At 44.0% G+C, this 288,358-nt stretch overlaps 4 protein-coding genes and 1 pseudogene across 5 annotated transcripts; 3 read left to right on the forward strand and 2 right to left on the reverse strand.

Annotated features, from left to right (window-relative positions):
* The first annotated feature begins 487 nt into the window (after positions 1 to 487).
* On the forward strand, positions 488 to 37,066 carry LOC309808903 (3-hydroxyisobutyrate dehydrogenase, mitochondrial-like; annotated as a pseudogene). Its single transcript has 3 exons — positions 488 to 769; positions 1,143 to 1,235; positions 34,993 to 37,066. The product of its transcript is annotated as a 3-hydroxyisobutyrate dehydrogenase, mitochondrial-like (transcript).
* LOC309808905 (uncharacterized protein) lies at positions 3,936 to 167,103 on the forward strand (the record flags this gene model as incomplete). The annotated part of the gene is made up of 7 exons (XM_082629475.1): positions 3,936 to 4,427; positions 44,427 to 44,491; positions 73,091 to 73,762; positions 74,793 to 74,857; positions 160,835 to 160,958; positions 164,621 to 164,751; positions 167,005 to 167,103. The coding sequence occupies exons 3-7, from the start codon at positions 73,309 to 73,311 to the stop codon at positions 167,101 to 167,103; spliced, it is 873 nt and encodes a 290-aa protein (XP_082485601.1). The 5' UTR covers positions 3,936 to 4,427; positions 44,427 to 44,491; positions 73,091 to 73,308.
* Positions 53,925 to 60,474, reverse strand: LOC309808904 (speedy protein E4-like; the record flags this gene model as incomplete). The annotated part of the gene is made up of 6 exons (XM_082629474.1): positions 53,925 to 56,256; positions 56,417 to 56,585; positions 58,102 to 58,187; positions 58,672 to 58,730; positions 59,626 to 59,847; positions 60,366 to 60,474. The coding sequence occupies 6 exons, from the start codon at positions 60,472 to 60,474 to the stop codon at positions 55,996 to 55,998; spliced, it is 906 nt and encodes a 301-aa protein (XP_082485600.1). The 3' UTR covers positions 53,925 to 55,995.
* Positions 129,761 to 136,917, reverse strand: LOC309808086 (NUT family member 2G-like). Its single transcript, XM_082628089.1, has 6 exons — positions 134,944 to 136,917; positions 133,859 to 133,987; positions 132,695 to 132,818; positions 131,901 to 132,365; positions 131,384 to 131,500; positions 129,761 to 130,863 (listed from the first exon to the last, which is right to left on the reverse strand). The coding sequence occupies exons 1-6, from the start codon at positions 135,627 to 135,629 to the stop codon at positions 130,072 to 130,074; spliced, it is 2,313 nt and encodes a 770-aa protein (XP_082484215.1). The 5' UTR covers positions 135,630 to 136,917; the 3' UTR covers positions 129,761 to 130,071.
* A 34,651-nt stretch (positions 167,104 to 201,754) lies between the features above and the next one.
* On the forward strand, positions 201,755 to 278,971 carry LOC309808906 (forkhead-associated domain-containing protein 1-like; the record flags this gene model as incomplete). The annotated part of the gene is made up of 15 exons (XM_082629476.1): positions 201,755 to 201,847; positions 219,481 to 219,687; positions 235,612 to 235,882; positions 244,980 to 245,089; positions 248,186 to 248,422; positions 260,554 to 260,662; positions 264,324 to 264,454; positions 266,706 to 266,795; positions 267,822 to 267,926; positions 271,669 to 271,770; positions 273,652 to 273,775; positions 274,462 to 274,586; positions 277,499 to 277,594; positions 278,018 to 278,238; positions 278,776 to 278,971. 15 exons carry the CDS (start codon positions 201,755 to 201,757, stop codon positions 278,969 to 278,971), a joined length of 2,217 nt encoding a protein of 738 aa, XP_082485602.1.
* Between the last annotated feature and the right edge of the window lie 9,387 nt (positions 278,972 to 288,358).

Genomic DNA, 288,358 nt, shown 5'->3' on the forward strand with positions numbered 1-288,358 from the left:
GTCTGTCCCCAGTGGCTAAGGTTGTTTCAGTAGGTTGTGTAGGCTTCCTGGTGGGGGGGACTAATGCCTGTGTTCTGGTGGTTGAGGCTCGATCTTGTCTTTCTGGTGGACAGGTCCACGTCTGGTGGTGTGTTTTGGGGTGCCTATGGCCTTATTATGTTTTTAGGTAGCCTCTCTGCTAATGGGTGGGGTTGTGTTCCTGCCTTGCTAGTTGCTTGGCATAGGGTGACCAGCACTGTAGCTTGCTGGTCGTTGCCTGAAGCTGGGTGCTGGTGTTGAGATGGAGATCTCTGGGAGATTTTCGCTGCTTGATATTATGTGGAGCTGGGAGGTCTCTTGTGGACCCGGGTCCTGAAGTTGGCTCTCCCACTTCAGAGGCACAGCCCTGACTCCTGGCTGCAGCACCAAGAGCCTTTGTCGTTCTTCTTAAAGTCTAGGACTTCAGAAGATCATCTGAAAGGCTGCCCGGCACGAGCTTCAGAGGACCATGCACAGTGAAGTAAGTGCAGCTCAAATTAAGAAGAAAGGCCAAGATTCAGCTCTTCGGTCCATTCACTCCCCTCGTGATGAGGATAGGTTTCAAAACACCCCACTTAGCCTTTGGGCACACCAGAAGCCAGTTAAACCTGATGAGCTAAATTGGATACACTTGATGGTGAAGGGCACGGTGGGCCTGAGTCGTGGCTGGTGGCTGCGTGGAGGTGGGCGACGGAAGCGGCGTCACCAAACGTTGGCTGCCCTTGCTCCGGCCTGCCGTCACTGCCCCAGAGTCGGAGCTCTACAGTGACCATGGGAGAGAGCTCTCACTTGGACTGGGAGTCCAGGGGGCACTGGCCTCGCTGGGTTCGGGCTGAGCGATCTCAATATCTTGTAATAACCTGATTGGAAAACTTCTTGTCCTCAATTCATTGGCTATACTGGATTTTTTTTCTTGGGTCAGACCTTCAGACTTCTACCAGAAATCGTTCCTTTGGGGAAACCAGGCCTTCCCAGAAATTCAGGAAACTTGAACAAAGTAGCTTCAGGTGCTTCCACTTTTGAAGCTGAAAGACACCATAAGCAAGGCCAGTGGTGGTCGTCAGGGATGGTCCTCTTCCATGTGCTGGGCCCACTTCTCCTCCTCTTGAGCTTCCTTTCTCCAGGGTGCAGACACCATCTGGTTTCTCTCCGTAGACCCGGAATTCAGCACCTCACAGGCCGAGAACCAGAGAATGAGAACCCAGGGCGCTACGCAGGTTAAGTGAACTCGCAACCTCTAACTTTATTTTTTATTCATTTATTTTTTTGGTTGTGCCGTGCAGCATGTGGGATTTTATTTCCCTGACCAGGGATCGAACCCGCGCCCCCTGCAGTGGAAACTCGGAGTCTTAATCGCTGGACCTCCAGGGAAGTCCCCAGGGCTTGCTTTGACATCCATCGAATGGTGGCGGGTGGACACGGGGAGCAGCTGTCTGTGAGCCATCCTGTGTAGAAATGCAGGGTGGAGGGCAGGACAGCTGGAGCGGGAGGGGAAGAGGCGGAGGAGGGAGGGAGGGAGGGTGGGCGAGAGACAGAGAGTTTCCGGAGACAATAGCTCTGGCCATGTCCTAGGGCATGAAAGCTGAAAATAGCTCCTAGTGCCAGGAGCCTTGGAGCCACAGCCTGTGAGCCAGGGTGACTGGCTCTCCTCCCTGGTGTGTGTGTGTGGGGGTAGCTCTGGGCTTCTCAGGCTGGGAATGGGATGCACGGAGCAGGGACGGAGTAGGGACCCTTCTCTCTGGGACCTCGCGGGCCATCCTTAGCTCACAAAGCTGAGCCACCCCTGGCCCTACGAGTGGGGGGCTTATCCTCCCTGTCCCCTGGATCACACCCCCTCACACACAACTTCCCCATGTGTGCTCCCAGCAGCCAAGAGAATCTGTTTTTAAAAGATTTGGGGGAGGGGGGTAAGCATACAAACAAGAGCAGAATGGATACTTTTTCAGAATGGGAATGGCTCTGTGTAACCCCACCCCCAGGGAAACCACAGTCCTGACCTCTAACACCCTTGACGAGTCAGCCTTGGTCTGGGCTTGCGGACCCATGGAAGCTTCCTCATCCCCTCCTTCAGACCCCGTCTCTCCCTCGGCGTCTTTGTGTGAAGCACCTGGGGAAGTGGCACTGCTCGGCTGTACTGCTGCTAGAACTCCACCTGGGCTCCACCAGGCTCCAGCCCCCCGCCCTGTGCACCTCTCTGACCCTGAGGCACCTCAGCTGGTAGGAGCAGCATCACCTTCCCTCCCGGGACTTGTGACACTTAAGGGAGACACCAAAAAGACAAGCGTTTGGCTCCCTGGCTGGCAAAGAGCAGGTGCTCAATTGTCATAAGTGTCTGTATCAGTGAGGCTTCTCCAGACAAACAGAATCCATAGGGTGTGTGTGTGTATATACACACACATACATATGTACACGCATACAAAAATATACAGCTGTGTATATATGCAGTATGCATACAGACATATACACATATAGTATATGCAATACACACATACATATATACACACATATATAAAATGCATCGTTTGTATATATACAGTATGTATACACACATACAATACACATATACACTATACATACACACATATAAAATGCATAGTTTGTATATATACAGTATGTACACATGCATATAACATATGCAATAGACACCTAGGTACATATATATCATACATATATACACACATACAAAGATATTTAGATGTGTATATAAACAGTATACATACATATATAATATATGCAATACACATACATACATATAGACACATATATACACCTACATATAAAAGCATGTAGCATAAAAATATATATGTACTGTACATATAAATTCATCATATATATACATATATATCATATATATAAGATATATACACATACATATACACAATGTATACACAAACATACACACCTATATGTAAATATGCACATGTACATACACATATAAATATATATGCAAGTGTGTCTATATATAGTATATACATATATACATATAATACCTATGCAACATATACACATACAGGTATACAACATATATACACACCTATATATAAATATACACTGTATACATACATACGTACAGCGTACATCTACTGTATATATACACACACCCATATATCAATATATGGGTGTGTGTATATATACAGCATGTTCACATTTATAATATGTATACTATATATATACACATACATACATGTATACAATATATACACACAAATATATAGGCTTGTATGTATACTGTATATAGTACTTACACATATAATACAAACGCACGCACATATAAACATGTGTATACATATATATAATATGTATACACACATATACAAATTAATAGGCTTGTATATATTCAGTATTTTTACATATATAGTTTTGTTTTAAGGAGTTGACTCATGTGACTGTGAGGCAGGCAAGTCCGGGCAGGACTCTGGGCTGGAGACACAGGGAAGAGCTGATGTCCCAAGGCCACTGGAGGAACAGTTCCCTCTTTCTAGGGAACCTCATTTTTCTCTCCAGTCCTTCAACTGATGGACGAGGCCCACCCACGCCGCGGCATTGACAGTCTCCTTTACGCAAAGTGGACCAATTTCAGTGTTAATCTCTTCTGAAAAGTACCTTCCTGGCCACATCTGGAATAATGTTTGTGGTTGCCGGGGCCCCACGCAGTGTGCACATGAGATTAACCATCCCCGTGGCGATGATGACACTTTATTTTCTCCCTTGAACATTGTCCCTACTATTCCAATTAAAATGGCAGTGCCATGAGGGCAGGGCATTTCCTTTTTTGCCAGTACTGAGCGTCCGCGGTCTGGTGCCTAGCATAGGCTAAATACACGGCATTTTTGTGAACAGAAGCCGGGATTCCAGCTGTCATATTTAATGAGGAATTATAGTCTTCTTATTGGGGGGGAGGGGGGGTGTCACGGTACGTCAAGGGCGGGAGTCGAACCCGCCACCCCAGGCCCCGAGGGGTCTCCTCGGGTCCCCACTTCGGGCCGGTGGGTGTGGCTGGGGGCAGCCGAAGACGTGCGTGCGTGCGTGCGTGAGAGCGGGCGTGTCCACAGGGTGGGCCGCGCGCGCCGCGAGTGGTTCGGCCCGGTCCCCGGCTCATTGTGCTCGCCTCACGCAGGCCCGAGTTCGCAGCAGCGCTGGAGGCCCGGGGCCTGTGACCACAAAGAGGGAGGCGGGGGCCGGACGGGAGCGCGGCGGCGGTGGCTGAGGCCCAGGCCAGGCCCCTTCCCCTCACTGCCCGCCTGCCTGTTTGCCCCGCCCCCGCCGGCGGCGCCGCGCCCCTCCCCCAACCGCCAGACTAGCACGGTGCGGGGGCGGCGCGCGAAGACATGGGGGAGAAGCTGGGGCTGAGGCTGGAATCGCTCGTGGGGGCCGAGCCCGCCGTCTTCCCGTGGCCGCTGCCGGTCTACGTAAGTGCCACCGGTCCCCTCCTTCCGGACCCCCGCCCCTCTTCCCCCACGGCGCGCGCTGAGCCCACCGAGAAACGGAGCGACTCGAGTCGCCAGACCTTCTTTGGAGCCCCCCTTCCCGCCCCGCCGTGGTTCTCCGCGGCCTTTTCCAGCCCCCGCGCGCAGGGTGGGCAGAGGGGAGCCGGCGCCGGCCGGGGGCGCAGACTCGGCCGCGGGGACCCCGGGCTTCTGAGGGGCGCCCGAGCCGGTCTGCGGTTGGCTCTGCAGGGCTGGGGACCCCGGTCTCCCCGGGCCTGGACTGCCGGCGGGCTTGCCCTTCTGTACTTTAGGATTTGACATGTAGGGTTTCTTTTGCCTGGTAGTTTATTCTTAGCGCTTTCAACGTGCTTAGGTTTTGTTTTTGTTTTTGTTTTTTTTTTTTGAGGGCACCCTTTCCTCCCTCTCTCCAGTTTTTTGTGTTTCTGTTTTGTTTTGTTTTAGTTAGGCATTTTGTCCCTCTGATCTTAAGTGGGTGGGCTGGCAGGACACTTGGAGAGGAGGCGTGCTGTCCCCTGATCTTGAATGGCCTTTGGAAAATGACACGCCAAAGGGAAATTTACACACAAGTCCGGTGATTCCAGAAATGCAGGGTGTCCGGCCAGGTGGGCGCCCGGCCCCTCGTCCCCTGTGGCTGCGTGGTGCGCGTGTACCTTGTCTCCGGGTTTACGCTTGGGCCCCGCAGCCCACCTTCCGGAGGGAAAGCGCAGCGGGCGGCTTGGGCCGGCGCCTTTGGGGCGCCCTTTCGTGCGCTCAGCTTGCGGGGGACCGGCCTCCAGGCGACCCGGCGGGGAAGCCCGCGCGACCCGCGCGTGTGTGTCAGTTTTGTGGAAAGTGTGTCGCGGCCGGGGTCGGGACGCTGGGACCGCCTGGAGCCGATGTTGACTCCGAGCCCCGGTTCTCCGCAGTTATCCGAGGTCCGAGGGTTTCCAGCCCTCCACTGCGCACTGGCGCTTTCTATTTTTGCCCTTCCTGTGCCTGGAGGCGCGGCTGAGCCTGGTCTCTGGCTTTTCTGGTTGGGTAACTCCAGGCGGCCCGGGTGGGCGGCCTGAGCAGCAGTGGGCCGGGCGGGGAGACATGCCAGGGGAGGGAAACTGAAAGTGGGGAGAACCTTCAGAACTCCAGCTGATCCACTTGCCTCGCCTCCCCGCCCCTCTTACTGCACTTGTCATGCCGGGGATGGCTGGCCGGCGCATTTTTCAAAATGTAATAACTTGTGTGTCCTTAGTAGCCGTGAAGCGTAGTTCACTTGTAGTGCACAGTTGTAGGAGTTTTGATCGCCATCAGGCGGCAGAGCAATCCTGTCATCCCATTTGCTGCCCTTTGGCGCCAGGGTGCCTCTAGCCTCTTGGCCACTAATGTCCCGAAGGTTTTGGCTTTTCCAGAAAGTCAGATAAACGGAACAACAGCATGTAGCTTTTTGATTCTGGCTGCTTTGGCTCAGCAAAACCTATGCGAGATTCCTCCCGGGTTTGTTTTTTTTGCTGTTGTTTTAAATATTTATTTAGGTAGTTATTTACTTGGTTGTGCTGGGTCTTGTTGCGGCACATGGGATCTTCATTGCCGCGTGCAGTATGTTTTAGTTGCGGCGTGGGGGATCTAGTTCCCTGAGCAGGGATGGACCCCGGGCCCCTTGCATTGGGAGTGTGGAGTCTTAGCCACTGGACCACCAGGGAAGTCCGTCATCCCTGTTGTTGCGGGTATGAGAAGCCACTCCTTTTTCTGGCTGTGTTGTATTCCATTTTCCGTTTGTCCATTCGCGTGCGGGTGGCAGGACTTGTGGGATGTTTCCAGTTTTGAGGGGATCAGGAATAAAGCTGCTGTAAACATCCCAGGGCAGGTTTCCATGTGAACTTGGGTTTTTACCTCACTTGAGAAAATACTCAGGAGTGGGACTGGGGTCTGTGCTAAGTGTATGTTTAACACCCCTTCTGCATCTTAGAAATTGGTATTTTTGAATATTGGAAGAGTTTAGAAATCCACTGTGACCCAGCACCCAGGCACTTGAAACGAAGTTGAAAGTTCATCTGGAGATGGTCACGTTGTCGCCGTCACTGTCTTTTCTTCGAGGCAGAGCAAGGCCACAGATGTGTAACCCTTGTAAGGAAGGCCTCGTGTGTCCAGGCCGTGGCAGGACCTGGCTTTCTAGTGATGGGCGGTTCTGCAGTGGAGAGCGTCTTTCCCTTGCTGGCCAGACCTCGCTTGGCAGGGTGCGGGGTGTGCTGCCTGCCTGGCCGGGCGCTCTTTCTGCCGGTCAGCAGCCGTTCCTGGTGTGTCTGTCCTACTACCAGGCAGGCGGTCAGGGGCCCTAGTGACGTGCTCAGCGAGCCGCAGCCTTCCTAAAGCTTTGCGGGTAATGTCTGCTACCCTCCCATTTCCCTGCTGAGGAATTTTGCTTTCTCATGGGAAGTGAGGGGCCAGTACTTTATAAGAGTTCATATTTTGTGATGACTCGATGCTGAATACATTAAGAAAATGGGCTCCTTCCAGAAGCTTAACTTTTCAGAAGGTCAGATTTCGCATGTGACTGCACGTTTGAAATGAGTGAGCTTGTTTGTTCATGGATTCATTCATTCTGCAAGCACCTCCTGGATATTTACAGTGAGTGTTCCAGGGGGCGCAGAGGACAGTAGACAGTATTCTTTTTTTTTTTTTGATTTTTGAATTTTATTTTATTTTTTTATACAGCATGTTCTTATTAGTCATCAATTTTATACACATCAGTGTATACACGTCAATCCGAGTCGCCCAGTTCAGCACACCACCATCCCCACCCCCCACGGCTTTCCTCCCTTGGTGTCCATATGTTTGTTCTCTACATCCGTGTCTCAACTTCTGCCCTGCAAACTGGTTCATCTGTTTGAGACAGCTTTGTACTTCCCGCTTCCAGGGGCTCTTGTGTGGGCGCTGCGAAGCGGGGTTTTAGATGGTGCAAGGTGGAGGGTGGGCACTAGAACCGGTGCCCAGTGTCCGGGTGTGCGTGCGCTAGATGGGGCGTGCGGCCTAGGACTCCTGCCGGCTCGGTGACCCCGGCCGAGTGCTCTAAGGCTTCTAGGTCTCAGTGTTCTCATCTGTAGCATGGGCTGAACAGGACTCACTCTCTCTGGAGGTTACAAGGTCGAACTGTGTTAATGCTTGTAGACCCTACAATGTAGAACACTTAGGACAGTTTGGAGCATCGTTAATTGTTCCACAGATATTACCTGGTCTGTTGAACGACTTTGCCTGGTACACGCCAAAGCGATTAGGAAATTGGTATATCCCAGCTTTATTTCCTTTCCATTAAAACAGGGCTCAGGAAAAAAAAATCTGTTTTTCAGTAGTCGTATCATATAGTGGAAAGAGCACTGGTGTGAAGGCAGCTTAGGGTTTGAATTCCAGGGCTTATGCTGTCTGTGGCCTGGGCAGGTTACTTTTGAACTGCAATCCCCACACTTGTAAAATGACATTAATAACCACTCTTTCTGTGGGTTCTTAGAATTAATTAAGCAGGTTATGTGTGTAAAGTATCCTGGCACTTGAATGAGTTGTCAGAACCAAGGGCTGCTGGAGACGATGCTTCTGCCCTAGGTAATCTTCCCTTCTACTGGGCGGCAGGTAAACACAAGCACAGTAGTCAGTGCTCTGGAAGAAGTGAGTTCTGGTGCTATAGAGCACAGAATCTCTTTTTTCTTTAATTTAATTTTTATTTTCTGTTGGAGGATAGTTGATGTACAATATTGTGTTAGTTTCAGGTGTACAGTAAAGTGATTCCGTTATACATGTATCCATTCCTTTTCAGATTCTTTTCCCGCACAGTTTGTTCCAGGCTATGGAGTAGAGTTCCCTGTGCTGTGCAGTAGGTCCTTGTTGATGATCTATTTGATATAGAGTCGTGTGTCTATGTTAACGCCAAAGTCCTAATGTATCCCTCCCCCCCACCTTTCCCCTTTGCAGAGCACAGAATCTTGGAAGGGAAAGTTCAGGGTAGGCTTCTTGGAGGAGGTGCCATCCTTTCTAAGGATATGTAGAAGCTCCTGGGGTGGCAGGAGGGAGCAGTGTGTGTCAAAGTTTGAGAAATATAAGAAAATATGGCAAAACTAAGGTATAGGACTGGAACTCAGGGTTTGGGAAAGAAATGAGAGTTGATACTGGAAACTTAGTGGGGCCCAAGAGAAGGGGGCCTTGTTTGTCCTGTCAGAAGTTTAGATGTTTATCCTGAAGGCTGTGGGAAACCCTGAAGAACAGTGAGATGGACTTCTGGTTTAGAGACTTACTCGGACCTCCATGTGCAAGGCACTTGATTGGGTGCAGGGTGAATTGTAATCTAAGGTTCCCACTTAAGTTATAAAAGGTTGGACTGGATTTTGCAGATCTGAGAGAGAATGGGTGGGGCCTGGTGACCAGTTAGAAAAGGGAGGGCAGCAAGCGTGGGTGACAGTTTACAGCTGCATCTTTTTGAGAGATACAGAGCACAGTAGGAAGGTATTGGGGGTGGGAAGAGGATCTTACTTCATCTTCAGTGCTTTTAGAGGGGCCTGGTAGACAGGTCTGGGCCCAAGGTTCAGATCTGTGCTTTTGCGGAGGAGAGGTGTTTGAAGGCATGGGAGAGACTTAGGTTACCCACAAGAAGATCCAAAGAATCATAGGTCTGAGGGCTTTTTAAGTGGGTATACTGAGGAAGTTTATAAGCTGAAAGAAAGCAGCCAGCAGAGAAAGGGTGTGAGGATCTAGGAGAGGAAATGATTGTTCATTTGTTTTCAAAAAGCTGAATACTTATCGTGTGCCTGGCCCTTTTCTAGGATCTGGGGTTCTCACCATGTGTTACCTCTTCTGCAAGGACAGTTCAACTCATCCCCTGGTGAAGAGAAGTCAGATTATTCTTTGCATCCCATTCAGGTGTAGGAACTGTTCTGTACCTCTGAAGGGACTTTACTTAACCAGAGTAATAAGTTAGAAATCATAAGAAATTAGAGCTGGAAGGGACCTTAAAAGCCACTGTACTTAATTTTGCCTAATATTTTACATTGAATGTAAGAAAAATTTATTGTAGAGCCCATTCTCTTCAGAATTCCTTCCCTGAACTTTCTTTATGACTTTCATCCAGTGGGTCTAGCTTGTAAATTTTGGCCTCCTCCTAAATTTGCTTCTTCATCCACATTACATTTTGCCCCGACTATGGCAGAAACTCCTGGGTGGTTTCGCGGCCCCTGGTCTCAGTTCCTCTAAGTTCATCTGCCTCCTCGGGTTGAGTGATCTTCTAACATGACAAGATATGCCTAAAATAATGCTGCTAATGGCTTGCCCACACAGAGTTAGTGCATACTAGCCGCCCAGCGTGTGCTCTGCACAGAGGCCTGTAGTCTGAACTGTGCTTTGCCAAGCCTCCTGGGGCTCTTTGGCCCTGAGGAAGGGGAGCTTTTTGTGATCACTCTCTTTATCTAATTGGTCCTTCAGCTGCGGGGCGCCTTTTTCTAATCAGCGGAGGCACCCTTACTCAGCCAGTGGTAGCCCCAGGCCTCACCACCTGTGGGATACAAGCCATGCTCTCTCCCAGGCTTGCTTGGGCCAACGTCTCTATTTTTATTTCTGTCTCTTCTCACACTTGGGCCCCTGGTCTTTAGTCATCCCCACCTGCAGTATTTACAGTGCCCAGCAGGTGTCAGGCTTGAGTGTCTTCGCACAGGTGCTCCCTGTGCAGCTAATGCACCTCCTACTCCACCTCTGCATAGCCTCCTCTTTCCAGACTGTACTTCAGGGTTATCATGAAGCCGTCACTTAGATACAACTTTTGGCCTCCATAGGCACTTCTGTGCTTTATCTCATGTGATTGAAATTTTGAGTTTATAGATCTTCCTCCTTAATGAGGCTTTAAGGACAGGAGTCATTTCTAATCCTTAGCACAGAGCAGATGCTTTTTAACGGTGATAAAATGTATGGTTTAAATGACTCATTTTACAATAATTTTGCTTTAGCTTCTGATAGAAATAAAGTTTCCGGATGTTGTGTTCCTGCAATAAGAAATAAAGATGTGACCTTCCAGTTGTGTAAAGCCCATCAATGCTGTGTAAGTGCATCGGGTGAGCTAAGGAACGTGGAGCCAAGTGGGCTAGTTGTGAGAGAGAGAGACTTAACTATGTTAACAAAGGTAAGCCTTCATTGTGTCCTGCCAACATTTGATAGTTGCTTTTGGGCAAACTAAAGCAATAAAATTTTAAACTGTTCCTCCCCATTAAAGGGATTGAATATTTGGCCACTTTGGTGCACCTGTGTCTTGTGAATTGTCCAATTGGAGATGGAGGTTTAGAAAGTGAGTTTCAGTCTTGTTTAAGTCTCTTCCCATCAGACTGGTCTCGTGATTTCCTACACACCATGTTACTTCCTGTCTACCTTTCCTTGGTGGTGTTCATGCCTGGATTGTCTCCTGTACCTGCTCAAACCTTGGTCCATTCTCATTTGTACCATGGAAGTTTGTCATGCCGGATACTGTCAGAACTAATTTTACTTAAGTTTGTGTTAAGGTGCAAAGCACACGTTTTGTATATTATCTGTTTTTTGTGTTTGTTTATATTTTTATGGTTTCTCTTCAAGAAATATTATGAGTAGGGAAATAACAAGATGTAAAGAGCAAAAAAGTCATCATTCTCTTTTAAATTGTTAGAACATCTACCTGCAATCATAATGCACTGTGGTATGTGTTAAAATAGGAAATATGTGTCATGTCCCGTAGGAGCAGGAAAGTCAGTGGTGTTAGTGAGGGTGTGTCATGGAAGTAATCACTAAGCAGGTGACTGCTGGTTGGGGTCCTGAAACATTAGTGTGTGTTCCCTGTGTCCAGTAGTGGTCTGGAGAGGTCAGGAAGCGTGCCTTTCAATTTGAGGGAACAGAGGGTTTGAGGTCCTCTCTGTTCTATTGCTCTAGTATAGTATACTGCATAGCAGTTCATAAAATACTGTGTTTATAGTTGATATTTAAATCGCTGATTGATCATCAAGATTGGGATGTATCATTGGAAATGAAAATAGGAAGAGTCTTATGCTTTTTAGGTTTTTCCTTTTTTTCCGATGTCTCAGAAGGCTCTTTGATGGGGGACTTTTTATTCTCCCATACAATTCCATGAATACTTATACCCTGGCACTTATTTTAATGGCATTTTCAATTTATAAATGTCTCTGAAACACATACTGTAAACTATTTGAGGGTAATGACCATGGCCGTTGATGGCACATCTTAAATGTGCATCGTGTTAATGTTTGAGTGTCAGGTGGTCTACCATCAGTGTTTCCTTCTTTCACCCAGTTTTCTTCCTCATTTCCTTCTCCAAATTTGTCTCATTTTTCTACTCTCCCTTTTGCTTCTCTATTCTTGCTTTCTCTTTCCCATTGCATGTGTCATTCTTCTTCTTCTTCTTCTCCTTCTGACTTCATTATTATGGCCAACCAAAACCTTTTCCAGGATTGTCTCTATCTTCCTTTCCTCTTCATTGCCATCCACAAACTCTTAGAGAATATTCTTGCTTGACTCCCTTACTTCCTAGCATACCCATGTACTTCCTGATCACTTTAGAACATTGAAAAGGGTTGGAATTTTTAAAAATAGGTAATTATAATCAGTCTTCTTTCACCTCTGGCATAAGACTCTTCTTCCTCAATCTGACCATTCTTAAATCTAGAAGTACTCCAGCTCATTGGTCTCCCTTACCCCCATGTTTAGGCCAAAGAACTTGTGAAACCTTAGCCCTGTTTAATACTTGAATTTATCAAAACATAAGAGGGCTAATTCTGCCTAAGGGCACCAAAGAAGAATAAAGATGCCACAAATAAATGTTTAGTCCAGATTTATAATGGACTCTTAAGTGCCTAGTTGAGTGCTAACCGTTAACTCACTTGAACACCAGGGAGGTCATGACACACAACTAACATGTTAATTGTAAAGACACTTCACTTCACCATTCCTCAATGTAGCTGATAAACTGCATCCAGTTAGCTTAAGTAACATGAATGATGAATTTCCCTGTGTATATAAATTGGGAGTTTCTAAAGTTTTCTTTTTCCCTTTGTACAACTACTGACTGGCACCTCGCTTGGTCAGTGCAATAGGAAATGATGACTAAGAAACACATTGTCGGGGCTTCCCTGGTGGCGCAGTGGTTGGGAGTCTGCCTGCTAATGCAGGGGACACGGGTTCGAGCCCTGGTCTGGGGGGATCCCACATGCCGCGGAGCAGCTGGGCCTAGTGAGCCATGGCCGCTGAGCCTGTGCATCCGGAGCCTGTGCTCCACAACGAGAGAGGCCGCGGCAGTGAGAGGCCCGCGCGCTGCGATGAAGAGTGGCCCCCGCTTGCCGCAGCTAGAGAAAGCCCTCGCACAGAAATGAAGACCCAACACAGCCAAAAATAAATAAATTAATTAATAAAAGAAACACATTGTCTCAATATCAGTGGACATAATGTCCTAGTAGTCTATAAAAATCTCAAAATTCTTAATCTAAAAGGTAGGTCTGCCAATCTTATATCCTTTTCCTTTGTTAATATAAGTATCCAATCTATGAAGGTCTCAGTTTCCTTACTTAGAATAGGAGGTGGATAGATTTGCTAATATCTAGGGACGTTTCCAATTTTAATATTCCCTAGTTATAAGGGCTGAGCCAAATACAATGGCTCCCTTAATCATTAACCTCGCTCATGATGAAAGTTATCAGCAAGTTCTACTTGTAAGAGATCAAACATTCATATCCATGTATATTGTAGCACATTGACTTTTACAGAACTCCAAGTAACACAACGTAGTTACATTCATAGACTTAAGGTCACTGTGGTATACTTTACAATTTTTCTTTTCCCTAGGAAGGAAATGTAGATCCCTAGGAAGGGATTTCTTTCTCTGCCTTTCAGTAATGTAAGCCTTTTATTATCTCTTGGATCCTAAAAATGGGTAGGGTTTTGGCAGGTGGAGCTTAGGACAGACATTCCAGGTGACAGGGACAACAGGAGAAAGGGCAGAAGGAAGAATGGATTTTCAGAAAGACTTGATATCTTACACGATGAGAGCAGCGTTTCACAATCTCTGTCCTGCAGAACACTGGTTTTAGATGATGTTAATGTAGTTACAAGACAGAAGCATTTGGGAAGAACTGTACTCTACATCCCGACATGAAATTCAAGTTTCACTTTGTTTCATTACATACTCTGAAAAGTTTTGGAGGAAGGAATTGATTTATTTTTGTTTAATTCAGTCTTACTCACAGTTACTTGACAAACCTATATTCAGCTGATGGGACTGTATTTTGTGAAAGGCCAATCGGAGAAATGGTGAGATGGAGCTTAGGATATTTCTTTGTTGGGACAGGCATGTGATTATTCTTCTTATAATTCTTTACTGTTTGTCGTAACAATTGTTACTTTGCAGGAGTCAGTTTTTTTTTTTTACATCTTTATTGGAGTATAATTGCTTTACAGTGTTGTGTTAGTTTCTGCTGTGTAACAAAGTGAATCAGCTATATGCATACATATATCCCCAGGATTCAGTTTTAAGCCCTCTGTTTTTATCTGAGTTATTGGGACTCAGAAAGCTCAACAATCCTGGAGTCTTCATCTCTGATGTAGTTTCCAGAAGCTCCTGGCACTTACCACTATTTCCTCTTGATTCTTTTCCTCCGACTTCAGACTTCTTACGATTATGAGCTGATGGTTTTCTCAGCCTCTAGTGTCAAAACCAGCTACCTCACTCATCTTCATTGTCTCAGTTACAAGGTGCAATATTTCCCATGTTTATATGTGTCAAAATAGAAGTCAGGGATTGATACATAGCATATGCGTAATAAAAATTGTATTTCTTTTTTTTCTTTGTTCGAAGGTATCCAAACACTGGCCAAGTTCTTAAATTGAAAGTAGAGTGATCTAACTTATTCAGCTCATCCAACCATCAATATTGAATATTTGTCTTTTTTCTTACACATATTTCTTGTATTCCAATTGTGACATTCTAGAGCACAGTGAGTACATTTATAACTTATTACTGCATTACTACCTTGGCTATTCCTTGACCAAAATTTACTTCACACAACTGACAGCCTAATTAACCTACTAGAGTTTTTTTTAATGTACGCATATATTAAAAAAACTCTAGTAGGTTAACTGCATTGCTAATAACTGAGTTTTTACATCTCTATGCACCCATGTATCCAACACCAGATCAAGATATTATAAAATATTTCTAACACCCTACACGGTTCTCTGTTACTTCTTTCTGTTCCATACTCTCCCAGGGCAACACCTAAGCTGACCTCTATCACCATATATGACATACGTGGAAACACACAGTGTGTATTCTTTGGTATCTGGCCTCTGGTTACATATCATTATATCAGTAGTTTATTCTTTTATTGTGTTTTCCTGATTTTTTTAAACCTAGACATTCATACAGTGTCAAAGTACCACTGAGTTCTTCATATTATTATGCTGACCTCCATCTTCAGGGGCTTTCTACAGTCTTCCGTGTGTCTTTGCACCTACTTTCTCTTCCATCTAATTATGTTTCATTTAACCAACCTCAGCCAGCCTTCCCCCATATTCCCCAACACGTAGCAGTCCTGTGTTCAGCCAGTTTTGTCCCCTATTCCAGAAGCCCTTTGTGCCATTCCTGACACTGTGCCTGTTCCCTGCCCGGAAGGCCTGTTCCCTACCCTCTATATACTTGTTCAAGACTCAGTTTAAATGGTACCTGTTCTGAGAAGTCTTCTCAGAAGAAGCCAGTACTTTTTGGAATCCTTCTTTAATGAAATCCCATAGCAAGTGTAATCTGTCCTCCCTGATCTGGTAATTAATTATCCATTGTTCCTATCATATAGTGTTTGTTTTCCTTGTGTGCTGTTATTATTTCTTGAAGCAGATTACAGTGACTTGAACCAGGAACTGGGTCATTTTCCTCTTCATTTTAGTGCAAGTTTCTGTGATATGAAGTTAAACTCTTTTTCCCTCACTTCCCATTCACCCTCAGCAGTTGTTAAACATGAAGTACTAGTGAAACTTATTGGTTAACAGGTTTTTGTGGTCCTTGGTTCCGGTCCCTAGGTCTAAGCTGCACTTCTGTAGTGCTGATTTGACTGATTTCTTATTGTCACATAACTCAGGCATTAACTAAATCCTTACAAATTTAGATACATATAAGATAGTATTAAAAAAACCCAGTGGATATCAAAAGTTTTGGCCTGGAGGAGAGTGTTGTATGAGTCCTAGTTTGGTGGGGCTCACACTTAGTGATCGAGCCTTCCAATATTCCACTGTAAGTAAGAAAGAGTTATGCAAATATATGGTTAATATTTAACAGTGTTGATAAAAAAGAGAAGAGAGAAAGGGACGACAGATACTTTGAGGGCCTTCTGGAATTCATGAACAATTATGATTGGATGGGGAAAAAGAAGAACCGAGGGCTAACCTCCCACAAGTGAAGTCAGGAAAGAGAGAAGGGCTCATCTGGTATGCAGGTAGAGAGGTTTGACCTACAGAATCTTAGAAAACCTCAACAATCTGAGCAGCGTTGGCAAGAGGCAAACTAAAGGGCTAACAGAAGTCTGCAAAAGTCTCACACAAAGAACTCTGGCATGGTGTTCATCATCTAGCTAATCCTAACATGCAGACATTCATGAGAGTAAAGTCAGGTCTTTACCAGAGTGGGTTTCTTATCTGGGCAACTGGGTCAAATGAAGAAAGGCAGGTGTAGGCTGCCAGAGTAATAAATAAGGAGAGGAAAAACAAAAAGAACGAGACATATCATTCATCAGTGATTTCCCCCCAGTATTCTTAGTCTCCACCTTATCTCCATCTTACTGCTAACACAGGAACTAGACCGAACAGTGAGGTAAAAGGTCTCTACAGAAACTGAGGTAATATAGAAAATAAAAAAATAAAACATAAAATTGTCAATTTTCTTCCTAGGGGTAATTGAGATGATAGTTCAATAATAACGTAAGATCAGGTGAAGTCTAAAGAAATTTTAGAAAAGCTGGATAAAGTAAGAAAACATCTGTTCGCTGCCATCTGAATGTTAGAGAGACACCAAGACGTGGGCCAAGTTGTGGAGAGAAGGGAAACACATACACAAGCTTGACATTTGGTGCAGCTTTTCTCCTTTGGGCATTTGCTGATTCAAATCTTACAGCCTACGAACTGAAAAGCCAAGGAGTTCAAAAGACTAACCACAGAAGCCAATGGGCAACAGCTCAGGCTAAAGGCAACAACTAGTGGAATGACAAGCTAAGTGTATCTTTAGTCTCACAGGGCTGCGGGAACCATTACATTTAAAGCCTAACAAATACAAGGGTAGTTGGGAATAGGGAGAATCCAAACTTTCACATGGTAATCCCAAAGGGCAACACCCGTAGAGGAAGGACAAGACAGGAATAGACCAACCTTCACACAGACTGAAAAACGGCTTTGAATGAGCTCAAACTGAGAATGGACTAAGGTTACCAGTCCCTATAGTAACTGTCTGTCATGGGCCAAAGTAAATCTTTTCAAGAGAAAGATAACAACATCCAGAATGTGGAGGTATCTTTATAGTTTCCTAAAATAAGTTAAGCCCAGTTTTAGTATAAAAAATAATTGGACATAACCAGGAAAAAGACTAAATGATCAAAAGTTCAAAAAAAGAAAGAAAGAAAAAAGACAACATAAATAGACACAGGAGGACAAGAGTTAGCAGGCCTTGGTTAAAAAAACAACAACAACAAAACTACTATGGTTAAACAAAGAAAATAGACACATGGCAAATAAGCATATGAAAAGATGCTACACATTCCATGTCATCAGTGAATTTTGAATTAGAACGATAATGAGATACCACTACACACCTATTTAAATGGCTAAAATCCCCAAACTGAAATACCGAAGTTGGTGATGATGCAGAACAATTGGAATTCTCATTTGTGGCTAGCGGGATACTTGGCAGTTTCTTACAAAATAAACGTACTTTTACCATACAGTGATCTAGTAATCCTGCTCTTTGGTATTTACCCATAGGAACGGAAAAGTTCTGAAAAGTTATGAAAGTAAGAGCCTTTACAGTGAGAAAATTCTATGATTCTATGGTTTTTCAACTCATTAATTTGTGTAGTTCATCCATTTTACTCATTGTATACACTTAAGTATATTGTTCCTTGAAATGGCCATTCAAAGTTGTTTCCTGCGCCACACACTATGAATGTTAGGGTTGGTCCTGTGTAAATCTTACCCCCATTGATTTAGTATTATCCCTAAACAAGCAACTTTCTTCCATAAGGAAACAAACAAGAGGTTCAGAAATGTCCAAACTAAGTTTTTATAAAACTGTGTTATCAAATCTTATTTATCAAAAAACTTCAAACATAGCAGTATGCGTTCCCATATACCCTTTACTCAGCTTCCCCAAATGTTAACATTTTCTATTACTAGAGTATAATTATTGAAAGCAGAAAGTTTACATTGTCACAATGCTACTAATGATTTATAGACTCGTATTCAAATATTGCCTATTGTCTTGTGGTCCAGATTCAAATCTAGGATCCCTTATTGCATTTGCTTGTCATATCTCCCCATTCTTCTCTAATCTAGGATAGTTCCTCAGTCTTTTTTTGTCTGTTATGACCTTGAACTAAAGGAAAATCTTAGCCAGTCATTTTGTAGAATTTTTCTCAAATAGGGTTTGTTTGATATTTTCTCATGGTTAGACTGAGGATATGTATTTCTTGACAAGAACACTTCAGGAGAGATATTATGCCATTTTCAGTACATATTAGAGGTACAAACAAATCTGTATGTCTCACTACTGGGGATGCTAACTTTGATGACTTAGTTCTAATGATAGCTGCAAAATCACTATTTTTCCCTTTGTAATTTTTTGAGATTGTTCAAATATTCTGCTTCTTGTTTAATTTTCCCATACTAATTTTAGCATCCATCAATAATTTTTGACTCCACCCATTACTGTGGTGTTTGATGATTGTTCATTTTCTATTCCCATCATTCCCTCTACATTTATTAACTATAATTTGAGAATAAGAAAGAGCTGTTCTTCTCCTTCATTTATGTATTTATCTGGTTATTTGTTCATATATATACATACATCAGTATGAACTTGTGGATAATTATTTTATTCTACGGGTTAAAATTTATTACTATCATTAATAGTTTTGTTTCTCAAAGTGTTCCATATTTGGTCACTGGTACTCCTTCCAGCTGTCTCCTATATTTTTCCTACATGGCCATACAATTTTTGGAGTAATATCTTACTTTCTGACACCACAAAATGCCCCAGACCCATCTTTTACTTTCCTCTGTCTCAGCCTTGAATCAGTCATTTCTCCATGGAGTTCTTGTTCCTTGCATTAATAATGGTATTCAGAAACCAGAATCTTGGTATGAGGTGGATTTATCACTATCCAAGCTACCTCATTGTGTTTTCATCAGAGAGAGCTAAAAATATATATACGAATACATAAAAATATACAAGTATCTCTATTTTCATATTATCTATCTGGGTGTGTATGTATATACACACACGTGTGCACGCACACACATTATCATCTGTCTATCTACATATATATATAACTTCAAATTGATATATGAATTCACATTGATACCTTGATTCCAATCCAACAGCACAGGGTTTGTTCTAGCCTCCCTTACCCTTTCCTTATTTGTCACTCTTTAACAATTAGAAACCTGATTCTCATTATTTGCAGTCTATTCATTTGCTCAATTCTGGAATACACATAAAATATTTAAAAATCATTAACCTGTACACATGTGAAAAATAAATTTACTAACAAGTTCAGTATTTGTGTACATTTCTTTTTGTCTTTAGCTTTTCAGTATATATTGTGCATGGTTAATTACAGTATATTAAAATACTGTTTTCCAAAGTTACTTAGGTTAGCTCTTTCCCACCTCCTTCAGTGTGTTTTTTTTTCTTCTGCAGTGTGAGAAAATCTAGTACTTTGTGTTCAACTCAGACTACCAAACCAGAAGTTCTAGCAGAAAAGGTGATAATCCATATGTGCAGTAAGATCCCCAGGTGATTCTTTTCATTGGAGAAATATGAGGAACACTGCTTGACGTCTCTACAACTAAGATATCTAAAATGAAACTTCAATTATTCCTTCTTCCAAACTTTTCCATCCTGCAAATCTTTTCTTCCTCAGTGAATGGTGCCATGATTCACACAAAAAGTAACTCCATGCAAAAACCTGGGAATGATCCTCAGTTCCTTCCTTTTCTTCACTTTCTGCATAGACTGCATCATTAGGTCCTCTGGAATCTCATCTCTTTCTCTCTCATCACTTATATAATGTTTCTCTTCATCTTCATTGCCACCATCTTAGCCACTACCATTTCTCCTTTGCTCTACTTGAACAGCCTAGTATCTACACAACTATCTTTTCATTTAATTGCTTTCTCTTGCATCTAAGATAAAGTCAAAATCCTTAGCCTTATAGATTCTGGCCTTGCCTTTTCTTGTAAGTTGTATTTTCATACTTACAAGTACAGGCACACTCACACACACACACACGTATAGTTGGTATTGTTAGTTTAGGTTTTGTTTGCCCTCCCATCCTAGCATGAGAAAATTAAGAAACAAAGTCAAACCAAAGAAAAACTTTAAAAATAAATTTGAATAATATCCTTTCCCTCCAGAACATTTCTCTAAAGCAGTATTATCATTAATGGCAGTACAGACCAGAATTTTTTCCCTTAGACATAAAGGCATGGTGAAGAAGTCTCATTAAAAACTGGAATCTAAGCTTTCAATGTCAAATTGTGTCTCTAATCTTCTGCAGTAAGCCATAATGATTAAAGTATAGGAATCTGAATCAGAGGTCTGGTTTAGTATAATCTTTTTTGTAATAAGCTTTGTACCTTAGACAAGTCATTTATCTCTCCATTCCTTAATTTCTTCATTTATAAACGGAGATGTTAAGAGTATTGATATTCAAGGCTAATGAAAAAAGAATGCATCTAAGTACTGTATCAAACACTTTAAAAAGTGACCAGTTCAGGTTCTCTGCCCATTTTTAAATTGGAATATCTGGGGTTTTTTGATATTAAATTGTATGATTTCTTTAGATAATTTGGATATTAACTCCTTATCAGATATATCATTTGAAAAAATCTTTCATTCAGTAAGTTACCTTTTCATTTTGTGATGGTTTTCTCCTCTCTGCAAAAGCTTTTCAGTTTGATATAATGACACTTGTTTAATTTTACTTCTGTTGGCCATGCCTGAGGAGATAGACCCGCAAAAAATATTGCTAAGATCGATGTCAATGTATTTTTCCTAGGGGTTTTATGGTTTCAGGTCTTCAATGTGAGTCTTTAATCCATTTTAAGTTTCTTTTTATATATGGTATAAGGAAATAATTCAGTTTCACTCTTTTGCAAGTAGTTGTCCAATTTTCCTAACACCATTTATTGTCTTTATTTCATTGTATGTTCTTGCCTCCTTTGTTGTAGATTAATTGATCACATAACTGTGGGTTCATTTCTGGGCTCTCTATTCTATTCCACTGACCTATGTGTCTGTTGTTATGCTAATACCATACTGTTTTGATTACTATAGCTTTGTAGTATAGTCTGAGATCATTGCATGTCATACCACCAGCTTTGTTTTTCTTTCTCAATATAGCTTTGGTTATTGGAGGTTTTTTGTTTGTTTGGATGATTCTATACAAATTTTAGGCTTATTTGTTCTAATTCCGTGAAAAATACCATTGGTATTTTGATAGGGGTTACATTGCTTTGGGAATACATACAAATGACCAAAAGACACATGAAAAGATGCTCAGTATCACTCATCATCTGGGAAATGCAAATCAAAACCACAGTGAGATATCACCTTACACCTGTCAGAATGGCCATCATCCAAAAGGGAACCCTTGTGCACTGTTAGTGGGAATGTAAATTGGTGCAGCCCCTATGGAAAACAGTACAGAGGTTCCCCCAAATGTTAAAAATAGAATTACCATATGATCCAACAATTCAACTTCTGAGTATCTATCCAAAGAAAACAAAGACACTAATAAGAAAGGATGTATGCACCCCTCTGTTCATTGGAGCATTACTTATACTAGCCAAGATATGGAAGAAACTAGTGTCCATAAATAGATGAGTGGATAAAGAAGATGTGGTGTATATATACACACGTATATAATGAAACAGTACTTAGTCCTAAAACAGAATGAAATCACTTGCAGCAACATGGCTTGACCTAGAGTACTAGGTGTGCTAAGTGAAATGAGTCAGACGGAGAAGAACAAATACTGTACGATTTCACTTACATGTGAAATCTAAAAAAGAAAACCAAAGAGAAACAAACTTGTAGATACAGAGAACAAACTGGTGATTACTAGAGGGGAAGGGGGATGGGGACTGAGAGAAATAGGTGAAGGGGATTAAGTGGTACAAATTTCCAGTTATAAAATAAATGTCTTGGGGATGCAATCTACTGCGTAAGGAATATAGTCAATAATACTGTAATAATTTTGTATGGTGATATATGGTTACTAGACTTATCATGGTGACCAATTCAAATGTATTTAGATGTTGGATCACTATGTTGAACACTTGAAACTAACATAATATTGTATGTCAACTCTACTTCAATAAAAAAGTGACCAGTTAACATTAATTGGTATTATAATTACATTTTCTCTTCATAAAGGCACATTTTATTGATTTTTTCATTATAAAGTATAAAAGTACCTTTTATTTTCAAGATGAGTTCTAAGATTACTTGTTAATGTTAATATGGTAATTTAAAATACGTCTAGATATAATTTAATTTTAATTGCCTAACACAAATATGTCTGATATTCACCATTATGAGTTCAAACCTTTTAGTAAAGATGTCAGAGGAGTCACCAAAACATTTTTGTTTATTGCCTCTCATTGAACCCTAAATGCTAACAAGACTTTTTGTTGGAATGAGGGATCAACATTTTATACTCTTTAAGAACTAATGCCATAGCTGTTTTATTTTTATAAATAAAGCTCTTTCCGTTTACTTTATAGTGTACAATTTTTGAATGGCCCGGAAAGAGAAAAATTATTCTTTGGGCTGACAAAAATGATAAAGAGGCTCATTGCTGATGAAGGGAAGAAGACAAAGAAGAATAGAGAAAGAAAGATTAGTTCCTCTTTCAAAAGGGGGGCAAGATACTAGAGGTTTCTGCAGGGAAACTGAAGCACACCTTTCTTTCTGAGATTTGAAGGGAAGAGATGCCCTACATTTAAATATCTAGAGTATATCTTCCATTTAAAAATGAACCTAGCTAATCATCCAGTGAGGAAGAAAAGAGTAAAATAGCCTTTGATCAAGTCCTTTCTGTGGTGTTAAATGCAACGAATTATAATGAATATCACATATCTAATGAGTTCAAGAATTCCCCTTGGAAGAATTGGTCTGTCCTTTACAAAAAAGAGAGTTCAAGTGAGTTATTTGCATTTGGTAGGGAAGCTCTACTGTCTAAATCATACTCATTTAAAGGTGAAGTTCAGGGCTTCCCTGGTGGCGCAGTGGTTGAGAGTCCGCCTGCCGATGCAGAGGACACGGGTTCGTTCCCCGGTTTGGGAAGATCCCACATGCCGCCGAGCGGCTAGACCCGTGAGCCATGGCCGCTGAGCCTGCGTGTCCGGAGCCTGTGCTCTGCAACGGGAGAGGCCACAACAGTGAGAGGCCCGCGTATCGAAAAAAAAAAAGGTCCAGTTCAAAGTCTGCCATAATTTGTTATTATATATGTAATTTTTGAATGTAATATACAGTTATATATGTATATAACATCAACAAGAAAGTGACCCACTTTAGAGTCAAGAAAATATATAGGTGAAGTGTAAAAGGGTTGGAATAGATATACCACAACAGTAACAACAAAACAAAACAAGACAACAACAAAAAAACTGGAGTGGCTAAGAAAATATCAGAAAAAAATATATTTTAAGATGAAAATTTTTACTAGAGACAAAGGTATTTTAAAATGATAAAAGGATTATACCATCTAGAATGTATAATAATTATAAACTTATATGCACCTAACAACAGAACTTCCAAATACAATGAAGCAAAATCGACACAACGGAAAAGAGAAACAGACAGTTCTACAATAATAGTTGGATACTTTAATACCTTTCTTTCAATAGCAGAACAGACAGAAAATCAACAAGAAAATACAAAAACTTGCACAACATTATCAATCAACTAGACCTAACAGCCATCTATAAAACGTTGCACCCAACAGCATCAGAATATACATTCTTTTCAAATGCACGTGGATATACTATATGCTAGGCCATAAAACAAATTTCAGTACATTTTAAAGGATATAAACAATACAAAGAGTGCTCTCAGATGACAACAGAATGCAATAAGAAATCGTTAACAGAAAGAAATTTGTTGAAAATCACAAATGGAAATTATACAGTATATTCCTAAATAATTCATGGGTCAAGTAAGAACTCATAAGGGGAATTAGAAATACTTTGAGATGAATTAAAATGAAAGTATAACATATTACTACTTGATTGGTCGCACATAGTCTTTTGAAAAGCAGAGGGGTTAGACAAAGAGATCTAAATTAATTAAAAAATCATTTATTATTCTGGGAATAAAAAGAACTGGGCTTAGTCTCAGTTTTGCCTTTCTTTATCTTTGTGTCTGTTGATCATCTTGGAATAGTCATTACATAGTCAGAATACAGTTGCCATCTCAGGAATCAAATACTGTTATCTCTAGGGCTACCATAACAAGATACCACAAACTTGTTAGCTTAAAAGAACAGAAATTTATTTTATCACAGCTCTAGAGTCCAGAAGATCAAACTCAGAGTGTTGAGAGGGCCATGTTCTTTCTGACACCTCAAGGGGAGGATGCTTCTTTGTCTTAACCAGATTCTGGTGGTGGCCATCAATCACTGGTGTTGGCATTTTTTGATTTGCAGCTGCATCACTCTGGTCTCTTCCACTGTTGTCACATGGAATTGTCTCTGTGTGTTTCTGTCTCTGGAAACAATTGAAATAGAAATTTCTATTTTAAAAAAACAAACTGTTGATTACTATGCTCTATTTAGATAGTTCCTCTAACCCACCCGCCTCCATTTCCCCATATGTATTTGAGAAGGAAAGAGGAGCTCCTGTGAGCTATCATTTTGGAAAAAATCAATGATACAGTGTTTTACTAGAGATGCCTCTTATCTAAAATATTTGAATTAAATATAAAATCTGGGGAAATTATCACCCAGTTTCCCTCTTCTAGAGGCATGATCTAAATGATAGGCAGCAGAATATTTTATAGCCATGAGGTTTGCTGACATTATTGATTTGATCCAGAATCTGTATTTTCTCTCTAAAGAAAACAGTATTCTCTCTTTGCTTTCTTTAATTTATAATGTTGATGTCTTAAGATTATTGTCAGAGAGGATGCTTGTAGTTCAAATGATTTGGCTGTATTTCACCAGTATTATTACAAGCTAGTCAAACAATGGCTGGGCTCCAGTATAGACCTCGGTCCCTTTGTTCCACTGGGATACGGATGTGAAAGCCACTGTTTCCTTATATTCCAAAGACCAAATAAATAAAACAAATAAATAAACACAAAAAAACAAGTAAATGAAACTATCTTAAAACCAACTCTCTTTTCTTCCTCATCCATGTTAATTCTCTTCTACCTAAAATTACTTCCTGGAAGTGATTTTTATGTTTCTTAGAGCCTCTTTATGTATATATCCACACTAATGCATATAAAACTGTTCCTTGTAGATCTTTTACTTTTTCCATTTGAAGAATTATTTTCACATGTCATATAGAGTTTATCCATTGTCCTAGATATGCATTTTTCCTGTGTATTTGAGCATCATAGGAAGATAAATTCTACTCTTGAAAATGTTAACTGGTGACTGAGACACAGAAAGCTATTCTTCTTACCATTTTTCAATAGTGAGTAGTAGATTCTGTAGGGGTGGAATTTTAAGATGTAAGTATACTGTTTTTCTACACTCCAATTACGTTCCCCTTATCATAGAATATTGACCAGTGAAGTGTGCTGCTGACTTTTCAGAATCCATGTACATACAATCCATTAAGTTATTAGATATAACGTTGGTCAGAAAAGCATACTGTGAAATGTTGCTTTTATTTAAACTCCCACTATTTTCACTCCATAGTTTCAAGATTTGACTTCTTTATTGCCCTCTGGTAGTGGGCTCTGTGAACTGCATATTTACGGGTCTGGAGCACATATCTTCCCGGAGGTATTCAACTTCTCAGGTACAAGCTAAAGAGTAGATGATAAGAAGCATTCATATTTATTAAAACTAATTAAGAATATCAGTAGCCTGACTGTTGTTTCTAAAAATATAAAATATTTATCCTTCTGTTGTCAAACAAGCATATTTCATGAAAAGAAGTATAAATCCTTTTTTGCTTGCAATGAAAGAACAATAATTGAAGGTATTCTTCATTTTGACCAAATACCTTCTCTGAAAATATAAGTTAAAATAGGAGTTGAACTTTGCAAAATATTCTTTAGTAAATAAAACTCCACATATAATTTCAAATTATCATTGAATTTTACCTTAAATTGAAATATCTATATTGACTTAAATGGTGTCCTCTGTAATTTCGGATGATTCCCTCCTTTATATCTTCTTCCTCTCTTCAACAAATAAAATACATATGAATGCCTAACATGAGGTAGGGTATTCTCTGTGAAATAATGATGTTGGTATACTTGATTTTGACTTAGCAGAGGGATTGAGCCTCTGTGTTGGTGAATTCTCCCCAGATGGTGCGTGGGGAGAGGGTCAGGCATGTCTCTGTGCTCCTGAAGTTTTCTCTGTGAAACTGTCAACCTCCAATATCAGAAATAACTTCCTTCGTCAGAAGGGATTTTCAGACATTAAAAGTTTTCTCTTAAAGTGCAAGTATTTTTAAAATCTATAAAATATAGGGCATTATACATTTTCTTTAGTTACTACAAGCTGAATTTTAACTGAGAAGACTGGGGACTCCATGTATGTGTACACGCATGCATGCGTGCATGTTTGTGTGTTACATGTGTGTGTGTGTGTAGGTCTACTGAGGATACAGAACGTATTCTGCACATGACAGAGCAGTGGTATATCAGAAGGGAAAAGAGTATAAAGGACCAGCTTCACCTGCTTAATTTGTCCCCTGACCTGGTGTCTTCTTATTTTCCACAATCCTTTGCTGATCTGTATACTAAATACCCAGGGTTCCTGGGTACCCCCAGGTACCTCTGTAAGTTTTACAAGCCTATCAATATCCCATGTACAGTGGATGGAACCTGGACTTTTTGCCCATATAGTTTTCCTTTCCCTCAGAGTTTTCGTCTGAGCTATGTCATGGGGTAGGTAGTGTTGTGAAAATTTGTGCTCACTTGTTAAATAGAAACTACTCATTTAACTGTTTAAACAAATAAACAGTATCTTGAGTCAATTGCACGGCACCTCCAGTCTCCACAAAGCAGAGTTACTTTGGGACAGGAAGTTCTTTTAGTTTCCCCTTAAATCAAAATACAAAGTTATTGAGCAATTCTAGGACCAACACTATAGTTGCAAACTTGGGAAGAGATCACAGGATTCTGTAATTGTTTGCTTACCCCCTTACTGGGACAGCAAATAGCTCAATAGTTCTTTTTTTTTTTTTTTTTTTTTTTTTTTGCAGTATGCGGGCCCCTCCCGTTGCGGAGCACAGGCTCCAGACATGCAGGCCCAGCAGCAACGGCTCACTGGCCCAGCCACTCCGTGGCATGCGGGATCCTCCCGGACCAGGGCACGAACCCGCGTTCCCTGCATAGGCAGGCGGACTCTCAACCACTGCGCCACCAGGGAAGCCCAGCTCAGTAGTTCTTATACTGAAGTCAAAAGGAAGAATAATACCGGAACAAAGTCTGCAGTTAAAGTCTGCGTCTTATTTTTATTTTCTCTTGGCACATAGTAGGTAACCGTTAAATGTTCTCTTGATAAATATTAAAAACACACAAGATACTTCCTATACTAGGGGTCATAAAATTTCAACTTTTCTTTTGGTGTAGGGGTTGAGGATGAAAAGTTTGGAAACTTCTGGTCCATGTTAATGTTCCTGCTTTGAGAACTGCAGGGCGCAGCTTTTAGATGGAAAAGGTTGCCAAGAGGACCAGAAGTAGAATAAAGGCATTTATGTAATTCTTCCTTATAATTTCATTTATTGGTTTTCAGCATCTAACTTTGAAAAGTTGCCTGAGGCTGCCTAGGGTCTGCAATGAGGATCACAGCTGTGCTGTCCTACCCCCTCCCCACACGTGGGAACAGAGCCTCCCCAGCAGTGCTCATAGAGCCCCATGGCTTTCCGCCCACCTCGGTACTGCTCAAGGCAGTGGCTTTTTTCTACCAGCCTCGCCCTTCTCCATTTGAATCTTTTTCTTCTTTCCAGTTTTATTGAGATGTAATTGACATGTAACACTGTATAAGTTTAAGGTGTACAACATCATAATTTGATACATGTATATATTGCAAAATGATTACCACAATAAGGTTAGTTAACACATCCATGACCTTACACAATTAATTACCTTTGTGTGTGTGTGTGTGTGTGTGTGTGTGTGTGTGTGTGATGAGAACATGTAAGATCTACTATCTCAGAAACTTTTGAGTATGCAATAGAGTGAGGTTAACTATAGTCACCATGCTGTACATCAGACTCCCAGGATTTATTCATCTTACAACTGGAAGGTTATACCCTTTGACCAACAACTCCCCATTTCCTCCACTCCCCAGCCCTTGACGGCCACCATTCTACTCGGTTTCTGTGAGAGCAGCGTTTTTAGATTACACGTAAAAGTGAGATTATGCAGTGTTTGTCTTTCTCTCTCTGACGTATTTCACTTAGCATGATTCCCTCAAGGTTCATCCAAGTTGTTGCAAGTGGCAAGATTCCCTTATTTTTTAAGGCTGAATAACATTCCATTCTACATATGTGCCATATTTTCTTTATTCATTTGTCTGTCAATGGACACTATAGAAACAGAAACTCACTCAGTTCCTACAAGTGTCCAAGGTAACAATAGACAAAATATGGATGTTGGTGGGTGTAAATCCAGGCAGTAGGTTAGACTACATCCCACAGGCAGGAAGGCCACTATTTTAGGAGGAGCTGCTTTGAATATGAATCAAATAATAATTGATTTATATATCACCAGTTCAGAACTAACTCATCTGTTTTAGACACCTCACCATAGATACGAAATGAGAATGAGTGGAAAAGGAGGCTTCTGAAGGCAAACAGTCATAAAACCCATTATTATTCTGTAAAAAGGAGACTATACAGTCTTAGCTTTAGAACCTCAAATCAAACAAAGACATGTAGCAGCCTCAGTAGGATATAATCACAACAGAAAAAATACAAGCAGAAGGCAGAGGAAAAAGAAGTGCCATTTGGTATGGGAATAACTAGCTCTGTATGTCTCAAAAGCCTCCTATAAACATGTCTGGGTGTCAATATAGTGTAATAATTAATATCCATAAACCCTGAGTCTTAAGAAAAAAGAACTGTATCTTTTGCTTTCTTTTAGAAAGGGACAGAAAGGTAACTATATTTGCTTTAATAAATACAGAGACTTAGTGCACTTAAATATTTGATCAAATAATTAAAAAAATGTTTCTTACAGCATACATCATTTTCTTTTTTTTTTTTTTGGCGGTACGCGGGCCTCTCACTGTTGTGGCCTCTCCCGTTGCGGAGCACAGGCTCCGGACGCGCAGGCTCAGCGGCCATGGCTTACGGGCCCAGCCACTCCGCGGCATGTGGGATCTTCCCGGACCGGGGCACGAACCCGCGTCCTCTGCATCGGCAGGCGGACTCTCAACCACTGCGCCACCAGGGAAGCCCCATCATTTTCTGATGAAACGGGTAAAATAAGGTTCTAGGGTGTGAGGCAGGCATGAGGTATTATACACATTTTCTTTTCTGTCCTTTTGTAGCTGAATATCCTTTTCCAGGCCTAAAGAAGTAGTAAAATTATGCACCTAAGATTGAATAAAAGGTTTCATAGACATATTTTACATATATGCCATTAGATTTCCACAGAGTTATTTCAGGCTGCTGACAGGCTGCTTGCTTGAGCTGAGACCCCTCTAAACAAAGCCCAGGAAGAAACTAACAACTGTGAAAGCCAACTTATTTATTCTGTGAGTAACTTGGCTGCAGAGCAGACTAATTACCCCTTTAACCACACTGTTTGAACTCATTGTACTTATCTGGGAATCACTATTCTGAAAGTAGAGAAGGGGACTAGGGAAGTTAAAAGAGACAAAAGGTGTAAATATGGTCTCTTTGCAGAATCTCAAAGGTCAGGTAACAGGCTTATTTCTGATGGTTTTAAAAAGAGAAGCTGAGCTGTGGTTTAAAGGTCCACTTTGGAATTCAAATTCTACCTCAGGTGCAGCCTGAATGCTAGTCTCCACCTGGAGTGAATCACTGAAGGATCATTTCTCAGCACATAGTCAGTGTTTGTTAAATTTTCATATTATTTTATCCCAGTGAATAATACTGATGAGGGATTTTGAAACTATTAAATTCCGCCAAAGGACTTGATTTTGTAATGATACCAAACCTTGGAAAATAAAGGAAGTAGAGATTGGTGAATCCTTGACAAATTATTAGAGGTATAACTGATTGTTTCATAAGGAAAGATAGGGAATGGATCATTTAGGAACCTGAATGAATACTTTGAATCTCATCTATTTCTGTTAAAACTACAGGTCAGTTGAGCTCAAAAATTGTAGGTATAAAAATTGTGTTTTTTGGTAATAAAATTTGTTTTAACCCTTCTCTCAATTATGATTTAAACGTTGACCAATTCACAAGTAACTGTTTACAGTCAATGGATTGGCAAGTGGCTTTGGGGTCATTCATTTTACAGTCTGGGATTTCCAGTGTTATCTTTATCTTCCCGTGTATACTCTATTTCATACATTTTATTAGTAGTAGTAGAAATAGTAGTAGTAATATCATTATTATTTAGTTAGAGTAGAATTGTTTCTGTAACTTCTCACGGTCAGACGTATACTAAGCAACACACATTTTGAAAGCACTGGTGTTGGAGTAAATTCGATGTTGATGAGACTAGTCACTGCCCTTAAAGGAGCTTGTCTTCTAGTTGGAAAGATGTGACATATACAATAATCTGAGGCAGTAAGTAAATACATGGGTCTGAGGGCAGAAGATCCTGAAGGAAGCAAGCTGCAAAGAACTCATTTTGAATCCTGGCATTAATATTGGCAGATCTCCTCACACCTTTTTAGGACAGTTATAGACAAAGCAAGTAGGACTGGAGAATACACTACAATGGCCAAAATAAGATTTAATGTCACTTCAGCCTAGGGGATTCTTTCTAGGCTTTGAGCATATGATAATTTAAATGCCACCTAAATAGTAAATTTACTTTAATGCTGACAATGTAAAAAAGATATTTTGCTGCAAAAGTATACACAGTAGTAACAAGTGGATTTTGGAAGGAACTAATATTTTGCCTTATACTGATACTACACTATTGCCCTAGACCTAGCAGCAGCCTTTACTCTTTGTTGTTTTCTTCTAAGACTAAAGAGTTTCTTTATTTTCTTCCACCAACAGATCTCAGAGCAATCTGAGTGCACTGGCCAGTTGGGACACAATTATCATTAGAATTCTTGGCTAGAGAAGAAAGCTCCTAATTTAAGAATGGCTTTTTGCCTTCTGAGAGCTCAGAAGAGCAAATTGCAAGCCATCTACATTTATAAAACATGTTTTAGTATGGAAAATTTCAAACATCTACAGAAGTAAAAAGAAAGAAGTAGAAACTTTCATCAATTGTTCTCATCAAATGTCAATTTCAGGCCAATACATTTTCTCTACACCCTCTCTGAATACTACCGCCATAATCCCCAGCAATTTTAAAGCAAATCCCAGATTTCTTTTTCTCAGTGAAAACGTCAGTATACATATTTCTAAAATGCAGGAACTGCCCTTTTTAAGCTCAACTATGTCATTATCACACATCCGCAAATAATAATAATTCCTTAATATCAACAAATAGCCAGTCAGTTCATGTTTCCTTGATTGTCCTATAAATGTATTTTTATTTTAATAACCATTACTTATTTGATTGCTGATCCAAACACAATTTCTTTTAAAGTATAGGTTTAAAAGAACTCAATTTGTTCATTTTTCTTGCAAGTATTTGTCATTGAATTCAAAGCATTCATCCAGTAGGGTTCCCAACTGTCTGGATTATGCTGATTGCATCCCCTTTATGCTTATATATTTATCATGCTCCTTTGGCCCATGTATTTACTGTCAGTTGGTAGATAGATCTAGAGCACTGACATAATTCAGGTGTGATTTTTTGTTAAGTTTACTTCATAGATAATATTGATGAATTCCAAAAGGAACTATAAAGTGTCTGTCTTACTGTGATGTTGCAGCCATTAATGATCAATGTCTAGATCCATTAATTTCTTAAGGGTACCAAATGGTGATATTCTACTAATTAGATTATTATTCATTTACTAGCTAGAAGATTATTTCATCAACTACTTGGTTGCCCTGAGTTACAATTTAATTAGGAAAGGAAGAATAAATGTTTCTTTTATTTTATTTACCAGTTTTACAAAAAAAAGAAAAAACAGGAGAGAGAAAGGTTGACTGCAAAGTAGCTTCCAAAGATGACTAATGAGGTATTTTCTTTCTTTGTTGTTGTTTTCAGTGAGGTTGTTATAAATATCGATGCAGAGATTGTCCCCTCTTAGGCTCACGGATCCTGTTCAAGTTGGCTCCTGAGTCCTTTGCACACAACCACAGTAGTCTTTGAAGTCTTCCCAGCTCTCTTGTACGACAAGGTGTAACAGGAACATCTAATTCGTTTCTTATGCTGGATTTGAAATCAGCTATTTCTCCAAGGAGGCATTATCCACTGTGTTTATTCAAACTTGTGTTCCTTCTAGTTTAACCTTCTCTCGAGACATGTTTTTTTTTAAACAAATTACTTACTGAATTTTTTCACCTTTTCAAATCTTGCTATTCTCCAATCACTTCATTTCTGATTTTTTCTAATTTCTTTTATGTTTTTCTTAAAACCAGTTTCTATTCCTTTTAAAATTTCTTTTACTTTTTCTGCAATATCAGGCAATAAATTTCATTTGTTCTGTGGACGTGTCTTTCTGTCACGTTTTCAGGATTTGCTGGAACTTTCTTTTCACCCTCTTTTTTCTTTTTTTCTCACTGATTTTCTACAGGATGTGAGTGGAATACTCTTCTGTCACTCATTTTTAAATGAAATAAGTTTCCACTTTAGGAGGGAATCATAGATCAGAATATAATTTCTAGCTTCAGAACTCCAGGGCTCACTATCTTCTGTTATTTTCACAACATAATTTTTAAAAATGACCTTAAAATTTCTCAAATCTTCCTCCTCGGCCCTCCTCTGCCCATTTACCCAGGGCTCCTCTTTCTTGTCCTTGTTGAGTATGGGGGTTTGTTCTGGAATGGTGCTTTGGTTTGATAGGTGTCAAGGTTTCACAGACCCCAGAACACTTGGCATCCTCAGAACATTTCAAAGTTCTTGCACTCAGCTGCAAAGTGGAGCCTGCAACCCGGTTTCTGTCGCTGTTCTCAGTGAGTTTTTCAATCTCAGTGAGTTCTTGAACCATAGTAACCTTTGGCTCTCCTGAAAGAGAGAGAGAGTCCTTCCCTTGTCTTCCTCCCACACACCTTGGGATACACATATGTAGGTCTTTTTCCTGTTGTTGATTTGTTCCTACCTGGCTATATGTTGCAGTTAATGTGGACACCTTGTTGTAGATGTTGTCTGTGGGTTTTTGATCTTGCTATTCTAGATGCTTTTCTTTCTTCTTTGTGGGGGTGGGGGCTTGTGTATTTAGGGGAGGGGTGGCATATTCAGGGATAAAAATCTTCTCTGTAGCCACCATCATTTCCCCAGAATCCTCTGCCATTAATATTTAAAAGAAAATCATAGGAATCATTATCCGGATCCTTAGGATAATCATTACATTGTATCTGTCTTTTTTCCAGGCTTCAAGCTGCCTGTGGCTTCCCACGTTAGTATACTGACATGACTGGGCAATGCCTAATTTGACAGGTTCTTTCTGTACTACCTTCCTCCTAATCATGACAGCCTTGTACGCTATATGTAGTCTTCTTTACTGATAGGGAATTTAGAAAATACAGGAAGCCATGGGTTTAATAGCTGAAAGTGGAATTAATGTATTATTTTTCTCAGGTAAAATATCATAAGACTCCTTAGGCCCAAGTTGTAAAATGAAATCGCAAATTTCCTGGAATCATTTTGCAAACGTGAATGCCCACATAAAGTACACTAGGACTTGAATCCAAGGAATAACACATTTTTAGAGCCTCCAGATTTATAAACTTAGTACAATTCTGCATTACTTCTTAAGGCAACTGAAGAAAATAATTTTGTGATCAAATAAATATTGATTTTATTAACATAGTTATTTTAAAAGTTTATAAAGCTTTTAAAAAATGTTAAGGCTCTGTCAGCGTCATCAGTTGTTATTTCTTTTCTAGAATCTTGGATAAAGGAACAGTCGTTTGAGGGGAAACATGGTATAAAATGGGAAGATAATCTAACAGTGAAGATAGTTATATCTCTTCCTGTGTGATGAACTACTCCTAAGCTTGGTGGTTTAAAACAGCAGGCACTTTATCTCCTCACAATTTGTGAATCAGCAGAATGGGCTGGGATCCCCTGGGTGGATCTATCTTGCTTTCACCTGAGGTGACTACTGAGGCTGCCATCATCTGGTTGCTGGACTGGGGCTGGTTGCTTTCACATGTCTGGCCATTGATGCTGGCTGTGGCCTGGGCCTATTCTCCACTAGGTTAGCCAGGCTTCCTAACATGTCAGGTTTCCATGAGGACAAGCCCTAAAGCACGAGTACTCTCCAAGCTTCAGCTCTTGATATGCCATTGGGCCAAAGCAAGTCATGTGACCAAACCCAGGTCAAGGTGGAACAAAACTACACAGGGTGAGAAAACGGGGGGGAGGGGCATTTTCACTGGGGGTCAGTAGTCTAACAAACTGCTGCAATGACTATATAAAGAAAAGCCCCCCAGAGGACAACTGGCAAAAAATAAATGTGTGCGGGGTGGGGTGGGGGTTTGGCATGTGGGGGCAAAGGCAGTAAACAGGGACTACCAAAATCTGAAGATTCTGGAATTTTTGGAAAATCCACTGGGATTAAAGGAGTTACACAACCATGTTCTGACACCAGAAGAAAGGTCCCAGTTGAGCATCAGGGAAGTCTAGCGCTCTTCCTCCATCGCATCAATTTCCACATTTCTTTGACTCAGCATATTTGTAGAATGAATCATGACTTTCTATACATTTTTAGTTCAGTTTTTCAAAGAAATAGTGACCTCGCTTCTATCTGCTGTGCCACAAAAATGCCGTCGAAAAAAATTCCTTCTGTTAAATCGCTCACTAGGTGAAATTGTATGTGTAACCTAGTACCAAAGAGGTATTAAGAATCGCCACAGCCGAGCCGGCCCTCCGCACCACGCACCCTATAGCAGCCAGTGGGTGAGCCGGGAGTCGAGGAGGTCACCGTGGGAAGGAGGGGCGCGGGCAACGTGTCAGCCTCCTTCCGTCTCCGTGGAGCCACCTCCTGCCTCTGGTACAGGGAGTCGTCCACAGCAGCCGTCGGTGGCCAGCCTTGCAGCGCTGTGTTCTAGGTCAGTAGCTTCCAAGACTCCAGTTGGATTCATTGGAGTAGGCAACGTGGGGAATCCAATGGCAAAAGAGCTCTTGAAACATGGCTAGCCACTCACTATTGCTGATGTGTTCCCTGATGCATGCAAAGAGCTGCTAGTTGCAAGTGAACCCGGTAGTGTCTTCTGCAGCGGATGTAGCCGAAAAAGGTGACAGAATTATTACAGTGCATCAATGTGCTAGAAGCTTATATTGAAGCAAATGGAATTCAAAAAAAAGTGAAGAAAGACTATTAATAGATTCCAGTACTGTTGACCCTATGGTTTTGAGAGAATTGGCCAAAGAAGTTGAGAAAATGGGAGCAGTTTTCTCGGATGCCCCTGTTTCTGGTGGTGTGGGAACAGCTCGGTCTGGCAACCTCACATTTAGGATGGGAGGGGTTGAGCTGCTGTGGTGCAGGGGCTCCCATGTGGTGCATTGTAGAGCTGTTGGGACTGGCCAGGCTTCGTAGATCTGCAGACACTTGCTGTTAGGTATTAGTAGGATTGGAACTGCTGAAGCTATGAATCTGGGACTCAGGTTAGGGCTTGACCCAAAACTCTTGGCTAAAATCCTAAATACGAGCTTAGGACGATGTTGCTCAAGTGACACTTAAAATCCTGTACCTGGGGTGATGGATGGAGTTCACCTGGCTAATTACTATCAGGGTGGATTTGGAGCAACACTCATGGCTAAGGATCTGGGATTAGCATGAGGCTCTGCTACCAGCACGAAGAGCCCAATCCTTCTGGGCAGTCAAGCCCATCAGATCTGCAGGGATGTTGTGCGTGAAGGGCTACTCTAAAAAAGACTTCTCATTCGTGGTCCAGTTTTTGCAAGAGGAGGAGACATTCTGAGTTTGCCCTCTGGCTGTGAACACTGAAACATTGAAACCAAACTGTGTCTTGGAGCCCCTTATGGCTCACTCCACAGGAAAATGGGCTTAATCAAAGGTCAGCTGTCTGCTTTTGAGTGTCTAGGTCAGGGGTCCCCAACCCCTTGGCCTCGGACGGGTACCAGTCCACAGCCTCTTAGGAACTGGTCTGCACAGCAGGAGGTGAGTCGCAAGCAAGCCAGCTATAAGCTTCATCTGCCGCTCCCTATGGCTCACATTACCGCCTGAACCCCACACACCCCGCCTCCCCTCCCTGGAAAAATTTGCTTCCAGGAAACCGGTCCCTGGTTCCAAAAAGGTTAGGGACCTCTGGTCTAGGTCACAATAGATCCTGGGATTTTTCACCCATTTTAAACTGCTTATTCTTTTTATCTATTTAACAAACATATCATCTGTAATTTTTTTTTCTGCAAGCCACTGATGGTAACTGCTAGCTAGCTAGCTGATTGGCCTTTTTCAAAAGTTTGATTCCTGAGCATCTTCAGCTAAAACGCTGCCTACTTCACTCAGGATATTATTTACTCCACTTTACAAATAAAACTAAAATTGTTTTCAACAGGATAAAATCTATCCTCGAGGAAAGAAAAGAAATTGGTGTGAGAAAAGGTATTAGAGAAAGGGGAAGTATAGTGAATTACTACCTGTGTGCCTCAGAAAATTTGTCCTGTTATCCCAGTGGTGATATTCTTGCATTGAGATTACTGGTTTATTTTCTAGGAGTTGTTAAAGCAAGAGAACTCCTTGCTGCACGTTATGTAATTTGGACTCTTACAATTATCTTGGTGTGCCCCTCTTGTAACAACTTCCCATACTCAGCAAACTGTTTTTTTCATATTTTTGCTTCCTTGTACATTTTTACTGCATATTTTTTACTTCAAAAGAATGACATCTTTAGAACTGTTTCAGAGCCAGCGATGATATGTGCTTTAGATAATTATTACACTATGCTAAATATAACCATATTCTTTTGAATTGAAATAAATTTCTATGCTGATAAAAAAAGAGAGGCACATTTCATTAATGTTTAAATAGTATCCTTCCTCCTCTAAAACTTAAAATAGGATTCAGTCTGATTCCTAAAGGGTTATTTTCTTCAACAACAAGAGCTGACTTAGGCCATTTCTTGGCAGTGGAATCTGAGCGTAGAGGTCTCTGTCTCACTGCCCTTTGATTCTCACTCACGGTATCCTGGGTGAATGTAATGGATGGGTGTGCCCTTATGACTTAGCCCACTGCTACTGCTCCTGATGAGGGTTAGTGGTGTGGGCCACTTTAAATCTTGCCCAGCAAAGTGCTGACATCTGGGGTTTCCTATCAAGTTTACCAGATATTCCACAGTAATTTCATAATTTACACAACATAAAAACACTGATCTTGAGCTTAGGAAAGCATTTCATTTAAACAGATACAGAACACTACTCTACAAAATGGTTTAAAATTTGTGAGCAATTACATTAAATAAACTCTAATATAAATTAATCTAATACAAGTAAACTAATAGTTGCAAAGCTACTGGTCGCTTCAGAAGCGGTGGCTACGGATAACTTCAAAGTTGTTTCCTCAGTGCATTAAGAGGCGAAACTATTTGCTGTTAACTTCTTCTTGGGGAAGCTTTTTTCCTTAGTTTGATGCTGATTCGCGTTATGAATGTATAGGAACCATTACTGGTTCTTCCTTTCCATATTCAGTGCACCATTATACTTCTATCCTCTTAAGATCTGGATATCTGTTACTGCTACTGTTGGCTGGAGCCTGGCAGGAGGAAAGCTATCAAGAAAAAAGGTCAACAAGTGTTCAAGAGTTTTAGCATACTACTGAGACTTTTTATCTACCATAATCATAAGAAATAATAATTAAAATTACAGCCTAGTCAGTGAGACCTTGAATAAATTGTGGAAGCATCCATGTTTCCTACAGTTTCAGGGGATGGATATTTCCTGTTATTAACTCTATATCCTCTTCAACTGGAACAGAGAGACCTTTCTCTGTTGAAGCAGTTTTGTGTTTTTCCTGGGCATTTTCAGTTTTCTCTTATGATAGACTTGTAAAGCTTACCTACACAAACTTACACATACACGTATAAAGCAAAGAAGGGATAGAGTAGTCTTGAGAGGACACTGTTTTGTAGCAGGCACACAAGACAGAGGTAATACTCCCTGATTGCATTTGCCTCCCTAGCCCCATCTCCTTTGTGGAAAGCATCAGCATTCTGAGTGGTCTCTGCACCCCACTAACTGGACGGAACACTGCATTGGCATTCTTAGGGAGCACTGATGGTCCCTACGGAAACTGGTTAGAGCTTGTGCAGCCACAGTGCACAGGAAAGAATAAATATACTTCATATAACATGCTTACTCTGTTTTGCTTAATTAGCACTTACTCCCTGTAAAAGGCTGATTCCTGCTTTGACAGGGAGTAATCGAACTCTGTATTCACCCAAACCATAAAATTAAAGTTAACATACCTCAGCTTTTCATCCTACTGGAAGAAATGTATGAAATCTAGAGTTATTTTTTAATTGCTGCTGTTTAGAATGCCTGAGGCCCATTTGCTGAACTTGTTAAAGAGCAGTGTTAATGAGGGTAGTTTTCGTTTCTTTCTTTTCCGACCACAGCATGAATTCTCAGCCCAAAGTGTGCCCTGTTTCCCACAATAGAGACGGGGAAAAGTGAGAGTCTCTCACCACAAAGCATGAGACAACTACAAATACTTTGCTCCCAGAGTTAACATTGATGACAGTCTTTGTGGAAAAGGACTTCCTCTTTTTGCGGGAATACAGTAGAAATGCAAGTCATATTCTCCATAATTTCACTACTGGAAAAATAATTTCATAGTCCATATATATATATGTGTATATATATATATATATATATATACACACACACATATATATATATATATATATTTTTTTTTTTTTTTGCGGTACGCGTGCCTGTCACTGCTGTGGCACTTCCTGTTGCAGAGCACAGGCTCCGCACGCGCAGGCTCAGTGGCCCTGGCTCACAGGCCCAGCCGCTCCGTGGCATGTGGGATATTCCTGGACTGGGGCACGAACCCGTGTCCCCTGCATCGGCAGGCAGACTCTCAACCACTGCGCCACCAGGGCAGCCCCATAGTCCATATTTTTTATTGGTCTTCTTAAAAACATATACAGTGTTTACAATAAGGAGTAAAAGAGAAGATTTTCAATGCGATATTTCAAGGAGCATTTTGTAAAGGCGGGATCCAGTCCCAACTTTGGAAAATTAACACACACCTATGAGATCAAAGAGTCACCTGCAAAAAATTTTATTATGTTTTTCTTTCATACTAGTTTCCTAAAGGTGCATTGTTACTTCTTGGTAATGTAATAGTCAGAAATGACTATATGGTGGCCATTTGAGGAAGAAGTAGCTCTTACATAAGTGTCTAGTGACCTTATCTCTTTTGATACAATACCTCTTGGTTTCAGAGGCTTGCACAGATTTCCTCTAAATGAATAAACTTAGTAAGATGTTTCTAACTATCAATCTAAAAGTAGATTTAGAAATCTACTTCTGAAGCAGTTTTGTTAAGTAATTATTGGTCAGTTCTCTTTCTGATTGGTACTTCTTTCTGCAAAAGAAATCCCTGTACTTAGAACAATGAATACCACCATCCCTGGCTCCTTGATTATTACACAGTGATGTTTCTTGAGAAAAAAGCTTACCCTTTTTGGGGGGAAACTTCAGTCCATGAAGTAAAACTTCATTACAACTAGATCTGCTTCTAATGCCAGTGTGATGCAGATCAGTATCCCCTTTCTTTTGACTTTCCAGGCTGTGTGAAGAGAATGGTATGGTTTGGTTTAGGAAGGGTTGTAGCTTAAGAGGATTGCATTATGTTTCTGTGTCACTTTGGGGGGTTTTATTTCAATATTATATCCTGTTCTGTAAAAACACCATAGTCATTCTCTTACTTATTATTAAATAATTAAACGCTGCCCTTTGTTTACTTTCCCCTTCTGATCAGAAGACTCCTCTCCACTCTAGGCCTTGATCTGAGTTCCAATTCATCAGCTTGTAGTAGCTACGCTTCTGGTTTCTTTTTTTTTTTTTTTGCTGTATGCGGGCCTCTCACTGTTGTGGCCTCTCCCGTTGCGGAGCGCAGGCTCCGGATGCGCAGGCTCAGCGGCCATGGCTCACATGCCTTGCCGCTCCACGGCATGTGGGATCTTCCCGGACCGGGGCACGAACCCGTGTCCCCTGCATCGGCAGGCGGACTCTCAACCACTGCGCCACCAGGGAAGCCCTACACTTCTGGTTTCTGAAGTCAGTCAGATATGGGTCCCATTTCTGTCTTCATCAGTTATAATTTATTCTCTGATATATGCATACCAGAGCTGGCAGTGACAAACATTTTGCTTCTCCTTATAGGGTTCTGTGCATTTTAATAGAGGATCACAATATTTTAAGCAGAGCTGGGATGGGGTGGAAAGAAAGAGCAGGAAAACATGCTTTTAGGAAGGTCTGAAATACAAATCACATGGAGGTAACTGCTTGAGAGAAAACCACCCCTACCTGAGTATTGTCAATAAAGTAGCACAGGGAGGCAAACGAATCAATTGTTCACTAAAAATGTTTTTCTTTAGAAGAATAAAATTCACAAGAAAGCCTCATTGCAAATAAAATATATTTGTTTTCCTAAAGGAAGATATTTGAAAAGTCGTAGTAAATACCTGCTTTGACCTTCTGTGTTCCTAGTGTTCTATCTCCACTAAGTTTTATGAACACTACATAGAGGAGGAGCCTGAGTCTCAAAGACCATAAGTAAGAGATGGATTCCAGAGCCTTTGCAAGGTCCATTATGCCCCATGACTTCCCATTGCTTGTGCTGTTCATCCAGATAGGTGCTTAGGATACCAGAATGAATACATCTCTTTCGAGAGGTTTTTAACAGACATTAGATACTAAACAAGTACAACACCTAACAAATAGAACAGAATGCTTTATTTAAAGCAGAAACAGAATAAATGCTCACCTAGTATCGTTTAAATCCCCTTTAAATTATTTTTTGAATGAACATGTTTATATTTGAGGGTATTTTCTTATTTTTTCCTAGTTCCCTTTACTTGCACCTCCTTTCTTTTTCTCTTTTCCCAACTGAAACGTTTATGGTTTCAAAAGTAATTACTTCTTGAAGAAAGTTTTCGTGTATACTAAGTGCTACCTAATGGAAGCCATAAGCATAGAGTCTGCTAGCATTTAGAGTGGTATAATACATAGCCAGGTTGAATCAAGTGGGAGAGAAGGTTAATCATTCTTTTAAACTGGCAGTGTTGCCGGAGGTGGATTGATATGCTTTTTGAATCTCTTATGTCCTGTAAGTCCCCTTGATCACAATCACTATGTTAATGGTTGAGGTTTTGAATTAGAGGTGTCTCCTGGGCTCAGCTGGGCCAAGTCCCTTCATCTCTCTGGCCATATTAGGTGATAGTTTTCTCATTTCAATACACGATCTATGTTAGAGGGAGTGTTGACTATACCAGACTTTCAACGTGAGCACCCAGAAAGTGGAAGAATCTCTCTATTGGTGATTAATCATAACTCTTTTCATTGTGAATATAGTCCTTCCCTTAGGTAAGGCAGGAACACCATGAAAAATAGAAAGTTCTCGGGTGTCTGTGGAAGCTGGAGTGCTCTCGACCTGTCAGCTCACTGGCAGAGCAGGCTTCGTCCGGACACTAGAGAACAAAATGTGAAATTGGCACCAGCCAGCCTCTCCATTGCACAGGATATCCCTATTTAAATTTGACAACCAGGATATTTTACAATTTGAAATTCTTGTCATCTGGTTTTCTTTAGTTTTTTCTTTGGGTTGAAAAGACTGAGAAGCTTGTTAAAAAATCTGGAATTCTGATGGTGAGGCTTAACCAGATGTATTGAGTCATCAATCAGCAAACATTGACCAACGCTTACCATTCCCCCAGTTACTATACTAAGGACCCAGACACGTCTCAGGTAGTGGCCTTGCTCATTCACTGTATTTACAGTACTTTTTTCTAAATGTAACCAGAGCTCAGGTAAAGACAAGACATTGATTTGAGTCTGAAGTAAACAAAGCTGACTGGTCTGATCCCTTCAGTTTCCAGAATTATTTTGTTTCAGGTAGTAATTTTCCCAGACCAATAGAACAAAGTTCTATCGTCTATTTATTTAATATTTTATCACAATAGTCCTTGCCCCTTTGACCTCTAGTGAGGAAACTTGCATAAGAAACTGAAATATGCTTAGGTTCTATGGGTAAGTGCAGGTAATGATATGAATGAAATTGAAAATGAAAGCCAAAGGTGGAAAAGGCAGTTCTGAATAGTTGAAGTAAGACAGAGGTATTTGAAAAATCAAGTAGAAAAGATACCATAAGGAATGGAGAGCTTCTGGAAGTTTTCTAATAGGTGAGGGGTTGGTACATCTTTTTTTTTTTTTTTTTCCTTAATAACATGTCTGGCAGTTGTATGCCAGAGAAAGTTATAAGGGGGTTGACTATATGCATGAAGTCCAGTGAGAACACTGTTTCTGTAGGCCACTGACGATGTTCTGAGTGTACATTCTATAGTACTAGAAATTAAGTTAGGAAACAAAGGGTAATCTGATGTCATTTTAAATGAAATTTCACAAATGATTAGAGCTAAAAGGTGTCTTTTTTCTCTCAGCCAACACGTTGAGCACGTACTATGGGGCAAACACTGTGCTTATGGGTAAGAGATAAAAGAAAAAGGCCAGAGGAACTCAAAAGAGAGTGTGAGAGATGCATGAACAATGCATTACAATCGAGTAGGGATAGGCTATTAAATAAATAGATCATAAAAATATAAATTTGTAAAACAGAACTTGGAGTCAGTAACCCTTCTAGGGGATATTAAAGAGAATGCCAACAATGAGGGGTCTTGGAATTAGGTTTTGAACGTCAGTAGGAATGTTCCACGTGGAGAGAAGGTCGGGGCATACCAGGCAGAAGGAACATCCTGGACTTGAGAACCAACACAATATATGTAAGTGACTGTAAATGAGATTCTTTTTGACTAGAGCATAGGGTATAAGTTGCCAAATGGTAGAAAATAGAGTATAAAAGTTAGGCTGGAATGAAAGTATAAAGTGTCATAATTCTTATGATGAAAGATAGGTGTTTTCTACAAAATGGGTTACTTATAAATATTTTAAAAATAGAGACCCCGGAGAGAGGAGCACGCCCGAGGAGCAGCCCCCGGACCGGAGCCTCGGGAGCCCGGGGCTGGTGAGTGAGTCCCGACGGGGTAGGTGTTGCGTCTGCAGGCCTGCAGGCGGTTGTGGAGCCTGCGGCCCTTGGAGAGCAGGGCTTGCGAGACCGCGGCTTGGAGAGCGGGGCTTGGCTTTGCCCGCCCCAGGGCCCGCAGTAGAGCCACCGGGAGGGTTTGACTGCTTCCTGGAGGTGGAGGGGCTGGGCTGGAGGACAGGGCTGGCTGCTCCGGATGGGGCTCCCCTGGGACTTGTGAGCTCCGGGTGTCCTGGTGGAGCAGGGTCCACAGGCTCGGCCGGGACGTGCCGCGTCCTCCCCTCCGTCCAACCCCGATCCTCCTCCTCCTCCCGCTCCTGTCGCCGTCTGGGCATCTCGCACGTGTGTCTCAAGGCGCGTCAGCACCTTGGTTGTCTAATATAAGCGTCCGCCGCCCCCCTGGGTTGTGCCCTGTGGAGTCGCCCAGTGTAATCAGTGCAGGATGAGTCTGCAGGGCTTCTGTCCTGCTGCCTCGGGTGAGGAAGGAAGCGATGGGGCCTGAGGAGGGAGATGACTTGTCCTAGACCCTCACCGGGTGTGCACGTGGGGTCGCTCACAGGACTCCAAACTCCTAGGGCAGGTGTTCTGTCCACTTAAAGTCAGTTTTAATAAAAGATGTTTTTGAGCGTCGCACTTAAGTTTGTAAAGTTTGTACAAATCATTGCAAGACAAGCGCACCTGAGTGTGTCCCTTTATTCTGGGTATCCTGTGGATGTTCTGATCTAAGTTGTTAACAGACTGAGAAGAGGTAAACTATAAGCGTTTTTAAATTTCATATTTAATGACGGAGGTTTATTTTAATAGGATTCAGTGTACACTCACTATGGAAAAATAAAGTATCCCCTCAGGTACCAGAGTCACATGGGAGCTACAGACCTGAGGGTGGTTGCTCCCTCCTTATTCTCACAGGCCCTTCTGAAGGTGAAAGGACGGGTCTCCCACAGGTGTCTCTTGTGGAGCGCGGGGCGGGTGCTCGTGCACCCCGAGCCGCTTCAGTCGTAGCTTCACTGCCTGCGTTTTCCTTCTCCAGGTCCGCCTCCACTGTCACAGTCCTGCACGTTGTTCCAAGAGCAGCGGAAAATGAATCAGCCTCTGGTGAGTTTTGCTGTTTATGTGTTTACCTGCTGCCGTTCTTTTGTGATAACACCTTGGGAGGCGAATAGTTCAAAAGTTAAAATGGGAAAGTAGGAGTAGGTAAAAGATGTGGTTAGACAAAGTGTAGAGGAGCAGGTCAGTACCAAGTGTTTCTGGCAAGTTCTACGTGTAGATCCCAGGATCCTCTCAGAGCCACAGTACAAGCCTCGTGTTCTTGACATTTGTGGCAAAACACCATCCCTTGCTTGACTTACATTGTCCTGCCGAAGCACTTTTGTTCTCGAGCGTTAAAAGGTTTCCTTGAGGATCCCGCTGTAGGCCGCGAGCCTTCCTGAGCAACAGCCCCTAACGTGTTGACGTTGGTGCCTTCCTTGTACTTCCTGTAAGCTGAGAGCGTGCTGTCCAGGGAGCACTCAGTGCATATAAGTTGTCTGTTCGGTAGAACACCGTTGTCACATAGGTACATTGTTTCCAGTGCTCAGTCGAGGGATGCAATGAGGATCATCTGGAAGAACAGCCTTGTCACCCTTCCAGTAAATTTCCCTCTTTGTCTCTTACAATCTCAGAGGGTCGCGTTACACACCATGCAGTGAGGTCTCTGGCAAAGATTCTTGTTTCCCAGCTGAATTGTATCGTGCAGCCTGCGGTCTTGGTTCTGCCCCTCCATGGAACCTGATCCGGTTGAGGTGACCTGGCATCCAGCATACAAAGCAGTGGAGATTTGCCAGTCGTCACCTCAGACCACTGTTGCCTTGCCATCTGCAGAGTCTGCTCTGTTGGTTTCTGTGACAGATCTCTCCTTGCTGTCTTCCTGACTGATTCTTTCTTCCGCCCTCTTTGTGTGTTGTCTTTTCCCCCTTGGTTCATGACTCTTCAACCCGTCTGATCTCACCCTCTGGTGCTTTTCACCTCCAACTCTGTCAGTTCTCCCACCTGGACCAGATAGATGCCTCTGTCCAGCCACTTGCCAGCATCTCTATGGAGTTTGTCCAAAGGGCACCTCGAATTACTAGATCCAGTAGATCCAGAAATGATTATTTACAGCTCCCCTGCCCCTTGCCTTGTCCTGTTGTCTCTGGTGGCTCATCGTTGCATCATCCAGCCTGTCACCTGCCCAGAAAAATGAGTTCATTGTAAAGTCCTTCTCCATCCTCTGTTACCACGTTGTAGTGTGAGGCTTGTTAATGTCATATTCTAAATGTTTTTTATTTGTTCTCCTTCATCCCATACTTGCTACCATTAAAACAGCTTATCTTTTCATTCCTGTAGTTACAGAAACTTTTCTTCTGTGCCGCTCCCTCTTTCGTCCAGCAGCTCAAGTGTATTCTCCACGCTGAGTATTTCTCCTAAACTATTAATCACAGCATTTTGTCTGCATGTGGGAAGCACTTTAGAGGTTCCCTGGGTGACTGGACAAACGAGGTTGCCGTTCCGCGGAGCCATGAACCATCGAGCCCAGCACTGGGGGGAGGTCGTACCTCGCAGATGATGCGTTTGGATGGATCTGTGGGGTAAAATCCTGATCGGAGAGGCTTAGGAGAGAGGAGTGGGAGAACTGGGTTTGTTCTGGTCCCAACTTTTTCAAGACATTTTGCTGTGACGGGGAAAATAGAAACTGGACAGTAGCTGGGGTAGGAGCTGAGGTCCGGGGAGGATGTTGTGTTGTGTTGTGTTGTGTTGTGATGAGAGAAATAACAGTGGGAATGATCCAGTAGATGCGTGTGGGGGAGGGGAGAGCTGCTGCCCGTGGTCCTGGAGTGGGGAGGGGATGGCTGAGCAGGGTTGCAGGTGGGGAAGCCCTCCGATGGCTTCTGTGTTCTCAGGGAAGCAGCTCCTCAGCTGAGGGTGAGGGTGAGGTTGGGGGTTTGAGGGGAGAGCAGAGCTCGGGGGCCCAGCTCCGTCGTGACCATCAGCACACAGTGCATCCAGCTGGGAAGACTGCACTTGCCTCCCCTGCCTGAAAAGCCGTCTCCTTTCTTAAATGTGGGAGTAATTACTCTTTGGGGAGCCTGTGTGATTACATGGGTGCTTCTCAGCTCCAAGCGAATTGAGTGCCAGTTCTGGCCACGGACATTTTCTTCTCTGCTGATGGAAGGGTCCCCAGAGGAAGTGTCCTGCTTGCCTGGCTCTTGGCCTCGAGGACCCTTCACACCATCTAGTGTTGTGTCTTTTATCTTTGACATAAGCATCAAATGTCTTCAGTTTCTGCATGTGATCTTAAGACGCAATTCCCTGCTTCCAGGAGCTTCTGTTCTCCTCGGGAAAGGCACTTCACAGACGTAATTACAGGAGAGGACGGGAATCCTGCCCGTCGATACGTAGGGAACTCCAGAGTGCTGACAAAGCAGAGCCTGCTTTTATTTATTTATTTATTCATTTAAATTTTTTATTTGTTTACTATTTAACTTATTCAGTTTCAGCTGCGTTGGGTCTCTGTTGCTGCGCGCGGGCTTTGTTCTCTAGTTGCGGCGAGCGGGCGCTACTCTTCGTGGCGGTGCGCGGGCTTCTCATTGCGGTGGCTTCTCTTATTGTGGAGCATGGCTTCTAGGCATGTGGGCTTCAGTAGTTGCGTGTCCCGGGCTCAGTAGTTGTGGTGCGCAGGCTCTAGAGTGCAGGCTCAGTAGTTGTGGCGCATGAGCTTAGTTGCTCCGCAGCACGTGGGATCTTCCCGGACCAGGGTTCCAACCCGTGTGCCCACTATTGGCAGGTGGATTCTTTTTTTTTTTTTTTTTTTTTAACTTATTTTATTTTTTTGCTTTATAACAAATTTAATCAGTTATACATATACATATGTTTGCATATCCCCTCCCTTTTGCGTCTCCCTCCCACCCTCCCTATCCCACCCCTCCAGGCGGTCACAAAGTACCGAGCTGATCTCCCTGTGCTATGCGGCTGCTTCCCACTAGCTATCTACCTCACGTTTGGTAGTGTATATATGTCCATGCCGCTCTTTCACTTTGTCACAGCTTACCCTTCCCCCTCCCCATATCCTCAAGTCCATTCTCTAGTAGGTCTGTGTCTTTATTCCTGTCTTACCCCTATGTTCTTCATGACATTTTTTTTTCTTAAATTCCATATATATGTGTTAGCATACAGTATTTGTCTTTCTCTTTCTGACTTACTTCACTCTGTATGACAGACTCTAGGTCTATCCACCTCATTACAAATAGCTCAATTTCGTTTCTTTTTATGGCTGAGTAATATTCCATTGTATATATGTGCCACATCTTCTTTACCCATTCATCCGATGATGGACACTTAGGTTGTTTCCATCTCCGGGCTATTGTAAATAGGGCTGCTATGAACATTTTGGTACATGTCTCTTTTTGAATTATGGTTTCCTCAGGGTATATGCCCAGTAGTGGGATTGCTGGGTCATATGGTAGTTCTATTTGTAGTTTTTTAAGGAACCTCCATACCGTTCTCCATAGCGGCTGTACCAATTCACATTCCCACCAGCAGTGCAAGAGTGTTCCCTTTTTTCCACACCCTCTCCAGCATTTATTGTTTCTAGATTTTTTGATGATGGCCATTCTGACTGGTGTGAGATGATATCTCATTGTAGTTTTGATTTGTATTTCTCTAATGAGTAAAGATGTTGAGCATCCTTTCATGTGTTTGTTGGCAGTCTGTATATCTTCTGTGGAGAAATGTCTATTTAGGTCTTCTGCCCATTTTTGGATTGGGTTGTTTGTTTTTTTGTTATTGAGCTGCATGAGCTGCTTATAAATTTTGGAGATTAATCCTTTGTCAGTTGCTTCATTTGCAAATATTTTCTCCCATTCTGAGGGTTGTCTTTTGGTCTTGTTTATGGTTTCCTTTGCTGTGCAAAAGCTTTGAAGTTTCATTAGGTCCCACGTGTTTATTTTTGTCTTTATTTCCATTTCTCTAGGAGGTGGGTCCAAAAGGATCTTGCTGTGATTTATGTCATAGAGTGTTCTGCCTGTGTTTTCCTCTGTGAGTTAGACAGTGTCTGGCCTTACCTTTAGGTCTTCAATCCATTTTGAGTTTATTTTTGTGTTATGGTGTTAGGTAGTGTTCTCATTTCATTCTTTTACAGGTAGCTGTCCAGTTTTCCCAGCGCCACTTATTGAAGAGGCTGTCTTTTCTCCATTGTATATTCTTGCCTCCTTCATCAAAGCTAAGGTGAGCATATGTGCGTGGGCTTATCTCTGGGCTTTCTATCCTGTTCCATTGATCTATATTTCTCTTCCCCAGAGTATATTTCAATAAAGGTATGTACATTGTTTGTTTAGACACAAGGCTGTCGCACACTTAACAGACTACAGTATAGTGTAAACAGAAGCTTTTCATGCACGGGTACACCAGAAATTTCATGTGACTCGCTTTATGGCGGTATTGGCTTCATTGCAGTGTTCTGGAACTGAAGCTGCAGTGTCTCTGAGCTGGGCCTGTGTACCCAGAAGTGGGATTGCTGGATCATATGGAATTTTTATTTAAAAGATTTTGAGAAAACTCCATACTGTTTTCCACAGTGCCTGCACAATGTTACATTCCTGCGTACAATATGCAAGGGTTACGATTTCTCTACCACCTTGACAACTCTCATCTTTAAAAAAAAATAAAAAATTGTAGGCATTCTAACAGATGTGAGGTAGTATCTCATGATGATTTTGATTTGCATTTCCCAGATGATTAGTGACGTTGAGCACCTTTTCATGTACCTGGTGCTGTGTTACGTCTTTCTAACGCACATACACACACACAGAGGGATAGAAGGAACCTTTTGGAAGTGATGAGTATATTACCGTGATGGTGGTGATGGTATCACAGGTGTGTGCATATGTCCAAACTCATCAAGTTATATACATTAAACATGGGCTAGATTTTGTATATCAGTTCTACGTAAATAAAGCTGTAAAAGCCCAGCAACAAGTGGTGTATTTCATGAGCCAGTGAAGCCCAGGTACATCTTGTCTCCTCTCCCAGGGGTGAACCCAAGCAGCCTTTGAACTTGGCTCACTTTCTGTTTCTTTAGTTTCCCCTTCTATTACTTTTGTGTTTCTCCTTTGTTTTCAGATTCCAGCGAAGTGGTTCCCCATTTGTGGCAGCAGTGATTCTGAGTTTGGCTCTGTCGTTTGAAGACTTGATGGTCTCTAAAGGGATGAAGTTTCTACAGAACTAATCTCAGTTAGGTGAGAGGTAACAGAGGATCTAGTTTGTTAGTCTTTTCTTAGTCTTTTCTGTTTGTCTATTTGTCTACTTTGACAAGCTCAAATCAATGAAGAATCTCTTGCCCAATGGGATGAGAACGGCTCTTTAATATCTAGACTGGTGAGTGTTTATTCCTGACCCAAGTCTAAGACTTAAAACTGCAGGTAAAAGTTCCATTTCTCTGTATGTCTGTGTGTCTGTAATTCAAAAAGGTCTTTACCTCTGACAGTGCGAGTATGTAATGTTTTCCTACTTCTGGATCTATTAAAGTAGATTGTAGAGTCTGTTAAATTAAAGGGTTTCTGTCCTGATTGGCTTACAAAGATACAAATGTGCTTATAAAAATTATATATCCCTAAAATTCTCAGAGAGAAAGGAATTAGAACTTCTAATACTTTAAATGTGCTAGAAAAATATTCTTATTGAAATCAAGTCAGGGAATTCCCCAGCGGTCCAGTGGTTAGGACTCGGTGCTTTCACTGCCAGGGTCCAGGTTCAGTCCCTGGTCAGGAACCTAAGATCCAGCAAGCCCCTCGGTGCAGCCAAAAAAAAAAAAAAAATCAACTCAGAAATTTAAAGACTTCAAGTTTACATAATTTAGGTAAATCTTTGACACATGAAGCTAGTTTAATATTTTTGGTTTAATAAAAAGTTATTCGTATCTTATTTATCAGTATTAGGCATACATTTAAAACAATTCTACTTGGGTGTGTTCTTCCTAAATTTATATAGGTGTGCCCATCAACTAAGCTCATATTACTTCTACTTAATGTTTAAGGTTATGAAAACTGTAAGTTTGTGTTTAACCACATTTAGTTTTTATTCTGACAGACTTTCTTTCAACAGTAACTATGTTTTCTACTGTGTTAGCTTGTCGATAAATTCCCAGATCTTCAGTTTACGTAAACCCTTGAACTGATACTAAATTGTGTTACTTACTGGATAATCATTGGATACCGAGGTCATTTGTAAGCAAGACAGAAACCTGAGGCATTGATTACTAAGCATAATCTCAAGTTATATGCTCTTGCTGCATATGTTTACTTGTTACCTAGAGGCTCTGTCTGTGGGTGTGTTAATGAATGTGTTTGTCTCTGCCACTTGAATAAGTTGTGTAAGGGATGTTTGTGGCTGTGTAAAGTTGTGTTATGTGTGTTCATGAGCTGTGCTAGCCTGAAATGCTGATGTGTGATGGGCAGTTGTCAATCATTCACTCCTAGTTTTCTTTGTGAAATGGAAGTAACTTTGGTTCAAAGTTAGTATTAATATACTATGAATGAGGCTTGACCCATAGTGATGTTATCGGCTGGAACAGAACTCAGGTTCAGCTGCTCATCGCTCAGAAGTCAGTGTTCCAGAGACAAGGGTTGGTGGAAGAAGAAAGATGCTTTATTCAGGAAGCTGGCAACCTGGGAAGATGGTGGGCTAGTGTCCCCAATACCATCTCCCAGTTGCCAATGAGAGGGAAAAGGGGTTGATAGGGAAAAGACGGGAAGTCTCTGGGCTGTGCCGGTGGGGGCTCCGTGCAGAGTAGCACAGTCAGCTCTGACCATCCTCTTGAAATTGGTCATGCAGCGGTGTGGTCAGTGTCATGTTGATTGTTTCAGGCACAGTTAATCTTCAATTCCAGTGTTGGTTTGTTCCCATTTCCTTGAGGCCAGTTCCTGGAATTGTGTAAGCCATTGGTTCAGGTCTGCTCAAGATGGAGCAGCTTGTGTCATAGCTCCAGTCTGGTCATCATACAGTTAGCTTTCTCCTCTTGTAGTGGTTTTAGTATCTGCAAAACAAGTTAGGAGTGTGTGTCTGACACTGTTACTTATGTCCTTCGGGAGGAACTAAAGATTCTGTGACTGCTGTTGTCCTAATCAGTAACTGCTTGAACCTGTTCTTTGGTGACTCAGGGGAGGCCTGGGAGACTGCAGCTATTTTACAGACAAGAGGCAGGGGACATGGAAGGGCCCTGCATGGTCCTGCTTGGTTCCAGCAACCGAGAGGTACAACTTTGTATGCAAGATAATGCGATGTAGTTTTGTTTATTAACAGGAACAAAAATCGTTTGGTCCTAAAGTAAAATGACTGATTGTTCCAGCACCAGAAAGAGGATAGTGAAGGACACAACCTGAATGGGTATAGAAAGTTGTAGGAGACGGGTAGAAAGGGAATTTTATTTGTCTGAGCCGAAGGCAGCTCAGTTTTGATGTTTATTCCAGAGATTTTCAAAAAAGAGCTTATGGTTCTCTTAGTAGCAAATATTATATTGATGCAAAGCTGGAGTTTGGTTTTCTCTCTGTACAAATGATAAATTTTTTTCATGGAGTATTGGTCTCTTTAATAAGTGGTTGGAAAAGTTGTTCTCTAAATCTGCCTAAACAGCAGAGATTCTGTATCTCACTGGAAGAGGTTTCTGCACCTAGTTCTGAATTCATCCGGCCTTATTATTTTTTTGAAAATAAATGCACAGGGACTTCCCTGGTGGCTCCTTGGTGAAGAATCCGCCCGCCAGTGCAGGGCACACTGGTTCAAGCCCTGGTCCGGGAAGATCCCACGTGCTTTTAGAAACTAGAGCACGGAAAGACTAAGGTCACGTGAAATTTGAAACGCTAAATATTGTCATAGTGTTAAGCAGTTTGAAGATTGTTGGAAGAAATTATTTGTCATTCATTCAAGCAATAAACATCTGATGAATACTTGCAAAACATAAAAAACCTCTAGAGCCCGTGAGCCACAACTACTGGAATCGACGTGCCTAGATCCCATGCTCCGGAACAAGAGAAGCCACCGCATGGAGACGCCGACGCACCGCAATGAAGAGTCGCCCCCTCTCCACTGCAACTAGAGAAAGCCCACGTGCAACAAGGAAGACCCAACGCAGACAAAAATAAATAAATATATAAATAAATGTATTGGGGGAAAAAAAGAAAGAAAATAAATGCACAACAAAATTTCTGCATTTCTGAGAAAGTTAAGCTTCCTTAAAACTGTGTTCCTTTTGGTCTGTTTTTTTTTTTTTTTTTTTAAAGTCTACCGTCAGGAACTCCCTGGCACTTCAGCGGTTAGGATTCTGCGCTTCCACTGCTAGAGGCCTGTTTTCGATCCCTGATCAGGGAACTAAGATCCTGCAAGTTGCGTGGCGAGGCCGAAAAAACAGCCAAGACAAAATAATCGTCTCTTGGCTGTTAAACAAAGTCAAGGACCTTTAGTTCCTCCTCAAGGGCTATTGGGTAATATTCTGAGCCACATCCTTGGAGCTGTTTGGCAGAGACTGAAACCCCCAGCAGGTGGAAGAAGTTAACTGCATGTTGCCCACAAGCACGTAGACCCCAGACCAGTTGGAACCAGAAGGCTGATGATGTTGAGTCCCCGTTACCTCACCACTGACCAATCAGAAGAATGACCGTGAGCTGATCACGCACCCTGTAACCCTCTCTTCAACATGTAGCCCCTTTCTCTTTTCCCTGTATAGTCCTCAAGCAAAACTTCAGGAGGGGAGAGTTGGTTCTTCGGGACACGAGTCCACCTCTCTTCTGGACTGCCGGCTTCCTCAGTAAAGCTATCTTTCCTTTTACCCAAGAGTTGTCTCTCAGTATTGGAGTCCTGAATGATGCAAGACCTGCCTCATCTTCTGTAGTTTTCTCTACATGAAAAATAATTGAGGACTATTTTTCAGAGTTAAGAAATGTGGTTGGATAATCACAACGCCATTAAGCAACACCTCGTTGGACAGCAAAGAGGCGAAGCCGACTGGTAATGACCACACACATCCTGACTGTGAGAAGACTTTCGTCTTTATTGTAGTTCCCCAAAAGCTGCATCGCACGGTACTCTTGAACAATCTAAAATAACATACAAACATGCTGAGGCAAGTTAAAAAATTAGGACTGAATTCCCACAATTCAATAATGAGAACTAAAAAAATACAAAATTTATGCTTACAAGAATTGGGAGGAAATACCCACTATGCTATAAGTAGAATGGAAATATGATGTAATAGATAAAATCAACAATCTCTCTTGAAAATGTGAGTAAAACTGTATATATGTGTAAATATACAACAGCTACAGTTCTCATCACAAAAGTTTGTAGTAATAAGATGTTTCAAAATGAAGACTATTTCAAAACTATTTAAAATAAATATATAAATATAAAATATAAAAATACAATAATTTTATAGGTGACATTTTCAAAATAAGCCAGTGAAACTTAAGTCATGAGTCATGACCCTGTGGCTGTAATTATATATATATATATTTTTTTTTTTTCCTAATTATATATTTTAATGTTATTCCCTCCTATTCTGAGCTGCTACACTCCACCTTCAAATGCTTCTAGACTGGGGCAAACAAGTGTATAAAAAATGGGACCTCCAATGTTCGTCTCAGGGGAGATGGAAATGAAATGATCTGAAAATTGAGGTGGTGCCTTCCAAAAGGGTGGAATCTGAATAAACCCTGTTTTCTTATTGTCCTGCCACAGACTCCTAGAAGCACACCCCGCTCCTAGGAGTATAACACGAAAACTGGCCTCCGCTCATTCTAGAAGATGCTGGCTTCTTCTCGATGATCTGCACAAGAGGCTTCTCCCTTCCTTCTTCACGGCTGTCGTCAGTGTCTGGATTGACCTCTTGTTGAACATCCTCATCTCTCCTGGGCTCTGTGATCTGGAAGTAAGAGAAGGAGCAAGGATGTCAGATTTCAAAGTGGCAACTGTCCAGATATAAAGGTTTTCACATTCTTAGTCAATTCTAACCAGAATTGAGACTCATTTATGATTGGAGTTTTATCTCAAATTCTCCATTCTGAACCCCAGTCCTGAACCATTCATTGTTTTCAAGTGCGATTCTTGGACTTTGGTGACCCTGACTCCAAAAACTACTGAATGCACCCAAGGTCAGGCCCAGTAATCTGCTTTATAGCCCAGACTCCAGGTGATTCTGCTCAGGGAGCTGGCATTTGGAGAAGGCTGCTTTAGTCTTAACTCACCTTGGTCCTTTGGCACCACTTAAATTCTGAACTTGGAAGCACACTACAGACATCACTGACAAGTCAACATCGTGGACCAGGAGACCTGAGGCCGGATCCCTAACCCTAACCCTGCATCCTAATGTCTATGTTATTATTAAGTTTTCATTTATTTACTTATTTTCTTTCTTTTATTTTTGGCTGCATTGGGTCTCTGTTGCTGTGTGTGGGCTTTCTCTCTGTTGCTGTGTGTGGTGAGCGAGGACTACTCTCCGTTGCTTCTCCTGACGGCTTCTCTTGTTGCGGAGCACGGGCTCTAGGCGCACAGGCTGAGTAGTTGCGGCTTGCGGGCTCTAGAACGCAGGCTCAGTAGTTGTGGCTCGCGGGCTCTAGAGCGCAGGCGCAGTAGTTGTGGCGCACGGGCTTAGTTGCTCCGCGGCATGTGGGGTCTTCCCGGACCAGCGCTCAAACCTGTGTGCCCTGCATTGGCAGGCGGTTTCTTAACCACTGTGCCAACAGGGAAGTCCCTGGGTCCTAATGTTTAAATAATACTCAGCCCTAAACTTGGTTAGTGTTATGTGCTGAATGTTTGTGTCCCCCAAAATTCTTATGTTGAAATCTTAAAATCTTAACCCCTAAGGTGCTGGTATTAGGAGGTGGGGTCTTTGGGAGGTTATTAGGTCATGGGGTAGAGCCCTCATGAATGAGATTATTGCCCTTGTAAAAGAGACCGTGCTGTGTTGTTTCTAAGCAACGCGGTCTGTAGTAGGGCAGGTTGAATGGACGAAGGCAGCTAGTTTGCAAGATTTAAACCAAATGTTTGCTCAATCCTCTGCCCACATCTAGAACTCTAATGTGTCAATTGTAATAAGCCATGCTGAAGATGGCATTCCTTAACCTTCAGTCGTTGTGATAAACCCCCTTGACCATAAACGTGAGGGGGAAAAGGTGAATTGTACTAGAGGAATCATTGGTCCAGAAGTGGTGAGTCAGGGGGAATAAAGAGTCACAGGTGATCTGGCCATAGGCAATTTGAAAGTAAATTTGGAGGAATATAAAGCTAGTCATAATTCATCTTTTCTTATTGAACGTGTGGGCTGTTCTATCTAATATCCTGTTTGTAGACATTTACTTTGTTGTAGATAAATGCTAGAACCCATAACCCTGAGGGATGTAAGGCCAAAAATGAATGAAAAAGAGAAACTGGAAACGCAGTATATGGAAAAGAATCACCACCTCGTCAAAGCTGTTATTTGGACCCAATTGCTTTGGGTGAAATAACTTCAGTGAGACCCATGCGTCTGGGACAAACTGGTTTCCCCGAGGTCTGGTGCCCACGGGCCTCGCGGTGCTGGTGTCTGTGTGTGGCTGTCAGTCCGTGGCTGGCGCAGAGTCGGCACGTGGCTGTGTGCCTGGCTGGCCCCCTTCACAGTGTGAGAGGTGATGTGGGTCCAGCAGTGGGATTCCTCCGATTTCCTCAGTAGACAACACGTCATTCCACCCGCACCTTTGCGCACGCAGACCTACCTTTGCGCAGGCCGATGACCTCAGGCCTGCGTGGTCCTGGGGCCTCTGGGGCAAGAGGGCGCGATCTCTTCCCCACACCCAGAGCTCTGGATCAAAAGCCTGGATCTGGAAAGACAAACAGCCCCTGGCAATGAGGATGCCGCTGCCTCCCGTTGCCCCGCCTCCGGTTCTTTCTCGTCTGTCCCCAAGTCCCAAACCGAGTCCCCCATGATCCCCACCTCCTCTCCGTCCCTCCCCCTCCCCGAGACCGCCACAGCCCACCCACCTGCTCGCACTCTTCCCGAGTGACCCATGTCTTCCAGCCCATGGAACGGATGAACTGGGAACGCAGTTTGTGGAACAAGGCATGCTGCGAGCTGTTCTTTCCATAGAGGAACGAAACGATGGCCTGCTTGGGGGCCTGGTTGTTCTCTTCCATGTCGCTGGCCACATAGCTGGGGAAAGACATCAGGTCGCTGTCATCAGGACAGGAAGGGCCTCCACTTGAGATCAGCTTCCCAGAAAAGAGGCAGGCTGAGCATCCTCACACGACCCACCCAGCCCTGCCCAGCGTCACCGGGAGCCGCCCAGTCATCAAGGAGCCACTGCCAGGCAGGACCTTCGGAAGGGTGCCTCTCACACCTTGATGATGAGGACACGATCCAAACCCCCGTTCCCTTCAACTTGTTTTATGTGCACACACCTCTCTTCCTATGTTGTAGGTACATGTACAGTTCCTGAGGGCAGGAGCTGATCTGATCTGTTTCTGCATTCATCCCTCTCCTAGCAAATGACACATTTAGGGCTTGGTTCATATTGATGCATGAATTCAACAGCCTTTTGTGAATCTCTGTTCCCACCACCTCATATTCCCCAGCATGTAGGGTGTACTTTATAAGGTTTGTTAGATGAATGAATGAATGAATGAATGAACATTTTATCTCATGGCCAAATGCAATACTGATTACCTAGAAGTCTCACAGTAACAAACATTTGCCCAATGAAAAGAATTGTGCTGAGTGTTTTGGGAATGCATTGACATTTTGACGAGACCTGCCTTCCACATGGTGTCTAGTCTAGTGGGACCGGGGAAGGGGAAGGGGGGAGATAAGAAATGACTATAATGCAAAGCATCACATTATAATACAATTTGAACTAAAGTGCCTCTGGGATGCAGAAGTTAGGGAGATCGGGCATCGTGAAGGTTTTGGTGTTTGAACCCACTTTAAGGATAAGGTCGTTTTCTTCAGATAAATGTATGGCAAAGATACCTGGATAGAAAGCTCAATAGAAACTTAGAGGGCAGGGTATTTGGAAGGAGCAGTGAAACACAGGAATAAAGTATCAGGACGGTGTGCTGGAGATTGCAGAGAGAGTTAAATCCCAACGCAGAACTCTGGCCTTGATTTGGCATGTCATTAGCCAATGAAATTGTGTGAAGCGGTCAGACCTGTGTTTTGGAAGGATGTTCAGGCAAATAGAGCCAACTGGCTTGGGAGACTTGGAAGAAACATCAGTGGGGAGCATTTGACACCAAATCCGTGCTATGTGATACGGGCCCCGATTGTGGCATTTGTCGTGGGAATGCAGAAACGGAAGATAATCACACTTGGTGCTGATGTCGGAAGACCCGAGACCGGAGAATTCGAACCGGAAACGTCTCAAGTCTGTTACTCGGGGGCAGGATGGTGTCAGTTCTTTCTTCCTCTCCTCTTAGGAAAGTTTTGCGTTTTGCTTTGTTTCTTTCAGTGTTTTAATTGACATTAGGGTAGTTTGTTTTGACAATGAATGCTATAAAAAACAGAACATGGTTTGAAAAAGAAACCACGGTACCGTAATCCTGTCATTTTCACACCTAGAGTCAGTACAAAGGGGTTTAAAAAAATAGATGAAAGGTCAGAGCCCCACGTCTCTCCCTCTGCCCTCCCAGGGTGTTGAATATTGATGGCGGGGATGGAGCAAGGTACTCACAGAGCTATGAAGAAATGGATTCTCTGGAATTGCCAGGAGAGGAGCCCGGCCCGGCTGACATACGCTATCACCATCGACAGGAGATACTGATGGAAAGAGGGGAAAAAACGTAGGAGAGAGGTCACATCCTGGAAGAGGAGAAAGAGTGGGAGGGAGAAGGGAGCAGGGGACGAGGAATGGGTGGTGCCACTTGGAGGAGAGACCCCCGTGTGGGGTGAGCCTGATTGTTTGGGGAAGGGGAGAGGACAGAAGGTCAGAGTTGGCGGCGCTCCAAGGATGGGAGGCTTTGGGATTGAGGGCGTGGACTTAGGGCCGCGGGCACAGGACGGTGTTCGATGAACCGGAGCCAAGGCGAGTCCCCAGGAGCTGAGAGGAGAGGGGACTTAGGCAGCAACCACCAAAGGGGCACTCCTGGGGCTCAGATCCCAGAAGGGACCTCGAGGCCCCTGGAGGGAAGTGTTGACAAGGCATGAGGTTAGGAGGGGAGTGGAAACGTGGGTGTAGAAAGCACCCAGCGCGCCCACCTAGAACAGGCGCTGGAGCAGGAATCCATCTCAGTGGGTGACTTACCTTGTCAGATACTTCCAGGTTTTTGTCCCAGGCGAGGAATTTCTTAACGACGGGATCCTCTGTGAAAAAAGGGCAGATGTTGCCAGTGGGAACAGGGCTGTCGTGGGAGCATTCCAGAGCCAAGAGGGTGAACCGCGCCCCCCTGGGGAAATGCCAAGATGTGGCCCAGGGTGAAGCTGATGGAAAGAGGGGAGGGAAGACCATTCACTGTGGGAGGAAAGGGGGTGACTCCCCTTCTGGGGGGGCCGAGTGACAGGGAGTGATGCCCCTTCATCATGCATTCACGTACCTGCAGAGGGCATCAAGATACTCTCAGCCAATGTCTCAATTGACAGTCATGTCAGGGGGTGAAGATGGCTTGTCAGCCCCTCCTCCCCCCACCCCGAACATGCCAGTAAGATTCAAAAGGCCAGTAAGAGCTAGAGTCTCGGGTACAGTTGAAACCAAGCGAACCTAATCCTGTATCATTTCTAAATCTAACCTAGTCTTGTATCATTTCTAAGTCTAACCTCATCCTGTATCTTTTATGTGTCCCCCGTATCCTTTATCCGTAGACAGTCCGCCAGGGACGGAGAGCGCACCAAGTAGCAGGGAATTCTTTTCCACTGGGAAAGTGTAGTCATGGGAAGTTCTGGTTTGTTTGTTTTTCAAGTATAGGATTGGAGGTTGCTGGGCAGGGCGGTGGGTCCTTACCAAGCATCCACTTGAAGACCTTGTGGTGCTCAGGCAGCACTGAAGACACCCGCTGTCGCTTCAGCTTCATCTTGAGCCCACTGAACGACTCCACGACCCAGGTGTCGGCCTCGTGGTGCTCAGGCAGCACTGAAGACACCCGCTGTCGCTTCAGCTTCATCTTGAACCCACTCAGCGACTCCACGACCCAGGTGTCGGCCTCGTGGTGCTCAGGCAGCACTGAAGACACCCGCTGTCGCTTCAGCTTCATCTTGAACCCACTCAGCGACTCCACGACCCAGGTGTCGGCCTCGTGGTGCTCAGGCAGCACTGAAGACACCCGCTGTCGCTTCAGCTTCATCTTGAGCCCACTCAGCAACTCCACGACCCAGGTGTCCTGGGCCTCAGCGGCCGTGTTGCCCTCCACCTCCGCTCTGAACGCCACTGACCTCTTCCTCTTACAGCCGGGGCGCTGAGGCGGGGGGCTGCAACCAGCCCAGGGAGCTGACGAAGGAGAAGAGACTACAGTATGACGCTCTCGTCTTGGGAATTCAGCCACTGGTGACCACCCAACCCCACCCCGACTCCGCCTCCCCCCCGAAGCACCCCCGTGCTTTCCAGTCTCACAGACCGCTGACCTTGCCCCAAGTCATCTTTCCATCTTTCTCTGTCCACATCTACCTATCCCTCCCCTGACTCTTTTTGTCATTTGTCCAGCTTCCCGTCCTCGAAACTCTTTCTCATGGTAGATAATTTCTCCCACCAGGAATAAAAAAAAAGAACCCTCCCCTTGTTTCCTCTCTCCCCTTCTCTCATCCTTGGATCTCATCTCCTAACCCTGTTTCTTGCTCCCCAGGTGTTCCGTGTCCCCAGCTCCTGTGCTCTCCTCCCTCAATCCCTGGCTTTCTGAATGTCTCCTTTCTTTCATAGGCACCTTATGCAGGTGCTCCTTCCCGACCTCTGTACCCTTTCCTCCTTACTGGTCAAATCTCTGAAATTCCTTCTCATGCCAGCTCCCTCACCTGACGGTCCTGGGCTTTCTTCATAGACAGTCAACTCCAGGGGGTACCCTGAAGAGCTGGACTGGGAATTCAGCTCCTCAGCCTGGGAAGTCGGTTGACGATTGTCCATGATGTCTCCCAGACTCTTCCCTTCCTCGAAGCCTAGACTCTGCTTTGTCCCAACTCTTCTTCTGGACTTGGGCTAAACACAAGTGGTCGTCCCTTCTCCAAGCTGCGGGGCAACTGTCAGTGGAGAGAAGCTCTGGCGAGATTCTGTTGTCTACTACTGCTGCCAAGCACCAAGGAGTCTGGTCCATCCAATCGGGAAGGTCGGAAGCCTCTGATGTCATCATCGGAGTTTGAAGGAAACCAGTTTGAAGGAAAGCACAAGTAACTGTCAGACCTATGCGTGCACTTGTCCCAGAGATCAGGGGTAAATGGTATCTCCTGCCACTGACCCAACCTCTGCCCATCCTCCAAAACCCCCCTCAAGGTATCCGGACCCCTCTTTTTTTTTGTCATAAATGGCAAAATTTTATTCTTTTTTTTTTTCTTCATCTTTATTTTTAATTTTTTTTTTGCTTTATAACAAATTTAATCAGTTATACATATACATATGTTTGCATATCCCCTCCCTTTTGCGTCTCCCTCCCACCCTCCCTATCCCACCCCTCCAGGCAGTCACAAAGCACCGAGCTGATCTCCCTGTGCTATGCGGCTGCTTCCCACTAGCTATCTACCTTACGTTTGGTAGTGTATATATGTCCATGCCGCTCTTTCACTTTGTCACAGCTTACCCTTCCCCCTCCCCATATCCTCAAGTCCATTCTCTAGTAGGTCTGTGTCTTTATTCCTGTCTTACCCCTATGTTCTTCATGACATTTTTTTTTCTTAAATTCCATATATATGTGTCAGCATACAGTATTTGTCTTTCTCTTTCTGACTTACTTCACTCTGTATGACAGGCTCTAGGTCCATCCACCTCATTACAAATAGCTCAATTTCGTTTCTTTTTATGGCTGAGTAATATTCCATTGTATATATGTGCCACATCTTCTTTACCCATTCATCCGATGATGGACACTTAGGTTGTTTCCATCTCCGGGCTATTGTAAATAGGGCTGCTATGAACATTTTGGTACATGTCTCTTTCTGAATTATGGTTTTCTCAGGGTATATGCCCAGTAGTGGGATTGCTGGGTCATATGGTAGTTCTATTTGTAGTTTTTTAAGGAACCTCCATACCGTTCTCCATAGTGGCTGTACCAATTCACATTCCCACCAGCAGTGCAAGAGTGTTCCCTTTTTTCCACACCCTCTCCAGCATTTATTGTTTCTAGATTTTTTGATGATGGCCATTCTGACTGGTGTGAGATGATATCTCATTGTAGTTTTGATTTGTATTTCTCTAATGAGTAAAGATGTTGAGCATCCTTTCATGTGTTTGTTGGCAGTCTGTATATCTTCTGTGGAGAAATGTCTATTTAGGTCTTCTGCCCATTTTTGGATTGGGTTGTTTGTTTTTTTGTTATTGAGCTGCATGAGCTGCTTATAAATTTTGGAGATTAATCCTTTGTCAGTTGCTTCATTTGCAAATATTTTCTCCCATTCTGAGGGTTGTCTTTTGGTCTTGTTTATGGTTTCCTTTGCTGTGCAAAAGCTTTGAAGTTTCATTAGGTCGCATTTGTTTATTTTCATTTTGATTTCCTTTTCTCTAGGAGGTGGGTCCAAAAGGATCTTGCTGTGATTTATGTCATAGAGTGTTCTGCCTATGTTTTCCTCTAAGAGTTTGATAGTTTCTGGACTTACATTTAAGTCTTTAATCCATTTTGAGCTTATTTTTGTGTATGGTGTTAGGGAGTGATCGAATCTCATACTTTTACATGTCCCTATCCAGTTTTCCCAGTACCACTTATTGAAGAGACTGTCCTTTCTCCACTGTACATTCCTGCTTCCTTTATCAAAGATAAGGTGAGCATATGTGCGTGGGCTTATCTCTGGGCTTTCTATCCTGTTCCATTGATCTTTCTGTTTTTGTGCCAGTACCATACTGTCTTGATTACTGTAGCTTTGTAGTATAGTCTGAAGTCAGGGAGCCTGATTCCTCCAGCTCCATTTTTCGTTCTCAAGATTGCTTTGGCTATTCGGGGTCTTTTGTGTTTCCATACAAATTGTGAAATTTTTTGTTCTAGTTCTGTGAAAAATGCCAGTGGTAGTTTGATAGGGATTGCATTGAATCTGTAGATTGCTTTGGGTAGTAGAGTCATTTTCACAATGTTGATTCTTCCAATCCAAGAACATGGTACATCTCTCCATCTATTTGTATCATCTTTAATTTCTTTCATCAGTGTCTTATAATTTTCTGCATACAGGTCTTTTGTCTCCTTAGGTAGGTTTATTCCTAGATATTTTATTCTTTTTGTTGCAATGGTAAATGGGAGTGTTTCCTTGATTTCACTTTCAGATTTTTCATCATTAGTATATAGGAATGCCAGAGATTTATGTGCATTAATTTTGTATCCTGCACCTCTACCAAATTCATTGATTAGCTCTAGTAGTTTTCTGGTAGCATCTTTAGGATTCTCTACGTATAGCATCATGTCATCTGCAAACAGTGACAGCTTTACTTCGTTTCCGATTTGGATTCCTTTTATTTCCTTTTGTTCTCTGATTGCTGTGGCTAAAACTTCCAAAACTATGTTTAATAAGAGTGGTGAGAGTGGGCAACCTTGTCTTTTTCCTGATGTTAGTGGAAATGGTTTCAGCTTTTCACCATTGAGGACGATGCTGGCTGTGGGTTTGTCATATATGGCCTTTATTATGTTGAGGAAAGTTCCCTCTATGCCTACTTTCTGCAGGGTTTTTATCATAAATGGGTGTTGAATTTTGTCAAAAGCTTTCTCTGCATCTATTGAGATGATCATATGGTTTTTCTCCTTCCATTTGTTAATATGGTGTATCACGTTGATTGATTTGCGTATATTGAAGAATCCTTGCATTCCTGGAATAAACCCCACTTGATCATGGTGTAAGATCCTTTTAATGTGCTGTTAGATTCTGTTTGCTAGTATTTTGTTGAGGATTTTTGCATCTATGTTCATCAGTGATATTGGCCTGTAGTTTTCTTTCTTTGTGACATCCTTGTCTGGTTTTGGTATCAAGGTGATGGTGGCCTCGTAGAATGAGTTTGGGAGTGTTCCTCCCTCTGCTATATTTTGGAAGAGTTTGAGAAGGATAGGTGTTAGCTCTTCTCTAAATGCTTGATAGAATTCGCCTGTGAAGCCATCTGGTCCTGGGCTTTTGTTTGTTGGAAGATTTTTTATCACAGTTTCAATTTCAGTGCTTGTGATTGGTCTGTTCATATTTTCTATTTCTTCCTGATTCAGTCTTGGCAGGTTGTGCATTTCTAAGAATTTGTCCATTTCTTCCAGGTTGTCCATTTTATTGGCATAGAGTTGCTTGTAGTAATCTCTCATGATCTTTTGTATTTCTGCAGTGTCAGTTGTTACTTCTCCTTTTTCATTTCTAATTCTATTGATTTGAGTCTTCTCCCTTTTTTTCTTGATGAGTCTGGCTAATGGTTTATCAATTTTGTTTATCTTCTCAAAGAACCAGCTTTTAGTTTGGTTGATCTTTGCTATCGTTTCCTTCATTTCTTTTTCATTTATTTCTGATCTGATCTTTATGATTTCTTTCCTTCTGCTAACTTTGGGATGTTTTTGTTCTTCTTTCTCTAATTGCTTTAGGTGCAAGATTAGGTTGTTTATTCGAGATGTTTCCTGTTTCTTAAGGTGGGATTGTATGGCTATAAACTTCCCTCTTAGAACTGCTTTTGCTGCCTCTCCTAGGTTTTGGGTCGTCATGTCTCCATTGTCATTTGTTTCTAGGTATTTTTTAATTTCCTCTTTGATTTCTTCAGTGATCACTTCGTTATTAAGTAGTGTATTGTTTAGCCTCCATGTGTTTGTATTTTTTTACAGCTCTTTTCCTGTAATTGATGTCTAGTCTCATAGCATTGTGGTCGGAAAAGATACTTGATACAATTTCAATTCAAAAAAAAATTTTTTTAGCTAAGTAGTATTCCATTGTATGTATATATATCACATCTTCCTTACCCATTCATCTCTTAATAAACACTTAGCTTGCTTCCATATGTTGTCAATTGTAAATAATGCTGCCATGAACATTAGGGTGCATATATCTTTTCAAATTAATGTTTTTTGGTTTTATTTTTTTCGATATATATCCAGGAGTGAAAATGCTGTGTCATATGGTAGTTCTAATTTTTTTTACAAGTTTATTGGAGTACAATTGATTCACAATGGTGTATTAGTTTCTGCTTTATAACAAAGCGAATCAGTTATACATATACACCTGTTCCCATATCCCCTCCCTCTTGTGTCTCCCTCCCTCCCACCCTGCACCCCTCTTTACCGCTTCCCAGCAGGTGCACTGTCCTCTCCCTGCTGGACTCTCCCCCTCCCTCCCATTCCTCTTCCACGGCCTGGTGGGAGAGTGGGGAGAGGGACAAGGAAACTTAGGGGAAGCAGCAACGTTTCAGCCTTATAAGAGTGAGATAATGGCTTCCGTGGTGGTGCAGTGGTTGAGAGTCCACCTGCCGATGCAGGGGACACGGGTTGGTACCCCGGTTCAGGAAGATCCCACATGCCGCGGAGTGGCTGGGCCCATGAGCCATGGCCGCTGAGTCTGCGCGTCCGGAGCCTGTGCTCCGCAACGGGAGAGGCCACAACCGTGAGAGGCCCGCGTACCCCCCCCAAAAAAAAATAAATAAAGAATGAGATAAGTATGTAAAAAAAGATCCCAGGTACATCGACTCACTGGATTAAAAAGTTACGTTAAAACACGCCATTTGGCAAAGCTCTTTGGCTGAATGTTTACTGACACTGCGTTCAGAATTCTGTACTGGGGGAGTACACGTCCGCTCCCCTCAGGCACCTTTGAGTCCAAGAGCCATTTGGAGAAGCTAAAATCATAGAAAACTACAGGTGCTCACGCACCCTTCAAAGGGTGTCTACAAACACACACACACACACACACACACACACAAAGGGCACCTTTGGATGTCACAAAGTCCATGGATTGTCCAAAGCCTGCCCCTTGATTCCAGTTAAGAAGTTCTAGTCTACTTATCAAAATCTTGAGAATGTGGTATCACTGTTGACCCAGAGATTTCACTACCTGAATAAAAATGTCACATGTACAAAATACTAAATGGAAAAAACTCCAGTTCAACACAGATTATTTTTCTGAATAAAAATGTCACATGCACAAAAAGACTAAATGGAAAAATTTCCAATTCCAGACAGGTTATTTTTCTATGAGGGTAGGAAGTATATGGTAGCCGAGATGCAGAGAAGAAAATAGCCAACTCAGGGTCATGCAGTGTCACTGGAAGCTTCTTCTGAACCTCCCAACTCGTACTTCCACTCCTCCCCTTTGGGTCTGAGTCTTGCTTTTTTTCTTGGGTTTCCCTGGTGGCACAGTGGTCAAGAATCCGCCTGCCGATGCAGGGGACACAGGTTCGAGCCCTGGTCCGGGAAGATCCCACATACCGCGGAGCACCTAACGCCCATGCGCCACAACTACTGAGCTTGCAAGCCATAACTCCTCAGCCTGCGAGCCACAACTACTGAGCCCATGCGCCTAGGGCCCATGCTCTGCCGCAAAGAGAAGCCACCTCAATGAGAAGCCTGCACACTGCACCGAAGAGTAGCCCCCGCTCGCCGCGACTAGAGAAAGCCTGCGCACAGCAACGAAGACCCAACGCAGCCGAAAATAAGTAAAACAAAAATCTTAAGGAAAAATAAAAGAATTCTCATTGTTGTGCAACCATCCCGACCATCCATCTCCAGAATGTTTTCATCCTGTCCAAGTGAAACTCTGTCCCCATTAAACACTGACTCCCCATCCCCCTCCCAGCCCCTGACACCCACCACTCCACTTTCTGTCTCTCTGAATTTGACCCGTCTGGGGACCTCACAGAAGTGGAATCATGTAACATTTGTCCATTTGTATCTGACTTATCCACTTAGCTTAATGTCTTCGCATGTCATCTGTGTGGTAGCCTGTGTCAAAATTTCCTTCCTAGACCCCAAAGCCAGTGTGGACAGTACACAGTACACAGTGAGTGAGAAGGAAATAAAACCGTGGGTCTGAAGAAGTTCAGATGTTTGCCAAGTGCAGTGGGAAAGCAGTGAATGAGAGGTGTCCTGATCCAGTTTGCACTGAAAGGGGAACAATTGATTTTGGCTGCTGCATAAATGGATGGGGTGGGGATTCAGTAAGAGTGGAAGTTGGGAGACCCAGATAAGGTTAGGAATTTGGCGTGGTAGTCCAGGAAGACGATGTCTGAGAAGATGGAGAGAAGTAAACAGGTTCTCTGTATTTGAAGGGAGAATCAGCAAGGCTCATTGGGGGATCAGATTGCGGGGAGGTAGTGGGGCGCTGTTCTGTTTACTCTGTGTGCACGTGTGTGCTTATGCCTCTACTGCTGAGACTTAATTGTTTCTACAAAGAAACACTAACCTTTCCTCTTAAAAGTGGAATTGTTAAATTTTCACTGTTCATACAAAGAAATGTCAATCTTTGAAAAATACATAAATGGTCTTTGTATCAATTAGAAACTTTCCTTCCTGTTTGTGGGTGAATAATATCTGTTGTGTGAATATACACACTACATTTTCTTGATCCATTCATCTGTCAGTGAACACTTGGTTTGTTTCCACATTTTGGCTCTGAATCTTGCTTTTGAATTATTGTTTGGACTTTGATGAGAAGTATCTGTGTTGTTCAGGATGTGCCCAGAGGTTTATTCTGTCTTCTGATCACTTCCATATTTCTAATTAGCCCTAGCAATGCATACATAGAGTCAAATCAGTTCATCCAAGGTGCAGGGACTGAGTGTCTCTTTGGTTTGCACTCGTGGACTTTCTGAGATGTTCTAGGTCTCAGAGGCCGTGCAAAGAGTGTCTGAGGTCCTCCAGAGCTGCCACAGCCTGGCTCTCCTCAGGGTCTGCACTGCTGGGAAAAGCACTGCTGCTTGAGGACCTGTGTCCCTCTGCTGTAGACGTTGCATTGTTAGGAGGCAAATGAATTCAGATTTGCGTTCCTCATGCTTTCAACCATCACAGCTGATTGGGTCCTTGTATAACAAAACAGAAGTTCACTCTCCCTCTTGGCTAACAGGCTTTCAAATATTAGAAGGTTGGTATTCTGTCCCCATGAAAATTTCTCTTGTGTACTGTGAAATACCCTGATTGCTTTATCTAGTCTTCAGATCTGGATTTGCATAATCCCACCCCACCGCACCTTGTCCAAATGCGCTACAGTCGGGTGGGACCCATCTTAAGATGTGTTGGTATGTTGTCCAAAAATGGCGTAAACAGCCCAGATTGAATGTGATGTTGTAAGTGAGCAGGACCTTGTGGGGCCTTCCTGGGACGGATTCTCCCCATGTCTTCTGCCTGCTTCTTGTCTTTAGAAAATTTTAGCCTCCTAGCCTTCCGTGAGTTGGAAACAAACAATTTAATCAGAGAAGGGAGAAAGTGCCAAAAGCAAGGAAAAGAGTCCCAAAAGACCAAATAATACTAGTGTAGCCGTTAAACAAAGTCAAGGACCTTTAGTTCCTCCTCAAGGGCTGTAGATACTGTTCTGAGCCACGTCCTTGGAGCTGTTTTGCAGAGACTGAAGCCCCCAGCAGGGGGGAGGAAGGTAACTGCATGCTGCCCACAAGCACGTAGACCCCAGACCAGCTGGAACCAGCCGGTTGATGATGTTGACCTCAGATTACCTCACCACCAACCAATCGGAAGAATGTCCACAAGCTGACCACACACGCCTCAACCTCCTCTCCCTCACCCCACTCGTTTGTAATTCACTTTAAACATTTTTTAAATTTTATATTGGGAGTATAGTTGATTTACAGTGTTGTGTTAGTTTCCGGTGTACAGCAAAGTGATTCAGTTATATGGACACAGATATCTATTCTTTTTCAGATTGTTTTCCCATTTAGGTTATTACCGAATTTTGCTTTTTTTTCATGGTGCTGTGTGGCTTGTAGGATCTCAGTTCCCCGACCAGGGATTGAACCCGGGCCACGGCCGTGAAAGACCAGAATCCTAACCTCTGGGCCACCAGGGAACTCCCTAGGTTAATACAGAATATTGAGTAGAGATCCCTGTGCTCTACAGGAGGTCCTTGTTGATTTCCTGTTTTATATATAGTTGTGTGCATATGTTAGCCCCAACCTCCTGATCTATCCCTCTCCCCCACCTTTTCCCTTTGGTAAACCTAAGTTTTTTTTCTATGTCTGTGAGTCTGTTTCTGTTTTGTTAAGAAGTTCATTCATATCACTGTTTTAGATTCCACATAGGAGTGATAGCATATGGTATTTGTCTTTGTCTGACATCCTTCACTTAGTATGATAATCTCTAGGTCCATCCATGTTGCTGCACATGGCATAATCTCATTCTTTTTTATGGCTGAGTAGTATTCCATCACACATATGTACCACATCTTCCCTATCCATCCCTCTGTCGATGGACATTTAAGTTGCTTCCATGTCTTGGCTATTGTAAATCGTACTGCTGTACATATTGGGGTGCATGTGTCTTCTTGAATTATGGTTTTCTCTGGGTATATGCCCAGGAGTGGGATTGCTGGGTCCTACGGTAGCTCTAGCTTTAGTGTTTTGAGGAACCTCCACACTGTTCTGCACAGCGGCAGCACCAGTGTACATTCCCACCAACAGCCTCACCCCATCTGTAAACACCTTTCCCTGAAAGCTACTGGGGAGTGGGGGCCTTTTGAGCCCTAGATACCTGGACCCCTTGCTTGTTGCCCTGCCATAAACGTGGCACTTTCCTTCACCGTGACCCGTGTCAGTAGATTGGCTTTAGTGCGTGCGGGCGAGTGGAGCCAAGTTTGGTTCAGTAACAGCGTGTTTGGAGATAAGCAAAACTATCACCTCTCCTCCTCTCTTTTCCTCCTGTGGATGCAGTTTAATATAACAACGGCTGTAGCTCTCGTGCAGAAGTATCAGTAGGGTGAAGCAGAAGTGCTTCGTCAATACAATCCTTTGGGCATGAGAGTCAGGTGGAGAAAATATTCCAACACAGATGCCTGGACCCAGCCTCACAGATTCTAATTCCACAGCACTGAGCCAGGGCCTAATTTTAACCTTCTCAATTGACATGCTTCTGATTTGGAAATGACTGGGTGGGATGTGCCACCCAGGCTGGTGCAGTAGGGGGTCTTCAAGGCGTCGTTGAATGCAATAAGCAGGAGGGAGGTGAACCGTGACCTGGATTTCAACCAGGCAGCCTCTGTCAGGGCTGTGGCCAGGCCATGGGTCCACAGCTGAGCGGACGTCTGTGTCAGCCTGCAGTCCTCCTGCCAACGGGTCCGTGACAAGCCCTCCGGCGGCCTGGTGCTGCTGCGGATGAGCAGCCCTGGGATCGGAGTTCAGCCCAGGCACCTACCTGGTACATACATAGTGCATGTGCTTGTGAGGAAACCGCCCTCTCCACCAGGAAGCCTGGAGCACATCCTCCCGTACAGCCCTCAGAGGGGACCAACCCTGCTGACACCTTGATCTCAGACTTGCAGCCTGCGTAAATGTCGGACAGTGCATTTGTGTTGCTTAAGCCCGCCAGTGTGTCGTATTTTGTGACGCAGCCCAAGTAAACTGCTACGACCTGTATTTTGAATAAGAAGGAATTCACATGAGACGGTCACTTTCCTGCTTCCCCTGCCTTTATTTTTTTAATTTTTATTTGTAAAAAATTATTTATCTCTCTTAGGCTGCATCGTGTCTAATTGCAGCACGCGGGCTTAATTGCCCCGTGGCGTGTGGGATCTTAGCTCCCGGACCAGTGTTCCCAGGCTTTGAACCCACGTACCCTGTATTAGAAGGCGGATTCTTTACCACTGGAACACCAGGGAAGTCCCTCCCCTGCCTTTAAATTAAGACGTGTCGCTGAGCTTCAAAGAAGAGCCTGTCCTTTTCTGTTAGATTACAAACTTGAGTTTTCTTCTTAAACATTGCGTTTCCTGGTTGTGGTAGATGTGTTAGTGTTGAAAAAAATGGTTGAGAGACTTTAAGAGGAAAATGATTTTACAAATCCTGAAGATGGGTGCCAGTTATCTTGATAAAATTGGTATGTTAAGAGACCCAAAATAAACAGGAGAAAACACAGGCAACTACTTAGGAAATGCAGGATGGGAAAGGCTTCTTCAAGTACAGTGTCCAAGCTGATGAAAAGTATGAAGTGAAAGTGAAAGATTTGAACACAAAATATCTTTTTAAGTGTCTGTATAACAGAATGTGAGAGTAAAAAATTAAGTTAAAAAGATAACAGGGATTGACAGATACACACTTTTATATGTAAAATAGATAAACAGTAAGGACCTACTGTATAGCCCAGGGAACTATGTTCAATATCTTGTAATAACCCATAATGGAAAAAAGAACCTGAAAAAGAATACATATATTCTTACATAAATACATGTAACTGAGTCACTTTGCTGTACACCTGAAATATTGTAAACGAAGTATACTTCAATAAAAATAGATAAGTGACCAAGTAGGGAAAATATCTGTATTTAATAGAAATGCAGATACAAAAAGAGAAAGCTTTATATTGTAAATCTCCATATATATGAAGAGATCTTAATGAAAGCAAACTAAAAGGTGGCCATTGCTGCTTCTGGTCAAGGTGAAATCGCAGGGTCCAGGTTTACCCTCCTAGCTTCAACAACTTTAAAAAGGGGGAAATGTATGAAATGACAGTTTTTCACCTTTTGGAGAGAGGGGTGAGTCGTGAGAGACATCAGCTCACTGCTGGACATCCTGTTCATTGGGATGACTCTGTACTTATTATTCCCTTTTTTAGAGCATTTCCTCAAGACAACTTGTAATAGAAAGACTTGCAGAGAGTGTCCAGGGCAGGGGGCTGGGGAGCCCAGCATGTCTCTGGGCTGGAGGGATAGAGTGAGGTGTTGAGGTGGGCACAGCAGCTGGGGTTCACAGGCCACCCCAGTCTTCTGCTGAGACACGGTCAGTGCACGTGGGTGAGGTGAGAACTGGAGGCCTGGTGGCGTGCTCATGGGCGCACTGCCCTTCCAAGGCGCTTCCCAGCAAGGTACTCCGTGTAGCTGATGTCCTTACGTGGTGAACTTGGAAAATGCGAGAAATGCGCCCTGGAGGTTTGCCAGGCTCAGGCTCAGAGGAGGTGTGGTCGCTGTCATTCCCACACAAGCAGCATTTCATCAGTGAGAATTCAGGCAGAGGCCACAGTCAGCAGCAGCAAGAACTGGAAAAGACCATTCTTGGCTCTAAGCAGCCACTTCCAAGAGCAGTTTTGGAGAAGCACACATTTTGTGCAGGATTCATTTAATGTGGCAGTTCAGCTGGGGAAATCAGGAATGGGTTAGGTGCTTATTCATTTGCATGAATCATCACTTCTTATTTCCGTTTTTAGAGGATTTCCTCAAGACGCTTGTAATAGAAATACTTCCTCTGTCCTTTTCGTAAGTATCTAAATCTTTTTAAAAGCTAAATCAGTCTCTTGCCAGCATTACAACCCAGGAATGTTTATGTTAAGGACCTGAGAGCTATCTTCTTTATCTCTCTGTCACCAGGGGAGTTTAGGCTAGGTGTTAGGCACTTTCCTCTGAGCTATAAGTACGTGCTTGTCCTAGAGATAGGAGAAGTTGTCTTTCTCCTTTGGATAAAGGGTATTAACTAGCATGGACAACCACCGAGATGACCAGGTGAATTTAGGATGTACTCTGAAAGAATGTATGCCATTTTTATGGTGGTGTCAAGTCTATTCCCATGAGGCAAGTTCCCGTTTATCTTGAGAACCTGTATGCAACAGATTTTATCTGCTGAGCTATAAAAAAAAAGGTGAGGTTGATTTCATTTGCACAAACATTAGTGGTTCACCTGTGGGTGCACAGCACAGTCTGGTTTAATGGTTATTCAACAGTAAAACCGTTTTCTTTATCTCTACATTTGTGGAGAGGATTTTCTCGGTTGGCGAGAGATTTTATTTTTATTTTTATTTTGTGTGTTCGTTAATTAATTAATTAATGAGACTGTGCTGCGCAGCATGCGGGATCTTAGTTCCCCAACCAGGAATCAAACACGTGCCCCCTGCAGTGGAAACTAGGAGTCTTCACCACTGGACCACCAGGGAAGTCCCTGGAGATTTTATTTTTAACTTTTCCCCTAGCAGCTTTTAAGGAACAGTTGGCCAAGAACACAGTTATATTATTTCACCCCCAGTGATAAATAGTGATAAATCATTACCCTTCTGATTCCATTTTTGAAAAATGATATTTTTACCTAACATAAACAGTATCCTCTTTAAGAGGTAAGATCCCAGGTATCTGTTTTCTGTTTTCGGTTTGTGTGTACGTTCTGATTTTCGTAGTTTTTAATGTGTTGGTTGTGTAATCTAAACAGCTACAGTTTCTATTTTCCTTTCCTTCCGTGGGCAATATTAGTTTGTGTCATGGCTGGGCATTTATTGTATTCTAGGATTTGAATGAAAGTTGTAGCGTTTCAGTTAAGCGAACATGATACCCTCCTTCCCTTCTCCTGGTGGTGGGGGAATCTCAGATGTAACCCGAAATGTCCCAGGGCCGGGAAGGGACCAGGGACCCTGGAGACCATCACACAGCCCCCACTTGAGGCCACACCTTTCCTTGATCCCTAACAGGAGTGAAGACAAATGGGCAATGGAGTCCCTGGTCCAGGCGGCACACCCTCGCAGCACAGCAGCACTTGAGCGCCAGATGAGATGGAGACATTTCATACGCTCACTATCTTGACGGCACGGAGACTTCTGGGAGGCTTCTGGAGTCCGGGTACTTGTCCCGCGCTCCTGGCGGGCTTTGGCAGGCGGACTTCGGGCGTCCGCCTGCGCAGGTGCGCCTCATGATGTGTGCGTGTTGGCGCACGCGCACCGTCGCCGCCCCGCCCCCGCTTCCTGTGCGTGCCCAGGTCGTCGCTGGCCGTGGTTCCCCCGTCTTGGCCTCTTGCGGGCGAGCATTTCGGGGCCTGCGGGACGGTGCGCTGTCCGGGCCGGCCGGCAGCCCGCGGGAGCGGGCTGTGCGGGCGAGGGTTTGCGTGGGCCGGGCGGAGGCTGGAACTGTGACCTCCGAGCTCGAGCCGTGGAGCCCGCGTTTGGGCCGGAGTGGCCGGGCGGCCGGCGGCGGTGCAGTGCCCGACCATGTGCAGCGCGGGGCCAAGCGAGGTCCCGGGAGGGACGTGGGCCCAGAGCCGGCTCCTCTGGCCCAGTGGTCTCGGGAGGCGGAGCGGAGGGACCCCGAGAGAGGAGCGCGCCCGAGGAGCAGCCCCCGGACCGGAGCCTCGGGAGCCCGCGGGGCCGGTGAGCGAGTCCCGACGGGGTAGGTGTTGCGTTTGCAGGCCTGTAGTTGGTTGTGGAGCCTGCGGCCCTTGAAGAGCAGGGCTTGGGGTAGCCCGCCCTGGGCCCCGCGGTAGAGCCACCTGGAGGGTTTGACCGCTTCCCGGAGGTGGAGGGGCCGGGCTGGAGGACAGGGCCTGCTGCTCCGGATGGGGTTCCCCTGGGACTTGTGAGCTCTGGGTGTCCTGGGGGAGCAGGGTCCACAGGCTCGGCCGGGACGTGCCGCGTCTTCCCCTCCGTCCAACCCCGATCCTCCACCTCCTCCTCGTCCTCCCCCTCCTGTCGCCCTCTCGGCATCTCGCACGTGTGTCTCGAGGCGCGTCAGCACCTTGGTTGTCTACTGTAAGCGTCTGCCGCCCCCCTGGGTTGTGCCCTGTGGAGTCGCCCAGTGTAATCGGTGCAGGACGAGTCTGCAGGGCTTCTGTCCTGCTGCCTCGGGTGAGGAAGGAAGCGATGGGGCCTGAGGAGGGAGATGACTTGTCCTAGACCCTCACCGGGTGTGCACGTGGGGTCGCTCACAGGACTCCAAACTCCTAGGGCAGGTGTTCTGTCCACTTAAAGTCAGTTTTAATAAAAGATGTTTTTGAGCGTTGCACTTAAGTTTGTAAAGTTTGTACAAATCATTGCAAGACTGAAACGCACCTGAGTGTGTTCCTTTATTCTGGGTATCCTGTGGATTTTCTGATCTAAGTTGTTAACAGACTGAGAAGAGATAAACTATAAGCGTTTTTTAATTTCATATTTAATGACGGAGGTTTATTTTAATAGGATTCAATGTACACTCGCTACGGAAAAATAAAGTATCCCCTCAGGTACCACAGCCACGTGGGAGCTACAGACCTGAGGGTGGTTGCTCCCTCCTTATTCTCACAGGCCCTTCTGAAGGTGAAAGGACGGGTCTCCCACAGGTGTCTCTTGTGGAGCGCGAGGCGGGTGCTCGTGCATCCCGAGCCGCTTCAGTCGTAGCTTCACTGCCTGCGTTTTCCTTCTCCAGGTCCGCCTCCACTGTCACAGTCCTGCACGTTGTTCCAAGAGCAGCGGAAAATGAATCAGCCTCTGGTGAGTTTGCTGTTTATGTGTTTACCTGCTGCTGTTCTTTTGTGATAACACCTTGGGAGGCGAATAGTTCAAAAGTTAAAATGGGAAAGTAGGAGTAGGTAAAAGATGTGGTTAGACAAAGCGTAGAGGAGCAGGTCAGCACCAAGTGTTTCTGGCACGTTCTACGTGTAGATCCCAGGATCCTCTTAGAGCCACAGTACAAGCCTCGTGTTCTTGACATTTGTGGCAAAACACCATCCCTTGCTTGACTTACACGGTCCTGCCGAAGCTCTTTTGTTCTCGAGCATTAAAAGGTTTCCTTGAGGATCCCGCTGTAGGCCGCGAGCCTTCCTGAGCAACAGCCCCTAACGTGTTGACGTTGGTGCCTTCCTTGTGCTTCCTGTAAGCCGAGAGCGTGCTGTCCAGGGAGCACTCAGTGCATATAACTTGTCTGTTCAGTAGAACACCGTTGTCACATAGGTACATTGTTTTCAGTGCTCAGTCGAGGGATGCAATGAGGATCATCTGGAAGAACAGCCTTGTCACCCTTCCAGTAAATTGAGCTCTTTGTCTCTTACAATCTCAGAGGGTCGCGTTACACACCATGCAGTGAGGTCTCTGGCAAAGATTCTTGTTTCCCAGCTGAATTGTATCGTGCAGCCTGCGGTCTTGGTTCTGCCCCTCCACGGAACCTGATCCGGTTGAGGTGACCTGGCATCCAGCATACAAAGCAGTGGAGATTTGCCAGTCGTCACCTCAGACCACTGTCGCCTTGCCATCTGCAGAGTCTGCTCTGTTGGTTTCTGTGACAGATCTCTCCTTGCTGTCTTCCTGACTGATTCTTTCTTCCGCCCTCTTTGTGTGTTGTCTTTTCACCCTTGGTTCATGACTCTTCAACCCGTCTGATCTCACCCTCTGGTGCTTTTCACCTCCAACTCTGTCGGTTCTCCCACCTGGACCAGATAGATGCCTCTGTCCAGCCACTTGCCAGCATCTCTATGGAGTTGGTCCAAAGGGCACCTCGGATTACTAGATCCAGTAGATCCAGAAATGGTTATTTACAGCTCCCCTGCCCCTTGCCTTGTCCTGTTGTCCCTGGCGACTCATCGTTGCATCATCCAGCCTGTCACCTGCCCAGAAAAATGAGTTCATTCTAAAGGCCTTCTCCATCCTCTGTTACCACGTTGTAGTGTGAGGCTTGTTAATGTCGTCTTCTAAATGGTTTTTATTCGTTCTCCTTCATCCCATACTTGCTACCATTAAAACAGCTTATCTTTTCATTCCTGTAGTTACAGAAACTTTTCTTCTGTGCCGCTACCTCTTTCGTCCAGCAGCTCAAGTGTATTCTCCACGCTGAGTATTTCTCCTAAACTATTAATCACAGCATTTTGTCTGCATGTGGGAAGCACTTTAGAGGTTCCCTGGGTGACTGGACAAACGAGGTTGCCGTTCTGTGGAGCCATTAACCATCGAGCCCAGCACTGGGGGGAGATCGTACCTCGCTGATGATGCGTTTGGATGGATCTGTGGGGTAAAATCCTGATCGGAGAGGCTTAGGAGAGAGGAGTGGGAGAACTGGGTTTGTTCTGGTTCCAACTTTTTCAAGACATTTTGCTGAGACGGGGAAAATAGAAACTGGACAGTAGCTGGGGTAGGAGCTGAGGTCCGGGGAGGATGTTGTGTTGTGTTGTGTTGTGTTGTGATGGGAGAAATAACAGTGGGAATGATCCAGTAGATGCGTGTGGGGGAGGGGAGAGCTGCTGCCCGTGGTCCTGGAGTGGGGAGGGGATGGCTGAGCAGGGTTGCAGGTGGGGAAGCCCTCCGATGGCTTCTCTGTTCTCAGGGGAGCAGCTCCTCAGCTGAGGGTGAGGGTGAGGTTGGGGGTTTGAGGGGAGAGCAGAGCTCTGGGGCCCAGCTCCGTCGTGACCATCAGCACACAGTGCGTCCAGCTGGGAAGACTGCACTTGCCTCCCTGCCTGAAAAGCCGTCTCCTTTCTTAAATGTGGGAGTAATTACTCTCTGGGGAGCCTGTGTAATTACATGGGTGCTTCTCAGCTCAAAGCGAATTGAGTGCCAGTTCTGGCCACGGACATTTTCTTCTCTGCTGATGGAAGGGTCCCCAGAGGAAGTGTCCTGCTTGCCTGGCTCTTGGCCTCGAGGACCCTTCACACCATCTAGTGTTGTGTCTTTTATCTTTGACATAAGCATCAAATGTCTTCAGGTTGTGCATGTGATCTTAAGAAGCAATTCCCTGCTTCCAGGAGCTTCTGTTCTCCTCGGGAAAGGCACTTCACAGACGTAATTACAGGAGAGGACGGGAATCCTGCCCGTCGATACGTAGGGAACTCCAGAGTGCTGACAAAGCAGAGCCTGCTTTTATTTATTTATTTATTCATTCATTTTAATTTTTTATTTGTTTACTATTTAACTTATTCAGTTTCAGCTGGGTTGGGTCTCTGTTGCTGCGCGCGGGCTTTGTTCTCTAGTTGCGGCGAGCGGGCGCTACTCTTCGTGGCGGTGCGTGGGCTTCTCATTGCGGTGGCTTCTCTTATTGTGGAGCACAGCTTCTAGGCATGCGGGCCTCAGTAGTTGCGGGTCGTGGGCTCAGTAGTTGTGGCACGCAGGCTCTAGAGCGCAGGCTCAGTAGTTGTGGTGCACGGGCTTAGTTGCTCTGCAGCATGTGGCATCTTCCCGGACCAGTGTTCGAACCCGTGTGCCCACCATTGGCAGACGGATTCTTAACCAGTGTGCGACCAGGGAAGTCCGAGAGCCTGGTTTGAAATGCATTGTCAGAGCACGTGGCTCAGTGACTCGGGGAAGGGGGACGGCCCTCAAGTGCCCAGGACTTGGGTAGCTGCAGAGGTTGGCGAGGCTCTCAGAGCAGCGTGAGGTGGACTGGATGAGGCTCCTGAGGTGCTGGTAAGGACCTCCCTCCTTAGGATGTGGGCCTCCCGTCAGGAAAAGCGGGACGTGAAGGCAGGCAGACCCTGAGTTTGACTGAAGAGCCTCCCCTCTATGCTGGTTTTGGTTTCTTCCTGTGGAGAAACTGAAACGTTGTAATTGGGACAGTGAGTCATCTGCTCAAAAGATGTCATGTGTAGAGACTGTGGACGGCATGAAACGCGGGGTGGGGTGCGGTGGGTCAAGTCAGGGGGACTCTGGGCTCCAGCGCGATGCCCGACAGGAAGGGGCGAGGCCGCGGCGTGTTCCCGCTCATCCTAGGCCCCGGTAAGCAGTATGGACGTTCCCTTGGGGTTTTTCTGAATCGTGAATGAGGTTGAGAGTATTTTCACGTGCTTAGAAGCCGTTTCTTCTTTTTAATTGGTAGACAGTCTTTAGAGCAGTTTTAGGGTTATAGGAGAACCAGAATCGAGCAGACCGCACTTTCCTATACCCGTCCCTCTGGGTTCCCTCCTTTGGTAACATCTCTGGCCTGTGTGGCGCGTCATCTCAGTGATGGCTCGGCATTGACACCTAATTCTCCCCTGGAGTCTGTAGTTTATATCAAGGCTCACTCTCTGTGTCCTACTGTTCAGGTTTGGACAGGTGTGATGACCTGCAGCCACCACTGCAGTGTCACCCAGAACCATTTCACTGCCCGAAACATCCCTGGGGGCCACCTGTTCACCCGCCCAGTGCCCCCAAGCCCCCAACAGCTGCTGGTCTTGTTACTGTCTGTGTATTTTTGCCCTTTCGAGAATGTCACGTAGTTGGAGTCCTTCATTCTGTGGTCTTTTCAGACTGGTGTCTTTCTGTTTTTGTATGAAGGGCCTGTTCATGTCCACTGCCCGTCTTACTGCCCCAATGCTTTCCTGTGGTTTTTTTTTTTTTTTTTTTTTTTCCTGTGCGCGCGCCTCTCACTGTTGTCTCCTCTCCTGCTTCGGAGCTCAGGCTCCGGACGTGCAGGCTCAGCAGCCATGGCTCAAGGGCCCAGCCGATCCGCGGCATGTGGGATCCTCCCGGTCCGGGGCACGAACCCGTGTCCTCTGCATCGTTTGGCAATGGAAGGCTTCCAGAAGCCTCCCCCTTCCATTGCAGCTGAGGAAGCAGCTCCTCAGCTGAAGGTGTGGGTGAGGTTGGGGGTTTGAGAATAGGCAGTTGGAAGAACTCCTCAGTCTGGAAGACACGATGTGGGAGGGAATCTGAGTAGCTCATGTAACGTGTGTATATTTTATTCACTAAATCTTGAGTTAGCTCTTAAGATTGAGAAGAAGCAGCATTAGGGAATAATAAGCGAGCTGTCCTCCACATCCTAAGACACGGTACCAACTGAGACTATAAATCTGCAGGTCCAGATTCATTCACAGATGGTAGGCTGATGGGAAGCTGTTAGCCAGAGTTAGGGGGTTAGGGAGCAAATCCCCAACTTAGATTCTGTAGAGGGTAACGACCTGCCTCTCTCATGCAGGGGGAGATGGAATTCTCAGCTCGATGCCTCAGGACTCCGGTCCGTTATCATAGCTGTTCTAATCTGTTTCTGAAGTGGTCTTTTCTACAACATTGAAAAAAGTGACTGCATTATCCTGAACATTTTTATCAAGTAACAAATCAGCTGATATAAATGCATAAAGTTGGCTGAAAGCAGGCCAGGATTTCAAAGCCCCTTCGGCATGTCTAGGTTGGGCACACGTCATGGAGCCTAAGAGTTTATTTAGATGGGGAATCTTAAAAAGCTGCGACTAAAAGTGACCATGAAATCATCCAACTTTTAAGTTTGAAAAAGGCTCATTCTTTTTCATATGTAAAAAAGCATTAACTGAGTCATTAAATGAGCTTTTAAAAAAGCCTCCTGTCAAGAGAGTGACAGATACAGAACTTTAAACCCATGCCTCTGGGGCCAGTGCTCTTTCTGTCATAAAATGTTTCTCCCTAACATTTGATGAATCAAAACATACACACACACACACACACACACACACACAATGTTAAGACCCAGTGTTCACTCTTCAACTTGCTTTCAACCATATGGAAACTTTATGGATTGAGTCTTTCAGATATTATTTCAGAGCAGATAAGCCAAACACTATTTCTCTCACCTGGCTCCAAGCACTGTTTAGTCTTCTCCAACTGGGTGTAATTATTCACTAGGGATCTCACCTATTGTTCAACACTCAAACTTGTGATGGCCATGCTGTGGACTCCATTGTCTTGAGAGGAAGGTTTACACACCAAAACATTTGGGTGGGTGAAAGGAACACAGGAGAGGAGACTAGAGGAAAGGTATCGGTAAATATGTAGTGAGTTGTTGCTCTTCTACCTTGATTATGCCTGAATGGCTATTTTTATTAACATGAGCTTGTGCTACATGCTTGATGCATGACACACGCAGACTCCCTTAACTTAGAACATAATTGTGGCACATGTATCTCCAGCTACAAATATAGATACCAAAGAGCCTAAGGAGCTCTGAGAGTCACATACCTTCATTTATTTTTTTGACTTTTTCTTTTTTTGTGAGAATTGAATAGAAATAAAAGCTAAAAAATATCCCTTATTCACCTAGCAATTTCTTCTTATCTTCCTTTTCTCAGGTAACATCTCTAGGAATCCTCCCATACCCAGGAAAAGATAGTTTCTCCTGCTCTTTACAATCAAAACCCCCTGGGCAACCCTTTCTCATACCTTTTATAGTAGAGTGTTGAATTGTGGATTTACTTGTCTGAATCTTCTTTAACCTGTGAGAAAATTGAGTGCAGGGGCTGAATCTTCCAACAGTGTATCTTCCAGTGCCAAGCACAAAAGAGTCAACTGACATGTAGCTTTAAAAAAAAAAGTATCTTGTACATATTGTAAGTGTTCAATACATTTGTACATCAAGTACATGAAATAATCAAGGCTGAGAAATATGATAGGAAAAAATTAATATTAAGGAGGATTTATAAATGAGTAGAAAGGGGATTTTAGGGAAGAAATCATGGTTTAAGATTATTGGTTTTTTTTAACCTGGTATATGTTGCGGATTGCTATACAAGAAAAGGCAGTTCAATACTTTGAAAATGTGTGAAGTCTGTATTCATTAGTTCATCAGCTAAAATAAGGTGGTATGCCCATAGCTGCTCATCTTTCAAAAATTTTCATAAATGTCAACTTGTTGAAAATATTTTTGAAACTAATTTTTCTTTACCTTTTAAATTCTCTTGGAATTAAACATGGTGATTTACCACTAAGACCTTCAAGATGTATTAATTTATTTAGGCCACCATAATAAATTTGAGAGAGTCTTTGTACAGAGATGCATTTTAAAAAACACAGTTAATCACCCAAAAGTAATTTATAAAGGAATTCAAATTTTAACCATTACTCATAAAAAAAAGGTGAAAAAAGGAATTAAATTCATAAAAAGTTGAACATTCCTAAATCTTCATCCCCCTACTCAATTTTCTTGTAGTTCACAGTGCTGCAGAATTCCTAATGCAGAAATCCTCAATTATATCCAGCACTTTTTGGCTTTTCCGTTTTCTTTACAAACCCTCCATTATTTTCTTTTTCTTTTTTTTAAATATCTTTTTTGGAGTATAATTGCTTTACAATGGTGTGTTAGTTTCTGCTGTATAACAGAGTGAATCAGCTATATGTATACATATATCCCCATATCCCCTCCCTCTTGCGTCTCCCTCCCACCCTCCCTATCCCACCCCTCCAGGTGGTCCCAAAACACCGAGCTGATCTCCCTGTGCTATGCGGCCGCTTCCCACTAGCTCTCTAGTATTCTGTACTTGGTAGTGTATATATGTCCATGCTACTCTCTCACATCGTCCCAGCCTCACCTTCACCCTTCCTTGTGTCCTCAAGTCCATTCTCTATGTCTGTGTGTTTATTCCTTTCCTGCTCCTAGGTTGATCAGAACCATTTTTTTTTTAGATTCCATGTATATGTGTTAGCATACAGTATTCGTTTTTCTTTTTCTGACTTACTTCACTCTGTATGACAGACTCTAGGTCCATCCACCTCACTACAAATAACTCAATTTCGTTTCTTTCTATGGCTGAGTAATATTCCGTTGTATATATGTGCCACAGCTTCTTTATCCATTCATCTGTTGATGGACATTTAGGTTGCTTCCATGTCCTGGCTATTGTGAATACAGCTGCAATGAACATTGTGGTCCATGACTCTTTTTGAATTACGGCTTTCTCAGTGTATATGCCCAGTAGTGAGATTGCTGGGTCGTATGGTAGTTCGCTTTTTTAGTTTTTTAAGGAACCTCCGTACTGTTCTCCATAGTGGCTATACTAATTTACATTCCCACCAACAGTGTAGGAGGGTTCCCTTTGCTCCACACCCTCTCCAGCATTTATTGTCTGTAGATTTTTTGATGATGGCCATTCTGACCGGTGTGAGGTGATACCTCATTGTAGCTTTTGATTTGCATTTCTCTAATGATTAGTGATGCTGAGCATCGTTTGATGTGTTTGTTGGCAATCTGTATGTCTTCTTTGGAGAAATGTCTGTTTAGGCCTTACGCCCATTTTTGGATTTGTTTGTTTGTTTTTTTGATATTGAGCTGTGTGAGCTGCTTGCAAATTTTAGAGATTAATCCTTTGTCAGTTGCTTCATTTGCACATATTTTCTCCCATTCTGAGGGTTGTCTTTTCGTCTTGTTTATGGTTTCCATTGCTGTGCAAAAGCCCCATAGCAGTATTGTGAGTGTCACTGAAGCAGACTTGGGTCCACTTATCCACGTGCAATAAACCCAATCTACTGACACTGGGTTGTGGTGAAATAAACTGCCGTGATTTATTGTAAGGCACCATACAAAGAGTCCGGGACAGCTAGTACTCAAAAAGCCTCATTTTCCTGATGGGTTTCAGCAAAGTGTTTTTAAAGGCAAGGTGAGGGAGGGGAGTCCCAAGGTATGTGATCAGCTTGTGCACAGTTCTCTGTTTGGTTGATGGTGAGGTTTCAGGACAGTGTCACAGGGGTTAACGTCATCAATTCTTTGGCTCCAGTAGGCCTGGGGGCTATGTGCTCATGGTCATTAAGTAGTTAACCTTCCATTTGGTGGGAGTTTTAGCATCTGTAAAGCAGGAAATGTGCATCAAATACTGTTATCTATGTACTTCAGAGAGGAGCTAAAGTAGAGGATATGGGGGAGGGTTCTATCCTAGGAAGGCCCCATAGGGTCCTCCTCTGTTACATGAGCCCTGATGTTCTTTCCAAAATCCTCTTAAAGTTGAAGACAGACAGATTGGGTTTCCATTTTTTTGCTACCAAAAGCATCCTAACTTATACACTTGGCATAAAAATACTCTACTAATTTGGTACCTGCTCAGAGGTCTTGCTCAGGGCTGTACACAACTCCAGCTTGTGTCATTCACATTGACATTATTATGAATGGTACCCACTGGAGTTGTGCAGTCCCCAACTTTCATAGTTGTAAAAGGCTGTGCTGCTTTGTATCTGCTCATCTTTCCAGCTCCCCTTCAGTTGTCTTACATATGTGAGCTACAGTTGAGTCAGTTCCAACTACTTTTGCTCTCCAGAGGAACCATGGTATTACTTGGGCTTTTTGTGATCACTTTGTTCCCAATGCCAAATACAGATTCTTCACAGTTTGTTCATCTGACAGAGTCGTGTTTATTCTTTGATGGTCTTCTCAGATATCACCTTTACTCTAAAACTTTTCTGGTCACATCATTTTCCTGCCATAGACCCTAGGCACTCATAGTAAATGACTTTATCAAATGTAAACATAGCACTTTGTGTACATTTCTATCAATGCATCTCATGATGGTTTTATGTTAGTCTTCTGTACTGACCTATGTGCTTTTTGAGCAAACAGATTTTTCTAATTGTGGCCTAGTAGAGGAAACCCTAGCACACAGCAGATGCTTAAAGGACTCTCTCTTTGTGGACTGTTTAATGTATTCATTAACACTCATAATTAACTGAATGAACCAAATCATTTAATATTTACAGTTTTCCACAGCAAGATCTTTTTCGACCCACCGCCTAGAGTAATGAAAATAAAAACAAAAATAAATAAATGGGACCTAATGAAACTTAGAAGCTTTTGCACAGCAAAGGAAACCGTAAACAAAATGAAAAGACAACCCTCAGAATGGGAGGAAATATTTGCAAACAAAGCAACTGACAAGGGATTAATCTCCAAAATATACAAACAGCTCATTCAGCTCAATATCAAAAAGACAAACAACCCAATCAAAAAATGGGTGGAAGACCTAAATAGACATTTCTCCAAAGAAGACATACAGGTGGCCAACAAACACATGAAAAGATGCTCAACATCACTAATCATTAGAGAAATGCAAATCAAAATGACAGTGAAGTATTACCTCATACCAGTCAGAATGGCCATCATCAAAAAATCTACAGACAATAAATGCTGGAGAGGGTGTGGAGAAAAGGGTACCCTCCAACACTGTTGGTGGAACTGTAAATTGGTACAGCCGCTATGGAGAACAGTATGGAGGTTCCTTAAAAAACTAAGGATAGAGCTACCATATGACCCAGCATTCCCACTCCTAGGCACATATCCAGAGAAAACCATAATTGGAAAGGATGAATGCACCCCAGTGTTCACTGCAGCACTATTTATAATAGCCAGCACGTGGAAGGAACCTAAATGTCCATCAACAGAAGAATGGATAAAGAAGGTGTGGTACATATATACAATGGAATATTACTCAGCCATAAAAAGGAATGAAATAGTGCCATTTGCAGAGATGTGGTTGGAGCTAGAGATTGTCATACAGAGTGAAGTAAGTCAGGCAGAGAAAAGCAAATATTGTATAGTACCATTTATGTGTGGAATCTAGAAAAATGGTAGAGATGAACTTATTTGCAAAGCAGAAATAGAGTCACAGATGTAGAGAACAACCTTACGGTTACCAAGGGGGGAAGGGGTGGATGGGATGAATTGGGAGATTGGGACTGACATATATAACTACTATGTATAAAATAGGTAACTAATGAGAACCTACTGTATATCACAGGGAACTCTACTCAGTGCTCTGTGGTGACCTAAATGGGAAGGAAATCTAAAAAAGAGCGGATATATGTATATGTATGACTGATTCACTTTGCTGTACAGCAAGAAACTAACACAACATTGTAAAAGAACTATACTCCAATAAAAATCAAATAAAAATTTTAGAGTTTTCAATCCCCCATTATCACATATATCCAGATGCAGCAATATTTACTTCTTCTATCAGTTGCCAATGTCAACTAAAAAAACCCAAACAATAGCAGCATAGTAAGGAGAAACTTTACTCAAAAGGGTAAGTGCAAGGAGGGGCCTATTGCAATTGGGGGAGGAGAACTATTGCATTAGGGAGAATGCTGTGACCCTAAGATCTGCAAGCCTCTCAGTGGTTAATCAAAAGGGGTTTTTCTTCTCTTGAGAGGAAGTAACAAGGGTATTAAGGGTAGGGTGTGGGCAAATGGGATAAAAGAGTAGCTTGAGTGGGTGGTAGATCAGAGAATATTTTACCCTGAGGTCAGCCTGTTCTTAGGAGAGATTATCTGTTGACTCAGTCTGACAGTGAGTCCGAGTTCTGGAGCCTGGAGGAAGGAGTGAAACTTTACAGTTTGATTAATAAGCAGTTTGTTCCAATTGATTAGTAGGAATAAACACTTCAGATGATAATTTATGAGACAAAAAAAATGGCAATTTGGAATATCTTTGTCTGGCATTGCCATAGGTAAACAAGAGGAGGCATCTGTGGTGGTTCTTAGGAATAAGCTGTTTTCCACAACACAAAGGGCAGAGGGATATCTTAACTTTTGCTGTTTTCCAGGATTCGAGGGCTCAGGTAAAATTCCACATTGTCACTAATAATAGTTTTCAGTATCGAAGGACACAATTAGACTATATAAAACTTTATTTTCTTTTGCAGTGGTCATCACACAGCCAAGCAAATGTATCCACTTGTTAAATTTAATTACCTTTTATCTTAGAGAGTTCCCCCATATTAAATAGGTCGGAAATTTTTATAAAGAATCAAATATTGCTTTCCTGTCTGAAAAGTGTGGACTGAGTATCAGAGACTTATCAGATTCCTTGCAAGCTAAAGTCACCTTCATTCACTTGATAAGACTGTAGAGGGCACAGTTGGACTGAAACAAAGCTTGAGTGAAAGAGTGTGAGAACTTTATTACACCTAGCTAATACCCAAATGTGTGCTGTCAGTGATTCATATCTGCCTTTCAGAGCAAAGGTCTTTTAAAAAATCTTTTTGAAAGAGGGTTTTCTTATTTGTCACTTTACTTTCTTTTTAATTAATCCTAACAACATTTCATGTGAGAAAGTGTGTTTGAAGAGATAGAATTATAAATGAGTCCAGCATTATTGTTATAGTCCCTGTATTAAAATGTTACTGTAAGCTAAGGCAAGGAAGTCAAAGATAGTAGATTAAGAGAAAACTGCTGGGGCAATGAGCAAGCATTATTAAAAACAAGTGACAGGTTTGTATTACTCTATTGGAAGTAGCATATAGTAGTGGAAAGACTAAGGAATTAGTTGGGCTATCCGTAAGCTATCTGAAGCACAGCTTTTCCAAAGCTAAGTAAAGTTTTCTCTAATCATCAGCTAATTTGTGGTTTCAAAATCCTGTAGTGTTCTTGATGCAGTTACCACCAAAATGAAGCATGCCCTTCTTCCTAATGGTCTACTCCTCCCCTTCCTTGTACTATATGTGCAAAACAAATGACATATACGAACTCTTTATGTTCTCTTTTCACCCTGCTTTCATTCCACATTGCACCAAGATTTCATTTTCCACATCAGTAATGGCTTTATAATTTCCAAATTCAAAGGTTTTTCTTCTGTCTCATTTACCTTAAAATCTCAATTGCTTTTGATGTTTTGCTCCTCACAGATGACTCTTATCTTTTTGCTGTAATTGTGTTGACTATGTACTACCTGTTACTCTTTTCACATATTTAGCAAATCAGTTTGTTACTTTGAGTGCTTCTTTTTGATTTTTCCCATTCCACTATTTTGGGAATTCACCATACTTCTGTATTTTGTGTGCTGGTTCTCCTCTATCAGACTATTGATTGAATTTTATGTTTCCAGCTAAAACCTGCCATTGGATTGGCTATTACCTCAGTGGGAAATGGCTATGGTATCCATGTAATGTACTCTCACTAAAGCCCCAACTTTGTATTGCTAATTGCCTTCTAAATATTCATAAATGGATGTCTTGCTATTCCTTGAAAGATAGCTATTCAAAATCATTTTTCTCTCCAAACCTAGTCCCGCTTTTTGATTTTCTCATTCTTCTATCTCTGCCATAGCCTTTAGATGGAAAAAAATTTGACTGTTTTTTCAACTAACACTCTGTAGGCTCCTTGCTAGCCTCCTAGGCCAGGTCTTTGGGCCAAGGTAACTAGTGTCTGGATCCATTAGAAAGTCCAAGGGGGCAGAATTTTCTTTATGCTTTGTTCATTAATGTAGCCTAATCACAAAGGATGATAACTAGCTCAATTAATATTCATTAATAAATGAATGAGCCCAAGTACCCAAAGTTAGGTTCTCCTATTATTTATTTTACATTAATTACCAGATGAATATTTTTAATACCACTTTTGTATTGCTGCTTTTCTGATCAGAAACTTCATTGAGTCTATTTTGTCTCTTTTTTTCTGACTTTTAAGATTGTCCATTTTTCTATTCTAAGGAGGTCCTAAGAAAGTGAATTAATGTTGTGGGTAAGAGTGAACGTACTGGAGTTAAACAGCCTGAGTTTGATTATTGTTCTTTCATTTACTAACTGGGACAGGTATTTAATTTTTCTGTGCCTTGATTTCTACGTCTTTAAAATTGAGATAATGATCACTGGATTGATGTTAGGATGAAATAAGTTAGTGCGTCTTAAGCACTCAAACAGTGCCTGGTATTTAATGAATGCTCAATATGCATTATTATTATTATTATTATTAACCTCTACATTTGAAAAGCGTCTGTACAGTCAGTGACATCCAGATGTTTAATAGAACATATCCCATCTTTCAAACAAAATTTTACATGTAATCCCAATAACTTTATGAAATACAAAATAAGTGTGGCTTTGATTATTTGTACCCTCCGCTCTTTCATAAACTCATAAATGTCCTTGACAAAATCCCCAAACTCCAAGAACTACAATTTAAAAACCCCTGGTCTCAGTAACTTTTTTTCTTTTTTTTTAATATTTATTTTTTTGGCTGCACTGGGTCTTAGTTGTGGCATGCGGAATCTTAGTTGCAGAATGTGGACTCCTAGTTGAAGCATGCATGCGGGATCTAGTTCCCTGACCAGGGTTCAAACCCGGGCCCCCTGCATTGGGAGCACAGGGTCTTACCCACTGGACCACCAGAGAAGTCCCTGGTCTCAGTAACTTTTGATGTAAGTATTTACTGATTGACTAAGTCATGTTGAAAACCATTAGATTGTAGAAAGAGCAGGCGTTTTAATAATACATCTATTATATTGCCTGTCTCAAGTGAGGGTATTGTAAGACAAGGAAGTTACATTTGAAAATATTATGTAACACAGACAATTTATATCTATTTTAGTAAATTTAGATCAAAGGAATAAACTTTTTTTATAATAAATGAGGGGTAAGTTTGAATTACAAATCATACTTAAGGAATCAAAGTGTTGTGTTATTATAATTGTCATATATAGAATAAATTATTTGCCCTTTGAGCATTTGGAGATGACTTAAAACATTATTTGTTTCTGAACTAAACCTAAAAGATGTAAAAAGCATTTTCTAAATGATAATATTGATATTAACAATACTTATCCTTTTACTTTCAACTCTGTAAGCTTAGTAAAACTTCAGTCTTTATTGATATCCCCATATCTAAAAGATATTTATCTCTACTGCTTAACTGGAAATTTTTGAGAAAAAATTAATTGATGTTATTAAAAGAAAGGTGTCATCTAAAATTATACTGTCTTATTCTTAGAAAGAATTTGCTGAGTGATCCAGTGAACATCTGACTAAGAGTCATGTACTCTTAAAGGGGTTGAGAACAGGTTCATGAGATATTTGAGTCCCTTCATTTTACAAATGAGAAAAATATGAGCCTGCTTAGCTAAGGAATTTACCAAAGATAGATGATTGCATATTAAATATTAAGAAGTATTAAAATCTCTGTTCTCAATCCAGTACTCTTTCCACCATTTGGAAAATTAATCATACAGTCTCAAACATCAAAATATTTTTTCCTGTATCCAAAAGAGAACAGAATGTCATGTTTTAGAATCCAGATGTCATATCAACTTAAAAAGCAACATAAAAAACAATTGTAAAGTAAAACTTTGGATTAAGCAGATGATGACTGCTTGATTGGTAGTGGCTTATACTGGAATATAAAGTAAATCAATAAGCAGAAATACTGCAGTCATCTGTTTTTCTGAATGTCAATCAACAGAGCTGTTCTAAGAAGGATTGAGAAATAGCAAAAGGCTGGTCTTTCTCCAATCTGTGGTTGTCTTTATTGAACTCATTTTCTTTTTTCCTTGCCCTTTTTGGTGCCTCTTATCTCTGTTCTCTCCTTCTCCTACCAAAACTTCTTCTAGGAAACTTGTATCAAACTTGTACTGAAATGTAAATGGCTTACAAGCCTTAAGGTGCTGCCTCTCCCAGGGAAGTGTGAGGAGTGAGATTTAAGAGGGGCAAAGAAAGGTGAAGTTATAGAATGTATATCTAAATATGAAATTTTAAGCATCAATGAGGAAGAGAGTAGCAGTTTTAAATTGTAGGAGGACACACTTCCCAGTGATTTTAAAACCATTGTTAATCTCCCCAAAGAAATAAAAACCAAACAAACAAATATGCAACAAATATAACAGCCAAACACAAAAACAAAAATAAAAAACCCCAAATTAATGGGACTTGACTATGTTGAAACTGAGATTAATATGTGGAGTATTGATTTCTCTAATAAGTTGAGTCCCTCAGTCCATGAACATGGTATATCCCTTTATCTAGGTATTCTTTAATTTTTCTCAGTACTGCTTCATAATTTTGCATATAGAAGTCTTCGTACCTCTCATTAGATTTATTTTTATGTGTTTCACTTTTTAGATATTACCATCAAGAGCATCGTTTTCTGAATATCCTATTTGCTGTTGGTCTGTACAAATACAATTGATTTTTAAAAATATTGACCTTGGATTCAGCAACCTTGTTAAATTATCTTATTCAAATGGCTTACCTGTAGAATTTGTTTCAAATACCATAAGGATTAAAAGATCAATTCTCTAAAACAATGTAATAAATCTAAGATTTCATACAAAAAGTAATGTTTTTAAAAATTCATACAGCAAAACTTGACAGGAAAAGAAGAATAAATATGTAAATCCACAATCATCGTGGGAGATTTTAACACAACTCCCTCAGTAGTAGGTAGAACAACCAGCCAAAAGTCCATGGAAGATTTTTAACACAAATATGAAACTTGATCAATTTGAAATATATAAAACGCTCTATGCAACAATGATGATGGAAATCACACTTTTAACAAGTATATATAGACTATATTACAAAATTGATTATATGGTTGTACATAAAGCAAGTCTCAACATATTTCAAAGACTGAAATACAATAAAAGATGCTTTCTGACCATTGAGATGTTGAGTTAGAAATCAGTAACAAAAATTATTTTAAAATAGATCCAAATGTTCAGGAATTAAGCATTTTACTTTAATAATCCACAAAGAAGAAATCACAATTAGCATAAGAAAAGCAAAATTTTAGCTATACTCCCATGGTTTATTACATATGTGTGTACTCTAACACCATCACAGTTTCCCCCACAAGCATATGCACTAACAGAGTTTGTATCCTATCTATCTAGTTTCCTTTAGGGTCTGATAAGGCCAGTTGAAGATGCTTACTAAATGCTAATTGGGTGTATCGGCAGAACTCTTGGTTTTAAGCAACATGATATGACTTAGATAACTTTAAGAAAATGAATTTATTACAATGATACAGAGTAGCTCACAGAATGGTTTGGAGAGTCAGAGAACCGTGGGTCTAAACTATCAGCCAGGAGAAATGTCTAAACTTATTTCATGGTCTGATGTGGTGAAGACGAGATTGCCACTACTGCTGGATTACTTGATTACTCTGCAGATCGTAATGCTGAGCTCACAAACACAGAATTTAGATGCTGCTGGAAAGAGGGTATTGCTTCCACTAGGGTTCTTTTGTGTGACCAGTATAGACTCTACAATTACTGTTTTCCACTCACTCACTGGCAGCTTTTAATTGCAAATCTGGGGCATATGCATCCAACTGATAGAATTCCGTTTTTGTGCTAATGCCCTAGTTTCAAAGGAGGCTGAGAAAACAAGTACTTGAGATGTTTAGCTTCTATGGTGAAAGGTGGATTTGCCTCATAAAGTGGGAGATTCCTAAAACATAGGGAATGGACAAGGTTCATGCAATGTATCTATGACTTTCAGGCAGACATGGGTCTTGCCAAGACACTTTGGGTAGTCTATTTACTGATCTGTAGGTTCTCTGAGCATGATGTCATTAAAATAGAGGATAAGTGTGATGTCAGAAGGTCAAGGTCTCTATGAACTAAGCTGTGATGTAGAATGAATAAGTTGAGACAATACAGTGAAATTAATACTGCTGCCTTGTGATTTGCAAGCAAATTGTTCTGATGTTCTCAGCTTTTTAGAGTAAAGGAATAAAAGCATGTGCCTAATCAATAACTATTGATTACTTAGAAAACAAAGCAGGTTCCTTAGAACCTTACTGATTTGTTCTAGTGAAGAGACCACATATAGAATAACGGCCTCAATTTGCTGTCTCTAGCTGATCAAATTTATAACAATCTTCTGTTTTACTCCTGAATACTCTGACTTCTACACTAGACAAATTGAAATTTTAAAAGGGAATATGATAGAAATCACCAACCCTGAATTTGTAAAATCTTCAGTAGTGAAACTAATCACTGTGATTCTCTTAGGGATTTAATCATGCTTTTGATATATTATTATAATAAATAGAGGAAGCTCTTGGGGCTTTTAGTGGGCTCTTCCTAATAAAAATATTATTCCCTGAGACATGCAGCCAAGATGGTGATTCTGCTTGTGGCTGAGTGTACTACTTTAATGATATACTAAGAAACTAATGAAATATTTATGGAATTTTGGGGCATCCTACTAGTCCTACTGGGAGGCAGACTTAAGTCAAACTGCCATTTATCATTTCATCTTCATGTCACCACCCTGACTAGTGGAGAATAGTGGTATCGAAGGTACCAAGAATCAATACAGGGAAGGGTAAAGAGGTTGGGATGGGAAAAATTGACTTCCATTTTCTAGGTAACTCGTCTTGGCTAAGTCATTACATGTCTCCAATCATGGCGAAAGAAATGTTACTATATATCGTAAAATTGACTTCTCTTTAGAAAGATGGCAAGTGAGGGTTGGAGAGTCCTTTCTTTATTGGAATCTACCATTATATCCTCATCCCACTACAAAGAAGTCCAGTTCTTTTTCAGTCAATGCCCCATTCCAAGATGCCAATTAAACTCTCATAATAAAGCAGTCATCAGAATTAAATGTTTAGTGTTATTCTATCTCAACCTGTGGATGCAAGAAGTAAGACTTTTATCACATTCACAGAAAGTTAATGATATTTTGGCATTATCTTGAGCTGGGAATTTAAGACTGGAATATTACATTCTTATTACATTGGTTTATCCTGTTGTCTTTATTTTTAATTTATTTTATTAATTTATGAAAAGAAATTTTATTGTGGTAAGAAAACAATATGTGATCTACTCTCACATTTTTAAGTGTATAATACAGCCCCTGGCAACTATCATTCTATTCTTTGTTTCTACAAGTTTGACTATTTTAGATATCTCATATAAGTGGAATCATGCAGTATTTGTTCTTCTGTGACTGGCATATTTCACTTAGCATAACATCTTCAGATATATCTATGTTACTGCACATGGCAGATTTTCCTTCTTTTTTAAGGCTGGACAATATTCTATTGTATGTATATATCACATTTTAAAAATGTATTCATACGTTTTGTCCATATCTTGGCTATCATGAATAATGCTACAGTGAGCATGGTAGTGGAGAAATATCTTTTAGATCTTGATTTCAAATCTTTAGACTATCTACACAGAAGTGGCATTGCTGGGTCACGTGATAATTCTATTTTTAAGGTTTTCAAGACCCTCCATACTATTTCATAGCAACTGTACCATTTTACATTCTTACCAACAGTACACTGTAGTTCCAATTTCTCCACATCCTTACCAATACTTTATTTATTTTTATAATAGCCATCCTAACAGGTTCAGGATGATATCTCATTGTGCGTTTTCTTTTGTTGTTTTTTGGGGGTTGTTTTGGTCTGTGCTGTGTGGCATGTGGGATCTTAGTTCCCTGACCAGGGATTGAACCTGCACCCTCAGCAGTGAAAGCACAGAGTCTTAACCACTGGACCACCAGGGAATTCCCTCATTGTGGTTTTGATTTACATTTTCCTGATGGTTAGTGATGTCGAGCACCTTTTCATATATCTGTTGACCATTTATATATCTTCTTTGGAAAAATGTCTGTTCAAGCCCATTGCCCATTTTTAAATTGGGTTATTTGGGGTTTTTTTTTTTTTGCTATTAAGTCATAGGAGTTTATAAATTTTGAATATTAAGCCCTTATCTGATACAGGGTTTGCAAGTATTTTCTTCTCTTCCATAGGCTGCCTTTTCATTTTGTTGATTGTTTCCTTTGCTGTTCAGAGGGTTTTTAGTTTGATGTAGTTCTACTTGCCCATTTTTGCTTTGTTGCCTGTGCTTTTGGTGTCATATAGATAGGACATCATTGCCAAAATTAGTGTCAAGGATCTTTTCCCCTATGTTTTCTTCTAGGAGTTTTACAGTTTCAGATCTTATGTTTAAGTCTTTAATCCATTTAGAGTTGATTTTTGTGTATGATACAAGAGTCCAGTTTCATTCTTTTGCATGTGGATATCCAATTTCACCAACACCATTTGTCAGTTTTGAGAAAGAACAAAGTTGGAGGCATAAGAGTTTCTGATTTCAAAAAATATATTACAAACCTACAGTACTCAAAACAGCATGGTACTGGCAAAAAGACGAATGGAACAGAATAGAGAGACTAGAAATAAACATATGCATATACAGCCAACTGATCTTTGACAAAGGAGCTAAGAATACAATTGGGAAAGGATGCTCTCCCAGTGCCCTTAGAAGTAACCATGACACCCTACAGATTTGGAATATTCAGGGCCTCCATACTTTTTTAAAAGATAAATTTATTTATTTATTTTTGGCTCCATGGGGTCTTCGTTGCTGTGCACGGGCTTTCTCTAGTTGTGGCGAGTGAGGGCTACTCTTGATTGCAGTGTGCGGGCTTCTCATTGCCGTGGCTTCTCTTGTTGCAGAGCACAGGCTCTAGGCTCATAGGCTTTAGTAGTTGTGGCACACAGGCTCAGTAGTTGTGGCTCGTGGGCTTAGTTGCTTCCCGGACCAGGGCTCGAACCCGTGTCCCTTGCACTGTCAGGTGGATTCCTAACCACTGCACCACCAGAGAAGTCCCAGGACCTTCATCCTTTTACATGTGAGTTACTACTTGATTTTCCCTAGTCAGGTCACTAGTAGGCTTTAAGTTCCAGGAGACTCTAAGGTTAATTTTTCTCAATTTGTTTCTTATTGCCAACTAGAGATTTACTGTCTCCAGTGCCAACCAGGCTAGATAAGTGATGGCAATTTCCCCTATATCCTCAATGATCTGTTGTCTCTGATCTCTCCTGGTATCAATTTTTATGTTAGAGCAATAGATGACTTACTCTGGGTTAATTAAGTAGAAAATAAACGATTAAAAATATATTGGACAGTTTATGGAATCTCTAAATAAAAGATTCAAGAACCAGGATTGGTGTTTGGAAGTTTAAACTTATGCCTAGGAATCATGCTGTAGAATTGGTCCAGGGAACAACCTAGTGCAAGAGTCACTGGGCAGAGACACTTCAGCTAGAACTACAAATATCAATGATAGGGGATGCTAAATACAGTAATATGAATCACTGATACATTTGTTCTGGATACTGAAAACAGTGTGTGCTTTCCACTTCCAGAATATATTCTAAGCAGTCTTTTCTTCTTGTCAGTAGCTTCTAGTCCAGTCTCCAGAATGGATATAACTGATTGTCAGAGCTAAGGTCATATGCTAGCCTATGGCTTTAAAGGTTACTCAGAGATTAAGTAGCTGGCATTTTCAATCTCAATAACGAGAGACAGATTCTTCCTCATAAGATGGGGATTTCCATAACTTATATATGGGTTCATACACTGGACAAAAACGAAGAGTAGAACTCTCCATTAGAGTTTATTCATGAATAAATACCACATAAGTCATAATTTTCTTTACAATATTTTGGAAACAAGAATAAGGAAGTTTTATATATATATATATATATACACACACACACACACATATATATATACACACACACACACGCATATATGTATATATGGGTGTGTGTGTTTATAAATTCTGACTTTATATAAAGTAGGCCTTTGTTTTTTACTGTGACTGTTCTGAATGCAGAATGGGGATTCTTTTAGTTACAAAGAGGAAAATGAAAACTTTTTTCTGAACTAAACTACATGAAATGTGAACATGAAGATTAACATCGTCTCTGAGGCAGGAACCTCAAAATTATACTCCTTCTCAATCAATGTTATTGTCAGTTCTTAGTTTTATTAATTATTAAAGGAAAATATATATCCAAGACATTACTGCAAATAAATATTTTAGAATATGTCTGGCTTTTCCTGTACAGTGAAAACATTTGTATAATATGAAATGTAAGAACAGATATTTTTCCAACGTAAGTTCTCGTTGCACATTCTCACATATTATAACCATATGTAATTACTGTTAAGTGAAAAGCCTGAATTAGATGAGTAAATTGTTAGAGCCAGTGGTAAGAAAATTATTATATATATTTTTAGCACAGTATTTAAATTTTATATTTAAGAAACTTTTGAGGGACTTTTCATCTAGCTAGTAAGTGAGTTAATTAAAAACAGAGGAACGTTGTGAAGAGTGACACCATGGTGTTTTTAGAATCAGAGGGGTATGAATTCAAATTATTCAATGATAATTTTTGAGATCCTACCACAGCCAGGTACATGGCTTTTACATTTTCTCTAGGAATTTCATTTTCATCATCTAAACAATAGATATAAAACATTTAACTAATGAAGTTTTTGAGAGCAGAACAAATCTTCAAGGCAAGACACAAAAAGGTGAAAACCTTTCCAAGTAACTTGACTATGTTCCAGAGCAAAACTCAATAATATTTATAGAAATACAAAAATATTCATCACTACTACAAGGCAAAATTAATAAGTTATGGCATCCAACCAAAGATTACCAGGCATACAAAGGGTCAGGGAAAGATGAACTATAATAAGAATAATCACTTGAGAGTGACCCAAAACTGGCACAGATGTTAGAATGAGAAGATAAGGAAGTCAAAATAGCTTTTATAATTGTACCACACATGTTAAAAAAAGTTATGTCGAAATATAGAAGATATAAAAAAGAACCAAATTTAACTTCTAGAGATGAAAGCTACAGTTATTGAGATCAAAACAAAGCAAACAAATCATTTGATAGGTGTTGTGTGTTTGAAAGTTTGTTGTTTGAAAATTTGTTTCATTTGTTCTACCAATCAGACCTGGTAGAAGAAACAGTGTTTCTGGGTAAGAGATGATGAAATACCAGTCCTCCAGTTAGTTCACTGTCACTCTCAGAGAGCTTAAAAGAGAACTCAGTGTGGTCGAACAGTAGCCCAGAGAATAAGTTGGAGGGGGTTATTGCTGGAAGTGACAAAAGTTAAGACATGGCTTCCACTTTGGGGTGTCTTCTGTTGTAAAAGAGGCAAGAATGAGGATGAACCTTAAACTCTTCCCATGCTGAAGCCACAGAGTGAACCCATCCCATGTTATTAGAGGCCACTGATATCAGAGGCCGAAGACCAGGATCATAACTGCTAATGGGCAGCTAATTGTGCTTGTAGTCAGAGGAGGGTCTCCCTCTTTTCCCCTTTTTCTTTTTAATTCTAAACTCAGGGTTATAATTAAACAAAACAGGAATTTAGAGAAGAGCATGTGGGAAGCTTTTTGGCTATTTGGAGTTGTTGCTTTGAACAAATATCCCCCCAATAAAAATAATAACATAATAATAGTAGTACATGAAATGTCCATATATTTACTTAAATGAATTCTTTAAAATTAGATGTAATTTTTGGTCTAGACTGCAAAAGCATTAAATTTCCCTTGTAGCAGTTACTGAAAAAAAATTAAACATTTAAATTTCTTTACTTCATCAAGATTGAATTTCTCAATCAAACCACATATGATTAACCTGGTTTTCCAATGTATCTTTTATAACAGACACATAATCTGATAATAAACATGGCATTGTTTTCTGAATTATTTTTAATGACATACATGATAGAACATGAGAGGATCTTGGCCCATTTAGCAACCCCCATACTTTTATTTTAATGGAACATATAGTTTAGGTAGAAAATATAGCCTAGTGGATTTAAAAAAAAATTATCTTTGGAAATGAAAAATAATGGAACTGAAAGATTATGTATAAATTAGAGACTATAAGGATTTGATTTATTTGAAGTACAGAGTCCTTAAATTGTGCTTCTGGTTAATAAACTGGCTTTAGACATTGGACAAAGGTCTGTCATTTCTTCTACTACAGTCTGGTATTTCAAGAGCTACCAAGAAAACACTGCTGAATGGCTTTAGGTCTCAGAAGTTAAGACACAAGAGAAGTCAGATATCACCACTATGGTGGTAAATTCCCTCTATGCAAAACAATTTTTAAAAATGCCACTTCTCTCATTAGAATACCACAGTGCAGAACTTCCGTGGTGGCGCAGTGGTTAAGAATCCGCCTGCCAAGGCAGGGGACATGGGTGCGAGCCCTGGTCCAGGAAGATCCCACATGCCCAGAGCAACTAAGCCCGTGTGCCATAACTACTGAGCCTGCATGGCACAACTACTGAATCCCACGTGTCTAGAGCCCGTGCTCCACAACAAGCGAAGACACCGCAATGAAGAGTAACCCCCACTCGCCGTCACTAGAGAAACCCCACGCGCAGCAATGAAGACCCAACGCAGCCAAAAATAAATAAAAATTAATTAATTAAAGAAGAAAAAAAGAATACCAGAGTGCAATGTCATCATCTCCTCAAGAAAAAGTGCCATATAATTCTGTTCTCTGTCTTCAGTGTTATGCAGTAAGACAAGATTTGTTTTCTCCAAGTCCCCCCTCCCTTTTTTTGGTCATTTCCCCCTCCTAGAAGAGAGCCTTAGCTTAGATGAGAAAATAAAGTTTCTATTATCATAACACCAAATAAAGGCTATCAACATTTGCAAGGGAAATTTTGATTGTAGATGTTTAACTGAAAGATTAAAACGTATTTCCGTAGGACCTTCAAGGTACCTGACCTCTCCCACAGCGTATCTTGCTGAGAAGATGAAAGGAGCCTATTGACTGCTAATCAAGCCTTGCAGAGTAAGAAGAAAGCTGAAAAAACCAAGGTCATGGTGAAGAGGAGAAAAGTTAGGGAGAACCTACAGAGATGCAGCTTTAAGCTGAAACCTGTATAGACTTTAAATGGAAAAGAGGAAAACACTATCCGTGCTCTCCACTGTTCTCTATGTGTTTTGTATTGTAACGTCGGCTTTTCTTCTAGTAACAGACCCACTTTCATGCTCTTCCAGATATTCAAGTCTACATAAATAAGGATTTATATACTTGTGGTCTTGTCTGAGATTACTGTACTGTGACATAACATATGGCTGTGCCTCCATCTAAGACTCCCATAGAAATTAGCCAAGAAATACTCCACCGTTTATCTAAACTACCAGATTGTTGCTGAGGAAGGGGAGTGCTCACAGCTTTTGTAAATTGATGTAATGAATACTCTTTCAGCAGGGGAGTAACTTGAGAAAAGTAGTAATCTTGGCCTGGAAGCACTGGCCGAGAGAATGCATGGTTTAACATGAATGCCTAGGTTAATGCTTTCTTGTGAGTTTATTAGTTTCCCATAGGAAAATTTCACAAGCTGTTATCAGGCTATGAAGAGAGGGAAGAAGCCTGGGGAAGGTCATATGTGTGCCTGCATCATCCAAAATGGATGATAGAAGGGAAATTAGATTGTTTATGAAGACGGAGGAAAAGTCCCTGAATGATATGGCAATATTGATGGGGGCAATGCAGTTGATACAGTATTTGGCTCCAGCTACATTTGAAACAGGGCTTGAAACTAGTGAAATGACAGCCAGTAGGTACGTGAGAAGAAGAATGCATTATTTAGGAATTCATGATTCTCTACCATTCTCAAATAATTCATTGAATAATTAATTGAGAGGATGGGTAAGGGAAATTGATTAAGCTTTAGAGAAACTGATATAAATTATTTAGTGGACAGTGTATGTTATGATTGATTTAAGAGATTTTCAAGGGTAATTTTGACTTTACTCCCTTAAACACTATTTTCCACTGATTTTAGCACCTAATCAAATATCAGAGTAATATTTGACTCCAATTTATGGACAGATTTGAATATACAAAATCTTAAGTAACCTAAGAATGGAAGGCAAGTTTAAAGAGAAGTTATAAGGTATGAATACAAATTTTTCCTCTCAATAAGCAGTGCAAAAGGAGAACTACAGCTGTAGAACCCTAGAGTTTGTAGAGCTTTTCAGTGTGATTGAGCCATCAGAGATCAATGTTTTATGGTACCATAGTAGGAAATCCTATATTATGATATCACAGTATCGAAGTTAGTAATCTTATTCAATTGTGATGGTATTTTAAAAGACTAAGAAAATTAGGATGTGTGTGTGTTTGTACTAAAGGAAGTTGAAGAAGAAACTATTAATCATTAATTTACTGTATCCCAAATTCAGAATTCAGAAGTTGGCATGGTATAGATTCAGGAATTTTTTTGTCTGTGTTAGATTTAAGGAAGGAGTGAATATTATTTGATACCCATAGGAAGACTAAACCTAAAGAGAATATAAATACTTTTTTCTAGGGAGATTTTTTTTCCTTTGAAAAAATGCTTCAGGGTAACACTTGAGTCTAAACTCTTTGGGGACAGTGGCTATTGGTGAGAGTATTTGGAAGTGTAGGTATAGTTAAATAATAAACTTGATTCTTGGAGTTAAGGACTCTGAAAAGGCAAGAAAAGTTACTTCTCTAAGGGCAAGATCACCTTAAGGAAGTTAATTTGAAAATGTCATTTAACAGGTGTGAGTTTTGACACACTTCAGTGAATATGTGCACCATGTTGTTTATTGACAAGGGGAAAAAGTATTACTATGTCATTAACAAGACCACTTCTTACCAATCTGAAAGAACTAAAGATATTTGGAGAGTTCAGATGGTATTATAATTGATTCATCCAAGATTACTCCTAGAGTGAAATAAGTGGATTGGCACTCAGCATCTATTTGATCTATAGTCATTTCCCTTTATTCGAGGTTTCATTTTCTACTGTTTCAGTTACCCACGGTCAACTGAAGTCCAAAAATATTAAATAGAAACTTCCAGAAATAAACAATTCATAAATTTCTGAGTAGTGTGATGAAATCTTGTATCATCCATCCACCCACCGGGGTATGGACCATCCCTTTGTCTGGCGTATCTCACCCCTTAGTCACTTAGTAGCCATCTTGGTTATAGAACTGACTCTCAGTATCACAGTGCTTGTGTCCAAGTCACCCTTATTTTACTTAATAATGGCCCCAAAGCAAAAGAGGAGTGATGCTGGCAATTTGGATATGCCAAAGAGAAGCTGTAAAGTAGTTTCTTTAGGTGAAAAGGTGAAAGTTCTTGGTTTAATAAGGAAAGAAAAAATCATTTGCTGAGGTTGCTAAGATCTATGGTAAGAATGAACCTTCTGTATGTGAAATTGTGAAGAAGGAAAAATAAATTCATGCTAGTTTTGCGGTCACACCTCAAATTGCAAAAGTTATGGCCACAGTGCATGATAAGTGCTTAGTTAAGATGGAAAAGGCATGAAATTTGTACAATAAGATATTTTGAGAGAGGAAGGGACCACATTCACATAACTTTTATTATAGTATATTGCTATAATTTTTACATTTTATTATTCGTTATTGTTAACCTCTTACTGTGCCTATCTTATAAATTTTATCATAGGTATGTAAGTATAGGAAAAAAACACAGTATATATAGGATTCGGTGCTATCTGCTGTTTCATGCAACCACTGGGGTCTTGGAATGTATACCCTGAGGATAAGGGGGCTACTGCATTTTCTAGTATACCTTCCTAAGGCAGAGGTTAGAAGTTAAGAAAAAAAAATCCCAAACCCTCTTTCAGCTTGGGATCTTTATATAAAAGAAATTCCACAAACTCAGTGCATTTATGTGAGACTTGGAATTTGAAAATAAGGAAAGGCAGTTATCCTGCTGCTTTAGCTTTTGTGGCCAGCAAGCATCGCTGTGGAGACATAAGTATTCATCTGTAGCATCATTCCTGTGTACTTAACTCCCTAGGTAGTAAGCACAATAGCTGTTTCTCTTTGTGAGTTTGGATGGAAAATCTATAGACTCTATGTACATTTAATGAAAATTATGAAGCAGTAACAATTGTTACAATCACACGGGTCAAGAAATGGAACATTGGCAACAACCAAGAATCCCCTCCATGCCTTGCATCATCACAAAACCCTCCCATAGCACAAACAATAACCACTTACCTAACTTTTATGTTAACCCATTCATTGTTTTTCTTTGTAGATTTATTACTTATGTGCACATTCCTGTAATACTGTTGATAGATATTTGTGTTGTTTTCTATTTATGGCTGTCATGAACAATGCTGAACAAGATACATGTTTATATATGTATCCTAGTACACAGGAGAACACGTTTCTCTAGGGAGTGAACTACTGGGTTACAGGGAAGTTTCAGGAATGAGATGCTGAGTCACAGAGAAAATATGTCCTTAAACCACAAGATAATGACAAGTGGTCAAATCAACTTACACTTCCAACAGTGGTGGTGACTCATATTTAAATTCCTTGACATTAGTTGTTATCATTTATTTTAATATTTCCTATCTCATCTGTGTGTAGTGGTACCTCATTATGGTGTGAATTTTAGTTTTCATGATTACTAGTGAAAATATAAATATTTTACAATTTTAAATATAGTTATTGGCTTTTGGGATTTGCTGTTTTTTGAAGGGTCTATTGAATTTTTGGCCTACTTTTCTATTGGGTTATTTGCCTTTTTATTCTTGCTTTTAAGAGTTTATTTCATTTTTTAATTGAAGTATAGTTGATTTACAATATTATATTACTTTCAGATGTAGAACATAGTGATTCAATATTTTTACAGATTATACTCCATTTAAAGTTATTATAAAATATTGGCCATATTTCCTGAACTGTAAATATATCTTTGTAGCTGATTTATTTTACACATTTTATACCTCTTTATCCCCTACCCCTATCTTGCCCCTTCCTCCTTCTCTTTCCCCACTGGTAACCACTAGTCTGTTCTCTATAACTGTGAGTCTATTTCAGTTTTGTTATATTCATTCATTTTATTTTTTAGATTCCACATATAAATGATAACATACAGTATTTGTCTTTCTCTGTCTGACTTATTTCACTAATCATAATACCCTCCATGTCCATCCATGTTGTTGCAAATGACAGGATTTCTTTCTTTTTCATGGCTGAGTAATATTTCTCTGTGTGTGTGTGTGTGTGCGTGTGTGTGTATCATACCACATGTTATTTATTCATTTGGCTGTTAGCAGGCACTTAGGTTTCTTCCATATCTTGGCTATTGTAAATAATGTACATAATGCTGCTGTGAACATTGGGTGCGTTCATCTTTTTGGATTAGTATTTTCGTTTTCTTTGGATATATACCCAGGAGTGGAATTGCTGGATCTTATGGTAGTTCTAATTTTAGTTTTTGAGAAACCTTCATACTGTTTTCCATAGTGGCTGCACCAATTCATATTCCTACCAACAGTGTACTAGGGTTCCCTTTTCTCCACATCCTTGCCAACATTTGTTATTTGTAGTCTTTTTGATGATAGCCATTCTGACAGGTATGAAGTGATATCTCATTGTGGTTTTGATTTGTATTTCTTTGTTGATTAGTGATGTGCATCTTTTCATGTGCCTATTGGCCACCTGTATGTATTCTTTGGAAACATGTCTATTCAGGTCTTCTGCCCATTTTTAATTGTTTTTTTAATATTGAGTTTTATGAGATGTTCATATATTTTAGATATTAATCCCTTATAGGTCAAATCATTTGCAAATATTTTCTGCCATTTAGTAGGTTGTCTTTTCATGTTGTCAGTGGTTTCCTTTTCAGTGCAAAAGCTTTTAAGTTTATTTAGGTCCCATTTGTTTATTTTTGCTTTGGTTTCCTTTGTCTTAGAAGACAGATCCAAAATAATATTGCTATTATTTATGTCAGAGTGTTTTGCCTATGTTTTCTTCAAGGAGTTTTATGGTTTCTGATCTTGTATTTAGGTCTTTAATCCATTTTGAATTTATTTTTGTATATGATGTGAGAAAGTGTTCTAATTTAATTGTTTCACAAGTAGCTGTCCAGTTTTCCCAGCACCACTTATTGAAGAGACCTTTTTCCTATTGAACATTCTTGCCTCCTTTGTCTTAGATTAATTGACCATAAGTGTATATAGGTTTATTTCTGGTCTCTCTATTCTGTTCCATATGTCTGTTTTGGTGTCAGTACCATACTGTTTTGTTTACTGTAGGTCTGTACTAGAGTCTGAAGTCAGGGCGTGAGATACCTCCAGCTTTATTCTTTTTAAGTTCTTTTCATATTTTGAATAGTAGTCTCTCTATTGGTTTTATATGTTGCAATGATCTTTTCAAGCTCTGTGGCATGACCTCTCTTTTAACTACCTTTGTGTTTTCTTTTGTTGGAAAATATTTCTTAATTTAATGTGGGTAAATACATCAATCTTTTCCTTTAAAGCTTATACTTTTTTCCATCTTTCTACTTTGTGGCTTAAAGATAGCCTCCTATATTGTCTTTTAAAATATGTTTGGTACCATTTCACATATAGATCATTAATCCATCTGGAAATAATTTTGTTTACAATATGATACAATTTTAATTATTTTTTCTTTATGGATACCCTAGTGCTCAGCATTTTTTAATTGAAAAGTTTGTTATGTCTTTGTTGAGGTGCTGTGATACCTCTGTTATACAGAGGTGCCATATGTATGTGTGTGTGTGTGTACATATATATACATATGATTTTGTTTTAATAATATATGTTTTGGTTTGTTTTTCTGTGTCTCTATTAAGCCTTCTTTTGGTTCATTTGTTTGTCTCTATATCAAAACTGCACCCTCTTTGTTACTATAGCTTTATAAGAACACTAAATATTCAGTAGAACAAGTTTTCCCACATTTATATTATTCTTCAAGTGTGTGGTGGGCTTTTGTAATCTGTATAAATTTTTAAAGAAGTTTTTCAGGTCCAAAACAAAATCTTTGGCATTTTCACTTAGATTTTGCTTACCCTATAACTTAATTTTTAGAGACTTAACATCTTTTCACTATTAAGATATCCAACTTATAAACACAAAATATATCTCTATTCATTTCTGATTTCTTCAAGGTCTTTGAAAAACTATTATAATGTTGTCTGTAAAGGCTTTGTATATCTTATTGGATTTATTGCTACTTCAGCTTTTTGGTGCTATCTAAAAGGATTTCTTTCTTTTTACTATCACTTTCTGTTTGATGCTATTATATAAAAACACAATTTATTTTTATTGATTTTTATCTAGCAATCTTAAGCTCTCTTACAAATCCTAGCAATTTCCTGTACATTATTTTGTATTTTCTCTGTACACAACAATATCATATATAAATAGAACAAGTTGTGTGTTTTCTTTTCTAATCCTTAGACATTTTAGTTCTTTTTCTTGACTTTCTCCACTGGCTAAACTCTCAAGTACAGTACTGAATAGAGTGGTGACAGAGGGCATCCTTGTCTTCTTCCTGATCTTTAAATCTTTAATCATCTCACCTGTATCTATAATGTTACTCTATGGTAGATAGCTAATTTTCATTTAAGAAAGTTTGTTTCTACTCTGATAAGATTAGCTGCAGGTTTTTGTAAAATCATACATGACTGCTGAAATTATAAGAAACTTTTGATTTAATTTTTTTGTATGTTTAATTTTATTAATTTTGTTGTGTAAAATAATTTTGGTTGTCTGTCATGAAATTAGCTTATGTTGGACTCAGTTTGCTTATATTATATTTATCATCTGTTTTCCTGGGTAAGGTCACCTCTAATTATGCTTTCTTATACTGCCCTTTCCTGTCTTGAAATGAAGAAAATATTAAAAAGTAGTTGAATAGTGTTCCCTCTTTCTATTCTCAAAGAGTTTGTGTACTACTGGAATTCTTCCTTTCTTTAGAACACACTAGTGAAAAATCTTGGATTTCAGCTTTCTTCATGGTGAGAGTAGTGAGTGCTGATTCAGTGTCTGTAATGTATAAATGTATGTATAAATTTCTATTTCTGTTTGAATCTATTTTGATATTATATTTTTCTAGGGGACTGTAATTTTTATAAAATTTAAAATTTATTTGAAAACACTTTGTTCATTTTTTCCTTTGTAAAGTCTGTAACATGTATGTGATATATGACCCTTTTACCTTTCTGATACTGGCTTCTTATCCTTTCTATCTTTTTTTTTTCTTTTTTGGTCTTGAGAAGACTCTCAAGTAGATAGCCATTTTTATTAGTATTTTCAAAGAGCCAAATGTTAGGTTTTGAATTTGTATTGTTTATTTTCTATGTCATTAATTTCTGCTCTTGCATTTATTATTTACTTCTTCCACTTCCTTTGGGTATGTCTCTTGAAGATAGCACATAGTTACATGTAATTTTATACAATCTGACACTTATTTTCTTTTCATTTGGAGCAGCCAATCCATTTGCATTAAATGTAGTTACTAATTTGGTTTAAATCTTCCTTTTTTTCCTACTTGTCTAAATTCTTTCATATTTTTCTTTTTCTTCTGGAATCGTGAAATATTTATAGCAGTCTACTTTGACTCTATTAAGTTTGAAACTGTAAGCTCTATTTTATTATTTAATGACAATTTCTGTCAGAATTTACTAAATATTTATAAAAATATTTTTATTTTTATAAATATTTTTATAACAAACCTTGCTGGGAACCTGTAAATCAATACTTGTAATCTGTGTCACACACACACACACACACACACACACACACACATATTTGAAAGGAAACTTACTAGAAATTAATTAAGTTTGCAACATAAGAATTAAATAGATTGTGCCATAGAAGAAGAGATAATTAATAAAACAAGTAGGACAAACAGAAAACAAACTATAGAGGGTATCAATAATCTCCAATTTGTAGGAGGACTCACACTTCACACTATTTAAAACAATAGTGGTAGGACAGTAAAATGGCGTCACTCAATTGAAAACCATCTAAGCAGTTCCTCCAACAATTGAACATGAAATTACCATATGACCCAGCAATTCTACTCCTAGATGTATACCCAAGAGAAATGAAAACATATGTTCACACCAATTGAACAAGAATGTTTATAGCAACATTTTTCATAGTAGCAAACAAGTGGAAACAGCCAAAATGTCCATCAACTGATAAATGGATGAACAGAATTGGTATGTCCATACAATGAAATATTACTTCGCTATAAAAAGGAATGAAATACTGATGCATGCTATCATCTAGATGAACCTTCAAAATATTATGCTAAGTAAAAAAGTCAGTCACAAAAGACGTTATATTGTATGATTCTCTTTCTATGAAATGTCCAGAATAGTGAAATCTACAGAGACAGAAGATAGATTAGTGGTTGCTTAGAGCTTGTGGGAAGTAGGGTGGGAATATAGGGAGGTGATGCCTAAAGAATATTAGATTTGTTTTTTGAAGTGATAAAAATGTTCAAAATTGACTGTAATGATGGTTGCACTTATATGAGAATATACTCAAAATCACTGAAATATATAAATAGGTGAATTCTATGGTATGTGAATTATATGTCAGTAAAAAATGGGACCTAAATAGACAATAGAGAGGATCAGTAAACTTCAATTTTGTTTCTTTGAAAATATAAAGAATGGTATTTTTATATGTTCATAGAAGAGGAAGGCACAAACAAAACTATGAAAGAAAAGGGGTTTTATTTACATATATTTGGAGTTTTACTAATTATAGGAATAAAGTAAAGAGTATTATGCCATTAATATGAAAATTTATAAAAAAATTGAATTAAAAAATAAAATTAGCAAAATTGTCTTAAGAGGAAATAGAGAAACATAGTATACTAACAACTTTTACATTTTAGTCTGGTCAAATGTCTACAAATCAGCAAACAAAAACACCAGGACCAGACATTTTTAAAGTGACTTTGCAGATCCTTCAGGGATCAAATTAACCTTTATCTTATATACAATTTTTCAGAGAGTGAAACAAGAGGGTATACTCACTTTTTCAATATACAATAGCCAAACCAAAACAAATAAATAAATAAAATATATAACACATCCATTTATAGAAATCAATAAAACTATTCCAAATAAAATATTAACACAAGATTAATTTATATGTACAGAAGCAAAAGCCAGTGGAAAATATATTTGAAAACAAAAAAGAGGTGGAAAATGTCTGCATACAAAATACAAGAAAATCTGTAATCTCTGAACTTGCTGGATACAAGACTGACGTACAAAAACCAATAAGAATTTAAAATATTAGCAACAACCAGTAAGAAAATGTACTACTATTAGTAAATACTATTCCATTAATACTTTTACTATTAAGTAAAAATATCATTCACAATAAAATAATAAATATCAGGTATTTGAGAATAACTATAATAACGTGAGTCAAATATTCATGGAGAAAATGATGCTTTCTTAAAGGATGTAAAAAATTAAATGGAACACTTTATAATATTCTTTGTAAAAATGAATCAATATCTTATACTTGACCATGCCACTAACTTGTGTATGCATTGCTATCGCAATGAAAATTGCAATAGATATTTTCATAAGCCATGACAAGCTAAATCTAAAGTTTATATGGGAGAGAAGTGTATTAGGCAGAGTTCTCCAGAGAAACAGAAGCAGAGCCAATAGGAGATGTGTATGTGCAAAAAATCTGCAGGGCAGGGCAACAGGCTGGAGACCCAGGGAAGAGCTGATATTTCAGTGTGAGTCCAAAGGCAGTCTGCTGGCAGAATTCCCTCTTTTTGAGGGGACGTCAGTCTTTTCTCTATTAAGACTTTCAACTGATTGGGTGAAATGTTAATCTCATCTAAAAAAATTCTTCACACAAATATCATGAATAATGTTTGACCAAATGTCTGGTTACCATGTCTTAGCCAAGGTGACCATTACGTATAAGTAGGGAGTTGAAAGTAGCCAAAAAATTTTGAAGAAGATATGAAAACATTAAGAAACATGAAGAAAGGGCAACCTGTGCTACCTGATATAAACATTTAAAGTCATATTAATTAAAACAGTGTGGTACTGGCACAGCAAAGGTATAGACAAACAAAATTGAACAGAATATAGGGCCCAGGAACATAGATAGATTAAAAAAAAGACTAATGTGGTAACACTACAGATTTGTGGAGAAAGGATGAACCTTTTAATAAGTGGTGTTGAGATTATTGGAAATTCATATGGACAAAGGATTAGACCCCTATCTTAAAGAAATGAGAAAATAAATTCCAGTTGAAATCAAAAATTAAATATGAAAGAAAAAACATGAATACTTTAAGAGCAAAATATGGATATAGCTTTATGAAATCAGGTTAGGGAAAGGTTTCTTAAACACAACATTTAAAGAATCACAAAGGATGAAGAAAAGCTGAACAGATTATATGACATTCATATTGAAACATTTCCACAGCAGTATAGACAAATGGACAAATAAAAACACAAAAGAATAAATCTGGGTGGCCACGAAACTTATAAAAGAAAGGTCAGCCTCTCTATCATTAAGGAAATTCTTATTTATCTACATTAGAAGCTATGTGCATTGGAATCTTAATGTAGTGCTGTTTATAATAAGGTGGATGTTACCTAAATTCCCTTCTTAAAGGTAATAAATAAATTATGGTTTGTTCTCAAAAGTAATATTATACAATAGGTAAATTGAATGAAATGTTTTTGTGTGTATTAACATGGGTGGATCATAATAACATAATGTGAATTTAAAAAATAAATTGCAGTTACAAAAAGAGTATGTAGGTTTACAAATATATGAACTGAAGGGATGGGTTTGTGTGTGTATGTGAGAGAGCGAGCGACAGTGTTTACATGAGTTTTTGTGTGTGTTAAATAAGAATATATATGTAGTCAGATATGGCAACATGAACATAGAATATTCACATACCTTTTGGATAGAGATCTCTCTAATGATTGGGGATGATCTGAAGCGAAATGCAGGAATCAGATCTTTGGAAATACCCGTCAGGCTCCACGTGAAGTTTTGAAAAATTTACCACTTTAAGTAAACATTTTCTTCTCTGAGTCTGTTAAGATTTATTGCAAGTTCGATCTAATGAGCTGTATAGTAGAATGAACTTTTCAAAGTATGCTTGGTGAGGGATAGATTTCAGATCATTGATTGTTCCCCTAAAGACTAAGGCTATTTGGTGAGGAGGCTCCAAAACAAGGATTTTGTCCATATATAAATCTGTTTTCTTGAAGAGCTAATTATTTGTAGTTATGGCAGTATAATTTATTGAAGCTTTAATTTGTGTTTGTTTTCCCCAATAACTCTATTACCACCACTTCAAGATGGTAGTTAACATTTGCTGTTAATTACTTCAGGGGAGATTTGTGTTAGGGTGAAAAGCTGGTGTTTCCTGGAATTGACCGATTTTCCTTTGTTCTTTGAAAAGCACAAATACTTTGAAAGAATAATGTTAGGTGAGAGAGAGAGAGAGGAAACAGAGGAGAGCCATTGAGACTCCAAAGGAAGAGGGATAGATGTCCCCGAGGCTGGAGAGAGGGACATATCTTCATGTAGCAGAAAACTTAAACATTCACTATGGCAGTGTGAAAATAGGGCATGTCTCCAGAGATACAGAAAGATTTCAGAAACAGTGGTTATGCACTTCATGCAAGTAATGTGGGTTCAGGCACCAACTTTCCTGTTATTCCAGTTTATCAGTGAAGCAGTAGAGTCAGCAGATTTAAAGCCACCATGAAAGTTCAACAAGATGTATCTTTTGTTTAAGGCCCAAATACAGAGCCTCTACCACACTTTCTAGGGTTATTTTAAGCCTCTAGAATGTTCATGTGACCTAACGAAAGAAATGGATTCTTGAATGATGACAAATGGTAGAGTTTCTTCTTTGCCTGATGGGATGAGGGCTTACATTATTATTAAATTTGAAATAAAAGAAGTAAATGAGCCTCTTCTTTTTTTTTTTTTTTTTAAGATGTTGGGGGTAGGAGTTTAGTAATTTATTTATTTATTTTTGCTGTGTCAGGTCTTCGTTTCTGTGCAAGGGCTTTCTCTAGTTGTGGCAAGCGGGGGCCACTCTTCATCGTGGTGCGCGGGCCTCTCACTATCGCGCCCTCTCATTGCGGAGCACAGGCTCCAGATGCGCAGGCTCAGTAGTTGTGGCTCACGGGCCTAGTTGCTCCGCGGCATGTGGGATCCTCCCAGACCAGGGCTCTAACCCGTGTCCCCTGCATTAGTAGGCAGATTCTCAACCACTGCACCACCAGGGAAGCCCGAGCCTCTTCTTGACCAAACACTTGAAATTCACTTTAATGAGAATACCAATATGGTGTTGTAGAATAACAAAATCTCATGCAAGAAGGGAGCCTAGTGATCACTCCATCCAGCCTACCATTTTGTAAATAAGGAACCTGAAATTGATCAAATGTGGACAACTTGCCCGAACTTAATATTCTGTTAATTAATCAAGCTGCGATTCAAACTCAGGTCTTTTGATTCCAGGTCTAGTTTATTTTTCCCATTATATTAGGCTTTGTTTAAATAGATACAATTTTAAAAGTACATGATACCTTTACTCACTGTGGGACAGTATTCCAACATGAAGGTTTTATTTCTATTTGCCTTTCCTTGAACCTAGGACAGTTGAGGAACACACACACACACACACACACACACACACTCAGTAAATCTTCATTGCTTGGACTATCAATCCATTGGTATTTTAGCGTTTCCTTCAGAGATATGATGCATCCTAAGAAGCTATATTTTCAAATAGCATATTTCAGATAAATTATCTAAATGTGTGGGGGTTAGTTCCTGAAAATCTGTTTCTCAGTTAATTGCTAGTTAATGTTTTTCTATTTTTACCACCTTAATCTGCTGTCCGTTACCTGGACTCTTAAAAAGGGCCTTCTAAAGTTTCTTCTTGAATCCTTGTTTACTTGTCTATAGGAAACTCCCCATAGATAATCTTTTTTTTTTTTTTTTTTTTTTTTTTGCCGTACGCGGGCCTCTCACTGCTGTGGCCTCTCCTGTTGCGGAGCACAGGCTCCGGATGCGCAGGCTCAGTGGCCATGGCTCGTGGGCCCAGCCGCTCCGCGGCATGTGGGATCTTCCCAGACCGGTGGATGAACCCGTGTCCCCTGCATCGGCAGGCGGACTCTCAACCACTGCGCCACCAGGAAAGACCCCCCCCAATAGATAATCTTAAAAAAATAAATTAGATCATTTTTCTCCCATGTTTAAGCCTCCAAACCCAACTCTGCATTGCACTATCCTATTGTAATTGAATAAAATCAATATTTCTCACCATTGACTAAAAAGCTTACATGATATGGCATCTCCCAAATACTCCTTTGTTTGGTCTGCTATGACAAAAATACCATAGACTGTCTTTTTCTGTCTTATATCACTTATATATGGAATCTAAAAAAGCCAAAGTCATAAAAGCAAAGAGTAGAATGGTGGTCCAGGGGCTGGGAGTGGGGAAATTGGAAAAATGTTGGTCAAATGATATAAACTTGCAACTGGTATTGATAGATAAATAAGCCCTGGAGATTTAATGCACAACATAGTGATTACAGTCAACAATACTGTACTATAAACTTCAAAGTTGCTAAGAGACTAGATCATAATTATTCTCACCACAAAAAAGAAATGATAATTGCGTGACATGATAGAGGTGTTAGCTAATGCTACTGGTGGTAATCATACTGCAATATACAAATGTATCAAACCAACAAGTGTACACCTTGCACTTACATAATGTTATATTTCAACTATATCTCAATAAAAAATACTATAGGCTGGGTGGCTTAAACACAAATATTTGTTTCTTATAATTCTGAAGTAGTATTTCCCCCAAATACTACTTCACTATGGAGTTGTAAGATCATCTTACATATCCTGGATGCCAGTCCATGTTATGTATATATCTATATCTATATCTATATCTCATGAATATTTTCTCCAATCTGTGGCTTGCCCTTTCATTTTCTAATGGTGTCTTTAAAAGTGCAGAAATTTAAAATTTTAATGTAGTTATAATTTTTTTTATAATTATCCAAATGCTATTTTTAAAATTCTGAGGTAACATGGTTTTAATTATAAATTGAAAAGCAGATAGTATAGGTATGTGATTTTGTATCTCATGCAGAATTTGGCAGTCTGGTAGCTTGTGAATATTTTCTATTTGTACTATTATTGCATGTATGAATTTATTTACGATAAATATACTTATGTGATATATAGAGAATATTTAAATTGTCAGGATTTGCTATTTCCCCATAACCTTTCTCCTCTCAATACTCTGAAGACTTGAAATGTTTACTTTCTTAATTGGTACAAGGCCTTTGTTGAGGTGGGGGGTGGACGGGAGAGAGATATAAAGAATGTAAAGAATACAAATAATAGCCCAGGTTGTTCTCTATGAGGAAGAATGAAAGAGGGCAGAGGGGTAAGAAGGATAGGGAACAATAAAGGAAGGGTGAGGACAGGAGAGAAGAGGTAAAAGGAAAGAGCAGTCACTATCAGGAATGGGATTTAGGAAAGGGAGTGTGTAACAGATCTTTCGGAATCCTAGCTGTGTGCTGCCTGCATCTTTAAAACAAATCAACATGATTTTCAGTGCTTTCTGGAGGTTGGTTTCTGTTTGTGTGCATTATCATACTTAGGCTGTGATATATTTGACATCCTAAATTTTCATGGAGTTTATTTCCCACTCTGACACCTGTGTATCTTACTGACACAACTTGAGTACCTCCTACTTTTTCTCATGTCCAATCACCATAAACTCATCAATACAATGGACTATCATAATGCTTTGGTGATATCCAGATGACTAATCTCCCTATGGACTATAATATTATAGACATCGGGAGACTTGGCATAGCACTCAAGTAAGACAAAGTTTGAGTGTACTTCTGTCTCTGTCAGATAGAAGTGAACTGCTCCATTACCTTTGCTGTTTGATGTGGAGACAACTATTCGCCAGATCAATAGCTGTGTATCAGGAGTTAGAGATGTTTTGATTTGTTCCGGGAAAAAAGGCCCATAAAATCCAGCAGCTTTGATTAGAATTAGTACCTCATTACCTTATGATAATCAACAATCATTGTCCATGACTTACTTGCCTTTTTTACAGGCCAAACAGATTATTTAAATGGGGCAGGTGATGGAGATTCCCATCCGCATGGTTATTTTAGTCTCTGCCAATTCCCCAGATAATGTGCTATTGCTATTTTTTGGTATCGTTTTCATGTAGGGACAGTTCCAGGAGCTTCCACTTGGCCCTTCCTATGTATTTTTTTCCAGTTGTGGCAAAATATGCATGACATAAAAGTGACCATCTTAACCATGTTTAGGTGTACCATTTAGTGGCATTAAGTCCATTCACGTTGTTGTGCAACCATCATTACCATTCATCTCCAGGGCTTTTTTCATCTTCCCAAACTGAAACTCTGTACCCATGAAACAACACCTCTCCATTCATCACTGCACCCAGACCCTGGCAGTCACCATTCTATTATCTGTCTATATAAATTTGACTACTCTAGTACCTCATATGACTGGAATCACAGTATTTGTGTTTTCGGTTCTGGCTTATTTCATTTAGCATAATGTCTTCAAAGTTCATCCATATCGTAGTGTGTGTCAGAATTTTTTACCTTTGAAGGGTCATTAATATTCCATTGTATGTATATACTACATTTTGTTTATCCATTCCTCTGTTGATGGACATTTAGGTTGTTTCCATCTTTTGGCTATTGTGAATAATGCTGCTAAGAACGTGAAATTACAAACATCTGTTCAAGTCCCTGCTTTTAATTCCTTTGGATATATACTCTGAAGTAGAATAGCTAGATCGTATGGTAGTTCTGTTTAATTTTTTGAGGAACTGCAATGTAGAAGGGTTCAGATTTCTACACATCCATGCGAATACTTGTTACTTATTATTGTTTTAATAATAGCTATCCTAATGGATGTCAGGCAGTAGCCGTTCTTAATAGCACTGACCTTGGTTGAGAGTTCTGTCATTTTCCAAGTATGTGTACTCCAAAAATACATTCAGATATGGGGAAATATAGTGTAGGTCACTGCACAAGACTTCTAGTGAGGTGAGCTTGTGTCAAAATTCCAATTATCACATGGCTTCCATAAGCCCTATTATGACCTGAAGACCACAGTGATGTTTTGGAACCTCAGGTGTGTAAGTTTATCTTAATAATCTCTGAAAAATTCTGAGTTTTCCACTTTTCCTTCTAAACATTCCCCCTGGACATTGTAAACCCCTTCGAGGTGGACCTGGAGGAAAAACATGATCACACTCTGTCCTTCTGACAATGTTGCAGCAAAGTTCCTGGAGCTGTTGTACCACCTGGTCTCTGGGTTAGGTCTGGGCGAGGCTGTAATTTTCATTCCTGGAAAATCAATGCAGGTTTCTGCTCATTGTGCTTGAATTTTATTTTCATTTATACAGGTCAAGCCTGCTCATCAATGTAATTCGCAGTGTAAATGTGATCAATCTGTTACTGCTGGAAGTCACTTTGGGTCAAAATACTGCCACTCTGCCCTGCTGACCTTTATGATAATTGGACTCACCTTGTTTCTCATATTAAATGCTACCACTTAACCTCTGCTACTTTGTAACCCAATGTTCCTGTTAAAAGGCACGGGGGGGCTTCCCTGGTGGCGCAGTGGTTGAGAGTCCGCCTGCCGATGCAGGGGACACGGGTTCGTGCCCCGGTCCGGTAAGATCCCACATGCCGCGGAGTGGCTGGGCCCGTGAGTCATGGCCGCTGAGCCTGCGTGTCCGGAGCCTGTGCTCCGCAACGGGAGAGGCCACAACAGTGAGAGGCCCACGTACCGCAAAAAAACAAACAAAAAAACCCAAAAAAAACATATGCCACACACACATTCTACAGGTTTCTGCTGATACACGTTAGCAGGATATAGCATTTCTTTTGATGTATATGCTAACTCCTACCAGGGTGGACATTATACTTGCCTACTGGGGCCTGGTAGAATCTGGCTGTAGTTATTAGGATGCAATAAGTGCTGATGTGGGTGGGTCTTGAGAAAAGTAGAAATTTCCTTGAAAACTAACCTATTTAGATAAGGTCTTTAGAGAGATGTTAAGTAAGGGAAGGTTAGTTTCCTCAAATGGGGAGGAAGAAGGGTGGCTTCCTTTGGCGAGGAAACCACAGGAAGATTTGGGTTAAAAATTTTCATATGAATCTGAGTCTGCCTACCTGCACTTATCCTAAATACTCAATATATCCTTATCTTAATACCCAACTCTTCCTGATCAACGTCCTGATATTAATCTGTGAGGCTTAGCACAAATGTACGTTGAACTTGCATTTTAATTCTGCAACCCACACTTTTAGATTTGAAACTTGATCCTCAGCCATGTCTGCTGTGTGGCTCTAAGACATGAGAAAATTTTAAGGCCCTCAGTGTGGCTCTCTGTGTCTTCCCATGCCTCGATCTGAGAGTTTAAACACCTAACACCTTTTAACATTAAGTGTAAACATTTGTAAGCTCTCTGGTGCTATAAGAAGCAGCTAATGGTCCCCGTGGTGCTTGTAGTTATTACTGCTGTAATAGACAAAATCAGCTGCCGCTTGAGATGTAAAAGTATTGTCTTCAACTGGCAATATGTTCAAAGCAAATATTGTCGGTAATTTATTTATTGCTTCCACTACTCGGAAGAAGCACTTGTCTTTGCATTGGCAATGGAGTCACTACTACATTCAAGCTCAAAACTTTATTCCAGAGTCCCATCTTGAGCATCTTTTTCCTGGGATTACTCATGCAGGACAGGAAATCTGCTTCAGGAAGTTTAGAAAGTAGATTTTAATAAAAGGAGCTTGTTTCAAAAGTTATAAAAGCTGGAGTCCAATGAAATAGGAAGGCAACCTAGAGTTTGGAAAGACTGAATCCCCTAAGCAGAACTGGAATGAATGTAGAGACTGCTGGTGGGTGCTGGGAACATGGAGGGAGAAGCCCTTGAGCAGGAATTGGACGCATGAGGGAGACGAAGCCTCAGTTGTATGTACAACTCAAAGAAAGAGGGCATTCTGGGTTCTCCCCTATCCCCTTCCTCCAAACTCTCACCAGTCCTTCCTTTACTCAAAATTAATTGGAAGCTAGTTGTCAGTGAATCCTGGGAAACCGAGTTTTCAGGAGTCAGTCCTCTAAAATAAAAATCAGAGCTGGAAAAAGAAATAGTCTTTCAAAATTATTCACACAAATATGCCATCCCTTTACAATAACTTCTCACATTCCAGTTCACTTGTTCAAATACCCCACCACTATGATAGTACTTTGACGCAAGTCTGTTTACTCCCTTGCTTTCTCCTGATACTGCCTTTGTATCTCCCCTTACTCTCTTACATTCCAATGTCCATTATCTAATAGTGTGTTTGTCCCTAGCCCTGTTCCAGTGTCTTTTAATTATGCTGGATCAACCCAAACCATTGCTTTCTCTTTTCTTGATCTCCAGCTTTCAAAGTCTTCCCAAGTAAAGTGTATAATAGTTTAGATTGTTTGCTTTATAAATTCATGATCACTAACCTAAAAGGTCCTTTAATATTGCCCTTTAATTCTGCTACATTAATCTGGACCCATCATTTCCCACTCTTTACACTTTGTTCTCTCTTTCTGCACTATTCTTTTTTTTTTTTTAATCTTTATTGGAGTATAATTGCGTTACAATGTTGTGTTAGTTTCTGCTGTATAACGAAGTGATTCAGCTATTGCACTATTCTTAAATGGCATGTCCCCACCATTTGCTATAATATCAGGAGATAATCTCTTTTAATTCACAGAAAAGAAAAGAAAAAACATGAGGAGAACTTTCCTGTTAATTAACATAATAGAGTTACTACATCTGCTGCCATCTTTATCTCCTTTGGTAATTTAACAGAACAGAAGCTCTATTCCTACTAAACCCAATTCCCTTACTCCTGATTTGGATTGCATCACCTTGCACTCTCTAAGGATCCTTATTTTGTTCAATACCTTCTCTAATCTGGATCTTTTCCACTATCTTTTTTAAACATTCTAAAATCTTCCAAATTGGGAAAAATAATAAAGAAGAGTAAAGCAAAAAAGAAAAGCAAAACCAAACTCACCTTTCTCCACCTGACTTCTGTTACTAATTACCACACTATCTCTTCTTCAAAGGCACAGTTTTTAAAATAATTCTTGAAAATGTTTTTCTATATCTTGGCAATTGTGAATAATGCTTCAATGAACATGAGAGTGCAATCTTTTTGAGATCCTGATTTCAGTTCTCTTATACATATATATATACACACACACACACATATATATACATATATATATACATATATCCATTCAGAAGTGGGATTGCTAAATCATATGATAGTTCTATTTTTAATTTTTCGAGAAGCCTCCATACTGTTTTCCATAGTGACTCTATACCATTTTGTATTCCCACCAACAGTGTACAAGAGATCCAATTTCTCCATATTCTCCCCAGTACTTGTTACCTTTATATTTTTGAAACTAAGCATCCTAACAGGTGTGAGGTGATATCTCTTTGTGATTTTGATTTGCATTGCCCTGATGATGAGCAATGCTGAGTACCTTTTCATATACATTTTGGCCGTTCATATGTGTTCTTTGGAAAATGTATATTCAAGTTCTTTGCCCATTTCTTGATGGAGTTATTTGGTTTATTTGCTACTTAGTTGTGGGAATTCCTTATAAATTTTGGATATTTACCCCTTACCAGATATATGATTTGCAAATATTTTCTCCCATTCCATTGGTTACCTTTCCATTCTGTTGGTTGTTTCCTTTGCTGTGCAGGAGCTTTTTATTTTGATGTAGTTCTACTTGTCTATTTTTGCTTCTGTGGTCTGTGCTTTTGGTGTCATAGCCAATAAATCATTGCCAAGATCAGTGTCAAGAAGCTTTTCCCAGAATGTTCATCAACAGATGAATGGTTCAAAGCATGTAGTATATATTTACAATGGAATATTTTCAACTTTAAAAGAAGAAGGGGGTTCTACCATTGTGGCAACAGGGATGAACCTGGAGGACAATACGCTAAGTAAATAAGCCAGTCACAGAAGGACAAATACTGCATAATTCCATTTATATGAGGTATCTAAAATAATCAGACTCATGGAAGCAGAGAATAGAATGTTGGTTGCCAGGGGCTGGGGAAAGGGAGAAATGGGGAGCTGTTGTTCAACAGGTATGAATTTTCAGTTATACAAGATGAATAAATTCGAGAAATCTGCTGTACAAATAGTGTCTGTAGTTAACAATAATGTTAAGCACTTAAAATTAGTTAAGAGGGTCAATTTCATGTTAAGTGTTCTTACCACACACAGAAAAAATGGGACACAAGGAAGCTTTTGGAGGGGACAGATATGTCTATTACCTTGATTGTGTTAATTGTCTCATGGATTTATGCATATGTCCAAACTCATCAAATAATATACATTAAGCATGTGCCATTTTTTGTGCATCAGTTATACCTCCATAAAGCTGTTTAAAAATGTTTCTCTATATTTGATATCTTCACTTTATGACTTCCTTCTCATGCTTCAACCCACTCCCAATAGAATCCATCTTTTATTACTCCAATAAAAAGGTACTTCATAAGCTATTTCCAAATCCATGGATGCGACGTGAAAATTTTATTTCCTAGTTACTTGACCTGTAAGTAGGATTTGCTTCTGTCTTTGAGACTTGATTTTCCTTGACCCAAAAACTCCTCTGGTTTTCTTCTAATCTCTGCGGCAGTTCATTCTCTATCTTCTTTGCAGGTACGTATGCTTCTCCTCAGACATTAAATGTTGAAATTCTTCAAAATTCAGTTTTAGGCCATTATGTCCTCTCACTCTGGAACTCATAATATGATTTCACAGAAACACACAGCTTCAGTTACCAACTCCATAAACTTTGGACATTTGTGTACCTGAGACCTCTAATCTGAATTCTGTAAATCCAGTTGCCTATTTAACATCTAAATCTGTTCATTTAAAATATACATAAAGCTAAATACTCACGGTCTCCCTAAACTGCCTAATCTCTCCTCCTTCATTTTCATTTGTCTTAGTGTATAGTGACACCATTCACCCAGTTGTATAAACCAGGCACCTAACAATAATCCTTGAGTTCAACCTCTCGCATCAGCCACTATATCCTATCCATTATCAATCTTATCCATTTTACCTCCTAGATACTTCCTTAATCTATCTAATATCCTCTATCTACTCATCGTTGTAAGTGGTAAATTAATGCATGAATATATATTTCCCTGATTGCTTTGCTTGGTACCTATAGTTTTTATGGCAGAAAAATTTATATTAAAAAAAATCCGTTCATCTTCCGTATATCTTCGCTTCTGTTCCTCCATCCTCCTGTCCCCATTTCAAGCAAGTATACAGGACTCCCTAGAAACCTCTTCCTCAGGAAATATGCCATTTCTAAGCCTCAAGGTGTGAAGGAGGAGATTACAAGGCAGTTGGAGGATTAAAAGCCAGTGAGTACAACAAGCACTGCCTGACACTACCTTGTTACTGGATAGAGCCTTGGAGCTGCACCAACTCATTAGAGGGATGTAGTTGAGAGAGATATAGGGAAGGCATGTAATAAGCATGAGGTATCTATCTCATCAAATATTTCAGCATCCCAAACATTATAGAGGAACATTTATAAATGGGACATAAAGGTACAGGTGTCCCGGTCTCAGAAGACCAGAAGGACCTCCACAACACTTTCATGTTACAGGGTTTTTATACCACTTTGGTTGTATAAGGTACCTCTAATAATGGCTGAGTCTAAATTCTCTACTTGCTCAGTTATTTAAAGAATTAAATTCATTTAAATCAAGTAAAGAAACAGTAGGTTTATAGCAGCTCATAACTGCTTACTTTTTTAAAAAAATGTATTTATTTATTATTTTTGGCTCTGTGTTGGGTCTTCGTTGCTGCACGCGAGCTTTCTCTAGTTGCGGAGAGTGGGGGCTACTCTTTGTTGCAGTGTGCGGGCTTCTCATCACGGTGGCTTCTCGTTGCGGAGCATGGGCTCTAGGTGCGCGGGCTTCAGTAGTTGTGGCGCATGGGCTCTAGAGCTCAGGCTCAGTAGTTGCAGCACATGGGCTTAGTTGCTCCGCGGCATGTGGGATCTTCGGGAACCAGGGCTGGAACCCGTGTCCCCTGCATTGGCAGGTGGATTCTTAACCACTGCGCCACCAGGGAAGCCCCTTAACTGCTTACTTTATGTAGAAAGGCTGTCACCAATATATGGCAAGAACTTTGCTTGTATAATTTACACTAACTGGTATAATACACCTTCTACAAGAAAACTGAACAAGAATGAACTAGGGAGCAAAACATTTTTATCCTTTGAGCCATTCTGTTTTTAAGGGTTCTTGTAAGCTCTGATGTTTTATCTCTGAGAGAAAGAAAAAAAATTTTTTTAATTGGAAATTTAGAGATTTTTTTTTTTAAACTTAAAATGAAAGATCTTGGTAGTAATTGAGTGTATAGTATTGTGTCATATGTTTTATTATTCATTTTATAGAACTAATTGCCCATGTGTTCCTATAATAGGGGAGGAAAAAATAACGGTTTTAGTCCCAGTATAGATATTGCATGATAAAAGGAGAATGATGACCATCTCCATTTCCAAAGGGAGAACAGGAATTCAAAACATGCTATGCCATAAATCGTTTAATTCAGCATTTTAAAATATTTTGAGCATTTTGAACTCAATGTTTTGTAACTTCTAAAAAAGTATAATGTATGTACATAAGTTCCACACATTTAAAATGAGTTGTTAAATTGTTAAGACCTGACTTCTTTCTCAAAATTAAGGTATGCTAGTCGGACCTGAGAATAGCCTCCAGAGGGCGACCAAGTTTCATCCCTGCAAACAATTGCATCAAAATTTAACATTGCTTCCAACAAAAGCAAGGACTTTCTAAAGTTAAAATTTGAAAAGCCAGTGATAATAGTTAATCCTTGAAAAAATACCATGACCCAAAGTCTGAATAGCTCTGCAAATATTGGTTGTTTCAGAAGGAGACCACCTCTAATTTGATGGTTTAGTAGAGCAAGGGCCTTTGAATCTAGACAAATCTCACAAAGCTACTAGATCAGCAGAACTTGTCATCAGTTCACGCATGCTCTGATTTTCCTGCTCACTGAAGTCTACCTCTTCTAAGCACCTTGTATTAGCAGGGTTTGGCTCTTGCATTTCCACAGACTTAAGGCCTTAAATTCAAGGGTCAGCTCTACAAATGGTTGATATATTACTTTGTAAATAGAGTTTCATCTATGGAATGGGATAAATATCTTCCTTATGTCTCATTGTTTTGTGAGTATTAAATTAGATAAATATATGAAAACACTTGACACAATGACTGGTAGGTAAACTTACTTTCTGCCCATTTCTTTTGCCCTCCCTTTTTTTCTCCTTAAATTGAGAAAGATAGGATCTTATTATGTCATTCACTTCAATGTTTTAGTGCTATATCACTCTTCCATTACTTTTCCCCAAAGTATATTTTTAAAAATCTCACAGAAATAAAGTAGTGATTAAGTTTAAATAATTGATATTTCTCAATCCCTAGACACAAGTATATCTAATACAAGTAGGTTTGTTAATCCTTGACTGATAATGACTAGAAAATAAAGAAGTATTTCTAATTGGGCAGTCCATCCAATTGGCTCTCACCGTGTACCAATGGATTATTTTTTTTCTACTTATTTCATCTTTATTAAAGCTACAACACAGAGAACATTAGTTGAGTTTACTTTGTAACTGCCCTTTCTCATTATTCCTGACCTGTATCTAACTAGCAGACAGTTACTTTTGATTCTTCTGAGAAAGTTCCTAAAGCATTGCTTTTCTTTATAAAATAACCTTCCTGAAGGTAATGCTATTTTTAACTACTGATCAAGATGGCCTTAATGTGTCCCTCCGTTTGGCTAAACTTCAGACAGGATTTTTCTTTACCATAGGCCCCTAACCTCCCTTTTCTGAAAACATTTACTTTAAGAAACTTGAAATTATAAATTCTTTCTCTGCCCCTTTGAGATGTAAATTTTCTCCTAGTCACTTGATAATTTTCCAACCCAGAAATGTCTTTCTCAAGGACCTGGGAGTCAGCTCTTTGAAATATAACCTTCAAGAAAGGTATTGCCCTTACTTCCCAGTCTCTGTGGGGAGTATAGGAGCCTAACTTTGATAAGAGCCAAAGCAAACAGAGATGGTCTAATTATATTGACCAACCTCTTCCCCAGCATCCTCTACTATTTTTCCTACAGCTCATCCTGGCATCTAAAAACTTCCATGCCTTTTGTTTCAGCAGAACGGAGTTCAGTCTCTCTCCCCTATTACAGAATCATCTTGAGTAAAGTACTCCTTGCCTGTTTAACCATCTGGTGCAATTTTTCTTTGACATCACTCCATCACATACTCCAAACTGCCTACCACTTTCAGATTAATCTTATAAAACTTTGTATATGTGCTGCTGAAGTGAGCACAATCTTTATAGAACTTTGAATCACTCCCTATTTCCTGTGGCATGAAGCCCACCATTCAAACTTTTCCACAGTCTTATACCTTCCAAACTCATTAGTGTTATCTTCCAATTCCTGAATTCTCTCCTCCAATAATATTAGTACATTTTCTTCCTAAACGTGGCTCTAACATTTCCCCATTTTGAGATTTCATGTGTCTTCTAATTTTTTTAATATTTGGAAATTTTATTATACTGTATTTGCCCATAACAAATAAAATAGAAATTGTTTCAAGTCTTTGCAAATAAATTTAATACAGGGTATTAAGAACACCAGTGATGAAACTTCTGAGAAGTAAAGAAGGGCCACCTAGATAATGGAGTGATTAGTAGGAATAGGAATTTACTTGTACCCCTATGCTGGAAAGGCAAAGTTAAGGAGAGGGTTGTAAAGGTGTCCAGGGCCAGGTTAAATGATCATCAATGTCAGACCATACCAGTTCTGTCTCATTGGAGTTGGAGCCGTGGAAGTTACACAGTTGCTGCTGGAGAATCTTCACAAAGTAGAGGAAGAAAGGGAGAAATCTCATAGCTTATCCCTAAACTTCCATATACCATCAGTTGCTTCTTTTTGGCTGCGCCTGATCAGAAGTAAGCTGCCTGTATGAGTCTGCTATCATGTGATACAAAACAGATTCAAGAAGGAACAATGACTAAATTCAAGAAAAAGCAGTTCCAAACTAGTATTTTTGCTTGAATGTTGTGCAACAGTTTGTTTTCTGTATTTTTTCTAACTTTATTGAGATGTAATTGACATATGGCATTGTGTAAGTTTAAGGTGTACAACCTCTTGGTATGTTACATGTTGTGAAATGATTACCACAGCAGAGCTAGTTAACACACCTCCGTTACCTCGCATAAATACCATTTTTTTTGGTGAGAACATTTAAGATCTCTCTTAGCAACTTTAAAGTATATAATACAGTTCTGTTAACTGCAATCACCATGCTGTAGATTAGATTCCCAGAAATTCATGTGCTAACTGGATATTTTACCCTTTGGTCAACATCTCCCCATTTCCCCCAACCCCAACCCCTAGCAACAACCATTCTATTCTCTGTTTCTCTGGGTTTGGCTGTTTTAGAGTCTACAATTTAGTTACATCATACAGTATTTATTTTTCTCTCTCTGACTTATTTCACTCATCATAATGCCCCAAGGATCCATAAATGTTGTTGGAAGTGGCAGGATTTTCTTCTTTTTCGTGGCTGAATAATATTCCATCTATGTACCTACCATATCTTCTATATCCATTTATCCATGTATGGACACTTTGGTTGTTTCCATTTCTCGGCAATTGTGAATAATGCTGCAATGAACGTGCGAGTGCAGATATCTCTTTGAAATAGTGATTTCATTTCCTTTAGATATATATATACCCAAAGCAGGATTGCTAATGTATGGTAGTTTTCTTTTTAATTTTTTGAGGAGACTCCATATTGTTTACCATAGCGGCTGTACCAATTTACATTCCCACCAACAGTGCACAAGGGTTTCCTTTTCTGCATGCTTGTCAACATTTGTTACGTCTTAGTCTCTTTGAGGTGATATCTCGTTGTAGTTTTGATTTGCATTTCCCTGGTGATTAGTGATGTAGAGCATCTTTTCATGAACCTGTTGGTGATCTGGATGTCTTCATTGGAAAATTTTTTATTCAGTTCTTCTGCCCAAGTTTTAATTGAATTGTTTGAAAATCTATATCTATCTATATCTATATATCTACATATAGATATAGATATAGATATAGCCACTGTATGAGTTCCTTATATATTTTGGATATTAACACCTTATCACGTACATGATTTGAAAATATTTTCTCCCATTCTGTAGCTTGCCCTTTCATTTTGTTGATTGTTTATTTTTCTGTGTAGAAGCTTTTTAGGTTGATGTAGTTATATAACAAGTTGTATAACCAGTTGTATATAACAAGTTATATAACAAGTTGTATTTCTCTTGGTGATTTTAAGATTCCCTTGTTATCTTTAACGTTGACATTTTAATTTTAATATTTCTTGGTATGGATCTCTTTAGGTTGATCTGCTTTGGAGCTCTCTGGGCTTCCTGTATCTGGATGTCTGTTTCTTTCCCCAGGTTAGGAAAAGTTTTCAGATATTATTTCTACAAATGTTTCCTGCCCCCTTTTCTCTTCTCCTTCTGCAGTTCCTATAAGGTGAATGTTATTCCATTTGATGTGCCATAAATCCCTTAAGCTTTATTCATTATTTTCATTCTTTTTTCTTCCTTATTCTCTGATTGGATGAGTTCCTCTGACCTGTCTTTGAGTTCACCTATTCTTTCTTGTGCTTCATCTACTGTATTTCTAAGTTCAGTTATTGCATTCTCCAGTTCTGTGACTTCTATTTGGAACTTTCTTATATCTTCTGTTTCTTCGTTGAAGTTCTCACTGTTTTCATCCATTTTCCTTCTGAGTTCAGTGAGCATTTTTATGACCATAACTTTGAACTCTTTATCAAGTAAATTACTTATGTTCATTTCATTAAGATTTTTTCCTGAGGTTTTATTTTGTTCTTTTTTTGGAGTATAGTCCTCCCTTTCTTCATTTTGCTTGACTCTCTGTGTTGGTTTCTATGCATTAAGTGAAATAGCCACATCTCCCAGTCTTGAAGAGCTGTGTGACAGATGAACCTTGTCATTTAACCCTGTCTACTCTTGGTTGCCTCTCAAACCTTTGTGATTGTCTAAGCAGTTTATTTTTAATAGACCTGGCACACCATCCCAGCAGTTGAGGGTGTGCCAAGACAAATGAGCAACCCAAAGTGGAGGATCTCGGGCAGCACCTAGATTTAGGTTGATAGGAAGCCAGAAAACTTGGTAACAGCTTTTAAAGAATGCAAATATATTTAGTCTTGTGAGATTGCAAGTGGAAGCCCTGCTGCGCCCCAGAAGCAAGCAATCTGAAGGTGTTCCCTGGGGAGCAGTCACAAGAAAACAGTGCTTCAGATAAGTGTACAAGCTCCATTCTGGGAGATACCAGTGAACTGTAGTAAGGCAGAGTGAGGGTGGAGAGATGGCACCCCAGCCTACCTTCCCCGAGAGCACATCCGTAGCCTCTAGATGTGTGCTGAACCTGAAGCCTGCTCTTAAGTCTTGTCCCTACTAGCAAATAGGCCTTTTTCATGTAAAGGCTGGGGCTGTGTCTCAGTCTGATGGGTAGTGGTACATCCTGGGGGTGGTATCCTGCCAAGAACTGTCTCTCCAATTGTTACAGTCCCATGGGACCCAGAAAAGAAATCCCTCCTGGCCTCCAGAGCCAGGTGATCAAGGAGCATCCCCTGAGTGGAGGCCACAAAAATGGGATCTCCTGTCTTGGAGATTCTGGCTCTCTGGAGCACATCAGAAGGAAAGTGTGAAGATGATGCTTACTGGCTGAGTGAGGCGGTGGGAAGAGTGCAAAGATGACACCATTTGAATAAAGGGAAAGAGGGAAAAGAAGAAAAGAAGAAAAAAAATATATATATATAGCAAGACAGAGGAAGAGCAGGGAAGAAGGAGCCAGCTGGCTGGAGCACAAAGCTGTCACCTGCAGGAAAGGAAAAAGGGGAAAAAAGATGGCACCTTTCAGTTTTATCAAGGCAGAGAGAGAGCAGGAAGATGGCACCCGCCAGCCTCTGTCCCTGGGGAGTATTCCAGCAGGCCCCTGTTCCTCAGATTAATGCTTTAAAATTGGGAAGTGAGTCTCTTTCACCAAAAGTCAGAGTGCTTTTCAAAGGGCTGCTTCTACACTTGGCCCTGGGACAGGTGAGTCTGTGCACAGGCCCTTTAAGAGCTGTTCCTCAGTTCACCACAGCCCTGTGGGTCTCATGGGATGTGCCTTGTTGGTCTTCAAAGTCAGATGTTTTGAGGGTCTATCTCTCAGGTGCCAGCCTTAAAATTTGGAGTGCCCAATGTGGGGTCCATACCCTTCACCTCTCAGGAAGAAGCTCCAGGTTTTGAGTTCCTTCCTAATTGTGTGTCTCCACACCAAGGATGGGGTTTATGGCAAAATTGTGTCTCAGCCTTTCCTACTTGTTTTGATGTGGTTTCCCTCTGGTTTTCCTGATGTGAAGGGGTTGCTCCACCATCTTTTAGTTTTCTTCAGAGGAAATTTTTCCATATGTAGCTGTAGCTTTGGTGTGTTTGTGGGAGGAGGTGGGTTCAGGATCTTCCTATGTTGCCATCTTGAACTGGAACCTATTTACTGTGTTTTAAATTTTGGTTTTCAATCGTTCAGTTTGTTACTAGTATATGGAAATATGATCAATGTTGTGTATTAATGTTTATGTATTGATTTTATATTCTGAGATCCTGCTAAAGCAAGTTATTATAATTTATTATGAGTCTACTTATACATTCCTTGGAATTTTCTATGTAGACAATTATGTCATCTGTAAAGAATGACAGTTATATTTCTTCTTTTCTAATATGTATGCCTCTTTTTTCCTTTTCTTGCTGTACTACACTAACTAGAATCTAAAGTACTAAGTTGAAAACTAAGATTAGAGTGGACATTCTAACCTTGTTTTTGAACTCAGGGAAAAGCATTCATTCTTTCACCATTTGATGTGATGTTAGAAGTAGGTTTTTTGTAGATGTTCTTTATTAGGTTGAGGTAGTGACCTTCTATTCCTAGTTTTCTGAGCATTTTTAATATGAATGGGTGTTGAATCTCGTTAAATGCCTGTTCTGTATTAATTGGTGTGACAGTATGTGTTTCTTCTTTAGACTCAATATGGTAGATTACATTGATGATTTTTTACCATTGAACAAGGCTTGCATCCCTGGAATAAATTCCACTTGGTCATAGTCTATTATTCATGTGGATTCTGATGGTAGGTATTTTTGTGGATTTCTTCTAGTAGGGTAAATTATGGTTCCCCAAAAACGTCCGTGTTTAACCCCTCGTATGACAATATGTGAACGTTACCTTGTGTGGAAAAATGGACTTTGCCGCTGTGACTAAGTAAAAAATCTTGAGATGAAGAGATTATCCTAAATTTTCTGGGTGGGCTATATATAAACACAAAGAGCTGTATAGGAGGGACACAGGGAGAGTCAGAGCTGGAGAGACCATGTGATGAGGGAAGCAGAGATTAAAGTGATGCACTTTGAAGATGGAAGAAGGGACTAATTCCAAGGAATGCAGGCAGCCTCTAGAAGACAGAAAGGGAAAGGAAACAGATTCTCCTGTAGGGCTTCAAAAGGAACAAGCCCTGAGACACCTTGACTAATATCAGACTACTAAGCTGCAAAAACTTTCTTTCACAAAGGGTCAAGGAGGGCTGGGAGCACATATGTGCTGCCCACCTGGACAGAGGGGGACCTGTGAGGCTGACCTACAGATTCTGTGGAGGTGGAGAGACATGAGCCCCTTTCTTCTCCAAGCTCTTTGCAGGGTCCAGCAGAGAGTCAGGCCACCTGTGGAAGCCTGCGGCCCCAGTTTTGCATGCTGGTGGTGTAGGGGTCATGTTCAGGGAATCTCTGTTGTCCTAACACCTGCCTGGGTCCTGGGGAAGGAATCAGAACTCAGAAGCAGGAGAAGAGCCTTTGGCCAGCAGGGAAGGGGGGGTGAGGCCCAGGGCAGGTCCATAAAAGATCAGAGCACCTCAGTGCTTTAGGAGGAAGGGGCTTCAGAGGTGGGCCAGCACAGGCTGTGACAGAGGCTAAGCAGACTGGGAGGGGAGGCACTTCCGGGAGACAGCAGGGGTCTACTCCCTGCCCCTCATTGTTTGCTCGTCTCACTCTAATGAGGGGGTCATTTCCCCTGCTCTGATGATTCGAAGCCTCTGCTGGCACCCACAGGACGGTGACTGAGGCCTTCACACTCCTCGGCATGGATCCCAGCTCCCACTCAGATCTGGGGCCACAGACACCTCTCCCACCCCCTGCCGCCCCTGTGAGCCAGCTGTTCTTGTGAAACGTGGTCATAGTTTGTTAGGAGGATCTGTTTTCTATGGGGATACAAACCAGTGTTGATACCAGTACACACACATGTCCAGCCATGGGTGCAAAGGGAAGGGACAGTAGTTCTGGGGTGTCTTTGCAGACCCGTAGGCCCCTAACGCCAGTCCCCACAGCCACAGCCAGATGGGTCCTCCTCCCTCAGTTGAACGAGATGCTGCTGCACAGAAATCCCACAAGTTCCACAAAGGGGCCCAACTGTCCTTTCCCTTATACAGACCTTTAACGGGTGCCCCATGAATTTCCCCACACCCATTCCCCTTGTTGCATCCTCATTGGGATGAAGAGGTAGCTGCCTCCACCACTCTCCACATTGCAATAATCCCAGTGGAACTAGAGGATGCTCCCGCTACGATGAGGCAGACAGTCCTGTCCCCATGGCCAAGACTTTTCGTCTCTGGTCAGGCCACCCACACAGGAAACCCTAGATGAGCGGAGGGTCATCCCAGCGCCGTTGTCTGGCTGCTTCAGGAAAGCAGAGAGAAGCTCCATAATGACAAGGGCCGTCTCCAGGCTCCATGCTAGAAACTGGTGAGTGTCCAGAGGGCTGAAAGGCACAAGAGCAGCTCTGCCTCCCCAGAAGGTCCAGGGATGCAGAAGACGGTACAGATGCCCCAGAAGGGCCCTAGCCAAGCAGGCGTTAGAGAAGGGGCTGATGAGGGGGTCCCTGGGGAAAGTGAGAGCTGTGCGTTCCCAGGGGCAGCCTGAGGAGTCCTTGTCTATGTGGAGGAAAGGTGTGGCCACCTGTAGACCCAGAGCTCCTGTGACCTCCCTCATCCTTCCTTCCTCTCAGGATCGCTCTCTGTGGAGCAGCTCAACACCAACAAGATGACAGTGGCCTGAGAGCATTTCCCACGAAAACGATCTTTGTTCACAATTTACATACATCACTCCAAAGGTCCTGCTCCCACCCACACCTGGCCACACCCACCTCCCCCACCTCCCTAACCCCCCACAATCCCGCTCCCCCTCCCCACCCTGGTGGTCCTGCCCCCCTCCCTTCCCCCCACATCATCCAGGATCAGCACTGGGAGGAGGAGGAGCCCCTAGGCTCCCCAGGGGGCTGCCCTGGGGCCTCGCCCTGGAGGGCTGGCCCAGCTGTTCCCTACTGGCTGCAGTGCTTCTTCCTCCTCTTCCCACGCTTCTTTGTGTCAAACGGGTCACGCTTTCTCTTTCTCAGCTGTGAGGGGCGAGCCAGCCCCAGAGCCAAGGCTGGCCTCCCAGAGACGCCGAGGCCAGCCCCGGGGATGGGCAGCTTCTCAGCAGCGGCTGGGCGTCCACACACAGCCCGCTTCCTCGACTTGGGAGCGGCTGGTGGAGCTGGGCTGAGGCCTCTTCTCTGAGAGGAGGGGGACTGGGGAGCACTCTGGGCCCCCCAACCTCCAGAGGAAGCCAGGGCTGAGACATGGGCAGGACTGAGGGACATCCCGAAAGGCACCAGTATATTCTGAGAGTCTACGATGAAGACGCTTTGGAGCACCTCCTCGTTCTCACTGGACCCGTCCCCGGGCACTCGGGCCTCCCGAAGAGGAGAGGCCTTTCTGAGAACAGACGCATCCCTGGATCTCAGTAGAGGGCCGGTGCGCCTTTGACCCTGGGGAGGGGAGAGCCGTACGGGCCGGAATATAGAGAACTCCTGACGTCCTCCAGAGGGAACAAAGACTTTGGGCCTGCACAGGGCAGTGTCTGTTTGGATGAGCCTATGAAGAGCCTCAGAATCAATCTCTGGTGGGCAGGCTTCATCACTGACCCCTAGATGGGGGTCTTGGTCGTGCCTCTGGGCACCTTGGCTGGCGTCGGACTCAGAAGGACTTGAGGCCATTCCGGGTGCACTGTGACTCGGGGCTGCCCGCACACCGTCGTCCTCTTTCAAGGCCAGGAGTCGTTTCTGCACCAGCTGGTAGGAGGGAGGAGGACAGTGACGGCTCCACACACACGTGTGAGAGGAGGAGCACTGGGCAGTGGGACAATGGCCCTGGGGGGGAGGAGGGGACGGGCGACCCCAGGACTTGAATCCAAATACAGACACTGTGGCAGTCCTGCCATCCTCCTGCAACTGATTCCCAGCTTTGTGACCTTCCCTCCCCTCCCGGCTCCCTATCCTCTCCTTCCTTTCACCCTGCACTGCACCCACCCCAGAACGGGCCCTTCCCCATGCCAGGCGTCCCAGGCAGGGGAGGGATGGACAGCGCTATGTGGCCCTCCTGTTCTGGGGCCCTATCTCTCCCCTATTCACTGGGGTCCCTCCGTGCCCTGGTCTTCCTGGGTGTCCCTTGTGTCCCCTGTTCTACCGGGGATCCCTCCCTCCTCTGGCTCCCCTGGGTCATCTGGGTTCCCCTGTCCCCTGGATCACCTGGGGTCCCCCTCCCGTGGGGTCCCCTGGCTCCCTGAGTGTCCCTCTCCCTCCCCTGTCTCACTTCTTCGGGGGTGAGCCCTTCCTCCTGCTCCAGCTCCTTCTCTAGGGCCAAGAGATCCAGCTGTGGGTCTGGGGAAAGCAAATCTGCCAGGAATCCAGGGTGAATGACTGCCTCCACCTAGAACAGAAAGAAGAGGCTGTGAGCATCCTTGGCCAGGAGTGGCCTGTGAGACAAGAAGGCCAGGAGGGAAAGTGAAAAGCAGAGACCCACCCCACTCTCCTCCACAAGGCGGGGATGGTCAGCGCGCACACACACACACACACACACGCAAACATGCACATACACAGTCACACACAAAAGAGCACATATACAGAGGCACAAACACAGACACAAAGGCATACACACAGATAGACACAAACATATACACACAAACATCTGCGTAAACCTCCCCTAACACCAGGCTCAGGAACAAGGAGCTGAGCTTAAGTCCCAACGGCCTGAGCAGAACCCAGATCTTGGGTGCTGAGAGTTCCATGCCCTGGCATCTTGCAGACCCCAGTCTCCAGGCCTAGCCTACTTTGGTGACAAAGTCCTCCTGGGAACACAGCTTGTCGATGTAGCTTAAGAGATCCGGGTCCGAGTAGGTGCCGTCCTCTTCCTGCTGCAGCTCATTTCCGTCCTCTCCCCATTCTGCATCTGAGTCGCCTGTGGCTGAGTGGACGGGCCCCACCAGCACCTCCATGATGTCCATATACTCCCTCACAGCCTCAGGTGGAATCTCCTCGGGTGCCTTGGGCTCCGGGGGTCGCTGGGACCTGTGTGGCTTCGGGCGGGAGGGCTGGGCGCTGGGGCCGGACATGCTGGGAGCACAGGCTGAGGCAGAGCAGGAGGAAGGGGAGGAAGGTGAGGGGCTCCCGGTCCACCTCCTGACCACCGAGCGCACGCTGGTGAGGGCATTGTTGGGGGACATTGATGTGGGTGTGGGGGGGTCAGGACCACCTGAAGCTTCATGCACAGTTGGAGGGGGGCGGTAAGGGGGCATCTAAGAGAGTCACATGTAAGGAAGTGGGGAACCTCCAATTTTCCAGGGGTGTCCCCATCAAGCCCACTTCTTAGGCAGACTTTGTGTGCAGTCCTTTGACAGGGAGGCGTGAGAGAAGTTACAAAATTGACCAAGTCAATACCCCGTAGTGACAAAGGGCATCTGAGACCCCACCCCCCACCCCCCGCCTCGGTGGTTGTTTTGCTTGAAAGACCAATGCCCCTGTCTTGAAGGAAAATGATCCACATGGGAACAGTGGCCAACCCTGGGCCCCTGTTACCTGTGCGTTCAACTCCAGTGGGAACCTGGGTGGCTGGCTGAAGGCCCACTTTCGGGGCTGGGGGCCCCCGAGGATCCAGCTTCGGTGGGGCTGGAGGAGGCAGGCCCTGCGCGCACTGCATCCACTGCAACTGCTGAACCTGCATCTCCTCCTCGGCCTCAAATTCCATGAACCTGGGGAGTGACGGAGGCACAGGCCACCCTGAGAAAATGGCCTGGGTTCTGGAGCCCAACAAAGGCAGCCAAGAATGAGGGATTGGGAGAGGATGTGCCTTGGGGCTGTCAAGGCCCTGTGAGGTGCTGTCCACAGCAGAGAGCTGCTCCTGGAACTGATACAAGATCTGGGACCCTTCCTGCCTCACCAGCACTGGAGAGCATTCAACAGCATAGAGCCAGGTCGCTGCACTGAACCAGGTCAACGGGACACGTGGCTGACCCAGGGGGCACCCTCCTCATGCCCCCCATCCAGAGCCACATGAAGGGCTGACAGCCAGAGGCTGGAACAGACATGTGTTCCCCACAGGGGTCCTTGCCCAAATCCAGGACCCTGGGTTGGGACTGAGAGTTCTGGAACGTAGACCTGGAGACAGGGCTCAGGAGAGGCTGGACGATGTGGATGCTGAGCTTAGAGGACAGGCCTTCCTTTCCTCTGAGAGGTGCTTGTTTGTTTGGTTTTGTTTCTTAAACCAAGGGGATTACCGTGGAGCAAACACTGGAAGGGCCAGAGACCCTTGGGCTGATGACAGCTGGCTTCCCCAGCCTCTTGAGGGATGCCAGGGTACCCACTCAGGCCACTTTTCGTGAGGAGAGGGGGTCCCAAATGTATGTCAGTGGCCGCCAGCCAGCCACCACTAAGGAAGCAGCAGGCTGGCAGGTGGAGCTCTTTCCCCAGCCCAGCCCATATGGCCGGAGATGGACCCCTACTGGACTCACAGCTTCACCCTGCCCCGTCCTGAGACCTTCATGTCAGGGCACGGGTAGGTCAAACTCAGGGGAGGGCAGAGCTCGTGGTGGAGGAAGGACAGAAGACCCAAACTCTCAAGGTGAGGGAGGGGTTTCTGGAGGACTGTAGGGCCTCTGGGCTGCGGGCCCCCCGTTTCGAGCGACAGCCCTTCTCCTTTGTCCTCTCTGATGAGCACCCCCACGGCCAGACCCTGCCCTCACCCACTCGCCTCACCCCCCACGCAGCCCCTGGGCCCAGGACGCTGACTCACTTTTGCGCCATCTCGTAGTAGATCATCCGGTCAGAGTTGCTAATGTGCTGCCATTCCTGCACGGCCCTGCACAGTCCCTCCTCCAGTGTCATGGTGGGCTTCAGGCGGGCCAGGGATCGAAGCGCTGGGCTGTAAGCACTCGGGGTCAGTCTCTGTGCCCAGCCCAGCCCCCACCTGCCTGACCCCACCCACCAATGTGGACCACACATCACTCATCACAGCATGACTGAGCAACAGGAGAGTGAGAGGCAGGTGTCCGGGAGAGCAGAGACAAGCCTTCCCGGCTACGGCTGTCACCACCTCACACTCACTCGAGGATGACCATCCACTCCCAGGCTACAGCTGGGACACTGTGCCTTGGGGAGCTCTTTTCCTCTTCAAGGCTGCCTTTTCATAATAAAAATCACCATCATCAATGAGGCGTGGCATGTGCCAGGCAATCTGCTCACACTTCGTAGATTAGCCCAAGGAGTCTTCTGCACGGTCCTCTGAATGAAGTGTGGTTGTCCCCTTTTTACGAGGGACCGCAGGTTTAGGATGGAAATGCCTGCCAGGCTCACAACTCTAGTGGGAGAGAGCCCATGCCCTTAGGAGAGCTCTACTATCACGCTGTTCCTAGTGGAATTCTCCACATCAACGAAGTCGAGGCGTGCATGAAGCGCTCTCCTGGGCCCCGTGCTCCTCCCCCTTCTCCGAAGTGACCTCCCCGGCCATGTACACTCAGGTGCTGTATGAAAGGAGACGTCAGCACAGGAGAGTGTGGCATCCACTCCTTGGCTCCTCAACTTACACCACGACCCTCTCTGACTGCAAGTCTTCAGGCCGTATTACCAGGAGAATCATGGAAGAGCAAGCTGGCTAGACTCACAGGGGGGTGGGGTCAGTTGAGATAAGGCACATTTCAGTCATGATGTCATGGACTGGCAGGCTCGCCCATATGACCGACAGTGTGCCTTCTCATGGCGTGGACATCGCCCTCACACCTTGCTTCCAGTATCCCTAGAAACCTAACCTGCGAGTCCATCCCCAGTTCCTCTTTATCTAAGAGCTCCGATAAGCTCATGACCCCCTGAGCGTTCACTCACATGAGAAAGCAGGAAAGAGCTTCCGCATCAGGCCTCTGGGGAAGGTGTCTCCGGGCCAGTGGCTTGAGGCGCTGCCACCGTCGGAAGTTACTGTACACGCTCTGGTGGTTAGAGCAGTCCTCCTGCGAGGCATAGGGCTGGTTGGTGTCCAGGCTGCCCTCCCTGGAAGTGCCATGTGGCCATGGCCCAGAGTTCACTGGGCGAATGTTAGGGGCCATCTGGGCAGCTGGTGGTGGAGCTTGAGGAGGAAAGCCTAGGGTCCAGCCTCCCTTGCCAGCCTGAGTAACTCCAACAGCTGGAGCAGTCACAATGGTCTCCATCGCAGGGGTTGCTAAGAATATGGGTGCAGGACATGCAGCACTCCCGCTGAGGGCCCCTGGAGCGCTCCAGTTGAGGGGGCCCTGAGGAACGATAAAGGTCTGAGTCTGGGGGGCCTGCACTGGCCTCCCTTGTGACCTGACTTGTACAGTGAAGTTGCAAGCTCCAGGGGCACCAGGGCCACAGCCACCATTAGCCACCAAAGGCATCCTGGGGAAAGCTGGCAGCCACAGGCTGCTGCCGGGAGGGAATGCGGGGGCGATGAGAGGTGGCAGGTGCTGCTCCCAGGGTGGCCAGTGCTGGGCGCCAGGAACGGGTGGAGGAAAGGACACTGCCGTGAAAGTAGACAAGGAGGCACCGGGGTTCATGGTGACATCCGTTCCCAGCAGTGCAGATGCTGTTGAGGCAAAGGAGAGGAGTGAATGGAGGAGGAGAATGGGCAAGTGGGACTGAGGCTTTCTGCGGCATCAGAGTGTAAATCTCCACAGATGAGAGACTCTTGGACAAGGGAAACTGCAGCGTGCAACTGTCTTCAAGTGATTTTCATGCCCTGACCTCCAGTTGAGAATTATTCCACTCGTGACCCCACGCCCATCCACCAAGCTCCCTGACCCCTGCCTGCCGAGAAGAAACTGCCTCAGCAAGCACTCACTTGGAGAGCCTCCCTAAGGCACACCCTGGCACCTAAGCCTCACAGGCTGTCTCCCAAGACCTGGAGCTGTGTGGACATCCGCTCTGTGAGAAATGCCCCTCAGCCGGCGTACTAGCAGGTAGGGGCCTTCTGCAAGGTAAGTTCTAGGCCCCCAAAGGCCCTTTGTGGACAGGCACTGTGTAAAATATTAGGGCCCCACCTCCTCCTCAGTCCTCCTTTTCCTGATGCTCAGTATAAATCCCCTCTTTCTTTCCTAGCCTCACAAAACAAAACAAAATGCTGGAAAATATCTCTAATGGAATCCTGATACAAACCCATGACACTGGCCCAGAAAGCACCTGCATCTCCGAACAACCCACAGCAGATACGTAACATGGGCCAGGTCCTGCCACCCCTTCCCCAGTGCCCAGAGTCACTGTCATCAGTCAGGAGTTCTGTTCCTAGGGGCTTGGCGTGGTCTGAGAAGTAGGCGCGTGTCCCTTAGATTCTGTCATTTCACAGCCAGTGATGGCTGCAGAGGATTAAACAAGGGCCAGGGAATTGTCATGTTACATTGGTCGTGGGAGTATAGACTGCCTGTGGTCCTTCCCCTTCCAGCTCCCAATAACGGAGAGACAATCTGAGATGCAGGCATAAGCCAGATGCCATGGCGATCAAGTTGTCTGAAACACATCCCTGTTCAGGAGAACAAGGTACACACCACGGTGCACCTAACTAACCGGAACAGATGTCATAGGACGTTTAATAGTAACACAGAAGATCATCTTCCTGATCCTGGGCTACACTCCTTCCCCCTTTAAAAGAGGAAGCAGCCTTCATAGACATTCCACCCGAACCAACCCCACTCCACATCTGTTCCCTGTCCATGAAGGAGTGACATGAAATAGGAACAAACTCTTCCTCTCAAGGCAGCCTGAGGGTCCACCATGAGATACGGGACAAGATGAAGTAGGTCTGAAGTACTGCCATTCCACAAAAGGAAGAACAATTCAGAGCAACTCAGGAACCTGAGCCCTCTCTTGGCTGAAGTTACATGTAACGGTTGCCCATCCCCTGTTGAATCCAAGGCAACAGTTACATGAACTGACAAGTGAGCTCTGGGCTGGGAGGAGTGGACGAGGTGTGGGCTGCGGCAGTTAGAGTAACCCCCTGCCTAGCTCTCGGAGAGGACACTTCACTGCAGGTGTGGCCACACACAGCCCCATTGAATAGTTTTCTCACCAAGACCATCTCTCCCCACGGCCCCCTGAGATACACTATGCTCCTGTTCAAATCCCTTTGAAAGATATGGTGAGGCAAGCTTCAGGTGCCTCAGGAACACAATACAGCTCTAGGCTTTCCTCATGACCCTCCCTGTGTCACCACCAGGACATCACACACATCCTTACACACACGTTTCAAAGTGGCTTGTCTCCCTTCTAGAAAGAATCAGACTGCTGCCATCCTTTCTCCATTGCCAGGGCAATTCCTCTTGATCCACCTCCAACGACCCCTCCTCCCCAGGGCAGTCTCAGGTTTCTTCAGGCTCCCCAGTCTCCCCAGGTGAAATGTCCTTGTGCGTCCAGTGCTCTCTTCTCCCTCTACTTCAGTCCAGCTGTGTGCCCACAGTTAAGTGTAACGTGTGAACCTGAAGGATGTGAGGATGGCAGGGTCTCTGAGAACACACCCCCAGCCTATAGGCTTACCTCCTATTGAAGCCATCCTGCAGGCTTGGGCACGGACTACTGCTGCCTGGTAGCCTCAATGAGAAAAGTCAAGACCAGGAGCCAGAGAGCGACCTGCTTCAGCAAACGCTCGGGATCCAAGTCAACGAGGGACACGTTTGAAAGTAAACCGGAAAATGCGGGCTGAACCGTTCTGCGGTGGGGGAGGGGCAGAGGGCACGTGGGTCGGGGTGGCGTGCGCTGGGGGGACATTCCACGAGGGCTCTGGCAGGTAGGCAAGAACCGAAAGTTCCTTCCACCTCCCACAGTGGCAACACAATTGGCGTGTGCCTCTTTAGGCAGTTTACAGACTGTTGTTTTGATTCACGGCACCGAGGTTGAACATGACAGTCCCTTCCTTTCACGTCTTTATCCATCAACCTAGGGTTTTTTTTTTTTTTTTTTTTTTTGCGGTACGCGGGCCTGTCACTGTTGTGGTCTCTCCCGTTGCGGAGCACATGCTCCGGGCGCGCAGGCTCAGCGGCCATGGCTCACGGTCCCAGCTGATCCGCGGCATGTGGGATCTTCCCAGACCGGGGCACGAACCCGTGTCCCCTGCATCGGCAGGCGGACTCTCAACCACTGCGCCACCAGGGAAGCCCTGGAGCTTTAATAATGAAGGAAAACTTAAATGATTTGCAACCAATAACTTCATACTAGAGGAATGGTGAGGCAAAATATTGTACCCAGGCACTCGAGAAAGGCAGGCTGCCTTGTTGCTTCCTCCCTTTGTTCAGTCATTCAACCAATTATTTACAAGATTCTCACTCATAATTCTGATACAGTATTTGAAGGACTCTTCTCAAGGCCACTGATACAAAAATTGCACTGTGCAAAAATTAGCCAGTCCCAATTCTGCAATCACTTTTGTAATACTTCAAAATCCTACACCCCACAGACAGAGATAATCAAATTAGCCCAAATGTAACTTGGGAAGACCAGTCACAGAAGGGAGTATCTAAAAGTCCTTTGGATCATGATCTCTGACTATTCCTGCACAGAAGGTGGGGGCGGGCATTGACTACTGAGAAAAAACATCTCTGGACATGCATCACAAGCCTCAGAAGACAGTTCCATCTTCCACTCAATCACGAAACATTAAAGAAACGAAGAGATACCATGTTTGTGTCTTGTGGAGTTTTCAAGTCTGCACTTGGAGGCGCTTAGTGCTGTTACATGGGAGGGGTCTTCAGAGGCATCCTGTTGAGTGAGAAATGCTCTAATCTTGCGTTTGACCAGAAAGCGGATCTGATGACTGACGTCTCTTCGGGAAGTTTACAAAGTCAGGTCAGTGAGTCGATCCCGCTACTGTTTTTGTTGTTGTTTTATTGTCAACTGAAATTCTGCAAGATATTATAAAAAAGGAGGGAGGGAAAATAAAATTGTTCCCATACTACCTGTTGAAATTGGCCCAGATGGTCAACTCTTTCTCAAAATTATTTTTTAAAAAACCCCAAAACCGTACAAAGGAAACACCTGTGAACACTGAGAAAAAATATTCTAGTAGAGTAAATGCGTTGGAAAAACTCTAGGAACGGAGTCAGGAGACAGTATCTTAAGAGTGTTTCCCAGGTCTGAAATTCTTTGCTAGCATTGTTCTTTAACGGAAACTTCAGGTGTGCTAGGAAAAAGGACCTACTGTTTTTTGAAAGACATTAACAAGAACCAAGGAACGGCAGTCCAAAGGACATGAAAGTACTTGGCCCAATTTGAGGCCACTGTGCTTACAGCGGAGCTCTCCAGAACTCTTTGTAGCTAAGTGCATGGGTTTCACGAGTGCAATATAAAACTCACGAGTGCACATTTCCCAAGAGCTGGTTTTAAGAAGAGACCGTCACGAAGGTTCCCAGCGAGGAGCGTCGCCAGAGAAGTTCCGCAGCTTGCCCGACCCTCCATTTCTGTCCTCTCCTGCAGAGACCTCCTAGGCCCGCGCACCCCGCGCCTGCACGCCCGCGCACGCCTGTGCACGCCCACTGGGGCGGGGCTCTCGGGCACGCGGATCGCCGTCCTTCAACAGCTCCCGGCGGCTGCTGGGGCAGTTTGCTCCGGAAGACAGGAGCGCATGCGCGAGCGCCGAGGGTGGGGCCCCAATGGCTGTCCGGCGGGGAGGGGCCTGTCATGGCGGCCTGTAGAGTCAATTCTAGGAATCCTGAGGTAAGGGGTACGGGGACTTTTCACCCCTCAGGTGTCACCGCTCTGCCCTGTTGTTCACCCTGTGGGTTATTTGTGCCCTTGTCCATGTAAGGAGACTCCCCACAATGTGGATTCACGCCCCCATAGAGCTCGATTCCCTTGAGATGTTTACCCCAGGATTATCGGCACCACTGGGGAGCCGGCTGCATGAAGGGTTCAGTGATTGCGGGGCCTACAGTGGGGGCTAAATAGTGTGTGCGAGCTATTAAACAGGTGCCGTTCTAGTCTGCGCGTTGTGAAGAGTACAAAAGCTAGAGGGAAGTTCTTGCGAGTTGAAAACCCTCATCTGGTTCCGAAGGTGTAGCTCAGGTGATTGGAAAATGAGTGAAGATGGAAGGAACACACTCATCGTTTCACTAGTGTCTTCCTTCTTATCATAAAAACATCAGTCAACACTTGTGTTCAAACTGCATTCTTTTGTCAGTGATGCGAGCAACTTTGCTGAATGTGGTAATAAACATGTATTTGTAGTCTGGTGTCAAATCATGATTGATTTGCAAGCATAGATGGGGTCTGTACATACTTAATTGGTTGGTGGGAATCTGATAGGTAGTCAAATGTGTGGGTTGGTTTTGTCCGTGGATATTTGTGTTTGAAGGGAGGTCATGCCTGTGTTTTTGTGAGAGTGTGTAAGAGTGAGTGTTGTATTTGGAGGGTGTTGAGATGTGACGCAGGCCTACTCAAGGAGTTGGTGGTTAGGTGTTTATAATTTGGTGTTTGGGGAATATGTTTACATGTGTTTTTTTCACCCATGAATTTGGGGATTTGTGTGTGTGTAATGGTGGATTTGGAAGGATTATCTGCATATGCGTAAGGGCAATGTCAGGAAAAGTAGTGGTGTATATTACTTTGGGTGTCCAGTCTGTTAACTTTGTATATTTGGGGAATGTAGGCTGATCATTTGTGTATTCAGGGCATGTTGTATGGTTATGGGGTGTTTGTGGGTGTGCATTTTCAGGAGCTGTGTATGTATATTTGGATGTGTAGAGGGCAGGTCTGTGACTATTTTATGGGGCTGGTGGATGTTGAATGTGTAGGTATGTTGTGTTTGTATGATCCTGTATTCTGCAAGATGGCAGAGTTCATTCTGCGTGAGAGGTTGGGAATATGGGGTTATGTATACGCCAGTAGTGTGGTACTGTATGTGTATTTGGAACAAAGGGCGTATAGGGTGACATTATTGCCTATTTGTAGTGTACTGGGTAATTGTGGTTCTATTTGGGACTTGTGGAGAGTTGTGTGTTCAATGAGTTTGTGTGTGTATTCAAGGGGCATGGCCACTTGGAGGAATATTTGCTGAGGCTGTGCATTTGTAATTTTCAGTAGGAGCCTCTTAGGCTTATGTATTTTGGGAAGTGAGTATATGTGTATCTGATAGAGAGGTGGGGTTCTATGTTTCTACAGGGAAGATGGACAATTGCATTTGTATGTATTAGAAATATGTGATACGGGTATTTGTTAGTACTTGCATATGTGTGAGCTGGCTCCCGATAGCTAGGGATAATTTGATATATGGAAGTTGTTTCATAAATGGTTTGCTGGACATATTTCCATGTATCTTACTTGTGTATTCTAATCCGTGTGCGTGTCCATCATCAGGTGCATGCATTATCAGAGTTTGTTCATAAGGTATGGAGTTGTTAGGAGTATTCAAAGTGTATTTCTTTGGAGAACGCTAGGGTGTCTATACATGTGTTTGGTAGGAGTAAGAGGTGGTCTGTCTATATATTCAGGGTGAGGGTAGAAATATATATATACACACACACACACATATACAGTTTGTATGTTGGAGTAGTGGTGGGGAGCTTGTATTCTGGAGAGGTAGCATAATGTATAGTGTTTGGGAGGGGATCCATATGTTCAGGGGTTAGGAATATTTGCATGTGTGTGTCCATAGGTCTGTGAGAATTGTGTATGTATATTAGTAAGCCTGCAGAGGTTGTCGGTGTTTTTCTGTTTTGAGTGTGTCTGAGCATTTGGGGTGTATACTCATGAGTAGTTTGTGGATGTGTGTATTTGTGATTTGTGAGTGTAGCAGGAGGCTTCGAGTCCTCTATGTGTCTATTTCAAAATGTAATGCCTGAAGAATTTAGTGGTGTTGCTTGTATGTGTGTTCTCAGTATTAGTGAGGTGGACTTACATGTACAGTTGACCCTTGAACAACACGGGTTTGAACCACACGGGTCCACTTATAGTGGATTTCTTTTTCAGTAACTACTACAGGACTACTACAGGATCCATGGATGCAGAGCCACTGCATGGAGGGTTGGCGTCCTAACCCCCAAGTTGTTCAAGGGTCAGCTGTATTTGATAAGTATAGATTATTTGTGTCTGTGTGTGTTTTTGAGTTCGTGGGGCTTCTGGGGTATGTATTCTGTGGGATGTGAGAGTTTAGTTTGTGTGTTTGGAAACCAGTGGGCTGTGTAGGTTATGTGTGTGTGCAGGAATCCTGCAGTATATGTATTTTAGGGCTGTGGGATTGCATATGGGTCTTTTTTTGGGTTGCACATGAGACAGTTGTGTACTTGGTGACCCTGTGTGCTTAGGTACTCAGTGTGTACATCTGGATGGCATATTGGTTGCACATGTTTGTTTTCAGGCCCATGTTGTGTGTGTATATATAGTTGTGAGAGTGGAATGTGAATATTCAGGGTGAGTAAGGTTTCATCTGTAAAAATTTAGGTAGTAAGAGGTGGCCTGTTTGTGTATTTATTCAGGGTGAGGGTGTGTGTTCAGGATATATATATATATATATATATATATATATATATATATATATATATATGTACAAACACAAATGTATCTGTGGTATCCTTTTGGTTATATATCTGTGGTGGGAGTTGAGAGTTCTACTTGGGGTGTAAGTGGATTCTGTGCACATATTCACAGGAAAAGTTATGGGATGTGTCTTGGGAGAGTCAATGGTGCATCTCTCTTCCCAGCTGTGTGTTTAGTGATGTCAGGTGGGTAGCTTGAAATTGGTCATGCTGGGAATATTTATACCATGTAGATACCATAAGTGAAGTCTTTCCCGCCTTTCTCGGAGAGCTTTTTATCAAGCACTTAGCAGCGTACCACTGATGTGCGTGTTTGGATTGTGTATGTATGAAGCAAGAATATTTGGGCATCGGTGGGTATGTATGAGACACTCATGTGAATTGTGAGTGGGGCTTCTGGGGCTATGGGCCCTTGTATATGTGCATTGACCCTGGTAATTGTGAATCATTGCATTGCTCCTATCAGGTTGGTCTGTTCTTTAGGGCCAGAGAATCCCCATAAATGTTGTTGATTCCCAGTAGAAATCATGCAGATGGATACAGGGGTGTCTGTACCTTAGGCAGGTGGACACTCCTTCAGCATTTGTGTGGTCCTAGAGTCTGGGTCCCTAGAAGGGGGCGCCTGGCGGACAGATGGCCATGCAGAGCAGAACCTTCACAGGTGTGTTGTTGGCATGACAGGCAGCAATCAGAAAGTCATGGGGCTTCCTGGATAGGAGGTCAGATGACCAAGGGCTCTCCCAGGAAAACCCCCTGAGAATCAGTTGGACAGCTACAGGCATTCCTGGCTCTTCTGTGGCACAGCGGACGTGCAAGGACACCCTCCACATGGGGTCCAGAGCCATGTGTCCCTGAGCCCAACTGCCCCAGGGTGGTGGGAACTGTTGCATATCAGGCTGGTCAACTGTATCACTAGGTCTCAACCAACCTGTCTCATGGAAACCTAAGTCCTCACGGATAGGCAGGACCTCTAGGGATCACTGAGCTGACAAGGACAGAGGTAGGGAGGCTTTGTCACTGAGGGAGAGTTGGAGACTGAGACCTGGAGAGCCTGGGGAGTCCCACTCTGAGGAGATACGGCTCTGATGTTCCCAAACCCTTTAGACATGTTCTCTGTTCTTTTCTGAAGGCTCAAGATGCTTCTAGCAGTGGGAAGCTTATCTCAGTTTCATGTTTCTCTGATAGGATGAACTGACCCTTTTATTCACTCTTCCACATCGAGCTGCAAACCCATCAGAGGGAACCATGTGATCGTTGTAGCCACCAGCTGACCCCACAGCCACCTTGTGCCTCCCTTGGACCCACCCAAGCATTTCTGAGCCTTCTTTATGGTGAGTCTTGTGGCCTTTTCTCCCTCATTGTGACTCCTCCTGCCAATAAAACATGCTGTGAATGTTAACAAAAGGAAACCTGCACTAGAATTGGAGTCTGGAAGGCCCGTAGAGGGAGCTCTCATGCCGTGCCACTCATCATCAATTACTCCAACAGGAAGAGGTCATTTACTGACCCCAAAGAGGAAGTGCAACCACTTTACTACCCCAGCTGGAGGAGGGAAGACTTCCTTCCTGGCCAGCAACAAAAAGTAGAAAATAGAAATAGCTAATAGAAAATTCCGCAGTTTAGCCAATGAGACGCCGTTGTCACCTGAAGTTTTACTTTCCTCCAGTGAACTTCCATTTTTTCCCTTGATGATGACTTTCTTTCCTTGTCCCACCCTCCTTACTATACAAGTCTTCTGGGACTTCCCTGGTGGTCCAGCAGCCAAGACTTCGCGCTTCCAATGCACGGGGCATGGGTTCGATCCCTGGTCGGGGAACTAAGATTTCCACATGCCATGTGGCCTGGCCAAAAAAAAAGAAAGCCTTCCATGTTGTGTAACCCGTTGGAGTATCTCCCTTTCTATCAGATGAGATGCTGCCTGATTCATGAATCGTTTAATAAGGCCAATTTATTCAAAATTCAAAGTAAATCTTCCAATTTACTCCGTTAAATTTTGTTTTTTAATACATTGGGGGCATGCAGAGGTGGCCACTAACAGTTTAATATGTATCCCTCCAGAAATGTTCTGTATAAAAATATGTATGTGCACTTTTCTAAAATCCACTCTTATGATTGCTACTGCTAACAAGATGATTTTATGATTAAATGCTTATCTTTTTAAAAAGAAAAAGGTAAATATATTGGTGGCAGTGATGGGATCTGAAGCAAATTTCTGATAACATTTGGGACAAGGAGAAACAGGTGTGGTGCCCACAACTCCTTTGAGTTCACTGTCTTTCTTGCCATTCCTGAAGGTTGTTGGTAAGCTCCTCTTGGTTTGAGCTCCATTCTCTTTGCGTTTGTGCTCCCAATCTAACTGGCTTTCCTTTACAGGGCAGGTCAGTTTGGCTGGTAGAGGATTCTCCTTGAGGCCAAACCCCTAGCCTTTCAGATGGAAATTCCCAGGACACAGTAACATCTCTTGGTTATTGCCAGTATATTTTGGAGTGGTAAACCATAGCCCCTAATTTTGTTCCCTGGATTCCACACTGGGCACTGCTGACAGTGTAGTCTGCACTTGCCCATCTGTTTGGAATCAGCCCCCAGTTTCCATGCTTGGAGCTGTTGGTGGTGGCTATAGTTCTCCATTTTGTTTGGAATCAGTTTGCAGTCCCCCTTCCTTGGGATTTGCCGTTTGGATCTTTTTCCTCAGTCCAAGGATCCCTGGGAATCGGTGGTGGTGCATACCAGGCCTTCTTTTGTCCAGGACATAGTAACATCTCTTTGTTACTGCAGATACATTAAGGCGCAGGTTTTTTGTGTGTTCTTTTGGGTTGACAAAGGCTAGCTAAGGAAATGAGATCCTTTATCGCCAAAGAGTTGAGAATGCCAGCTTCTGGCACACCTGCTTATTTTATATTTAAGAACTATGGTCCTGGAGGTTGTAGATATTTAGAAAGATGGAAAAATTATACTAATATTGATCTAGAATTACAGTGGTCATTGTGGGGCATGTTCCAGTTAGACAAGATTGTACATTTAAGGAAAACACTAGAGAGCAAGGGTTCACAGATTGCACAGGGAGAATGAGATGCCTGCTTTACTTGGTATGTAAAAGTTTACAGACGGTTTCAAGATTCCAAAATAGCTTCGTTGAGAGACTTAGAACAAAAAGCTAATGAAAAATTAAAGAGACAAAAGGTACCTGAAACAAAAGACCATAGGACGGATGTGACTGCAGATTTAACTCCTACTGTCCCCCCCTTTCCTTTTTCACCTGAGTACTCTTGTTTTACTCATTTTCTGTCTGAAATACTTTTCTATTCCAAAAAGAATATTTAACAATTGCCATTTAAAGTAAAACTACCTGAGATTGCAGGTGAGCCCCCTCAGGTGTCCTTTACCCCTTGGTCAAAGACTGAACTGAGAGCTGTAGTCAAAGAATTCTCTAAACCTTGGAGGAACCCCCAACATTTTTTAAAGACTTTAGAGTCACTGTCAGGGCGTATGTCCCCAAACTGCTAGATCTTTATCCACTTGTACACATGTTGGTAGGACTGGGGGAAGCCCCAGAATGGATGTGGGAAGCAAAATGACATAATCCCTAGGATGATATTCAAGATCCTCAACCTAAAAAGGCTTGCAGAATAACAACTAACCTTTTATAAGCTATTCCTAAAATCTTCCCTGCTCACACTTCGTCTATTATTAATTGGCCTAATAATGATTGCTCTATTATTCACTCATACAAACAAAAGAGGGGTGAATCTGTGGAAGACTTTAGAGCCAGTTTGGAAGCTCTCTTTTTACAGCAGTTGGTGTTCCAAGGAATAAAAAGGCCACTCAGCCTGCTTTAACTGCCCTCTTTGTAAGTGGATTATCTTCTGAGATTAGTGGATTGATAAAAGGGCAGAAAAGAGGGTGGGAGGCTATAGGCCTGACTGAACTCGTGACTATAGCTGAGCATTTTGAAAGGACCTTGGAGCAAGATCACAAACAGAAATCCACCAAGCTCATAGCCTTACAGTTACAACAGCTCTAAGGCAAGGGACACAAAATGACACCTGGGCCTCCCCCATTACAACTTCCTAGGGGTCCATGATCAATTTGATGACCCAAAGTTGATGTTTCATTTGTAATCAGTGAGGACACTGGAAAAAGAGGTGTCCTCAAAAGTCCTATGAAAACTCTTCACAAATGCTCTCATATCTGTCTCAAAGGGAGGGCCCCCCCGACCCTCTCCCCTAGTTGGCAGAACTCCAGAGGTTCTCTGGTAAACTATTACCAGCAATGACCTTAAACAGCCCAGAGGAAAATATAATGAAAAACTGCCAAATTTTAGTTGATACTGGAGCTATGCTTTCTACTTTAAACCCCACTCTCATATTTTACTTTGAAATCTACATTAAACTCTAATCCTAACTGTAAACATAATTACCTAACCCTTTAACACCCTACCCCTAGCCCTAACCAGAGCTGTGCTTTCTACTCTAAATCCCACCCTCAAAGAACAACAGGTCCCTCTGAGTAAAGAGGATGTTTCCATAGTGGGAGTACCTAATACAGTTCAGAGAGAATTTTTATCTCAACCAAGATTCCTTTCTGCTATGCAGTATAGCCCCAGTTAATCTATTCAGTAGAGATCTCTTTTCTAACTTCAAAGGGCCAGTACATTTTGCCTCCAGTGGAGATCTCACCTTAAAATTTCCTGATCAACGTGAACCTGATCAGTTATGTTCCTTACAATCTGTCCTGGACCTAAAAGCGGAAGTTCAACAAAAGTTCCCTAATTGGATGGAGATGCCTGCAAATTTGGGGGCTACTTCTGACAGTGTTAACATGAGAAGAATAAAAAAATGCAAACCTATAAAGATTCAGATAGATGTAGCTAAGCCTCTCCCTAGGTTTCCTCAACAGCTATTAAAGCCTGCGGTCATACAAGGTCCCATAGCTATTGTAGAAGACCTAATTGCCCAGGAGGTAATCATTCCTGTACTCGTCCCTGCAGCATGCCAATCTTGCCTGGTTGGAAACCTGGCAGGATGGCGATTTGTCCAGGACTTGGGAGCTGTTAATAAAAACAGTTTTCCCCTGTTTTCCTGTTGTTCCAAACCTAGCCACCCTTCTGTCACAAGCTTCAACTGACTTGAAATGGTTTACAGTTGGAGACCTTTCTTCAGCATCCCGGAGACCCAACAGCCAATATCTACATGGCTTTACTTGGAACAATCAACAATATACCTGCACTTCTATGCCTCAAGGGTTCACTGGGACTCCTTCTTTTTTCCTCCCAAGTACTTCACCAAGATTTAAGTACCCTCTAGTTCCCTGAGAAATCAGCCTTTTCACCATATGGAGATAACCTCCTGCTGTACTCAGCTACTGTAAAGGTTCCATAAGGCATTCATAAAAGATTCCATTTATTTGCTGCAACAGTTAGCTGAGAAAGAACACAAAGGAAAAATTACAATTATCCGTAGACACTGTTCATTACCTAGGACGTAATCTAAGCACTGAAGGAATGCAGCTATCTCCAGAGAGAATTAGGCTGATACAGGAACTTCCTAGACTCACAACTAAGTGCTAGCATTGTGGATTTCTAGGTTTAGCTGGTTATTGCAAGCTCTAGGTTCCAAATTTTTCTGTTACCTCTTCCACTCTGTGAACTTATTAAAGATTTGGTTCCTGAAGCCTTTGCTTGGGAAGATAAACACAAGCAGGTTTTTATAAGGCTAAAACAAGCAGTGCAGGAGCTGCCTGCCTTAGGGTTGCCCAAATGATCAGGTTCAGGTTGATCCGGAAACTTTTTTTTTTTTTTTTTTTTTTGCGGTACGCGGGCCTCTCACTGTTGTGGCCTCTCCCGTTGCGGAGCACAGGCTCCGGACACGCAGGCTCAGCGGCCATGGCTCACAGGCCCAGCCGCTCTGCGGCATGTGGGATCTTCCCGGACCGGGGCACGAACCCGTGTCCCCTGCATCGGCAGGTGAACTGTCAACCACTGCGCCACCTGGGAAGCCCGATCCGGATACTTTAAGGTGAGATCTCCACTGGAGGCAAAGTATATTAGCCCTTTTAAGTTCGAAAAGAGATCTCTACTTAATAGATTAACCTTAGGTTATTCAAAACCTTTTACTTTATTTGTGCATGAAAGGCATAATCAGGCCGCGCAGAACTGTGTGAGCATGGTGGTAAACATAGGCCTATTGCCTGTTATAGCATACAACTTGATTCAGTTGCTTTTGCCCGTCTCAGGTGTCTTAAGGTTATAGCCGCAACTGCAAATTTAGTGGAAGCCTTGGCAGATTTGACTCTAGAAAATGAAGTTTATTTGCAAACTCCACACCTTGTCCACAGTCTTCTTAACGCTGAATTGACATTTCTCTGCAAGTATCACTAGATTAACTTCCTGTGAAATCCTGCTTTCACCACCTCATCTTTAAACGTTACAACATTCTCAATCCTGCTACACTACTACCTCTGTCTCACAAAGGTGAGGGCCGTGACTGCCAGGTAACAGTGTCCCATGGGAATTCCCTGGTAGTCCATTGGTTAGGACTCCGAGCTACCACTGCAGGGAGCGCGGGTTGGATCTCTGGTCGAGGAACTAAGATCCCACGAGCCACATGGCGCGGCCCAAAACAAAAACAAAACAAACAAACAGAAAACAGTGTCCCATTTTGTGACACCGTGTCCTGAGTAAAGATGTTACCAAGTCCAAGGTTGCTCTGCTTGCCGCACGACAGGCCATAAATCGGAGATGAGGTGTTGAGGCAAGGAATATGAGTTTATTCAGAAAGCCTGCAGACCGAGAAGATGGCAGAGTAAAGTCTCAAAATAACCATCTTATCGGGGTTTGGGTGCCAGTTTCTTTTATAATACAGAGATGGGGAGGAGATGAGGAGGTAAAGTAAGAAGGCCATAAGTTTTGCGAATAGCCCCTGGAATGGCCAGCCTCGGGGAGGAGATGTGTTAATTTCTTCTTAATTGTAGCCATCCACAGGTGGAAGGAGTCCATATGTTTCCCTGAACAAAGGCACTTTGGTTTAACATTCAGACAGAGGGACAGGGTTCCCCGAGGCAGGCCATTATGTACAGGTACAGACAGTATCCTTTTAGTGAACAAAAGCAGCAGAAGGCAAAGGTTACAGTAAAAGGAACAGATCCCATGTGGAGTCCGATATGGCTCTTCCCTGTTACAATTCCCTACTGTCAATGTCCATTCCACAGTCTTGTGGATAAAAGGGGGTGACGGCCCTTCTAATTGCTTCATCAGATGGATCTTTCCGGGAGTGTCCACCATTGGTGCCAGTGTTCCAAACGTTGGGTTTTTGTTTTTTTTGTTCCTCTCTGGAAAGTGTGTCCTTTACACCTGTAGCCTTAAAAAAATATTCTCAGCCTAAAAGTTGAGAGTTACGATCTCTTTGATGGGAATTTTGAGGGCTTCAAGCCTGGGAGGCAGCATCTCAAGTTAAGGAATTCAGCGCTTTTCCATGTACAGGAAGATGCAAGAGTCTGGGCTCACTGAACTCATTCATTTGATATGTACCTCAGCTGTCCGGGGCCTGTATCCTATATCCTCACATCCTGAGTTTCGTCAGGGCTCACCGGCTCACGTTGGGGGGCTGCAGTCGCTAATGACTGATGTGTCAGGAAATATTCCATTTCTCAGATCCTCTCCTCTTGGTCAGGATTTTGACCAATATTTGGGAGACATTTCAGGATCAAATTTTGTCCCACGGCGCTGGGAGGCTCATCCCTGGTCAGGGGAGAATTCTTGATATGCCACTCCAGGTGCTAGTTTTTGGATTAGGCCCTATTGCTAATTAAAGATCTTCTGGATCCTCTATCTAATTATGATCCAGGAGACATTTTCCCTTGTTGCTTCCTCCTGTACCTAGAATCACACTATTACAATGATTTCATGTTATAAATGTGGTCTATTTCCTCAAGATGTTTAGCCATTGAAGTATTGTTGGAGGCCTGGTTCCATACTGGGTACTGTAAGAGACACCAATCTTATAGAGTAGACAGGATATAAGTAATGCAGCTAGTAACGTTAACAAAGACACAGTACAGCAGGGAGACACAAAGAGCAAACAATCTGGAAACAAAGAACAATGATCAGTATAACTACTTGTAATCCAATTGCAATAGCGAGCGACCAGAGGTACCCTAACTGATTTAGTGAGCCATCCGCTGTTTCAGTGTACCAGCGGTGCGGACTTAGACGTGCATGGCTTAATCTTTGAGGCAAGCATATGCTACTGGCAGGATCACCCAGGTAGAGGGAAAAAGATAAATGTTTCAGTTCTGCTTACAAGGGTATAATTTAACAAATGACTGTAAATCATAATGAGTTTAAGGGGAGCGTTTTGCTTACACCTGGAAAACACAGATTGAAAACAGTCATTTTTCAGATAGAAACCATAAAAATTATAACCATAATTATAACCAAAATTATAACCAAAATTATAACCCTTTTACCCAGGCATGTGCAACTAATCGTTTTTGTTAACAGCTTTATGAAGCCATCAGGTTTCCCATTAGAATTCTTCAAGTTCTTACCCAGTTCACCTTTATGGTTTGAAAATCAGAAACTTGTATTTATCCAAAGGTCCTTTCTATAAACCTTCTTGAAGAGGAAGCATTTTTGCAAAGGCATCAGAGTGAAACCATGACTGTGTATAATGGTGAAAGACTTAAGAAGGCATGTGTAAATCTGATTACAGTGCAATTGAGAAAGTAACGTGGTTACTGCGGTGACATGCAACACTTTCAGCTAATAAAGAGAATTCTGACTGGTAACATTTTACCAGGACATAACAAATTTTAGGAACTCCATATAATCTGTAGAATACCTGTGTCATTTGGCATACAATAGAACCTAAGAAGATTTATTGCTTATTTGACAACCCTTCCCGTGTCATTCAACCTAATTAGTTAATATCTCTCTTTGGGGTGTTTCAGGGGCCCTTTGAAGCACCCCAAAGTTAGCTAGAGGTCAAAGGAACTTCATTATAATTTGAGTTGGGAAGTTTTGTCAAAAAAATAAGAAAAGGGTTTAAAACAGTCAGATAGGATCCCATGTCACTGTGAAACAATAGTTATTCACTTAGCCAAAGTAACAATAAAAGATTTCAAAGGCAAGTACAGAACAGATCTCTTAAAAGGTAGAAAAACTTAAAATCTGGTATCAAAGGCAGTCCAAAATCTTAAGAAACCTTGTCTTCTTAACAGAGAGAAAAGCGAAATTCAAGTTGTGCACCAGCTTACTTTTAAAATGTATTTACCCAATTAAACTTATTTTAAACTTAGTCCTGACCACGTACAGAACTCTTTTTTTCAGGGTCCACTTTCCATAAACCTTCTGTCACTTACTTTAGCACAATTCTGACTTTCAAGTGGTCAAATATCTGGAGAGATTAATTTTAGATAGACCTTCCTATAAGTATTTTAAAAAGTTCACCTAAAGCTCTTACCTCATTTGCATTTTCTTTCCTTAAAAGTTTCTTCACATCAAGTTATTTCCTTGCTGACAAATTTGCAACAGATATAACAAGATTTTATTTAGCTTATATTAAACCTAGGCACAATAAAAGTATTATACTTAATGTTGATGACTCTAACAGCATGTCTATATTAATTAGATCAACAAATGAACGTTAATACCAGGTCTTAATTAATACTGAATATTTCCCAGTTCACATGAACCTGAAGCTCATGTAGCTCAGTTTCTCTTGTATTTAGAATAGTTTGGTGTGTAAGTGCTTACTTTTCTTTAAGCCAATTAAATAGAGCTCATCCACAAATCAACCTCAGCAATGTTATCCAAAGACAAAGACACATACAAGGACACAAACATACAGAGACGTCATGGTTGTCATTTCAGAATTTCAGCACTGAGTCAGGTACAGCCATGTGAAGCCCATCAGTTTACAAAAAGAGGTTGGATTCAAATTAGGTTTCTGGCAGATGGAACAAATCCAACTCACTTGTCTAGATGGCTGAATTTTTACAGAAAAGACACTTAGGTTTTTTATTTATCCTTGATAAGTCAGTTTCTAAATTACTTTACCCTCTTTCAAAAGGGTGCATTTTAGAAAGATGGCAGAGATGAGAGTTCCTGAGAAGACCAGAAAGGACATTTGCATCTCAAAGATACAGGCAAGTTTTTCCTAGGATGACTTTGTTTCCCCTTTGTTTAATATTTACAAGCCTCTTAAGATAAACGGAGGGTTTGGGGAGTGGTATCTATTGGAGAGTCAATCAACTCGTTCCCCACTGTCAAAGTTCCCCGGGGCTCCTGTGGGGAAATTAGAATCGGACGCCTCAAGGCCAAGGGAGTCCCCTGGCCTCTTATAGGATGTCCGCACAAGGGAACTTGCCCTGCTGTGGATGTGGCTCCCAGTCCAAATTGGGTGGCTTGTGGAGTCTTAGATGGTGATACTAAATCAGGCTCCTGTCCCCTGGGGGTTAACACAGAAACTTCTATTTGATCCCCGTGGGTAGGGGAAACAGGAGGTGGTGAATATGATGGCGGCATGGGGGGAGGGTGGGCAGGTGGAACAACTGCGGGTGCAGCTTGCTGTTTTGCAAAACACTTCTAACTGCGAGATCCTATAAAAATTGAGTGAGCCATTTAGGGGCTACCGCCCTTGTGATCCTATATTTTGGGTCCACACCCTATTACAATAGTATACATGTCTTTCTTAGTCATAGGCTCAGGGCTATGTTACACCCATTTATCTACTATAGGCCCCACCCAAAGGGCTCTCCTTCAGGGTTGATGGAGTATTTCCCATTTTGTACACCCAAACGCAAAAGACGCAAACAAATTCTGGCATCAGTGCACACAAAACCAAGACCAAAACCAAGGAACCAGTTCCCAAATCGGTTCTGAGGGGGTGTAGTGGTGTAGAGAGCAGCCGTCTGGTGCAGAAGCCCACAGGCAGCTAGGAGGAGCTGTGTTAGTCCAAAGGGTCCGGGACACATAGTCCATTCTCAGCCCAGAAGGAGCAGCCAGGGGGAACCAGTGAGAGGGCTTGACTAATTGAGCTTTGTGCCTGCTATAAAGCTTATTGTTTAGCTCTTGGCCAGTAAACTATGGAGGGTTTGTACGTGGCTGCATAAATGGGTCTAAGAATGATGGACAAGTGTGGTATTCGTTGCCTCCAAAGTGTGGAGAGACCTAAGTAAGATGTGTTGGGCTTGCTATAGTGTGTTGGGGGGCTGAATAGTTAACAGCTGAGGTTTAGCTGCAAAAGGAATTTCCTGGCTTTTAGAGGATCAGTTAATGCCCAGAAATTTTTTTTTTTTTTTTTTTTTTTTTTTTTTTTTTTGCTGTACGCGGGCCTCTCACTGTTGTGGCCTCTCCCCCTGCGGAGCACAGGCTCCGGACGCACAGGCTCAGCGGCCATGGCTCACGGGCCCAGCCGCTCCGCGGCATATGGGATCCTCCCAGACCGGGGCACGAACCTGTATCCCCTGCATCGGCAGGCGGACTCTCAACCACTGCGCCACCAGGGAGGCCCTCAGAAATTTAATAGTTGTAGACAGCCCTTGAATTTTATGTGGGGCAATAAATAGCATACCTGTATGTTATAGATGGGTCACCAACCATATTAGGGCCTTGTGCACCAGTCTCCTGAGGGGCTCTGGATTAGAACCTCAGTATAGTGCCAGACGGTGCAAGGGGACCCCAGGTCTTCTCAGCAAAGACTGTGGGCAATAGCTGGGCTGTTAAGCTAGCCAGTAGGCAGACAGGTTAAAACATACTGGGTGCCTTCTGAAGTAAAAGTAGACTGCAGCTGGGACTCCTTAATAACTGGTACTGAATAGAACATAATAGCTAGATTGTCACAGCAAAGTAATTCCCTGGAGCCCTTTGGATATCCTTAATGAACTGGACAGTGTTGGAAATGGGAGCCTTAATAGTGGGGATCAGCACTTATATTTCAGTAGTTGATTATAAGTCACCACTCATTAATAGCAGGCTTTAATAGCAGCCAAATGGGGAAATTGAAAAGGAGAAATGGTGTGTTTAATGACTTCTTCTTTTCCTAAAATCTGAATTATGGGCTGCAATCCCACAGCCCCCTGTCATACATGTTATTGGGAGATATTTACTGTCTTAGGTGGCAGTCTTATGGGCTCCCAGTTTCAGCTTCCACCAGGAAGGCCAGGAATTTGGGTTTGTTCCAAATGGCATTGCAGTACATCAAGGCATCCATAGCTGTAATGGGAAAGGGTAGGGCCAAAGGGGCTACCACCACTAAAAGATTTTTAATAAAGATTGTTTCAATAGTGACATTCAATGGAAGTTGAATGCTTTCTACTCCCCTGACTACTATGCCTTGTAATCTAAAGTGTGGCCCTTGCTTATAATTGGAGGGGTTCCCAGGAGGCACTGTAATTTGAGCTCCCGTGGTCAATGAGAGCCATAAGAAAATTTGTTTATGTGTGTCCCAAGGAAAATTAGAGAAGTATATGGGCAAGTGTCCCAGAGGAGGGCCACGCTCCAGGGATCTGCCAGGTCCCTAAGGCAGAGGCGTTGGCAGAGGTCAGGGTAGAGGATTCGGAGAGGTGACAGCTACCCATCACTCCAGTCTCCTGAAGAGTCTGCAGCGCCTGAGCAAAAATTTCTAACTTGTGCTTGGGCGGTCTCAAGTTGACATCATTAGGGACCCCCGATCTCCAGAGCTGCCAATACAGGGAGGTCTGTTAGTCATCTCATGAAGGATGGAGCTGTGTGATGGCACCACCCCTTGGTGGAGATCAGTAAGGGTCCCAGAAGTCCCTATATCCCCTAAGGGTCCTCTGCTGGGTTCCTGGCCAATGGGGCAGCGGGGCCCATGTGCCTTTACTGGGAAGCGAGATTTGGGGCTTCCGAAAAATTATCTTTTTCATATCCAGATACAACATGGATGCAGCCCCACGCCTGTTGGACTGTATCTGCCGTTTCTTTGAATCGTAACCGCGTGGCTTTAGAATTAGGGAGAGCACCCTTCTCGCCCTTCCCTTGGACAAATGTTTTCTAGAAAAATTTGCCTTTCAACCATGGTATAGTTACATGTCTCTGTTTCTTGTTCATGCTGGTCATCTGATGTTTTGGTGCAATGGATGGTGACAGGGAGCACCTGGAATGGAGTTTCCTCTTCCTGACTCCTATGCTGCCACTTCCTGTTTAGGGTGTCCCAGTCAGCCTGGGTGGGGTCAAGGGATGATTTGCAACAGCAGCAAGAAATGCAGCAACATAGGAGGCACTTACCTCAGCGGCATTTGCCCGTTCAGGGTACCGTGATGCCCCTGGTACAGCTGCCTCTATCATCGGTTAGGGCTGTGTGGGGAACTCTTGGATGTATGTTTAGGGCATAGGGTGGTTTGGGGTAATAGTAAAGCTGTGTAGAGACTGTGTATGTGTGATCTGGGGAGAGATGAGGGGCGTGAGTGCCTTTTGTGAGTGTACGGTTGGTGTAGCATGGTGTGGCTGGGTGGTGGGCTGCTTCTGGGTGTTTTGAGGCTATGTGTGCAGGCATTTGAGAAGAGGTAGGGGTGTGCATTTTAATGCTTTGTGTGTTGGATCTGTGTGTATGCAGAGTGCAGGGGTTATACACATGCTCATCCTGTAGGGTAAGAGTCCAGGGAGTGTACTTTTGATGTGGAGGAATTTGCAGAGATTGGGGTTGTCAGTGTAAATTGGGGCTGCTAGCTGTGTGTGTATAATCAGGGGATGTGACAGAGGCTGTTTATAGTATCTCAAGAGGGAGATGGGTGTATGTTTGTATTGGGGGTGTGAGGTCATGATGTGTTCTGGGGGGAGTATATAGGAGAAGGTTGGAAACATTGTGTCTCTCTAATGGTATTTTGTGTTTGTCTCAGCTTCTGAGGCATTGTACATACGTGGATGTTGACAGCTGTGTGCGGACTGTATGTGTTCTATTTGGATTTGGGGGGTTGTGTCTTCTATTAAGAAGTATGTGAGTTTGGTTTGAATATATTTGGCTCTTGTTGAAGGGTTTGTGTGTTTGCATTGAGGGGTTATATGGGGTTGGGTGGATTTTTGTGGGGTATGAGGATTTAGGTGTTTGATTACCAGGGGCCGTTGGGGGTGTGTTTTTGTATTCAAGACTGGCTGTGGTTTTATTGGAGTTTGTAGTGCATGTATATTGGAGCAGGAGGGTTCTGGGCACACAGTCAGGCATTTGCTTATAAGTAGGGAGTTTGTGTGTTTGAGGATGTTTGGAGCTCTGTGGGGCTCTGTGATGGTGGCACAGGTGACTGTGGGCAGGTGGAGTGTGTGTTGGGCTGGAAGGGAAACTCGAGGGCCTGTTGGGGACTGTGAGGCACCCATGTGAACTCCCACGTGGACTGACCTTTGTTCCTTCTGATCTTCTATAGCTTGTCCGCATCCTGATCTTCTGTGGCATCTACTCCCCTGGAGTGGTCAGCGATACTCTGCTCATTCTTAGCCAGATGAGTCAGGAAATGTCACTTCCTCTGGCAGCTGGATGTGCCTCTTGCAAGTGAGTGGTCCTGGAGTCCAGGGTGCAGGACTGGTGGACAGATGCAGAGTGAAGCTGATTCCCCCATGAGCCCTCTCCTCAGTGAGGTGGCCAGGAGGTCAGGGCTGTATCTCCGGAAGGTCAGACCTGGCCAGTCCTCTCTAGAATGTGCTGGAGAGGCCAACTCGTTGAACGCACCCTGCCAGGAGATAAACAGACCCTGAGGACAATTCCTAAGGGAGAAGTCTATACCTACCCATCTTCCACTTTCTCCTTTGGATGGCCTCTACCACAAGGTAAAAGCTAAGCCCCCTCACACGGCCTTTCTTGGCCTGGTCTTACTGAGCGGCCAGTCTCTCCCCACATCCTGGCTCACTATGGGCCCTCTGGTGATACCAGCAAGAGGGCTCCCTGCATGTCAGTTCTCACCTCCTTCCCTTGGCCCACGCTGCCCTTGCTGTTTTTCCTGCTCTTACTCTCCCAAGGCTGTTATGTTAAGTCACCCTGTCCAGGTGGGAAGGATCCACTGAAAATGCACATTTGAGTAATTACTGCATCACCTGAGTCTCTAGCATGTCCCAGGCACTATGACGCTTGCCAAATCCCTAAAAACCCCACAAAGCGGATATGCTATTAGTTGCACTTTGCAGGTGATGAAGCTGAGGTTCAGAGGTGAGCAACCATGACCAAGTACCCTGTATGTACCAGAATATCAATCAGACTGGTCAACGTATCCAATAAAGCCAAACATTAGTCTGATCAGTACGCCTAGATGCAAGGCTGTAAAGGCGCAAACTATGTCCCAGCACGAGAAAGAGCAGTGCCAAGTACCCCAGCAAAGAAGCAGTGTTCATATCTTGCTTTCTTAATCGAAATAACTGCACATCAACCCACAATTTCCTACTCTGTTAATAGGAGAAAAATACCAATGTGCGTTGTCCTGTAAAACTACCTTAAAAGAATATGTATGATCCCGAGTGCTTTAGTAATGACCCCAAATCACCATCATGAAGTTGGGATACTTCTTAAAACACTGCAAGTCTTACACACTGGCATATAGAATCTGTAAAGTCAGTTCTTTGGGTAATGATGGTAGATAGAAGTGGCCCAGAAGGACGGAAGACAGAAAATAGAGCAGAAACTATTTGTCCAGAGGTGACAATGGGTCATAGCCAAGGTTCAAGCATTACGAGGGAGGTGGTGAAAATAGTAATGGGCATAGAGTGTAATAAGTCAAGGATATCTAATGTAGTTGTGGCTCGCAGGCTCAAGAACGCAGGCTCAGTAGTTGTGGGGCACGGGCTTAGTTGCTCCGCGGCATGTGGGATCTTCCTGGACCAGGGCTCGAGCCTGTGTCCCCTGCATTGGCAGGCGGATTCTTAACCACTGCACCACCAGGGAAGCCCCTCATTTACTCTTAATGCTTCCCCCTGTTGAGGACAAACAGGAGGAAAAAAGAAAGGGCAGGGCTTCCTTGGTGGCGGTGGTTGAGAGTCTGCCTGCCAGTGCAGGGGACACGGGTTCGTGCTCCGGTCCGGGAGGATCCCACATGCCACCGAGCGGCTGGGCCCGTGAGCCATGGCTGCTGAGCCTGTGCGTCCAGAGCCTGTGCTCCGCAGCAGTAGAGGCCGCAACAGTGAGAGACCCACGTACCGAAAAGAAAAGAAGAAAAAAAGGCAATAGCAAGGTTCCAAATGAGCTGAGAATTGACCTTCTAAAAGGGCTCTCAATCTGGCCTCTGGTAGATGTCTGTCGGGGTTTCTGCCCAGCCTAGACCTTCCTCAGGAGAGAAGACGTTTAGGGCTTACAGTGGGCTGACTGGTGGCCCCAAAGATCTCAGGCTCTAATCCCTGGGACCTGAGAATGTTACCTTACAAGGTAAAGTTTTGCGGATATAAGGATTTTGAGTTGAGACTATCCTCGCCCTAAGTGCCATCTGTAAGTGTACTTATAAGTGAGAGACAGGAGGAGATTATATACAAAGAAGAGGCGGAGGCAGTGACCACAGAGGCAGGACTAGAGTGCTGCACGTACAAGTCAAGGGATGCCAGCAGCTTCTGTGGTTAGAGTCTTTTGAACTCCTTGGCTTTTCAGCTCCTAGGCTGTAAGATTTGAATCCGCAAATGCCCCAAGGAGAAAAGCTGCACCAAATGTCAAGCTTGCGTCTGTGTTTCCCTTCTCTCCAGAACTTGGCCCACATGTCTTGGTGTCTCTCTAACATTCAGATGCCAGAGAACAGATGTTTTCTTACTTTATCCAGGTTTCTAAAATTTCTTTAGACTTCACCTGATCTTATGTTATTATTGAACTACCATCTCAATTACCCCTAGGAAGAAAATTTACAATGTTTAGAGAAAATGGAACCCTGGTACAGTGTTGGTAGGAATGTAAACTGGCACAGCCACTGTGGAAAACAGTATGGAGGGTTCTCAGAAAACTAAAAATAGAACTACCATATGACCTCGAAACTCAACTCCTGGGTATAAATCCGAAAAAAACAAAAACACGTGTTTTCAAAAACATGTATTTGAAAAGATACATGCACCCCAATGTTCAGAGCATCATTATTTGCAATTACCAAGATATGGAAGCAACCTAAGTGTCATCAAGAGATGAATGGATAGGGGCTTCCCTGGTGGCGCAGTGGTTGAGAGTCCGCCTGCCGATGCAGGGGACACGGGTTCGGGCCCCGGTCCGGGAAGATCCCACATGCCGCGGAGCGGCTCTGCCCGTGAGCCATGGCCACTGAGCATGCCCGTCCGAAGCCTGTGCTCCGCAATGGGAGAGGCCACAACTGTGAGAGGCCCGCGTACCGCAAAAAAACCACACAAAAACCCCAAAACAAAACTAAAAAACACCCCGTGGGTAGTCAGAGGAGAGGACCGTCATAGCTCATCCCCCTGTGCCGTGTGCCAGGCATGATCTGAGCACCTGTACACATGTTAACTTATTAAAATACTGCTAACAATCCTATCAGGTTGGGACTACCATCACCCCGCGTACAGACTGAACAAAAGGAAACAGAATATGGTGTCCTCCTTGTGTTCACAAAGCCCGTTAACTGGCAGAGGCAGGACTTGAAGGCCACAGTCCGGCTCCCGAGTCCATGCCATGCTTTACAGCCTCCAACTTCTCACGCTCATTCCTAGAGCCACCTGGGAAGGAGGAACCAGGCAACTAAAGACTGGGTTTGAATCAGACTCCACGTCTGACCAGCCGCGTGATCCCGAGCAGGGGGCCTCGCCTCTCTGAGTCTCAACCTGGCTCCCTTGCAAAATGGGCACATTAATGGGAACGTCAGCCTTCAGCAACGCTGTGACGAGTATCAGTGTAGCATGTGTGAACGGGCTTTGTAAACTCTGGAGTGTTCTGTGAGGTATAAACTACCCTCTATTCTCATTAGAGGGAATTCATTTCATAACCTGCTCCCGGCTCTTGAACTTTGCTGTGCATCCAGTCAGTGCTGGATGATCTGGAACCAACAGCTGGTCTATTTATGGCTGAAAACCCACAGGTCATAGGAAGACAGCAGCACCCGAGCCCCTGGGTGGCCACAAAGATAAGGTCTGTGTCTCGAGGACCGATGACATGGTGGTCACTGAAGGAACAGGCCCCCTCCTGCCCCTTCCACTAGTGACAACTGAAAACCTTGGTTTCCCCAACACCCCGATCCAAGATCAACCCGACTCTGCCCAATGTTGGAGAAGTACCGGCGTGTCCTGCAGGCCTGACTGGCCCCCTCTGACTGTGTGTTGCCTCCTTCCACAGATCAGTGCCCTACAGCAAGGCTACAACCAGGTGCTGTGCCAGACCCTGTCTGAGAGAAACTTAGAAATCACCTCCCTGAAGCACGAGGCCGAGAACTTAAGGAGGGAGGCCGCCATCACGTCAGGTGAGGCCCTTCTGCATTCAGGCCCCAGAGCTTCTGCCCTCCCCCTGCAGACATCACCAGTCAACCAGCGCACCTGTGCCCGTGACCTGGGTGCAGCCTCAGGGATCACCCGTGTCGGTGCATTAGAGTTCTCCCTCAGTGGAGGTTTCTTGCCACCCAGTTCCGAGGGCAGGGCCTGGTAAATATTTGAGAGAATGGTATCTCTTGGCTACAAGGTCTCCTGAGCACTGGCCCCACCAGGGAGAACACAGGTCGCCTTGTGGCTTGGGTGGTTCCACAAAGCAGCCTGAGTGCAAACTAGAGCGTGGACAAACTGGGGTCACTCCTTTAAGGCACCCATGGTCTCACCCATTTCAGCCGAGTGCACTTGGGCCCAAGGGAAACCATTTTCTAATTTGATCAGAGGTGGTTCCCTGATAAAGGGCTTGGGTTGGGAGAGGGGCAGCCAACGCACAGCTGTGGCTGAGCTTTGATTCCCTGGATTCCTTCATTGCTTCCACATGTTTCTTGAGCTCCTACTAGGTGTCAGGCCCCGTTCCAGGCTCCGGGGAGGGAGAGCCAAGCAAGACAGTCAGATTCCTGTACTCACAGATTTGGGAGGGGTTGACAGACAATAAAAGTAAACGGATGAATAAACAAGCCCACTTCAGAGAGCAGTGCTGCTGTGGAGAAAATAAACTGTGTGTCGTGGTGGCCAGCGCTTCAAGGGGGGAGGCCAAGGGAGACCAGCTTAGTGGGTGTGCAACCATGGAACTCAGGTGGGACTTGAACCCGTGGGCTGGGACTCGAACCCACTCAGAACCCACTATCTTTTAATCGAGATCACGCATCTGGTCTCGGGACTTAATAAAGCTCAGGTTCTTTATGTCTCATGCAGAAAGAATTCAGTGAGAGACAGTAAGAAGTGGATTTCTTTAGAGAGAAACACACTCCACAGACAGAGTGTGGGCCATCTCAGAAGGCTAGAGACCCCCAAATATGGGGCAGTTAGTTTTTATGGGCTGGGTAATTTTATAGGCTAATGAGTGGGAGGATTGGGACAACTCTAATATTTTGGGGAAGGGGCGGGGATTTCCAGGAATTGGGCCACCACCCACTTTTTTTTTTTTTTTTCCTGTATGCGGGCCTCTCACAGTTGTGGCCTCTCCCATTGCGGAGCACAGGCTCCGGACGTGCAGGCTCAGCGGCCATGGCTCACTGGCCCAGCCGCTCCACGGCATGTGGGATCTTCCCGGACCGGGGCACAAACCCGTGTCCCCTGCATCGGCAGGCGGACTCTCAGCAACCGCACCACCAGGGAAGCCCCACCACCCTCTTTTTGACCTTTATGGTCAGCCTCCGAACTGTCCTGGTGCTGGTGCGTGTGTCATTTCGCTCATGTATTACAATGAGCCTGTAATGAGGCTCAAGTTCCCCTGGAAGCCGAATCTTACGCCCCCTTGGACCTAGCTGATTCTAACCACTTTATGTTGTATCCTCCAAGGCTATGTCCTTCTTTTAGAGAGGACGTGTTTCAGGTGGGCAAGGACAAGCCAAGGGCAAGCGAGCCTGCGTGGAGTGAACAGGGGATTGTGGGGCTGGGCAGGGTCGGGGGGGTCTGGGTTTTTATTCCAAGGGTGTTGGGAATCCAGTGGAGGTTTTTAAGCAGAAACTGACATGTCTAGAGACCTGAAGAGGATGGGGCCACTCACAGACAAGGGGAGAGAGAGAAGCAGGTGACAGGGAGGAGGCAGTGAGCCTCGGAGGGGCACATCACTCTGAAAGCAGCCAGTGCGTAGCAGGAAACATGCCCACAGCTGTAGAAGGCAGGCATAGCATTGAGTCGCACGTGAATCCCCATCTCTGTATGAATCTGTGCTTTTCTTCTGCCTCACTCTGCAACTTAATCACACCCACACCCACCCCCTGCTGCCCCCAGGTCTCTGCTTATGCTCCTCCCTCACTTGGGGTGTCCTCAGATATTTTCTGAGCACCTCCCCCAGGCTAGGTGCTGTTCTGGGCACCAGGAATGGAAGGATGAACTCGCTGGTCCTCACCTTCCTCCCGTATGTCGGCCAGTGAAACCTCATCCAAGCATCAAGCCTGTTTCAGATCCCACCTTCTCCGATCAGGGAGTCGTACAGGCCTGGGTTGGGATAACGCTTGAGATGGGCTGGACCCACTCAAAGTGTGGCAAGCCCCAGAGGGATTTCCAAGTAACTGAACTGTGTCCTGGAGGCAAAGCTCATTTTTAAAATGAAATTCTGGAGCATTTTGTGCTTTATTTCATAGACATTCTTGATTGATACCTACCACTAAAACTGGGCCTGATGTTCTTTCAAGAAAAGAACCGTAGGAGATAACCCAATACCACTGCATTTATGCACCCTTCTTCCCACTTTTATTCAAAATGATACTACAATGCAAGAGGGAAGAGATATGGGGAGATATGTATATGCATAACTGATTCACTTGGTTATAAAGCAGAAACTAAAACACCATTGTAAAGCAATTATACTCCAATAAAGATGTTAAAAAAATGATACTACAGTAATGGAGTAGTTATCTATTGCTGCATAACAAGTTACCCCAAAATGTAATGGATAAAACCCCAACCAATATTTATTATCTCCTCCAGTTTCTGTAGTTCAGGAATTTGAGGGGGGGGTGACTTAGTTCTCATGAGTTGCAGGCAAGATGTCGGCTGGGGCATCAGTCATGTCATCTAAAGCCTCGGGGGGAGCCGGAGGATCCCCCTTCAGAATGGCTGCTCATGTGGCTATTGGCTGGAGGCCTTAGTCCCTCAGCACACATGCTTCTCTCTAGGGCTGCTTGAGTGTCGTCACGACACAGCAGTTGGCTTCCCCCAGAGTGAGTGATTGGAGAGAGAGCAAAGAGGAGGCCACAGTGTCTTTTATGACCCAGCCTGAGAGGAAACAGTCCGTCATTTCCACAGTATCATATTGGTGACCCATGGCAGCCCTATTCACGGTGGGAGGGGCTACACAGGGCATGAATTCTAGGTGGTAGGGATCATTGGGGCCATTTTGGAAGCTGGCTGCTGAGAAAAATAATAGGCGCCATGTAACAAACATAATTTAGCCACTTTGTGTTCTTGGGGCATACCGTCTCATTTGACCCTTACAATAACTCTGTGTGGGACAGACAGTGGGAGGTGAAATAGCTTGTCCAAGACCACCAAGCTAATAAGTGGTAGAGAGGGGTCCAAACTCAGAGGACTGAGAAACCAACCACCCACCCCATCAATAGTGTCCAGCAGTGCCCTCTGCCAAACGCCCGTCTCCTGGCCTCTGGAGAAGAATTCCTGGACCTTCCCTGTGCTGGGCCTTTGTTCCCCAGGCCCATGGTGTGGCCTCTCCTCCCGGCTTTGCCTGGCCTGTGCCCACAAGAGGCCCCCAAAGGCTTCTCCTCTCGCTGATGCTGACCGCCCCTCATTCTCACTGAAGCCTCAAACCCTGTTCCGTGAACTTTGCTCTCATTCCCATTCCTGCTCTGGGACCCTTGCAAAAAGCCTCCCCATTTCTAGGCGGGCACCGGTGGTGGCCCAGGCTTGGAAGGTCTTGTCCGAACGTTGGCTGACAGCCATGGTGTTGCCAATAATCCTTCCTGCCTCTTCGACCTCCATGAGTCTTTTGTTTTGGTTTGGTTTGGTTCTTTTACAGAGATGGTGTCATCTTTGCAAAGAGACGTGTTAGTAAAGGATGGTCAAGTTCAACAACTACAACAGGAGGTGAATCAACTGAAAAGTGAGAACAAAGAAAAGGATCACCAGCTCGAAGCCCTCAGCTCCAGAGTGAGTGTCGGGTCATCAGCAAATTGTAGCTGCGAAAAGCAGACACAGTGGAGTCACATGACACACGGTGGTGAGATGAGGCCAGTGCCCAAGGACACAGGGAGGGTAGCTGCTGGGCAGGTGGCCAACTTCTCTGAAGCCTTTCAAAGGACAGTGTGTATGTGGCTCAGAATAAGCGTAATAGATTTTCAAATCCAGCAAACATTTTCTAACCCCTATTATAAATGAGTTTGTTTAATCCCAGCAACAAACACACCTATGAGCATATACTGCCATTGCAAAGTTTAACATTAAACAGAATACGATCTCCCTGTGAGCAAGGATGACCACACGGCTGCATCGTGGCCCCAGCACCGCTGGTTCTCATAACTGTCTTCAAAGCAGAACGTCTGAAGATCCAGATGCAAACACGCAGACGCTCATTTCTTCCTTAGACTTTAGTGTGTGGAATGTCTCTATGGAAGATGAACGTGGTAGGCAAGCAAAGAGCTTTTTACATGTAACTTTGACTATTTGCAAATCTTGCCTTCAATGCTAACTTTAGAATCCTGCCCCTATAGGATAAGATTTCTCAGTATTTGCATGATGTGCCTGTTTCTGTGAGTCAAGGTAAAACCTCAAAGCTTTCATCTCAGGTGGCAACTCAGAGATTCCCAGAGGCTACCCGATAGCTAGGTCTGCATGGGGGTGGGGTGAGAACAGATCTTGAGGTTCCAAGGAAAAGGCACAGTAAGTAATACCTGGTACGTAGTACCATACCCAGTTTGGAGCTGGTGAAAGGCACTGCATGAGCTTTGGGATCAGACAGACCAGGGTCCCATCCCAGAGCTTTCTTTTATTGTAACTTATTTGGCCTCCATTTCCCCATCTGTGAAATGGGGATGACAAAATCGTTTTCCAAGAAGTGGGAGGCTGGTTTTCGTTGTGCTCTTCTGCCTCTGCCCGAGGTCGGCTGCCTGGCCAAGCCCTCTGCATTCGTTTCCCCCAAGCAGAGTGTCTTCCCAGGCATGTGCTATAGCTGTTTAATGTGGTGTGTGTGTGTGTGTGTGTGTGTGTGTGTGTGTGTGTGTTGGTGATGGGAAGGGGATGCAGAGCTGGTGCTAAGTAGAAGGAGTCTGCAAAGACAGCACCTGCTTGGCTCTTCTACCTCCTGAAATGCATTTGGATGATTTATGTCCCCGTTTCCCCTTCCTCGTTGACCTTGGAATGAGGTCCCTTCTCCTCTAGACTGTGCTGGCCAATAGCACAAGGGTTCGTCACCACCAAGGGTACTGCTCTTGTGAACATTTGAGATGCCTTTTTTTTAATGACATACATCATGTGTGTTAATTTTAGAAAAATAAGTAGATGACATTGAGAAGAAAAATTAAAAAGAGAGGAGAGGAAATGCTACCTTGAGAAATCAGTGTTAATATGTTCATGTCTGTTTTTCCAGTCTTGTTTCTATATATTGCCTAGAAATCAATCAATCAATCATTTTATAGTTAATTTATACTATGCACATTTTTAAAATTTTTAAATACTTATTATTTTTCCATTCTAATAAATCAACGCTCTTATCATTCGTCTTAAAAGCTACATACTTTCTCCTGGATGTACCCAGTGTTATAAGTGGTCTGCTGTTCTAAACAACACTTGGGTTGTTTCCTCTTTTTTTTTTTTCTTCCACTGTTACTGACAATTCTGTGAAGAGCATCCTTGAAACTACAGATTTACTTATTTCTCCAGTCATTGTCCTTAAGGTACATTCCTAAAGTGGGAATTGCTGGGTCAAAATAAGGCACATCCATCCTTATGCCGTTAATGCCTGTTGCCAAGCCGCCCTCGGGCAAGACAGCTCCTTTTACCCCTCCACACCAGTCGGGGCAGTTGTGTCTTTGAGATGCAACCTGCACAAAAGCCCTAAGATGGACCCCAGCTCACTGGCTCGGCCCCCTCCACCCTCACCAGTCACAGTGTGAAAACATCCCAATTCCTGCACCCTAAGTACCCAGAGTCTACAAAGCTGGTTTTCCCCTGCAGTGAAGTTTGCTGGCTTTTGAAGAGGAATTTAGACGCTCTATTCCTCAGAACTCATGAGAGGCATGAACTGGGAACGACTGCAGGATCCCGTGCTCCCATCACACAAATGGTCTCGCCTCTCAGAATTCAGAGGTGTGATTGGGTTATACAGCAGGAAACACTCCTGGGCGTGAACACAGGTACTTGGGACCCCCAGCCAAGCCCCCGTGGCCTTGTCCTTTTTCTCCACAGTGCTCAGTGCTGAAAGAAGAGTTACAGAAGGAAGATGCCCAGAAGGAGAAGTGGGAAGCCCAAGAGAAAGAGTTAAAACTCTGCAAAACCGTGCGTTGAACCTCCTGACCCCTCGGTGTCCACTGAAAGCCTAGATTGTGGCCTTGAGGATTTTGGAGTGGTTCCTTGGCCCATTAGCTAGCAGAAGCTCTGGGGCTTTCTGGGTGTTTGTCTGTTAATGTAGTCTCCTAATTCTTTGATTTGCTGGCCTCAAAGAGATGGGTGAAAAGACCATGGAAAACACACTCTCCCCAGATTTTCTGGGCAGTTGGCTCAAGGCCCCTCATCAGGTTTCCCCTGGGGAAAGGGACGGGAGGTGGCCACCATATGCTGCTGGAAATTCACCGTGGTCCCTACCCCTGGACTTGTGATGCCCAGACTTTCATGATCCACTGTCACAAGTTTTATCACAGCCCTGAGCACTGCTATTAACACAACTCTTCTTGAAGTATTTTTACTTAAATACATTCAATTTTACAACAATTCATAAAAACGAAATAAAAAGCAAATGTATCACTGGCCTTCTATGGAAGGTGAACATAAAAATCAATACAATGAAAAAATGACCACTCAATGTAAATGTTCACCCCCTGTACCGGCCCGAACCCTCATGCACATCACCAGGCATACGTTTTCCATCCGTTGGGAAGGACGGTGCCTGGGACGGGGGCAGGAGACATGTGTTCTTCTCTCTGTCAGGAGCACACTTCTCTGCCTCAAATGAGAAAAAAGAAAAATGTCATTGTTCTTTTCTTCCAAACTGTGCCCATTGTGTCTTCCAAACAGCCCTTATTTAGATTGAACTCAAAAATATACCCGAAGGAAAGAGATTCTAATGAGTGGATAGGTATCTTGTACTGTTTAATCCAGGATCCATGCTGATCTTCAAAAGAAACTCAAATTTTCCCTCACCCAGCCCTTTCATTGCATCCGTTGAAAGAAAGTCTACTTTGCCTCAAAGATGTGGAATTGTCCCCCAAGGGAAGGAATGAAGCGAATCCCAGACTAGGTTTCTGCCTTAATGAACCGGATGAAATGAGTTGTGAAGTTGACTTCCCTGTTGTTGGAACTCTTTCAGCAAATCCATGACATGGAAAAAGAAATGAGGAAGCTCAGGGTGGAGCTGAAAAGGAGCAGTACCGAGCAGAGCCTGATCTCTATGACGCTGAGGGAAAAGAGCAAGGTATGGCAGGGACAGGTCGGCCTGGGAACCACTCTGGGGCAAGCACTCCACCTGCATCATCTCTTCATCCTCACAATGACCCCATGCGGTCTATACTGGTATTAACCCCACTTTACAGTTGGGAAAACTGAGGCTCACAGAGGTGGAGGAAGTTATCCAAGTTCACTTGCATAAAGTAGTTGTGGCAGAACTTGAATCCAGGTCTGCCTGACTCCAAAGCTCCTGTGTGTAACCACAACCCTAGACTGCCTTCATATCTTAATTGTGAAATTATCTAAGAAAGAATTGATCCATTAAACCAAGTTTGCCAATGATGTTGTTCCAACTTAAATTCTCATATTGATTTTTTTTTCTTTTTGTTCCATCATTGAGAATGTTTTTAAAAATCTCAACATGTTTGTCATTTGTGTGTTTCTTCTTTTAATATGAACGATGTTTGCTTTATATATTTTGAGGCTGTGTTACTAGGTGCATATAAATTTAGAATCCTAATACTTCCTGTAGAGCAAAACTTTAGATCATCATGAAATGTCCCTTTTCATCTCTACTAGTGTTTCTCCCTTAACGTCTCCTTTGTCATTTAGCTTCACCACTGGCTTTCTGTTTGTTAGAGTTTTCATGCCATATCTTTTTCATATGTTCTCTGTCAATTTTTGTCTTAAGGTTTAGACATATGCCTTCAGATAGCGTATCATTTTTACAAAATCCAGTTTGACAATCTTTGACTTTTAGTCCATTTATATTATGTAATTACTCGTGTCCTGGGGTTTAAATCTACCTTCTTGCTCAATACCAGATATACCATCTGTGGTATGTTCCTTTTTCTCTCCTTTCTTGCCTCCTTCTGAGTGGATGGTTTTCTCTTATTCCACTTTCCCCCTCTATTAGCTTGGAAATATTTCACTTTTTTACTATTCTTTTAGTAATAGTAAGACAATAGCATTCATCCTTGACTCACCAAAATCACACATTAATTAAGTTTTTCACTCTTCTACTATTCTCTTAGTAGTCATCCTGAAGACTATAATGTGCATTCTTTTTTTTTTTTTTTTTTTTTTTTTTTTTTTTTTTTGCGGTACACGGGCCTTTCACTGTTATGGCCTCTTCGGTTGCGGAGCACAGGCTCCGGACGCACAGGCTCAGCGGTCCTGGCTCACAGGCCCAGCCGCTCTGCAGCATGTGGGATCCTCCTGGACCGGGACACGAACCCATGTCCCCTGCATCGGCAGGCGGACTCTCCACCACTGCACCACCAGGGAAGCCCTGCATTCTTAACTTACCAAGAGGCAATAGTAGTTGATAATTATGCCCTTCTCCTTGACAGTGCAGTGAGTTTCAAACACCTTAATTTCACTTACCCCCTCCAGATTTATAAGCCATTACTGTCATTTTCTAAACTCCTCTTGATAGTTAATACCCCACAAGACATTATTAGTGTTTTGCTATAGTCAGTATCATATCCACACATTACCCTTACTGTTGCTTGTCTTTTCTGCATCTCTGATCACCCACCTGGGTTCATTTTTCTTGTGTCTGAAGAATACCCTTTAATGTTTTCCCTCATTGTGGCTCTGCTGATGACAAATTCTCACATGTGCCTGTGTGTCTGTCTGGAGATGTATATTTAACCTTCATTCTTAAAACACATTTGACTGCGTATTGAATTCTACAATGGCAATTCTTTTCTTTCAGCACATTAGATACAGCATTAGATATGTCACTATTGTCTTGTGGCTCCTATTATTTCTATTTAGAAGTCATCTGTAAGCCTAACTATTGTACCTTTGCATAATCTGTCTTTTTCTCCGGTTGCTTTTAAGATTGTCTTTTCCCTTGATTTCCAGCAGTTTTATTATGGTTTATCTAGGTGTGGATTCAGTTTTATTTACCTCGTTCAGAGTTCGTAGGGGCTTCTTGAATCCCTGGCTTGGTGTTTTGCCTTAGTTCAGGTGCTTGGGCTCTGTACCACACAGGCAGTGGGAAGCTACTAAGGCTTCTGAACAAGTGACTGATGCAGTGACATTCGTGGACAGTAATCAGGGTGAAAATGGTAGTTATAATTTCTCACGTACTAGGAGTTACCTTGAACATTTCATCTCTTCATCTTCACAACAGCGCTGTGATCTAGAAATCATCCTCTCCATTTTACAGATGAGAAAGTCAAGGCTACTAGTTACTAGTAAAGTAACTAGCCCAATGGCACAGTCGGTTTTGTCTGACTCCAGGTTCGTCTGACTTCAGTGACGCTGGCGTAGCAAACAGCCACATGCTACTGTTTACACTGAAATTAATGAAAATTAACTAAAATTTTTAGTTCAGTTCCTCCGTCACACCATCCCCATTTCGAGTGCTCGATCCCCAGATGTGCCTGGTGGCTGCCGTATTAGACAACACAGCCTCGCTCAGAGTACCTGTATCATTGCAGAAAGTTCTGTTGGACAGAGCTGCCTTACAGCTGGCTAACTCTCACAGTACCGTTAAGATTGCACTGGAAGAAACTAAACTCGAGGCGAGGAGGCCACTTGTCACAGTCCAGCTTGCATGTGAGAGGGGTTGGTGGACAGGCGTGAGACCCCCGAGTGTGAGAGAGGGAGCAGGGCGGACGCTGAGGGTGACTCTGAGGCTTCGGGACGGGAACGGGGGCTGTTCATGCAGAACACAGACAGGGGCAGAGTCCAAGGCTGGACTTGGCTTTTGCAGCACATGAAAAAGGCTGCTGACATAGAAGTCAGAGCATGTTTAGACCTGGGAGAAAACTAAGGCCCAGAGAGCTTAGATGACTTTTCCAAGGTAACGGAGCTGGGTAGAGGCTCTTCCACTGGACCACACTACTCAGAAGAAAGCTCTTAAGGGCTTTTCTGTGTCTTTTATTACATCCCTGTGATCCCCCTCTTCAGATCCCTAAAAAAAGCAGCCTGTGAATTTCTTTCAGCACAAAAACTTTCCATTTATTTACGAGAGTTTGCCTCATTTCCTGTTAGTGCCAGGGCCCAGGGTTCAGCAGGTGCATCCAAGAATTGAGCAGCTGCGAGGCCTACACTGGCGAGCCAAGGGTAGCGTGGAGCACTCCCAAGCTTACTGTGCGTTGACTGTTACCTAAGCAAGGGGGGAGAAGTAGGCAAGCTTCTCCACTTTAAATGCCTTCCTTTGCAGGCTGCAGTTCTTAATAGACATTGCTTTAGCAAGCCTCCAGAGAGGTTACCACCAGTGAGTGTGCTCAAAGTGGTGACGACAAACAGTTATGATAATAAACCCAATCATAACATGTCCAAGTACCCATCACGAGTTATTAGAACGAGACTGTACGGCGGACATTCCCGTCCACCTTTCATAGGTTACAACAGTACTTAACACTCTCACAGAGCCCTTAAGCACTATTCCAAACATCGAATCCCCACAATGACTCTATGCAGTGATACTAGTATCATCATCCCCATTTGACAGATGAGGACACTGAGTCACGGAGCAGTGAAGTAACTTTCCGAGTGTCGTACGGCTTGTTAGGGACCGAGCTGGGATGGGAGTGTGCGGTAGAACATAGTTGAGCCCCGGGTGCAGAGCTCGGCCCTTTCCCATAGGGGGCAACTCCCTGTGAGTTTGCCTCCACCCTGTGCATGCCTGTGACCCCTGCTGCTGGGCTGCAGCTGTCCCTACCCCTCAGGGACTCCGCCACTGCCATTAGCCCACCCAGAAGAGTTTCCCCAGAGGGCATGATGATCACATTAGCAGCAAGCCCTCGGTTTCATCATCCTTTCAGGTGGAAGAGAAGCTTCGGGAGGATTCCAGAAGGAAATTGCTTCAGCTGCAAGAAATGAGGAACAGAGCAAACCTCATTAAAGCCAATTTGGAAAGGGCAGTAGGTCAGGTAGGCGTGCTGCAGAGCCCCTTCACGGGCCCGTGCTCTCCACGGAATCCCGCACCCAAGCGGCCGGCAGGGATGAAAGAGGAGGAAGACGGCCTGCCTTAGTTCACCCGCTTATTTTCTATACGAAGAAGTGTCTAGAAAGAACTAGAGCTGAGATTCTATCTAGATCTAGAGTCTGAGCTCTTAACCACGATGCTCTACTACTTCGCTATTAGTTACTAAGCTAAGCATCATTTTTCTGTGTTTTGAAGAAAGTTTCGTGAACCTTTGTCCCGCCCCCAAAGGTAGTGGAAATGACTCCTGCATTAGTCCTGTCCCCCATCAGCTGCAGTTCCCCTTCCCCTCATTTCAGATGAAGATCAACAGTTCTCGGGAAACTCAGCAGTATTTGCTGCAAGAAGAGTTACGGCAGCATCTGGCAGAGAAGGGGAAGCTGACCGAGGAAAGGCTACAGCAAGAGGAGAAGCTGAAAGCCAGAGTCAAGCGGCTAATGGCAGAGAAATCGGTAAGGTGGTCCCCGTCCTTCTCTTTACTACTGGAAACTGATGAAATGGGCTTTCCTATGAGAAACAGAGGGCATGTACTTAGATGGAGGGATCTCAGCAACTCCTTGTTGGGAGGTGAATTAATTAAAGAGGGTGAATGATGTAGGAGGAATTAACATGAAGCTTGAATCCTAAAACTCAGAGATCAACTTGAAGATCAACTTGAAGAGGCAAGGTTATTGAAATGTCTAGAAATGGTACTTTGTTTATATACCGCAGCTGATTTTATTGATACAAATCCCAGTCGTTACTGCGGGTCCTGGTTTGTGTCTCAGTGAGTGCAAGACCAACCAATAGTATTTCAGTCTTTTGCTTTCTCTTCATGCATATCAGGGGAAACACATGGCCAAAACGGCTACTTACTTTTCCCGAAACCAGCCAATTAGAGGATAGTTTACAGTGGCGCATCTCAACTCAAAGCTGTCCACAGATCATATGGGGATGTTGAAATGCAGATTGTGACTCAGCAGGTCTCGGGTTGGGGGAGCCTGGGATTCTGCGTTTCTGAACAGCTCCCAGCTGGTACCGATAGCACAGCTCTGCAGACTACATTTTCAGCCACAAAGTCTTAGAAGAAGGTTTTCCCCAAGTTGGCCGATAAGAACCACCTGGGGCTTCCCTGGTGGCGCAGTGGTTGACAGTCTGCCTGCCGATGCAGGGGACACGGGTTCATGCCCTGGTCTGGGAAGATCCCACATGCCACGGAGCGGCTGGGCCCGTGAGCCATGGCCGCTGAGCCTGCGCGTCCGGAGCCTGTGCTCTGCAACGGGAGTGGCCACAACACTGAGAGGCCCGTGTACCGCAAAAAAAAAAAGGGAGGGGGAGGGGGCTTTTTTAAGGATATAGGGTTGAGTGCCTCATAAAAACTGGGAGCTGAAAGAGAGCCTGGCCTCGAAATAGAACTGGTAAGCCATCAGATCTCAGGCATCATCTCTTTTACACACACACAAGCATGCGCACACGCACACACAGGCCGTATCTCCTCTCTGTGTCTCTGTGTGGCTCCCCTGATCTCTGCTCTCTCCAGTCATGTGACAGGAAGGAATGACCTCATGGTCCCCCAGTTCAAAGGACCAGCCCAGGAAGCAAGTAGCATCTTAGAGCCCATAACCCCAAATCCTGGGAGTGACCATCTTAAAAGCCCAGCCCGTGCCAAGTGCCCGATCAGCTATGACCAGGGACAGAGTCACACACATGGCTGCCTGGATCCAGGAGTAGTGCTCAGAAAAGGGTTAGACAGACCCCCTAGAGTATGCTGCATTTTACCCTCCTAAGACATCAGAGACATAAGGCATTCAGTTCAGTAACAGCTTTTCGAGAGAAAGTCCATCCCAATGAAATTGCCTATCATCAGAAACTCCTGGTTCAAAAAAAGATGCAAATGTCAGAAGAAAACGTTATCTGTGTATCTGGAAGAGTGTACACCAAAATGTGAATAAGGTTACCTGTGGGTAGTGTGATAATGGTGGATCATTTTTCCTTCGTTTTGCTCACGTCTATGTGTGTATATAAATATTTTTTACAACAAAGATTTTATTTTGAGTAAAAAAAAATGCCATTTGAGAAATATTTGGGGGTCTCCCTATAATTATAGAGTTTGGGCGTTTGTTGCTCTTGCTTGTTGTAGGTTGGAGCCAGAAAAGGCACCCCAAAGATGGACCAAGGAAGGGAGATGCTGAAGAGAGAAATGTCCAGCAAATCCAGCCAGAGCCTTCTGTTTTCTAAACCTGGTGGAAGGAACTAGAAACGTCGTCCCGCTGGGCCTCGCGTGATCCTCCGTGAGTCAGTGTAACTCTTCTGCGTCCAACTACTAAGATGCTTTGTTAGGACATTAAAGGTTGCTACCCTAGTGTGTTGCTTCCTAGACTGGTATTTTGCACAATACTGTATTTTGGAGTGTGTGAGGAGAGGGGTCCTTTTCACAGATATTATGAATGTAAACATACGCAGGCGTATGAAGAATAAGTTTGAAATTCAGACTCCTAGGCCTGGTAGATGCAATTATGTGTTTGGGTAGTGACAAACCCAAATGTCACACCTCCAAGGAGCTCTGAGAAGCCCGCAGTTGAGAAAACCCAGGGCGTGTACTGGGGCCACAGGACAGAATGGTAACCTCAGGGCTGTTGGGGCCATGGTATAGTGCATTTATATCTGAATTTATTATAATAAGTGTGAACAGCAACCAGTTTTATCGCTTCCATAACAGTGAGTCATGTTTATAGGGCGCTCTGCGGTGTTCAAAACACTTCTCGTCTAATCCTCTCTCAAGCCCTGGGAGGTAAATAGCATTATGTTCCCCATTTTACAAATGAGGAAGCTGAGGCCAGAGAGGTTAAATGGCCCGTCTAAAGTCACACAGCTAGTAAATTCAAGAATTGGGTCTGGAACCCAGGTTTCTAACTCCATCTCACGCTGCCCATTCTGCCGCACCAAGACAGCCCAGTAGGTCAAGTCCCAGGCCATCAGGACAGACCAAGTACCCAGTCATCAAAGAACACACACTGCCCAGGTGGACACACCCCTTTCCCGTGGTGTTTGAAGAGACCCTCATTTTTGCCTTCTCTCCAGCCATCTGTTCTCTCCCTGCCTTTCTTGTACGGCCAGAGACCACCAAACAAAACAGGAGGAAGAGCCAGAAGCCATGAATATCATTTATTTTTTATTTTTTAAAAGGCACAATAAAAGTATTTTGATATTTTAAAACCAAATGCATTCTTTATACTGATTAAAACTAGAAGGAAATGGGAAAAATGATTTGCATGATCTTCCACTAAAGGTACTTCTTACACAGTGAGAAGGGTGAGCATCACCTGACCTTAAAAATAATCTTGAAAATCCCAGTAGTTTTCCATAAAGAACATATTACTTATACTGTACCATATCCCCAAAATCCAAAACAGCAATCTCCAGCACCAGAAAAGATCACTTGGTCAGGCAGTAGTTAAGTAGCTGGCTCATGTTTGGAAGCCAAATTGTGTGGGAAAAAAAATACTTTGGTTGAATACAAATATTTGAATTTGCATAAGTTAAATGTAATGCCTATGTGACTCCACTGTATTTGAGGTCTTTCAAAGGACGTGTTAATCTTTACCGTATCAACATTGCAACCCACAATGGCAATGTCCTTTCTTCACTCCTTGAACTAGATGGTTCTTTAGGTGTCTCCTCAGCCACACACCCCTTTCTCTGAGAATGCACATTCCCCAACCAGGTTTACCCTACCTACTACTGCTCTCTTGGCCACACCTGACTGGCTGATCAGTAGATAGTCTACCCAAGCCAGACCAATCAGGTTTCTCTTCTAACCCAAGCTGGGCCAATCAGCACCTGTGCCCTTGATATTTGGAAGTGGGACACGGAGTTACCACACAGGTCATTAATGGCCCGGAGCTGAAAGTCTTGATGAAGTTCCCAGCTGGGGTGGCCATTTCTCCCACTGTGTTTGGAGAAACAAAGCCAGTCTTAGAAAGAGATGGCCAGGATAGATAAGCAACAGGTAGAGACAAGAAACCAAGCCCCAGGGAATTCCCTGGCCGTCCACCCTGCACTTTCACTGCCAAGGGCCCGGACTCAATCCCTGATCAGGGAGCTAGGATCCCATAAGCCACACTGTGTGGCAAAAAAAAAAAAAAAGAAGAAGACACCAAGATGACCCCCAGAGAGACAGTGCAGCAGACACTACAAGCCCCTTAGTCATTGCCTCCCTCTACTGTATAAGCAGCACGCGAAATGCCCTCATTTCCCAGCCTCCCTTGCAGCTAGACCTGGCTGTGTTGTTCAGTTCTGGCCAGTGACATGCAGGTGAAGGCCCTGGGCAGGGCTTCCCTTCTGGAACTAAAGGCAAGGCTTTGCTAGGAGAAAGTTTTTCTCTTTGTCCCTTTGCCTTGTCTCCTTTTCCTCTCCTGGAGCTCGGACTAGGAGCTGGAGAAGCCATGTTGGGGATCACCAGGTAACAAGCAAGAGACCAAAGCCCACCTCAAAGGACAATGCAGTGGAAAGACATGAAAAGCCTGGGTGGGAGCCTAGTGGCATCACTGTGCTCTGCAGTGTACCTGAACTGCTTACCTCTGTACATCCTGTTGTATAACTAAATCAATCCTATCAGTTTAAGCCACTGTGGTCAGATGTACCTGTTTGTGCTGTGGAGCAAATCACTCAAAAGTTAGTGACTTAAAATGGCAACTATTAGTTCTCATGATTCCAGACGTCAAGCTGGCCACTTGTACTGGTCTGGTTGGTTTGGCTGGGGCTAGTTTAGGGTGGCTTCGTGTACATGCCTGCCTGGTCATTGCCAGGCAAGCTGGGTTAGGACAGTGGTTCTCAACTGGGGGCATTTTGCCACCCAGGGGGTATTGGGCAATGTCTGGACACACTTTGGTTGTTAAACTGGGGTGGGGGTGATACTATCATCTCGGGGTAGAGGCCAGGGATGCTGCTAAACATCCTGCAGTGCACAGAACAGCTGCCCACAACCAAGACTTATTTGATCCAATATGTCAATAGTACCGAGAATGAGAAACCCTGGTCTAGAAAGGCCTCATCTGGGACGTCGGATTCTGCCTGGTGTGGTCCCTCATCACCCAACAGGCCAGACCAGGCCACGTGTGGTGGGTACAGGTTTCTAAGAGCAAGAGGAGAGAGAAAGCCCCAAAGCACACTTTTCAAGTCTCCACCTGCCATGTGTTTGCCAACATCTCATCAGACAAAGCAAGCCACATGGCTAGAGTTCATTTGGGAGGGGCTCCAAATTTTTACCATCTACCCACATCCAGGTTTCTGTTATTTAAAGCTGAAGGCAGCGCGCGCCCAGAGCGTTAACGGGCGGGGGCGGGGGTGTGGAGTTGGGAGGTCAACTGGGCCTCCTGGTAGCCTCCCTGAGTTCAACCAATCCAGTGAGGAGAAGCCGTGGGCGGGGCGAGCTCCGCTGCCAGAGCGGCGTGAAAAATTTCCCAAGGCAGAGCGAAAACCTTTCCTGAGCGACTGAGCATGCCCACTGGTGAAAGGTCCAGCCCAGCTTTCACCACATCCCAGACTCCAGAGGGACTTTTCTGAAACCCAGAGAATTGACCATGTCCTCAAACAGCTTAAAAATCTTCCATGGCTCCCCATGCTCCTCAGGAAAAAAAGATAACACTTCAGTGGGTTTTTTATGCTTCATCCTCAACCAATTTCTTCAGCCACGTCTCCCACTACTTTTGCAAGAACTCTTTTGCTCCACGGATGTTGAAAACTTGCAGCTTCTCATACATACCACGTTCTCTGTGCACACAGGTTCACCTACCTGCGATTCTCTGCCCAGGCCCTCTCTACCAGGATATTGCATCTGTGCTTTCTAGGTCTCTGAAGACAGTCATGCTTCATCCCTCTGGCATAGCTCTTGTTTTTTTTTTTTTTTTTTGCATCTTTGTTGGAGTGTAGTTGCTTTACAAAGATGTGTCGGTTTCTGCATTGTCGCAGGGTGAATCAGTTATGCATGTGCATGTGTTCCCATGTCTCTTCCCTCTTGCATCTCCCTCCCTCCCGCCCTCCCTGTCCCACCCCTCTAGGTGGTCGCGGGGCGCCGAGCTGATCTCCCTGTGCTGTGCGGCTGCTTCCCACTAGCTATCTATTTTATGTTTGCTGGTGTATATGTGTCCATGGCATAGCTCTTCTTATTCTGTGTTGTGAATATACTCTATGTGCTCACATGTCTTATCTTCACTAGAATGTGAGCTACTTGAGGGCAGGGGTCTTGGCATATTTTATACCTGTATGGAACACTAAGACTGACCAGGGTGCCTGGCACAGGATAGATACTCAATAATTGCTTATTGAATAAATGAATGGATTATGAGCTCCATGAAGGAAAAAAAAAAAGCTGAAGGCATTCCAACTGATGCAGAAAGTTACCCTGATTCCTGATGACTTTCTGGTTCCTGGTTTCTTTCCTTGGAAAGGCCCATTCCAATGCCTTGGGTTCCACTAGGACTTTTTGTATCACTCAAGATTCTCTGGTTGCAACCAACAGAAATCTCCTGTGGCTAACTTAAACAGAAAAGGAGTTTACTGAAAGGAAATGCGGAAGGTTAGAGAATCAAAGGGCAAGCAAAGCGGAGGAGTCTGGACAGGCAGGAGCCATCTTTTCTTCCCCGTAGATGTCCCCTTTTTTGCTTCAGCCGGTTTGAGTTTCTGTTATTTGCAACCAAAATGGCATTTACTAAGACGCTCTGCACAGCCCCAACTGGTAGCTCTGAGAAGCTACCAGCGACCTTTCTTTCCCCTGACGTTGTACCAAGGGACAGCAAGGTACCTGCAGTTCCCCCCCAGAACTCCCAATCTTCTGATCCCCCAAGAAGCTAAGCCAAACAACTTCCTTCCACCCTTGCCAATGGGGGCCCATTTGGATTCGTGACTTTGCAGATAAGGTGCCCTTCTCCAGCAACTTGGCAGAGCCAGCAGTGCCTGCTGTTGTGGAAACCGGGGTCATGAAGTGTCTACGGAAGAAAACAGCTTCCCCCGGATCCATGTTGCAAAGTGTGTTCCTGGTAAGTGGAGTGGTTTCCAATTTTTTAGGGTCTTAGGAATGAAAGCAATACACTAACGATGAGAGGAAACACAAAATCTGTTAATGCATTTATTTTTTTATTATTATTTTTTTTTAAGTTATGGCTGCATTGGGTCTTCGTTGCTGCGCCCGGGCTTTCTCTAGTTGTGGCGAGCAGGGGTTACTCTTTGTTGTGTTGTGCGGGCTTCTCATTCCATGGCCTTCTCTTGTTGCGGAGCACAGGCTCTAGGCATGGAGGCTTCAGTAGTTGTGGCTCGCAGGCTCAAGAACGCAGGCTCATTAGTTGTGGGGCACGGGCTTAGTTGCTCCGCGGCATGTGGGATCTTCCTGGACCAGGGCTCGAGCCTGTGTCCCCTGCATTGGCAGGCGGATTCTTAACCACTGCTCCACCAGGGAAGCCCCTCATTTACTCTTAATGCTTCCCCCTGTTGAGGACAAACAGGAGGAAAAAAGAAAGGGCAGGGCTTCCTTGGTGGCGCAGTGGTTGAGAGTCTGCCTGCCAGTGCAGGGGACACGGGTTCGTGCTCCGGTCCGGGAGGATCCCACATGCCACCGAGCGGCTGGGCCCGTGAGCCATGGCTGTTGAGCCTGTGCGTCCAGAGCCTGTGCTCCGCAGCAGTAGAGGCCGCAACAGTGAGAGACCCACGTACCGAAAAGAAAAGAAAAAAAAAAGGGCAATAGCAAGGTTCCAAATGAGCTGAGAATTGACCTTCTAAAAGGGCTCTCAATCTGGCCTCTGGTAGATGTCTGTCGGGGTTTCTGCCCAGCCTAGACCTTCCTCAGGAGAGAAGACGTTTAGGGCTTACAGTGGGCTGACTGGTGGCCCCAAAGATCTCAGGCTCTAATCCCTGGGACCTGAGAATGTTACCTTACAAGGTAAAGTTTTGCGGATATAAGGATTTTGAGTTGAGACTATCCTCGCCCTAAGTGCCATCTGTAAGTGTACTTATAAGTGAGAGACAGGAGGAGATTATATACAAAGAAGAGGCGGAGGCAGTGACCACAGAGGCAGGACTAGAGTGCTGCACGTACAAGTCAAGGGATGCCAGCAGCTTCTGTGGTTAGAGTCTTTTGAACTCCTTGGCTTTTCAGCTCCTAGGCTGTAAGATTTGAATCCGCAAATGCCCCAAGGAGAAAAGCTGCACCAAATGTCAAGCTTGCGTCTGTGTTTCCCTTCTCTCCAGAACTTGGCCCACATGTCTTGGTGTCTCTCTAACATTCAGATGCCAGAGAACAGATGTTTTCTTACTTTATCCAGGTTTTCTAAAATTTCTTTAGACTTCACCTGATCTTATGTGATTATTGAACTACCATCTCAATTACCCCTAGGAAGAAAGTTTACAATTTTTAGAGAAAATGGAACCCTGGTACAGTGTTGGTAGGAATGTAAACTGGCACAGCCACTGTGGAAAACAGTATGGAGGGTTCTCAGAAAACTAAAAATAGAACTACCATATGACCTCAAAACTCAACTCCTGGGTATAAATCCGAAAAAAACAAAAACACGTGTTTTCAAAAACATGTATTTGAAAAGATACATGCACCCCAATGTTCAGAGCATCATTATTTACAATTACCAAGATATGGAAGCAACCTAAGTGTCATCAAGAGATGAATGGATAGGGGCTTCCCTGGTGGCGCAGTGGTTGACAATCCGCCTGCCGATGCAGGGGACACGGGTTTGTGCCCCGGTCCAGGAAGATCCCACATGCCGTGGTGAAGCTGGACCTGTGAGCCATGGCCGTTGAGCCTGTGCATCTGGAGCCTGTGCTCTGCAACGGGGGAGGCCACAACAGTGAGAGGCCCGCGTAACCGCAAAAAAAAAAAAAAAAAAAAAAATTTAAAAGAGATGAATGGATAAAGAAGATGTGGTACATATAACCAATGGAATACTACTCAGCCTTAAAAAAGAACGAAATTTTGCCATTTGCAGCAACATGGGTGGACTTGGAGGGCATTGTGGTAAGTGAAATAAGTCAAACAAAAACAAATACTGTAGGATATCACCTATATATGGAATGTAAAAAATACAACAAACTACCGAATATACCAAAAAAGAAGGAGAGTCACAGATATAGAGAACAAACTAATGGTTGCCAGCGTGGAGCGGGAGGAGGGTACAATACAGGGTGGAGAGGTGAGAGATGTAAACTTCTGGGTGTACGATAGGCTCAAGGATGTATTGTACAACACAGGGAATATAGCCAATATTTTGTAATAACTGTAAAGTAACCTTGAAAAAGTATATAAAAATTTTTTTAAAAGAAATCATATTGAAAATTGGAAACAATTTAAATATCCATCAACAGGAAAATGCACATATAAATTATTGTATTTCCCTAGATGGGAATCCTACATAGCGAGAAAAAAAAGAAAAAGAAAAAAGGGATGCCAGCCGCCACCAGAGCTGGAAGAGGCAAGGAATGGACTCCTCCCTAGAGCATCCAAGGGAGTTTGGTCCTTCTGAAAAACCTTGATTGCAGCCCAGCTGATGCCGATTTGGGGCTTCCAGCCCCCAGACCCATGAGAGAATACGTTTGTTGTTTTAGGCCACTAAGCTTGTGGGAATTCATCACTGTGTTTAGCAAACCAACACGGGGCTCAATCTTCAACTCATTAGAGACCAGCCCCCCACTTTGATCTGAACACTTCTGGACTCTTCCTATACGGCAGGAGTGCTGTGGGAATTGCACAAAGGACCTTAGTTGTTTTGTATGTGTGGAAACAATCAAGTAGAAAATTATTCACGTTGTTCAGAGAATAGCTCATGGATGTTTAGTACGTAAAATATGGAGCATGGATGCACCTCCGTCTAAAAGGAAGGCAGGGAGAATGTTAGCTGGGAATGGTAGCAATAGGCTGGAGCCCTGAATAGTGCCTAGGAAGACAAGGAAGTTATCTGCAAGAGTAAATTAAAACCAAAGCAGGAGGTCACTTTCACCTCAAAATTCCCGAAGGCACACTCGTCCTGCTTGTTCACTGGTTCAGACTTCTCAGAGCTCTCTATCTTTTCACTACAGAAAAAGCTAAAAAGGTAAAAACCAGAAGAAAGACCCTGGCCCTTCCTTTCCTCTCCGCCATGTTTTTGTTGTTAGACTAAATATAAGAAAGGCAGAGACAGGGGAGAAAAATCAAAAGCCACCCACCTCACCTGTTCTTGGGCCCTAACTGGCCCCAGGGCTATGAAAGAGCAAAGAAAATTCCCCCCAGCACTCCCCCCGCCACCCAAAAGGAGGAATCTCAGCAGCCATATTGGTGCCATGTGACCTCCACCCTCTCAAGTCACAGCTGATAGGTATGTGTTCACCTGACCAGGAGAACCAATCAGAAGCTGGGCTGTGCTAGGCTCATCTCTCCCAGGTCCTGGGTTGGGCAATGTGGTATCAGGGATTAAGGGGCCACAGGTGAGTGAAGCAGGGGACGTACCTCAGCACAGAGAGAAGCTGATTGCTGAAAGAGGCCGACATAAGGATGAGACCTCAGACATAGCTGTGTCCTGATGACTTTCTGGTCTTTGGTCCTGATGCCTTGGAAAGCCCAGCTGTACTTCTGCCCCTGGGTTCCACAAGAAATGCTGTGTCCTCCCAATAAATTCCCCTTTTAAGGTCGGATCCTAAATGTAGTCCATGTCCTTGAAGGCGCGCCCTGCCTTTGCATCATATCAGGCAGTGCTGGGCCCACAGTGGATACTCCACCTGGTCTCAATTTTGATTTTCACTTTTCTCAGACCAGTTACAGTTCTGAAAAGGGGAGCCACAAGCAGATGATTGAGATAAAGATCGTGTTGGAGCACAACTGTGACTGCAGTGCAGAGCGCTGCCTGGTGTGTGTGTGCAGCTAAGTCAGCTGCTTCCACCCACAGGTAAGTATGGAGCTCCACAGATATGTGCCAGGGTACTGTTCTGGGCTCTGGGGACAAAGCATGAAGCCCCGCTCTCCATGGGAAGGGTCCTTGCTTGAACAGTGTTTCCCAAAGTGGGTCCCGTGGCCTTGGGTGACCATGACCATGGTCATTGTGGACTGGCTACTTGCACTGGATCTAATCAACTTGAAAGCCACCAGGGAGCCACGTGCACAGAGAAAGCTGCTCTGCAAGAGGAGACTCGTGAAGCAGAGGTTCACGGAGAAAACAGTCCTTCAGAGAAAGAGGCAGTTCTGGGCTCTCCTTAGCCTGGCCTCACTCACTGTCCTATAGGATGCCCCAGGCTACTTTCAATAAAGTCCTATCTTATGCTTAAACGAGTTGCAGTGGGTTTCCGTTGCTTGATGCCCAATGTTCTGAGACGCCTTGGCTCTGGATGAACACGTGTGAGATGGGAACTCTAAACTAAACCCACAACTGTGGAGCAAAACTGAAAATGGGACACAGCTTTATCCCTGGAAATGGATGGATCAATCAAACCACAGGCCATAAATGGGCAGTACACGGAGAGCCCTTCTGAGGATTACTGGTCTCATTTGTTGCCTTAAGGGCCCTGGCCAGGCCCATTTAGCTCCTAGGACAAATTGTGCTGAGTATTTAAGTGTGGAGGTACAAAAGGACAGCCCCTGTTCTGTATGCAAGCACAGAGGGCGAGAGATGGGCTTTCAACTGGGGAGAACTTTGTTTTAATCCAAGCACTGCTGCTTCCTAGAAGGATGATCGTGAGCAAATAATTGGATCCCTCTGAGCCTTCCTCTCTACACCACCAATATGGAGTTTCCTAATTTTTTTTTTTTTTTTTTTTTTTTTGTGGTACGCGGGCCTCTCACTGTTGTGGTCTCTCCCGTTGTGGAGCACAGGCTCCAGATGCGCAGGTCCAGCAGCCATGGCTCATGAGCCCCGCTGCTCCGTGGCATGTGGGAACCTCCTGGACCGGGGCACGAACCTGCGTCCCCTGCATCGGCAGGCGGACTCCCAACCACTGCGCCACCTGGGAAGCCCTGGAGTTTCCTAATTTTGAGCCCCTGAGGAAACCACAGGCAATGTGCCAAAGCTACACCTGACACAGAGTGGAGGCGGGGGTGCGGGGGGGAGTTGCCATGTGGTGGCTGTGACTAGACCACAGTCTCCTGATGGAGAACTTGAAGATTCAAGCACTTCTCCAAGTGTGAGCCCCACACTCATTTCTGAAACCGTGTTTTGGGAAAATTCACCAGGCGCCACCAATAGTTTGCAAGGAATCTTCACATAAAGCCATCTCAGGAAAACGGCAGCAGGGCCACGTAGGTAAGACCAGTTGAGGCAGCCCTGGGGTCAGCCTTGCACAAGGCTTGGTTCCTCAAGGCACGTGATGGCAACTCTCATGACGTCCGTTTTGTTTGTTTTCAGTCTAACGCCGAGTTGTCTGTGTACTCAGAACTAAGTGGCTGGTACTAGGAACCACAGCCATCAGGAGTTTAGCCACCCTCTTCCTGGTGAGTCCCCAAGCACATTTCCCAGGATTTTAATGGGAAAACGTCCCTGATGAGCTCCATTTGGGAATCTCCAAGTTAAACAGTCTATTCATTCAACACATTTTTATTGAGCACCTACTATGGGTCACATGCTAGGGATAATCTGCAAACAAATGGATCAAGTCCCTGCTGACACAGAGGGCACATCTTGGGTGGAGGGGGGACATAAAATAAACCAATAAATAAAAATATGATGCAATGTCAGAAAATGAGAAGTGCTATGAAGACAAATGAGGCAGGGTAAAGGACAGATGAGAAGGGATCACAGATCTGGGTGATCAGGAAAAGTCTCGAGGGAAATCACATTGCAGAAAAGTGGCGAGTGAGCCACATGGATACCTGGGTGCCGAGAATTCCAGGAAATCTCTCAAATGTTTGTGCACATTATGAATCTCCAAACAGATGCTGTATGACGTCACATTTCCCAAACCCATTTGGCCACAAAACTCTTTTTCCCCACAGAGCATCTTCCAGGGTCAGCTTTCACAGAACACCCTGCAGGGAATGGTGATGGAGCCAAATGTGATATTCTGCAGGGGGAGAAACGGGCCCAGAGCAGACAAGGGTTGCCCATAGTCCTACAGCTCATTGATGAAGTCGTCCATCAGCTTTCTCGCTAGGTGGCATTCAGATCGCAGATCACCAGTAAGGGCAAGCCACTAAGATGGCCCAGCAGCGCCTGGCAGTGGTGGTGGTGGGCAGCGGGGTAGAACCAAGTTCATGGGTGCAGGATGAGCCAGGCACAGGCGCCTGGAACCTCCAGCTCAGACCCCCCTGTGTCCACTCCCCGACAGGGAAGCATGTGCCTCTGATGGGAAGCCTGCACCCCCTCATGACAGCCTCATGGCAGAGGGGTGGATGCTTTCCAAAGTTCTTGCCACCTGTGTGGGTGGTGGTTCGCAAGTCACCGTCAGACCATTCAGAAGCACCTTTCATGCTGAGCCGACAGGAGAAAGCCATTCCCCGGTGTCTTTGTAGCAATGCAGCTGGCCTAGGAAGCGATGTCCCAGAGTGCCTGAAGATGGGATGGTACGTGACAGCGAGCCACAGCACATCAGGCTCAGATCCTCCAATAACTGAAAGAGAGTAGTGGTCAGGAAACCTGCTCTCCTTGGACATTGCGAAGCAAGCTGACCCAGAGAGGGAGGGAAAGATAGGGAAATACGAGCACACAATACACAGATGCAAATTTCTCCAGAAAAGCCACTAGAGAGAACATGTATACACGTGCACCAGACACCTTTAAAACGTAGCCCTGGCAACAGGAGTTTCCTTGGGACCAACCCGCCTGACTGCCATGTGTCTCATCAGACCCCTGGAACTCTGCACTTTCCAGGAAGGCAGTTAGGTGGATGACATGCTGATACAAGCCGACCAACTCCCAGATGCAACATGTGACAAAACGTTCTCAGCTTGCGGTGACACTGTTAAGGATTCAAGCCAACGCCAGAACTGAATGTTCTCACCTCAGATCAGTGGTTCTCAACCAGGATTGGGTTTGCCCCCCAGTGGACATTTGGCAAAGTCACAGTGGCTGGAGGGGGAGCTGCTGCTGGCATCTAGGAGAGCAGGGATTCTGCTAAACACCCACCAATGCATAGGACAGTCCCCACAGCAAAGAACTGTTCTACCCCACAGTCAATGGGGCCGAGTTTGAAAAACGCTGCCCTGAACAAAGGAAAATCCATTTTCTTGGGCAGTGAGGATTCCCATCAGAGAGCCTGGCCACCCGGTGTCAGTTCCATAAGAAAGAAGCAGGAAACAATCATCCTTGGAGACCAGTCTGAGTGTGGTACTTACCATTTTCCTTTAAAGAAACAGCCTTTTACAAAGACTGTTTTCCTATCCCTCCCCAGTCCAGAACTATAAATCAAACTCTCCATGGCATGATATAAACAGACTTCTCTTCCCTTTCTCCTTTGCTCTATCTCCAGTCCCAACTCTGTGCATTAAAACCTGGAATTTAATTGTAATATAAAAACTGTGGGAAAGAAAAGAGTCAGTAGTAGTTAGAAACTCAAATTGATTTGGAGAAATTTTAGATTATTTAAAAGCATACTTGGGGGCTTCCCTGGTGGCGCAGTGGTTGAGAGTCCGCCTGCCGATGCAGGGGACACGGGTTCGTGCCCCGATCCCGGAAGATCCCACATGCCGCGGAGCGGCTGGGCCCGCGAGCCATGGCCGCGGAGCCTGTGTGTCCGGAGCCTGTGCTCCGCAACGGGAGAGGCCACAGCAGTGAGAGGCCCGTGTACGGAAAAAAAAAAAAAAAAAAAAAAAAAAAAAAAAAAAAAAAGCATACTTGGAACTAATGGAGGGTGAATAACCAGAACAAAACCAACTAGAATACAATTTGGGAAGCAAAAGTTATGGCAAAATGCCTTCTGGGCTATAGGTCTTCCTTATCAGAAAAAAGAACCAATGTCAAACAATACAGCATGCATCTCAGAGATCACCTAGGCTCAATACTGTATAAAATTGGAGAGGTGCATGGGAACTTTAAATGCAAGAAAATGTCCTTAGTGTTTATCATCAAGATGACTTATTTCAGAAAGCATCCTTGATGATATGTCCAGTCAAGAAAAATCATCAGCATCTACTTTAAAAAAACACAAAAGAGAGAAAAATCATATAATAATGGGATAGCAAGCTTTTTCCTTCACTTTTTGGGTAAAACTTGACAAGCTGTGAATATATGTTTTGGTAAGAGAAATTGTGTGAATACTTGATATAAACAAGTGAATAAATGTACCTGCCTGGGCTTCCCTGGTGGCACAGTGGTTAAGAATCCGCCTGCCAATGCAGGGGGCATGGGTTCGAGCCCTGGTCTGGGAAGATCCCACATGCCGCGGAGCAGCTGGGCCCGTGAGCCATGGCCGCGGAGCCTGTGCTCCACAACGGGAGAGGCCATAACAGTGAGAGGCCCGAGTACCGCAAAAAAAAAAAAGATATTTCTGAGAGAATCAAGGAAATGTGAGCATGGACTGAATATTAGATGATATTCAGGAATGATTATAAGTATTTTTAGCTGTGATCATGTCAAGGCGGGGATAATGTAAAGGAAAAAAAAGGCCTTTCAGTTAGGATGTCTTTATGGGTGAAATGACACAACTTGCTTTAAATTAACCTAGAAAAAAACTCAAAAAGGAAGAAAAAAGAATGAGAGAACACTGGGAAAATGTTGAAGCTGGATGATGAATACATGGAGTTAATCGCAGGCTTCTCTAGTTTTGTGTGTGTTTCCAAAATCCCATAATAAAAAACAATTTTTATGTAGGCAATCTCAAAGGAACATACAGACACACACACAAACAGAGTGAGCTACAACCAAAGCGTAAGCAAATGAGGAAGCCATTTGCGTTTAATAAGTGCAGGAAATGGGAGATTAAGCCTTGGGCCTTGCAAAGTGAGCTAACCAAGTCTAAGATGCCTGTATTAAGCTGGCACCCTCAAAGATGCTCCACACCCTGGCAAGAGGAGGGCTTAAAATTTTTTTTTTCTGGTCTTTCAGAAAGCGGAGCCTATGAAAACCTGTAGTTTTCAATGTGGCTCTGGAGGGGAAAACTAATAATGGCCACAATACTGATGATGATCACCCTGAAGGTTTGTAACCACGTGGGTCTGGGGCTCAAGTTTACACTCCATGTATTCAGTGGGAAAACTCCAAGTTGAGGAAATAAATGTCAGTGTTCAGAGGTTATTAGCATCCCCGGCATCCAGCTGAAACAAACAAAAAAGACTTCCGAGAGCAAAGCAGCCAGGAATCAGACCCCTCAGGATTCCCACAGATTAAGTTCAGTCAAGAATGAGATCACAGTCAAATTACTAAACATCCAAGCAATAAGTCAGTATGAGCCAGAGTAAGCAGACACAACAAACAAGATATTGAGACACCCCCCCAGCCACTCCCACCCAAAGACTTCAGATGTTGGAATTATTAGATAACAGATTCTAAAATCACTATGTATTCAATATTTTTTTAAAGAAGGCTTTTAAAATGAGCAAGGAATGAGACTATCAAAATGGCCAGGCATTTGTCCTCAGGAGTTTGTGGGAGCACAGGAGAGCTATTTGACCCCTGTACATTTGGCTCTTCCATTCTGGTGGGAAAAACAGATTTCTTTACAGAATCAAATTATGCTGGCAATAAAAATTCAAGTGCTTCCAGGAGCCAGCGAGGATATATGAGCACTGCATTGGGCAGGCAGAACATAGGCTGTATCTAAAGAGGGAGCCTCTTCTCAGCCCCAGCAGATTGTTGATCTATATACAAGAAGAGAGTCCAGGTATTGCCAGATATTCCCATTTTCCCAAAAAAAGGCATAAATCCAGATGTCAATGATCTGTACATGTTGGCTACTGTGGTAGACATCTGGTTTTTGTCACCTAATAACAATTCACCTCTCTTCTAAAATATTATGGCGTTATGATCCCCCTTTGGGGACAAAACCTTTCTCCTAGTCTCAGTCCAGTTTCTCAGAGACGCTGTTGATTCCACCTCTGGCTGCAGGGATGGGCATGTGGGTCAAGCTCAGCCAATCAGAGCAGTCTCCTGGGCCACAATAATTGGCTCAGCAATGGGCTTGTGACCCACCCAGAGAAAATGAGAAGCAGTGAGGCCATTGGGGGAAGCTTAGGAAAAAGACTCCTATCCTTCCCTATGGAATTCAAAGCCGAGAAGATGTAAGGGCTGGAGCTTCGGCCGCCTTTTTGTGACCATTATACAGAGATTCTGTCTAAGGTTGGATCCACATGGTTCAAAGAATCCCTGAGAGCTGGAGAGAGGCCAAGGCCTCATGAAATCATCTGAGCCTGAACCCAGAGGTTCCCTCTAGACTTTTCATTTTTGGTAACCAGTGAATTTGCATTCATGCTGAAGCCAATTTGAATAGGTTTCTCTGTCAGTCCACAGAAAGAGACCTCTCCCTTCAGCAACTAATTAAAAGTCTTTTAACACGCTGGGAAAGCGAGACAAAGATATCTGAGGGCTGACCATGGACCTTCAGTCTGCGGTCTCAGCACCTGACCACCCCTCTCCTTCTGTACTCCTGTCCCTAGCTTCTCTGATGACTCGTCTTCTAGCCTCCATTCCCACTGCTCCTTCCTTGGACCATCCTCTTCTCTCCCTGCTCTGCCTCCGGAAATCCTACTCTTCCTTCAGAACTCAAGTCAAATGGGTCCTTTTTTCTTAGCGCTTTTCCTGAGAACCCCACCCTAAGCCCTACCCGAGGCAGAAGAAGATACCTCTCCCTCCATCCCCAGGCCCCTCTGACAGCCCTGATGAACACTCAGCCCTTCTGCTGAGGATCCTAATTACCCAGCCACGTTCCTGTCTCGCCTGCTTCTTGACCATGATCCAAATTCAGACGCAGATTGGAAGGGATGATATTTGAGGCTTAAGTTTCAAAAAACAATCAGTTCTTAAGAGAAGTCAGAAAACATGGTGAAAGATGAGGATTTGGGTCAGGGATTCGAAAGAAAAGAACAGTTGTTCCGCGGAAAAGAGAGGGACTATGTGGAGTGCAGTGAGGAAGGAGGAAACACTGGACATATTTAGACCAAACGAAATGATTCAGAGGAAACCTGAGAAGAAATGTCTAGAGAGGCATGAGGTTGATCTGACTGGAAAGGAATACAAAAAATGTGTGACGGGAATGACCCAAAACAACAACGACAAAATGCCCAAAATAGGTGCACTGTTCCCGTGAGAAAAGAATGCAGACAGCAGCAAGACGCTGAGCAACCTCCAGAAAACAAGAGAGAAGGTGACAAAGGATGAGGTCATCTCAAACCAGATAAACTGGGAGGCTTTCTATGGATTGAAAGGGGTTTTTCAAAAGCTAGGGCTCATGTTGGCTTGCCCCTGATGGAAACTCAGGGCACCGAGGCCTTCTGGAATTTTCTGTTCAACAGACAGACACAGGGAGGGTCCCAGGAGGCCAGGCAGTGGCTAGATGTACCAAAAGAACTACCATGGATCAAAGGACAAAACAAGCAAGGTCTCAGTTTATGAGCCACCCCAGGCAAGCACTGTCTCGCTTTTTACTTCTAAGGAACATGGGACCTTGTCCACAGTTCCCATGCCACCTAACCTGGGACCAAGTCTTTCTTCATGTGATAAAATACCTAAGCCGGACAGTATCCAATCACAGCGGCCTTTAACCTTTGTTGGGGACATACCTGGTTGAGGTTCTGAGCCCTCTTCCCAGAAAAATGCACACAGCCTCAGACACAACAAAGTTTCCTTCCCGTTTAAGCAGCTTATACCCGCCCTGGGGCCCATCTCTTGAACAATAGTTCCTAAACTCATTCACTTAATCAAAAAAACATTTATTGAGTGCCAGCTCCCTGGTACCTGCCAGGTACTGCTGCCAGGTACTGCTCCGGGCACCAAGGGTACAGGGATCCGCGCCTCATGGAGTGGACCTTCCAGTTTGTATCTGAGCCCTCAAATGATCAGAATGTCTGGCGAAGCGGCCCGGGAATTCAGTGATTCTGACATGGGGCCAGAATTAGGACCTGTCGTCCCAAAGAGCCGCAGCTCAAACACCCCTTCTGTAAGGAGAGAGGGGAGGAGTGTATTGAAAGCATGTGCTCTAACTGGGAAGCTCATAGCCTGCTGAGGGAGTGTAGAGGGTACCTGCACTTTGGAAAAATGTTTGGCAGAATCTCGTAAAGCCGGACGTATGTGTGACCCAGAAATTCTACTCCTAGATATATACCCAAGAGATATGTGCACATGTGCAGACCAAAAGGCATACACAACGGCCCCCAATTATCCCTGGTGTTCACACCTCTGTGTCCCCTCCCCTTGCGAGTAGGCAGGACTGTACCTTATTTCTAATCAGTAGATGCTGCAAAGGTGATGGGCATGTCATTTCTGTGATTATGTTACAGAAGATTGTAACTTCCATCTTGCCTGGAGACTCTCTCTATGGACTCTCACTGGCTTTGATGAAGCAAGCCACCTTATGGAGAGGCCCACATGGCAAGAAACAGTGCAGGATCTCTGGCTAACAGCCAGCAAGGAGGTGAGGCCCTCAGACTAACTAACAACCCTCAGGGAACTGTATCCTGCCAACCACCACATGAACTGGAAAGAGGATCCTTCCCCAGCTGAGCCTCAGATGAGACCCCAGCCCTGGCCACCTCCCTCATTGCAGCCTGGGAGAGACCCTGAGCAGAGAACCCAGCTAAGCAGTGCCCGGATTCGTGACCCACAGAAACTGTGACATAAGTGTGTGTTTTTTGGATCCGTTAAGTTTGCCATAATTTGTTCTGCAGGAATAGATAACAGAGTGTAATGCAATGCAGCAGTGAGAATGAATGAACCACAGCTACATCAGACAACGTGGTCGAACCTCACATACTTGAGTGAAAGAAACCAGGCAGCAAATGGAATCTGTAAGATTCCATTTCCATGAAGTTCAGAACCAAGCAGAATTAATCTATGATTGGAAGTCAGACAAGCTGGAGGGGGTAACCAGAATGAGCACAGGGAGTCTTCTCAGAGGGGCGGGGGTGGGTGGTGATGTTCTGCTTCTTGTTCTGGGTTCTGGTTAGGGTGGGTTCATACACTTTGTGATAATTCTTCAAATGTACACTTATCAGTTGTGCTCTTTTCGAGATGTAGATTATGTTTTGAAAACAAAACTTTACAAAAAAGAAAATATGCTGGAGTCCAACAGCTAGGGTTCGAATCTTGGACCTATCACTTACAAGATTTGTAACTGGGCAAATTACTTGACTTTTCTGAGCCCGCTTCTGTGAAATGGGTTGGGCCAAGAATTAAATAAAACAGTGCATGGCATAGCGGCTGGTACCTAAGAAGCCTCAGTAAATATTAGCTAGTTTGGTTAACCTCATTCATAGTGGTTCATTTTTAATCCCCCCCCCCAAAAGTAGTGGAGGTTGATTTGCCTGGATGCCTGGAAGTCGAATATATGGAGTTGTCTTGCACATGCCACGCCACAGAGACCAGCTGGATTCTCAGAACCCCTCTAGCAGCGATCAGGGGAGCTCAGCCTGCCTCTGACACCCACACCCAGAAATGTCCCTGGGCAACAAGCAAGATGATATGCGAGTGTTCAGAGGTCAACTTTGCTCTGGGTTGGGACTGAGATGATGCAAATCAAAGCTCTCCCCAGGATGGCTGTGATCGGGTTGAGATGGTGCTGTCCTCCCACATCATCAAGAAAGCAACAAAAACAAGCAAAGAGACAGACAGCAACGCGGACATTCACAGAAGGAGTGTGTGGTACCGGGCACAGTTTACTACTTCACACATATTAACCCATGTGGTCTTTACAGTCAATGCTGTTATTACCTCCATTTTACAGGTGAGAGAAGTGAGGTACAGACAGAATAAAACAAACAAACAAACGAAACCAGGCCGATCAGAGGTGGGATCAGCACCCTTCATCTGCAGCTTTCAAACAGAACATACAGACTGACCTCCCTGGCAAAGCTTTTTTTCTGTTTTTTTGTTTGTTTGTTTTAGAGAGAGTGGTTTTTTGGTTTTGTTTTAATTTTTAAAATTAATTAATTTATTTATTTTTGGCTGTGTTGGGTCTTCGTTTCTGTGCGAGGGCTTTCTCCAGGTGTGGCAAGCGGGGGTCACTCTTCATCGCGGTGCACAGGCCTCTCACTATCGCGGCCTCTCTTGTTGCAGAGCACAAGCTCAAGACGCGCAGGCTCAGTAGTTGTGGCTCACGGGCCTAGTTGCTCCGCGGCATGTGGGATCCTCCCGGACAAGGGCTCGAACCCACGTCCCCTGCATTGGCAGGCAGATTCTCAACCACTGTGCCACCAGGGAAGCCCCCTGGCAGAGCTCTGATTTGCAAGAGATGAACATCCCAACCAGCCTTGTCTCTATCTGAGAAAACACCTGGGTGACTTCTCATTTTCTGACAGGGGAAGGGGGTGAGCACAGCTGCAGAAGGCCTCAGTGACCAGCTGTGATTTTGTGGTTTGAATTTATTTTTGTGAACCTGTGTGTGTGTGTGTGTGTGTGTGTGTGTATAAAAACCTGCATTTCCTTAGCCCATAGCGTCAGGTTATGAATGGACTGTGGAGCCTCCACTGGCCCTTTGCTCTCCCATCTGTCACCTACTCAACAGCTTAGCTACTTCCTGATCCTTGAGCGCTCTTTCTCTCTTTTACTCTCCCTTTCTCCTTTTCCAGCTCTTTCCCTGGCTCTCTCTTACCCCTTAAAGGCTGGGCAATCTCCCTACCTCTTCCAGGCGGGAGGCCAGCATTCATTTCTTGTTGGAATGCAGGGGACAACAAGCAGATCTGGGGAGGGGGCACAGTGGATGGGCTCTCCCAGTCAAGGACAGCCCAGGGAAGGTAACTGTGGCCCAATGAGATTTTATGGGGCAGAGGTCCTGCAGGAAAGAAGCCCAGTGGGTGGCAGGAGAGGTCCCTGGCAAGCCCCAGCTACCCCCTCCTGGCCTCAGCTCCCTCCCTCTCTTGCTGCAGGCACTGCCCAAACCTCAGGACAGCCAGAAGCCCAGATTGTTCAGGGCTGAGGGAAAGCAGGTGGTGAGCATGGGTGTCTCGTGGCTGTGACACCTGTCACCTGTGGTCCCCGGGGAAAATACCGTCCCATCACAGTCATCTAGATTGAAATCCTTTTCTGGCTGTGTCACCTTGGTCACATACCTCCATGTCTCTTGAGCCCTATTTTCCTGTTCAAGTGGGAGTGATGTGATAGAAATAATACCCATCACGACATTTTTGAGCACTTCTCTGCAGAGCTCCCTGTTCCAGGTGTTTCACACACACCTACTGCCCCAGGTTATGCTGAGGATTAAATGAGATGATCCACAGGAAAGACTGCGACAGTGCCCTGAGGGTGGAAAGCCCAGAGTTAACATTACTCGCTCCAGTATTATGAGGACAGCTGGGAATGACAAAGCTGGGACCTGGACCCAGGCCTTTCAGACACCAGCATCCTGATGTTGATGGAGATACAGTACAGCCTTGGTAGCCACCCAGAGCTCAATAAGATTGATTGATTACAGGCATCACCAAGGAGCCCATATAAACTAGAAACCTCTTTTTTTTTTTGGCCATGCCTTGTGGCTTGCAGGATCTTAATTTCCCCACCAGGGATTGAACCCGGGCCATGGCAGTGAAATCACCAAGTCCTAACCAGTGGACCGCCAGGGAATTCCCCAGGTGCAGTATTTTGAACACCCCATCATCGCAAAGTACAACTCTCACTCAGCCCAGGACATGCTATGATAAAGCCATGAGTTATTGGGGTATTTTAGTTTCTGTTTTTGAAATTTAAGTGGATGACATGGAACTGGGTTTTTAGACTTTCACACACCCTTTGAGATGACTGTGGCATCCTGTGGGGAGCGGCAGGATCCAATCAAGATTTGGCAATTTCTGCTCCAGTGAGCCTGAATGTCAGCTTTGTTCTCCGTTTAGTATTTCCTCATCGAGAGATGGACTAATGGCAACCTATGCTCTCCCAAGCCTATCAGGGGGCCAAGGGCGGCTCCGGCTCCAGGCTGGCCTGGATGGGCTCCGTAGGGTCTGGCTGGCAATGAGCAGGGTTGGGTTCTGTGCTCATGTTGATGACATTGAAGACAAGCATGGAGATGGGGGTGGGGCTGGCGAGGGCCAAGGCTACAGAAGCCTAGGTCCTGGGGTAAGGACAGTTCAGCTCAGCAGCTCAAGAGTAGGAGGCAAGGCTGTGGGCGGGTGGCAAGGGCTGCCCCTGTTCATTCACTCATTCGTTCATTCAGGCACTGTTCTAGGTACTGGTGATACAGCAGTGAACAAAAGAGAAAAAAAAATCCCTGCCCTCATGGAGGTTAAGTTGGGGGGCAGGGGGAAGTTGGGAGTGTGGAGACTGACAACAAATAAGAGAAGGAAACTAAATAAATAGCATGTTAGAGGAGTGGTAAGATGAAGGGAAGAGCAATAGAGTGAGGTGTTTGTTTTGTTCTTCATGTTTTTTGGGGGGTGTTTTTTGTTTTGTTTTGTTTTTTTGGGTGGCATCATGGGGCTTGCAGGATCGACCAGGGATCGAACCGGGCAGTGAAAGCACCGAGTCCTAAACACTGGACCGCCAGGGAATTCCAAGACCCTTTTAAATAGGGTGATATTTGAGTAAAAATCTGAAGGAGCTGAAGGAGATCCCTGGGGGAAGTGCCTGGTAGGGAGAAGAAACAGTAACTGCAAAGGCCCTGAGGCAGAAATGTGCCTGGAGAGTTGAGCCTGACCCTCTCTGTTCCTCTGAAGTTACCACTCAGGGCCCCGGCCTCTGTGGTCACTCCTCATACATTCCTAAGGTCTTTCTGGTCGAAGGGAACTAACCCAGGCAGAACCTTCCAGGCTGACTGAGGGCCTGGAAGAGATTTCTAGGGACAAGTGCTGGGAGGGCTCTGCGATTCAACTGCAGGGTTGAAAAAGTCCTGAGGTTTTGCCAAGCTTTTAACAAATGCACAAGGAATTTGCAAGAATGCAACAAATTCATTCCTGGACCATGCTCCAGAGCTGCCTAATCAGAATCTCTGAGGTCTGTGCCAGGGAATGTGCATTTCTAAGAGCCTCTAGGCATGTGGGAGCATCTTTACCATATATTCCATCCCATATCGATTTCCATGATTTTTCTCTCTTATATCTTCTTCTAATTGACTAGAGTGGAGTCTGCCATCTTTCATCTTTCTCAGATGAATATTTTGAGTTTGTCTTGGGGCACCTTGTCCGTCATTTCCTGCCAGGGAAATGAGGCATTCTGTAGGTAGTCAGCAGGGCTGTTCTGCTCCCAGACAGAAGGGGCTGATTTGAAAAAGGTGACATGGGGTGAGGGGAGATAGTTGGCATTTGCGTGTCTTCTCCACACGCTCCATCCCCCCAGCCCCGTGCCCATGGGGAGTGCGGGGGGGTTTCTTAAGGATCTGATCCAGGTCAACACTGGGGCCACCGTCTGACCTTGTAGGGACTCAGGTGATGTTTGTAGAAGTAAAGAACACATGAATGAATAAACGCGAGTTTTGACAGGGAAGGACAGGAACAGTAAGGCTGTGGGCTTGTAAATACCCTTTTCCTAGCACGTGGGAGAATCTTCCATTCTTTCAGAAGTGTTCCTTCCACCCCACCCATCTCCCATCTCCACCCCCACACCCAGAAGTGATGGTCCCCCCAGCTTACTCTGTTTTCTCCTCCACAACAGAGAGAACTAGAGTTTCGGGTGGGACGGGGGGTACTAACCTCCAAGCTTCTCGTGGTTCAGCTCCATTACCCTCCCACGCCTGACCACCCCCTCCTCAACGCACCGAGCCTAGAGCTAAGGTCAGTAGGAAGGATTCTCGAGTCTGCTCCTTCCCCGCTGTAAGACTTGGAGCTACTTCTGTGAACACTGAGCCTGTTTCTCCATCCTCTAGCGGGCAGGTCGGGGAGGGCTCGCAGCGCTGCAGCGGGCTGTAATTGGCCGGGTGCTCCCAGCGCACCTCCCCCTCATCCTCGGGCGCCGCGCACGCCACGCCCCTTCCCAGCTCGGCCGTCAGAATGGCGTTGCCGTGGCGACGTTTGTAAAAAGGCCGGGCGGGCGCGCGGGCTGCGGGCCTTCGCCCAGAGACTCCGCGGGAGGGCGGCAGAGCGGAGGTCAGGGCTCTCGGCGGAGGACGAGGCGTGGGCTTCTTCCTCTGGCCAGGTGAGAGCGGCGCGCGAGGAGGCGGCGGGCGGAAACCTGGGCCGGAGGAGGCCAGCCCTGCGAGGTCAAGGGCGTTGGGGTAGGCAGGGGACCCGGCGCCAGCCGAGTCTGAACTCTCTGATCCAGGCTTGGGTCGCCAGGAGCACCCCAGAAAAGGTGCCCCAACACCAGCCATTCCTTCCTAAGTGCAGCCCCTACCTCGCCCCCCAAGGGAGGCGGCACGGAGCTTTAAGCCTCTCCTGGGCACTAGCTCTTGGATGTCCTGTGGGTATAGCTGGGATTAAGAGAGGAACCCCTGTTTCCCATGATTTATGGACAACACCCACCCAATGGTCAGAGACACACACACACACACACCCGCCCCTTACCTGAACTCCCCTTCTTTAAGGAACTTTGAGGCCACTGTAAACCTCAAAAGAAAGTTTGTTCCTATAGCCCAATTCTGAGCCATCCAAAGTGGTCGGGGGAACGCAGATGACTGAAGCCCTTTTGCTCTTTCCTGTGGCTGGTGCTCCATGGCGCTGAGTAAGAACGAATTCACAGAGCTCCACACATTCAAATTACTTTGACAGTGTTTTCACGCAAGGAAGTGATGCACAGGGCAAAATGAAGGTGGAGAAATATTGTCCAATCCAAAAGCTAAAGAGATAGAATTTAGGTTTTCCAAGGAGTCATGTAAGCTAGATACTGACGGGAAAAATGAAAGGTAGTTACTATCAAAGCTTCCTAGCCAGCTGGCTGTACTGACTTGCTTTGAGGTGCCCTTTGTATTTTCATTCACTCAGCAAGTGTTTCCCAAGCACCTACTATGTGTCAGGTTCTGCCCCCCTGCCGCCCCCTGCCCTGGAGAAGGGGTAATGCACAGAACTGGCAGGAACTGCAAAGGGTCTGACATTTGACCCTGTTTGAAAGTTAGTAAGTTAGCCTGCCCAGCTTATAGTTCCTGGCAGAAGACAAGAGACTCCTGGGCCAGAAACAAAGAACTTGATTACTCACAGCACAGCCGACATAACAGGCAGCAGAGCTGCATATGCACATTGGTTCCTGTTGCCCTGAAAGTCCCTCGGGGTGGTGCAGAGCAGCCAGTGTGGATGCTGTGCGCACAGTGGGTCTGTGTCCCAGGTAAGGAACTCCAAACTCAGGAAACTGCAATCTTTGAAAGGGGCTGCTAGCAAACCTGCCCAACTTTTGCCCCAGAAGGAGCCGTTATCTTTATTAGAAACATTACCTGTATCCTCCCAAGCTGTTTGCCATACAAGCATCCTCGGAAAGTGAGTGCAGGACAAAATCTTTCAATGCCTTTGCTCTGAAGATGGGTACAAACACAACATACCCATGAAGAATCGCTTCTGAACAAAATGAACACAGTTCTGGTTTTCCAGGAACATATATGTTAGTGAAAGAGAAACCAACAGCAAGCATAACTAAAGAAAGGAACAAGAACATGTCAGAGAATGATAAGTACAAGGAAGGAAACACAGCAGGGGAAAACTAGCAGGGGAATAACATGACTGAGGGTACCTTTAGCCAGAGTGGTCAGGTGGTTGCCCCGAGGGGGGACGTCTGAGCAGAGAGAAGACCCCAGCCTTGGGGACGTCTGGGGTGAGAGCTAAAAAACAAATATGCGCATAATCCAAGTTTAAGTTTTAGATTAGTGGCTTTTCCTGTGGTTTTCCTGCAGAAGAGACATTTCTTGGACGTTTCCATTTTAGCTTAATTAGACTTGAATGTGTTGCGTGCTAACATGGTCCTCTGCAATTGAAGATTAATAACTGAAGGCAGCAGAGCATGGTTCTTTGGGAAGAGGAAATGTCTTTTCCCCTGTATACATGACAGCGAACTTAATCAAATGTATTTCTCATTATCTGAAAGCATCAATATTTGTGGGACATCCACAGGCCTCAAAGTTTACAAATATAAACTATGCTGCTTATTTTTATTTCTCTTACCCCCAGGTAGGGTCTCGTCTTCCTTTCAGAGCATAGAATGCTGGTTTCAAGGACTTTCTTTTATTACATGTGCCAAGTGTCAGCAGACAGTGCAATTCCCCCACCCCTACTCTGCCCCACCAGCAGCAATGGAGGTTTGTACACTGGTTACATGCAAAGGCTCAGAGTTGTCACACACTTACTATTGTGTGACCTTAACTTCTCTGAGTCTCAGTTTCCTCATTTGTAAAGCGGGACAATACTGACACCTGCCTCGCAGGGTGGTTCTGAGGGTGAAAAGAGGCCATGTGTGTAAAAGGAAAGCCTAGTGCCTGGCACTTAGTAGGGATTCAGTGATGGAATGATGATGGAGATGTTGATGGAAAGCAGAGCCAGACAGGAGACCCTCGACGGTCAGACCTAGAGATTTTTGTTTTTATCCACAGTTTAACAACTTCACACTTCAGTGACCTTTCAGTTGAAAAGAGACTTTGGGGACTTTCCTGGTGGCTCAGCAGTTAAGAATCCGCCTGCCAATGCAGGGGACACGGGTTCGAGCCCTGGTCCAGGAAGATCCCACATGCCTCGGAGCAACTAAGCCAGTGCACCACAACTACTGAGCCTGCACTCTAGAGCCTACGAGCCACAACTAGGGCCCGCGTGCCGCAACTACTGAGCCCACGTGCTGCAACTACTGAAGCCTGCACACCTAGAGCCCGTGCTCCACAGCAGGAGAAGCCACCGCAGTGAGAAGCCTGCGCACCGTGAGGAAGAGTAGCCTCCGCTCGCCGCAACTAGAGAAAGCCCGCATGCAGCAACGAAGACCCAACAGAGCCAAAAAAAAAAAAAAAAAGAAAAAAAAGAAAAGAGGCTATCTTTGACATGGCACTGAGATGGATCAGAATTCCAATATCATGTGAATTATCATCAACATCTTGGAACCAGCTGAAGTCACTGAAATTTTTATGTTTTAAAAAACATGTATATATGGGCTTCCCTGGTGGCACAGTGGTTGAGAGTCTGCCTGCCGATGCAGGGGACACGGGTTCGTGCCCCGGTCTTGGAGGATCCCACATGCTGCGGAGCGGCTGGGCCCGTGAGCCATGGCCTCTGAGCCTGTGCGTCCGGAGCCTGTGCTCCGCAACGGGAGAGGCCACAACAGTGAGAGGCCCGCGTAACGCAAAAAAAAAAAAAAAAAAATTAAAATAAATAAACAAACAAATAAATAAATAAATAAATAAATAAAAAATAAAAAACATGTATAGGGCTTCCCTGGTGGCGCAGTGGTTGAGAATCTGCCTGCTAATACAGGGCACATGGGTTCGAGCCCTGGTCTGGGAAGATCCCACGTGCCACGGAGCAACTAGGCCCGTGAGCCACAACTACTGAGCCTGCGCATCTGGAGCCTGTGCTCCACAACAAGAGAGGCCGCGATAGTGAGAGGCCCGTGCACCGTGATGAAGAGTGGCCCCCGCTTGCCACAACTAGAGAAAGCCCTCGCACAGAAACGAAGACCCAACACAGCCAAAAATAAATAAATAAAATTTAAAAACATGTATAGGGTTTACTTTGAAATGCATTAAAATATAAAATGTATAGATGGGTAGATATGTGATAAAGCAAATAGAGCAAAATGTTGATTGTAGAATCTGGGTGGTGGTTCTATAGAAGTTCACCATCCACTTCTTTCAACTTTTCTGTGTGTTTGACATTTTCCTAATAAAATGCCAGGAAAAGATACGTACAGAGTCTTGACCATACAGCCAAGCTATAATCTTGATATTTTGTCTTTGGAAATCATTTTTTTTCAACCTAAATATATGAAGGAATGCGCTGACTTAAAAAGAAAGTATCTTCTAATGCCCATTTCCTTGATGACTGACTCTTCCACACTTTAAGAAGCTCTGTAGAAGTTGGGGTTTCTTGAGTCAAAGTTCAGAAGCCCAAGATTAATAACAGTCACAATCACAGTAGGACAAATGGGTGTTTAGTGTAGCAATCACCATTCTAGATGCTTCACATTTAATCCTCACAAAACTCTGGGATACAGAGTATCATTAGCCCCATTTTACAGATGAGGAAACAGAGGCATAGAGAGAGAATAAGTAACTCACTCAGAGACACAGAGCTAGTAAGTGGTGGGTTAGTAACACTGAGTATTTGATTCTGTCAGATAACTAACCCCAAACTAAGCTTAATGGGAGGTGGAGAGCGGTTATCAGTGGAATTCAGATTTGTTTGGGTTTCTTTTTTTTGCTATTGCTTGTTTGTGCTCTGAGTTACATAAAGGATGTCCTCTTGTGATTAGAAGCAAGCTCATCTATGCCGGCTATCACTGTTAAAAGGACAGTCTTAAAAATGTGCGGAATTATCATTGTGATCATTGTTAAATCCAGCTATCCACTCCTACCTCTGCTGACTTCTCCTGTGGACATTATGGTGTATTCCATTCATTCTAAATATGACATTGAATAATTAGAGGACTGTATTTTTCTAACAAAATTGTTTTCTGAAAACCTTTTATAGGGAAAGCAGAGAATATGAAAGCCTATCTAAAGAGTGCAGAAGGCTATTTTGTCCTGAATAAAAGCACTACGATTGGAAGACATGAAAATTCAGACCTTGTTTTAGAGGTAAGACCTCTTCCTAGCCAGTCCCCGACCCTCCCTACCTCTCACACCACCAAAAGTCCTTACTGTTCTGTGGACTCCAGTCTCTTGTAAAGCACAGCCTCTGGCTACCAGTCCCAGCCTTCCTCGGTGTGCCACCAATAACCAGTCCCGGCATGTGCTGGGTCTCCCTGGCACATGTGGTAAGAATGAGCACAGTGCAAAGTGCGATGGGCCCTGTGTCCTTTGCTGACTGTGTCTGCAGTGTCCCACCCTGATGGCGTGGTTTGGAAGGTGGGCTTAGAGCTGATGCTTGACCTTCACCTGCTCCGCGTCTGGCAGCCACGGCCACCTGAAGTGCCCAGCTTGAGCAATGGCCTCTCGCCCTTTCCAGAGCTTCTGGAGACTATGGGCCCCTCAGAGCCCTCCCCCGCCCCCGTACCTCCAAGTAGTAAATCAGGGTAAGCCCTGGGCATGGCCTCAGCGCTCTCTCACTTCATTTCATTCCATTCTCTGAATTAGCTGTGGCTTGGTCCACAGTCCCAGCTCATTGACAGCCAAGGAAGTTGGAAGAAATTGTAAGTAAGGAATTATAAAAACAGTGGCTTTGAGCCTTTTAACATTTTGAAAGGGATTAAAATATTGAAACAGAAAGAGAAATGCAATGGAATCCCTTTAGGACTGTGAAAGGCAGACCACCCTCAGACTTCCCTCAACAGATTTTTTTAAACTTTATTTTGAAATAATTATAGATGCACAAATAGTAGAGAGAATGGCACGAAGCATGTGTGGAGTCCTGTGCCATTTTACCACGTGTGGATTTGGGTGTGGCCCTCAGGATATAGGAGTATTCCATCATCAGAGATGTCCCTTGTGATGCTCCTTTTATAGTCACAATTCCTCCTCCCACCATCGTCCCCACGCTCTGAAAACCACTAATCTGTTCTCCATCTCTATAATTTTCATCATGTATGTATGACCTTTGTGATTGATTTTTTTTTTTTTTAGTCAGTGTAGTGCCCTTGACATCCATTTAGGTTATTAGCTTGTTCTTTTATTGCTGAGTAATAGTCCACGGTATGGACGTATCACCTATGTTTAACCATTCACTTTTTGAAGGACATTTTGTTTCCATTTGGGGCTATTACAAATAAATGTACCATAAACATTTATGTACAGGTTTTTGTGTGAACATAAGTTTTTATTTCTCTGTGATAAATGCTCAGGAGTATGATTGCATGGATTAACATATGTGTTTATATATATTCGGTTTGTAAAGAAACTGCTAGTCTTATCCAGCGTTGCTGTACCATTTTTCATTTCCACCAGCAATGTATGAGACACATCCTCACCAGCAATTAGCATAAACACGGTTTTTCATTTTAGCTGTTTTAGTAAGTGTGTAGTGGTATCTCATCATAGTCTTAACTTGCATTTTCCAAATCAATAGTGATGTTAAATGTCTTTTCATGTATGTGTTTGCCTTCTGCATATCCTCTTCAGTGAAATATCTCTTCATATCTTTTAAGTGTCTCTAATCGAATTGTTTAGTTTTTTACCATTGAGTTTTGAGAATTCTTTATGTATTTTAGATATGTCCCTTGTCAGATAGATGGTTTGCAAATATTTTCTCCCATCCGTAGCTTGTCTTCTCATTCTCTTAGCAGAGTATTTCACAGAGCAAAAGCTTTAACTCTTGATGAAGTCCAGGTAGTTATTTTTTCTTTTATAGATCATGCTTTTAGTGTCATGTCTAAGAACATGCCACCAGGTCCCTGACCCTGAGGATTTTCTCTTATGTTTTCTTCTAAGTGTTTTATAGTTTTATGTTTAAATCTATGAACCATTTTGGGTTCACTGTCGTTTATGATGTGAGATTTAGGTCAAAGTTCATTTTTCTTCCATGTGGATATTTAGTTGTTCCAGAACCATTTGTTGAAAAGACTATCCTTTCTCCATTGAATTGCTTTTGCAAGTTTGTCAAAAATAATCTGGCCATACTTTCTATGGGGGCTACTTTTTAGTTCCCTATTATGTTTCATGGATCTATTTGTCATAATGGATCTACCATTATGAGATAGCCTTGATTACTGTCGCTATGTAAGTCTTAAATTAGGTAGTGTGATTCCTCCCACTTTTCTTTAAAGAAATTTTTTAACCTATTCTAGTTCCTTTGCCTTTCCATTTACATTTTAGTGTAAGCCTGTCTGTATACACAAAATATCATGCTGTAACTTTGATTGGAATTGTGTTTTATCCTATATATCAATGTGAGAATAATTGATATACTCCTACATTGTCTTCCAATTCATGAACATGGTATATTTCTCCATTTATTCAGTGTCTCTCATGAGTGTTTTGTAGTTTTCAGCATACGAGTCCTGAACATGTTTTGTTAGATTTACACTTAAGTATGTCTCTCTTTTTTTTTTGAGTGATTGTAAATGGTATTATATTTTTAATTTTGGTGTCCACATGTTCATTGACAGTATATAGAAATACAGTTGATTTTTGTATGCTTCTTGGGATCTTGCAACCTTAAGTGCACTTTCTTATATAAGGGCTTTTGTAGATTTCTTGGGATTTTATACATAAACAATCATGTCATCTGCAAATAAGAACAATTTTATTTCTTCTTTCAGAAAAGGAGATCTGAATGCTTTTAATCTTCTTTTCCTTGCTTTATTTCCCTGGTTAAGACTTCCAGGACTCTGCTGAACAAGAGCAGTGTATAAATCCTTATATTCGCTTGTTCCTGACCTTAGGGGAAAGCAGTTACTCTTTCACCATTAAGTAGGAGGTTAGCTGTAGGGTATTTATACATGTTCTTACCAAGTGAGAAATTTCCCCCTTTATTCCCAGTTTTCTGAGAATGTTTATTGTAAACGCAACAGATTTAAAGATAACTCCATAAACCTCCCCGTGAGATTCTCCTCCATGATATGGTCTCCCTTCAAGGACACAGAACATCTGTTCAGTGTGCAAAGTGGGAGGAAAAAGAAGAAGAAGAAGAACTGTAGTTTCTTCTTTATGCTAACAAGGCATAGATTTGGGGTAGTTTTATTTCCTGTCTGGCTAAAGTAGAGACAGAGATCTCTGTTTTGAACCGGCCTATGATATTAGAAAACTGTAGTAATTTTTAAAAGCACAGGCTTTGGAGATAGACAGAGCTGGGTTTGAATCTCATTAGGCTACTTTGTGGCTGAGTGACTTCAACCAAATTACTTAATCACTCTGAGCTCCTTTTCCCTGTCTGTAAACCTCTTACCTCACAGGGTTATTCTGAGGATTAAGTGAGAAATGCATATAAAGAGCCTGGCATGTGGTGCTCAGTGAATGTCACAATGATCATTATTATGGTCTCCTAAAACAGAGACTGAGAAGAATCCTCAGAGGTGCACAGGGTTGAGATGAGGATCCACTGACATTAATAAGCCATTTGGAAAAGGGAACTAATGAGGACAGTTATTAACTAGACAGAAATTGAGTTGCATTCATTGTATATAAATAATTGACTGCTTACTGCTCCTCGGACTTAGCTTAAGAAATACGTCACTAGGCTTCCCTGGTGGTGAAGTGGTTGAGAGTCCGCCTGCCGATGCAAGGGACACGGGTTCGTGCCCGGTCCGGGAATATCCCACATGCCGCGGAGCGGCTGGGCCCATGAGCCATGGCCGCTGAGCCAGCGTGTCCAGAGCCTGAGCTCCGCACCAGGAGAGGCCACAACAGTGAGAGGCCCGTGTACCACAAAAAAAAAAAAAAAAAAAAAATTCAGGGATTTATATTACTAAAAATCATCCTTGCAATTACCAGAGGTTACATCTAGCAAATAAAAAAGATTGTTTGTTTTATTTGCCTGGATCAATCCTAAAGAATAGGCAGTCATGCTTCTAAAGATTTCTACTCATCAGCAAGGTTGACATGTTGTTTTGACTATTGGTATTGTAGTATTTCAACATCATTTACTCTTTCTGATAATGGAAGGTAGTTACATGCTTCTTGTTTTTAAAAATTGGGAGAAAGGAAAATATAAGGAAGAAAATAAAAGTCACTTGTAATCATTTGGCTCAGGGAAAAATCAATATTGGTATTTGCAGGGTTTTACCCTCCAGACTTTTTTCTATATCCTGTAAGGAGTTTGGTTCCCTAAGGCAGTAGGAAGCCTGTTTATAGCCAGGCTAGTGAGAACTGTTTATAGTCAACAGTGATAACTGTTGCTATCACTCATTCATTGCACAGTATTTACCCAGAGCCTCAGCACCGAGCCAAGTCTAGGGGTACAGTGATGGCAGAACTGGACATGGTCCCTGCCATCAGGAAGCTGCCAGGAGAGAGAGAAATAAGTCAAATGATCCCACAAAGGTGTGACTAATTCCATTCCAACATTGGGGCTGTAAAGGAAAGGAATATGGAAGACAAGGAGGACTTAACTAGACAAAAGGAGAAGGGAATGGCATGTGCAAGGGCCCTGGGGTGGAAGAGCATATTGTGAATCCAAGGGACTGAGAGAAAACCAAGGCGTCCAGAAGTCAGAGTGGGAAGGACGAGGGCTAAGGGACAAGTAGGCCTCCTTCATGTCACCATAAGGGTTTGGATCTTTATCTGAAAGCAGTGGGAAGAAGGCTTGAAGGATTGTAAACAAGGGGGAGACCTGCCAGTGAACATCCCGGCTGCTGTGTGCAGACGAGCCATCAGGAGCTCTATTCACAATCTCCCCTCTCCCATTTTACACGGCTCAAAAGCCTCAGCCTTGCTCATTTCACAGCTAAACCTTGCAAGTTATAATTTATATGATTTGATGTGCCTTGTAAACTGTATTTTTTAGAGTTGGATGTGGCTGTTATTTAAACTCTGCTGAGAAAGGGACTCAGTTCTTCCAGAATGAAGAAACACCAAAGCCAGTGGTTGTTGGATTTTCCGCATGTTTAAGAGTGGTTGTTCAACATGAACTCCTAGGCATTCTGACCCAGTGGGTTTGGGGTAAGGCCCAGGAATCTTCACATTTGTATGCTCCCCAGGTTCAGGTGGGGGGAATGGATTCCCTGGAGTTGGTTCCAGGACCACACTTTGAGAACCCCACCATCAGTGCTCCCTCCCTCTCCCTTCTTGATCAGCAGAGCTCCTGCTTGTGTGTGTGTGTGTGTGTGTGTGTGTGTGTGTATTCTTTCAATAAACTTTGTTTTGAGGAAAAGAGAAGCGAAGGGTAAACAATGAAGGGCTGACTGACCCTACCCCCTCCCCAGGGACTCCCCCAGTCCCACCCTGGGGAAGTCCCAGGATCCCTAGAAGACTGAGCTCTAGGACAGCCCAAGTCAGTGCAGGGCTGCAGCTAGGAAGGTGGAGATGGAAGAGAAAAAGAAAGAACAGACATGACAGGGGGATGAAATGCTGGTGTCCACCCCTCACCCTCGGTGGTCAGTGTCCTGCCAGGCATCTCCTTTCTCATGGGTTTAGCCATCTCTCCAGCCTGTGTCAGCCCTTCTCGCGTGGGATCTGAGGGTCATGAAGCCAGACTGATCTCATACACATACCCCAGATCCCATCCAGCCGGATGACTCTCGTCCCTTTTTCTGGCCCCTGTCAGTTCTGGGCTGCCTCTCAGGAAAGAACCAGAGCCTACACCATAATCTTGTTTATTATTATTAAACAAGGCTTCTGGGATTCTCCTATTTTTTGCATAATTTCACGGACATGCAGGTATGTCTGCTCTGTCAAAGGACACACACAGCTGTAGCTCTGATGGGCATGGCCAAATTTCCCACCAGAGGTTTCCAGATGTGGTGTCCTGCCAGCAGTGGACGCCCGTCTCCCACTCCCTCCCCAGCCTAGGGTGCTGACCCCCCATTGGATCTTCACTGATCTACGGGGTGAAGTATGGTACCTGTGTCATTTTAATTCACATTTCTCTTATTCTAAGCGAACACCTGCATTTTGAGACATAAGGTGACAGGTGGACTCTCTGTGGGGAAATCCACGGAATGAAACAGGCCTGGGAGGGTGCACTTGCTGGCTCCCCATCTGCATCACGCTTGTCCTCCTGCCTGGGTCGTGCTCCCATCCTCCCCCCTCACCCCCACCTCACCCCTGGCTTCTCCCCAAGTGCTCCTTGCTCTGGGGGTTCACCTGTTTGGTCTCACCAGTCCTCAGGGACTGTTTTGTCCCCTGTTTGGGAACTGGCGGCTGATTTCATTGGTCAGTACCCACCACAGCAATTGATGGGACTAGTTTCTCACCAGCAGATGGAGGGCTTCCAAGAGGAAAAAGTTCAGAGGAAAGGGCTAGATCGTGATCTCATTTTTCTCATTTTTTTTTATTGTGGTAAGATATGCATAACATAAAATTTACCATCTTAACCACTTTTATTAAGTGTGCAGTTCAGTGGCATTAAATATATTCACACTGTTGTGCAGCCATCACCCCCATCCATCTCCAAAACTCTTTGAATCTTGCAGAACTGAAACTGCACCCATGAAACAACAACTCCCCTTGTCCCCCCATCCCAGCCCCCAGCAACCACCGTTCTGCTTTCTGTCTCTATGACCTTGGCTACTCTGGGTATCTCATATAAGTAGAATCATAACAGTATTTGTCTTTTCATGACTGGCTTCTTTCACTGAGTATAATATCCTTTCACTGAGTATAATGTCCATGTTCATCCATGCTGTAGCATGTGTCCGAATTTCCTTCCTTTTTTAAGGCTGAATAATATTCCATTGTGTGGATTCACCACATTTTGTTTATTCATTCATCTACTGATGGACACTTGGGTTGTTTCCACCTTTTGGCTGTTGCAAAGAATGCTATGAACATGGGTGTATAAATATCTCTTCAAGGCCCTGCTTTCAGTTCTTTGGGATATATACCCAAAAGTAGACTTGCTGGATCATATGATAATTTTATTTTTAATTGTTTGAGGAACTGCCATGCTGTTTTCCATAGTGGCTGCACCAAGTTACATTCTCACAACAGGGCACAAGGGTTCCACTTTCCCTGCGTCCTCACCAACACTTGTTATTTCCCTTTTTTTTTAATAGTAGCCATTCTGATGGATGTGATATGAAAGAAAGATCATAATCTTTTGAATAGCATACATAATGCAAACAGCTACAGCATACATTTATGGACTACTTACTGTATCTCACATGGCTTTATACATCATCTATGTATGTTCTGTATATATATTTATAGAATTATATTCACAAAACAAATCCTGTGCGGGTGAGAACTACTATTATCATTATTATCCGCATTTGATGACATGGACATGGGACTCAGAAAGGTTAAGGAACTGGCCCAAATCACACAGCTAGTCGGGGGAGGTGGGGCTGAGTTTCAGACTGAGCTGACTCAAGCTTCTAAAAACAGAAGCTTCACTTTTTGAGTGTAAATTTAGCTTTGGGAACATCTAATATCTAAATTGGAAATTCTCAGTTAACTGAGATAACAAGATAATTGACTAAGCTAGGGAAATTCCACCCTGTGGAATGGAGAATGGGGGTTGTCAGTGAAATGTGAGATCAATGTTCTCCTGATCCTCATTCATGCAACAGACTGAGGTGGTGCCATCTAGGGGGGGATTTGGGTAAAGAGGAAACGTTGACCTGGTGCTTTCCCAGGAAGAGGAGCATTGGGGCTGTTAAGTGGGGGCCCAGCAAGAAACACCACTTATCTCTCCAATCCAGCCAGAGTAAGTTCTCTGCTTATAAGGACTGGTGGAGTTCAATTAGTCCCACCTGGATAACCCAGGATAGTCTCCCACTTTTTAAAAATTTTTAAAAAAGTTTTTGGCTGGGTTTGGTCTTCGTTGCTGAGCACAGGCTTTCTCTAGTTGCAGCGAGCGAGGGTTACTCTTTGTTGCGGTGCACGGGCTTCTCATTGCAGTAGCTTCTCTTGTTGTGGAGCATGGGCTCTAGGCATGCAGATTCAGTAGTTGTGGCACGTGGGCTCAGTAGTTGTGGCTCGTGGGCTCTGGAGCGCAAGCTCAGTAGTTGTGGCACGTGGGCTTCGTTGCTCCATGGCATGTGGGATCTTCCCGGACCAGGGCTCGAACCCGTGTCCCCTGCATTGGCAGGCGGATTCTTAACCACTGCAACACCAGGGAAGTCCTTAGTCTCCCTCTTTTAAGAGCACTGATTAGTAACCTTGACATCGTCACAGACCCTTTGGCCACGTCATGGAGCATATTCCCAGGTTCTGGGGATCAGGGCATGGGCATCTTTGGGAGACCATTCTGCCCAGCACATTAATACTACCACCTGACTGGACCGTTGCTTTGGGACTGGTCTGAGAGCTTTCTGGAAGAATCAGTAGGATCAATGCCACAGGCCACGGAGAAAGATGGCTGGATGAGCTGGCAGGTGATAATACCGTTACCAAGAGGGGAGGAAGCAGGACTGGTTGAGTGAGCACCTCAACATCCCGGAAGCAGCCAGGCAGTTTGGGGTCTGGAGATGAACCAGGGGTTGGAAATACACACCTGCGAATCGAGGGGGTGGCACAGTGGCCCCAGCCCATGGACAGAGTGCAGAGGAAACGGACATCTGAGGGGAGAGGAGCCCGGCGTGGAGACCTGGAAGCAGTCAGAGAGGTGAGGGAGCCAGAGAGCTGCTGCCAGGCTGAGGGTATTCATCACAGAGACAGCTTGCTTTGTGCCAGGTACTGTTCTTTTCACTCTCGAGTGTATTAACTCATTTCATCCTTAGGAGGTTAGTGTTGTTTGCCCCACATTACACATGAGGGCGTTGAGGCACAGATAGGCCGAGTATCCTGCTTGAGGTCACAGAGGGAGGCTGGGGCACTGGGCACCACGCTCGGGCAGTCTGATTTCAGGACCAGCCTCTCCTGAGGCCTTGCCGGTCCACAGGGCTCTCCCGGGGAGACCGGGGAGGAAGGATCCAGCTGACGGGGAAGCAGAGAAGCTTCTTCTTTCCTTCCAATCCCAGACTCGTCGTCTCACCAGTGCCTGGCCGTTTCCTCATATCCTTATTCTTTTGAAAACCCCATTTTTTTTTTTTTACTATTTCTGCACTACATCCCTTTCCTGAGGCAGTGGGGTGATAGGGCTGGGGGATGGGATAGCCTAGAACCAAAAGGTTAAAAGAAATAGATAAAACACACACACACACACACACACACACACACACACACAAGTTAATTTCAAAAATGTTATCCCACTCCTTTGAACATGTCACCAAGCAGTACCTTTTGTCAATCCTACAAAGCCCAGCTTATCAAACTCATTTTTGCTGCTCAGGGAGCAACCAAAGAGAAGCAAAGAACCATGCCCCAGGCTGCACAGCTGGAAGGTAGCAGAGGTGGGACTTGAACTCAAGGCTTTCTAACTCCAGAGCCCATCCTCTTGCTCATAATAGAGAACATTTCCCATTTGCCCTATGTTCTCTTCTAAGTGCTTTAGTATGTATTATATCATTTATACGTCACCAGTAGCTTATAAGACTGTCCTTTTGTTACCTTACAGATGAGGAAGCTGAGGTATCACTTGCCCAAGGTCACCCTGCTAGGAAGTAGGAGAGCTGGGCTCGAGCCCAGTCTAGTAACCACCACGTTGCCCTGCTCCCCCAACCCCTGAACCACCAGGCCACGTGCCTCTCTCTGACAACTGTGTCACATGTCACAGGGAGGACGAGAGCCCGAGGAGGCCCCCGAGGGCAATGGCAGTGGGTTGAGGACCCAGCGGGAGAGGAACCTCTTGAAGCCATTTGACAATAAAGGAAAGGAAGGGGGAAGGGGCGGTGTTTCCAGGCCGAGGGGGTGGTGAGCACGTTCACAGCTAAGACGGAAGTTACACTGTCAAGGTGAGGATGCAGAAGAGGAGATGGTTGAGGAGAGGGACCAGACCAGGGTGGGATGAAGGCAGGACCACCCGGAGGCCCTTGGCAGCTAAGAGAAGCCTTGAGGTTCCCATCTAAGAGCTTCTCCATGCCTGGGAAGTCCAGGTCCTGGCAGGGAGCCGAAGGTACATTCAAAGGGGTGTGGAGTGATGGAGGGGAGTTTCCTGAAGGGACTCCACAGGGAGTGGGCAGGGCTCAGAGAAACCTCAAAGGATAGTGCAGGGCCCAGAGCTAGTATGAGTGAGGACTGTTCCCACCCCCAGAGCTGAGGGGTGAGGGGCAGGGGCATTTCCTGGGACCCGGAGACCCCGAGGGCTGGGTAGAGTCCCTCTGAGGGAGGCTGTGTGACCCCACAGAAAGGAAGCCAGGGGAGTAAGTACCCCAACCTCTCTCCTCCCTGCTCTGATCTCTAACCCCCCATTGGCCAAACCCAACCAGAAACCAGAGGCAAGGAGCCCATCAGCCCATGGATGTAGCTGCACAGGTGGGCCTGCTGGGCAGAGGGCGCCGTGGAAAGGGATGGAGGAGGGTCTGGAGAAGCAGACGGAGGATGCAGGCAGGTGCAGGAGGTGAAGACCTAGGAGGCTGTTGTCAAAGTAGAATTAAAAGCCTAAGACCAGGAACCTGCTGGCTGGGGGGCCCAGAGGGCACTGGGACAGCCTCAGGACAGAAGTGTGAGGGTGGCAGGAGGGTTTGGGGGCCAGGATGGACTGAAGGAGCTGGTGAGCTCAAGCAGGGCCCAGGCTGGGTGAGCATAGGGCATTACGCATAGGGAGGGGACGGGGAGCAAAGGCTATGTGACTCAAGGAGAGGACGAGACAGAGGATAAGGAAGGCCAGGAGCGGGAAGTTATGGTCTGAGATGGGGCTTCCCAGTTCCAGGTGATGCAAGGTTGAAACCTAGCTCAAAGGACGGTTCCAGGTACACGTCGAACCTCAGCGACAACGTCAGTGAACCTCAGGGCAACGTCATAACTAAGTCAGCTTCCCGAGGAGGCTTCCTCAAAGCACGGGAGTCATCAGAGCAGATGGTCATTGTTAAGAGATGTTTAAACGTCTTAATATTTTATGGACTCACTATATAATTTTTAAACATTTAAAATGCAGGAGCCTTTAAGAAATGCACTTGTTTTCTCTATTAGGTCCTGCCTGTCTCCTCTCTCATTATTAAATCACTCTCTACTCTGAAAATCACAGGGTACAAATCAAAGGTACAGGTTTTGGAATTAGACTTGGGTTCAAACCCTGACATTGCCCTGTGCCAGCATCCTGATGTTGAGTGAGTCCCTTCATCTTAGCCATTTTTTGAATCGTGGTAAAATACATATAAAGTTTACCGTCTTAACCACTTTTAAGTGTACAGATCAGTAGTTGTAAGTTATCCACATTGTTGTGCAACCAGCCTCAGAATTTTTCATCTTGCAAAACTGAAACTGTACCCATTAAACAACAACTCCCCGTTTCCCCCTTCCCCAGCCCCTGGCAACCCCTATTCTATTTTGTTTCTATGAGCTTGACTACTCTATGTACCTCACATAAGTGGAATCATACAAAATTTGCCTTTTTGTGACACTTATTTCACATCATGTCCTCACGGTTCATCCATGTTGTAGCATGTGTCAGAATTTCCTTCCTCCTACACTGAATAATATTCCACTGTATGGATGGACCACATTTTGCTTATCCAATCATCGGTCAGTGGGCACTTGGGTGGCTTCCACCTTTTGGCAATTGTGAATAATGCTACTATAAACATGAGTGTACAAATATCTCTTTAAGTTCCTGCTTTCAATTCTTTGGGGTATATACCCGGAAGTGGACTTGCTGGATCATATGATAATTTTATTCTAAATTGTTTGAGAAGCCGCTCTACTGTTTTTCCTATCAGCTGCACCATTTTACATTCTCAGCAGTGCATTAGTGTTCCCCTACTCTACATCCTTGCCAACACTTGTTATTTTCTGTTGCTGTTTGTTTGTTTTTGATAGTAGCCATCCTAATGGGTATGAGGTGGTATCTCACTGTGGTTTGGATTTGCATTTCCCTAATGACTAGTAATGTTGAGCATCTTTTTATATGCTTGTTGGACATTTGTATATCTTCTTTGGAGAAATGTCTATTCCAGTTCTTTGCCCATATTTGATCAGGTTATTTGGGGTTTTTTTTTGTTGTTGTTGTTGTTGAGTTATAGTTCTCTATATATTCTTCATATTAACCCTTTTTCAGATTTGTGATTTGCAACTATTTTCTCCCATTCTCTAGATGGCCTTTCACCCTGTTTATTGTGTCCTTTGATTCACAGAAGTTTTAATTTTTGATATAGTTGAATTTATCTATTTTTACTTTTGCTGCCTATGCTTTTGGTATCATATCCAAAAAAGCATTGCCAAATCCAGTGTCATAAAGCTTTCCTCCTGTGTTTTCCTCTAAAAGTTTTATAGTTTTAGACTACGTTTAAGTCTTTGATCCACTTTGAGTTAATTTTTATACATGGTGTAAGGTAAGAGTTCAACTTAATTCTTTTGCAGTCTTTCCCAGCATCATTTGTTGAAAATAATGTTCCTTCCCCATTGAATAATCTTGGCACCCTTGTCAAAAATCATTTGAACATATATGCAAAGTTTTATTTCTGTGCTCTCTCTTCTATTCTATTGGCCTATGTGCCTGACCTTATGTCAGTATCACACTGTTTTGATTGTTGTACCTTTGTATGCAGTAAGTTTTGAAATCAGGGAGTGTGAGACCTCCAGCTTTGCTTTTCTTTTTCAAGATTATTTTGGCTATTTTGGGTCCACTGAGATTCCATATGAATTTTAGGATGGATTTTTCTATTTCTGCCAAAACTGCTGTTGGGATTTTGAATCTGTAGATCCTGCTGTGTAGTAATGACATCTTCACAATATTAAGTATTCCAACCCATGAATACAGGGTGTCTTTACATTTATTTGTGTTTTTAATTTCTTTCAGCAGCACTTTGTAGTTTTCAGTGTACACATCTTTTACCACCTTGGTTAAATTTATCCCAAAGTATGTAATTCTTTTTGATGCTATCATAAATGAAATTATTTTCTTAACTTCCTTTTCAGATTGTTCATTGAGAGCATATAGAAACACAACTGATGTTTGTTGTTGATTTTGTATCCTACGATTTTGCTTCTGAATGTTGTTTATTAGTTCTAAGAGGGTTGTGGTTTTTCATGGACTCTTTAGGATTTTGTACATGTAAGATCATGTTGCCTGTGAACAGAGATAATTTTACTTCTTCCTTTCGAATTTGGATTGCCTTTATTTCTTTTTCTTGCCTAATTGCTCTGGCTAGGACTTCCAGTACTTTGTTGAATAGAATTGTCAAAAGCAGGTATCCTTATCTTCTTCTTGATCTTAGAGGAAAAGCTTTCAGTCTTTCACCTTTGAGTATGATGCTACCTGTGGGCTTTTCATATTTGACCTTTATTATGTTGAGGTAATTTCCCTTTATTACCTGCTTGTTGAGTGCTTTTATCATGAAAGAGTGTTGCATTTTGTCAAATGCTTTTTGTTCCCTGTATAGCACAGGGAACTATATTCAATATCCTGTGATAAAGCATAATGGAAAAGAATATTTTTAAAAGAATGTATATATATGTATAACTGAATCACTTTGCTGTACAGCAGAAATTAATACAACATTGTAAATCAACTACACTTCAATAAAATAAATAAATAAACAAAATAAATGAGTCTTAAAAGTCAACAATAAGAAACCAAACAACCCAACTTAAAAATGGGCAACAGAGCTGAACAGACACCTTACCAAAGAAAATCTACAGATGTCAAATCAGCATATGAAAAGATGTTAAACATCATACATCATTAAGGAATTTCAAATAAACATGAAATATCTCTTCATTTATTTAGACTACTTTGATTTCTTTCATCAACATTTTGTAGTTTTCTTCATATACCTCTTCATATAGCTAAGTATTTTGTTAGATTTATTCCTAAGTACTTCTTTTTTTTTTTTTTGGTGCTAATGTAAATGGTGTTGTGTTTTTAATTTCAAATTCCACTTGTTCATTGTTGGTATATAGGAAAGCAATTGACTTTTGTATGTTAATCATGTATCCTGCAACCTGGCTATAATTGCTCATTAGTTCCAGGAGGGCTTTCTGTCGGTTCTTTGGGATTTTCTGCATAGACAATCATGCCATCTGCAAAATGGGCAAAAGATCTGAACAAACACCTCACCAAAGAAGATTTTTTTTTCCTTCCCAATCTGTCTTTTATTCTCTTTTCTTGCCTTGTTGCATTAGCTAGGAGATACAGTACAATGTTGAAAATGCATGGTGAAAGGGGACATCTTCACCTTATTCCTGACCTTAATTGGAAAGTTTCTAGTTTCTCACCATTAAATATGATGTTAGCTTTAGGGTTTTTATAGATGTACTTTATCAGGTTGAGGAAGTTCCCCTCCATCCTTAATTTGCCAAGAGATGTTGTGGTGGTTTGGTGGTTTGTTAGTTTATCATGGATGGTGTGTAATTTTGTCAAATGCTATTTTTGCATCTACTGTTATGATAATGCGATTTCTCTTCTCTGCACTGTTGATGTGATGGATTACATTAATTGATTTCCAAATGTTGAACCAGCCTTGCATACCTGGAATAAATCCCACTTGACTGTGGTGTAGAAGTCTTTTTATACATCACTGGATTCAATTTGAGAATATTTTGTTGAGGATTTTGCATCTATGTTCATGAGCAGTATTGGTCTGAAATTTTACTGTTTTGTAATATCTTTATCTGGTTTTGCTATTAGAATAAGTTTGGCCTCACAGAATGAGCTGGGAAGTGTTCTCTCTTCTTCTATTTTCTGGAAGAGATTATTGAGAACTGGTATCATTCTTTCCTTAATATTTGATAGAATTTACCAGTGAACCCATCCAGGCCTGGTGCTTTCCATTTTGGAAGGTTATTCATTATTGATTCAAATTCTTTACTAGATTTGAGTCTATTCAGAGTATTTATTTCTCCTTGTGTGAGTTTCAGTAGATTGTGTCTTTCAAGGAAATGGTCCACTTCATTAACTTATAAAATCTGTGGGCATAGAATTATTCATAATATTCCTTTATTATCCCTTCAGCGTCCATGAGATCAGTAGTGATGCCATCGCTTTCATTTCTGATCTTAGTAATTTGTATCTTCTCTCTTTTTTCCTTGGTTATCCTGCTAGAGGTTTGTCAATTTTATTGATCTTTACAAAAAAAAAAAAAAAAGCTCTTTATTTTGCTGACTTTTCTCTCTTGTTTTCCTGCTTTTTATTTCATTTATTGCTTCTTTTCTTCTGCTTGTGGTAGGCTTATATTGCTCTTCTTTCTCTAGTTTCATAAGGTGGAAGCTTAGATCTTTTCAAATGTATGCCTTCAATGCCATAAACTTCCCTCCAAGCACTGCTTTCACTGCATCTTGCAAATTTTCATAGGTTGTATTTTCATTTTCATTTAGCTCAAGATAAATTTTTATTTCCCATGAGACTTCCTCCTTGACCCATCTGTTATTTAGAGGTGTGTTGTTTAATCTCCAAATATTTGGGGATTTTCCAGCTGTCTTTCCCGTATTGGTTTCTAGCCTAATTCCATTGTGTTCTGAAAACGTACTTTGCATAATTTCTATTCTTTTACATTTGTTGAGGTATATTTCGTGGCCTGGAATGTGGTCTGCTTGGTGAATGTTCCATGGGAGCTTGAGAAGGATGTGTGTTTTGTTGCTGTGGGATGAAGCTGTGTGGTTGCCAGTTAGATCCAGATGATGGTAGTGCTGTTCAGTTCAAGTTCATTCTTCCTAATTTTCTGCCTGGTGGGTCTGCCCGTCACTGACAGAGGGCTGTTGAGGTCTCCAGCTACCATGATGGATTCATCTGCTTCTCCTTGCAGTCCTATCAGTTTTTGCCTTCCATACTTTGATGCTTTATTGTTGGGTACATACAATGAAGGACTGTTATGTCTGCTTGGAGAATCGACCCCTTTATCACTATGTATCGCCTCTCTTTATCCCTGATAACTTTCCTTCCTCTGAAGTTGGCTCTGCCTGAAATTAATAGAGCTACTCCTGCTTTCTTCTTGTGTTCCAGTATTTTAAGTGTCAAAGTGTTTGGTAGGAATTTGAAAAGTGGGTAAAGGCACAGTCATTTGAATCAGGCAAACCTGGGAACAAGCCAGGCGAGTCAAAGTGGCTGACTGTGGGCACACGTAATCGTTCTATGCCTCAGTTTCCTCGTCTAAAAAATGAGTAATTATCAGACCTACTGTACAGCACAGGGAACTATATTCAATATCTTGCAGTAACCTGTGATGGAAAAGAATCTGAAAAAGAATAGATATTATATATATGTATAAGTGAATCACTTTGCTGTACACCTGAAACTAACACAACATTGTAAATCAACTAGACTTCAATAAAAAATTAAATTTTTTTGAAATGAGGAAGTATCCCTTTGAATTATTGTGAAGATGCAATGGGATAATGCAGTAAAGCACTTAGCAAATTTCCTGGCATTTGTGTAATTACACATAATGTGTCATTAATATATTCTACTAATATATGCAGTTATATTATTATCTATTCATATACTATAAGCTATTATTAATATAAGCTATTGGTTATAATTATATTGTGGGACATTAGTATAGATTTCTAAGTCCAAGTACTCTCTATGAAAGTTGGATGAGGCGCTCTGAGAAGAGTGACTTAGAAAATAGTTGCAAAGTCTCAGGCTGGAGTGGATGGCTCATAGGCAGTGTCCTGAAAAGACAGAAGACTTCGCACGTGCCCTGCAGCCCATAGTCCAGGGCGCCAGGGCCAGGGGGGATGTGATATTTCCTCCTTGGTGCTGAGTTTTGCTCATTCTTCTTATTAAAGTGATTACACAGGAGGTTTCTGACCCCACTGACAATTCAGTGTCTGGGGTCTCTCTCTTTTGTGGGAAATGTGGTCACACCAGGGCCCCTATTGAAAAATAGATCATCTTTGGTTAGATAAATTCTGATTAGCTTTAAGAAGCAACAGTAATAATTAATCCCATGGGAAAAACCTTCATTGTACACCAAGGCTTTTAAAAGGTAGTTATAAAACTATGTTTTGTGGTGTGAGCTCAATTGTGTTTAAACTTTTTAAAAGGATTGTAAGCATAGAGAAAAGACTGGAATGATGTGAACCACCATGTTCTCAGTGCCTGCCTCTGGGGGACGGGAGTCTAAGTGATTTCAATGTCTTCTTTGCGTTTTTCTCTAGTTCTCATTTTCTGCATTATTAGAAAACACTTGTCATTTTTGAAATGAATAGAACAAACAAATGAAAACAACAATTATGACAAAACCTCCCCTTAACTTTAACACTTGCAGTAAATGGACAGTTGTCACTTGCCAACTGACCTTTCTGGTTTGTGTTGGGCCATTTCTGCTGTCTTGCCACTCGGGACAACCAAAAGGATACTTGCATGGGATCAGAGAACTATCAAGTGGCCAATTCCTGGCCAATTCCCCCCGAGTTCCCTCTTGCCTCTGTGTTGCCTGACGCCCTACCCCAAAACTGGGCATCTATTCTGGGTCTGCTGTCAGGGTCTGGTGACCCTCCACTCACTAGCTGTGTGGCCTTAGGCAAGTCACTTAACCTCTCTGACCCTCAGCATCCTCCTCTTAAAATGAGGATTGCAGTGACCGTCCAGCCAGATGAAGTGGTTAGCACATTGGGGCCCCCAGTGTCAGTGGCACTAGTTATTCCTTGTTATTCCTGTTATTCCTGGCTCTGACTGTCCCCCTTCTGCATTTCAGTCTGCAGACGTCGACAACCATCACGCACTCATTGAATATAATGAGGCCGAAAGCAGCTTTGTTCTCCACGACTTCAATTCCTGCAACGGCACGTTCGTCAATGAGTGCCACATTCAGAACGTGGCTGTGAAGCTCCTACCCGGAGACATCCTGAGGTTTGGGTCCAGAGGGCTGACCTACGAACTGGTCATCGAAAACCCAGCCTCGGTGAGTCCAGGCCCTGCGGGGGCGGGGGGGGAGGGCGGGGTGCAGAGGTGCCGTGTTGTGTCACCTTCCGTGCAGCCTAAGGCTCGGGTACGGCCACAGGTGGAGTTCGTCTGGAGCGCGTCACTCTTCCTTTCGCGATTCTGCGAAGTTCAGCCCCATCGCGTGGGTGCCCGGGGAGAGCGAGTCCTCGCGCCCTCTTCTGGGCATTTCGTGGAATTACATGCAAGAGTTGCCTAGGGACCAGCCCAGAGCGAGAGCATTTTCCTGAAAAGTGAAGCTTGGCGAGGGGAGGTGGAAAGCAGGTGTGTGCTTTTGAAGATGCAGAGATGGATGCTTCCTTTTTAGGCAGATCAGTGCTCTGCAACTTCCTAGCTTTGCGACCTCGGCCAGGCTTCTCTGCGTGCCTGGGTCTGGGTCTTCTCAGCGGTGCAGGGCGTTGAGAGAGTATCTATGTATAAAAAGTCAAAGTCTCTGGCCGGAGTAGACACTCAAGGCCTGCCAGCTGTTATCACACCGGATCAGAAATGTTCCCGGGATCAGGACCTAAAGTATGGCCCCAGGTTAAGCGGAACGTAACCCAAAATTCGCCCAGCAAAGCTCAGTCACCAGAAGTATCTGGTTCAGTAGGGAGGCGGGATGGGGGCTGGTTAGCAACACAGTCCTGGGTCAGAACCCCAGCTCTGCCACTGGCCTACTCGGTGCACTCTTGCACAAGCCATTGGACCCCTCTGAACCTCGGTTTCCTCATCTACAAAATGGGGCCAACGACAGCAATGACCTTGCAGGCTTATCTCGAGGGCTAAATGAGATGGTTCTAATTGTAAAACTCCCAGAATAATGCCCATTCGTGGTGAGCACACAATACCTGTCGTGTGTGTCCCAGAGAGACGGCGTGTTAACCTCACTCCCCAGCACCAAGAACGCTGCATGGACTGAGACTTCTGAGGCTTAAAGTCCTTTCTGGGACGAGGCTGGTTATAAATAAATAAAGTTTAGAGAATCTAGACAGAATCCTGTGGTGTCGGTCCCCTAGGCAGCCCTAAATACTCACTCAGAGAAGATCAGCACCGTCCCTCAGGCTGCAGGGCCCATGACACCGCATCCACCACGTTTGGCTTTGAAAATCTGGGGCAGTTTTCTCCTGCTGCTTCTCAGCCCCCTTTTCCTCCTTGGACCAACATTAAAGTGTGCTCACTTGTGGGATGCACTGGGATCCACTGGCCGCCCTGAGGAGGGGCTCCTGACCCAGAAGGTGTTGACCTGATCAGGGGTTCTCAACATGGGTTCTAAGGATCCCCCTCGTGAGAAGCACGTGGGGAGCAGACCCACAGTGCAGATCTGGGCTTCACCCCAGGCCTGAGGACTCATACTTAGGATTCCCAGATGAAATACTGGACACGCAGTTAAATCTGAATTTCAGAGAAGCAACAAATAATTGTTATGTACAGGTGTGGCCCAACTATTGCAAGGAACCACTTATGCTAAAAAAATTATTTGGTGTTTATCTGAAATTCAGATTTAACGGACACCCTATAGTTTATTATATATTGATTTATTCATTTCTTTATTTATGCGAAATCTGGCAACCATACACATCCTCCCTGGGAGTAGGGCCTGGGAATTTAGAATCATTTGTATGGAACACTTACAGAATTTTTTAGGGATCAAAGAAAAGGGGATTTCACACTCCCAAGCCTGAAAATCCAAGTTCATGAAGTTTGATTCAATGTGCCCCAACATGTCTGATTCCAAGAATTTTTCAGGAATGTTCAGTAAAATTACAGGTTCCCAGACCCCCTCCCTGGGAAATTCTGACTCTGTGGCTTGCCCGTGGGGAGAAGAAGAGGGGGAGCAGCAAACAATATCTGCATTTTTTTCTTCTTTTTTCCTACAAAGATATTTACTGAAATATTATTTATAGGGGCATAAAATTTGAAAACTATTTCCATCCAAAGGGGGCATTGTTTAATATATTATATTGTTTAATATATTATAAGGAGTTTAATATATTATAAGGAGTTCGTTTATATATGGAATACTGTTCTGCCTTTTTAAAACACAGCTTTCTTGAGATATAATTGACATGCCATAAACGTCACATGTTTAAAGTCTGTAAGTGGATGGGCTTTGACATATGGGTACACCTGTGAAACCATAGCCACAATCAAGACAGTGAACAGCTCCTTCATCCTCCAAAGTTTCCTCCGGATCACAGCATGTGTTTGTTTGCTTGCTTGCTCTTAACAGCTTCACTGAAGTACAATTTACATAACAGAAACTTCACCCATTTGAAGTGTCCAATTCAATCAATTTGAATATATTGATGGAGTTGTGCAGCCATCACCACAACCTGCTCTCAGAACATTTTCCTCCATTTCTATCACCCCAAACCTCGGAGAAACCTTGGAGGTATTTCATTTTGGGGTTTGTTTTTAACTTTTAATTTTCAAAATTATGGTAAAATACACATAAAATTTACCATCTTAACCATGTTTAAGTGCACAGTTCACAGTGGCATTAAATCTATTCACACTGTTGTGCAGCCATCACCCCCATCCATCTTCAGAACTTTGTTCATCTTCCCAAACTGAAACTCTAAGCCCATCACATCAAACCCCCTGCTTCCTTCCTCCCCTCCCACCATGCTTTCTGTGTCTGTGAATTGGACTATTCTAGGTTCCTCATATAAATGGAATCTTACATTGTTTGTCCTTTTGTGACCATCTTATTTCACTTAGTATGATATCCTCATGGTTCATTCCAGTTGAATATTTCATTGTATGGATTCACCACATTTTGTTTACCTGTTCATCCATCCATGGCCACTTGGGTTGCTTCCACCTTTTGGCCATTTTGAGTAAGTTTGTTATGCACACGGGTGTACAACTATGGAATGGGGACTTTATTTTACAAGGTGCTTCTTATATAATTGTGGGAAAAAGTGATGACGACCTCTAACCTTGAGTAGATAAGACGGAAGAAGATGCTTTGTAAGAAGAGAAACCAGGAGAGCAGCAGGAGGAATCACTGACGTGAACAGCACTGTGCTAAGCAATTCACCTGCTCTCCCTTATTTCACGCTCATAGCAACCTATGAGATGGGTTCTCCCATGATCCCCATTTGACAGACAAGGAATCCGAAACTTAGAGAGGTTAGGTAATTTCCCCAGGGCCACACAGCTAGTCAGTGCAAATTAAACACTATCCCCACTTGTGGAAAAAGGAGGGGAGAAAACCATTTAGTCTAATGCTAGCTGGAGCAGTAGCCTTGACTGGTTTTCACACCGAGGAAAGCATACTCTCACGGTCACTCGAATATGCACGGATTTTTTCAATTCTTATTCCTACACGCACTTGCACCTTGCTTCATTCCTCGGTTGACTGCAGGCAGCTGCACAAGTGTTCCCCTGGCCTGTGCCCAGGGCACTTTGCAGGACTCTCCACAGCCCCATCTTCTCAAAAGTGCTCTCTGCCGGGGCGTCCCCAGCTTGAGAAGCTTCCATCCATGATGCTCATATTCATGGAGGGGTCCTTTGCAGCGTCCGTGTGAGGGCAGCCTGTGGACTGACTGACACCTTCCTACAAATTCCACTTCCTGATGACCCCAACCTGCTGGCTATTTAAAAGAAGAGAAAGGAAGAGGGGAAAAGGGAGAGGTATTGAAGAGCATCTCTCATCAAATATTTTGAAGCCCAGTTTTTCTAAAAAATTCGTGGCCCTCTTGCTTCCGGCATATTCTTGTTTCCAATTGATTTTGGGGTCCCTGGTGAGGGCGCTGTGTTTCCTCCTTGGATGGAGTTTCCACGGAGGACTGCCCTGATATCATACAGATTAAGTATGATGAGAACTGTTTTTCTCCCGACAAAGAGTTCCCAAATGAAAGCATTTAGTTCAGGTTTTGTGGTGACCCTAACCAACAGAGGAGGGTGTGACAGCATTTTACTGGGGGAGGGGGGTGAGGTGCGGGGTGCTTAGGAATCCAGATGTGTGTGCAGATGTCACAGTGGTTAGAGCATGTGCCCTGAGGTCAGGCTGACTCCAGCGCCGTCCCAGCCCTGCTCTTGACCGGCTTTTATACTGGACGTGCACAAATCATCTACCTCTCAGAGCCTCGGTCCCCACTCCTGTAACAATAGTTCCTACCACCTTGAGTGACTGTGTTATTAAGTGGGCAAAGTGCGTAAATTGCTTAGTCCAGCGTCTGGCACCTAATAAGCACATGATAACCCTCAGCTTTAGAGTCAAGCAAACCAGCATGGAGCAGCCAAGATGCCTCCTTTGTATATGTCCTTTTGGACAGGGAAACCTCCCAAGACCTGCCCCCGCTAGCAGATAAATACATTTGCAGATAAATTACCCATAGAATAACATACAAGATGGAAAAATATAAAGAAAAACTCTTGTTTGACAAAGTGCATTGGCAGCCAGGTTGTGCCCAGGACCATCCTTTTTTTTTTTTTTTTGTGGTCGCGGGCGTCTCACTGTTGTGGCTTCTCCCGTTGCAGAGCACAGGCTCCGGACGTGCAGGCTCATCGGCCATGGCTCACAGGCCCAGCCGCTCCACGGCATGTGGGATCTTCCCGGACCGGGGCCCAAACCCATGTCCCCTGCATCGGCAGGTGGACTCTCAACCACTGCGCCACCAGGGAAGCCCCCAGGACCATACTTTGTAAATTATAGCTCTCTCATCAAAGTATTACCTAGGGCTGCCATATTGCACAACTCCAGGTTCACCATTCACAACGTAGCCCATGTGGATGGCGCCCACTGAAACTGTGCAGGACATAACCCGCAGGGCCATCTGCAATGCCCTGAAGCAACCGTTGATTAATCCCATAGAGTCTTGGCACCAGGCGTGGGAAATTGAAGTCCCAGAGTCAGGTGTGCCGCCGTGTTGTGGGTTTTGTTGGTTGTTGCCTTTACTCGTGCTTTCTGAGCTCTGGGAAAGGAGGTGTGGAAACAAGCTGTGCTAGTCACAGTGGCGCCGTTCTTACAAGGCAGCTGAGTAAGGAAACCCACGTCACCCGTATGTATCCATCATGTCTTTCTCTGTTCTGAAATACGGCAAAACGGATGGAAATGGCCAGAATGAAAAAGGAAGCCAGGCGCCACAAATGACGTGCCGAGTTGTTCCATGAGGGGGTTGACAGCTCCTTGTCGGCAGCCCCCATCCCCATGACAGCCTGTGTCTGGCCTTCCCTGTAGCCTGCTCTGCCCTGTTCCCAGTCCAGCCAGACTCTCCCCCGTGGCTCCTGGATACTGTCTTCTGTCCCTGCAATGTCATGACGTCCTGTCTTGCGAGAAGAGCGCCCTCTGTCGGCCAATATTCCTTGCTGCTTTAATGGGGAAGCTCTGCAGAACACAATCGAGAAAGCAAGGGCTTTAGAGTTGGATGGACCCAAGTTGAAATGCCAGCTGCAACTGACTTTACCTTTCTGAGCTTCAATTTCCAATTTCTGCCAAGGAGCTACTCATTAATCCCAGGTCCCCTTTCCCCCTTCAGTTGTTTTTATAGAGGTACCTGGGACCACCCCTATCATGGCATAAACTGAGGCTCAGAGAGTTTCAGTGACTTCCCCAAGGTTAGGCATCAGTCATATAGATCCAGAGACAGGATTAAAAGCCGGCTCTCCTGAGTCCCTTGGAACCTTTTCCTAATAGCACGAAGCATCGTGGGGCCGTGAGAGCCCAGGCAGGTCCTTCACTGCCCAGCGGTTAAGGAAGGTCTTGCAATTCCCAGTCCAACCTGCAATTTCACACGCTGACAGGGGATGATTCATTATGTGGGTAAAAACGAAAGCCACTGATAATAGAAGAAAATGCATTTTCAGTTATCTGGCTTCCTTGCTTGTTTGGCTCCACTAACTTATTTTTTGGCTGCACCAATGCAGGATCTTAGTTCCTTAACCGGGGATCAAACCTGCACCCCCTGCATTGGAAGCATGGAGTCTTAACCACTGGACGGCCAGGGAAGTCCCTGGCTCCACTAACTTTTTTTCTTTAATTATTTTATTTATTTAATTTATTTATTTTTGGCTGCGTTGGGTCTTCGTTGATGCGCGCGGGCTTTCTCTAGTTGCGGCGAGCGGGGGCTAACCTTCGTTGCAGTGCGTGGGTTTCTCATTGCGGTGGCTTCTCTTGTTGCGGAGCATGGGCTCTAGGTGCGTGGGCTTCAGTAGTTGTGGCACGCGGGCTCAGTACTTGTGGCTCGCGGGCTCTAGAGCACAGGCTCAGTAGTTGTGGCCCATGGGCTTAGTTGCTCAGCGGCATGTGGGATGTTCCTGGACCAGGGCTCGAATCCCTGTCCCCTGCATTGGCAGGTGGATTCTTAACCACTGTGCGCCCAGGGAAGTCCACCCACTAACTGTTTACCAGGGATATTGCTGCCGTTCCTGGACGAATTCAGTTGCCCCCTTTCTTCTTCTATTTTGACGATGGTGATCACACCTGATGGCTAATGTTTTATGCTCATTTATTATGGACCAGGAAGTGTTCCCAGCATTTCACGTGCACTATCTCACGCACTTCTCACAGACTAAGAAATGGCTGTTAGTATCCCTGTGTCTTACAGACAAGGCACAGAAATGACACACTCGTCAGGGTCCCAGAGGAGGAGCAGAGCCGGGAGCCGGACCAGAGTCTGTGTGACGCCGGAACCCAAGGTCTTAACCCGAGGTCGGCACGTTATGGCCCAGGGTCAAGTGCGGGCCATCACCTGTTTCTGTAAAGTTTCCTGGGAACACAGCCATCCCATTCATTTCAGTATTGCCTGTGTTGTCGGCTACAAGGGCAGAGTAAGCAGTGCAGATCCTATGGCCCACAGGGCTGGAAATGCTTACTGTCTGGCTCTACAGAAAACGTTTACCAGCCTCTGCTTGGAACACTATGCAGTACTGCCTCTTTCATTTGACTTGGTTTCTGAAAGAAGAACTTAAAATAGACGGGGGAGCTGGGGAGAAAGAACTCACTCAGATTGAGCCTTACTGTGTGCCAGGAAATGTGCTGGTTAATTGCTTAAGTTTACTGAGGAATAAGAAAAAACAGACAAGCTGGAAAAATAAACTTTGAACAGTCTTTTCAATACCTCTTTAAAAAAGAGCTGGAAATATGTGGTTCTAAATATACATACACATATATATGCATTTGCAAATATAGTAATAATATAATTACATTGACATAGATCTGATAAATGTACTAGACATTAACATATTATATATACAACAGATGCATATTATAAATTTTACCTGTTTCTTCAACTGGAAAGTTTTCTTTTAAAACTGTGGAATGTTGGGAATTCCCTGGTGGTCCAGTGGTTAGGACTCAGTGCTCTCACTGCTGAGGACCTGGGTTCAATTCCTGGTCACGTAACTAAGATCCCACAAGTGCACGGCGAGGCCAAAAAACGAAATAAATGAAACTATGGAATGTCTTCCCTGAGTCACTTTTGAAGCAGAAATTTGGGGTTTGTAGTCTGAAGCCTGCTGTAGCTAGAGAACTATTTATCTATCAAAGTTTCTCTAAGCAGCGTTTTACTACTTGTCTTATGATTGGTTCCTTGGTCTTAAATCATTCTTCTCTGGAGATGCTGCTTTACTTTTATAAGTTGAAAGGTAAATTTGGTGCATGATGACAGTCTGGTGGGTTTTATTTGAGCATGTCATAACCTTTAAAACAACTTTCACTCTGAGTACATAGTGATGCTTATGCTAAAGTCTCAGTAAGCATACTGTCCAGGAAATTTGATTGTTTGCAAGTATCAGAAAACCAACTAAAACTAGCCTAGGCAAAAAAAAAAAAAAAAGCTCATGGAACTGAAAAGGCCAAAAGCTGCAGCTTAGGCCCAGCTGGATCCAGGCGCCCAAATCATGGTCAGGAATCTGACTCTTTCTTCCCTGTTAGCTTCCCAATCTCAGACAGACTCTTGCCTCACCTGTAGGAAAGTGGCCAGCAGCAGCCCCAGCACCCTACAAAGTAGCAGTTCCAGGGAAAGAGCCAGCATCTTCATTGGCAGTGGCTTGGATCACGTGGCTTCCCCTGAACCAATCCCTGAGGCCAGGGGCCAGGAATGCTCTGATTGGCCAGGCCTGGGTTATGGTCTCACCCCTGGGGTGGAAGGGTCAGAGTTCTATGGACTCAGGATTGTCAGGGAAAGGGTGTCTTCCCTGCAAAAAAATTAAGGTGCCCATCCAGAAGATGGAAGAAATGGATGCGGCGGAGGCAAAAACAAAGATGTCCATGACATTAGAAAGCATTCCTATTGCCTAAGTGGAGCCTTCCGAACGGGATTTGCCACTAGGGATCTGGGGGGAGGGAAATGACGAATAATCCACTTTTCCATTGGAAAAGTCCCAGGGCAGTCTCCAAGGAAGCAGAGTTGCTCATTTCTCTCCTGTGGTGAACAGGTGTGATGAGAAGCTCAGAGTCAGGGCCTTAGTTGTCCATCCCCAAGAAGGGTGGCGTTTCCACGTTTCTGGGACCTCTGAATAGGGCCCGTTCTTGAGGAGGATGTGGCTTTACTGTACCAGGGGTTGAGGAGCCGGCAACTGAGTGAATGACCAGAGAGCATGGTGCCCTTCAGAACAAAGCCTCTTTCTGGTCAAGCTTTGTCATCTACCTGACCTCGTAGGATTTCCTCTACCTTGTGCTTTTACAGGTCCCGTGGGGACCTACTGATGTGATGAGAAATCCTGAGGCTGGGTGTTTTATATCAAAGGCGATTTCCCAAGATCAGTGAAGTGGAGGGCACGGGGCAGCAGACAGCCTCAGACTAGGCCTCCGCAGCAAAAACTCACACACAAGGACCCCTGAGGCTGTGTTATCACCAGATGTCTACAGGCAATGCAGATGACATCGGGGGAGGTGGAGACGGGAGCGCGGGCTGAACCCTTAGCATCCTGCTGAGACAGAACCCAGACTCGGTCAGGAACCAGGCCGCTTCCTGCTTCCTCTGGCAGACCACACCCTTTGTTACGAAACCAGAACCACGTTGCTCCTTCTCTGAACTTAGTTGATGATCATTCATTCATTCATTCATTCATTCCATCTCTCAATCTGGCAAGACCGAATTGAAGCAGGCCAAGTCTAGGGGTAGCAAAAGCTATTTGCAAAAATCTGGCTGTTTTCTCATTAGATTCTATTTCACATTTTATGGACTGACCAGGAAGCTGATTAGAACTTGAAAGGAAAGGAAAAACCGTAAGGTTGAAGATTTACAAGAAAATGGGAAAATTAGATGGGCCAGATCTCCTTTAACACAGCTGGGAAAAACCCAAACGAATGGCTTTTCTGAACAGCTCAAAGGGACTTAATTCTTTTAAGTTCCAAAACCTAAAAATAATGTATAACTTGGCGGTTCTGTGTTCTAAATGTATAATCCTGATTTCTCACACTGAAACCCCGTACATAATTTACCCTTTTCTTGGGGACATAGAATTATTACCCATCTCTGAGTTACGGTGACACCCCGGTAGCTGTTGAGATAAAGGCCATTTGTCCTGGCACCAAGTAGCCCCCTCTCCTGGCTTCTGAGATCTACTGGCCATGTTTTCTAGTCTCCATTCTGTCTTTCCAGGTCCATGGCTCCTCCATGCTGCGGTCAGTGTGCTTGCTCGCCACCATCACCCCTACCCCCCAGGCCCTTCCAGACTGTGGGAATTAAGCTCCACATCTATGTATGTTAAATTCTTCTGTAAGGAAGACGATCTCTTCTCCCTCCTTTATGTATTTACTCACTAATGTATCTAGGTCAGTATGGACTCATGCATACTGATTTTACAGTTTGAGTTTATAATCCAATACTCATTAAGTATTTCTTTGCTCAAATTCTTCCAGCCTTGGCCACTGGGAGCTCTTTCAGGTTGCTTGCTGTGTCCTTGAGCATCTCCCCACCTTTTCGTTTTGGGCACTTCCTTACTCTCTGCTGTTACAAGATGCGCCAGGCATAGCATGTATTTTCCCCATCCCAGCCCCAGAATCAAAGTGCTTTTTATTTACACTCCGTTTGCCAACTGTTCAGCTCAGTCAGCGAACACCTACCATAGCAGGCACTCTGCTGGGTGCCAGCACAGCCAGCAATTGGCTGGTAAATATTTAATGACCAGCTCTCTGGAAAATGTAAATACATGGATGCATAGCATAAGGTTTACTGATATAAAGAATGTGTATCACAGTCTTTCCATGTAACAAGAAATACATTACCCTTTCTTGTAAATTCTATATAGCCAGCTGAGTCTCACAGAATGCTTTCATTGACTTTAGCTGAAGTCTTGTATCCATAGCCAATTTCTCATTGCAGTTGACGAATGAGAGAGTTCCCAACCTGAGCACTCGTGGGTATTTTTGGATATTTTGGATTTATGAATAATACAAGTGAAAAAAGAAAGACGTTAGAACTCCACATGTTCATCAGTGACATGAGTGAGTTTGTTGCTGCATCAGATAATAATTTTCAAATACTGGAAGAACGTTTCCCCATTTTTTTGCTCTATTCATAACATAATGGCTAAGACACAACATGCTTTTGTATAATCTGCATTGTTAACATTTTCTCCATTACTGTCTTAAGTCTAGGCAATCAACAAAACAAACAAACAAACAAAATCAAGCTCTACATGAACCACCATTATTAAACCTATTTATAAAAGTTTTTAAAAATCAAGCCCTCATTTATAACATTTCCTGATTTCTATGTTGTAATATGCCCTCCACGGTCAATTTCAAACTCCCAATCACACATCCCTGAATACAGAGAAGGAAAGAGAGGTGTGGTAACACATTACTATGTAGCATTTCCAACAGAAACATATAGTAGAGTGAAATAACCTCAAGAGCATAGGTAATAATAAAATAGAGTAAAATAATTAGGAAGGGGTGACTTTTAAGTTTGTATCACCTTTGTTTCTAATATAATTTAATTGTAAATTTATGTAAGTTAATTCTTATTAATGGCTGTGTTTATCAACCAGTTGGCAAAATTCCTGGACATTTAACAATCGGTTCTCGTGAGCGGGTACCAGCTGGCCCCAGCACTCCTCTGGTACAGCAGTAAACATACCACAGGTCTTCCCAGATGGAGGCTGGGGTCCTCTGAGCTGCTTCCAGGGCGTGGCATGTACCAGATGAATAACACTTCCATAAGACAGTTGTCAGTGTTCCTAGAAAATCCCATTTCTAAGTAGCCCATGCGATGTCTTGTGGTTTTTCACACAATCTAATGTTCATTTCCTTTTTTTAACTCGGAAAATATCCTATCATTCACTAACCGATCGTCTAAGATCCGTTTGTGAGTATGGAAAGCAGGTAATAAATCATGACTTCGAGTAACCTAGAAGTCCTAAGAGCACAGGTATTGGAGTCAAATAGTGTCACCGCTTCCTGGGTGTGAGACCTTGGGCAAGTCATTTAACCTCTCTGAGCTTCAGTTTCTTAATCCACACAATGAGGGGTAAAATGCCTCCTGCAAGATTATTCTGGAGATCAGATGAGACCACATGCATTAAGTGCCCAGCACAGTCTGTGGCACATCTGTGGCTTCTCTACACAGTGGCTCATAGCCGTTGTATTGTCCACAATTACTTACAAATGGCAGAGCACATAACAAGCTCTCCAAGGGCAAGGTCTAAGTTTCCACCTTCTCTGCAGGCTCCAGGGCTTCCTGGCAGAATTCATGTGTACTGTAGGCACTCGATGTGCAAACTACTTCGAAGTTTTTTTAGGGTCTCCCGTTCAACTTACACTCTTTACAGGGTTAGAAGCAGATATTGGGGAAATAACACAAAGAACAAATAGATAATTTGAAAAAAAATGGATAGTGACTTCTTGAGTAAATCATTGACCTGTGTTTATTAAAGCTAATATAAATTCAGCCGTGGATGTGGTCATGGTTAATCCAGGTGGTTGACAACCTGCTTTTTTTTTTTTTTTCGGTACACGGGCCTCTCACTGTTGTGGCCTCTCCCGTTGCGGAGCACAGGCTCCAGACGCGCAGGTTCAGCGGCCATGTCTCACGGGCCTAGCCGCTCTGTGGCATGTGGGATCTTCCCGGACCGGGGCACGAACCCGTGTTCCCTACATCGGCAGGCGGACTCTCAACCACTGCACCACCAGGGAAGCCCCAACCTGCTATTTTAAAGGTAGTATGGAAAAGAAATCAGGAGTATCACATATGCTACCTCAAAAACAAAACAAAAAACCCAACCATGGCAACATACCATATGGTCAGAGAACAGACACAAAGAAAGAGAAAAGGCATTAGCGTGTATTTTTAAACTAAAGTTTCTAAAAACAGACTTGAAGACTTCCCTGGTGACACAGTGGATAAGAATCCACCTGCCAGCGCAGGGGACACAGGTTCGAGCCCTGGTCTGGGAAGATCCCACATGTCGCGGAGGAACTAAGCCCATGCGCCACAACTACTGAGCCTGCGCTCTAGAGCCCACGTGCCACAACTGCTGAGCCCATGTGCCCCAGCTACTGCAGCCCATGCGCCTAGAGCCCACACTCCAAAACAAGAGAAGCCACCACAAGGAGAAGCCTGCCCACCACAACGAAGAGCCCCCCGCTCGCCGTAACTAAGAAACCCTGCACGTAGCAACGAAAACCCAACACAGCCAAAAATAAACCGAATTAAATCTAAAATAAATAAATAATACAAACAGACTTGTTGATAACGGACCTTGACCCCATGCTTCCTGTACAGCCCAAAACCTTGACCTTCCCTCTGATAAAGCAAGCCAGCAAACTAGAGAAAACCAACTTTAACCATCCAACTAAAGCTACCCTCAACCAACACGCTTCAGAGAAAAAGAAAAAACCAAAACTTTATTTTTTTAATTTTTAACCCCGAAGACCTTGGAGTCTCTGCTGCGTTTATACATCTTTGGCTCCTTCCCCCTAGGGGCCCTATCGTTCGGGCTCTATGTGCTGCAAGCGACAGAAACCAGCTCTAGCCGGCCTCAGGGATGGAACACTTCAGGGTAGCACCCCAGGCAGGGCTCAAAACCAGCTTCCTTATTTTCCCCACCATGTTCACAGCAGCATAGTTATAATAGCCAAGAGGTAGAAACCACACAAGTGCCCATGACGCTTAATGAATAAACAAAATACACTCTAAACTATATAAATAAATGGAATATTATTTAGCCTTAAAAATGAAGGAAGGTCTTCCCTGGTGGCGCAGTGGTTGAGAGTCCACCTGCCGATGCAGGGGACACAGGTTCGTGCCCCAGTCCGGGAGGATCCCACATGCTGCGGAGCGGCTGGGCCCGTGAGCCATGGCCGCTGAGCCTGCGTGTCTGGAGCCTGTGCTCCACAACGGCAGAGGCCACAGCAGTGAGAGGCCCACCTATCACAAAAAAAATAAAATAAAATAAAAAGAAGGAAATTTTGACATGTTACAACATGGATGAACCTTGAGGGCATTATGCTAAGTGAAATACGCCAGTCACAAAAAGACAAGTACCATGTGATTTCACTTATTTGAGGTACTTGGTACTTAGAGTAGTCCAATTCATAGAGACAGAATGTTGGTCACCACGGGCTGGGTGGCGGAGGGAATGGGGAGTTGTTGTCTAATGGTTAATAGAGTTTACGTTTTGCAAGACGAAAAAGTTCTGGAGATCCATCTCACAGAAATGTGACTATACTTAACACCACTGAACTGTATACTTTAAAATGGCTAAGATGATAAATTTTATGTTGCAGGTTATTTACCACAATTTGAAAAATAAATAAACAGCTTCCCTCTCTCCATGTCTGGGCTCCACTCCCTCATGCTGGCTGCATTCTGAAGTCCCACCAGGTCACTCCAGATCCTGGTGTCCAGCCAAGTCTTCTTGGGTCTCCTTGGCTCTGATTGGATCACTTGCCCCACCACTGAACCAATCAGTATGTCCAGGGAGTGTGATTGGTTGATTGCTTAGCCCCACCCACAGCAATGGGCCAACAGATTGGGAGGGAGATTCCTGGAATTTCCAGAAGAGCCAGGTGGGTTGCGGCCTGTCCACTACAGCAGTGAACCACTTGAGGCATGAGATATGAGCACTCCCTTTAGCACCCTGGCAGTTAGTGGGCAGTGAGGCACATCTACCTGAGCATCCCAGCACAAAAGGGAATTCCTCCACACTACCCGTGGTCTCTCGATTTGTTTTCTATCAGGCGGGGGTAAAACATATTCAAATTTCCCCCTTCCCACCTTCAGCCCTTTCATTCGATAAATCTTTATTAAATCGATGAGGAAAGGTTGTAGGAATGATTGAGGCAAGACAGCCCCAGAGGAGAGGACGGGAAGGGATAGGATGGATGGAGAAGTGAGTGCAAGGCAGGAGCAGGACACCTCAGCTTCTGAAAGGAGAGAAAGGAAGAAAGCTTAGGTGGAGACCGAGGTGCCCACAGTGGAGAGAAATTCGAATCTTCACATAAGGTAACAGAGTTCTGGAACACTGCCAAGTCCGTTCCTGAAACAGGTTTCAGCGGGGCCAGTGTCATCATAAATGCTGGGCAGGGGTCGCCAGGCAATTGGAGTTTGATTTTCCCGAACAGTGTTCTCCCTGACTCCAAAAAAGTCTTCAGGGGAATTCACCGGATTCTTGACTTGGCTGGGAAAGACTGTAGCTAAAAGACTGGTTTGGGAACCTGAGTGAGTGGAGAACCTTCCTCTTGAATACAATCCAGCTGGAGCTATAGGAAGTTCTGTCTGCCAGTGCTCCTATTTCAGAAGCATTCTGTCCTGTTTCTCATTATGTGTCTGCAGTCTGCAGAAAGAGAAACGTGACCGCCACAGGCGGCAAACCTTTGAACTTAGCTTCTTCCTTGAAAAGTGTGTTTTTTTCTGCCAAGAGACTGGGGGCGGGGCAGAGGAGGGAGAGAGAGACAGAGAGGGAAAGAGCTTTCCAGAACCCCAGTCCCACCACCCTCTCCACCACCACCTGAGCTTGGTGAAGTCCTTAACCTCTCCAAGCCTCATTTGTAAGCTAGGAATAAGGAGAGCTCCTCCCCTTCAGGGCTATGGTGAGAAATCGGTGAGTAATTACAATAAATGGTAGCATTCACGATGTCACGGTTTAACCACTAGGCTCAGGGAGGGATGGCCACAACAGCATTAACCAACACAAAGCCAGGTGTCAGCACCTCTCAGCATTTGCTTCTCCCGGTGTAGATGGATTTTGATGTGCTCTCTAATGAAAGTAGCTACAGACATCTTCCGCTGGATCAGATGAAAAAAGGTTCCCTCAATAGATATTTATGGAGCGTCTGCCACGAATCAGATGTGGCAGATGTTGAGGATCACAGGTTAATGAGCCAGTTGGGGTGCGAGCCAGTTGGGGTGCCTGCCACCCCAGAGCTCTCAGCTTCGGGGAACAGGTGGAATGGGAGTGCCAGGGAGACACACAGTGTGGATGTGTGTGTCCTGGAGAGCTGGGCTTGAATCTCGGAGATGTGTTCATTCATTCTTTCAACCAGTATTTAAGGACCTACTGTGTATGTGCCAAGGGTTTATTCTAGGAGCTGAGGATACGGTGCTGAGCAAGGTAGACAAAAAGCTGTCAGCCTCTCAGAGCTCAGAGGTGGCGTTGTACCAGCTCAGACGCTCACTGCCAAATCTGTGATCCTGGGAAAGTCACTATGTCTTGCTCAGCCTCGGGCTCATCACAGAGCATCAGGGGTATTAAATGAGGTAATGCATGTGAATCTCTTGACTGGGTGCCTGGCACGAAGGCTGCACCCAATAAATGGTGGTGCGATAGTGTGCAAGGTGACCCATGGTGGGGACCACCATCCCAAATTTGGGGAGAGTCTGGGAGGGCTTCCTGGGAGAAGTGACTTATACGCCGAAATGTAGGGCAGCAATTATGTCGCCGGGACAGAAAGGTGAAGACCACCCCAGCTGCTCGTAACCTCCCCTGACCCTCTTGTCTGCCCCTGCAGGTCTCCTTCCCATGGGTGAGGGGCCCAGCACCTTGGCCAAGGCCACAGCCACCTTGGGCCACCCAGCAACTGAACCAGTCACCCTCACCACCACAGAACCCCTTCTACCCGGGCATCTGGCCAGCGCCAGTGCAGAGGAGCTGGTCGCAGGGGTCCCCCGAGCCCCCCATGGTCCCACCAGCCTCCCACAGGCGGCCCGTGAGTGCCAGCGAGAAGATGTTCTCCTTCGTGGTGGAGAGAGCCGCCCACAGCGTTCCCATCATCAGGCAAGGTACTCATGGGCGCTTCCTTGGCGGCTTAGGGGAGGGGCTTTTGCTAGGAGGATGGGTCTCAGTTTCTGCTTTCCCCTTTTTTAAAAATTTTTATTGAGGCGCAGTTGATTTACAGTGTTGTGTTAGTTTCAGGTATGCAGCACACTGAATCTGTTCAACATATACATGTATCCACTCTTTTTTAGATTCTTTTCCCATATAGACCATTACAGAGTATTGAGGAGAGTTCCCTGTGCTATCCAGTAGGTCCTTCTTAGTTATCTCTTTTATGTATAGTATTGTGTATGTCAATCCCTCTCTTCCAATTTATCCCTCCCCCCTCTCATTCCCGGTAACCATAAGTTTATTTTCTACATCTGTAACTCTATCTCTGTTTTGTAGATAAGTTCATTTGTACCTTTTTTTAGATTCCACATATAAGCAATATGGTATGATATTTGTCTTTCTCTGGCTTTTGCTTATGTTCTCTGGTTCTGAAGTAGAACATAATCAATTGTGAAAAAATTGGGGAAAGCAGAAAGTTAGAAAACAGTAAAAGATAAGCTGTCACCCTTATCACCAGAATTCTCCCTGTTGACTTTTTGGTACAAACTCCTCCAAGACTGTGCTCTGCCCATCTGCACACGTCAGTACCTCTGTGGTGAGTGTGTGTGTGTGTGTGTTTGTACGTATATATGAATATATATGAATGTGTATCAGAATCTAAATTTATATACTTCGACTCAGATGTACAGACATATTGGTAACTGAAATCCCTCTTGCCTTAGGAGGTTTTTAAATATTTTATTACCATTTTACAGGTAAGAGGAGACTGAGGCTTATTGAGAAAATTACTTCTCCGGAGGTTATGTATTCAATCTAATCTGATCTAACGCTTTTCAGTCAAATTTAAGGCTGGTTATCTCAGTGACTGTCACTCACAGCCTGGTCACTTTGGGGACACACAGCCATCAGGGTTTCCTTCTCCCCCCCTCCCCCCCAAAAGGCCTCATGGCATTTGGGGAGGAGACTTCCTGTCTGTCACCATCCTCTTGGCCTTTCCAGCCTTACGGGCAGAGTAGCTGGGTCGAGTTAGTCCCTGGCATGATTCCCAGGTTTCTTCTGTGGCCACTGGTGTGAAGGTCCCATTCTCTGTTTTCTGCGTCCCAGCCCCAGACTCCTCTGAGTCCCCAGGTCGCTCGATGCCTCCACACCCTTCCCTGGTCTCACTCAAGACCACTCACCTAGTCACTTCCCTCAGCCATTCAAATAATAGTTATTATACTGAAGCATACAGACTAAGGAGCAAATGAAAGTTATCTCTGCAGTTTACATCATCATCATCATCATCTAAGGAACGCTCATGTACCTACCACCCAAGTTAAAAAATTACTCAGCCATTTCCCCCCAGCATTTTAATGTGAAAACTTTCAAACATACAGCAAAGCAAAAAGAATTTTAGAGAGCAGCTCTCCTCCTAATTCTACCCCTAACACTTTGCTGTACTCTTTATTTCATTTCTGTCTACCCACCCTTCTTGTCCTGCATTAATCCATCTTAGTTTTTGGATGCATTTCAAAATAAATAGCACACATCTGTAGTCCTCCCCCTAAATGTTTTAGCACATATACCATTAACTAGAATTCAACATTTTTTGTCTCCTTCATGTAAAATGAACACACAATGTGTATTAGTTATCATGATTGCATAACGAATTCTCCCCAAACGTAGCAGCCTAAAGCAAAAATCAAACATGTGTTATCATCTATACAGTTTCTGTGGGTCAGGAATTTGGCAGCAGCTTAGCAGGACGGCTGTGGCTCAGGGTCCCTCGTAAGGCTGCAGTCATCTGAAGGCTTGACCTGGGCCGCAGGATCCACTTCCAAGATGGCGTGCTCACATGGCTGTCAGCAGGAGGCCCCAGCTCCTCACCACATGGGCCTCCCCAGAGAGTGGCTCGAGCATTCCCATGACACGGCAGCTGCTCCTCCTGAGCAAGTGATCCTGGAGGACAAGATGGAAGTGGCAACATCTCTTGTGACTAAGCCTCAGAAGTCATGCTCTGTCATTGCTGCAATATCCTGCTGGTTACACAGGGCGTCACCCTCCAGTGTGGGAGAAGACTACACACGGGCCTGAAGACCAGGAGGCGGGGATTTTCAGCAGTTATCTTGGAGGCCGGCTACCACAGCCTGCCCTCGGGTCCTCAATGATTCACACTCCTCCTCCTCTCTCCCGAGGCCCCCCAAAATCTCACCCCAGTAACAGCATCGGCTCAAATTCCAGAATCTCGTCTAAATCAAGTCCAGGTACAGATGGGGCTCATGGGTGTAGTACGTTACGTTCAGCTCATCAAGTACTACTTCCAGAAATCTGAAGACCTCTGAACAAAGGGTCTGTCCCTCACACACCCAGCACATATTGGTGGGACAGACATAGCATCACTGCTACATACACTCCTCTTGTTCCAAAAGAAGAAAAACAGGAAACACACAGGAGTCCCTGGCCCAAAGCAGTTCTGAAGTCCAGCTGGGAAAATATCGGCAGTTCCTTGATTGGGCTTCAGTCCAACTCTTGCCCAGAAATGACTTTCCAGGGCTCTGGGCTCTGCCCCCAGGTCCCTGAGTTCCGCCTTCTGAGTCGTCCTCCCTTTCCTATGAAAGGTGTCCCATGGATGTGGCTGCATAGTTTTATAGCCTGCTTCCTGCCTGTAGAAGCTTGGGGGTCCAGACGCTTCTTTGACTTTTGTGGGTCTCTGTCAGTCTGAGTTGGCAGTGCTTCTTATTGGGGTTCATCCTATTAGGCAAAACCCACGCCCAGAGATATTTTTGGACACAAGCCCTTCCACCATGGGCTTCTGCAAAGACTGACAAAGAACCGAAGCTTCTTAGAAGCCCAGTTCTTGGACCGAAGGGTTCTCTTGGACACTGCCCTGGATCTGTATTCTTAACAAAGGATTTTACAACCACACCCTCAGCTTCTTCTCTAGACTGTGTTTTCTTGAGAGCGCCCTTGATTTGATCTTTGCCCAGAACCTGTTTCTTACATTTCATTTGCCACGTGGAGAGGCGGGGAATTTTCAAGCCCAGAGCATTGCCCTGGTTTAACAGCCCTTCCTTTAACTGTCTCTCCCCCTCACATTTCACTATAAGTAGCAAGAAGTAACCAGGCAGCACCTTCCAAGACTCTGTCTGGGACTCTCTTTAGCTTGACCAGTCAGCCTCATCACAAACATTTTCTACCTTCCTCATGACCACAGGCAACGTGTTAGGAAACCTCCTGCCACCACCTAACAAGGATCCCTTAACCCCAGTAACATTTTCCTCACTTTCCTGGAACCCTTCCCTCACTGCCTCCTGAAAGGCCATTGGGCTTCTACTAAGACTATTGAGGCTTTCTCAAAGACTCTTGGCCAAAGTCCTCCAGCTTCTGGCCACTGTTCCATCCCAAACCACTCCACATCGTAGGGTTTTTGTTAAATTTTGCACCACTCCTGGTGCCCAAACCTGTATTTGCTACTTATTGTTGCATAACAAATTACTGCAGGATGTAATGGCCTAAAACAACAGTAAACATTTATTATCTCCTAGTTTCTCTGAGTCAGGAAGTTGGGAATGGCTTAGCTGGGGGATTCTTGCTCAGGATTCTTCATCAGGTTGCAGTAATGGTGGTGGCTGGGCCGTGGTCCTCTGGAGGCTTGTCTGGGGCTGGAGGACCCACCTCTAGGATGGGTCACTCCCATGGCTTTTGGTAAGAGGCCTCAGTTCTTCACTAAGTGCACCTCTCCATACGTTGCTTGAGCATCCTCAAGCTGCCAGCTCCTCCAGACAAGTGGTCCTAGAGAGTGAGGCAGAAGCTGCAATGTCTTTTAGGATCTAACCTCAGGAATCAAACTGTGTCATTTCTGCAATATCCTTGGTTACATAGAGAAGCTTTGTTACGGACTGAATTGCATTCCCCCAAAATGCATATGCTGAGGCCTCAATCCCAATATCGCAGAATGTGACCATATTTGGAGATAGTGTATTGAAATAGATGAGTAAGTTCAAATGAGATGATTGGGTGGGCCCTAATCCAAGGGCTGGTGTCCTTGTAAGAAGAGAGAGAGAGACGCCAGGGATGCACGTGCACAGAGAAAAGGGCATGTGAGGACACAGCAGGAAGGTGGCCGTCTGCAAGCCAAGGAGAGAGGCCTAACCCTGCCCACACCTTGATCTTGGACTTCCAGCCTCCAGAACTGTGAGAAAATGAATTTCTTTTGTTAGACCTCCTGTGGTGTTTTGTTATGGCAGCCCCAGCTAACTAATATAAAGTCCATCCAGTATTGGAGAGGATGATGCAAGGGTCTGAATACCAGGAGACAAGAATCAGTGGGGCCATCTTGGAGACTGGCTACCACACCATGAAAGGTGTAGATCTTGAGTGTGCTCATTGAGTTTTGGCGGTCGTGTACACCTATGTAACCCAAACTCCTATCAAGATATAGAACATTACCATCACCCCAGAAAGTTCCCTCGTGTCCCTGCCCAGTCAATTCCCAGCCCCAGGCCCCAGAGGCACCCACTCTTCTGAATTCTCTTCCCGCCATGGATTAGATATTCCTGTTCTAGAATCTCAAGTACACAGAACCATGTAGTACATGTTCCTTTGTGGAAGGCTTTTTTCACTCAGCATAGTATTTCTGAGATTCATTCATTTTGTTGTATGGATCATGTTCTGTTTTATGAACATATATACAGGGTTTTTGGGGTTGTTTTTTTAATGCATCCTTTGGACACATGGCACATGGGCTGTTTCTTTTCTTTTTTTCACTCCGCCATTTAAATTTTTCCACTGTAATCACCGGTTTCTCCAGTGCCATGTTGAACTTGGGGCTTCTCTAAAGGACTTGCATCCCCCCTGGAGAAATGAAGGATGAGTCGTATGGCTTAGATTCCCTCACATCTACCTGGGCTCTATCTCCTCAGCCTCTCAGCCAGGTCTCATGTTACCAAATGTTTACCCTCGTTCCCCTGACACACTCCCCATCCTCAGAAAAGGACTTTCATCTTCCCGTGTCATGGGGAGTTCCTTTCTGTCTGGGCCTCTCTACTCCACGCTTTAGAGAAAACTCTGTGCTCCAGTCCTCCATGCTGTCTCTTGACAGAAAACACCTCTTTTTAAGGGTTCCGAGAAAGCTCTTTCCTCTCTTAGCAAAGCTGGGCTCTTCCAATTAAATTGGTTTACTGTTAGACTGTCACCTTGCTTTAGACTTGAAAAATTCTATTTGAAAACCCAAAGCCAAGGATTTATTTACTGCAGATCAGGTCAGGGTTTCTCAATCTTGGCACAGTGACAGGTGGGTCGCATAACTCCTTGTTGAAGGATCTGTCCTGTCCACTGTAGAGTGTTTAGCAGCATCCCTGACTCCTACCCACCAGAGATACCAGTAGCAACACCACCACCACCACCCCTAACTGTGGTTCTCAAAAATGTCTCCAGACATTGTCAAAAATGAAAACGTCATTTTGCCTGGGGGAAAACTCACCCTGTTCTAGTTAATACTCATCCTTCCTGTACCACAAGGCAATAAAACGTCAGCTCCAAGGCCAAATCTTAATGGCAAGAGCTCATGGGAGGTGGGGAAGAATTACTGAGAAAAGAAAATATGTGGAGTGACTTATTAAAATAGCATCTTGATTCATATATATATATATATATATATATATATATTCCAATAATGGGATCATATGAACCTAACATAGGTAACCTTTTTTTTTCTTTTTTTTGCCGTGCCGCTCAGCTTGCAGGATCTTTGTTCCCCAGCCAGGGATGGAACCTGTGCCCCCTGCAGTGGAAGCACAGAATCCTAATCACTGGACTGCCAAGGAATTCCCTACCTGATTTTTAAAATTCAATAATATGTCATAAACATCTTCCCACTTCAATACATTGACTACATAGTGGTTAAAAGCATAGGCTCTGAATCCAACAAACTTAGGCTCATCCCTTGACTCTACCACTTACCAGCTGTGTGTCCTTGAGCAGGTGACTTGACGTCTCTGTGCCTCATATCTCTCACGTATAAAATGGAGATGGGAATAATAATGCCTATCTCACTGGGTTGTTATGAAGACGAAATCGTATCCTGCCTGTAAGTGCTGAGCACAGCGCCTGGTGCATAGCGAACATTCAGTAAATATTAAAATATTTAATATTTTAATATTTAAATTTTAAATTTTACAATCTTAATAATTTAAATGTTTTAAAATTTTAATATTTAAATTTTAAATATTAAAATTTAAAAATTAAGTTATTACCTAACCATGATTGTTATTTAACTTTTATTTACAACTTACAATGTCTGAAAGACACAGTTAAGGTGCACACATACTGCCCCTGCTGCAGACTGGTGATTATTGGAGCGCACCAGGACAGCTGGGGGTTGTTAAAATATTAAAGTAACTCCCCTGCCTTTTGGCCAACAGCTCATGCCCGAAAATTCTTAAAGTGCCTGCGTCCCCGTATCCGCCGTCCCACCGCCCCAGCCCTCCCGACTCTCCCTGGGGCTTCTCCCCACTGGGACCTCCGAAGGATCCAGCATCTAGAGTTAAGCCGGTTTGGTCATACATGGCCCTTAGGTTCTTTTTGATAAATAACAGTAGCCGGTAAAGAAGTTTGGGGCAGGTGAGGGGTAACTGCTCCCGCACCTCCCTGCCTGGGTGTAAGGAAAGCAAGTCTCAGAGCAAATTCTAGCCCCACAAAGACTTTGAGTAAACACACCTTCCCCAGTAAAGGGACCCCATCGATCAGCCTGTTCTGTAAGATTGATGAAGTCCCCGCTCCGGCCATCATCTTGCAGGGAAGCGTCCCTCAAGACAGCCACGACAGGGTCGTAGAGGCAGCCGGAGTCACCCCTAGAGATGGCATCAGACGCCAGAACTCTAAGCTGAGACTGGACAGGGGCCCAGTTAGGGTCAGACCCCGAGGCCCTCCCTGGGGACACAGGCCAGTCAGTACCTTCCTCCAGTGGGAGCCGATTTCTTGAGGAATCTGAAAACAGATGAAATCTTCCTCCTGAAAACTCAGTTTCCAAATTGAGATGCGCAGTCAGTGTCGAATAAACCCCAGATTTCAAAGGCTTCATGCCTCGAAGGAAAAGAATATAAAATATCTCCATATTTTTTGTCGATTACGTGTTGAAATGATGCTTTTTAATGTATTGGGTTAAATCAAATTGATCATTAAAAAATTCATCTCTCCTTTTCACCTTTTTAATGCGACTACTAGAAAATTGAAAATTGCATTCTGTAGCTCCCTTTATTTCTCTATCAGGCACTGCTGCTATAGTCAGTTAGGACTTAGCTGCTCAGGATCCAAGAGAGTCAGATGGGGGCAGTGAGCTTCAAATAAAAGTTTTCTAATCATGGACCTAGCTGGGGAGGTGGAGGGAGAGAAAATGGGCAGCTGCTGAAGTTCCAGGCCCTTCTGTTCCTCGTGCCCCAGGAAACACTGTGGCCAGGGCTGCTCATTCAACACGCAAGGCTGTGCATTCTCTGGGCACCACAGGCCATCAGCTATGTCCACTAGAGGTTCTGGGGTCCACAAAGAGGTTTGAGACCTGGCTGGGGGGCAGGGATCTTTGACTCTAAAATGCATAAATAAAAAATACAGAAGCAAAATGAATAAATGATGAATGTCCACAAACATGACAGTGCATGCTTCATTCATCATTAATGTTAATACTCATTAAAGTTTCATCACCACTGAAAACAATTTGTTCAGTTTCTCACTTCACAAGAAGATAAGAATGTGCAGTGACTGTCCAGAAACCATAGTCACTTGAAAATTTAAATTATGCCGCTTGGGCCCAAGTGATCTCACACGTAGAATTATAGAAATCTTTACAAACGTTTCTACACCAATAAAAAGAAATGTATTCAGTGTTGATGTGAGTGAATTGCGAGATGTCTGATGTGATACAGAGTGGGGTCCCCAAACACAATGCCATAATCCCTGAAAGTCATATAAAAAGGCCTTGTAATACTGGGGTAAATAAGAAAAAATATAGGAAAGCTTAAATGTCTATCAAGTGGATCCTAGTTAAACACGTTTGGCACACTTGGACAATGGACCACAATGCTACCCTGGAAAAGAACCAAGTACAGCTACAAATACTGACATGGGGAGATGTTTTTGATATTGTTAGCTGAAAAGTAAGCTGGATAAGAATCTCTGTCATGTAAATGCATTTTTGTTTTTTTTTTTTTGTTTTTTTTTTTTGTTTTTTTTTTTTTTTTTGCTACGCGGGCCTCTCACTGTCGTGACCTCTCCCTTTGCGGAGCACAGGCTCCGGACGCGCAGGCTCAGCAGCCATGGCTCACAGGCCCCGCCACTCCGCGGCATGTGGGATCCTCCCGGACTGGGGCACGAACCCATGTCCCCTGCATCGGCAGGCAGACTCCCAACCACTGTGCCACCAGGGAAGCCCCTGCATTTTTGTTTTTTGACAAGATATGACTGCAATAAAAAATATAGCTAATGTTTAGCGCTAAATGCGCTACATGAGGGGTCAGCAAACTTTTCCTGTAAAGAGCCAGATAGTAAATACTTTAGGACTTGTGGGTCACATGGTCTCTGCTGCAACTACTCAGCTCTGCCTTTGTAGCTGGAAAGCAGCCATAAATAATATGTAAATGAATCACTGTGGCTGTGTTGCAATAAAACTTTATTTACAAACATAGGCAGAAGGCCAGATTTGGCCGCAGGGCCATAGTTTGCCAACCCCTGCTCTATATCATTATTCTATTTAATCTCCAGATAGCCCTTTATAACAGAGACTATCAGGGATCCTGAATTATGTATGTGGAAACGAAGGCTTAGAAAGAGCAAATGACTTGCCCAAGGTCATCAGCTCTTATGCGGCATAGAAAAAAGTCTGGAAAGAGGCACACCACAGTGCATCAGTGCAGTTAACGCTGGGGAAGAGAAATGAGGCAGCTCTTACCCTTTCCAGTCCTCCTGTAATGCTTTCAGTGCATAAGTCTCATGAATGTGAAGGTTAATCTGAAAATATTCTTTAAGACTTTGGGGAAACTCACAGTCTCCTCTGCATTCTCTGTTGATCTTGTGTGTTAGTGTGGACCAACGCGGCGGAACTGTCGGAAGAATCAGTGGCCGAGGAAATTCCTGGGGCAGAGCCCTACAGAGAAATTTTTGTGGACCAGGACCTGTCCCAGCACGATAAGGTGAGGGGTCTTGGGGAAGCACAGAGCTACAGCAGCAAGAGGGACCATGGAGAGATTGCCACTGCCTCTTGTTCTCTGTGTCTCAAGGACTGTCCCTTTTTCCTACTTCCAAGAAACCACCTCTTCCTCCCAAGACATTCAGCCAGGTTTGGCCACTGCTCATTTTATCCCAAATAACATCTACAACTACAAGGTACTGAGCACCTACTGTGTGCTGGGCCATGTCCTGTGCACTTGACATTTATTAGCTCGTTAATCTTCACCAACTTCAAAATAGATTTTATCAGCCTCACTTTGCAGATGAGGAAACTGAAGCTCAGAGAGGTTCAGTGATGTGTTCACGGCTGCCCAGTGCAAGGAGCAGTGTTAGGATTCAAAGCGAGGTCTGGTTAGCTTCTCAGCGGGTACTTCTAACTCCCACACAGTAATCACTTGGTCAACCTTCAGTGATGGAACAGTGATGCAAAAACACGTTCCTAGCAGGAGGAATTGAGCCCTGAAGTCAGGGAGGCCTGGGCCAAGAGACTCGTTAAAGAACCAGAGAGGTTTAAAGCAGGGATGCGAGCAGAACAGGTGGATTCAAGCCATCCTGGGAAGGGCCCAGGTCAATTTCTCCCCACTTAGACACGACTCGAAAGTTACTCTAAAAGAAGCAGTCTATAATATCTCGCTTTCCTTCAGGGCCAGGGCCTGCTCCTGCAGCAATTCTCAGAGTTTGTGAGGAGCAGACCTACCTGGGGTTCTTGTCAGACACGGAAATCCAAACCTTCAGGAGGCAGGGGGTTCCAACCCAGGCATCCTGGGACCAGACTCTGAAAAATGTTGCAGAAAGGCGAGAAGCCACGCTCAGATTCTGTATTTACCGCTGTGTAACAAGCCATCCCCAAACTTAGCGGCTTCAAACAGCAATTCATTATTCCCCAGAATCTATGGGTTGACCTGGAAGGTTCCTTTGCTCGCGTCCCCTGGCCTCACTCATGCGGCCTCAGTCAGCCGCTGGCTTGGCCAGTTTGGTGGTCGGTCTCCATTGGCCTCCTTCCCACATCTAGGGCCTCAGCCAGGATGCCTGGACTGGTGCGCCCCTTTGTGCATGTGGTTTTTCATCACAGCACGGTGGTCTCAGGGTTCCCAGGGGGCCAGAGCAGAAGCTGCACAGCCTGTAAGAACTTGCCTGGAGATCATGCAGCATCACTTCCACTCCATTCCGTTGGTTAAAGCAAGTCACGGGGCCAGCCCAGACTAGAGGGTGGTGAAATAGACTGGATGGCAAAACTGCAAAGTATTTGTTGCCATTTTTCAACCTGCCTCAATTTTAACTCGGAAATATAGTGCAACCACTATAATTTTTTCTATTTATAGAAAATTGTTATAAGCCATTTATCATTTTTTCTATTTATAATAGAAAGAATTCTTTCTCTTTATAAGCCATTTCTACCCTAACTTGCCAGGACTCCTTCAAGTGACAATAAACAAATTAGCTTGAGGGGGAGCATCGATTAGCTCAACTTATTGGAAAATTTAAAGGGCCACTAGCTTCAGGTATGGCTAGATCCAGGAGCTTGAATAATGTCATCAGAACACCTCCTCACTACCAACCTCTCCCCTCTGTTTCCCTCAGAGTCTGGCTTTCTACATGAGGCTGGCTTTGTGTGTCAGAAAAGACAAACTCAGGCAAACAAGCCTACATATTTAAAGTTTATGATCCAAAAGAAGGCAAGATCCTCTCCCTCTGTAATCGATGTGTGAAATCTCTGATTGACCAGCTTGGGCCACATGCACATGGGGAGGTGGGACAGGAAGGAGCAGGGCACATGACTGACAATCCTACCCAGACCCCATGGAAGGAGGAACGCTCCCTCCAGAAGGGCAAGGGGACCCTCACCAGGAAAGCAGAACCCACAGCTGTCCACTGCCCTCTGCAAACTTCTTATATTCCAGCACTGGCACGGGGCCTGGCACTTAGTTGCTGCCCGATGAATGTTTGTTGCATGAGAAATGAATAAGCACCTGGCTGATCATAACAGGGTGAAACAGGGGAAACTGCCCAGGAGTAGGGAATATGTCTGATGCTCTCTCTTGAAGTTTTGCCACCAACTTTCACAAGGACCCAAAGGAAGGCCCCTGGCAGCAGCTGGCAATGTCAGACAGGCTTTCTCATGAGCAAGACCCTGTCCTTCCCCAGGTCACGGAGCTAGCAGGTCGTGAGGCTGACTGGACGGCTCTCCTGGGAATGAGCTGGCCCAGAAATTGCCCATTTACCTCCTCCCGTGACTGCTTTGGAAAAGGCCTCTGGGGAATTTTTTCTTCTTCTTCTTCTTCAGTTTTTCTGACATTTTATTGATAACGTCTGGTGAGAAGTTTGGGGGAATTTTTTTTTCCTTTTTTGGAAAACCTAACCAATTCTTTGGCTGCAGAGCTTTATCACTGGAGAGATGGAGGACAGGGTTAATTATACCTGTGGGTACAGTCTACCAGCAATTTTGTTTTTCCAGCCGAAAGTTGACATGAGCCCATGCAAATAAATCAGTATTCCTGTCTCATTTACTTTCCAGATTGAGTTACCTGGAAAAAATTCATACATGAATAGCCAAAAGAGGCAGGAAATATTAGAAGAGAGGAAAGGGAAAACAAATAGTTCAGAATGTTTTAAGTTAAAACAAATAACCCTCATTATAGGCAGAATGTGGTCAAACAGAATGTTGTTTTCCTAACTACCTTTCCTAGGTCCCCAGTGTGCTAGGCTGTATATTATAAATGAAAACACTCTAAGTAAACTTTCTAGCAACAAAAGTTCCCAAGTGGGATGGTTGTTCTTAATATGAAAGTCTAATTCTCGGGGAAAGGAAAGTTTCCGTACCTGTGAGGTATAGACATCCATTACAAGAGTCTATATACAGTTACCTCATTTTAACCCAATTCTTGTCTCTATGAGATTTTCGAAGTGACAGAGATAGCCTTGAAAGTCTGCTTTTTCCCTCCCTGCCTGCCCTCACCTTCCCAAAGAATGATACCATATTTTTCCTGTCTTTCTTTAAATGGGCTCAGCCTTACACCCAGACCCACACCTAGTAAATTTCCCATCTGGCCTCCACCCAGGATGAAATAATTCTGCTGCTGGGAAAAGAAGTCAGCCGTCTCTCCGATTTTGAACTTGAATCTAAATACAAAGACACCGTGATAGCAAGCCTGCAGAACCAATTGGCCAACCTGAGCCAGAAGCTGTTGGAAACAGCTGCCTCCAGGCAGAAGGAGAGGGTGATCCCGCCCAAGTTTCAGGTTCTGCATGAAGAGGACGATGCCCAACAGAGAGAGATCCAGAGCTTGAAAAACCAGGTAGGGCTCAGAGACAAGTGGGTCGGGGCCTTGCGGTCACAACACAGGGTGACAGCTCTCAGGTAGAGCCTGGGGGGAGCCACCCGGGTAGTTAGAAATGGGCAGTGAGCACAGCATGGTGAGGAGTGCAGTTCCAGGGAGTGCAGGGTTGGCAAGTTTCTAGCCTTGTAAGAACAATATTAGATTTGATTAAGTGCCTACCATGTTCAGGCCCCGGTGCAGGTGCTTTGGGTGCATTAGCTTATTTATTTATTTATTTATTTAATTTATTTATTTATGGCTGCATTGGGTCTTCGTTGCTGTGCACGGGCTTTCTCAAGTTGCAGTGAGCAGGGTCTACTCTTCACTGTGGTGCATGGGCTTCTCATTGCAGTGGCTTCTCTTGCTGCAGACCATGGGCTCCAGGCACGTGGGCTTCAGTAGTTGCAGCATGAGGGCTTCAGTAGCTGTGGCTCACGGACTCTAGAGTGTAGGTTCAGTAGTTGTGGCCCACGGGCATAGTTTCTCCACAGCATGTGGGATCTTCCTGGACCAGGGCTCGAACTCTTGTCCCCTGCATTGGCAGGGGGATTCTTAAACACTGCACCATGAGGGAAGTCCCCTCATTAGCTATTTAAACCTCAGTCTTCTGACACATGCCATTCTACAGATGAGGAGACTGAGGCACGCTCAGCGATGCCCAGGAGCTTGTTACAGCTTGCACAGCAAGTGAGAGACAGTGATGTGATTTGGGCTCAGCTCTGCCACCTTGTACACCTCATGCTTTCACACCCACTTTGCATTTCCACCCAACTCCTGTCGCTTCAGTGACCACTTCTCACACCCACCCGGACCCAGCCAGAAAGAGCTGGAGATGGGGAGAAGGAACCCCACAGTGTTCCAAACACTGAGGCCTTTATCAAACCCTGAAGGCAGCTGCTGGTTCATTTATAGGGAATTTCACCAAAAATTCTCCACCCAGAATGTCTGGATTTACCAGTCAACTTCCTTCCTCCTGAAACTAAATCCAAAAGAAAAAAAAATTTTTTCTTAAGTTTTAAAGAACTACTTTAAAATTGGCCACTGATCTGGTACATAAATTATATCTCAACAACGTTGATAAAAAAGCAATTGGAAATTGATGAATTTTGGCCTCAGTGCATAATTCTGCTTAAAACCGTAGTCAGATTTGGTTCAACATGACGGAGTGGAAGGACATGCTGTCACTCCCTCTTTCGAGAACACTGGAATCACAACTAACTGCTGAACAATCATCGACAGGAAGACACTGGAACTCACCAAAAAAGATACCCCACATGCAAAGACAAAGGAGAAGGCGCAAAGAGACAGTAGGAGGGGCGCAATCCCAATGAAATCAAATCCCATCACTGCTGGGTGGGTGACTCACAAACTGGAGAACACTTATACCACAGAAGTCCACCCACTGGAGTGAAGGTTCTGAGCCCCACGTCGGGCTTCCCAACCTGGGGGTCCGGCAATGGGAGGAGGAATTCCTAGAGACTCAGACTTTGAAGGCTAGTGGGATTTGATTGCAGGACTTTGGCAGGACTTGGGGAAAGAGCGATTCCACTCTTGGAGGGCACACACAAAGTAGTGTGTGCATTGGGACCCAGGGGAAGGAGCAGTGACCCCATAGGAGACTGAACCTGACCTACCTGCTAGTGTTGGTGGGTCTCCTGCAGAGGCGGGGGGCAGCTGTGGCTCACCAAGGGACAAGGACACTGGCAGCAGAAGTTCTGGGAAGTATTCCTTGGCATGAGCCCTCCCAGAGTATGCCATTAACCCCACCAAAGAGCCCGGGTAGGCTCCAGTGTTGGGTCACTTCAGGCCAAACAACTAACAGGGAGGGAACCCAGACCCACCCATCAGCAGACAAGCAGATTAAAGTTTTACTGAGCTCTGCCTACCAATGCCACAGCCAGCTCTACCCACCACCAGTCCCTCCTATCAGGAAACTTCCACAAGCCTCTTAGATAGCCTCATCCACCAGAGGGCAGACAGCAGCAACAAGAAGAACTACAATCCTGCAGCTTGTGGAACAAAAACAATATTCACAGAAAGACAGAAAAGATGAAAAGGCAGAGGGCTATGTAACAGATGAAAGAACAAGGTAAAACCCCAGAAAACAACTAAATGAAATGGAGATAGGCAACCTTCCAGAAAAAGAATTCAGAATAATGATAGTGAAGATGATCCTGGACCTCAGAAAAAGAATGGAGGCAAAGATCGAGAAGATGCAAGAAATGTTTAACAAAGATCTAGAAGAATTCAAGAACAAACAAACAGAGATGAACAATACAATAACTGAAAAAAAAAACACACTAGAAGGAATCAATAGAATAACTGAGGCAAAAGAACGGATAAGTGACCTGGAAGACAGAATGGTGGAATTCACTGCTGCGGAACAGAATAAAGAAAAAAGAATGAAAAGAAATGAAGACAGCTTAAGAGACCTCTGGGACAACATTAAACACAACAACGTTCACATTATACGGGTCCCAGAAGGAGAAGAGAGAGAGAAAGGACCCGAGAAGATATTGAAGAGATTATAGTCAAAAACTTCCCTAACATCGGAAAGGAAATAGCCACCCAAGTCCAGGAAGCACAGAGAGTCCCATACAGGAGAAACCCAAGGAGAAACACACCGAGACACATCGTAATCAACTTGGCAAAAATTAAAGAAAAATTATTGACAGCAGCAAGGGAAAAATGACAAATAACATACAAGGGAACTCCCAGAAGGTTAACAGCTGATTTCTCAGCAGAAACCCTACCAACCAGAAGGGAGTGGCATGATATACTTAAAGTGATGAAAGGGAAGAACCTACAACCAAGATTACTCTACCCAGCAAGGATCTCATTGAGATTCGATGGAGAAATCAAAAGCTTGACAGACAAGCAAAAGCTAAGAGAATTGAGCACCACCAAACCAGCTCTACAACAAATGTTAAAGGAACTTCTCTAAGTGGGAAACACAAGAGAAGAAAAGGACCTACAAAAACAAACCCTAAACAATTAAGAAAATGGTCATAGAAACATACATATTGATAATTACCTTAAATGTGAATGGATCAAATGCTCTAACCAAAAGACACAGGGTTGCTGAAAGGATACAAAAACAAGACCCATCTATATGCTGTCTCCAGGCGACCCACTTCAGACCTAGGGACACATACAGACTGAAAGTGAGGGGATGGAAAAAGATATTCCATGCAAATGGAAATCAAAGGAAAGCTGGAGTAGCAATACTCATATCAGGTAAAATACACTTTAAAATAAAGAATGTTACAAGAGACAAGGAAGGACACTACGTAATGATCAAGGGATCAATCCAAGAGGAAGATATAACAATTATAAATATATATGCACCCAACATAGGAACACCTCAATACAAAAGGCAATCGCTAACAGCTCTAAAAGAGGAAATCTACAGTAACACAATAATAGTGGGGGACTTGAACACCTCACTTACACCAATGGACAGATCATCCAAAGAGAAAATTAATAAGGAAACACAAGCTTTAAATGACACAATAGACCAGATAGATTTAATTGATATTTGTAGGACATTCCATCCTAAAACAGCAGATTACACTTTCTTCTCAAGTGCGCACGGAACATTTTCCAGGATAGATCACATTTTGGGTCACAAATCAAGCCTCAGGAAATTTAAGAAAATTAAAATCATATCAAGCATCTTTTCTGACCACAACGCTATGAGATTAGAAATGAATTACAGGGAAAAACCTGTAAAAAACACAAACACATAGAGGCTAAACATTACGTTACTAAATAACCAAGAGATCACTGAAGAAATCAAAGAGGAAATCAAAAAATACCTTGAGACAAATGACAATGAAAACATGACGATCCAAAACCTATGGGATGCAGCAAAAGCATCCCATAGTTCTAAGAGGGAAGTTCATAGCTATACAAGCCTACCTCAAGAAACAAGAAAAATCTCAAATAAACAATCTAACGTTACACCTAAAGGAACTAGAGAAAGAAGAACAAACAAAACCCAAAGTTAGCAGAAGGAAAGAAATCATAAAGATCAGAGCAGAAATAAATGAAATAGAAACAAAGAAACCAATAGCAAAGATCAATAAAACTAAAAGCTGGTTCTTTGAGAAGTTAAACAAAATTGATAAACCATTAGCCAGACTCATCAAGAAAAAGAGGGAGAGGACTCAAATCAATAAAATTAGAAAGGATAAAGAAGTTACAACAGACACCGCAGAAATACAAAGCATCCTAAGAGACAACTACAAGCAACTCTATGCCAATAAAATGGACAACCTGGAAGACATGAACAAATTCTTAGAAAGTTATAACCTTTCAAGTCTGAACCAGGAAGAAATAGAAAATATGAACAGACCAATCACAAGTAATGAAATTGAAACTGTGATTAAAAATCTTCCAACAAACAGAAGTCCAGGACCAGAAGGCTTCACAGGTGAATGCTATCAAACATTTAGAGACGAGCTAACACCCATCTTTCTCAAACTCTTCCAAAAAATTGCAGAGGAAGGAACACTCCCAAACTCATTCTCTGAGGCCACCATCACCCTGAAACCAAAACCAGACAAAGATACTACAAAAAAAGAAAATTACAGACCAATATCACTGATGAATATAGATGCAAAAATCCTCAACAAAATACTAGCAAACAGAATCCAACAACACATTAAAAGGATCATACACCATGATCAAGTGGGATTTATCCCAAAGAGGCAAGGATTCTTCAATATATGCAAATCAATCAATGTGATACACCATATTAACAAATTGAAAAAGAAAAACCATATGATCATCTCAATGGATGCAGAAAAAGCTTTTGACAAAATTCAACTCTGATTTATGATATAAACTCTCCAGAAAGTGGGCATAGAGGGAACCTACTTCACCATAGTAAAGGCCATATATGACAAAGGCACAGCAAACATCATTCTCAATGGTGAAAAACTGAAAGCATTTCCTCTAAGATCAGGAACAAGACAAGGATGTCCACTCTCACTACTATTCTTCAACATAGTTTTGGAAGTCCTAGCCACAGCAATCAGTGAAGAAAAAGCAATAAAAGGTATCCAAATTGAAAAAGAAGAAGTAAAACTGTCACTGTTTGCAGATGACAGGATACTCTACAGAGAGAATCCTAAAGATGCCACCAGAAATCTACTAGAGCTAATCAATGAACTTGGTCAAGTTGCAGGACACAAAATGAATGCACAGAAATCTCTTGCATTCCTATACACTAATGATGAAAAATCTGAAAGAGAAATTAAGGAAACACTCTCATGTACCACTGCAACCAAAAAATACAATAGCTAGGAATAAACCTACCTAGGGAGACAAAGACCTGTATGCAGAAAACTGTAAGACACTGATGAAAGCAATTAAAGATGATAGCAACAGATGGAGAGATATACCATGTTCTTGGATTGGAAGCATCAATATTGTGAAAATGACTCTACTACCCAAAGCAATCTACAGATTCAATGCAATCCCTATCAAATTACCAATGGCATTTTTTAGAGAACTAGAACAGAAAAGCTTAAAATTTGTGTGGAGACACAAAAGACCCCGAATAGCCAAAGCAGTCTTGAGGGAAAAAAATGGAGATGGAGGAATCAGACTCCCTAAATTCAGCCTATACTACAAAGCCACACTAATCAAGACAATATGGTACTGGCACAAAAACAGAAATATAGGTCAATGGAACAGAATAGAAAGCCCAGAGATAAACCCACACACCTATGGTCAACTAATCTATGACAAAGGAGTCAAGGATATACAGTGGAGAAAAGACAGTCTCTTCAATAAGTGGTGATGGGAAAAGGACAGCTACATGTAAAAGAATGAAATTAGAACACTCCCTAACGCCATACACAAAAATAAACTCAAAACGGATTAGAGACCTAAATGTAAGACCAGACACTCTAAAATTCTTAGAGGAAAACATAGGAAGAACACTCTTTGACATAAATCACAGCAAGATATTTTTTGATCCACTTCCTAGAGTAATGGAGATAAATACCAAAATAAACAAATGGGACCTAATGAAACTTCAAAGCTTTTGCACAGCAAAGGAAACCATAAACAGGATGAAAAGACAACCCTCAGACTGGGGGAAAATATTTGCAAAGGAAGCAACTGACAAATGATTAATATCCAAAATATATAAAGAGCTCATGCAGCTCAATATTAAAAAAACAAACAACCCAATCCAAAAATGTGCAGAATACCTAAATAGACGTTTCTCCAAAGAAGATATACCGCTGGCCAAGAAGCACATGAAAAGCTGCTCAACATCATTAATTATTAGAGAAATGCAAATCAAAACTGCAATGAAGTATCACCTCACACCAGTTAGAATGGGCATCATCAGAAAATCTACAAACAACAAATGCTGGAGAAGGTGTGGAGAAAAGGGGACCGTCTTGCACTGTTGGTGGGAATGTAAATTGATACAGCCACGATGGAGAACAGTATGGAGGTTCCTTACAAAACGAAAAATAGAATTACCATAGGACCCAGCAATCCCACTACTGGGCATATACCCAGAGAAAACCATAATTCAAAAAGCCACATGCACCCCAATGTTCATTGCAGTACTATTTACAACAGCCAGATCATGGAAGCAACCTAAATGCCCATCGACGGACGAATGGTTAAAGAGGAAGTGGTACATATATACAATGGAATATTACTCAGCCATAAAAAGGAACAAAATTGGGTCATTTGTAGAGACGTGGATGCATCTAGAGACTGCCATACAGAGTGAAGTAAGTCAGAAAGAGAAGAACAAATATCCTATATTAACGCATATATGTGGAACCTAGAAAAATGGTAAAGATGAACCAGTTTGCAGAGCAGAAATGGAGACACACATGTAGAGAACAAACGTATGGACACCAAGGGGAGAAAGCGGCAGGGGGTGGGGGTGGTGGTATGATGAATTGAGAGATTGGGATTTACATGTATACACTGATGTGTATAAAATGGGTGACTAATAAGAAAAATATAAATAAATAAACATTTTAAAAAAGGAGAGAGGAAAAAAAAATCATAGTCAATGCTTGGGGGCCTTTGTTCTCTTGTTCTCTGTTTACTGTCTTTCCCTCTGTAACCGATTCTAGGTACACAGTTTCAATCCTAGAAATGGTGCTCTAGAAAGGACACAGATTGTGTATGGTGAACCTAGGAGATTCTAGCAGGAAACTGTAAGCTCCATGAAGGCAAAGGTTGGGCCCAGTAACCTTCTAGAACTCTGTTAGGACCGTGTCTGTTTGTCTGTTCTTTATTCATCCATCCACCCATCCGTCCATTAATCCAAAGAAATATTTTGGGGGGCCTATCCCGTGCCATGCCCTCTTCCAGGCTCTGAGAATTCAGCAGAGAACAAGACAGACATGATCCTTCCCCCTGTTACGCTCTAGTGAGGGAGACAGAAAAAACAAGTCAACAAATACATGCTCTAATATTTAAATGAACTAATGACTCTCCTTCAAACCTGGTTTTCAAAAAACAATGAAAGTAACAGGTCCTGTAGGAATTATTAGTGCAAACAGCTACCTTGACATGTAGCTGACACATTAATGAGCATCTTTTTCTTGAACTGAACCCAATTTTGCTGAAATATTCCTTTCAGTTATTCTCCCATTTCAGAGGTTTCCTGAGAAAATGACATGTCTTTTTCAGGTACATGGATGAGGCTGAATTATTCCCACATACCTTTTTTATTTTTGGCCATACCACGCGGCTTGCAGGATCTTAGTTCCCTGACCAGGGATCAAACCCAGGCCTCCAGCAGTGGAAGCACAGAGTCCTAACCACTGGACTGCCAGGGAATTCCCCACATACCTTTTTTTAAATAATTGAAATATATTTGACATAGAATATTATATAATTTCCACATATCTTTGAATATCAGCCGGTCCCAATTTGAGTTTTATTTAAAGTGGCTGCCGATATCTGGGGGAAAAAATGTTTTTTTACAAAGAAATTATCTAGAAATAATTACACTGATGCATCATGCTCTTGCCTCCCCTACCACTGGAGCTTCACTTATAACTGAAGAAGAATATTTTATAGCAAGGCATATATGAACCAGAGGCTCCATCGGTTTGAACTCAAATCGAGTTTCAACCACTGACATTTTAGTTTCTTAACTATTCTACTGCCTGCAGAGCATTCCACCAGAAGTGTAAGCCACATGGCAGGTTGATTTATGGTTCTGACTACTTTATGTGTTTTCCCTGGTCCCCGAAGGTGTGTGCATAATGATTTGCTCTCAGAGATCTTCGATCTGCTACAGTATCACTAGAAAATTCTTACCTCCATGTGCTCTTATACGCCTGTGCTAATTAGAAACCAAATTATCATCCTGAAACAATCACTCCTCCTAGCACTCTTAACTTTCTTATGATTCAGTGCCCATTTTATGACACAGCTTAACAGACATTAAACATCTTGGAATTTATGCCATTACAAACAATATGGATATTTACTTTGATAGTAAAAGTATCAAAGAGGTTTGAAGACTCTTTGGAGTTTTCCAGCAATCCAAAATCCTAAAACTCTGACACTCAGATTGAAATATTTTCAATCTGTCAAAACCACTGGAGTCTTAGAGGGGAACGTATGTTTTCCCTTCTGGAAGTTTGTCTCTGTGTGTTCTATCTCTGGTATCATGCAAATAAAAGCATTAAGCTGAGAAGAGCTTACAAACACTTTCAGTGTTCCAAGGACCTTTTATGGAAAAGTTGTATTTCCCCCCAACAGAGAAAAGTAAGATGTGAAAGAATTTTTTCACTCAAAGTTTCCAAAGCACAAACATGCAAAAGTATAGCCTTGGGGAGAGTGGGGGTCAGAGTGGCCTGTGTCCCCGCAACTTCTAGCATAGACCCCCCCCCATTAATGTCTCAGGTGCCCCAGGGAAAAAGTAAGTGTAACTGCCCCAAATGTCCTAGACTCTGAACCATGATGGTGTATGAAACGAGTCAGAAAACTTGTGAGACCTTGACGGTTCTGTTAATTCTACCAGAGTAATAATGACAAGATTTCCAAGGACACAAACCAAGACCAAAGGCTGTGAGCGCCATCTGGTGGCCATATCAGCACGCCCGAACTCCATTACCTGGGCATGCCCAACACCTCCCCCCAATCTTTTTTTTTTTTTTTAGCATGATGCCCGCAACCTGGTCTGATGGTAAACAGGGAAATTCCTGTATTTCTTCTTTTGGAGGGATTATTTTTATTTAAGACACTGAGTCTCTATTTACTCTTATAACAGTTATTTTTAATTTAATGCACGTTTTTAAGTTTAAAAAGGGAGCTGCTTCTACGAAAAATGCTAAGAAATTATAGTGGGGCTAGCCAAGAGACATGGGAAAAATGGTGAAAGTGGTATATGAATGACTGAAGTTTAGGAACTCTCTTCGGGTGGGGTTGCCAGATAAAGTAAGGACACCCAGTTAAATTTGAATTTTAGAATTTCGTTTTAGCGTGTGTCCCAAATATTGCATGGGACACATTTGCACTAAAATATTATTTGTTATCTGAAATCCTATTTTAAGTGAACATCCTTTTTTCCTCCCCTAAATCTGGCAACCTTACCTTAGGAGAACAAAGAAATTGCACCCAGGACTTCCCTGGTGGGACAGTGGTTAGGAATCCGCCTGCCAGTGCAGGGGACACGGGATCGAGCCCTGGTCTGGGAAGATCCCACATGCCGTGGAGCATGTAAGCCTGTGCGCCACAGCTACTGAGCCCTCGTGCCACAACTACTGAAGCCCGTGTGCTTAGAGCCCAGGCTCTGCAACAAGAGAAGGCGCCACAATAAGCCTATGCACCGCAACAAAGACCCAACGCAGCCAAAAATAAATAAATAAATAAATAAAATTTATTTTTAAAAAAAGAAAAGAAATTGCATCCTTCTCCTTGTCACTTCCGTTTTGATCTATCAAAACAAGCTAGTGGGGCTTCCCTGGTGGTGCAGTAGTTGACAGTCCGCCTGCCGATGCAGGGGACACAGGTTTGTGCCCCGGTTCGGGAAGATCCCACATGCCGCAGAGTGGCTGGGCCCGTGGGCCATGGCCACTGAGCCTGCGCATCCGGAGCCTGTGCTCCACAACGGGAGAGGCCACAACAGTGAGAAGCCCGCGTACAGCGAAAAAAAAAAAAAAAAAAAAAAACAAGCTAGCTCTTGTCCTGTCTACGGATTGCTTTACATTTATGCCCCAATAAACGTGTCCCTGTGGGAGTACTGAGGCCTGACATCTGAAAAATCACAGGGCAAAGGCCCACAGTGCACCTTGAGGTGGGAATGTCCGGGCCACGCAGAACAAGCAGTCTGGCCACATCAGACCGAGAGGGAGGGGGTTCTGGGCCCAGCTCTCTTTCCCGGCCTCTCGGGTACCTGCTCTGTGGAGGCTGAGGCCTGGCAGCTACTTTCGGGCCCTTACCAACGTTGCATTTGATGGAGAGCCTTCCGCACCCCACGTGTAGACCTAGACCCCTGGAGGGGGGCCCGCCCTTGAGGGGGCTCTGCGCCATGGACTTAGAGGGTGCTCACAGCAGCCATAGATAGAGCTGGCCTGTGGTGCTCCCACCCACGATTCCTGTATTTCCTTTATTTTTTTATTATTATTATTTTTTTGTGGTACACATGCCTCTCACTGTTGTGGCCTCTCCCATTGCGGAGCACAGGCTCCGGATGCGCAGGCTCGGCGGCCATGGCTACGGGCCCAGCCGCTCCGCGGCATGTGGGATCTTCCCGGACTGGGTCACGAACCCGCGTCCCCTGCATCGGCAGGCGGACTGTCACCCACCTCGTCACCAGGGAAGCCCCTGTATTTCCTCTTAATAACAACCACACTGGCGTTTAAGTGAGCCTGGCAAGGCTTACAAATGCACACATAAAGATTACCAACTACCTTCCCCAGAGACGGACGAGGGAAGTTGAAGCTAAAACACACCGTGAGGGCTTCCCTGGTGGCGCAGTGGTTGAGAGTCCACCTGCCGATGCAGGGGACACGGATTCGTGCCCCAGTCCGGAAAGATACCACATGCTGCGGAGTGGCTGGGCCCCTGAGCCATGGTCGCTGAGCCTGCGCGACCGGAGCCTGTGCTCCACAATGGGAGAGGCCACAACAGTGAGAGGCCCGCGTACCGCAAAAAAAAACCAAAATAAACCCAAAACAAAAGAAAAAAAACACCCCGTGGGTAGTCAGAGGAGAGGACCGTCAATAGCTCTTCCCCCTGTGCCGTGTACCAGGCTTGATCTGAGCACTTGTACACATGCTTACTTATTAAAATACTTCTCACAATCCTATCAGGTTGGGACTACCATCACCCCGCGTGCAGACTGAACAAAAGGAAACAGAATATGGTGTCCTCCTTGTGTTCACAAAGCCCGTTAACTGGCAGAGACAGGACTTGAAGGCCACAGTCCGGCTCCCGAGTCCATGCCATGCTTTACAGCCTCCAACTTCTCACGTTCATTCCTAGAGCCACCTGGGAAGGAGGAACCAGGCAACTAAAGACTGGGTTTGAATCAGACTCCACGTCTGACCAGCCACGTGATGCCGAGAAGGGGGCCTCGCCTCTCTGAGTCTCAACCTGGCTCCCTTGCAAAATGGGCACATTAATGGGAACGTCAGCCTTCAGCAACGCTGTGACGAGTATCAGTGTAGCATGTGTGAACGGGCTTTGTAAACTCTGGAGTGTTCTGTGAGGTATAAACTACCCTCTATTCTCATTAGAGGGAATTCATTTCATAACCTGCTCCCGGCTCTTGAACTTTGCTGTGCATCCAGTCAGTGCTGGATGATCTGGAACCAACAGCTGGTCTATTTATGGCTGAAAACCCACAGGTCATAGGAAGACAGCAGCACCCGAGCCCCTGGGTGGCCACAAAGATAAGGTTCGTGTCTTGAGGACCGATGACATGGTGGTCACTGAAGGAACAGGCCCCTCCTGCCCCTTCCACTGGTGACAACTGAAAACCTTGGTTTCCCCAACACCCCGATCCAAGATCAGCCCGACTCTTTGCCCAACGTTGGAGAAGTACCAGCGTGTCCTGCAGGCCTGGCTGGCCCCCTCTGACTGTGTGTTGCCTCCTTCCACAGATCAGTGCCCTACAACAAGGCTACAACCAGGTGCTGAGCCAGACCCTGGATATCACCTCCCTGAAGCACGAGGCCGAGAACTTAAGGAGGGACGCCGCCATCACGTCAGGTGAGGCCCTTCTGCATTCAGGCCCCAGAGCTTCTGCCCTCCCCCTGCAGACATCACCAGTCAACCAGCGCACCTGTGCCCGTGACATGGGTGCAGCCTCAGGGATCACCCATGTCGGTGCATTAGAGTTCTCCCTCAGTGTAGGTTTCTTGCCACCCAGTTCCGAGGGCAGGGCCTGGTAAATATTTGAGAGAATGGTATCTCTTGGCTACAAGGTCTCCTGAGCACTGGCCCCACCAGGGAGAACACAGGTCGCCTTGTGGCTTGGGTGGTTCCACAAAGCAGCCTGAGTGCAAACTAGAGCATGGACAAAATGGGGTCACTCCTTTAAGGCACCCATAGTCTCACCCATTTCAGCCGAGTGCACTTGGGCCCAAAGGAAACCATTTTCTAATTTGATCAGAGGTGGTCCCCTGATAAAGGGCTTGGGTTGGGAGAGGGGCAGCCAACGCACAGCTGTGACTGAGCTTTGATTCCCTGGATTCCTTCATTGCTTCCACATGTTTCTTGAGCTCCTTCTAGGTGTCAGGCCCCGTTCCAGGCTCCGGGGAGGGAGAGCCAAGCAAGACAGTCAGATTCCTGTACTCACAGATTTGGGAGGGGGTGACAGACAATAAAAGTAAAGGGATGAATAAACAAGCCCACTTCAGAGAGCAGTGGTGCTGTGGAGAAAATAAACTGTGTGTCGTGGTGGCCAGCGCTTCAAGGGGGGAGGCCAAGGGGGACCAGCTTAGTGGGTGTGCAACCATGGAACTCAGGTGGGACTTGAACCCGTGGGCTGGGACTCGAACCCAGTCAGAACCCACTATCTTTTAATCGAGATCACGCATCTGGTCTCGGGACTTACTAAAGCTCAGGTTCTTTATGTCTCATGCAGAAAGAATTCAGTGAGAGACAAAGTAAGAAGTGGATTTCTTTAGAGAGAAACACACTCCACAGACAGAGTGTGGGCCATCTCAGAAGGCTAGAGGCCCCCAAATATGGGGCGGTTAGTTTTTATGGGCTGGGTAATTTTATAGGCTAATGAGTGGGAGGATTGGGACAACTCTAATATTTTGGGGAAGGGGCGGGGATTTCGAGGCATTGGGCCACCACCCACTTTTTTTTTTTTTTTTTTCTGTACGCGGGCCTCTCACTGTTGTGGCCTCTCCCGTTGCGGAGCACAGGCTCTGGACGCGCAGGCTCAGTGGCCATGGCTCACGGGCCCATCCGCTCCACGGCATGTGGGATCTTCCCGGACCGGGGCACGAACCCATGTCCCCTGCATCGGCAGGCAGACTCTCAACCACCGCGCCACCAGGGAAGCCCCACCACCCACTTTTTGACCTTTATGGTCAGCCTCGGAACAGTCCTGGTGCTGGTGCGTGTGTCATTTCGCTCATGTGTTACAATGAGCCTGTAATGGGGCTCCAGTTCCCCCTGGAATTCGAATCTTACGCCCCCTTGGACCTAGCCGATTCTAACCAGTTTATGCTGTATCCTCCACGGCTATGTCCTTCTTTTAGAGAGGACCTGTTTCAGGTGGGCAAGGACAAGCCAAGGGCAAGCGAGGCTGCGTGGAGTGAACAGGGGATTGTGGGGCTGGGCAGGGTCGGGGGGTCTGGGTTTTTATTCCAAGGGTGTTGGGAATCCAGTGGAGTTTTTTAAGCCGAAACTGACATGCCTAGAGACCTGAAGAGGATGGGACCACTCACAGACGAGGGGAGGGAGAGAAGCAGGTGACAGGGAGGAGGCAGTGAGCCTCGGAGGGGCACATCACTCTGAAGGCAGCCAGTGCGTAGCAGGAAACATGCCCACAGCTGTAGAAGCCAGGCATAGCATTGAGTCGCACGTGAATCCCCATCTCTGTATGAATCTGTGCTTTTCTTCTGCCTCACTCTGCAACTTAATCACACCCAGCCCCACCCCCTGCTGCCCCCAGGTCTCTGCTTATTCTCCTCCCTCACTTGGGATGTCCTCAGATATTTTCTGAGCACCTCCCCCAGGCTAGGTGCTGTTCTGGGCACCAGGAATGGAAGGATGAACTCGCTGGTCCTCACCTTCCTCCCGTATGTCGGCCAGTGAAACCTCATCCAAGCATCAAGCCTGTCTCAGATCCCACCTTCTCCGATCAGGGAGTCGGACAGACCTGGGTTGGGATAATGCTTGAGATGGGCTGGACCCACTCAAAGTGTGGCAAGCCCCAGAGGGATTTCCAAGTAACTGAACTGTGTCCTGGAGGCAAAGCTCATTTTTAAAATGAAATTCTGGAGCATTTTGTGCTTTATTTCATAGACATTCTTGATTGAAACCTACCACTAAAACTGGGCCTGATGTTCTTTTAAGAAAAGAACCGTATGAGGTAACCCAATACCACTGCATTTATGCACCCTTCTTCCCACTTTTATTCAAAATGATACTACAATGCAAGAGGGAAGAGATATGGGGAGATATATATATGCATAACTGATTCACTTGGTTATAAAGCAGAAACTAACACACCATTGTAAAGCAATTATACTCCAATAAAGATGTTTTTAAAAAATGATACTACAGTAATGGAGTAGTTATCTATTGCTGCATAACAAGTTACCCCAAAATGTAATGGATAAATCCCCAACTAATATTTATGATCTCACCCAGTATCTGTAGTTCAGGAATTTGAGAGGGGGGTGACTTAGTTCTCATGAGTTGCAGTCAAGATGTCGGCTGGGGCATAAGTCATGTCATCTAAAGCCTCGGGGGGAGCTGGAGGATCCCCCTTCAGAATGGCTGCTCATATGGCTATTGGCTGGAGGCCTTAGTCCCTGAGCACACATGCTTCTCTCTAGGGCTGCTTGAGTTTCCCCAACACAGCAGTTGGCTTCCCCCAGAGTGAGTAATTCGAGAGAGAGCAAAGAGGAGGCCACAGTGTCTTTTATGACCCAGCCTGAGAGGAAACAGTCCGTCATTTCCAGAGTATCATATTGGTTACCCATGGCAGCCCTATTCAGGTTGGGAGGGGCTACACAAGGCATGAATTCTAGGTGGTAGGGATCATTGGGGCCATTTTGGAAGCTGGCTGCTGAGAAAAATCATAGGCGCCCTGTAACAAACATAATTTAGCCACTTTGTGTTCTTGGGACATATCGCATCATTTGACCCTTACAATAACTCTGTGTGGGACAGACAGTGGGAGGTGAAATAGCTTGTCCAAGACCACCAAGCTAATAAGTGGTAGAGAGGGGTCCAAACTCAGAGGACTGTGAAACCAACCACCCCATCAATAGTGTCCAGCAGTGCCCTCTGCCACACGCCCGTCTCCTGGCCTCTGGAGAAGAAGTCCTAGACCTTCCCTGTGCTGGGACTTTGTTCCCCAGGTCCATGGTGTGGCCTCTCCTCCCAGGTTTGGCTGGCCTGTGCCCACAAGGGGCCCCCAAAGGCTTCTCCTCTCGCTGGTGCTGACTGCCCCTCATTCTCACTGAAGCCTCAAACCCTGTTCCGTGGACTTTGCTCTCATTCCCATTCCTGCTCTGGGACCCTTGGAAAAAGCCTCCCCAGGTCTAGGCGGGCACCGGTGGTGGCCCAGGCTTGGAAGGTCTTGTCCAAACATTGGCTGACAGCCATGGTGTTGCCAATAATCCTTCCTGCCTCTTTCACCTCCATGAGTCTTTTGTTTTGGTTTGGTTTGGTTCTTTTACAGAGATGGTGTCATCTTTGCAAAGAGACGTGTTAGTAAAGGATGGTCAAGTTCAACAACTACAACAGGAGGTGAATCAACTGAAAAGTGAGAACAAAGAAAAGGATCACCAGCTCGAAGCCCTCAGCTCCAGAGTGAGTGTCGGGTCATCAGCAAATTGTAGCTGCGAAAAGCAGACACAGTGGAGTCACATGACACACGGTGGTGAGATGAGGCCAGTGCCCAAGGACACAGGGAGGGTAGCTGCTGGGCAGGTGGCCAACTTCTCTGAAGCCTTTCAAAGGACAGCATGTATGTGGCTCAGAATAAGCATAATAGATTTTCAAATCCAGCAAACATTTTCTAACCCCTATTATAAATGAGTTTGTTTAATCCCAGCAACAAACCCACCTATGAGCATATACTGCCAGTACAAAGTTTAACATTAAACAGAATACGATCTCCCTGTGAGCACGGATGACCACACGGCTGCATCGTGGTCCCAGCACCGCTGGTTCTCATAACTGTCTTCACAGCAGAACGTCTGAAGATCCAGATGCAAACACGCAGACGCTCATTTCTTCCTTAGACTTTAGTGTGTAGAATGTCTCTATGGAAGATGAACGTGGTAGGCAAGCAAAGAGCTTTTTACATGTAACTTTGACTATTTGCAAATCTTGCCTTCAATGCTAACTTTAGAATCCTGACTCTATAGGATAAGATTTCTCAGTATTTGCATGATGTGCCTGTTTCTGTGAGTCAAGGTAAAACCTCAAAGCTTTCATCTCAGGTGGCAACTCAGAGATTCCCAGAGGCTACCCGATAGCTAGGTCTGCATGGGGGTGGGGTCAGAACAGATCTTGAGGTTCCAAGGAAAAGGCACAGTAAGTAATACCTGGAACGTAGTACCATACCCAGTTTGGAGCTGGTGAAAGGCACTGCACGAGCTTTGGGATCAGACAGACCAGGGTCCCATCCCAGAGCTTTCTTTTATTGTAACTTATTTGGCCTCCATTTCCCCATCTGTGAAATGGGGATGACAAAATCGTTTTCCGAGAAGTGGGAGGCTGGTTTTCGTTGTGCTCTTCTGCCTCTGCCCGAGGTCGGGTGCCTGGCCAAGCCCTCTGCATTCGTTTCTCCCAAGCAGAGTGTCTTCCCAGGTATGTGCTATAGCTGTTTAATGTGGGGTGTGTGTGTGTGTGTGTGTGTGTGTGTGTGTGTGTTGGGGACGGGAAGGGGATGCAGAGCTGGTGCTAAGTAGAAGGAATCTGCAAAGACAGCACCTGCTTGGCTCTTCTACCTCCTGAAGTGCATTTGGATGATTTATGTCCCCGTTTCCCCTTCCTCGTTGACCTCAGAATGAGGTCCCTTCCCTCTAGACTGTGCTGGCCAATAGCACAAGGGCTCGTCACCACCAAGGGTACTGCTCTTGTGAACATTTGATATGCCTTTTTTTTTAATGACATACATCATGTGTGTTAATTTTAGAAAAATAAGTAGATGACATTGAGAAGAAAAAATAAAAAGAGAGGAGAGGAAATGCTACCTTCAGTAATCAGTGTTAATATTTTCATGTATGTTCTTCCAGTCTTATTTCTATATATTGCCTAGAAATCAATCAATCAATCATTTTATAGTTAATTTATACTATGCACATTTTTTAAATTTTTAAATACTTACTATTTTCCCGTGCTAATAAATCAACGCTCTTATCATTCGTCTTAAAAGCTACATACTTTCTCCTGGATGTACCCAGTGTTATAAAGTGGTCTGCTGTTCTAAACAACACTTGGGTTGTTTCCTCTTTTTTTTTTTCTTCCACTGTTACTGACAATTCTGTGAAGAGCATCCTTGAAACTACAGATTTACTTATTTCTCCAGTCATTGTCCTTAAGGTACATTCCTAAAGTGGGAATTGCTGGGTCAAAAGAAGGCACATCCATCCTTATGCCCTTAATGCCTGTTGCCAAGCCGCCCTCGGGCAAGACAGCTCCGTTTACCCCTCCACACCAGTCGGGGCAGTTGTGTCTTTGAGATGCAACCTGCACAAAAGCCCTAAGATGGACCCGAGCTCACTGGCTCGGCCCCCTCCACCCTCACCGGTCACAGCGTGAAAACATCCCAATTCCTGCACCCTAAGTACCCAGACTCTACAAAGCTGGATTTCCCCTGCAGTGAAGTTTGCTGGCTTTTGAAGAGGAACTTAGATGCTCTATTCCTCAGAACTCAGGAGAGGGGTGAACTGGGAAGGACTACAGGATCCCGTGCTCCCATCACACAAATGGTCTCGCCTCTCAGAATTCAGAGGTGTGATTGGGTTATACAGCAGGAAACACTCCTGGGCATGAACACAGGTACTTGGGACCCCCAGCCAAGCCCCCGTGGCCTTGTCCTTTTTCTCCACAGTGCTCAGTGCTGAAAGAAGAGTTACAGAAGGAAGATGCCCAGGAGGAGAAGTGGGAAGCCCAAGAGAAAGAGTTAAAACTCTGCAAAACCGTGCGTTGAACCTCCTGACCCCTAGGTGTCCACTGAAAGCCTAGATTGTGGCCTTGAGGGTTTTGGAGGGGTTCCTTGGCCCATTAGCTAGCACAAGCTCTGGGGCTTTCTGGGTGTTTGTCTGTTAATGTAGTCTCCTAATTCTTTGATTTGCTGGCCTCAAAGAGATGGGTGAAAAGACCATGGAAAACACACTCTCCCCAGATTTTCTGGGCAGTTGGCTCAAGGCCCCTCATCAGGTTTCCCCTGGGGAAAGGGACGGGAGGTGGCCACCGTATGCTGCTAGAAATTCACCGTGGTCCCTACCCCTGGACTTGTGATGCCCAGACTTTCATGATCCACTGTCACAAGTTTTATCACAGCCCTGAACACTGTTATTAACACAACTCTTCTTGAAGTATTTTTGCTTAAATACATTCAATTTTACAACAATTCATAAAAACAAAATAAAAAGCAAATGTATCACTGGCCTTGTATGGAAGGTGAACATAAAAATGAATACAATGAAAAGATGACCACTCAATGTAAATGTTCACCCCCTGTACCGGCCCGAACCCTCGTGCACATCACCAGGCATACGTTTTCCATCCGTTGGGAAGGACGGTGCCTGGGACGGAGGCAGGAGACATGCGTCCTTCTCTCTGTCAGGAGCACACTTCTCTGCCTCAAATGAGAAAAAAGAAAAATGTCATTGTTCTTTTCTTCCAAACTGTGCCCATTGTGTCTTCCAAACAGCCCTTATTTAGATTGAACTCAAAAATATGCCCCAAGGAAAGAGACTCTAATGAGTGGATAGGTATCTTGTACTGTTTAATCCAGGATCCATGCTGATCTTCAAAAGAAACTGAAATTTTCCCTCACCCAGCACTTTCATTGCATCCGTTGAAAGAAAGTCTACTTTGCCTCAAATACCTGGAATTGTCCCCCAAGGGAAGGAGTTAACGAATCCCAGACTAGGTTTCTGCCTTAATGAACCGGATGAAATGAGTTGTGAAGTTGACTTCCCTGTTGTTGGAACTCTTTCAGCAAATCCATGACATGGAAAAAGAAATGAGGAAGCTCAGGGTGGAGCTGAAAAGGAGCAGTACCGAGCAGAGCCTGATCTCGATGACGCTGCGGGAAAAGAGCAAGGTATGGCAGGGACAGGTCGGCCTGGGAACCACTCTGGGGCCAGCACTCCACCTGCATCATCTCTGTTCATCCTCACAATGACCCCATGCGGTCTATACTGGTATTAACCCCACTTTACAGTCGGGAAAACTGAGGCTCACAGAGGTGAAGGAAGTTATCCAAGTTCACTTGCATAAAGTAGTTGTGGCAGAACTTGAATCCAGGTCTGCCTGACTCCAAAGCTCCTGTGTGTAACCACAACCCTAGACTGCCTTCAGATCTTAATTGTGAAATTATCTAAGAAAGAATTGATCCATTAAATCAAGTTTGCCAATGATGTTGATCCAACTTAAATTCTCATATTGATTTTTTTTGTCTTTTTGTTCCATCATTGAGAATGTTTTTAAAAATCTCAACATGTTTGTCATTTGTGTGTTTCTTCTTTTAATATGAATGATGTTTGCTTTATATATTTTGAGGCTGTGTTACTAGGTGCATATAAATTTAGAATCCTAATACTTCCTGTAGAGCAAAACTTTAGATCATCATGAAATGTCCCTTTTCATCTCTAGTAGCGTTTCTCCCTTAACGTCTCCTTTGTCATTTAGCTTCATCACTGGCTTTCTGTTGGTTAGAGTTTTCATACCATATCTTTTTCATACGTTCTCTGTCAATTTTTGTCTTAAGGTTTAGACATATGCCTTCAGATAGCGTATCATTTTTACAAAATCCAGTTTGACAATCTTTGACTTTTAGTCCATTTATATTATGTAATTACTCGTGTACTGGGGTTTAAATCTACCTTCTTGCTCAATACCAGATGTACCATCTGTGGTATGTTCCTTTTTCTCTCCTTTCTTGCCTCCTTCTGAGTGGATGGTTTTCTCTTATTCCACTTTCCCCCTCTATTAGCTTGGAAATATTTCACTTTTTTACTATTCTCTTAGTAATAGTAAGACAATAGCATTCATCCTTGACTCACCAAAATCACACATTAATTAAGTTTTTCACTCTTCTACTATTCTCTTAGTAGTCATCCTGAAGACTACAATATGCATTCTTTTTTATTTTTATTTTTTTTGCGGTACGCGGGCCTCTCACTGTTGTGGCCTCTCCCGTAGTGGAGCACAGGCTCCGGATGCACAGGCTCAGCGGCCATGGCTCACGGGCCCAGCCGCTCCGTGGCATGTGGGATCCTTCCGGACCGGAACACGAACCCATGTCCCCTGCATCGGCAGGCGGACTCTCCACCACTGCACCACCAGGGAAGCCCTGCATTCTTAACTTACCAAGAGGCAATAGTAGTTGATAATTATGCCCTTCTCCTTGACAGTGCAATGAGTTTCAAACACCTTAACTTCACTTACCCCCTCCAGATTTATAAGCCATTGCTGTAATTTTCTAAACTTCTCTTGATACTTAAAACCCCACAAGACATTATTAGTGTTTTTCTATAGTCAGTATCATATCCACACATTACCCTTACTGTTGCTTGTCTTTTCTGCATCTCTGATCACCCACCTGGGTTCATTTTTCTTGTGTCTGAAGAATACCCTTTAATGTTTTCCCTCATTGTGGCTCTGCTGATGACAAATTCTCAAATGTGCCTGTGTGTCTGTCTGGAGATGTATATTTAACCTTCATTCTTAAAACACATTTGACTGCGTATTGAATTCTACAATGGCAACTCTTTTCTTTCAGCACATTAGATACAGCATTAGATATGTCACTATTGTCTTGTGGCTCCTATTATTTCTATTTAGAAGTCATCTGTAAGCCTAACTGTTGTACCTTTGCATAATCTGTCTTTTTCTCCGGTTGCTTTTAAGATTGTCTTTTCCCTTGATTTCCAGCAGTTTTATTATGGTTTATCTAGGTGTGGATTCAGTTTTATTTACCTCGTTGAGTTCGTAGGGGCTTCTTGAATCCCTGGCTTGGTGTTTTGCCTTAGTTCAGGTGCTTGAGCTCTGTACCACACAGGCAGTGGGGAGCTACTAAGGCTTCTGAACAAGTGACTGATGCAATGACATTCGTGGACAGTAATCAGGGTGAAAATGGTAGTTACAATTTCTCACGTACTAGGAGTTACCTTGAACATTTCATCTCTTCATCTTCACAACAGCGCTGTGATCTAGAAATCATCCTCTCCATTTTACAGATGAGAAAGTCAAGGCTACTAGTTACTAGTAAAGTAACTATCCCAATGGCACAGTCGGTTTTGTCTGACTCCAGGTTCGTCTGACTTCAGTGACCCTGGCATTGCAAACAGCCACATGCTACTGTTTACACTGAAATTAATGAAAATTAACTAAAATGTTTAGTTCAGTTCCTCCGTCACACCATCCCCATTTCGAGTGCTCGATCCCCAGATGTGCCTGGTGGCTGCCGTATTAGACAACACAGCCTCGCTCAGAGTACCTGTATCATTGCAGAAAGTTCTGTTGGACAGAGCTGCCTTACAGCTGGGTAACTCTCACAGTACCGTTAAGATTGCACTGGAAGAAACTAAACTCGAGGCGAGGAGGCCACTTGTCACAGTCCAGCTTGCATGTGAGAGGGATTGGAGGACAGGCATGAGACCCCCGAGTGTGAGAGAGGGAGCAGGGCGGCCGCTGAAGGTGACTCTGATGCTTGGGGACGGGAACGGGGGCTGTTCATGCAGAGCACAGATAAGGGCAGAGTCCAAGGCTGGACTTGGCTTTTGCAGCATATGAAAAAGGCTGCTGACATAGAAGTCAGAGCATGTTTAGACCTGGGAGAAAACTAAGGCCCAGAGAGCTTAGATGACTTTTCCAAGGTAACGGAGCTGGGTAGAGGCTCTTCCACTGGACCACACTACTCAGAAGAAAGCTCTTAAGGGCTTTTCTGGGTCTTTTATTACATCCCTGTGATCCCCCTCTTCAGATCCCTAAAAAAACAGCCTGTGAATTTGTTTCAGCACAAAAACTTTCCATTTATTTACGAGAGTTTGCCTCATTTCCTGTTAGTGCCAGGGCCCAGGGCTCAGCAGGTGCATCCAAGAACTGAGCAGCTGCGAGGCCTACACTGGCCAGCCAAGGGTAGCGTGGAGCACGCCCAAGCTTACCGTGTGTTGACTGTTACCCAAGCAAGGGGGGAAAAGTAGGCAAGCTTCTCCACTTTAAAGGCCTTCCTTGGCAGGCTGCAATTCTTAATAGACATTGCTTTGGCAAGCCTCCAGAGAGGTTACCACCAGTGAGTGTGCTCAAAGTGGTAACGACAAACAGTTATGATAATAAACCCAATCATAACATTTCCAAGTACCCATCACGAGTTATTAGAACGAGACTGTACGGCGGACATTCCCGTCCACCTTTCATAGGTTACAACAGTACTTAACACACTCACAGAGCCCTTAAGCACTATTCCAAACATCGAATCCCCACAATAACTCTATGCAGTGATACTAGTATCATCATCCCCATTTGACGGATGAGGACACTGAGTCACGGAGCAGTGAAGTAACTTTCCGAGTGTCGTACGGCTGGTTAGGGACCGAGCTGGGATGGGAGTGTGCGGTAGAACATAGTTGAGCCCCGGGTGCAGAGCTCGGCCCTTTCCCCTAGGGGGGAACTCCCTGTGAGTTTGCCTCCACCCTGTGCATGCCTGTGACCCCTGCTGCTGGGCTGCAGCTGTCCCTACCCCTCAGGGACTCCCCCACTGCCATTAGCCCCCCCAGAAGAGTTTCCCCAGAGGGCATGATGATCACATTAGCAGCAAGCCCTCGGTTTCATCATCCTTTCAGGTTGAAGAGAAGCTTCGGCAGGATTCCAGAAGGAAATTGCTTCAGCTGAAAGAAATGAGGAACAGAGAAAACCTCATTAAAGCCAATTTGGAAAGGGCAGTAGGTCAGGTAGGCGTGCTGCAGAGCCCCTTCACGGGCCCATGCTCTCCACGGAATCCCGCACCCAAGCGGCCGGAAGGGATGAATGAGGAGGAAGACGGCCTGCCTTAGTTCACCCACTTATTTTCTATACGAAGAAGTGTCTAGAAAGAACTAGAGCTGAGATTCTATCTAGATCTAGAGTCTGAGCTTTTAACCACGATGCTCTACTACTTCGCTATTAGTTACTAAGCTAAGCATCATTTTTCTGTGTTTTGAAGAAAGTTTCGTGAACCTTTGTCCCGCCCCCAAAGGTAGTGGAAATGACTCCTGCGTTAGTCCTGTCCCCCATCAGCTGCAGTTCCCCTTCCCCTCATTTCAGATGAAGATCAACAGTTCTCGGGAAACTCAGCAGTATTTGCTGCAAGAAGAGTTACGGCAGCATCTGGCAGAGAAGGAGAAGCTGACCGAGGAAAGACCGCAGCAAGAGGAGAAGCTGAAAGCCAGAGTCAAGCGGCTAATGGCAGAGAAATCGGTAAGGTGGTCCCCGTCCTTCTCTTTACTACTGGAAACTGATGAAATGGGCTTTCCTATGAGAAACAGAGGGCATGTACTTAGATGGAGGAATCTCAGCAACTCCTTGTTGGGAACTAAATTAATTAAAGAGGGTGAATGATGTAGGAGGAATTAACATGAAGCTTGAATCCTAAAACTCAGAGATCAACTTGAAGATCAACTTGAAGAGGCAAGGTTATTGAAATGTCTAGAAATGTTACTTTGTCTATATACCGCAGCTGATTTTATTGATACAAATCCCAGTCGTTACTGCGGCTCCTGGTTTGTGTCTAAGTGTGTGCAAGACCAACCAATAGTATTTCAGTCTTTCTCTTCATGCATATCAGGGGAAACACATGGCCAAAACTGCTACTTAGTTTTCCAGAAACCAGCCAATTAGAGGATACTTTACAGTGGCACCTCTCAACTCAAAGGTGTCCACGGATCATATGGGGATGTTGCTGAAATGCAGATTGTGACTCAGCAGGTCTCGGGTTGGGGGAGCCTGGGATTCTGCATTTCTGAACAGCTCCCAGCTGGTACCGATAGCACAGCTCTGCAGACTACATTTTCAGCCACAAAGTCTGAGAAGAAGGTTTTCCCCAAGTTGGCTGATAAGAACCACCTGGGGCTTCCCTGGTGGCGCAGTGCGTTGAGAGTCTGCCTGCCGATGCAGGGGACACCGGTTCATGCCTCGGTCCGGGAGGATCCCACATGCCGCGGAGCAGCTGGGCCCGTGAGCCATGGCCACTGAGCCTGCGTGTCCGGAGCCTGTGCTCCGCAACCGGAGAGGCCAGAAGAGTGAGAGGCCCACGTAACGCAGAAAAAAAATAAATAAATAAAAGCCCCTCCAGGGACTTCCCTGGTGTTCCAGTTATTAAGACTCTGTGCTTCCGCTGCAGGGGGTGCGGTTTCGATCCCCGGTCAGGGAACTAAGATCCCGCATGCCTCATGGTGCAGGCAAAAAAAAAAAGCCCCTCCAGGAGCAAATTTGATGTGATTGTTCAGAGATGAGACCAGAATGACAACAAGTGGAAACCCAAGCTTAGAAGAACATTAGAAGAAAAAAAGAAATAAAACATGGGGAGGGAACATAGGGGGGATCTCTTATTTATAATGATGCTAAGTAGGTAGGAAAGTTGGAAATCTTCCTAGATGTGACTTTGTATTCGAAATGAAATTTTTAAATTCCTTCTCTGCTGAAGCCCTGTAATGATATTTTCCAAGGTACTAAGTAAGTGACAGGGTTTCTGCTAATCCATGATTTGTTCATGTTTCTTCAAATACAAGAGAGTGAGATTGTGATCACTGATAAAGCTGCTGTCCTCACCATTCTGGCCACAGGAGCAGTCCTTCAGTGATCTAGGAGCCAAGTGCAAAGGGTCCCGACATGAGGAAGTCATTCAGTGTCAGAAAAAGGCCTTATCTGAGCTTCGTGCGCGAATTAAAGAACTTGAGAAGGCCAGCTTGTCAAGTAAGTTTCCTCCTGCCTAGTCACCCCTCTGTGCTGAGAACCATGGGCCCCAGACTTGAGGGTTCACTTTAGGGACTAACCAATTTGCCAGGACCACCATCTTCTATCCCCATCATTTCATAACTAAAAAAACATAGTTATAAAAAAAAGATGGGCAGGAAAAAAAATAGATGTGTAGGCATGAGCTCAGAGTCAAGAGCAGGCCTTGATATTAAATAAACAGGATTTCATGAAAAACTCAGAACCTTGTCCTTCTTTTTCTTATTTCACTGTGGCCCAGTGGAAACTTTTTCATAGACGCATGCTGTGCAAGGACCAACCTTGGGGAACTTCCCAGGATAAATACCCTGTTTAGAGGGAATAGGGCTTTCAAGAAACCAAGCTTGCTGCTGGGTGGAGCCCTGGGCTAGGACACAGAAGCGTGGGTTCAAGTCCATCCTCACACCTGTGGCCGAAGGTTCCCCCTCAGTGCCCCCGCCCTGGGAGGCTGCAGCCTCATATGAGCTGTGTGGCCTTGGACAAGTCATTTCACCTCTCTGGGCCTCGATGCCTCACCTGCCAAGGGAGGATGGTGAGCTAATTAGTACTGGCCTGTGGTAAGTGTCCAGTAAATAGCAGCTGTGACTTTTACATGCAGTAACTTCTTCCTGAGCCTTTGTTTTGAGTGTAAATTATTTCTTTTATAGACCACAAGGACCACATGGATGAATCATTTCTAGACTTAAAGACCCTCGGGATGGAAAAAAATGTTCGGAAAATATTGGATGCAAAACCTGACTTGCCAACTTTTTCAAGAGTAGAGATCCGAACGGTAACCAAAGAAACTTTGTCTCTGCATTGACTGACACGTGGGGAGGGTGGGCATGAGGACAGACACTAGCCGTGTGCCCTGGCACCACTGTATACATCATTGGTTCGAGGCCAGGTCCTCCCTGATGGGCTAACACCTGTATGGACTGGTTGGTGCCTGGCCGTACCAGTGATCCAATGTTTGAATAGAAAGGCGGCTTCCCATCGTGTACAGCATGATATAACATTGCACTGATGCTGGCCCGGACAATCTCTGGGCCCTCCTTTTCACATCACATGTTATATTCTGCAGAAAATATCCAACAAGCTAATGTACAACATTATGCCATGAGCTTGCCTAACATTTGCTTTTTGCTATAAACTGAAAAACATGAACACATAAAGGGCAGCAGAAGGGAGCCATGATGATTAAGAAGACACAAGTTCTAGAATCAGAGACCTGTGTCCTAATCCCAGCTCTGCAAGCTCTGTGACCTTGGGCAGGCTCCTAACCTTTCTGGGACTTCAATTTCCCAGCTGTAAAATGATGATGGAAAAATTAAAGGAGATCATTATGTAAAGTGCTTATCCCAGTGCCTAGCTCATAGCGAGCACTTTAATAGATGATAGTTATTATTGTCAAACAGTTTTTAAAGAGTATTGTCCAAGAAAACCTTCCTTTCTTAGGGAGCATAGTTTGTGTTTTCCAGGATTTTCAGAAGTACTTTGATTGTTAGGTTGAAGGTGCCCTGTATCCTAAATGGATGTTTGATCGGGTGTTTGATTGACACATGACAATGGACAGCTCTGATCAGCGTGGCTTGCTGCGGCAGCTGGTCTAAACCAGCTTTTGGAAAACATAATAAAGCCATCCTCTCTGTACCAGCATTTTCTCCTACAATTTTTCTAGACATTTGCTCACACGTCTAGAGATGTGAGTCTTCAGAAATGTGTTGGTTTTCCTGATAAAATCGAACCTTCCTTCTCTGAGGCTGGGAGTGGAGGGACCGTCTCCAGGTGGGGAGCTCAGCTGGATCTCATGTCCTGATGGTCCTGCTTCCAAGATTGACCTTCCCCTTGGCAACAAGCCCTCATCCCACCACTGACACCACAGAGCAGGAAACCTCCCAACTCTCAATCCTCCAAGGTTGGCAGTAATTAAACGAAAGAGCAGGAGGAAGAATAGCTGACATCTGTGAACTGCTTACTGTGTGCCAGGCGTTGAGCTCAGCCGGCTCCATGCCTTATGTCATTGAACCATCGTAGCAGCCTTGTGTCATAGTTACTATTATTGTCCCCATTTAACAGATAAGAAAAAGTAAGGCTTCAGGAGGTCAAGTACCTCACCCAAGGTCACAGAATAATGATTGAAGACACACCAGGGGTGTGTCCCTGGTGGTGTGTCTGCTAGCCTGCAGAGACCGGGTGGGGACTGCGTGCTTGGATCCTGTAGCCCAGGCTCTTCCTTAGTGACCCTCCCCTCAGGAAAAGAGGGGGCGTCTGGAGAGGTACAGAGGATGCAGCTCAGGGTAGCTGAAGACACTGAGCAGCATCTCAGGTTCTTTTTGCAGCAGATCTGCCCGGTTTATTGTCATCTTCAGATACCCTCTTTTATTCTCATCTCCATAGATACATAGACAAATATGTCCACTCTTGTCTATCACAGTCACTTGGGGGCCTTTATATTTTTGTAGTTGTTTTTTTTAAAATCTCAGAGGTTTTCAGGGTAGTGCCAACAAATGCTAGGGCTAAGAGATGCTCATGGCAAGCATTAAAAGCCAATTTATTTTTTAAGGAGTCTTATTAGGGTTATTTGTGGTCGTTCAGATCAGGTCCCCTATTCAGTCTGGTGGCCTTTCCATGCAGTCAGTTGGGCTTCCAACAGCCAGCTGGCTGGTTGGGGTCTTAGGGAGATGCAGCTGCAAACACTATCTGCATTGTCTCTGGAAAGGTTCTGAAGGGATGCCCACCCACCAGGTTCCAGAGCTAGGAGAAGGTTGGGCCAAATTTTGTGAGGGTATGGTTTCTGCTGCACAGAAATGAGATTCCTTTAAAAAAAGGAGGGAGGCTATTTTCCACTTAACCTTCATTCGTTCATTCAACAAACATGCCCACTATGCACCACTCATTGCCAGGTGCCATGCTGGGCACAAGGAGGGAGATAGTGAGCAAAAGCCGCATGGTCCCCATTTTTCTGGAGCTTGTCTTCTCAACATCAGCGGTACTGATTTTTTGAGCCAGGTAACTCTTTGTTTGGGAGACTGCCCTATGCATCGTGGGGTGTTTAGCAGCATCCTTGTCCTCTACCCACTAGACGCCAGCAGCAATTATGACAGCCACAAATGTGTCCAGGCATTGCTAAATGTCCTGGAGGGGGTATGGTGGCCAGAGTCACCCCCGGTTGAGAACCACTGGCCTAAAGGGAAGACAGACGAGACGGTGGCCAAAGAATGGCACAAGTGATGCATCATTTCAAAGGCAGTCGTGCTCTGAAGGGGTAGGAACACAGTCATAAAGAAAGCAGTTCACAGAGTCAGAATGGATTTAAAACCAACTCTCTTGGCGTGGACATATATACACACACACGCTACCAAAGGTAAAATAGATAGCTAGTGGGAAGCAGCTGCATCGCACAGGGAGAGCAGGTCGGTGCTGTGTGTCTACCTAGAGGGGTGGGATAGGGAGGGTGGGAGGGAGACGCAAGAGGCAGGGGATATGGGGATATATGGATACGTATAGGTGATTCACTTTTTGATACAGCAGAAACGAACATACACCATTGTATAGCAATTATACTCCAATAAAGATGATATAAAAAATCAACTCTCTCAAATTATTTTTTCCAGTTCTTGCATTATTCTTTGGGTTATTCTTCTGGATGTAGAAAATCATAATGGAATGCCAAGTGAGTTTTTTTCTTTTGTTTTATTTCAGCCTCAAAATGGCCTTTCCAGCCCAGGGTCCATCATGGCCACTGAGAAGTTAGGGAAAACGGATGTGGCTGAGGCTTTAGATCTTAGTGAAAAGCTGGTAGGTATACCCAGCATCAGTCCCCTCCTGTCCAAACCTGTGTGCCCTGCAGGTAGTTTAAACATCAACTCCACATACATTTTAGTTGTTACAGTAGCTCCACGAGACCCATCTCCTATCCCAGCATGGGCTGGAAATTGCAGAGCCCAATTCCTTGCAAGACTGGGTAGTAAGAATGAATGTTTATGTCTGTTGTCATTCCCCCTCCCCACTTCCCCCCAATTCTCAAAAAGGCATAGTGTAAATGGATGCGGGGGAAAATGAAAGTCCTACTAAAAGCCCCAAATGCACTCATTTGCAAAGCATGTGTTTCTTCTCTGCAACTGCAGAAAATGAGTGAAACAGAATTAGACGTTTGCCTCCTCAAAGTGGCCACCAGCGGTCTTGGGCCAGGCCTCTTACCTGTGAAACGCTTTCTCGTAGTACTTGGACATGAGCAAAACCCTCGGGACTTTGATGAACATCAAAGGTATGTCAGGTCACGTGTCCATGAAACACCTCTCCCCAAAAGAGAGGGAGAGAGTCCACCAGCTTCGACAAAGAGACCTGTACCTGGTGTTTGATAAGATCACCCTACTCAAGAACCAGCTGCAGAGGAAAGAGGAGCTTTTGAGACGATACGAGAAGGACATTGAACAGCTCAAGTATGGCCCGTGTCCCCGGCAAAAGGCCCAGGCCTCCATTCTCCAGGCTAAACCTCGGGGCAGCTGCAGACCCGTAGGGACCAGGACAAGAGGACAGAGGCCTGGGTGTGGAGTGGGGAGGCGGGATGGTGACTCAGGGCCTGATGGACCCAAGTCTCTGGGCAAGAAAGCAACAGTTAAAGTACCCTGCTGTTAAGGAATAAGGTGCACCTTTTATAAATGTGTCTGATGTTTCACCATGTGTGTGCTTTTCGTAATTCCATCGTATTTTCAGTGGTATCCGTTCCCCCACCCTCTCTGGGAAATTGGGAGGGGCTGGTAGCATAACCTGTGCCCCCTTCATGCTGCACGTCCACAGCCAATGGGCTATTTATTCTGCCCTCTAGTCCCCACATCTTCAGCCTTCCCCCCCACTTGTAAGGAAACCGCGAAGCCAGGCATATATGGAAGTGTTCTGAGGATCTCCCAGGTCGGGAGCATTGGTGGTGAGTGAGAAAGCTGAGGAGAAAAGAGACTTTGTCTCTCCTGTGTGCTCAGGCAGAGCAAAGTGTCGGTTCAGATGTACCAGTCACAGGTGGCAAAGCTGAAGGACATCTTCAGAGAGGCCGAAGAAAAGGCTCCGCTGAAGGAGGCCCTGGCGCACATGGAAGAGCGGCTGCACCAGGAGAAGAGGGTCACCAGGGCGATCAGGCAGCAGAAGGTGAGAGGTCCCTGCTCGGAGCAGAGCCTCTGAGGCTGCCCCTCAGCTCCCTTTAGAAACAGCCAACTGAGGTCCCAGTGGGATCCAGGCAGCACAGAATGCATTCGCTCATTGCAAAGGAAGGTGGCAGAATAGCTTTAGCGTTAGGCAGACTTAGGTTTAGACTCTTGTTCTGCCATTTACTGTGTGGCTTCAGGCAGCTTTTTTTTTTAACATCTTTATTGGAGTATAATTGCTTTACAGTGTGGTGTTCGTTTCTGCTGTATAACAAAGTGAATCAGCTATATGCATATGTATATCCTCACATCCCTCCCTCTTGTGTCTCCCTCACACCCTCCTTATCCCACCCCTCTAGATGGTCGCAAAGCACTGAGCTGATCTCCCTGTGCCATGCAGCTGCTTCCCACTAGCTATCTGTTTTACATTTGGTAGTGTATATATGTCCATGCCACTCTCTCACTTCGTCCCAGCTTACCCTTCCCCCTCCCCATGTCCTCAAGTCCATTCTCTACATCTGTGTCTTTATTCCTGGCCTGCCCCTAGGTTCATCACAACATTTTTTTTTTTTAGATTCTATAGATATATGTCAGCTTAACCTCTCTGAGACTCATAGTCTAGCTTGCCTCTATTTTTTTAAACTTTCTTTTTTTTTAAGTTAATTTTTATTTTATATTGGAGTATAGTTGATTTACAGTGTTGTGTTAGTTTCAGGTGTACAGCAAAGTGATTCAGTTATACATACACATATATCTATTCTTTTTCAGATTCTTTTCCCATATAAGTTATTACAGAATATTGAGTAGAGTTCCCTGTGCTATACAGTAGGTCCTTGTTGATTATATATTTTATATATAATAGTGTGTATATGTTAATCCCAAACTCTTAATTTATCCCTCCCCACCACATTTCCACTTTGGTAACCATAACTTTGTTTTCAAAGTCTGTGAGTCTGTTTCTGTTTTATAAATAAGCACATTTGTATCATTTTTTTTAGATTCCACATATAAGTGATATCATATGATACTTGTCTTTGTCTGACTTACTTCACATAGTATGATAGTCTCTAGGTCCATCCATGTTGCTGCAAATGGCATTACTTCATTCTTTTTTATGGCTGAGTAGTATTCCACTGTATATTTGTACCACATCTTCTTTATCCACTCCTCCATCGACATTTAGGCTGCTTCCATGTCCTGGCTGTTGTGAACAGTGCTTTGTGAGACTCATAGTCTAGCTCGTCTGTATTTTTTTAACTTTTGATAATTCGTGTATTTTATCTTGTTCTTTCTATCCAGATAACTGTTTTTTCTACCAGTTTTATTGAGACATAATTGACACACAGCACTGTACTGAGCTTAAGGGTGTCCAGCATCATGATCTGACTTCCCTGCCTCCTGAAAAGATGACCACAATTAGTTGAGTGAACAGCCCGAGTGTTTTTAAAGGCGGCGCTTCTGATTTTCATTGTTCTGCCAGGTGCCAGGGATACACCGAGGAATAAGCTCTCTGAGAATAAAGATTTGGGTTTCCTCTTCTGAGTAGCCAGAATAGTACGCCAGTCTTTCTGACTTGGGGCTGTGTATTTGTATACGCATGCTTGTGTGTATGTGTGTACATGTGAGTATGTGCTGTGTGTTTGCATGTGTGTGTATTTGTATGTGTGTGTTTGTTGCCTGCATGAGCTCTAAGGAGGCCAAGGTCATAGAAGGGTGCCCTTCTCCTCAACCAGGAGGTGATGGTCAGATAGTTCTTTGCAGAAGCCTGCCCTCCATCCTGCGAACCTTCCAGGCAATAGGTTTCCAGACAGCAGGCTCTCTGGCTTAGAGCCCCAGAAATGAAAAGTGGCTGTCCTGCTCTGAGGGAGCCTGGATGCAGTGTTTCCAGTGCTCACTGCTCTGAATTAAACATCACAGGCCTTAGTCTGTGTGTGACATGGGGCTGCCTCAGGCAGAGGACAGTTTCCTTTCACACCAAGCAATGCCAGGGAGAACTGGGCCAGTGACAGAGTTGTGACTTTCCCTTTGATGTGCCCTCTGGAGAGCTCACCCCTCCCCAAGGTGCCCACCCCCGCCCCCAGGGCTTGGCAGACTAGGTCCCAAAGCAGAGACACCAGACCACAGAATGGGACAGAGAAGGGCCCCAAAAAAGCCATTGTCATGTACTGAAAACCTGAGGATTTACATAATGAGGTTTCACATGCATTATTCCTGGGCTGCATCATTCACACACAACGCAAGGGACATGCCAGCCTGTTTGGCGCTGGACATCCCTCAGCCGAGAAGGGTCTGAAATGGCCAAGCTGAACCTGTGTCAGGGTCCCCAGAAGAGCTACAGCTAGAAGCTTTCAAATTCGTGGAGTTCACAACTGGGGGAAAGACTTACCAAGGGACAGGCACCTGCTCCACACTGCACATGCTTCATCTCTCCCATCAACCCTCAAGGGATGCTGGCAAGTGTCAGCCCCTTAGAGAGAGGGGAAAGGTGAGTTGACAGAGGGTACCGTTCCCTGGCTACTAAGTGGCAGAAACAGGATTCCCTCCCCACCTGCTGCCCTCCCCCGCCCATGTTCACTTTTCCACACCCCCTCCTTCTGTGTCTCCCTTACCAGGGTGGCCCCCTTGGATACATCGCACCATTGCTCCTGGGGGTTTCACTCCAGGACTCAGGTTTGCATTTCAGGCTTGTTGTTAATATGTCGTCAGAAATCCCTGTTTGTCGGGAAGAAAACAATAATACATTTGAAAGTTTTGCTGGATCCTAAAGGGCACTTGTATACATCTGTCTTGGCATCCGTTCCTTCCAGGGAGTATATCTTCGTTGTCTTTAAGCAGAAAAGAACAGAAAGTAGAATTCCTCTTTCCTAAGTTTTACACTTAGTATTTTCACAAGGAGCCTTAGTTTTTTAGCCTCCTGTATGAAACTTTGAAACTCTTCACCCGTTCACAGAGGTGGCAAGGTTGAAGCACTGAGATGAAATTACACATCTTAAGCTTCAGAATTGCCCCCCCCAAAAAAAATGGAGTTTGTAGTTTTAATGTTTGACCATCTCTTCACCAAGCAGACCTTTCAAGAATCAAAAGTCCTATTTCCACACTAATATCTCTGGCTGTGAAAATGAGACTTGGTATAAGATGCTGGGCCTTCACAGCGAACTGGGTCTGTGGCTCTGTCCATGTGGCAGAGGGACGGGAACCGCTGCCCAGGCCGTGCTCACTCGAATCCACTTCCCACATCACTCGAGAAGCCGGCAGTGTCTCTCAGAGTTCAGAGGCCAGATTTGGAGTCAAAGAAATAGGGGTGAAGCCCCACCACTGCCCCGAATGACCCTGAGTAAGTGGCTTGACCTCTGTATCCCAGGTTCCTCAACAAAAGCAACCAAAACTGTTAGCAAGGGGCCTACTCCGTGGGGCAGCAGGAGGGTTAAATGGCAAAATGCCTGCAGTGCCTGGCATATCACAAGCCCCGTTTCTAAGGGGGAAGAATAGGCAGCTCATGGATGGGTGGGGATTCCTCTATTTCTTTCAGGGAGCTTCCTGCCAGCTGACGCCTTCCCCGGTCCTCCCAAAGCCGCCAGCTCTTATGGGACGCGCTCTTCTCTTTGGTGAATACGACTAGGCCACGGCCAAGAAAGGACCCAGATACCTTTTGTGAAAGGGCTAAGGCTGGGATTTTCAAGAGGAAATTTTTAAATGCACAGAAGTTGCCACTTGGGAAGCACGCAAGCCCTTTCTCAGGGCTTGAAGTGGAAGAAAGGCTGAAGGGCACCGGCTGCTTCTGGCAGGAGAAGCCGCTCAGCTCTCCTGCCAATCAAATCTCCAGCCAATCAAGTCCTGGCTAGGACGCATGACCACCGCTTTGTCTTGTGGTCTCAGCCAGGAAAAGCCCCTAACCTTCCCTCTGCTTAATTAGCTCAGATCCCTCTTCTTTAAGATGAGAATAAAAATGGCACCTAGCTCGTAGCCTTCCCAATGGGAGCTTGTATACAAAACCCTTAGTACATAGGACCACAAAGCATACATGCTCTCCTACCATCGTCATTATCCTCACTATTCTCTTTAACTCACTATCTTCCAAGATTTCCTTGGGCCCAGGTATTCTCAAGATTCTGGCTTCCTCTGTGCCACTTGTGTGTTTTGTTTGTTTGTTTGTTTTTGCGGTACGCAGGCCTCTCACTCTTGTGGCCTCTCCCATTGTGGAGCACAGGCTCCGGACGCGCAGGCTCAGCGGCCATGTCTCACGGGCCCAGCCGCTCTGCGGCATGTGGCATCTTCCCGGACCGGGGCACGAACACGCGTCCCCTGCATCGGCAAGCGGACTCTCAAACACTGTGCCACCAGGGAAGCCCGAACTGTATATTTTTAAATGGTTAAGATGGTAAATGTTATATTATGTATATTTTACCATAATGAATAATTAAAAATGTTAATTATTGGGGGAAAAAAAGCCGTTGGGGACTTTGTAATGGATGGCTCAGTCTGTTAGCACTGGACCTACCATTCAATCTCAATATCGTTAAAAACAGGATGACCAGACATTATGTGCTCACTGTGTGATGCAGGATGGATCACACAGTACCGCCTATGAAGGCGTCTGGACAACAAAAAGACTTTGATCTCCTCAGACCTCTAGATCTAACTATTTGTTTACAGGAAACATGGGGAAAAGAGGAACAAGTTAACTGAAACCAAGAAGAAGTGATCAGCCAAATCCAGGATGTGAATGTTCTCCAGGACAAAAGACCCAGTTTCTCCAACAAATCAGTGGCTGGGGGATAACAAAGGTCAGGGGCGGGGTGTTGCTGTTACAGAATTAAAGACATTTCAGAGACATAACAACCAAGTGTAATGTGTGGACCTTGTCTGGATCCTGATTCTAACAAAGATAAAAGTAAAAAAGATATCTCTGAGAGAATCAAGGAAATGTGAGCATGGACTGAATATTAGATGATATTCAGGAATGATTATAAGTATTTTTAGCTGTGATCATGTCAAGGTGGGGATAATGTAAAGGAAAAAAAAGTCCTTTCAGTTAGGATGTCTTTATGGGTGAAATGACACAACTTGCTTTAAATTAACCTAGAAAAAAACTCAAAAAGGGAGAAAAAAGAATGAGAGAACACTGGGAAAATGTTGAAGCTGGATGATGAATACATGGAGTTAATCGCAGGCTTCTCTAGTTTTGTGTGTGTTTCCAAAATCCCAGAATAAAAAACAATTTTTATGTAGGCAATCTCAAAGGAACATACAGACACACACACAAACAGAGTGAGCTACAACCAAAGCATAAGCAAATGAGGAAGCCATTTGCCTTTAGTAAGTGCAGGAAAAGGGAGATTAAGCCTTGGGCCTTTGCAAGATGAGCTAACCAAGTCTAAGATGCCTGTATTAAGCTGGCACCCTCAAAGATGCTCCACACCCTGGCAAGAGGAGGGCTTAAAAAAATTTTTTTTCTGGACTTTCAGAAAGGAGAGCCTATGAAAACCTGTAGTTTTCAATGTGGCTCTGGAGGGGAAAACTAATAATGGCCACAATACTGATGATGATGATGATCACCCTGAAGGTTTGTAACCACGTGGGTCTGGGGCTCAAGTTTATACTCCATGTATTCAGTGGGAAAACTCCAAGTTGAGGAAATAAATGTCAGTGTTCAGAGGTTATTAGCATCCCCGGCATCCAGCTGAAACAAACAAAAAAGACTTCCGAGAGAAAAGCAGCCAGGAATCAGACCCCTCAGGATTCCCACAGATTAAGTTCAATCAAGAATGAGATCACAGTCAAATTACTAAACATCCAAGCAATAAGTCAGTATGAGCCAGAGTAAGCAGACACAACAAACAAGACATTGAGACACCACCCCTCTGCCACTCCCACCCAAAGACTTCAGATGTTGGAATTATCAGATAACAGATTCTAAAATCACTATGTATTCAATATTTTTTTTAAAGAAGGCTTTTAAAATGAGCAAGGAATGAGACTATTAAAAATGACCAGGCATTTGTCCTCAGGAGTTTGTGGGAGCCCAGGAGAGCTATTTGACCCCTGTACATTTGCCTCTTCCATTCTGGTGAGAAAAACAGATTTCTTTACAGAATCAAATTATGCTGGCAATAAAAATTCAAGTGCTTCCAGGAGCCAGAGAGGAAATATGAGCAGTGCATTGGGCAGGCAGAACATAGGCTGTACCTAAAGAGGGAGCCTCTACTCATCCCCAGCAGATTGTTGATCTATATACAAGAAGAGAGTCCAGGTATTGCCAGATATTCCCATTTTCACAAAAAAAGGCATAAATCCAGATGTTAATGATCTGTACATGTTGGCTACTGTGGTAGACATCTGGTTTTCGTCACCTAATAACAATTCACCTCTTCTAAAATATTATGGCGTTATGATCCTCCTTTGGGGACAACACCTCTCTCCTAGTCTCAGTCCAGTTTCTCAGAGACGCTGTTGATTCCACCTCTGGCTGCAGGGATGGGCATGTTGGCTCAAGCTCAGCCAATCAGAGCAGTCTCCTGGGCCACAATAATTGGCTCAGCAATGGGCTTGTGACCCACCCAGAGAAAATGAGAAGCAGTGAGGCCATTGGGGGAAGCTTAGGAAAAAGACTCCTATACTTCCCTATGGAATTTAAAGCTGAGAAGATGTAAGGGTTGGAGCTTCGGCCGCCTTTTTGTGACCATTATACAGAGATTCTGTCTAAGGTTGGGTCCACATGGTACAAAGAATCCCTGAGAGCTGGAGAGAGGCCAAGGCCTCATGAAATCATCTGAGCCTGAACCCAGAGGTTCCCTCTAGAATTTTCATTTTTGGTAACCAGTGAATTTGCATTCATGCTAAAGACAATTTGAATAGGTTTCTCTGTCACTCCACAGAAGGAGGCCTATTCCTTCAGCAACTAATTAAAAGTCTTTTAACACGTTGGGAAAGCCAGACAAACATATCTGAAGGCTGACCATGGACCTTCAGTGTGCGGTCTCAGCACCTGGCCACCCCTCTCCTTCTGTACTCCTGTCCCTAGCATCTCTGATGACTCATCTTCTAGCCTCCATTCCCACTGCTCCTTCCCTGGACTATCCTCTGCTCTCCCTGCTCTACCTCCGGAAATCCTACTCTTCCTTCAGAACTCAAGTCAAATGGGTCCTTTTTTCTTAGCGCTTTCCTGACAACCCCACCCTAAGCCCTACCCGAGGCAGAAGAAGATACCTCTCCCTCCATCCCCAGGCCCCTCTGACCCCACGATGAACACTCAGCCCTTCTGCTGAGGATCCTAATTACCCAGCCACATTCCTGTCTCGCCTGCTTCTTGACCGTGATCCAAATTCAGACGCAGATTAGAAGGGATGATATTTGAGGCTTAAGTTTCAAAAAACAATCAGTTCTTAGGAGAAGTCAGAAAACATGGTGAAAGATGAGGATTTGGGTCAGGGATTCGAAAGAAAAGAACAGTTATTCCGGGGAAAAGAGAGGGTCTATGTGGAGTGCAGTGAGGAAGGAGGAAACACTGGACATATTTAGACCGAACGAAATGATTCAGAGGAAACCTGAGAAGAAATGTCTAGAGAGGCATGAGGTTGATCTGACTGGAAAGGAATACAAAAAATGTGTGATGGGAATGACCCAAAACAACAACGACAAAATGCCCAAAATAGGTGCACTGTTCACGTGAGAAAAGAATGCAGAGAGCAGCAAGACGCTGAGCAACCTCCAGAAAACAACAGAGAAGGTGACAAAGGATGAGGTCATCTCAAACCAGATAAACTGGGAGGCTTTCTATGGATTGAAAGGGGTTTTTCAAAAGCTAGGGCTCATGTTGGCTTGCCCCTGATGGAAACTCAGGGCACCGAGGCCTTCTGGAATTTTCTGTTCAACAGACAGACACAGGGAGGGTCCCAAGAGGCCAGGCAGTGGCTAGATGTACCAAAAGAGCTACCATGGGTCAAAGGTCAAAACAAGCAAGGTCTCAGTTTATGAGCCACCCCAGGCAAGCACTGTCTCGCTTTTTACTTCTAAGGACCATGGGACCTTGTCCACAGTTCCCATGCCACCTACCCCGAGACCAATTCTTTCTTCATGTGATAAAATAACTAAGCCGGACAGTATCCAATCACAGCGGCCTTTAACCTTTGTTGGGGACATACCTGGTTGAGGTCCTGAGCCCTCTTCCCAGAAAAATGAACACAGCCTCAGTCACAACAAAGTTTCCTTCCCGTTTAAGCAGCTTATACCCGCCCTGGGGCCCATCTCTTGAACAATATTTCCTAAACTCATTCACTTAATCAAAAAAACATTTATTGAGTGCCAGCTCCCTGGTACCTGCCAGGTACTGCTGCCAGGTACTGCTCCGGGCACCAAGGGTACAGGGATCCTCGCCTTATGGAGTGGACCTTCCAGTTTGTATCTGAGCCCTCAAATGATCAGAATGTCTGGCGAAGCGGCCCGGGAATTCAGTGATTCTGACATGGGCCCAGAATTAGGACCTGTCGTCCCGAAGAGCCCCAGCTCAAACACCCCTTCTGTAAGGAGAGAGGGGAGGAGTGTATTGAAAGCATGTGCTCTAACTGGGAAGCTCATAGCCTGCTGAGGGAGTGTAGAGGGTACTTGCACTTTGGAAAAATGTTTGGCAGAATCTCGTAAAGCGGGACGTATGTGGGACCCGGAAATTCTACTCCTAGATATATACCCAAGAGATATGTGCACATGTGCAGACCAAAAGGCATACACAACGGCCCCCAATTATCCCTGGTGTTCACACCTCTGTGTCCCCTCCCCTTGCGAGTAGGCAGGACTGTACCTTATTTCTAATCAGTAGATGCTGCAAAGGTGATGGGCATGTCATTACTGTGATTATGTTACAGAAGCTTGTAACTTCCATCTTGCCTGGAGACTCTCTCTAAGGACTCTCACTGGCTTTGATGAAGCAAGCCACCTTATGGAGAGGCCCACATGGCAAGAAACAGTGCAGGATCTCTGGCTAGCAGCCAGCAAGGAGGTGAGGCCCTCAGACTAACTAACAACCCTCAGGAAACTGTATCCTGCCAACCACCACATGAACTGGAAAGAGGATCCTTCCCCAGCTGAGCCTCAGATGAGACCCCAGCCCTGGCCACCTCCCTCATTGCAGCCTGGGAGAGACCATGAGCAGAGAACCCAGCTAAGCAGTGCCCGGATTCCTGACCCACACAAACTGTGACATAAGTGTGTGTTTTTTGGATCCGTTAAGTTTGCCATAATTTGTTCTGCAGGAATAGATAACAGAGTGTAAAGCAATGCAGCAGTGAGAATGAATGAACCACAGCTACATCAGACAACATGGTCGAACCTCACATAGTTGAGTGAAAGAAACCAGGCAGCAAATGGAATCTGTAAGATTCCATTTCCATGAAGTTCAAAAACAAGCAGAACTAATCTATGATTGGAAGTC

The sequence above is a fragment of the Mesoplodon mirus genome, assembly GCF_964341445.2.
Source record: "Mesoplodon mirus genome assembly, chromosome: 7".
Lineage (NCBI taxonomy): Eukaryota > Metazoa > Chordata > Mammalia > Artiodactyla > Ziphiidae > Mesoplodon > Mesoplodon mirus.

Excerpts from the sequence above, each read along its gene's own strand:
- LOC309808086 (XM_082628089.1), bottom strand. The coding sequence starts at position 135,629 with ATGAACCCCGGTGCCTCCTTGTCTACTTTCACGGCAGTGTCCTTTCCT. Across the intron at positions 133,988-134,943 it reads GCTCTTTCCTGCTTTCTCAT|CCCAGCGCTTCGATCCCTGG; the intron begins GTGAGTGAACGC and ends GAGTGCTTACAG. Across the intron at positions 130,864-131,383 it reads AAGGGCTCACCCCCGAAGAA|CTGGTGCAGAAACGACTCCT; the intron begins GTGAGACAGGGG and ends CCCTCCTACCAG.